Source organism: Carassius carassius, chromosome 5, assembly GCF_963082965.1.
Source record: "Carassius carassius chromosome 5, fCarCar2.1, whole genome shotgun sequence".
In the NCBI taxonomy this organism is placed as follows: domain Eukaryota; kingdom Metazoa; phylum Chordata; class Actinopteri; order Cypriniformes; family Cyprinidae; genus Carassius; species Carassius carassius.
In genome coordinates this window covers 38,518,618-38,806,975 of record NC_081759.1, presented here as the reverse complement: position 1 = coordinate 38,806,975, position 288,358 = coordinate 38,518,618, and the positions used below count along the sequence as shown (strand labels likewise).

At 37.4% G+C, this 288,358-nt stretch overlaps 11 protein-coding genes, 1 non-coding gene and 1 pseudogene across 20 annotated transcripts; 8 read left to right on the top strand and 5 right to left on the bottom strand.

Moving 5' to 3' along the window:
• Positions 1-26,603: 26,603 nt before the first annotated feature.
• LOC132141585 (protein FAM222A-like) lies at positions 26,604-118,052 on the top strand. 4 transcript variants are annotated; one of them, XM_059551237.1, is made up of 3 exons: positions 26,604-26,626; positions 90,520-90,677; positions 114,821-118,052. In XM_059551237.1, the coding sequence occupies exons 2-3, from the start codon at positions 90,572-90,574 to the stop codon at positions 116,275-116,277; spliced, it is 1,563 nt and encodes a 520-aa protein (XP_059407220.1). In that variant the 5' UTR covers positions 26,604-26,626; positions 90,520-90,571; the 3' UTR covers positions 116,278-118,052. The 4 variants fall into 4 exon arrangements, with proteins under 4 accessions (XP_059407220.1, XP_059407219.1, XP_059407217.1 ...); XM_059551236.1 differs by lacking the exon at positions 26,604-26,626 and adding an exon at positions 51,773-52,026; XM_059551234.1 differs by lacking the exon at positions 26,604-26,626 and adding an exon at positions 51,774-52,777.
• A 16,943-nt stretch (positions 118,053-134,995) lies between these two features.
• Positions 134,996-154,604, bottom strand: LOC132141584 (transient receptor potential cation channel subfamily V member 4-like). Of its 2 annotated transcripts, none has more exons than XM_059551233.1 (17): positions 154,149-154,604; positions 151,111-151,210; positions 149,264-149,688; positions 147,597-147,772; positions 146,646-146,798; positions 144,771-144,911; positions 141,508-141,806; positions 141,218-141,397; positions 140,831-140,989; positions 139,966-140,058; positions 139,727-139,800; positions 139,102-139,267; positions 138,203-138,269; positions 137,807-138,111; positions 136,660-136,787; positions 136,467-136,579; positions 134,996-135,894 (listed from the first exon to the last, which is right to left on the bottom strand). In XM_059551233.1, exons 2-17 carry the CDS (start codon positions 151,117-151,119, stop codon positions 135,782-135,784), a joined length of 2,601 nt encoding a protein of 866 aa, XP_059407216.1. In that variant the 5' UTR covers positions 151,120-151,210; positions 154,149-154,604; the 3' UTR covers positions 134,996-135,781. The 2 variants fall into 2 exon arrangements, with proteins under 2 accessions (XP_059407216.1, XP_059407215.1); XM_059551232.1 differs by having other exon boundaries at positions 149,264-149,691; positions 154,149-154,603.
• A 968-nt stretch (positions 154,605-155,572) lies between these two features.
• On the bottom strand, positions 155,573-160,872 carry LOC132141583 (glycolipid transfer protein). The gene is made up of 5 exons (XM_059551231.1): positions 160,635-160,872; positions 158,106-158,164; positions 157,880-158,013; positions 156,770-156,920; positions 155,573-156,649 (listed from the first exon to the last, which is right to left on the bottom strand). The coding sequence occupies exons 1-5, from the start codon at positions 160,735-160,737 to the stop codon at positions 156,467-156,469; spliced, it is 630 nt and encodes a 209-aa protein (XP_059407214.1). The 5' UTR covers positions 160,738-160,872; the 3' UTR covers positions 155,573-156,466.
• Positions 160,873-163,353: 2,481 nt separating this feature from the next.
• LOC132140523 (trichoplein keratin filament-binding protein-like) lies at positions 163,354-164,600 on the top strand (annotated as a pseudogene).
• A 3,722-nt stretch (positions 164,601-168,322) lies between these two features.
• On the bottom strand, positions 168,323-192,052 carry LOC132141581 (ARF GTPase-activating protein GIT2-like). 2 transcript variants are annotated; one of them, XM_059551229.1, is made up of 20 exons: positions 191,605-192,052; positions 186,476-186,609; positions 184,690-184,802; positions 184,044-184,149; positions 183,601-183,687; positions 183,375-183,505; positions 182,566-182,660; positions 182,258-182,303; positions 181,738-181,789; positions 181,267-181,339; positions 181,065-181,162; positions 179,205-179,316; positions 178,980-179,122; positions 178,734-178,883; positions 176,038-176,307; positions 171,810-171,892; positions 171,427-171,618; positions 170,196-170,351; positions 169,228-169,291; positions 168,323-169,107 (listed from the first exon to the last, which is right to left on the bottom strand). In XM_059551229.1, exons 1-20 carry the CDS (start codon positions 191,684-191,686, stop codon positions 168,895-168,897), a joined length of 2,400 nt encoding a protein of 799 aa, XP_059407212.1. In that variant the 5' UTR covers positions 191,687-192,052; the 3' UTR covers positions 168,323-168,894. The 2 variants fall into 2 exon arrangements, with proteins under 2 accessions (XP_059407212.1, XP_059407213.1); XM_059551230.1 differs by lacking the exon at positions 170,196-170,351 and having other exon boundaries at positions 191,605-192,049.
• Positions 192,053-192,361: 309 nt separating this feature from the next.
• Positions 192,362-200,862, top strand: LOC132141580 (ankyrin repeat domain-containing protein 13A-like). Of its 2 annotated transcripts, none has more exons than XM_059551227.1 (15): positions 192,362-193,033; positions 194,256-194,391; positions 194,751-194,875; positions 195,501-195,546; positions 195,637-195,780; positions 195,986-196,175; positions 196,743-196,809; positions 196,983-197,064; positions 197,483-197,544; positions 198,327-198,457; positions 198,556-198,713; positions 199,426-199,566; positions 199,745-199,920; positions 200,008-200,069; positions 200,583-200,862. In XM_059551227.1, exons 1-15 carry the CDS (start codon positions 192,890-192,892, stop codon positions 200,776-200,778), a joined length of 1,860 nt encoding a protein of 619 aa, XP_059407210.1. In that variant the 5' UTR covers positions 192,362-192,889; the 3' UTR covers positions 200,779-200,862. The 2 variants fall into 2 exon arrangements, with proteins under 2 accessions (XP_059407210.1, XP_059407211.1); XM_059551228.1 differs by having other exon boundaries at positions 192,365-193,033; positions 200,008-200,057.
• A 7,302-nt stretch (positions 200,863-208,164) lies between these two features.
• LOC132140469 (sodium-dependent serotonin transporter-like) lies at positions 208,165-217,876 on the bottom strand. The gene is made up of 13 exons (XM_059549254.1): positions 217,459-217,876; positions 216,071-216,205; positions 215,636-215,855; positions 214,863-215,001; positions 214,657-214,791; positions 213,811-213,914; positions 212,388-212,515; positions 212,184-212,296; positions 211,418-211,549; positions 210,734-210,833; positions 210,200-210,300; positions 209,341-209,508; positions 208,165-208,512 (listed from the first exon to the last, which is right to left on the bottom strand). Exons 1-13 carry the CDS (start codon positions 217,676-217,678, stop codon positions 208,432-208,434), a joined length of 1,776 nt encoding a protein of 591 aa, XP_059405237.1. The 5' UTR covers positions 217,679-217,876; the 3' UTR covers positions 208,165-208,431.
• Positions 217,877-233,463: 15,587 nt separating this feature from the next.
• Positions 233,464-271,578, top strand: LOC132141579 (small G protein signaling modulator 1-like). Its single transcript, XM_059551226.1, has 27 exons — positions 233,464-233,532; positions 233,648-233,691; positions 248,435-248,510; positions 255,461-255,623; positions 255,901-256,053; positions 256,173-256,240; positions 257,255-257,400; positions 258,640-258,777; positions 258,994-259,118; positions 259,813-259,880; positions 261,159-261,322; positions 262,096-262,225; positions 262,446-262,610; positions 263,100-263,226; positions 264,656-264,720; positions 264,843-264,988; positions 265,384-265,512; positions 265,753-265,935; positions 266,077-266,148; positions 266,275-267,286; positions 267,338-267,723; positions 267,815-267,939; positions 268,883-268,965; positions 269,084-269,193; positions 269,648-269,744; positions 270,284-270,451; positions 270,693-271,578. Exons 1-27 carry the CDS (start codon positions 233,514-233,516, stop codon positions 270,779-270,781), a joined length of 4,251 nt encoding a protein of 1,416 aa, XP_059407209.1. The 5' UTR covers positions 233,464-233,513; the 3' UTR covers positions 270,782-271,578.
• A 2,682-nt stretch (positions 271,579-274,260) lies between these two features.
• On the bottom strand, positions 274,261-274,333 carry trnak-uuu (transfer RNA lysine (anticodon UUU)). The gene has a single exon. It is a non-coding gene; the product is annotated as a tRNA-Lys (tRNA).
• A 47-nt stretch (positions 274,334-274,380) lies between these two features.
• Positions 274,381-277,248, top strand: LOC132141577 (glutamyl-tRNA(Gln) amidotransferase subunit C, mitochondrial-like). 2 transcript variants are annotated; one of them, XM_059551224.1, is made up of 6 exons: positions 274,381-274,723; positions 274,875-274,925; positions 275,738-275,907; positions 276,166-276,269; positions 276,557-276,625; positions 277,132-277,248. In XM_059551224.1, exons 1-5 carry the CDS (start codon positions 274,559-274,561, stop codon positions 276,616-276,618), a joined length of 552 nt encoding a protein of 183 aa, XP_059407207.1. In that variant the 5' UTR covers positions 274,381-274,558; the 3' UTR covers positions 276,619-276,625; positions 277,132-277,248. The 2 variants fall into 2 exon arrangements, with proteins under 2 accessions (XP_059407207.1, XP_059407206.1); XM_059551223.1 differs by lacking the exon at positions 277,132-277,248 and having other exon boundaries at positions 274,382-274,723; positions 276,557-276,669.
• On the top strand, positions 277,193-278,188 carry LOC132141578 (polyubiquitin-like). Its single transcript, XM_059551225.1, has 2 exons — positions 277,193-277,327; positions 277,439-278,188. The coding sequence occupies exons 1-2, from the start codon at positions 277,316-277,318 to the stop codon at positions 277,898-277,900; spliced, it is 474 nt and encodes a 157-aa protein (XP_059407208.1). The 5' UTR covers positions 277,193-277,315; the 3' UTR covers positions 277,901-278,188.
• Positions 278,189-279,599: 1,411 nt separating this feature from the next.
• On the top strand, positions 279,600-287,718 carry LOC132141575 (uncharacterized). 2 transcript variants are annotated; one of them, XR_009433904.1, is made up of 3 exons: positions 279,600-279,749; positions 279,865-280,395; positions 287,296-287,718. XR_009433904.1 is itself a non-coding variant. In XM_059551220.1 (2 exons), exon 2 carries the CDS (start codon positions 279,868-279,870, stop codon positions 280,336-280,338), a length of 471 nt encoding a protein of 156 aa, XP_059407203.1. In that variant the 5' UTR covers positions 279,600-279,749; positions 279,865-279,867; the 3' UTR covers positions 280,339-280,833. The 2 variants fall into 2 exon arrangements, 1 of the variants encoding a protein (XP_059407203.1); XM_059551220.1 differs by lacking the exon at positions 287,296-287,718 and having other exon boundaries at positions 279,865-280,833.
• On the top strand, positions 286,483-287,718 carry LOC132141576 (uncharacterized). The gene is made up of 2 exons (XM_059551221.1): positions 286,483-286,632; positions 286,748-287,718. The coding sequence occupies exon 2, from the start codon at positions 286,751-286,753 to the stop codon at positions 287,219-287,221; it is 471 nt and encodes a 156-aa protein (XP_059407204.1). The 5' UTR covers positions 286,483-286,632; positions 286,748-286,750; the 3' UTR covers positions 287,222-287,718.
• Positions 287,719-288,358: the final 640 nt, after the last annotated feature.

Sequence of the window (288,358 nt, the reverse complement as noted above, 5' to 3'; positions counted from 1 at the left end):
ACAGTTTTACCATTTCATATTTTAGTGGAAACCTTTATATATTAGGAGCCTTGGCTAAATAGAAATTTGAAAAGAGCAGCATTTATCTGAAATATAATTTTGAATACATTTCTTTATCTTTCTGACTTTGAACAGTAAAGTATGTTTATAATTCTATATTTATATTCTAACTAATATTGTAAATAGTACTGAATAAAGTTAAAGGCTAAAAGTTAAAAATAAAAACCTCAAATGTAGCTTAAAATGTATGTATTTTCTTCTGAAATGGTTCAGTCAGAGAAAGTGTTCAAAGAGTAGAAAAGTAGACTAAAAATATCTAAGAATAGTGAAATCAAATTAAATAAATAATGAAGGCATGTTTACAGCTAGGTGTTTTTTTCTCTCCAAATGAGTGCAAGGAAGAATATTTAATCAATTTCATGTATATGTACTACGATAATCATCTCCTACTTAAGAATGAACATTAATATTTCAATACTTAATGTCCCATGTAATGAGCCACCAGTACATTTTCTGTTGTTTTACAGATTTCTTTTTCTTTTTAATGCATGTGAATTTAATTTTGAGTGATGCCACAAACAAATCTGAGTTTTGAATCAATCTATTGCAACAAACAGTTTGAAGCAAGTCATGGAAATAAATCAAACCTTTGAATGTAACACCTTTTTGCAAGTGAGGCTTAAATCATAGACACTAGTAAACATCTACACATTTGCATGCAGTGAGATGGAGAGACCACAAATGACCACTTAATAATAATATGAAAATGATTCAAAATATTGCTTTGTTATAGCAAATTAGTGAAAATATATTGCAAATATCTGATGTATCACCCAGCTTTAACTGTCTTTCAAACACAATTAAGATGCAGATGCAGAAGGCCACGATTCATGGGTCACCCAAAGTTTTGTTCAGGGCTGAATCGCTCTGTTTCTTCCTCTCCAGCACCCAGAGAGGGATTACAGTCCTAATCCTGACAAATGCTAGTTTTAAATTCAACCTCAGCTAACAGAGGGGCTACAGCAACCCAGCCGCTCTAGGAAAGATGTGTTTGCATATGCATATTGGTAATTTCTGTATGGGATATACTGAATGTGTGCAATATTTCTTCTTTGTCTAAAAAAGGCTTAGATGTTTCATGAGAGCCAGAGGACTCAGAGCCACTAAATGCATTTACATCTATAAAATGTGCTGTAATGATAAATAAACATGAATATAACGACTTTGTCATTAGATGGACAGACTGAAAGTAATAGTTCACCCAGTAAAGAAGATTCTTTCCAAACCTTACACTGATGTCAATCTAGTTCAGACCGGTTCTTTAGCGCTCATCTTACCTTTTATGTTCATTAAACACATCTAGCATTTTAATACAAATCTCAAATCCTTCTTACCCTTCATGTCCTGCATGCTTCTCTTATCCTTTTTTTTCATTGTTTTCTGGCCAGAGGCTTCTTTTGCTGGACTGAGAGTACCTTTATTTTCTGTTCCTCACTGTTTATGCATCTTCTGCCTTGGCTTTTGTTTCGGTTAAGATTATGTCTCAGGATTAAAGGGAAAATAATCTTGTTTTTACTGTTGGTTTTGACCTCACTTACAAGTGATTTTATTGAATTGTTTTCTCACAGAACAGGTTAAAATCAAGCTGAGGAAATCTGTGTATGTTTAAATTTTTTATATGTGTGTAACTGAATTGGAGTTAATCTTGGCCTTGCTCTTGAGGAACACTTTGAATACCAGTGCGTTTGATTTATTAAGTTCTTCAGCAGATCTGTCTGCGTGTACGTTATCAACTAATAGGATCCCACCCCCCACCGCTGCTTGCTCTGTCAGATGGTCGACTAATACTGATATTAATGAATTCATTGCTTTAGTCAGAAAATCAATACACACTTCTAAAGCGCATGCCGTGCCCAGATTCTGACCCAGTTCCCATGTAATGCAAGAGTCATAACACATCCTGCGGTTTGTTTACCAGTGCAGGGGATAGATATATCTTACCATAAATACATATTATAGGGGTGCATGGTTTTATTTATTCTTTTGATGATGAGGAAAGCAGTATCACAAATTAGTTATTTTTAAAATGTATTTTATTAATCGTTGTTTTACCTTTTGTCACCATCCAACAGATTTAATACTTTAATATTGTTTGATTTAATTTTTTTATTTGAAACTGCAATTTTTACAGTGTGATTTTTGCACAGTATTTTTGTGAGATGTTCCACAGTATTTTAACATTACTTCACGTTTCATGTGTAAATAACAGACACACAGATATTAAGGATGCATGATATACAGCATCTGTACCATATCAGTTATATAATATATATATATATATATATATATATATATATATATATATATATATATATATATATATATATATATATATACTGTATATATAGCTAATCCAAATACTGTGTATTATAATGTTATGCCTAAATTCACTTAAATTCTGCCTAAATAATGCCTAAATTCTAGCATAAGACACAACTAGGTTTTAGTGATTATTTTTTGTTTAATCAAAATAGTATAGAATTTTATTATGTGCTATATATATATATATTATGGTTAATATGTATTTATTATCAGCTATCGGAAAGATTTTTATGCATCCCTCACAAATATATCTACTATGGAATAAACAAAATAGTGAAATTTGGTTGATACATTTCTTCATCACTATTTATGTCTGATCTTCAGCCCTATTAAACGGCAGTATAAATGACAACAACAACATATGCTGCCAATATTAATATAGAAATGAATTGGTGGGGAAAATCTGGGGCATTCGTAATGTTTTTGCCACCTCGAGGATGCTCTAGTATTGTGCTGAGGCTATCCCTAAACAGCACGGATCTGTCTAAAGAGAGTTTGTGAGAGAAATTTATTCTTGTAAATAGGCTTTAAGGTGTCAGATAAAACAGATCGCCCGTTGATGTTGGTTTGGTAAGGAAAGCAGCCCTGTGTGCATGACTGCTGTGTGAGTGTGTTAAAGGTCAAGCAGCAGGGATGGATGAAGGCTGGCCAGAGGTCAAACTGTCTGGGTCATTTACATACGGATCAGAGAGATGAGAACAAAACAGAGGAGAAAGGAAGCACAAAAAGAGTTTCTGTGGTCAGAGGTTACTGCACTTTCTCTTGACACGTTAAGCTGTGTTTCTTATTTGAGTGATGCAGGTTTGAGTTCACCTTTTTTTAGGCCTAAATATTACATTTAATTCAATGTCACTTCACCTAAGAGTCGTACTGTACATTAAATCTTCTCGACTCAGGACTGCAGAACAGATGTGTGCGCTCAGAAATTGTGCAACAATCTGGGAGAATCTTCCTCATGGGAGATCCTAATTGGTTTCTCCACCCCCTCTATCCCAAACAAACACTCTAACACTATATTGTCTCTCTGTGAGATTAGAGAGCCACAGAAATCAGAACTGATTAAAGAGTGGTGTGTCTGGATTATGGTTGTGTTCCAGTATTTTTGGGATCATTATCCTCAAACTGATGGGCTGCTGTGAGGAAACACTGGATTATGAAAGAACAGAGCCTTTTAGCAGCCCAGCATGGATATTTTTTGGGCCTTATTTGGGGACGAGTCATTAAATTATTCTTTCATCTAATGCATGTCATTAATAAAGTGGTTCAAGCAGATAATTAAAGTGCTCTGTGTGAGTTTTTTTATTGTGGAATTTAGATTTAAATGAATGTGATAATTATTAAAAATAGCTGAATTTTATATATATATATATATATATATATATATATATATATATATATATATATATATATATAATGAATATTTAAATATTTAATTTTGAAAGGAATAGTTTGTTTGCATTGAAAGATAAACCAAAAAGCAGCATCAGCATCCGTCCATATGACCTGTGCACTTTCTCCAAGCTTTCTGAAACCATGCAATAGTTTCAACAGACAGAGATGTGCATCAGTTTTTGCACCTCTATTAGTTTTTAACTCTGCTATGTTTACTAGATCAGCAGGTTTATTGAAAAGAACTGGCTTTAAAATCACAATTCGTTTAACTCACTGACTCAATAGTGGATTTCATTAATACTGAAATGACTAGCTCATGCAAAGCTGTAATGTAGATTTGGAAGATTTGGAATACAGCACCAGTCATTTGAAAGACTTTTATGGTGTTTTTCACCCCTCATTTTTAGAGCTTATTGATGTGGTTGCTATAGTTGTTTCATGGGAGAGATATGCGTGGAGATTATAAAAAAATAACACCATATAGCATGGAACAGCATGTGGGTGAGCATATAATGACTGGATGTTATTTTTGGGCTTTGCTAACATTTTAATAAGGGTTTGTTTATGTTCTGTGTTGCACATGTGGATATTGAATACATAGTTTGCACTAAATCATGTTCGGTTCTACAATCCTTCACAATAATGTTGCAAAGTAGATCAAATACATTGCCTTTCTCTGCCTCTTTCTTTGTCTCCATTTCAGTATTCAACTCTTTTTCTCGACTTGACTTTCTTCTTTTGATGCTGTTGTAAATGCTCTTGCATGCCTTCTTAGCATTCAGCTGTGTGGCCATGTGTATCCTGGTATGTCTTTCACACCAGTGGAGGGCGTTCCACAGCACTAGAGCCTTTTCACAGGCTGGTGTGACCTCCTGACCCCTGCTGAGTGCCGTCTCTTCAGTGTCTGCACAGCGCTGTCCCCTCCGCCCCGAGTCTGAGGGTCAGTGTCCTGAGAGATCATCCAGATGTTCCTCTAGTCGGATGAAAGAGACTTTCAGACATTATTTCTTAGTTTTTTCCAAATATCAGTCAAATTAGTGCTGCTCTAATAAGAAAATCAACATCATTTGCTTACATTGCACGAGTCATATTTCACATTTCTGCTTGCAAAGATGGTTTTGTTTGAATTGACTACACTTGTTCATGGTGTAGACAGATATTTGCCACACAATGCCAAACAACATCCCTTTACTGTGGTAAAATGTACAATACTGTAAAACTTGGATTTGATTTTCTTTTTGCGTTCAGCAATTATACTATTAGTGTACTGTTGTGTATTAGGATACTGTGAAATATTATCACAATTTAAAGTAACTATTTGCTGTTTTGAAAATCTTTTTTAAATGTATTATGATTTAAAATGTATACCTGTGCTGGCAAAGCTGAATTTTTGGCAGCCATTACTTCAGTGTCCAGAAATCATTCTAATATGCTGATTCAATATGCTTATTACAATTTTGTGCTGCTTTTGTGGTTACTATGTTTTAAAAAAATAAAATAAAAATAGGATTCTTTGATGAATGGAAAGTTTAAAAGAACGTTTTGAAATAATATGTAATTTCTTCATTTTAAAAGAAAATTTGGTAACACTTAACTTAAAGCTTTTATGTATAACACATTATAAAAGTAGTATTAATGCATTAATAATGCCTTGTAAGGCACCTTATAATGCATTTTACAATTATAACACTTATCAATTAATTGTTACACTGTGCATTTTACAACACAATATAATGTATCACAATGCACATTATGAATCATTTTAATGCATTAGCCCCTTTAATAACCAATTATAATGCATTATACAGAAAGGCTTTAAGTAAAGTGTTGCCGAAAATGTTATGGTTTCTTGCTATGCAGATAAGGTGTTTGATAAAGATAAAGTGATTGCATGGGGTTCTCGGTTGATTGCTTACAAAAAATACTACTTCAGCAAATCACATGATTTGAAGTATCATATGCATTCACAGCACAGACAATGTGGGACGCTATGCAACGACATTTAATATTTAGGATCAGGTGTTGGTATATTGGTTGGTTGGTACAGCAAGCGCTATTGGTAGTTGTTCAAGGAAATTGAAAGCATGTGTGGTTTCCGGCAGTGATGAAATGTGTTGTCAGTGATTGGTCAGATGGACGGTGCTGTGGAGGTCAGGACACAGAACATTTGCTGTGTAAATGACTGAGCACCGTTTCCACAGTGTGAGCGAACTGCAGGTCAAGCAGATGCGGCTGATGGAACTAAGTGTGTGGCTGAATCAGGTCTTATAAGAAAGGGGCTACAATCTATTTACTGCATTGCAGGGCCGCTGTCTCCTGGGAACCAATGGAAATTTATGAGCAGGGACTATATAATTCAAACAGAATGTGGATGAGATATATAAACGTGTGAATATATAAATAATAAAAATGTCTATGTAAAAAGTTAACATTCAGTCAGTTTCACACTTGGTACTGAAATAATGCAAAAACATTCATTTAACAACATCAGATGTAAGATAAAACCCAACTGGCAATGTACACAACTGGCAAGAGTAACATAAGAAGAAACATAGTTATTTCAACAACAACAACAAAAGAACATCAAATATGAAGTGTCATGCAAGGAATTCTAGGAGTGTCAATTTACGGTATTTCACTGTAAATTATACAATGACTTTTTGACACAATGACACATACAAAAAACGGTATTTTACTGTAAAATTACATTAAATGTAGTTACATTTTTTCCCCGTATATAGTATGGACACTTACTGTTGACCAATTAACAGGTTTTTACTGTATAGAGCCTTTTACTGTTAAAATCACAATAATTTTTTACAGTGCATGATTTTAAAGTTTCGATAAGGAGCAAGGAGGGGTCCATCTTTTCCTCTGTCACTCTCCATCGTGCCTGCCAGGCTCCATTTGAATCCATCAGTTCTGTTGCTTCATTCATCCTGTCACCGTGCTGTCATTCACTCATTCATCCTGTCATCTCAGACAATGAGTATCACAGTCACTGTCACTTATCAAGGGCCCTTTCATCCTCTGTCTCTCACTGTTTGGACTGGTCTTGATCTTTGTGTATTTCTTTTGCAATACATTAAACAATACAGTGAACCTTTGATTAGGTTTTCAATGGCTGTTTTACAATGTGCATCTTTTCTTTTTAAATAATTTGCTGTTCTTAAAGGCAGGGTTGACCCAAAAAGTAAAATTGTCATCATTTACTCTAGCGTTGTTGTTGCTGTTTTTGTTGTTATCTAAAACTATTAAAAATCAGTTTTTGATAATTGAAATAAACTAGAAATCTAATTAAATGTATATTTTAGATGGACTTAAGAAAATTAAACAAAAATTTGAACTGTTGACTTGGAAGCTAACTAAAATAAAATACATTTATTTTCTGTAAGGACTAATATTACGAGAATTAAAACTTAAATACCAAATAAATTAAAGATAAATAACAAAATCAAAAATAAACAAAAGTACTGATAAAAGTGCACATAACAAAATAACTGAAACTTACCATAAAATGAAAATGAAAACTGAAAATATATTTTAAAAGCTATGAAAGCCAATTCAGAATATTAATAACTACTAAAATAATGTAGAAATTACATTATTTCTAAATTACATATTTACATATTCCATATTCCATATTCCCCCCCCCCCCCCCCCAACACACACTTTCCATTTTTGTTGTAGCAACGTTAGCACTAGTGGTCAAGAAACACATCCCTAATTTAGCCTCACAATGTAAGAGTAATTACAGTACAATTTCTTATTCAAAATTTCTGTCAAATTTTGCCAAAAGCCATGTGGTAGCGGGCACAGATTAGACCGAGCTCGGGTGCATGCGAACACTCCGTTCCAAATTGGAGCCGGCCTGGCCCCGAGGGCTCGGAAACATAGGAAGAGAAAGTCAGAGTACGCTTTACGACAGACTCCAGAGCCGCTCCTTCAGTGACTAATTAGGTCTTATTCTCTAGCACACAATGGAGGCTTTTCTGTACAGCGGGAGGTGGCTAACAATTGCAGCTTGGATCCGGCCTCTTATTTTTTCCAGAGATCTACGGTTTCTCTTCGTAGATGCATCAGTCCAGGAAGTGTGTATTTAGTGTGTATTCAGGGGTCACAATAAAACTGAAATTAGAGAGGCCGAGAGAGAGCCAGCTGTGACACAGGTCGCCTTGTTCAGACACATGTGCATAATGGATTGCTTTCATTCCTTGGCCGTCGCATTTGCACACACGGAAAAGGGGGGAGAGAGAGTGTGTGCGTGAGCAAGGGGAGAACAAACGGGCATGGCTGTTAAATTAAGTGTGGAATGAATGCATTATGAGCTATTAGGGCAAAGAAAAGGAGTGTCCTAAAAAAAACACGGGCTTAATTGTGAATTCTGATGCTGGAGCGCATTCGGAGCCCCTGCGGCCTGCCTTTCGGAGGCAAAATCCCCAGAGCGCTCCAGGAACTTGGACTGGAATGGGGTTGTTGGGGTGATGGCTTTGTATAGTAAGGGTGGGCATAAGCCCTGTTTTTTCTCTCTCTCTCTGTTTCCAGCATTTAGGTCAAACTTTACCTCTGGTCTTCACTCCATCTGGCCCTGCTGCTCGAGCAAAGGTGCCCAAATCCACAGGGTGGCATTCTGGCATTTTTTATAACCGCGTGCCCTGTCGGACAAAGATCAGCGCAGCGTGAGATGTCACAGAGAAGCGTGGGCTTCTTTAATGCAGTGTTGCCTCTCAGCACACCTTAATAGGTAAGCGGCCCGCTCTCGCATCTGAGTTTCAGGTGTTTTCTCTGTTTAGCGGCGTTCTCTGGGGAGCTGCAGCCTGAATGGATTAGGCCATGTTTAGACGGATGACTGCTGGCGACCAAAGCTTTAAATGTATTAATCCCTCTCTTATCAAGCAGGAAATGATGAATCGCCTGAGCCTGCTCCAGGCTAACCTCTGCTGTCGTTTGAATAGAATCATAGCTTTAAATCACACACTGCAGCACCTGGCAATGCGTGTGTGTGTGTGTGTGTGTACGTACTGTGCCTTGTTTTAAAGTGATTTAGTAATGCTTTGATGGGGTGAGGGAGGTTAGGAAATGAGTATGAAAAATAAATTAAGAATTCTATATGGGTTTTGATAAATACAATTGCTGACTAGGGAAACTTGTGCGGCTGTTGTCGTTTTCCATCCAATCTGATAAATTCTACCCGTGGCTGCAAACCAGGAGCAGCAGTCAATCAATGCTTTTACAGCCTCCTTTTCATGTGTATTATGCGCTTTATGGCCCTATCTGGCACCTGTACTCTATTTCTCAATGCCCTTGCCCTGTACCTCAGTGTGTACTTCCAAAAAAGAGGAACATCAGCACTCCAGTTTCTCCCTGCAACGTTTGAAATTCTGCCATTCCTCTCGTTTATCATTTATAGTTTCGGCTTAGTATCCCGTCTGTGCAGTGCACCAAAAACTATTTCCACACGGCATCACAAGTGCACGTTAGGCTTCAGTAAACAGTTTGAAAGCTTTATAAATATCAAAACAAAATCAAAGGCGTGTTTATCCTGTGATGTGACAGATGCTTAAGTATTTGTTATTGTCTTACTGAAAAATGATGGCCAGAGATGCAGTTATGTTGTGTTGGATATGGATGATATCAGAGTTTTAGTTTTCCAGTCCATTATTATTTAACCTCTGTCTGTATGTCTAATATACAGACACACACAAACACAGAGAGAGAGACCAAAAGACAACTGCATCAGAATGTCTCAAAAGCAATTCAGCCCCGAGTTCTCTGATCTCACCAAACAATTTTAAAGTGTGTCCTAGACTGCTTGATTTTTAGTCTAAAAGGCCACATATGGGGGATACATTGGGCATTATTACAAAAGGTACCAGATGCATTTTTGATTTTAAAGATTACCGTTGTATCTCACCGTGCCTGTCGGATTAGCATCGTGTAATTTAAGCCTTTCAAAATACACCCAGGCTCATCTGTTAAACTGTCTGTTGTGGCATTTACAAGTGATGGTTTGATGATTTTCTTCACTAAGCATCAATCAAATTTAAATGTCAAGTCTTCATGGTGAAATTCAATGTCCCTTTATTTCATTTCATGAAGTTAGCAGTCCCTCTGTAATTTGTAAGCACCCGGAGTTTCCTTTTGATGGCTTAATGGTGCCTGTGGATGCATAACTGAATTCGCACATTTAATCAAATGCTGATTCAAATTTTGATTCATTTTCATACCCATACGAAAGAGGCATACATAAGTGTATTTAGGATGATCAATATGTTTAAATGACTCACAGTAGCTGCTTTAGCCGAAAACAGCAAAGTTTCTGTGAAAGCACTAGAACTCTAATAGGCTATATATTGTTATGCAATAAAGCATCTATTATTTTTGTTAATTATATTATTATGTCAGACTGTTGTATTAAAGCAATATCTCGCTCACAATCAAAATATTCGGTACAGCAGCATTCTTGTTTTTGTGACATTGCTTCGTTACGTTTAGGTATCCCTTCATTAATAGTGTTTAAAATGCACAATTTTAAGATCAAAAGAGCCTTTTTGTGTTCAATAGTTTATAATTTAAAAAAGATTAGAGGGAAAAAAAACAAAACAGGGAAACTAAGTGAAAACCAGACCAAAAGAGAAATCAAAGAGCATCTCTTATAACAGCAAAGAAGTAGGACAGTGGTTTATTTTATTCAACATTAAAGGATTAATCATTTCTCTGTGACATTTTCTCTCAGCTGAAGGTGTCTGTTTTTAATATAGTCTCTTTATCTGTCTTGTTATTTTTATTTGTCACAGTTCTGCTCCGTGTCACTTTGATTTGAATGATTCTCAGTGGGATTTATGAAACATTAACTAGATCATTGCTAGATTTTTCCACTCGGATCGATAAAGCACCTGTCAACCTATAAGCTGGATTGTTTTAGAGCTTCATGGCATAAAATATGGACTGGTATTGACTGCTGGGTTGCAGTGAATTTTAATATGTCCCCATCTGCATGAAGCTCGAGGTTTGTGGGTAAACTTGCGGACACTCGAGACAGCACAGAAACAAGAACTCCATTTGAATGTGTGGAGGTCACAGGAAACATTTGCAAATTATCTCACTGATGCGTCTTCTGATCTCCACAAAGATACTGGAAAACCAATCTGGCCTACTGATTGGGATCTTATCTGGCTGCGCTTGGAAAAATTTTCACAGTTTGGTGCAGGGACAAAAAAATTATCGCTCTTTGCTCTAAATAAGATTGAGAACGGCAAGCAAATGAGCTTTTGATTGAATATTAGCCATAATATAACATTGGGAAGAGTGGGGGAAATACCAAACTGTTTCAACACTGACAACCAGGAGAAGCTGTGGGAGAAAATAAGAAATGCACTGTGTTTTGACAACTCTGTCTTTGATATCGCATATGAGAGACTTTATAGAGAGTGCCTGTACGTCAAATAAATTCATGTGGCAGGAAAGACATTTGCTCCATTCAGCTCTTTACTCTGTGTTCGCACTCTGCAGCCTCATGTGTGGTTCTTTCCTCAGTCATACTGAAGCTCATCCTGAACAAACTTGACTTAAAGGTCACGTTTTTCGTGTTTTTTTTAAAACTTTGATTGTGTTTACAGTATGCAATATAACATGTGTTCATGTTTCGCGTGTAAAAAAAACAGTATTTTTCACACAATTCACTTATCTGTATACCGCTGTTTTCACTGTCATAAAAACGGCCTGATGACTTCCTTGTTCTATGAAGTCCCTCCTTCAGAAATACATAACGAGTTGTGATTGTGCCAGCGGTTCCTGTGTTGTGATTCCACAGCAGCTGAGCGCACGCGGCCCTCCGGAAAACGCGATTGGGCTAGTTTTGAGAAGCAAGTGGGCAGGATTTGTTTTGAAAACCTGGCAATCCTGATCTGAATGCACGTGCTGGAGATGTACTTATAATCACAGAATGCCTTTACTGACGAGATGCGCATGAAAATCGCATTCGATTTCTTGCACAGTGCTACCATGTAGTTAACAAAGCTAAACAGCGTTGCCCTTTGTGTAATAAGTTACAGAAACTGTTAAACGCACCAACTTAAATAATAAAATACACTTACCGGTTGTGGTGCATAAACAACGCCTTCTCCAGACAAAGAGGGAACTGCTCCATCTTTCAGGAATAATCTTTGTGCGAATCCGGCATTAAACTGATTGAGATTGAGGAAGCTGTCCTCAGCAAAATGTGCTGCACATAGTTTTACATGTGGATTATAATTTTTCGGGAACCGAGTTAAACATAATTTGTAACCATTAATCTCCAAGTACAGCATCCCTGGGAAGCCCAAACAAAGATGATTGGACTCTGAGATGAAAATAACAGCGTTTCGACGACATGGCGACAAACACAAACGCAACTCTTCCTCTTCTCCGTCGGAGCGCAATAAGACCACGCCCCCTTTTTTGTGTATTCCTGTGGGCGGAGATTAGTCAAAAAACTGTTTTAGTGATGTCATTACTGCAGGAAGTAGAGGGATGTAGTCCAAACTGGTCATTCGATGTAGGCGAATTCTGTTAAATAAAATATCTCGCTTGGCATTGAACTTTGAGCTTTAGAATTTTACAGATATTATTTATACTCTAACAACAACATTACACACTAACTAAAGTTTAAAACATGGGATCACGAAGAACGGGACCTTTAAGTTTCAACTCGGAGATTAAGTATTTGCATGCTTTCTTCTTTTAAGTGGGTTGCTGTGCAGACAGACTGTGGGCAGTGTTGACTTTGTTCCTGTTATCCTTTTGATGAATGCTGCTGCCGCTGTGGGCATTACCTCCCTTCGTGCGGGGCCTATTGATCAGGGCCATTGCAATCTAGTACCTGCGCAGGATTACTGTCTCCACCGTTAGTCACAATCAATGACTCCAGACAGCCGTGGCTAAAATGTCCTCGCAGGAGACAGAGTATACCTCCACTTTTTATTTATTGAAGATGACACACATGTTTAGAACAATAGCAGAAGTCTGATATCTGGCAGATTTTACTCTGATAAACAGCTTCTTGTCAAAGTTGATATAAATTTCAGAAATCTCTGCTTTGGGAATTTCTCTGCACTGATTCGTCCAGCCTTCTGGTTTGAGGTAGACATACTGTAGCTTTGCCAGCTTCGCAGGATGGAATTCTAAGAAGTGAAAGTAGGTTTGGGGTTGATTCAATATTATTTCAGAAAACACAGCCATACAAGTTGTTTGAAAGGATACTTTTTTTTTTGCTTTCTGATTAACAGTGTATGAGCATCTCATGAACTAATCAGTATGAAAAGCATCTTGGAGACGTCGCCACAGCTCTTCTGGATTGAGTCTGTCTCAGTTTGTTCTGTTTCTTCATGTTATTCCAGAAAGACTGGATGATGATGATGAGATCAGATTTCTGTGTGGAGCACTGGCTGCTGTCAGACAAAAATCTCACTGTAGTATTACAGTTAATGGCAAAATGAATGTTTAGAAATGTACAGTGATATTTCCTACTGACACACTACAGCAAAACATGGAAATAAACAACTTAAAACAAACAAATATTGGGTATAGGTTAGGTTATAGTTTTTATAACTACCTGTATATTTACATTTATGCATTTAGCTGACGCTTTTATCCAAAGTGACTTACAGTGCTTTCAGGCTAACATTTTTTTTTACCTAACATGTGTTCCCCTGGGAATTGAACCAACAACCCTTTGCACTGCCAATGTAATGCTCTACCACTGAGCCACAGTATATAAAACAATAGAACTGTTTGTTATATCCTTATTACATAGGACTGAAGGACTGATGTAAACGTGTATATAAAAACAAAAACAATATATATACGTGCATCTGTGTGTGTTATATCCATTTTTAAATTGCTACTATTGTATTAACAATTGTATTCTATTACCAATTCTATAATTTGATCATCTGTTTTTGTTTTTGCATAGGTCTGGTAGGCTTTCTGATGTGGTATTAAATTTCCTCAGGTTGTAGTTCTTCACTGATTTCATAAGTTTGTTACTTTAGATGCCATTCGTTCTAAAAGTTCACGGCTGTGGTAACTGATGGATAGGAAGTAAAAGAACAATAGTATATCAAACCAATGTGAAAAAATTCAATCTTGAAGAATTTCTAGCTTCACTTCATCTCAGGTTTTCCACACACATATGCGACCTGTTCTTGTTCAGATTAATTAAATTAAGTTGCAATTTTAAAGATAATGAGAAAAACAAGCAGATTAAACACTTTCGAACATTCTTTCTTTTATCCTCAGAGAAGTGTTTCAAATTCCAGAGTGACTGATTGTCAGTTTTGAAATATAGCCAACATAAACAGTCCACAGTACAGGTCAGCATACACTGCTAACTATTTTTCAAACTGTCTGTCCGCACCCACAGTAATTTCTCCTGACAAATCAGAAACCACACATTTGGATGAACGCATGATTAAAAGTGACACTTTATGCTGTGTTTTGGATTCTCCTTCTGATCTCCCGAGCAGAAAGGCAGCCAATGCGGTTCAGTCTGACCCTCTTCAACCCTATTTTAAATGCAAATACTGAGTGTTTATCGGAGATCCTTTGCCTGGTTTGTGGCAGTGAGCAGTTGACCTTAAGGAAATGGAAATTTGCCATCAGTGAAGCAGCAGCCATCTGCCCTCCATCTGAAAAACAGAGGGAGCGATATCCCTTACCCTGAGAGAGATGGACAGAGAGATTATACTTGTCTAAATAGAATAATGTTATAAGACTCACAGACTCAGTATAATTTTATTAGACCGATAACCCTTGTTGGCTTCTAGACACACCATTAGAGAAAGTGCAAAAGTATCTTGGCCTGGAGCTTTGAGTCCACAGCAATCTGAACATATTCTGACACGCAGAAGAGACGAAGCGAAAAACCGATCCGTAACGTTATTTATATTCCAGCGCTCTCAGGCAGAAATCAGCTGCTTATTGACTCAATTGATTACATTCTCATGACCCTCCTGGCCTCTCTGTCTCTGTCCTGCTTTCTGTGATATCAGCTTTGGAGTGATTGATCAAATTCTTTGTCGCGGGTTAATCTGAACAAACTGGAAGACAAAAAAGTGTCAGATCCCATTGTGTAAGCTCTTCTCCTCAGTCAATGAGCGAGTCTTTCTAAATATTTAGCTTATGTCGGTGTTGTGGCCCATTAGGATGCCATTGATTGAGGAGTCTGCTGAGATATTTTGGTATTTTTTCACCTTGATATAAAAGGCAGTGAATCAGGGTCTGTAGACAATGAAACACATTGATTGACTGGAAGCTGTAATAAACTCGAGTCACTTTATCCGTTCACAGCTGCAGGCTATAATTGGATCTGGAGTGAGTGACACTTAGATTCTAAAAGATACATCTGGCCAGCTGTCAGCATCTGTGACTCCATCTTCATTCTGTAGCCATTACTCATAAATTAGCCACCAGAAGTGGCAGAGGTGGAAAGAGTACAAAAATATTCTACTCAAGTAAAAGTACCATTACATTAATGAAATTTTACTTAAGTACAAGTAAAAGTACCCATCTAAAAAATCCACTCAAGTAAAAGTAAAAAGTAGCTCATTTAAAATTTACTCAGAGTAAAAATTACTTAGTTACATTTTAACCAGTGGGAGGGAGTCAAAAATGGGACAGACCAAGGGTGTCAAACTCAGTTCCTGGAGGGCCACAGTCCTGCACAGTTTAGATTTAACCCTAATTAAACACACCTGATCCAGCTAATCTAATCATTTAGGTTTATTTGAAAACTACATGATATGTGTGCTGGAGCAGGGTTAGGGCTATGGCCCTCCAGGAACTGAGTTTGACACTCCTGGGATAGGTCTATTAATCTCAAACTAGTTGTTTTTAATTAAAGGAATCAGTTATTTAGAATAATAAAACATTTGGGCTGTTATCTGGCAAATCAGTATCAACAAACTCATCTTTTCAATACAGAGGAAATGCAAAAGCTTCATCGGACGTGGCATTTAGATGTATTACACTGTTTAGTGCAGGACAAGAATGCATTTAACCTGCAGTTACAAATGCATGAATAATGTTTTGATATGCCAGACATAAAATGTTGAATACTCATTTGAAATTATAAAAACTTAATTATAAAAAAAAAAAAAAATCAAAAGATACTTTAAATGTGAAATTAAAATGGCCAGTATGTGTCAGCAAGTCACTGTTAATAAGTGAGTCATTGCGATTGAACCAAATCATTTAAACGGTTGATTCATTCAAGAACGAAACACTGTCACGTTGCTCAGAGATGCAAAATTTTGCTTTGGTGGCTGTGTTTGGAATAAATTTTTGTTGTAGAAATAGAGCAAAAACAATGGCAATATGGTGTCTAAAACGCAAGTCTCTTAGTTTACTGTACTGTTGTAAAAAAAAAAAAAAAAAAAAAAAAAATATATATATATATATCAGTGGCGGCTGCTGGTCTTTCAAAGAGGGGAAGCTCATTTTCGGCCTACATTATAACCCTCTGATGGTCTTCATTTGTAGTGACACTCGGGGTCTTTTTGACCCCAGACAATAACATTTCATTTTGTAATAGTAAAATATTTAAATTTTTTACAAATATAATTTTACTCTGTTCATTTATGTTTTTACTAAACTTTGTACAGTTTTTGGAGGATTTAAATCTTTTACATTTCTATAAATAAATAAATATTTATTTAAATAGGCTTTTTTTTTTTACAAAAAAAGAAAAAAGCATTTCAGGTTAAATTCACTTCATAAAAGACCCAGATTTCTAACTTTCATACATGGGGATACCATGGATAATTTTATAAGGTTTAATGTAAGATTTTTGCCCATTTTTGGGGAAATTCAGTTTAAAAATTTTTATAAATCACTTTAACCACTAGATGGCTATAGTGTGTGTGTGTGTGTGTGTGTGTGTGTGTGTGTGCGCGCGCGCACATTTTCAATCTGTCTTAGTTACCAATTTAATTTTGTGGTGGTTCTGCATTTTACAAATATCAAGAAATATTGCCGCAGTTTGTCTTTCGAATACACTTGAGAAATCCGCGATCATGGGACTGAGCGTGAAACAGCTTCACCGACTTCTTATGGTGCAGACCGCTGTCAGTCAAAAGGAGATCGACAGATCCTCCAATCATCACGCGGAAGCCCAGTCTTCATTCACCTCCAGAGACGCTGAGCGTCCGTGGGCGGGACATAATCGCAGCATTTATCCAATGACCGTCTAGCTTCGGAGCACTGAAAAAAACTGTTCAAAGCAGCCCCATCGAAGTCAATGGACGCTCGGCTTCAACAGGGAAATGCACTGTGACGCTACGGGAATGTATGAGAAGAAAATCGAGTCAGCCGACATGTAGCTGATTAACACAATACATAATAAACAATAGTACATATTTGACCGTTGGGTTTTTTTTTTTACATTAGAGGGGAAGCTGAGCTTCCCTTGCAGTCTTAAAGAAATCCCCACTGATCTATATATATATATATATATATATGTGTGTGTGTGTGTGTGTGTGTGTGTGTGATTATGATTTATAGAGGAAAAGACAGCATTCTTTGTGTGATTTTGATTCTAAATGATTTTGATTGATTTCATTCTAAATGCATTGCAACAGACTGAATCACACAGTGAAAGAACACTCTAAATGCGCGCGTACATCATTAAAACAACAATTATGATATTATCGCAGACAATATATATCGCACACTCCGCACCAATCTTTTTGGCTAATTTGTGCAAAACCTCTTGCTAAAATGTCAAAGCATCATTTTAACCACCAATGCAATGACGCAATTATTTAGCTCACCTCTATATGCTTACGTGGGGTCGATGTCTTGTCGAGATTTTATAAACTGCTAGTTTGGTCTCCCTAGGCAAGCACAGCATACACAGCATAATAGAGCATACATATGGCCAGGGGTTCACTTCATTTCCTTGAGTTCAACTTCAGAATATGACGGGGTTTCGTTTTCAGCGGTGTCTGCACCACTAACGCCTGTTTTGTCCGTCTGCATCTTTCTTGTGATTTTAGCGCCAGTTTGCCCTCCTGCCCATTATTTACTGACATAGCTTCCAGGGAGCGATTTTTTTTTTTTACTCAGTAATTAATGTGTTTTAAAATGTAGCGAAGTACAATACTTCAAACAAAATATACTTAAGTAAAAGTAAAATTACAGATTAAAAAAAATACTTAAAAAAGTAGAAGTACACAAAAAAGCTACTCAATTACAGTAACGCGAGTAAATGTAATTCGTTACTTTCCACCTCTGAGAAGTGGTAGGAAGCTCTTCAGTTGGGTATTTTTAAAGGGATAGCTCACTCAAAAAAGAAAATACATGTAATTAACTTTTTTCTTTATTTTCTTTAATATTATTTTTTTGTTTATATATATATATATATATATATATATATATATATACTGCCTATATATAATCATTTATTTATGCAAATGTTATCTTTTATTTATGACACTTTTTACACACACACACACACACACACACACACACACACACACACACACACTATGATAAGATATGATAAGATAATAAATAAGTGAATACAAAATAAACAATAACAACATTAATTCATGTTATTTAAATAATATTTGCATAAGTAAATAATAATACTGCATAATAAATGTTATATAATATATAATATTTTATATATAATATATTATGCAATATTATTATTTACTTATGCATTTATTATGATATGACTTCCACAGTATGAAAAAAATAATATGGAAGTCTATGGGTTCCATGAACTGTTTGGTTACACACTCTTTAAAATATCCTCTTTTGTGTTTAGCAGAAGAAAGGCATTCATATATGTTTGTGACAACTTGAGAGTGAGTAAACGATGAGAGAATTTTCATTTAGGGGTGATTTATCACTTTAAGGTGTAGGATAACATTAGTATAGATCTATATCAAATTTGTATATATCTATGGTATGTGTCTGTAGATGCAGGAAAGTAAATGTTTGTGTTTGTTGCTCTATATTTGTGGATATTAGGCAGGTTGCAGGTTCAGCATGTCTTTGTCTCCTGCTGCTCCTCTCTGGCAGGAAGTGAAGTTCTCGGGGAAGGGGTGGACGGCAGCATCAGAGGCATATGGGTAAACTGAGCTGCACAGCTGGAGCTCCCTGCTGCGTCTTCATTGGCCCCTGCAGCCCGTTGCCACGGTACCAAATACCCAGCCATGAAATATGGATTCAGATCAGCCAGCATGTTGTCATAATAGAATATAAACCCAAACCTCAGAAAAATACAGAACAACACAACAATGAGCCTCCCAGTGATCACGCAGTAAACTTTCCACCACCTGACCCCATTACTCTATCAGTATGTGCATAACACGCTATCTCTGTTCCACCATGTCATAACTGCTGGCGATGATCTCGGTTTAGTTCTGCTATGGGCTGCTTTATATTCACTGTCAGTTTGCCAGGTGTAAATTAGCCATGATAAGCTCTGCCCTTCACCGCCGTACTTCTGCTGTTATGACAAAGTCAGCCAGTCAAAGCATGCTTCGGATCAAACAAAGAAAATGCTCTGTGTTTGTTCTATAGCACAAAGAAGAGGTTATGAGTGTGTGCGTACATTTATTCCAGGCTTACCTTCAATCCCTATACTTGGCAGGCCCAGCCGGAGAGCCGTATACACACACATGCTGCTCTTTCAAAGTATGTATTATCTTTATGATGCTTCACGTCACACTGAATTTCCACTCCATTTGTGCGTTTCAGCAATTAGCCATGGACCCCAGAGCAGCTCTTCCCATAATGAAACCCCCTGTGGCTTGCCTTTAGCTTTGATTACCAAATGCCTCAGAAAGTAGTTTCTATTTAGTGATATTAAATCAAATTTAGAGGTGACCAGTATCAGCTCTGTATCCATATTGGGAATGTCCCATAGAAAGCGATAGAGCAAAGCTAAAGTTTCATGCTTCGTGAATTTGGGAATCGATGCAGAGTTATTATAAGGTTGATGCTAAAAAGATGAATCTTCTTCTTACTAAAATGAGAATTTCGTACAACTTGTATGAGATGTCTTTGATATTAACAGACATGCTATTAAGAGAACTGATTGGAAAATGGCAACCGTATGAATTTGCTAGATTACTGGTTTACTTTTATTTTTAGACTATTAGTGCAGATTGTAGTGTAACGGTGCAGATGAAGCAGCGGATCCAAATGCTCCTGTTCCATTTATACACTTATTTTCACAAAGCAATGAGAAGCCTTATACATAGACGCGCGTACAGTTGCTGTGCTGTATTAAAGCTTTAATCAGAATAAAACCATATATTAAAAGCTAACAGAAGCAGTAGCATTTACAAACAACAGCGTATCTGAAAGTATGGGACAACAACTAACAAACATACCATTAAGAGCCGTGCTTGCACATGGTTCTGTGCAATCCTCGTCATTAATATTCTATGCATCTCATTTGGGTTCAAATTGATAAGCAATATAGAGGACGTCATTGTTTTCAATACAACCCGAGCATATTCTGAGCTTGAGTGGGGCAGGATGTTCAGACGCGCTCTAGAGGCGCTTTAGCGAATCACAAAACACTGAGCCAGCTGACCAATCTCAGCCCATCGCGTATTGCAGAGGAAGGGCCTTCATAAAAATAATCGAGGCGTCTGTGAGAGAAGGGAAAGATTGGTGTGGAATAAAGGTAAATTATGTGAAAAATAATGTTTTTTTTTAAACTAAGCATGACAACATGTTATACTTCACCCCATAAACACAATCAAGCCTAGAAAAAACCCAGTCAACCACCCCCTTTAAGGGCTAGACATGTGTGTTCAGAGATGATATTCTGCATACCTTGGTTTTAACGAGTAGTTATTTGAGTTACTGTTGCCTTTCTATCATCTCTAACTGGTCTGCCCATTCTCCTCTGACCTCTGACATCAACAAGGCGCTTTCGTCCACACAACTGCTGCTCACTGGATATTTGATCTTTTTCGGACCATTTTCTGTAAACCCTAGAGATGGTTGTGCGTTGATACTGCATTACATCCTTTTTTCTTTGTCTATACATGAAAGAAATGAGCCGTCAAAAGTTGGTAATTTGGTGACTATTTTGTCACAGAATATCCTGTGTGATATCTAGAATATTCTCTGCTGCTGTTGTTGTTAAGTATGGATTTGTTGGTGAAACCTGCTCAGTCAGACATGTGACAGGAGGAAATGACACGTAGCTGCTGGTGAAAACTTACCCCTGTCTGACTTAATGGCCAATGAGCATACACACACACACACACACACACACGCACAGGAAATTATGTGTGAGGTGCAGGTCTGCATGCAGGAAGTGGAGGTCTGCTTGTCATTATGGATTTATACGGGCTGTTTTCTATCGACAGAGACCTCGCACACTATTTCATGATTCCAAGAGAGAAGCGTAAATCTGCCACTAACCTTTCAAATGAAAAGTAGGCTAATTTCATTAGTCAGTTTGTACAAATTTGTAAGAAAAATGTTAAGGAATTGGATTTCAAATGCATTTGGGATGGTGAGTGCATTTGTCCAAAAATACGTGCACAAAGTGTTAGAAACTTGGTTTAGAGTGAAGTGCAACTAAATGTTTGTCATGAAATGCTGCATTTTGTGTCACATAATTCATTTCATGGACAAAATGATTTAGTTACTCAAGGTGCCCTCTTGTCAACCAGGGAAAGCCACTATGGTCCTCTATGGTAAAACCTTCTCTTTGATAAAAGGAAAGTCATTTCAGAAGTGAAGCAAGTTATAAAATTTTTATCAAAGATAATGAAAACAAACATGTTTTCTTTTCGGAATAACATGCACTTTTAAATCATCCACTCTTAAGACCTAGAACGTGCATTAAGAGAGTAAATAAGGTCCTTTTTGATTTCATGTCGACTTGAAAATCTAATTTCCCATGTATACTAATCAGGTTTGGAGATATGAAAGTCAAATGTCTCTTTTTGTGTCTTTATAACTCAAAGCTGTTTTCTAAAACAAACTTTGATGAATCACTGTGTTCTTGTTTTCAAAATCCCATTTAAAAAAAAATAAAAATAAAACAAGAAATGTCAAAAACTACTCCCACTCTCTCTTCTGCACGAGGTTGTCTGAAGAGGTGAAACCAATTTGTTTTCGATCTGTGAGCACGGCTCCCTCTGATCCCCATGCGTTCTTTAAGACAGGCCTTGATTATTGTTCTACGGAGGCCTTCAAAGTCAGCCTCAACAAAGACCATCTCACAGAAGTGTCAAAAGTACAAGGATTCACAATAAACACTGTCAGATGTGACAGTTCGCTCAGCATGTTGCTTTTTGAATGCTATATTGGCTAAAAAAAATATTTATATATGCCCTAGTCTTTGAGAAAATTAGCCCTTCCATTGCATCACATATTTTGATTTCTCAGTAAAAAATTTAATCAAATAAAGAAATATATAAATCAATTTAATTTCTCATTTTAACTCAAAGTTGATAAACTTCTAAAATATCTAAAACTAAAACCGAAAAGAAAATTAAATGAAATGAAAAAATAAATTCTAGACCGAACTAAAAATGCCAAAAACTAAATTTTTTATGAAAATGGAAAATATATAAATAAAAACGGGTTCAAAATGTTAATAAAAACAACAATAGTAATCAACTAAATGTTGCAGTAAGACCAAAAAAATAGATTTTAATTTTAATTTAATGTGGACATTAAGTTCTGATTAAACATCTGTTACATATTGAATGGCTGTGTGGGGTCACACAATATCATATCACTGTGTGTGTGTGTGTGTGTGTGTGTGTGTGTGTGTGTTTGATCTGTAACCAAAGCCCTGGTCTTCCCTCAGCTCTCTCCTCTCCAGAGGCCCGTGGCTGGCGTTCAGTTCTCCCTCATCTGCCACATCAAACGATCTCATTACCTGCTGTCATATCTAACCTTCTCTCACTCCTCTCTTTCTATCTCTCCTTCATTCCCTTTCCCAGCCTTCTCCTTGCTTTACATTAAAACACAGAATCATTGTATCTCTCTGATGTGTGTGTGTGTGTCTCCACAGCCTCCCTTACCTCCCTCCACCAGCCCACCGCAGACGCCCCTCTATAAAATTCCCTTTTATTTATTGCTTGTTTGCTTTTTATTAGGTGGCGGCACAGACCCCAGCCGTTTCCTGCCGTTTGATGTGCGTTGCTCTCTTGTCACTGATTACAATTCACATCTGCAAAAAGACAGAAAGGAAGGAAGACAGGCTGTTAAAAAGAAAAGAGCAGGTTTCCACAGGTTTTGCAGAGGGGATCACGTTTGTTTGCCGTCCTCCATCTCTTGTTTCTCTGTGGTTATGTGTCAATCCACTCCCTTCAGTAGTAAGTGTGCTGCCCAGGGAGTCAGACACTTTATCTATCTATCTATCGTACTTTACCAATATACTTCATATATCATTCTATACGTATATTTTATCTATATGTAATTCATAATGTCACTGTACTTTTTAGCAACTAGCCACAGCATAGATGCACAATATAGACCTCAAATGATACAAGAATGATTATTTTTTATAATGTGTTGATGCTAAATACCAGCTGTTTTAATATGTTATCAGTGTGTCAGTGTTAAATAGATCTTTCCAGCATCACAGGGAACTGAGTGAGTGAAATGAGACGCACCCCATGTCCCTCTGCAGGATTATTTGAATGGCCCCGGTTCTAAATTACACCCCTCTTTCTTCCTTGGTATGACAGGACTAAAGCCACTAGTCTGAGTATTTATAACTACTTTGTTGCCTTTTCTCTTATGCACATATCTGTAAAATGGCTTTAGGACTGAGGATGAGAGATTGCTTTTGGATTGGTCTTAGCTTTCTAATCTTCTCTCTCTCTCTCTCTCTCTCGGTCTGTATCTCTCGCTTTCTCTCGTTTCCTCTCCTGCTTGGCAGGTCCACCTGGAGTCATTAATATCAGCAGTTCCACCTGTTAGCTCCAGGGTGGTGCGGCTGCAGCCAGGGCTGTCATTAGCCTGAGTGAGGTTGTGCTCCCAGCCCGTGACCTGCCTCGTTTGCCTGCCTAATTTATTTACTGCAAGTCAGTGGCAGCGTCGGGACTCGCCAGAGTCTTCCAGAGAGCTCTCTTTCTGTGTCCCTCTCTCACTTTCTCTCTCTCCCCTTTAAAAACGAAAAAGTAGGCACCATAAATTATGTGAATGGAGCTCTTTAACAGGACAGGGTGAGCGGAGGCAATGATTGGTCACAGTTTAATGGAACACCGGTTGTGCTTTAGAAAACTCTTAAAGCTGCCAGGCTTCGGTCAGTTTTTGCTTCACAGCATGCACAAGCACAAAGTAAAGTAGAGTCTGGCTTTCTGACACTGATAACAATACATGTCTAGTGCAGTAAGGGTTTTTCATTCTCTATAGGTTACTGATATAATACTGTATAACTAATATAACATTTATAAATAAATATTTAAAGTATGAACTGAAATATAAATATAAATCAATACATGTATATTTATATATACTTTAATCATAAATGCACTTACATTGTCTTAAAAAATGACTTTCGGCAAAATTACTCTTTTTGTTTTTTTGACTCAAAATGTGGCAAGATTAGATTTTTTTGTTCTTTTTCTCTGTTCATTTTTTTTGGTCTTTTTTGCTAGCATGCCCACATTAGTTGTCATGGTAACATTACACATTTGTGTGAGACTTTCGATGGATGATTTTTTCCGTTAATTTTTATTGTTTTATTTTTTGTTTGTAATAGCAGAGTTTGAGTTTCTTGTGCTCACCAAGGTTGCATTTATTTGATCAAAAACACAATAAAACAGTCTCAGTTAGTCTAGCGCAGTACACTTAGCTGTTTATTTTAAAGAATAGAATAGAATAGAATAGAATAGAATAGAATAGAATAGAAAGTTAACCCTAAAAAACAGCATTTATTTGAAATATATCATTTTTATCACAATGTGAAAGACTAGTGTCACTTTTGATCAATTAAAATGCATCCTATCTGAATGAAAGTATTAAAAGTGTGTAATAAAAGTGTAATTCTTACCGACCCCAAACTTTTCAACCATACTGCATTTGCTGTTGACATATGCAGAGTTTGAATGAAGTGACTCACAAGGTAACATCCTGTCACACAATAAATGATAATATTACAAAATACAAGTAAAAATGTATGTGATTGTTCAAACTGAGGTGCATTAACAAAAGTCTGACTAGATGACTTCAAATGAGCTACGACTGATTGGATGGGATTTCATGTTTATTTGTTTGTTTGTTTTTTTACCTGTTCATGCTATAAAAAAATTATAAGTATTATTATAAACAAACAATCGCTTACTTTTTTTCATAGGCGAAATCCAGTAATTTCTATTGGATTCCACGCCATTTTCGAATTTCAAATCAAAGCAAAAAATGTCCCCACATATTTTGCAACGGGTTCAATTTGGTCACGCAGATTTGCTGTGTTGACCAACATAAAACCGCTTAGTTACAGTGACTTCTGTGTGAGCTGTGCTTCATACATCACTACGCTACTAACAATAGACAATGGACATTTTTGCTTGCAAAATTTCGCTAATGTGACTACTAGTTTCAGTCCTTTCGCTCTATCTTCATCACTCCAGAGCTAAACAGTCATGCTGGGCCGGGCAGCGTGGGGCTGAAGACAGCACCCTGGCATCGTGAAGGTGCTTTGAAGAGCAGAGAGTGGTGATTAATGCTCTCGTAAAGGAGGTGAGCTGATTTTGATGGAGGGCTTTATAGATCCTGCTGCCTCGGAGTGTGGGTGGCAGGGTGGAGGGGGTTTCTTATCCGTTTATGCAGCTTTCTGGAGGAAAACTGAAGTTATCAAACTCTACTTGACAAAGCACTGCCCAGCTGTATGCACCACAGAGGTCCACCGAGAGCTCCAGTTAGCCACGTGCTCTCTGTCTATCAAAACAGACAAAGTGAGCCTTCAGGGTGGGCACCTCTGGGATGTACACACATGTGCACATACACCAACTCTGCAACAACAACCTCTCTGGCTCAAAGAGCAGCTGTTTGTCATATGGTGCTATCAAGAGCTAATCATCCAGGAACGACTGGCCTCTAACAAACAATAAATCAATAGTTACTATGGCGATGGAATCTCAGGGAAAACAGCCGGGCCTTTTGACGCAGGCAGGTAATGAAATGATAATACCTTGCAGATGGAGCGGTTGTCAAGGAGTCGCTGACCTTGAGAGGCTTCGTCACTTTTCCTCCAGGTGAAAGAGGAGAGAGTTTTGTCAGCGGGAATACGGGAGGACCTCGGGGGAGCATTTTGTCCACCTGCACTGATGAAATGATTGTACGTGTGTGAAAGAGAGAGAAAGAACGAGAGCATTTAGGTGAATAAAAAAAATCCTTTTTATTCCTTTGCTGCTTTTAAAAAGAGTTAAGTGTTCTTCAGGTAGATTTTAAAGCACCATTGTGTCACCTTTGAATACCATTTCTTAAGCATTTCCTGTTTCTCTAGAGACCTTCTGTATTTTTTTTTTATTCATCATAGTGTCAAATTTTTTATCCCCATAAAAAGCGGAATAAAGAACAAGCACAACTTCTAATAACATTCACCATGTAGGGTGACGTTTCATGTGCATTTCCAAAAACGCCCATTGTGTTTTACTCAAATGCTGTCTTTCTGTGCCATTACACTTGTGATCAAACAGCATTTTCTTATTTTCTCAGGTGAAAAAAACGCCTCGAGTCTCATGTTTGACTTCTCTCAGTGTGGGCCGGCAGTCACGCAGGGGTACAGGGTGAAAGGTCGCGCTCTAGGAAGCACTTCAGAGAGGAAGTCAAACTGAGCAGTTGCATTGTGGAAACGCAGTGGGTGACTGTGAGTGTGAGTGTAAGTGTCTGCGAGAGCGACAGAAGGGGAGGAAGAACTAGAGAACGAGAGATGGAGAGAATCACACTAGAGCTTATGGTGTTGAACTGAGTGCATTTAATGCTAGAGATCAGTTGGTTTGGATGGTGTACAAGTGGTTTGCTGAAGCTGGGTGAAAAATGACGCTTTATGCACATTTTACTGTTGGCGAAAATAAAATGCTATTGAAATTGTTTTGCAACTCTGCATGCTCCTACTCAAATGTACAAACGATGCAATATACAAGATAGACGGTATTACATTTTACTGGCCTCACTTAACACAATCAAACTAAGTGAGAAAACAACTTAAAAACTAGCTTTTTGCTTACTGATGAAGTTGAGAAGAGTGTAGAGTTGGGTAAAAATCGGTGGACATGATGGAGCAGATCTGAAAATTGATTTAGCAGAGACTCCATAAGAAACTGAGAGAGAGAGAGACAAAGAGAGACGAGACAAAGAGAGAGAGGGGGGGGGGGGCTCCCTGCAGGCCTCGGCAGCTCAATCCTATTTATTGATTTTCTGTCCACTCCTTCAATATGTGGAATGTGCACAGGCCAATAGATGATGACAAACGGGGCCACCAGGGACAGCAGCGGCTCTAATTGAACTTGATGGAGTACAGCTGAGGATCAAAGGTTGCGCACACTCTGTGACATTACAGGTTCTCCTCTGGTGGAGATAGAGCGATGGAGTGCATGGAGAGGAAAGGCTGGCGCTGATAAAAAGGTGTAATCCTCTATTTCAGCCCTTCCCTCCCTAATGTTCCAGGTCGTTCTCAAAATATGATGACTTTTCAGTCATGAAAAGGATTTTCGTTATTAAAAATCACATATAAAACCTTTGTAACTTGTTATCAAATAATAAGAATTGATTGATTTTTTTTTTTTTTTGCACATTTATGTTGGGTCTGGGGTGGGGGTTGCTATAAACCTAGAACATGTATTTTCCCTCTTCTTATGTTTTAGTTATGCTTGGTTATTCATCAGTGCAGTATACGGTGGTGGCCACATTTATTAGAACACTAGTATTTTCACCATTAACTGCATTAATCACTGTAATTTCTTGCCATTACTGTAATGATCCAGTGAGATTTTTGTTTTCACAAGGAGTCTGAAAACAGATCTGATCTCACCATCATCCAGTCTGTCTGGAATAACATGAAGAAACAGAACAACTCAGACTGCTTGGGAGATAAAGTAAAGAACAAAGTGAAGTTGTCCTTTTTGATTTGTAGTAGTAATGTCAAGAAATTAGTATGTACTTAGTATTGGCTTCTTGATGAGAACTGTATTTAACATTTTAGCATTTAGTAGGTCATAAAGTCACATTTTTTTTGAGAATGACTGTCCTCCTTCCTTTACTTTCACTGCTCGGTCAAGCACAATGGAACGTGGTGCTTTACAATAACAACCTCCTGCCAAAAGCACAAGAAAACAAGGGGAGAAGAAAAGCTGTGTGCTCTATTTTGATGAAAGTAACAAGCACAGCTTGTCGTAAATAGGCTTTCTGAGGCCCGAGGCAACTCCTCCCCCCAGGGGAGCCACTTTCTCTCTCGCTCTCTCCCCGGGCTGCTGTCGCCAAGAGGGCCTTGCAGCTGACACGGGAAAAAGGCACAAACAAGATGTGTCTTCAGCTGTTCTGACAGAGGGAGGAAATGATATTTTCTGGGAGAATGCTCACTTGTTCACTCAGGTTTTTCTCCCCACCTCATGAGGGAATAAGACATGAGGATGACACAGTGGAAAAGCCCAATGTGTTTTCTTTTATGAAAGTGCTGCAGCATCCTACTGTAGTCTTTAATTTGAGGTTTACTGGAACTGGAACCCCACAGACCTCCAGAGTCTGGAGACTTGTGTGCTTGTGTGGCATTTTTTATTTTATTTTATTTTATTTTGTGTTATTTCTGTTGTTTTCATCTCCTGTCCTCTTCCAAAGGCCAGTTCACACCAAGAACAATAAATGTAAAGATATGTGCACACATGTCTGTTGCTTTAAAATTCTCAAGCTCGTCATAGCAAGATTTATTCTGATTGGGTTTCAATGTTTCTATCTATCTATCTATCTATCTATCTATCTATCTATCTATCTATCTATCTATCTATCTATCTATCTATCTATCTATCATTCTGTTTCAGAAATTTGAGTGAAATAAATAAAAGGAATACTCACTTCAGTTCTGAAGGGCACACAACCCTGCTGTTGTGTTGTTCTCTGTTGTGTTGTGTTGCGCTGGTTCCATGCACCAGTGGCGAGGGCCAAGCCCGGCTCGTCACGCTCTGCTTGTCTATGCGCACAGGCTTCTGATCCCTGATAACCCACATGTGTGCTTATTCAAATGGGAGCAGCTCCAGGCTTCCCCTTGCAAATAAGGGGCCATCCACATGTATTGTCACACAAATTAAAAACGGTCGTTTGTCTGGCAAATAGGAGTCTGTGAGAGGTGTGTGCACGTCTGCTTGAGAGTAAATGAGAGAAAGAGAGAAAAAGAAAGGTGTGGACACACTCCAGCCGAGAGTCTTTGATGTGTACGCCGCTTCTCCTCCTCCACTGAACCTTGGTACTTCCACTTCTTCCTGCTGCTGTCATCTCCGTCCCTCTGGAATAAAGGAGGGGAAAAAAGAGAGAAAGTGATTTTCTCCACACCACTACCTGCATTTGAGAGCTTTGAGATTTCTGGGGGTTGGGGGGAGTTCTTTCTGAATAAATCTTCACTCTTTTCTCCTCCGTTGGCTCGAATCCCCAGCCATATAAGCCAGTCTGATCCATCCCAATAATAAAAGTATTGCCAGCTAGTCTCTGTGAAAATAGGTTCAGCACATATCTAATTCACCTTAATTACTGCTTCATTCAGAGCCCCGGACACGCTGCTGACTAGGTCAACCTGTGAATGTGCAAACATGCACATACGCTCTTGGTCAGACCTCTTGGATGGTTCTGTCAGATTGTATGAAGCTCAGGAGTGAATTGAATCTATGTGTAAATAAGTCAGGCTGTCCCCTGGATAGAGGTTTTTAATCTACTGTCTTTCTAACTCGCTTTGGCTTTACCCTACCCTCAGGTAATCTCAGGTAATCTCCCACAATCCCCCTCTCTCTGTCTCTGTGCCTAAAAGCTGGCATCTCTGTGCTTCCAGCTGTGTGCTTGTTTAAAATCTCTCATAGAGTGGCATATTTTGAAATGTCCAGTTCTCTTATTAAATGATTTTGAAGACAATGTGAAGGGGAGTAACTAACCAAAAGTAGTGGGAACTTTAGCATGAAACTAGTACACTTGCTTTCAGAATAGTGAAGCATTTCCAGTAACAGGATATTTTATTGCATTGATTATTGATGTAGCGACTAAATGCAATGATGCACAATGCAGTTCAGTCACAATGGAGGCATGTTTGTAGCCATGTGAACTGAAGGAACAAGACAAACTCTCCTTAATACTTTTCACACACTAATGTTCAAAATTTTGCGGTTGGTAATTATTATTTTTTTCTTTTATGTTTTTGAATCTCTTACACTCATCATTAATATACAGTTTTCTATTTTTAATAAATTTTCAAATGTTATTTATTTCTGTGATGGCAAAGCAGAATTTTTCCCAAAGTTTTGAACGTGAGTTTGATTTATTCTTGTGAATTGACTCATTTGGACAGCTCATTTAAAGGAACAGATTCAGAATGATTCGCTGATTTGATTGCAGCCCTTTTATGGATTATATTATATTTTCACACTCTTCAGAATTGAGCTTTGCAGTTTGTTGATTTTTGTTAAGTTGCTGTCGAAATACAGTTTTTTTTCTGTAACAGGCTCCTTTTTTAGTGAATTGGTTCATCTGGAGAGTTCACTTAAATTAAGAGGTTTAAAAACTTTTTGTTTTGTTTCTGACATTGCTCTGGCAAAATAATAAATAATGTTGTTGAATAGTTATACATTTTAAAAAGATATCACCCTCTTCGTTCAATGTGAGGGGTAACGTTTTTAGTAGATTTAAAAAAGCACTGGGTGGATTTCTATCATTATACATAAAAATAAAGGAGCTTCAAAAGGAACCATTTTTGGTTCCACAAAGAACCATTCAGTCAAAGGTTCTTTAAAGAAACATCTCTTTATTACCCTTTTGTAATCTGAAGAACCTTCTTTTACCACAAAGAACCTTTTGTGAAACAGAAAGGTTCTTCAGATGTTAACGGTTCTTTATGGAACCATTTAGACAAAAAAAGATTCTCCTATGGCATCATGAAGCACCTTTATTTTTAAGAGTGTAGGCTGGTCATGTCAACATACTGCCAAACACACATTTCAGTTCAAACTACTTGTAATAGTGCAAGTTGCATCCGATGACCCCTTTAAAGTAACTTCCCAAAACTATCGTTTCAGAATCTGTTATTCACTTCCTCTAGGCCTTGACTTCCAGCAAGTTCTGAATGTCTTCTTATCACCCCTGATGAGAGGGTAGCAGTCAAAAATGGCTTGACCTTGCACTGAGTCAGTGGATGTTTTGGTGATAAACACAGCACTATCTAGAGGGTCATCAATTTATTTCCTGTTGCGGCTGACATTCTTATTTACTGTATGATGCTCTCAGTTTTTTCTGCTTTAGACCAGAAAAAAACTGATGTTAATAACATAAAAATGTGATCTCTCATATAGAGTGAATATATAGACATGAGAATACAGCATTATGTTTTTAGTGTTTTTTGGGTGGTATCGCACACAGACTCAGACGGCTCACCCATGGACCACCCACAGAGAGTTAACAAACCATCTAATGCATATTGTAGATATAAGTAGATTTCATTTATTTTATTTCCTTTTATTGTTTATTTGCTTTGAGACTTTCAAAAACATTTGAAACAAAAAGTGATTTTTTTTTCACTTGTCTACCAGCTTTCATGTTATGGATAATGGAAATATCAAATGGATTTTTAAATAAATTTTACTGTTTTGAGACTTTTAAATGCATAAAACACTATTTTTGGAATGGATTTTTACCCTTCTCTCCTGCATTTCATTTTGTGGAAAATGGAGGCCATATAATGGATAGCTGTCTTAAATGGCAATTTCATTGACTGATTGATATTTTTCATGTAAGATTTGCCCTGTCTGCTGTCTTTCATGTTATGGATGATGGATAATAGCTAACATAGCTTCCTCTACGTGTATGTATTGTCAGATCATTAAAGGATATCTGTTTCGGTTTTGGATTTATTATGATTACCATTATTACTATTATTACTATTACTATTATTATTACAAAGGAATTTTCTCCATACCAATCTTTTTGCTTTGTCTTCAGACTCTCACCTTCCTAAATAGGTAGTTTGTAGCCTGAATAATATGCAAAGTGGGCTAGATATGAAGGGTGCAATATGAATTGTAGCTCCAGTGCTTCAGAGCTACTGAATTATACCTAACTCCAATATAAGATGTGCATAATTGTTCTTTTCAATTCTCTGTCAGAGACAGTGAGCTCCTTTACAAATATAGTTAAGGAATCATTAAAGCTGCTATCGGGTACTGACTCATGTGTGAGTCGTTTTTAATGTAATGATTCGGTCTCACCACCCAGAGCTCACGGAACTGTTCCTAATGAGCACTCCATTCTAACTGATTTGTAGAAAGAAAACAAGGTTTAGTCTTTAGTTTTGTAAACAAGCATCTCAGTTACCCACCAGAAAAGGAAGAACACTGTTTCACACACCAGTTTGTTTCATTCTGGAATTTTTCTTTAGGCAACAAAATGAAAAAGTAACAAATAGACAGGTCTGACGAAATCTGTCTTGACATAAAGCATTAAAAAAAAAGAATATGACAGTATATCTGCTATTTTCTGGAACAATGCTAACCATCTGCACCTCTGCTTTGAGAGTGCATGACCATGAGGTCAGATTTATGAAAGCACTTAATGGAGCTCCAAATGGGAGAAGCCATATATATATATATGTCCTTATGAACCTGCCAATCACAGAGCTAAGGATGTATGCCATTTGTGGACAGAAGGCCAAATCTGTCTGAATATTATATAGGTCATTGAAATGATCAATGATGTAAATGTAGATGTAGATGTATTAACATACACACTTATAGTATAGTAACTCTTATGAACTGGCTCATTTTTTGTCACTCCAGAACATAGAGAGCAAACAACAACTGTTATGAGCGGGTTCTTTTCAGTGAATCAGACACACGCAGTACAACGAGTTTAGTTACTTTCCCCGAACAAATGAATCTTTTAAGACGGCTCTTTTTAGTGAATCAAAAAACACACAATGCAGACAGTGCAGAAAGATTTTTGAACTAATGACACTTATGAGCAGGATCTTTTAAGTGAATCAAAGACACAACTGTAGACTAATTCTTGAGCATATGACCCATGATGCATTTAAAAAAGTGAGACTTAAATCGCTGACAGTCTTGTTCATGTTACAGCTTGTTAAGTTACATGTTAATTTTTGTATGTAGTTTAATATAAAAGTAAAATTAAATGAATGAATGAAAAATGTTAAATTATTCTTTGTTTGCATATCATTGTTGTTTTTTATGTAGAGATAAGGCAATTGTTGTATTTCATCATTCATTGAGTCAAAATCTGTGTAAACACCTTTTGCAAGAACTGTTTTAAATTATTTATATATATTTATTCAATTCAGTCTCATCATTTGGCAGTGAAAGTGTATTTCTTTTGTTTTTGTTTTTTTTTTGTTATTGTTTGTTTTTTTTACCTTCAAATCATTTTCCATTAAAGGTTTTTAATTGAAAAATATTCAAATAAATTTAAATTCTCATATCACTCCTATCCCTAATGGTAATGATCCAGTATTATAACATAATTGATCTGATACTATCAGTGTACCATGGTAAGCTACAGTTATATTTTTTATAGGCATGCTGTAGTTTTCTCTCCATCAGTGGCAGTTTTGATGATTTTCACATAAAATTTCACAGCGATGCTAATAAGCCAGGTTCTGTATATGTGCTGTGTGCTTTTACTATTGTTGTGGTTTCTGCAGGGCACAGTGGTGATGTTTCAACACTAATGGCATAAACACAAATAACCGCATGACATATAGCCATCTGAAAACCCTTCGGCAATGTGTGTATGTGTGCACATATGAGAGTACGTAACAAGCTCGGCCCGTGGTGTACGAAAAGCTTCTCAGCAGAAATGTAGCAACACTGGTGATTTATCTTACGCTAACCCCACATAGTGGCACACAATACCACCACCATCTACATGCTGGGTTTAATAATATGGGTGAAATACAGCAATTCCCTATGGGCAGCATTAATAAACTACAAAAAAATTGTGATATCTCTGATGCAGCTTATTTACAGAGATACAGATGCATTAAAGGGGTGCTATTGTGCTTTTTCACATTTTCAACTTTAGTAAGTCTGTAATGTTGCTGTTTGAGCATAAAAAAAGATCTGCAAAGTTACAAAGCTCAAAGTCCAATTCAAAAGGAGATATTTTATTTAAAATAAACCAATCACACCACAGACTGGCCCAGCTAACCAATCACAGCACATCTTGTATTCCAGGAGGCGGGCCTTCATTTGATACAGTAACTATTCGAGCAGTTTATGTCAAATTGGGGAGAGAGGTGTTGTAATAATGTAAAATATGTGAAAAATAATGTGTTTTTGGAACAACCTCATATGAGAGCCTTTTCTAGTACACCCCCAAAACAAAATCAAGACTTTGTAAAAGAGCACAATAGGACCCCTTTAAGAAAATTCTATTTTAACTTATGCGATCATTATGCAAATATGCACATTCCTCATTAGCCTTGGCAATAGTTTAACTGTGACCAATTTGGTTGTTTAGTAACTTTCTACAACTTAGTGCTGCTGTGGGAGCTTTTCCATCACAGCCGTCTGCGTGACAGTCCCGCTTGCGTCAGGAGACTGTCTGCGTCCCATATTTCAGACAGTTTTCTCATTAAAAAGGCTGAATGTGTGCGAAAGGGCTGAAGGAAGACAAAGCGCTAAACTCTGAGTGTTGTTTAAAGGCAGTTTAAGGTGCTCTTCCTCCACACTGTCTGTCAGAAACCTGGAGCATCTCAGTTTGACACAGACTGAGAAAGCATGACGGCTGTGCTATCGCACACGCTCGCGCACACCATCTCTATCCTTCAGTCGTTTATACTGTTCCACCCTCTATCCATACATATATCCATATTTTTCACAAATCTTGTTTCAGCCTCCATTTAGTCGAGAGAGAGAGAGCTATTTATCCATTTTACACCTCTCCGAATTTTCGCTCTCCGTCTCTGCTCTATAAAATAATAGTTCCAACCCACACAAAACATCACTGAACCCTGTTTGCCCGCATTTATTACGCTCCCCTCACCTGCCTGTGAATGGAGCACCAGAAATGCACTGAAACACACACAAGCGCTTCAAGCCAAAGTTTTCTAAGGTGCACTCTTCTCGATCTGATTTCACAGGTTAATTACATTGTTTTGTTGGTGTGTTTTACATTTATTCAGACAAACAAATAATGCTCATCGTCTCTCAGATAATTCAATGGACCTCCACTAAAACGAACACCCCCTCCCTTTCTAATAAAAAGGCCACATCTCCACAACGTTCAAGTGTTCTTCACTTTGACAAGTGTCATTTAAAAACCGTTGTTGTTATGGCAACCACAGACTCATTACAGTTAATTCACTAATTGCTAACTGGAGCTCTGATTGTTCAAAATTACCTCAGGGACGTGGTTAACCCTTCACTTGGTATGCAGATCAGGCGGCCGGTTAGTCGCTACTGCTCATAAAGGCCTCTAATTTAACACAATGCTCTTTAAATTCACTTCCTCCCCCTATTTTTTCCCTCCCGTTCTCCGCTGGTCCCCTTGCATCCCAAAGCCCCATCAAGCAGTTTGTAATCAAGAGGCTGGTTGCCATGGTGATTAATCGTGGCCTTTTCCGTCAGCAGTTTTTAGAGAGATGGGGCTTGATGTTTGTTTGTTAATGGGCCAGTAAACAATGGGACTGGGGTCTTTTTTTTTAATCGCCTTTATGGATTTTCCCGCAAAAAAGGCTCCATCGCTGAGTCTAAATCCTTATTATATTTGAGCAAAAAGGGTGATGGACAAATGTGTTTTACAGAATTTTTATGAATACAGGGTGAGAAAATGTTGAGATTTGAAACCACATGAGCACTGTAGACCACATAATTTTACTACTAGACCATATCTCATACATAATGTATTGTTAATGTCTAATAACATATTGTTTAGATCATTAATATAGACATTATTTGACCTTTTTTTTAAATGATATAATATTTATAAATATTTAATAGTAATATTATAAATTATATAACTATAAAATTAAATATAATTATAATATTTATATAATAATAATTATATAATTGTAATTATAACTATTTTTAATTATTTCAGCATGAAAATGCATGCATTTGAGCTGAATGATGTGATCATTTGCAGTTTAGGCCAATGAAATGTTAAAATAATAACAAACCTTTGATACATTTTAATGGCTATAAACCAATTAGTGACGGTGACTTGCCAACCTAAGCTTTCTTTCGGTTTATACATTTGATGAATGCACAAACACTTATGTCCATATGACATGCTGTCTGTGTGCACGTCTATGTGTGTGTGTGTGTGTGTGTGTGTGTGTGTGTGTGTGTGTGTGTGTGTGTGTGTGTGTGTGTGTGTGTGTGTGTGCGAGAGAGAGAGCCCTTTGAAGCACACACAGCTCAAAGGCCAGGAAGGCAATCTGAGAACTTCACAGGCACATGGGATAAAATTGCCTTGAACCCAGAGGTGCAGGGAAAGAGCAATTTGTGTTCCATCTGTTCGGGTACTACCTATTAAGGACATGGGCACTCCACGCCTGAGAGAGAGAGAGACTCCAAATCCAATTATTTTAGTATAGTACCACGCTTTTCCTTTTGAGGGACAGAACGTCTGTATTTTGTTTTGATGTTGTTGTTTTCTTTCTTAAAGACCGAGCCTTTGTCATGGAATATGGTGCACAGGCTATAAGATATATTGTAGGTCAGGATTAAACTGTCTGCTTTGTCTGCGTTTGCAAAACAGGGAATTGGAAGCGAGAGAAAGAGAGGTACAGACTAGTCAGCTGTCTACCTAGACAGCAATTTAAAGGGATAGTTCACTCTCAAATTAAATTTTGGTATGTTTTAGCTTACCTCAAGGACATCCAAGATGTAGGTTTCTCTGTTTCCTCAGTATTTCCCATTTTGATATTTTTAGGTCCAACCGTTCTTGTCTGTCACTCACATAATGGATTTCTATGGTCACCACTTCAAAGAGCATGCACAGAGGAGTCAAAATTAAACAATTTCCCATCGTAAGTACACATTGATGACCTAAGACACGAAACGAGCGGATTGTGTAAGAAAACGAACAGTATTTATATCGTTTTTACCTCTTGTACACAACCACGTCCAACTGATCTGAGTGCGCGATTGCTTCCCGATGTGACGTGCGCGCGCGCTCTGGCTTTAGTCTGCGCAAGCGTGGAAAGCGCCGGAAGCGATCTCTCTCGCATGTACATCACTCATTGTTTACACTTACTGCCTATGGTTTACACAGATTTCGGAAGTATTACCTTTCACTGTGAAGATCTAAACATATTTAGATGTACAGGAAATTGCAATGGAAGACGATTTCAATATATCCATAGACAACGTTGAATTTTTTTCACAACCATATTTATTTGAAACAGAATACACAGACCAAGTACTCAGGAGCGATCCGCTGCAGCAGCACGTCTTCAAGCCTCAGAGACAGAGATCTCTTCAAAATTGGTGGTGTTTTAGTAGCAAGTGTTGTGAGATGCCAACAGAAGTGGAAAGCATATGTTGTCACGAATGGAACAACTACAAGACGACGACGAGGACATTGACAGTATCGCATCACACACCTGCCTGACTGAAGTTCCTGAGTTTTCTCCGCTGTTGAGACCCAGCGTTTTGCACGTTGTGTTTAGTTTGCCTCGTATAAACTGGAGGCAACGTCCAATGCCAGAGGGACCCAATGGCACGCTGTCAATAGAGTGAGTAATGTGTTGTATTTTTTTTATAAACGCAACGATTATAGGGTGCATTATAAACATTAATTTATTACAATTACTGCATTATATTTTAGACAATGCAGATTGGTTGCATAGCGTGTGGTAAACAATGAGTGATGTGCATGCGCGAGAGATCGCTTCCGGCGCTTTCCGTGCTTGCGCAGACTAAGCCAGAGTGCGCGCGCACGTCACATTGGGAAGCACTCGTGAACTCAGATCAGTTGGACGTGGTTGTGTACAAGAGGTAAAAACGATATAAATACTGTTCGTTTTCTTACACAAACTGCTCGTTTCGTGTATTAGGTCATCAATGTGTACTTGTGATGGGGAATTGTTTAATTTTGACTCCATTGTGCATGCTCTTTGAGGTGGTGACCATAGACATCCATTATGTGAGTCACAGACAAGAACGGTTGGACCTAAAAATATCAAAATGGGAAATACTGAGGAAACAAAGAAACCTACATCTTGGATGTCCTTGAGGTAAGCTAAAACATATCAAAATTTAATTTGAGAGTGAACTATCCCTTTAAGGCATTCCTGAGGTTCCTGTAAAATTATGCATCCTTCAGAAATACCTTAGAACAAATTCTAATGCAGCATCATGTGAAATGACAAATGCTTGTGAAGGAAAATTAATTCAAGAAGGTGGACAACATTAGAGAAATGTTTCATTGCAAAAATGACTTTTATTTCAGTCAAATATCTAAAATCCTAAAACAAGATAAATAAAAAATATCAAGACCAAGACTGCATTTTGATTATAAGAAGCAACACTGCATAAGGCAGGGGATGGGAATTCTTTTTACCAAGAGACAATTTTATACAGTAACCAGCTAAATGTTTCAAAGTATAAAATAAACAAAACAAAGTATATGTTTCAGTCCTGTCAAATAATGTTTTTTTTTTTTGTTTTTTTTTTACATACTTTGACACTTTTTTTTTTCGCTATTACCACATTAGTGGTTGGCTTTCGTGACTCTCGTGACCAGCACGAAACATGCATTTTGGCCAGTACAGTTACTATTATTTTTAAACCTTTTTATCAGCTTATGTAGGCTCTACAACAAAAGAATTGCTGATATCTAGTGATGTATAATTTTTGTAATAGATCATTTGATGGTAAAGGGTGAGAGATCTAGCGAGCCACATGATTTTTGTCAAAGAGCCAGGTGTGGCTCAAGAGCAGAGGGGCGGGGGGTCCTGGCCTTGGGGTAATGTTTGGGCCCTATACCTACACTACAATTGCCCTCAAGTAAAATACACTGTCAAGGTCCAGAAAAGTATGAAAAGCATCATCAGAATGATCTATCTGCCATCAGCGGTTAAATCGTAATGATATAAAGTGATGAGAATACTTTTTGTACACGAATAAAACAAAAACAATGACTTTATTTAACAATTTGTCTACTCTGTGGATGCGCTGTTTTCTTTCAAATCGCAGCGTTAATACACATAGAAAACATATGCTTGTGTTGCAGCTAACACAGAAGAGAGTACACAGTTTGGTGCTTAATACAGCGTTACTGTCTTACTTTATTAGTTTACCATCATGGAAAACATTGGTCACACTTTATTTTCACACTTTATTTAAACAATCTAATTCTCACTATTAACAAAACATTAACTACAACTTTTGTCTCAATAAACCCCTATTTAGCTGCTTAATAATAGTTATTAAGGTACTTGTTAAGTTAAGGTATTGGGTAGGATTAGGGATGTAGATTATTGATTATTGGTCCCTGTACTAAAGTGTTACCAAAATCACCACTGAAAAAACTTTCATGAGATTTTCATGACAGACGCTGTTTGTATGATGTACAGAGTAAGATGTTCCAGATGGGTCACTTCTGAGGGCACATTTCAGTCAGGATGCTGTCTTGGAAGGAATAAGATCCTCACTGGGTTGTGAAACAGAGATTTTGTGTTATTAAAGATTTCTCTCCAAGACATGAGTGATGTGAATGGATTGGTTCTCTTAACTTTTCACCCTCTGCTGAATTAACATAGCACTAGCCAGGAGGGAAGAGTGTTGCCTGGGAGACGAATTGCCACCATTGGCAGTGGGATCAGAGTTGCAAACTGCGAAGGGTAAAACCTTTAGCATCGGGTAAAAGACAGGCCCAGACGGTCTTACGCCTGTCAGAGCCTCCAGAGAGAAGGGAAATAGAGTGGTGGAATTGCTTTGGCAGTTGATTGCATGGTCTTAAAAAAACAGAGAGATTAAAATGCTGCATAAAGTCACCCAAAGGTAATCTCATTTTATCTGATGTGACTGCAGAGTTCTGGCTCTTTTCTCAGTAGGAATTCTCAGAGGATTAGTGATGGAAACAGAAAAGACTTGACATCCTGCGAGCCTTACATTGGTCTTGTCGTCAGAGCAAGCTGAGTCTCGGACGGCGAGTGATTCGCTGCTAATCAGCTGAGCCTGTTCTCGGCGGGGAACTGTCGCTGATGAGAGCCACTGCAGATTAAAATGACACATGATTGTACATTGCAAGGATTTCAAAGTGTCTGACATTATAGCCTGGCTGCACAACGATTCCCCACACCCAGCCGTTTAGAGGCAGCCAGAGAGGAAGTGCTGTTTTTGGCTGCAGATCCTGTCCAATTGCAGTCGCATGATGACAATGACATTCCTCACCTTCGTTCAGAGGTGTTTGTGTGTGTGTGTGTGTGTGTGTGTGTGTGTGTGTGTGTGTGTGTGTGTGTGTGTGTGCTTGTGTGAGTTCTCAGCAAGAACCCAATTAAAGCATGTTGGAGGAAGGATATCTTGACCCAGCCCAGCATTAGTGAATGACAATAGCTGCATTGAGAGAGACGTGACTCCAGACAAACTGATTTCCAGGTGCTAAACAGCCTGCAACACCTAAACGCCTCCTCGAGAAAAGGGAAGGAGAGAGAGACAGGGGTCTAACTCGTGGTCCGAGATATTAAGAGAGACAGAGGAAGTGCAGGGATGTGGGTGGAAGGACGATTAGCAGCAGCGGTGCTTCACGAGGAGGGGAGCTGGATGCTTCTCGTGCCAGCTGTGAAACAAATGGTGTTTAAACACAGTAATACAGTCAAAGATTGGGATTTGCACACAATGACTGACTGACAGATGGAGAGGCAGCCAACCTTTAGGAAAGCAGAGGGGAAAGAAAGATGAGTTAGATTAAGAGAAAGAAAGAGCCAGGTTAAGGCACAGAGGATCTTTTGGGATGCGTTATACAAGGAGATTGTCAGGGGTCAGAAATGAGCAGGTGTTGCATCATGGAGATTTGCTAATTGTGGGCGTCATGGACGTGGACGAGTGTAGAAATGTGTTATTTTTTCATTTTAATTAAAAAACAAATCTTTCTCCAGCTATGAAGCTTTGCGATGTGATCGGAAACTTTTTCATTCAAACAAGCACAAGCACTCTGTGCAGTTGGTTTAATTTGATCTTTGTTGAATTAAAGATATAGGATTTAGATATTTGTTATAATTTTTTATCTTTTATTCTATTCTACATTTTTTTTTTTGGTGGTAATTTTTGTTGATTTTTAAATATTTTTTTCTATAAAGCAGCTGTAGCAAGACAATGGGGTCATTATTCAGCTCAAGTCATTTCAGTGTTGATTCAGTTCTGTTCAATAACAGCTTCAATGTTGCAAAGTTCATCATGAACAAATTTTATTTCAGCTATAAAGCAAAAGATAATAGTGTCGTTATTAATTTCAGTTCAGATTTTGTTCTCACCCGGTGTCATTTCTGAATATAGGTGTCTTTTAGACCCCAGCTAAGCAAGCGAAAGGCGACACTGGCAAGGAAGCCAAACTCCGTTGGTGACAGAAATTTAGAAAAAAGCCTTTGGGAGAAACCAGGCTCAGTCTGAGAATCATTTTTCCTCTGGTCTAAATGAATGCACATGGTGTGATATTATTAAAACCACTTCCACTCAAAGGCAACAGCTTGCTTCTAGAATAACAAGCCATGGTTTAATTTAATTCTCACCATTTTTAAAAAAAAAAACTGAGGTTATGTAAGTGAACTCTTTTGCATTATGTCGATAGCGCTTTGTACATTGAAAATGGCAAAATCCCTTTCCTGGCAAATTTTTATTTTAATTTTATTTCTTTTTATATCGACTCCCCACCGTACATATGCAAATGCCCCACGTTGGCATTCTTGGCATGTGAATATCGAATACAGAGCTGCTCTGCAGCTGCGACAGAAAGAAAGAAAAATTGGTAAAATGGTTAAAACGTGTACACCGCGAGTAGGAAAGTGGGAGCTATGAGGGCAACTGGAGTGGCACACATCAAAATTGCATTGAGAGGAATGGAAGGCATGAGACAGGGAGCAGAAGAGAGAAGCAAGCATATTAACGGGCATAAGCGGTGTGCAGAGACACCCCACTCCAACATCCAGTGACACAGTGAACTGCAGGAAAGGGGGGGCCAGCAGGAAGAGCAAGCATGGAAATGAGCACCTGGAGCTTATTTATCTAAAAGCTTCTTTCAGCTTGCACTTTTTATGGCATAGCAGGAGCTGACTAGCAATAAAAACCACTTTGTGAATCAATTATGTCCCTGGAACGGTATATGGACTATTTAATTGTACTGCTCTCCATTCTGTAACTTTACTAATTGCACAGCACTTCCTTCAGCTGGGCTCCCCCTCAAGTGCTGATTACATGTTCCTTCTTTCTCTCTTTCTGTTGTGTTTCTAGTCATCTGATCCTGTTCTTCTCCATAAACCCCATTCCCAGAGGCAATCTGGGGCAGGTAGTTAATAATGCACATATTTCAGACCAGGTTTTTCATGCTGAAAGCGCAGAGACTGTGACATTTCTTGTTTTATTCAGGTGCAAGCCTTTTCTGAGAAAAGCCTTCTAATAAAGCATAATTTTTGAGGTCATGAGGTCCCAGGTGCTGCCTTTTTTAAGCTCTGCTGAAAGATGTTTCATGAATGGCGTTAATAAAAGTGCCGTTTGACCCTAATCAGGCACACAATTGGTAATTTTAAAGCATGCAATGTCCATATGAATATCTCATTTTAGTCTCAAAGCTAAACTGTGAATTAGTTGAACTTCAAACCGCACAAAAATTCAGAAATCCTGCTGCGATGATGCAGGGGGCTGATTATGGGAACCTGAATAAAATGTATTCTTGACTGTGATCGGTTGCCCATTGCAAAATGGAGCAGAAGTGGATACTAAAGGAAAAACAAGAACAATCCTCATTTGGACTTGGCAACTTTGCTATCGTATCCGTCTCAGCCTGCACCTATCATCTTTTAAAGACTGGGAGATGATGAGTTTCTGAGAGAGAGAGAGCCAGAGGAAAAGAGCAGGAAAGGCCACTTAAAATCCCAGATGGCAAAGAGGACCTGTCAGAATTAATGGTACTGTATCAGGTGAGAAAGTAGGTGTGAAATTGGTCAGAGCAGAATGTTCTCCAAAATCATACATGATCAGTCTTCCTTTATCTGACCTCAGCGAGGGACAATAATGATGAACTGCACTCATAAAAACACCTGATCGTGGACCATAATGGCGAGAATGGTTAAATGCTTGATGTTGGTCAAAATAGCCATACGTGTAGTTTCCCCAAAGACCATTGGCATAATTAAGCAATAAATATGTAGGAATTTTGTTGTTTTAGTTATTAAAATATCAAATCAAGTGGCATCTGCCAGCGAACCAGTTCAGAAAGATGCCCTAATAAAGCAACCACTGGTTTAGCTAGGAAGACTAGGAAGACTCTTACCAACCGTTTTGGTTCCATTGACTTCCATTGTTTTTTTTGACCATGTAATGAAAGTCCATGGGAAACAGACTTTCATTTTTTCTCTGGAACACAAAATAATATATTCTGAAGGATGCTGGTAAGGAGTTTCCAATCCCACTGACTTCCACTGTATTTTTGTTTTTGTCTATACAATGGAATGGAAATCAATGGGAACCATAACAGCTTGTTCACTGACATCCTTCAAAATAACCTCTCTTATGTTCCACAGAAGAGAGAAAGTCATACAGGTTTAAAATGACATGAGGGTGAGTAAATGATGACAGGATTTTCATTTATGGCTGGACTATACTTTTAAGTGTGGCTTACATATCTAAAAACATTTTAAGGCCAGTGACTGTACAGCATAGATATATGAATCAACTCCAGGGTAAGGCTAAATTAAACATGTAGTAGGCTAAACATCATAAACACGTCTTTTTAGGCAAGAACCAGATATGGGTGTCATGTAGGTTAAATATAATGTTTTAATGGGACCGAATTTGTTTTTAACGAGATTACAATTTAGAATGATTATTCAAACAGCGAATAAATTATAGGCTATAGAGTGACATTATCACTAACATTGATCTATCGCGAGTTTAAGCACTCTCAAAAAAACCGATATATCTACCATTATAATCACTGAAGCTGTATAAACTGTGAAATTAATCTCTCACTTATACATCTCCGCGTTGTTGTTTATGACGAGGGAGTTCGCAAGAGCGAACGCGCTCAACAAAACTGATGAGTTTCAGCAAGGACTCATCTGAACGCTTCTGTTTAGTCATTGCATTCTTAAACTCGACAGAATTGAGTGTGATTGGTTGAAATGCACTGTAAAACACCTAAAATGATATACGGCGCAACATGAGCAGATCTTAATTTACGACATTGTTTATTCATATATATGGCGTTATTTTACTGACACATGTTGAGAGGGCATTATTGTAGCGCGAAAGCACATTAATGCATTAATACAATGCGCGAGCGCAAATCTCTCCGCTTGTGCGCAGTTTTCCGTTGCTCTCGCACAAAGTAAACCCTTCTGAACAATTTATCTACACAAACAAAAAAGCATATGATTCTTAAAATTAATGTGGTCACATATTGTGTACTTGGATTGATATACCTATATATAGAGAGAGAGAGATCTTCTGATCTTGAAAGTGACGTGACATTCAGCCAAGTATGGTGACCCATACTCAGAATTTGTGCTCTGCATTTAACCCATCCAAAAAGCACACACACAGAGCAGTGAACACACACACACACACCCGGAGCAGTGGGCAGCCATTTATGCTGCGGCGCAGTTGGGGGTTCGATGCCTTGCTCAAGGGCACCTAAGTCGTGGTATTGAAGGTGGAGAGAGAACTGTACATGCACTCCCCCCACCCACAATTCCTGCCGGCCCGGGACTCGAACTCACAACCTTTCGATTGGGAGTCCGACTCTCTAACCATTAGGCCACGACTTCCCCTTAAATCTTCTGATTTAAGACAGAAATATTTAGTTATAGGTCAGTTGCACTATTCCCTAAACCTATACTTAAGATTTGGAGACCAAATATTACACTTATGAAATTTCCATAGTTGCCATAACATTCCATAGTTGCCATAACATTGCATTATTTTCTATGGTTTTAAACCATTTGCATACAATGCAATTACATTATATGTCATGTCATTGTAGTCATTGAAGTGCCATTGAATGCATAGCTAATAATAAGTGGATTTTCATAATTTAAAAAAAAAAAAACACGGAACTGACCTGAAAACTGAAAACACTGAATTAAAATAATAAAAATTAAACCTCACTGCTATTAGAGCATTTATTATTATATATTGCATCATTTACATCTATTTTTACATTTGTTGTTGATTTCCCACACGTGCCATGTGTGGGAAAAAGCTAAGCTCAGATTTTCACGTGACATCAGAAGGTTATAATCGATTATGGTCTATCACTGCATCGACTACCTCATCGCGATGTATCGATGCAATGATTTATTTCAACACCCCAATGTAGACCTTATTCGTCATTAATAGGGTTTACCATTCCACCCTAGCTACCCCACGATTGCTGTTAGACACAGAGATCTCTCATGTTGTCAGGCACACTAATGGTCCATCCTCTCTTAAGAGGCCTTTAAAAAAGCCAAGCGTGATGCTGACACACTGCATGGTGAAAAAATGCCTAAAAGGCCTATTCCTGGCAGCACTGTCCAAATCAGCTGTTGATTACAGAGAAAACTGCCAATTCACTGGTGGCTTCTGTCAAAACGCAGACACTAAAGAGTCTTTTCTGTGGGAGGACACAGCACTCGGTGTCGTGATCTTTTGTTCTGTTCTCTGGCCGTGCAGTTCCTTGAAGTTGTTTCACATTTTAAAAGTAGAAACATTTTAACGGCTTTATTTTCAGCCCAAGTGGCAGAATATCCCTTTGCATTCACAGGTCATCCAGGCTGAATTCACTTTTCCTCACAGGATGGTCTTATCTCATAAATAACACTTTTTTTTATCTTACCTGGATCACACCTGTCCCTTTGTTCTGCAATGGAAAGCCAGGGGAGTAAATGACTTCTAACAGATTCTTCAGGTAAGCAGACCTGCCGGAGCCAGTGTGGGCCTTCACACCCAAAGGTTTAACACTTACACAAAGCCAAAATCCTCCACTTGACTGCTCTTCGGTTAGACTATCAGGGAACACATGGTCATTGTCCCAATAAAACACCCTATCTCCATTTTCTATCTCAAATGCAAACTTTACCTATTGTAAAATTTCACTCATACCTAACCAGAGCTCTGTATAACACACTCTCCCTCTCTCATGAAAGGGTGTTATTAAGATAAAAATTATACGTTAAAAGATTATAAAGTGACACCGGCATTATTTAAATAGTGAAAGATTAAGAGTACAATGGTGCCTCACACCGTGTCCCCAGGTGCAAAGTTTGCAGTGACACGTAATTTGTCTGTCCCCACTGAAAGAAAAAAAATGCTACGTGGCACAATAATAGCCCATTAGAACATATTTGATATTTAGTCAACAGTTCGCATCTTGTTGAGGTCTGGTAAGGGCACACTGTTAAACCTAGTTCTTACGACATGTCTTTTTTCTATTTTCTCTGAAGGCAAAGTGTTTACACAACATGCAACAATTACTCCCAATTGTAACGTGTTTAATGCGCAGCTATTTTCATTTTTGGACCAATCAGATTTTGTTGTGGGCGGGGCGAATCAGTGTTGTAGATTTGAAGTTTAAAATGAATTGGTCTATTTATCTGTCTCTGTCTGTCTGACTTTCTGTCTGTCAGCAAGGCCTATAAACCTGCAAGACTTTTAAAACGTTTTGTTGTTAAATTAGTTAATTGAATTGAATTCAGTGTTACTTCATTTTATTTATATGTCCATGCATTTCAAAACTATTCTGCATCATGCTTGGTTTTATGATTCAACACATGAATTGAAATTAAAATTGATATCTTGGATCATTTTAAAATGAGTCGTTATTATTGACAACAGCCCTTATACGCCGTCAATATAACTTGTAGTCAAGTTTTAGCCAAAATAAACAATTGCTCACAAAACACCACAATTAAGAGCACTTGTACGGAAAACATACATCTCTCTTTGACCTTTACTGCTGCGCCTGAGGCCACACAGAGCCATCAGCCACCTGTAGTGTGTGTGTGTGTGACACCTGTGACCCTAAACCCGACTCCCTATTTCTCAATCTCATCAGAAGCTCTTTTTTTCAGCTTGATATCTATTTGCCCTTGCCCTCCTCCATGCTCTCCATCATCAAGTTGCCCTCGCGCTCTCAATCTCTCTTCCTCCCCCTCTCTCTCTCTTTTTCTCTCCCTCCCTCATTCTGTCTCTCTGTCCTCTGACCACCTGACACCTTTTCAGATCCTTTTGGCAGACAGCACACGTTTCACCTGGCAGCGGAATTCAGTGATCCAGCCCTATCGATGGCAGATAAATCAATGTTATCTCTTTTTCCCATGCCTCGGTTTCCATCGATTTCGCTCTGTTACCTTGCAGTTTGTGAAGACTCGAATCTTGCTCAATTAAACTGCCTTACTTCTCCAAAGGAACAAACTGTAACGTAAGGATGAGGAGGGAAAGATCAAGGAAGAGGGTAAGAGAAGGTTGCTTCGGTTCAGATTTAATTCCTCAATGTAGCAGAAATGTCAAGTGACAGTTTTGTCAGAAGGAGCAGTTTTTCCAAATCACAGATGGGACATTTTGCCATTGTGCATCTCAGAAGCTGGTGAGTCATATAAATGCCATTTACCAAGACAGCCTTCCTGTATAGTAAAATCTCAGAGAACAGAGAGTTGTAGGTTTATTTTACTTGATTTTTTCCTTAACAACATACAATAGATAATAAAAAGACCAGGGCTTTTTAATCGGTTTAGTTCTGTACTCCCTAGTGAACCTATACTACAAATACGGTTACATATTTATGTACTTAATAAAAATACCCTGCATTTGTACTATTGGTATACTAAACCAGTATACTTAAAGTCTGCTAAAGTGGAATAACTAATGTTGTGCTTTTCTTCACTTTTATTGTGTGGAAGTAGTGCTAAAGTCCAACTACAGATATACTGAATTATAATTGATTGTGCTAAAGTGGAGCTATTGCAAGTATACATCAGGTACATTTTAAATATTGTGAAGAATCACTCGACAAGTTTTGGTTTCGAGAACAAAAGGCCCCGGAGGGTGGATTTTATCTACAATAATAATAGGTGCAGGATGGCAAGCCGGTGCGTGGAGGCTGGTGCTCACGGTGCTCTTCAGTGCTCAATCCAAGTGAAAGTGGGTGTCCAAACGTGCTCCAAAGTGGGTGGGCTGTCGGTCACTCGCTGCTTTCTGGAGAGAAATGGTTAGTCCAGCGTGCATTTGGTTCAAGACCAGTGACTGTCTTGTCTGCTCAGCATGTGCTGCTTAAGAGCAGTGTTCTGATGAGATGCAGCTGTGACCGATCAGCCGGCGGTGAGGACGTGCAGGTGTATGCCGTTGGTTGCCAGGGCGACATCAATTCCTCCTAGGACGCTCGTCACAATATCCTGCATTTAAAGATCAATATTATTCAAAGATCATACAATCCTCATCAATAATGATGTTAAAACACATTTTAGGCTTTAGTTTGGAAAGAAAATAGGGTAAACACATATTGAATTGTAGTGAGGCATGTTGTCTTAGTGGAACCTGACATAGTAAAAGTTAATCAAAACTGAAAATTTGCTAAAATGTACTCACCCTCAGGCCATCCAAGAGTTTCTTTCTTTATCAGAACAGATTTGCAGAAATTCTGCATTACATCACTTTCTCACTAATATATCCTCTGCAGTGAATGGGTGCCGCCAGAGCGACAGTCCAAACAGCTGATAAAAACATCACAATAATCCACACAACTCCCACTCTATCGACTGATGTCATGTAAAGTGAAAAGCTGGGTGTTTGTAAGAAACAAATCTATTAAGAGGTTTTACCTTTAAAACTTTTTCCATAATAATGCTTCCTTCAGTAAAAAGGTATATCCCCTGTTGTCATCTCACATGAAAATCCACCAACATTTATTTAAAACTTTTTTGGACTGTTCTCATTTGTTGATCTTTGCATATTTCTCTCCAGATCCAGACCAGTTGATTTTTTCACTGGAAGAAGCTATATTATGGACAGAAGGCTCATATTTTAAATCAACGGTTTAAAGTTAAAAACATTAATGATGGATTTGCTTATTACCAAAACACAGTTTGCACTCCACCATACATTAACTGATGTTTTGGAGTCATGCTGTAGATTGTTGTGATGGTTTCATCTCATTCTGACGGCACCCATTCAGTGCAGAGGATCCATTGGTGAGCAAGTGATGTAATGCTACATTTCTCCAAATCGAAAAGGGAGTACATTCAGCAAATTTTTCATTTATTGGTTGAACTATTACTTTAAACAGGCTTTTAAAGCAAAACCAAAACAATCATTAAACTTCAAACAACAAAGATGAAAAATAGGTGAGCTTAGGGTGTATTCAAGCACTTTAACTGACACAACAATCAGTTTTTATTAAGGCTAGAAAATAAACAGCGGTTTACCATTTTGGTTGTTTTCAGTGAAGTTTCACTGAAGAAAACAAACCCCTTTTCCTTTATGTTCTCAATAAAACTCAACCTTTAAGCAACCCCCATATCAATATTACTATTCACTGATTCAAAACTAAAAGATTTTCACACCGACCTGACACGGATGCCTGCTGGGCTGATTTGAGATGTGAAAGGCATGGAAAGGCATTAGTCAGAGCTGCAGGCTGCTGTCAGAATTCTTCCTTAGGCGTCAGCTTCTCCCCATAAGATCAGCCTATAGGATCTAGCCTTCTCTGATGTTTTCAATGTCAAACAGTCAGAATTACTGAAGCTTAAGAAGAGGTTAAATTGCTTTGAGAGAGATGGACAGACTACTCTTTTATGGAATAGAATAAAATAGAATAGCTCTTATGAGTTGTCAGTGTGCATGATTAAAACTAAACCAGTGTGTCTAATGTTGTCTTTCAATCCCACTCTTTCCTACCTGGTAACCATGCAATCTCATGTCTCTGAGAACAATCCATCGGTAATCAATTGAACTCCTGCTAAGACATGCATGTGGGAGAGCATTTTATCTGTTGATTTCATAAACAGATGACTCGACTAACATGCCACACGTGCTTGCTCAAATTTGATTGGAGTGGACGCAATTTGCAATAAAGATTGAACGCGAACAGTCTGGCTGCATGAGCGCGCATAAAAGCAATGAATTATGTATGCGCGAGACAAAACAAATGTGTCAAATGTCATATTACACTGGATAATTTCCCACTGGTGGAAAAGCAGCATTTTAAACTGAAAAAAGGCTGCAAGCGTGTAAGTCACAGAGTTACAGAAAAATGCATAAATCATATTCAACTCAGCTAATGACCAAACTTGCAACCAATCACCATATTATTGTGATTTGATTACTTTAAAAAAAAATAATTAATTAGTAGTAGCTTCACAATATTAAAAGGAAGGTCGACAACATAGCAGGCATAACTATAAAGAATAAAATAATACAACCTTTATGGGTTGAAGGTAGCCTATACGAGTTTAAGTATTTTAAGAATAGCTGTTTTTTCCAAGCCATTGTTAGATGCCAGCTGTTTTCTGTCATAGTTATGCAAAGATTTAATTGAAAAAACAGTAGCTACTAAACAATTTATTGTTATGGTTTTAAACCCATATATAACTTCAGAATGATTTTAAAGTAAGTCTGATTTTTCTGGTGGCTGTGCTTTAAAATGAAATTATTATAATCTTAATTAAAGGGATAAAGGATTTTGAAAGTCTGACAGTAATCAGTTTTGAGTAGGCCTACTGTAAGGTTAACGCCTGGTTAAAGGTCTGAAAATGATTTTTTTTTTTTAAGTAATCAAATGTAATCAGTAAGGATCCATTACTTTAATAAAGTAACTGGAATAGTTACACTAGTTATTGAATTTTAGATTTACTTTACATTTATATTTAGTCATTTAGCAGATGCTTTTATCCAAAACGACTTACAAATGAGGACAATGGAACCAATCAAAAACAACAAAAGAGAAATGATATAACGTACAAGTTTTAAATTAGGCCAATATTATAAATGAAAAAAAAAAAACAGACAGAATGGAAAAATAATAGAGCAAGTTAATGTTAGAGGCCTTTTTTGCTTTTGTTAATTGTAAAATAAATAAAAAGAAAACAGATAGAATACAAAAAGATTAGAAAAGCTAGTGTTATTATTATTATTATTATTGTTTTTTTTTTAAGAAAACAAGCAGTAAATGAATAAAGTGCAAGTCTTAAAGGGATAATAAAAAAATAAATTAAAAAAAGAATACAATATGAATAGAGAGTGCTCCGGAGGGTCAAATAAAGATGGAAGAGATGTGTTTTTAGCCGATTCTTGAAGATAGAGTAACTTGTAATCTGTAACCTATTACATTTCCAGAGTAACCTTCCCAACACTGTGCATATATATATATGCCAATAAATAGTTCATCTTTTATTTGATAGTTATTGGCTGTAACCTTTGTTAACGCAGTCCCCAACAGTTTCACAAGACCAACGTCCAGTCCCTGAGCGTTCATAATAAACGTGTTTTCTGATATGACGTTTGGACGCTGACAGCGTCACCGTGGTAACAGCCCTCAATTACCAGTGATTGGACGACCCGTGGGAATATTTAAATCACCCCGTGCGCTGATTGGCTGGTGGGCGGTCTTTAGAGGCGCGAGAGTCTGCACCGTTCCGGGTTTTTGTCAGTCTCGGCTCCCCGGCGCAAGGGTGAGGCGCAGTGCCTGCGAGCGTATCACAGAGACGCGGAATACAGACAATTTATTGATTCAAGTTGATTTATTCCTGCTTGATATTACCTTGAACAAGAGCTGCAACCTTTGGAGTCCTTCAGAGGAATAATTAAACGGACAGCGGAGTTGAAATCGCGACGGAAGGTTTCCGTTGAAGGGGATGTAGAGAACCGCTGGAAGTGAACGGTGAATTCTGTTCTCGAGGATTTAACGGCGTATATTACATTCCTGCACCTGCTCTCCTGTTAAAGGAATATCGCCTTAAACACAGCCAGGGCTTTCTACTATACAACATTCAGTATATGCCGAAAATAAAACATTCCTCTTGATTGTATACGCCAAAGTCTGTTCGCTCTTTGGATTTAAGAACATCTGCGAATCGGAGTTTGTTTAATTGGCAAAGCACTTATTTATTTATCGGATTCGTGTCAGCAGAATAAGCTGTCGTTTTTACTGGAGTTGGCAATTTCATACTCAGTCTTACTCGGAGATTAGAATCCAGTTAGTAAACGGGTAAAAATCCTGACCGACGGAATCATTCACGGTAACGTTAGTTTCAAAACGCAGTTAACGGTTTTGTTTTGTTTTTTGAAACAGCCTCTCACTTTGATCCGCCGTCTCCTATTTAAAGAAAAATAGATCGGATTCATTAAAAAAGAAGATATCTTATAAAAATTGCTCAACAATCCTTCAGAAGAAGCTGTTTTTCTTTTTTTTACGCGTGTGAAGAACGCAGAAAATCAACTTATAATAAGTCAACTGAATATACCAGGGATTATACATTTTTCCATTTCATCTAAGGACACAATGAGATATTATTGACCCCCCCCCCCCCCCCCATTATTTCCCCCTCGTCTGCTCTTTCGGCCGCTTCACGTTCAGTCCTGTCATCGCCAACCTGCATGGAGGTCTAGTCAGCACCACAGAGCGATTTATGGTAAATATATTCTCCCCTATTCATTATTTCAGCCTTAACTGATCTTTTAATAAAAATATGCATGCTTGTTTTCCCCATAATTAAGCAGGATTCAAGCACTCATCATATTTTAACGCTCCTCGAGACGTAGGATATCAGTAGCCTACAAAACGGTAGATTAAAAGAAAAATAATATTCCTTTGAAATGTATTGTATTGGCCTTAAATAACATCTATGATTCATAGCAGATTACCACAATTTTATCACGGAAACAATAAGCAAAGTTACTACTGTGGTTATCACAGTGATATTTTTTTTATGGTAGCCTAATTTAGATACATTGTTGCGCTCACTTTGAAACACATTTTGAAGTGTAGGCTACTATAGTAAAATCCCAATTATGCAAAATGTGTGATTGCAACTTTGACTGAAAGGTAACATAATCGCCCTTGGATGGTGATTTTTAGCAATGATTGGCTTCATTTGAATAACGCTTCGCTTCTGTCGCCATAAAATCGTGTGAAGTGGTATCGGGTGGCGTCTTTTGGGTCCCTCACAGAACATACAACCTTTGTTTCACGGTTTTACCTGTAATAAATGATGGAAGTGCATTAAATGGAGGTGTCGGGCGCTGAATGGCCCCAGGACGCGCTTTGATGTGCACCCTGGGTGTTTAAAGAGTGCTCTGACAGGATGAATGCTCTCAAAGCATAAAATCTGGTTTCAACTCGGTGGCAGGCGAGGGAATCTGAATAAAAGGTGCGAAAGTCTTTGCCAGCACCTCCTCGTCTTAGTTTCAACACGGACTGTGTGTCAATGATTTCCTTTATGACTTAATCGCTAACTACTGAATTGAAATAGCAGTGCTGCTGGAGCTCTGCTGGGCTGGGAAGTGAAGGGTTGGAGGTTCAAGTTATCTCAGTTATCTCAGCCCTTGAGCAAGGCACTTAACCTCAGGTTGCCTCAGGAGGACTGACCCATATGAAAAGAAAGATGTTTTGGGTAAAAGCTTCAGGTAAGTAGTTTTAGAAGTGGCTCATGGCAAGATGTGAAAGGTTTGATTGATTAAATGCTTTGTGTGTTCAAGGCCCGTTTGGACGGTGGGCTTGGTTGTCAGCAATCTTTTTATGTAAAGCTATTATCCCAGCACTCGGATGTCAGCTGTTCCTTCTCCATGCACTGTTTGCAGTTTCCAAGAACTGATGTTTTGCATATCCTATCTATGAAATCTAATCAGTGAACGATTGGATACCAGCTTAAGTGCAGCTTGGGTTTATTTAGATGTTAAAGAAGGTCAGTTGGGCCAAAACAATGTTGTTGTTTTTATTTATTTACAGAGACTTCAACCCGCTTTTTACAGTCTTTCATAGATCATAAAATGGTAGTTAAACTTTTAAAAAAATAATAAAAGTTTTTTTTTTTTGTAGAGGTGCAATATAAAGAACCATTATGGGCTCCTCATAGAACTTTTCTGTGAATCATTTGTGTAATACTTTACACTATAAAGTTTTGATGGATGATAAATGTTCTTCGTAGCACTGTTGATGTTAATAAAGAAACTTTATTTTTAAGAGCGTTAACAAACTATTCCCTCAGGGCCGGCTCAACAGGAGGCCCCTGGGTAGGTTTGACCAACCTAATCATGAGCTTGACCTACCCGGAAGGTCCTATGGCACACCTTATATCTTTAAATGTTGCTGTATAGTTCTTGAACAATTAATATTTAAATTTATGCATTTAGCAGACGCTTTTATTCAAAGCGACTTACAGTGCATTCAGGCTAACATTTTTTACCTAACAATATCTGATGCAAAACAGCCTCAACTTAAGCATATTTTTAATTCATTATTAAAAATAGCTCAAGTAGTTTTATTCCCCCACCATACATCACAATTTAAATGTCTCGCGAGGCCCCCTGTCTTTTCTCCGCTGCTCTGACTAATGCGATTGGCCCCCTGCTCCACGGTGGACATTCCACTCTGCAAGTCATCACTCCGGAGGCTTAGGGCTCTGGCTCTTAGCTCGACTCCAGCATGTGGCCTTCCTCAGGGCCTGGCAGCCTCATTACCCCAGCAGAGTCCCTCACTCTGAGGGCTGCGACTCCCTCCACCCGTGGAGACAGCACCTGTCAAGGAGTATGCTCGCCACTCTATTGAATAAAACATCCAGTGATGTACGAGTGGAAAGGTTCACCTCCGGGGGCCAGAGTTGCCTCATTTCCTACTCCTGCTGCACATCCGTGACCCGCTGAGCAAATTGGCCCGGTATTAGCTCTGTGGCTCAATCTCACCTAAACAAATAGAGCTTCCAGCATAATGCTAATCTCAACTGAGCTGAGCGTGCGTGGGGGAGATAGCTGGTGGTGATATGGTACGGTCTAATATTTAGGTCACTGAATGGCCTCAGCATTGTTTCTAATTCTTCATAGCTTATTTATTTTTTCCTTTTTGTCACATTCTCTTTTTTGTTGACTTTTTCCACATCTGACTCGATCATGTTGGCACATTTGCACCCATTATTAGTTTCGAGAGTCAAACTTGCATTTTTCCTCGTGTGCCGTAGCTATTTTTTCCCCTCTGGGTAATTACGAAGAGTCTGACAACAGAAAACTGATGTCAAGATGATTTGGAAGGACTTCATGACCTGAAAGCCATTCAAAAAGAAACTCAGTTGATTGTGCCACCGTCAGCAGAAAGGTCTTTCTTGATGGAGAAACGCTGTTTGGGTGCAATTCAGCCTCTGCCGACTGTATTGAAATGGAAAGATCTTAATAACATTAAATCAAGAGCGAATTTCCAGAGGTATGAAGTTGAACTCGTACCCGTTTCACCGTTTCTGCTGCAGATGTTGATGGATAGTTTAATTTCACTAGGATATTATTAAAGAAGCGTGAGCTGTTCATTTGAATATAGAGATAACTGTGTAGATTGATGGATTGATTGGCCATGGGGTGAAATCACTCAACCACTTTCTTATTAAAACCAGTGAGAGCAAGGGCTTCGCTCATGAATATAGTTATAGTAGTAAAATTTTAATTTCCTGCTTTATATATTAATCTGTTTTTAGGTATTGTGTTGGCTGGTATAGTCCTAGTAGTTCCCTGGTCGAATGATCAAACCTTTCTTTCTGGAAATGTATAACAGAGAGTAGCTGTTCTGTATCTGTAAATAATAAGCTTTTAAAGAAACACATCTTTTGCTTTACCTCCTTTCCCTTTGTTCCCCCGTGGGCTTGGTGGAGCAGTTAGTTGGATGGATGGGGCAGGACATGGTCCTTGAACTTATCTCTCTGGAGCGCCCAAACAGTGGGTCATTAGGTACAAACATCTCACTATCTCTCAAGGCGTAGGTCACAGCCTTGTCCTCACATGCTAGTTTGCCTTCTGATAGGACGATACTAAGTTAATGTATGAAGGAAACATGTGCATGTTTAGTATATTGGGTTTGCTTATGGGATGTGTTATTTAATTCCCTTTTCTGGTAAGGCCTAAAAAAAAAATTCGTTTGGTTCCGGTTTCCGACCGACCCTGTCAATTTATGTGCGACCCAAATTTATTTTATGAGACTGGGGAAGAACGGTCTTTCACACATCGTTAATTAAATTACAGTTTCCTTTAAATGCTGTTTTACACTTAATTAATCTGTTAAAAACCATTAAGTATTGCATCAAAACCCTTTAACTGTCAATTCCTAAAGTGAGCTATAACTTAAGGTTTGGAAATCGTAACATTAAGAGAAACACGGGGGGAGGGGGGAGTCAACAATATATCGCGGAACAGAGAGGGCACTGACAACATGCTGACAGACAGGACATTAACATTACCAGCTTACTTTTAATATGAAACAAAGTCTCATTTGGTTATTTCACCTTTCAAATGTGGTCATTTTTTAAAGAAATGTAAACAATAAATACCGTTTTGTGGCTCTTGAATGTGTCGAACAGATCGCTGTAAGTTAGATCATCAGTTAAAACTAACTGATCGTCTCTTGCTTCTAGTTAATTTATAGCATCAAAATCAAATAAACCACATAAATGAACATAACAAAGAATGTTGTTTGACTACAAAAAGATGTCTGTACACTCCGTTTTTCAAGTTCAAATCCTCCATGTTAATCTACTATGAGATCGCCTGTCAAACTCCCGCGAAGGCTTTTTGTGTGTGTGTGTGCGTTTTGCGTGTCTATGGCAACAACAGACTTTAAACGGGAATACAGAATCACTGTCGTAAAAGTACCGGTACACACATTTAAAATCAGCGCGCGTGTGTGTGTAAAACTGCCACTGGAGAAAAAAAAAAAATAAAAAAAAATATATAAATCCCTACCGACCAATGACCTCAACTGACAACCAACCGGAACCAAACTTTTTTTTTTTTTAGGCCTAATGATCAAGAGGCCATTGCCATCCAAACACGATGTTTGTCATCTTTTGAGGTTTAGTTGAATTTTAACTCAAGATAGGGTGGGTGTGGGGTGAGGCAGGACCTCATATGGACCTTGTCCCAGATTCAGCTGTCACCCTTGGTATTGTTCAAAATGAAAGCCCTGATGTCCACAGTAGAACACCAAAAAAGTGTCTAAACTTACTGGCTGCTTTTACCTTCACCAGCAGAATGGGTCTGTGCATTTTTTGAAATCACTGGTGCTTTGAAAAAATGAATAGACCAATTTACCGCGGCTGCTGAGAAATATAGAATAGAAAAGAGTGTCAAAAGAAAATGTCTTTGTTAGTTGTGAAAGTGTGGTGAATGGATTGTGAATACTCCTGTCTCGCTGCTCTCCTACAGAGCTCCTCCTGCGAGTATTGAGTGTTAAGGAGGTGCCATTGTTCCGGAAAAGCTATTATATCTGTGCCCCTGGTAATCCGCAATTCCTATCCTCTCTCCTCCACTCCGTTCTCCGAGCCGCTCGTACAATGCTAATGTTCCCAACATCTGTTAACGCGCAACACCTGTGGTGGAGGCTGTTTGATTTTCTCCTTTATGGCATTCCATTCTCCCCTGTCGCTACATAAAAGGCTCAACCCGCGTTGCTTTCGTAGGTGATATTGATTAATAGTGTCGGGAAGAAAATCCAAGCATGAAAATGGTGTCAAGATGCGCTGCTCTAAATGGAATTTCAGGATAACGCATGTTGTTGTTGTTTACTTGACCTTTGCTATGCTGCGGTTTCAATTTCAGCAGCTTTATCCTCATCCAGATGAGACGCCGGGCTGCGGCTTGTTGATTTTGCCGTTCCAGGCTCTTTCCATCTCTGGCGTCTCTGCAGCTTCTAGGAGATGATGTTTTCACAGCCTGTTGAAGAGCTTTGCCTTCTCCATAGATCCCAATGCTTTGGAATTAGCAAATTGGTTTGGATAGTTTGGCTTGTTGACAAAAATCCTAGTTTTTATGTGCTGTTGAAGATAGATCAACAGTGAAACGCTTAAAAGTGCAGTTAAACTCCTTTTGAGCATTTGGAGGGACTGTTCTTTCCTCCCTTCAGGCTGAAAGAGAGACCTGTGGACATGTTTGTCATTTCATGGCTTTGAGTGCAGAGGAAAACGGCAGATTAAATGGTGTGTGTTCAACTTCACATCCTCTCTGCTTCATAGCTAATCGCACTAGCGAGCAGGAATCATTTTCAAAGAGTGCCCTTTTGAAGGGCAAATTGTTCTTCCTAAAAAACAAACGGCTCTGTAATCGGCCTCCTGGGCACATTGATTTCCTGCTGATGACAATGGGGGATGCTGGGAAAGTGGCCCTCCACGCTGCTCCCGAAGGACTGAAAAGTTTGCCCGGGCATCACTCATTGAGAATTACAGGAGTGTGTTTTTTTTTAAATAACTTTTCTGGAGAATTCATAGTGCATCCTGTTCCTCCTTGTAAATGGAGCAATTCAATTTCCATGAGTTACGGCTTCGTGTTTTCAGTTAGTGACTTTGTACTCCCTTCACTATTGTTTCTCTGCCAGCATAATTCAGCAAAATGCAGTTCTGTTATATGCTGTTGCCAGTGTTGGGGAGTAACTAGTTACATGTAACGGCGTTACGTAATTTAATTACAAAATTAATGTAACTGTAATTAGTTACAGTTACTAAGAAAAAATGAGTAATTAAATTACAGTTACTTATGAAATTTTGAACGATTACAAAGTGGATTACATTTGAATATTTACACACATCCACATACAGATTTAAATGATTCCTTTCCCAAATTGCACTGACTATTCTGAGACATACCGCCCTAATAATTTCCGGGATGCGGAAACACAAGTCTAGTTTGTAGAATCCAATCATAAAAACGGAATGCCTAACGCGGACGGAATATGCCACATTTTGGATGACTAAATCAAAAGTAGGTCAGTACACTTGAATCAAAACATGACATGGACTAGTGTCTGTGAATATTAAGCCCCAAAAATGCAATATATGACTCCTGCACGTTCTGCGTGTCTGTGGAAATCAGGCGCGGACTGGACACCGGGAGAACCGGGACAATTCCCGGTGGCCTGGCAGCCGATTTTGCCCGCTATTTTAATATCATTATTGTATAATTGCCTGCCGAATGTACTAAAGCGATCATTTGCGAATCCGCCATTTGATAATTAAATCTCTAATAAATCATGAAGTGTTAGTCATGACTTGCGCGCTCTCCGCGCCTCCGGTTTGGATCAGACTTCGAGTGTCAATGCAAGAGAGTGGACTGTAGAAGTGCACAGCTGGAGCAGAGATGCAGAAGTATACTGTTCAGGGTTTCAGGTCAGTTTCATCTGTAAAGATGCTTTTTTGTCTTTGTTTTTTTTATTTATTTAATCAAGCAGCAGCACGTTGCTCATCAGTCATCACTCAAAATAGGCTACTATATAAAGGACATCGTTATTATCTGTAGTAATGTTACAGTAGTAATTTAGCTGAAAAACAAGCACTTTTCTTATAGGTTTAGGGGGAGCTACCGACAGACAACAACACAACCCTTACGAAAATTAACGTTTTAATATATTACTATAAATCCAGAGAAAATGGTTACTATTGTTTAACTGTGGTAACCAAAAATTTAAAATGATTTTACAAATTGAGTTATTTAAAAATAAATACAAATCCATTTGCAAAAAACAAAACAAGGTTATTGTATATAGGCTAAAAAAAGCATGGTCAATTTTTGTAAGGGAAAAACATGACTCGTGTACAGTATTAGGATTTTTCTATAAAGATATTGTAGTATTGTAGAGTATTGTATTGTATTGTAAAGTATAGTTTTGTTCAATCAGTTCAATCAAAGTCATGAGAGAGATGGATATCAGGGCAAAATAAAGAGACTGAAGAGAAAAATGGAAGTGAAGGTGCAGTTCAGGAGAGAACTTTTATTTATTTAGCATGTCCCCAAATTAAAGATTTAAACATTTTTTTTATCTCAGGTCCATACCAAAAATAGTTTTGTCCATGAATTTGTTTGTATGAGTTTGAATTTTCCCGTCTGAATGTTTTTCCCAGTCCGCCCCTCCTGTAAATTAATGGCAAAGACATGGTTTCATTTACTACACATAGGCCTACTGAAGCTCGCAGTGTTTTCAACCTCTGCTGCCTCAATATAGGAGTACACGAGCACATAAACATAATTTCTAGAACTGCTCTGTGTCACTTCATGTGCATTTTACTTATTTTGAGAAAACTATCATCATATATACAAAGAGACAGCAGTTTAAAAAAAACACCAATGTTTCAGGAGTTTATTACACAGAATACGACACATGCTTATTAGATAACTGTATTTGAGTTGATGTATATGCTTTTATTTATTATTCTTTAATTTTCACACATTTAGAAAAGTAATCCAAAAGTACTCAAAAGTAATTAGTTACATTACTTTAATAAAGTAATTGAAAAAGTTACACTACTATTACATTTTAAACAGGGTAACTTGTAATCTGTAACCTATTACATTTCCAAAGTAACCTTCCCAACACTGGCTGTTGCAGATATCTTTGTTCTTTACCCCATTTTTGCGAAAGATTTGGGCAATATCCTGACTCCCAGACCCTCCCATGGTTCATTTCATCATTGTGACATGCTGTAATGAAACCAGCGTTGCAATCAAATGCTGCGGTGTTTAGACTATAATTCTCACCATCACTTAAAGGGATAGTTCACCCCCCCAAAAAATCTGATTTTACTCACTCTCAAGTTGTTTCAAATATGTTAGATTTTTTTTTTAAGGGAACCAAAGTGTTTTAGGAAACATTTGTGTTGCACTTTTACATGCAAGTAAGAATATATCCTATGTGCTGTTCTCTCCACCCATAAGCCCATGAACTTTACACATTTCTGAATGTGACTCCAGCACTAAAAATCTTGACAAACTTTATAGATTAAGATTATAATTTTTAGTTCGATTCAATCCATTCAAATCAAATCTGAGTTGCAATTTTGCATCCTGTTTGCTACCTTAATTCAAATTCAGTTTCAGTTCAGAAATTTTTTAGAGTCATTCTCAATTCAGTTGTCTTAAAGTAAGAAGCATTAGTTGTATAAACCATTTTTTGGTGCCCTATTGAAACTTGACAGCCTTGCTATGCTTTTTTTTTTCTTCTTTACATTCTTCAAAATATTATATTTTGTATTCCAGGTAACTCATTAAGTTCGGAAAAACATGAGTGAATAAATGACACCAGGATTTTAGCTTGAATCATTCCTTTAAGGCCTGTTTGTGTTTCCTGCTTTTTATTATTTGCAGCCTGGTCTCACACAAGTGTTACATCTCTCACGACTTGAAATCCGTAGCTTATCTTGGATCATTGCAACTCTCCTGTTGACCCTTAAACTATGTCAGCCCTGTTATTATACAGAGCAGTGTTATTGTTTGAACATATGGAGCTCACTGATAGGACATAACACATGCATGAGATATGGGCTTACTGCAGCACAAAACAGAGTGCCTGGTGTTCTCACGGAGTGGAAAGTTCTCCTAATCCCCCAGGAGGGTAAGACAGGCTGCGCTGAAAGTCAAAGCTCAATCATCCGTCTATCTGTCGGTCGCCTTTCCAATAGTATGCATATACCCTCTGCATTTAGTACTATTGAAAGAGGCATATACACAGCATATTCAAGCTGTTGAATTATTTCATTGAGGTACGATGAATACAGTAGACGTATTTTCACTTCTATTTAAGAGCGAGGTTATCTGGCAATCGGGGTGACTAGTATCATACTCCCACTGTGCTTCTGAGTCTTATTTATTAACATTGTGGTGGGCAGCCTCTAAAGTGGGGGGAAAAATTGATTGCTAGCCTTTCTGTTCCAGCGTATTAAGGCTATTAAAATGCAGTGAGAGCCTTAGACTGTGACCTGTTTACAAATCCTGTTTAGTTTACTGCCAGGGAAAATGGGTTTTGTCATGCGGTGCGGTTGAAAGTTTAACAGATTTAATTACGCCCTTAACTGTGACCGCAAAGACAAAAGTTGGTTTACGTTGAAAGCCGGTTGTGTAAATCAAGCTAGTGACAATGAACAGAAATGTCATTGGCGGTGACTTAGATGGCCCTGAATCTCTTGAAACACATGCAATCTATATCGTACACGCCGTGTGTTTCATAAAGGCAGTTAGTCAGCTTGCAGTGTTGTCGAAAGGTAATGAAATTTCCACCAACTGCAGGAAACAATGCCTCCGGCCTCGACCATGTTGCGATTAGCAATCCCACACCCCCGCTGCCGACTTCACGCTGTGTGCTGGGAATGCAGAGCGTTACACTTAAAACTGTGGAGATTTGTATTTCGCACATTGCCAGGCATAGATGTTTAATTGTTGATGGGTCGGAATACAATAAATCTCTCATCCGATAGGTTCGTGATTGAAAAAGCCATTGCATAGGGCTTTTCCCCGATGTTAATGTTATTGTTCGGAGACAGTGGCGAACAGCAAAGCGAGCACACGGCTCTAATGTAACGCCATTATTTCTGCACAGTGCTCCACCGCTGTAGGCTGGGGTTTCTGCCATTCTTGGCCAGTGTTATTGCTCTTGTCAAAAGGTTCTAAACCAACAGTGATATTAGGCCCTCGGGCGTCTACTTTTCTGCATGCCTTCCTCTGCTCAAGCACAGGAGCCCACGATGAAGACTGGATGGACATACACACATGCACGTGCACACACACACATGCCCAAACCTCTGCTTTATTACCTCCCGCCTTCTGCTGGAATTGCTTTCCTCCCTCGAGTGAGCTGGGCACAGGCAGCTTTATTGTGTTAACCTATTTGTGTGTCAAGAGCGATTGCACCACTTTTTATCACTGTTTGTATTTGGATGGGTGGGGGCAGGGAGGTTAGACGGATGGATAGTCACCTCGTTCTCCTCGGGGGGGATAATGATTAGTTGCTAAGAAATTTTTAACCGCCCTCCCCAACCCTTTATCCGTAGTAATCACTTTTATCTCTCAAAGTTGTCATGTATAATTATAAGTCCGCTCTTATCCTTTGAAACCTGCCTAATGGCTCTTTCATTGGGCAGGCATATGAGAAGCCAGGCATTCGTGGACTGCCCATTTGCAATGAGGTTGGTTTGAGATGTGCTACTGGTTAGATTTCGGCCATCATCATGTGCAGTTACCCTCTACCGTCCATTCAGTTCATTGCCACTTTTTACTAATTAATCTCCTAAAATTCTGAAAAATGGTTGAGGCATTTTAGCTGTGTTGGTTCAATAAAGATTCCAAAATGATTCATTTAAGTCATTGTTTCTTTTCCAGTCCCAATTTGAAGAAAAGCACTGGGGAATCGTTCATTTTAGCATGCCATGTCATTTAAGTTGATTGCTTCATTTCAAACAGTTTCCAAAACTATTGATTTGTCTAGTTTGTGTGTTTAAGATGCATACGTGGTTATCTTTTTAAAACGCTTTTGCATTATTTGCCTTGTTGATGAGTTAATGCTTACTCTGAAAACCCCAGACGACATCTTCCCAGGGAACTTTGGCCTTTGATATGACAACTGCTGCATGGTGATGAGGACATTGCGATACTGCCCTCTTTGGCTCATTTCTTGTGTTCATTTTGTGGACTCTTAGTTTTATTAACATTTTGATTGAGTTGGTGGAACTGCTGACCCTCCACGGACTAATGAATTGCCTGCGTAGCTTAAGGGAGATGAGAGGTTTGGCAGATCCAGTTGGCCAAAAGCCAAGTGTTTTAACTCCAGAGCTCTCTTGCTGATAAGGTAGACAAGAGAGGCTTTCAAAAGAGTTTTTATTGTTTATAAAATCCCACATTTGCAACCTCGGCTGTATGCGTGACTGCGCGTGCGTAGTGTGCTTCTTGAGCCTGACCCCAATTTACACACTGCTTTTTCCTAGCGAAAGTCATTGATGTTCTTTTAGCATTGCGCCGAGTTTCAAACGTAATTTGTGTGCGGCCAATTATCTCTCCAGCTTTGAAGACTTTCCTCTTGCTTCTCCAGGTTGGGATGAAAATTAATTTGGAGCTTCCCAAGAGCCTCAAAGCCCGAATTAGACTCTGGTTTAAAATCAAGGATCTCTTCCTTTTAATTTGACATTTCAGTTTTGATTTCTTTTAGGCTTGGAAACACCTTAATTGCAGTTTGAACCATTTCAAATAAGCAGATTTTTTTTCTTCAGTGGCCTACTGCTGGAAATGTTAATTAGTATTTTATATATATAATACTTTTTCTTTATTATGTTTGCTTAGGCTCATCCTGGATTTAGCTTGGTCTAGCATTTATTTAGTTAGTCTTAGAAACACGCTTGCAGAACTTTGAACTGGTAATGGTTTGAATGTACACAAGTTATTTGTTATACTGATAGATAATTATTGATAAATGTCATTCTGAACTCTTTGATGGTTCACAGTTCATTTCTGTTAGTTCCATCAAGAAACAGGCTATTAGATGTAAATGCAGGCCTAGTTTTAAAGTGAGCCATAGTCTCATTTGATATGTATTTTAAATTACAATCAGTATGTCTACCATATGAAATTGCAGACGACTCAAGCGGCTCCGCTCCGATTCCATGGGATCCGGATGTGACAGCTCTCCTGTTCATGGAGTCAGAATGCAGACATGCTGAAAACACAGCGCACACGTTCTAACCTCCCATGTGTGCCTCCTCTGGAACATCTGTCCAGCTGTCAGCTTGTCGCAGCCAATCAGATTGTGCTGTGGGCAGTAACTGTGGAAGTGTAGCTGAAGTAGTCTGTCTGCGTGTGTGTCTGTCTCTCTCAGAGGAATATTAGAGTGTGTCGGAGCATTGCTCTGTGCTTTTATACCAAACATGTTCATGCACACACACACACACTCTCCCTCTGTGCCTGTTTACCAATAATGTGCAGAGATGTGAGCAGCAGATGGTTCCTAAAATTTTTTTTTTTTCTCTGTATGATATTTCATGTATAATCCTGATTTCTAAGTAGTGCTGTCACTGTCAGCTTAAAGCATTTTCAGAGTGTTTTTAATAGAAAGTGGTTTGAGAGTGGGGCGATCCACAGGTTGTTGTTTTGTTTTTAAGTAGTGGTGTACGATTGCCAATCAAATTATTATAATTTTTTTTGTTGTTGTTGTTTTTAAATGCTTTTTAATGATTTTGTTAAACTGAAACTATGAAATGAGTGAAATAGTTATGTTATTATAAATAACACAACATTTTACAGACACAATCTATAAAACGTATTTGAAAACATTGTAAAAAAAAATTTGTAAGAAAAAATCTAACCATATTTGAACTGAAATTAAATTAAAACAATTTAAGTTAACCTTTTAATTTTCAGTCCATTTGACTATCCAGAAGTCATTTAAAAACATAGTAGTCGACAGCAGTATTTATGAAAATATTCAGTACTACTAAAAATACAATGACTTTTATGTAGCAAATCAGTTAATGTTTTTTTTTTAACCAGTTCACCGAATTGAAGTGTTTTTCAGTGTCATGTTTTTTTTTTTATTATGAAATTTTTTTCACTACTCAAAATAATATAATCAGTAATGAATCAATATTTAACCTTTAACATAAAAAACCCCGTAATGAACCAATAAATAAAATACGTAGGTTTATCGTTTCAATTTCCCCTAAGATGTCATTAAAACCATTTTTTTATTCATGGTTTGTTTCCACCTAAAGTTAGTCACAATCTGCAAGTTTTGATGAAGGTCTGTGACATTAACTTTGCCCTGTTAAGTGAATACGGTAAGACGAGCCCTGTGCGACCAGTTCTTAACACGCACGATCTCTTGGCTGTTAGATCATAGCACCTTTTACTTGACCGTTTCTCTGAGAGACTCCACTCTGAAGTCCCATCCCTCATCAGAGGCACAGGATGGCACTTCAGATAAAGGAGGAGAATTCTATTTATGTCTGCCTGTAAACAAAGTCCCAGTGAGGCAGAGCTAATGGCCTGGAACTGACGAGAGCCTGCAGGGATATCTCACTCTCCTTCTCCCTCCCTCCCTCGCTCATCTTGTCACCCTCTTTTCTCCTCGTACTTCCAGTCGTGGTGGTAGTAGATGGTAGAGTCAGGCTGAAAGGATCCGCATCAAAGCCGTCAGTTTTCTGATGTGAAGAGAAGGGCTTTCAGGTCTTCGGCCCGAATGGAAGACCAAGAAGAGCGGAGGAGAATTTCTCCTGGGAAGAGACTGTAGTGAGAACAGATTTTCAAAATGTACTTTCTCGCTTTCCCACTTTCTTTGGCCCCATCGCTAGGTTCAAATCCACTGCACATCAAACATTTATCATACACTTTTACATCAATTCCTCTAGATGTTGGACCAGTGATGTTTCTGAAGGGCTTTTGAACTTCGAAGCCTCTAAGTTCTTGTATTTCTCCTGACATATGTTTGCGATCGTATGCTTAAAGTATATTTTTGATTGGTCCCGTGTGGATCTACTTTGTCTCGTGCGTTTTTTTTTTTTTTCTCAAATTAATTACCGTTTTTATTTTTGAACGACATCTGATTGATGTTTCCTACGAGGTGACAGCTGCTGGTTCTTGGGGAAGGCTTGATTGATCCGCGCTGATGGAGCAGAGACGAGCCATGAAACTCTTCCATTGAGTGTCACTTACGACGTGTCTTGAAGCGCCAGGCCCATTCTGTTCTCTCTCTCACGTGCGAGTGACAGACTTGTGCTGGGTATTGAAATGTGGATTGTTAAGCAGACGCTTGGTGGTAAAGCTTTGTGTTATGATTGAAGGGCAGAGACAGCGTCTTTGCGGCAAAACCTGAATTCTGCTCAAACTTCGCCCCTCCCCTCCTCTTCACGTCGACACGTTCGATAACCCCAATGACAAGTGAAATGCTGCGGCTTGTGACTTTTCGTTTTATCATTCAAATTCATCCCATTGATGTCGTCGGCTTTGATTGACAGGCAAACTTGAGAGAGTAGCGATAGCAATCAGTCCTCATCAGCTGCGTTTGTGACCGTGGACAATAGTTTCTCTCTTTTGGTTTTCACACTCGTCTTTTTTTTTTTTTTTACACGTCCCCTTCCCGGCTGTCACAGAAAACTCAGACGATTGCATTTCTGTCACGACAGAGGGCTATTAATCTTTTAAATCCGAGCCAGACCTGAGCAGCATTGTGTTCTGAAATCTGAGAGCGCTCTGTGGAGACCACTCTGAAAAAGAGCGAACGGGGGAACATAACGGGCTCGTTCTCTTTGTGAAGGAGAAACCGAAGCTTTCTGAACGCACATAATATTAGAAATCCAATCTATCAGAGAGCGAGTGATAGATGAGCAACATGCAGATGGTGAGGTGTTTGTGAAATCAGGCTGTGTCCGGTTTTACCTGATATCCCTCCGGCCCTCTGCTCTTTCGCTCTCGTCTAACCTGTTGGCCGTTCTGTGTCACTGTGTTCTGGGTGTGTTTTTCTTGTCGAAAAAGTCCATGTGAGTAGCTTTAACCTTTATTTTAGTAGCGGAAGGTCACTGGGTGGTCTCCGCTCTTTGGAAAAGGTTGTTGCGCTGAGGTCATGGGCTTAGGCCAGGAGATGCAGTATCGCTGTGTTCAGGCGCCCTTGGAGCAAATCATGTGAGTTCATTGCCTCGCTCAAGGGCAAAACAGCAGTGGAAAAAAACAGGCACATTAGAACAAACATGCTGCTTAGAGAAGGTAACATCCTGTGTGTCCTGCGAGGCAAAGGACTAAGTAAGCTCGATATTTGTGCTTGTCTGGAATACTCCCTGCTATTAGTTTTTAGAGTGTTTTTTTTTTTTTTGCCAAATGCAGTTGCTAATGTGTTTTGGATGGCTTCTAGGGTGTTTTGAGTAGTTTTACACCCAAAATCTCTGAAATTGTGGTCCCTAGTTATGGCTCTAAACTATTTAAGCCCATTTCTGCCAAAAAAAAAAAATTGTGACTTCATCTCACAATTCAGACTTTTTTTCTTGCATTTGAGTTTAAGCCTATAGACAAACACACAATTGATATTTTCTCAGAATTGCATGATTTAAGATATAAAATCAAAATTTTGAGAGGAAAAATTCTGTGTTCTTAGTTTGCATCACGCAATTCTGAGAAATTGTAAGATAAATAAATACTCTCGATTGCCCTTAAAAAAATTTATTCAGTGGTGGAAACAGGCTTCCATATTGATTCCTCCTTTAGTGCAGGCCTGTAACATTTTTCCATCTGTTTAATCATCCACCAAGTGAAAATCATACGTGCAATCGTTTACAGAAGTAACAACATGTCAAGTCACATGATTTGTGGTATAATTCATGTCCATAACACTTGGTTGGTTTAGTAGTGGTTTGAGCAAACCCCTAACCACAAGTATGAGGAATAGTAAAAGTGACACTTGCTTTTGCAAACAATTCTAATTATGAAGATAAATTTTCTTTTGTTCAGTTTTTTTCTTTTCATGTCAAACAGCAGACAGTGGAGAAATCAATGCTAACCTTTCATGTGAGCTTTTAAAGCAAGGCCACAGACTAATTTTTTCACAAAACCAGCAGGCAGTTCTGCCGAAAAGACTCTCGCTGTTAATAAAGTGTTGCCTTGTAGGAGGAATTAAAAAGTATAAAACTAGTGAGTTGAGGAAAATAGCTCCGATCCTCTAAACAGCATTTTTGTGGTGTGATTAATATTAGTTGAAACGTGCTTCTTTTAATTGCTTATTTGGCATTTAGCATACACTTTTAATTCAAAGTGACTCATGGTACACTGAATGCAAGAACAATCCCCCTGGAGAGTAACAAGAGGTCAGGCATCTCATTCAAAGACAAAATGGTAATGGGTTTCTCCCCTATATAGATTTGCTCTGTTTCATGCTGATGCCCTCTCATACCCTCAGCCCCCTTCTACCAATTAGGATGAGGTGTTCAGGTCCCCACCTGGGGAAACTCGATCCAGCGGGCTGAGAGCTCCAGACAGGGTTGGCTGGGCGCAGTGGTGCACAGAATAGTGCTACTCGATAGGGGTTTCTCCCAGGGACTGCTCAGGGATGAATTTCCTCTCCAGAAAAACCTTGCAGGACTCCCAATTAAGGCAAATAAGTTGGTGCAGAACTTACTACTCATGTTGAATATTAGTGGTCGACCGATATATCGTCATGGCCGATATATCAGCCGATATTTGGCATTTTTTCAAATATCGACATCGCTCTAAGTTTTTATGCTTGGTCGATGTGTTCGAGGTGGGACATTTATTTTGAAAAATGCTCACACTGTCCCTCTTGTTTACTGTCGTTGTCAACAGTTCTGTTTAATATGCATAGAAGTCTGTCTAATAATCAGATAGAATGGTTAAGCAAAGTAATTAATGTATACAAAAAGTGTTATAAAGTTTGCTTTTATATTATTAGTAATGGAAAGGTAAACTTTATAATACTTTCCCATTTGCCTTATTAGCATTAATAAGCACATACGCATCTATATAATTTAAACTAATCTTTGAATGACTAATGAACATTTAATATCACAAACCTTGCAAACTTAGTTGAATCCAGCTGTGAGATCTTGTGAAGTGTGCATTTGTATCCAGCGTGATCGCATGTTCTCTGTGTGACAGTAGGTCCCTGTGAATTGAATGCTTTAAACTTTAATTATTTCAAATGATGCTGCACTTTATCCCCCGGTTTCACAGACAAGGCTTAAGCCTAGTCCTAGACTAAAATGCAAGTCTGAGTTGTTTCAAATGAAAGAAACTTGTACTGATTGATCTTAAAATATATCAGTGCCTTCGTTTTGTCTCAAGATGCACACCAGTAATGTTTTTTCTAAGGCATGTTTATAAAAATTACTTAAATGTCCTAATTGAACTATGGCCTAATCCTGGTTTAGGCTAAGCCCTGTCTATGAAACCAGGCCTATGTATTTGCCCACTGTCATATTAATATAATTTTCACTGTGTGCTGTATGTTAAATGAGTGTTACCATGGCTTTGTTTGAAAAATATGATTACCAATGCACACAAACTTCCCAGAATACTGAGTGCCCTGTTCTGTGATTACAGATTGCTTCCTATATAATATTCTTTATTAAATATTTATTTGTGAATAAATACTGTCATCTAAAGTATGTTTATTTAACACATGTATTTTTTAATCCATTGTCAAATGATTTAAAATATCTTACACACACACACACACATGTATGTATGTATATATGTGTGTGTATATATGTGTGTATATATATATATATATATATGTATGTGTGTGTGTAAGAAATATATATTTATATGTAAGAAATATATATATATTTAACCATCCCAAAAATCCTGTAATTTCTTCAGTGGAACACAAAAAAAGTACTTTAAAACACAAAAAACAAACAAAACCGTCTTAGTAAGTAACCACCAATTTTCATTGTATTGACAAAAACCACTGAGATATTTCTCAAAATATCTTCTTAAGCATGTATGAAAGGGTATGAAAGTGATGACAGAATTTTTATTTTTGAGTGAACTATCCCTTTAAAAGAGCTTGAAAGGCTTTTCTTTTTGTCACGATATCATGTTCTTCCATTTAGTTTAGCCAAACAATTTATCCGTCAAAGTATTTGTGAAGTTTCCCAGCTTGCTGATAAAAAGAGCTGTTTGTTTTGAAGATGCTCTGTCCGTCAGTAACCATATCATCTCCGCCGACAGTGTTTACTGTCCATTATGTCCAAGCAAACACAGCCACCGCTGATCTTGTGTGCTCTCCACACAACCTGTCTCCTCCGAGTCTGGATCATAAAAGTGCATTCAAAGCTTTGAAATGCCCCAGACACTTGCTGCATAACTCAGCTGTGTGGAAGCATTTCGGCCCCCCTCTGCCCCGACCCTGCTCCCTGCATTCAGGCGTTTCTCTTGACTTCTCCAGCCCTTTGTTTCCTCAGGGGATGGATGCATCGGGCGGGGAGGGTGCGAGCTGTTCAATCAATAGCCGCTCCATCTGTCGGGTCTGTGGCTGGGGCTCAGGGCGGAGGCTGGAATTCGGCACCGTCTGTGGTGTGTATGCAGGGGGCTTGTCACTGGATTAAGCTTGAATGGGGGCTCAAGGGCGGTGTCCCCCCCCCCCCTACCAGCCTCTGCTTTTGTGCCGTCTCCTTCCTTGGCACAGTGATAGCTGGCTGGCGTGTGTGGATATATGTGTGTGAGATGAGAGGCGTCTATTGTGTCATTTCACAGGCTCTCGGGAGACAGGGTCACCTTGTCCCCCGCACAAACAGTGCCCTCTCTGGATATTTGGGCTGTGTTTTATATACGAGGGCCAGACACCCGGGCTCTGAGCACATCTATCTCTCATCTCACCCCTTTTCAGATTCCCCCTATTGAGAGAGAAAGTCTGGAACAGGGCTTTCAAACGGGACATCTGAGATAGTTGCACAGTTGACATCATTCTTCCTGCGAGACACTGGAGAAGCTCTGGATCTGTCTGTGCAGCTGAAATCTCCATAAACTGTCCTTTTAGGACACTGAAGTCTGTATTTGTGTTTGGATTGGGAAAAACTATGCTGGCCATTCAAGGCACAGTGGGTCTGTTAGCAAATCAGAATTGGTTTCCCTGTTTAGTTTCCTAATCATTTTGTATGTTTTAACTGCGCATTATGCTATGTTTGCTTTTAGAATCTTAACTCTCTTCTTTCTTGAAGCTATTTTTAGGTCATATAAGACCATAAATAATAATAATATTATTATAGCAAGTCAAAATTTTTTTTTATAATAGTACAATGGTTTTATTCCTGCTCTCTGTTTAATTTAATTCAGTACTGCATCACATTACACATATTTGTTTAGGATTTGTTGATTTTTTTTTTTTTTATACTTTTTTTATATATAAAAAAGGGTGCATTCAATAAAAACTGACATCGAAGTCATTTAATATTGTTAAAAAACTAAATCAGTTTTTTTTTAATCAATGCTTTTGTTTTAAACTTTGTATTTATCAGGGAATCCAGATTTTTTTTTACTGTTTTTTTTTTTTTCAATCAAATAAATGCAGTCTTGGTGAATATGACCGAATTCTTTCAAAAACATTTTAATTCAAATCTTTCAGACCCCAAAGTTTGTTGGTACTAGTATTCCCGAAGAGGTTTTTGTTAAGACCCGCATCTATCTGTGTGATTATGTGTGCTGTTGTGACAGCTGCTTTGCCTTGATCAGTGTACAGTACTATGATGAGGACTGTGGTCCTTGGGGAGACTTCTCTCTGCTGTTATTTAGTGGCATTGGCTTCACATGAAGGATGTACAGTGGCCCCTACCTCTCCGGCTCCGGCTCTCTCATGGCCACCGATGCTAAAAGACCCATGAAAACAAAGTGCTCAGATCCAAGCCTGTTTTTTTCCCCTAAAGTTACTATCAAATTGACAGAAAATACAAAATACTATGCCAAGCGTGTGTCAGCAGGCTTATCTTTTGCTCTCCTTTCTGATTGGTCCTTTCTTTGATGCTGAATAGCTCACAGTTTAGGCTTACCCTTCTCCAAGGCTGTTAACTGCTGCAGCAGCATCTTGTCACGGAAATCTCAATTAACTTCGGTTCAGCTGTCAGAGACCACACAGCTCCTAAACGAGCCCTTTATTGCCTCATATCTAATTGTGTGGCTCATTAAAGTCACTAATCAAAGAGACTCACATATCCAGCAGCAAGGTTATGTGGTGCTAAACTCCGAGATGCTGAAATCTTTCAAACGAATAGCATGACCACAACTCTGTAGCGCTCTGAACGTTTTTGTCCTTGAAGTGTCTTGAAGAGAGATGATCCAGAGGGACTTTAACCCTGCTTTGCCTTTATTCCCAATCAGGTAAACGGTCTAAATGAGTGACTCTCAACCCATAAAAGGCTTTTTGGATTTCACATTTTAGGTGTGGTCAAAAGATATGTTTTTAATAATAATAATAATGTAATGTTATTGTAATATAACACTGTGTGTGTGTGTGTGTGTGTGTGTGTGTGTGTGTGTGTGTGTGTGTGTGTGTGTGTGTGTGTGTGCATGTATGTATATGTAACTGTTAGTAGTATTATTATTATTATTATTATTATTACAATAATAATCATTATTATTATGATTTTTGTTAATTGTTGTTTTGTTGTGATATGAGTTTTTAATAATAATATGATTGCTATTATTACTATGACGCTAGCAACATGAAACAGGAAATTTTTTATATAAAATATGTAATATAGAAATGGAAAAGTATAATAATAATAATTATTATTATTATTATTATTGAATAATAATAAATTAAAAGTTGACAGTATGCTATATTGTGGATCGATTTTTAAGACTTTTATATTAGATATTTTGTGTTTGTATATATTTTTACATCCGTTTCATAACAAAGGATATTTTCTCCTACAAATTTTAATTAAATACATTTTTAATGAATTAAATGTGTCCAGATTATGCCATTATTCTTATTTTTGATTCTCATTTCATTCTTATACAGTAATTATTGCACTATATTATAGTGAGACAAACTCTGTGATAGTGTTTTTTATTGTGTTAACTTTAAGGCAGTGTTTTACAGATGCACTTGGTTTAACCTGCACAGTCCTCAGTGTTAGGTAGCTGCAGTTCTGCTTTGCCAGCACAGGCCAGCCCTGCTTTCTTGCTGGTGCTCCCAGAAGAGCCCTGGGTAACTTTTGCCGCGTTTCCACCGAAATTACCCGGAACATTTGTACCAGGAACTTTTTTTCCCAGGAACTTTTTTCCCCCCAGACCTGTTGCTGTCTGCATTTCCACCGCGGTGTAAAGTACCGGGAAGATTAGGCAAATAGTCTGGTGACTAGGTCTGCGCGCGTTTCTCAATACAAAGTACGCTGATTTTGGACGTGCATTCTCGGTAGTGCGGGCTTTGTGCATTTGACTCGGGAGTGTGATGTCCGCGACGACGCGAATCCGGTAATACTGCAAACAGCAGCGTACTTCATAACTTCAGTAAGCTCGTCTTGGATACTACAATTTTCCTCTCTGTATATTTACAATAAAACGAAATAGGATATCAAATACCACTGCCTCCTTTCGTTTTCATTTAAACATAATAACAGCTGCAGACATGTGCTTAGTTCAGGGATATGTGATACAGCCATTACAATGAAACGAAATATTATATAAATTTGCCTTTTTTTATTTTCATTTTAACATATAGATAAACTGAATACAGACCAAAGATAACCAGATTTACCCAAAACGAATTATATTTTATGTTTAACCACTAAAGAGACATCAGAGCCAGCGGCACATATCAGAAGGTCTAGCCGAGGTGAGGATGCTCTTGGCGGATAGATGAGGACTGAGCTCTCGCTGATCGAGTGGAGCTCACCGTCTACGAAATCGGCGAAACACATTTTAAAAATAGGCGCTGTCTTGATAAATAAACCACAGATTTGACTTTTAAACAACTACATTCTCGCCTGAAATACTTTTAAAATTACATTTCATGACACAATAACAGTAATATTTTGAAAATGATCCGAATAAATGTTGGTTAACCCAAACACTGCTGCGTGAACTCAGGTCGCTTTGGCTACTGCAATTTTCCTCTCTGTATTATTTACAATAAAACGAAATAGGATATCAAATACCACGGCCTCCTTTCGTTTTCATTTAAACATAATAACAGCTGCAGAAATGTACTTAGTTCAGAGATATGTGTATATATACAGTCATTACAATGACTAAATTTACAAAATTTGCCTTTTTTATTTTCATTTTAACATATAGATCAACTGAATACAGACCAAAGATAACCTGTTAGATTTACCCAAAACGAATTATATTTTATGTTTAACCACTAAAGAGACATCAGAGCCAGCGGCACATATCAGAAGGTCTAGCCGAGGTGAGGCTGCTCTCCGCGGATACATGAGGACTGATCTCCCGCTGATCGCGTGGAGCTCACCGTCTCACAGATCAGCGAAACACAATTTTAAATAGGCTCTGTCATTATAAATAAACCACAGATTTGAGTTTTAAACAACTACATTCTCGCCTGAAATACTTTTAAAATTACATTTCATGACACAATAACAGTAATATTTTGAAAATGATCCAAATAAATGGTGGTTGAACTCAACCAATGCTGTGTAAACTCAACCAATCAGGATGTTTAGCGCCCAAGTCCCGCCCCCGAAAGTTCCGGAACTTTGAAAAAGTACTACCTCGCCAGCAGGGACTTTCTGAGGGGCATTTTTTTTACCCAGAACTTTATTTAGTTCCTGGTTCCTGCGGTGGAAACACACCGAGTACCAGGCCAAAGTCCCTAGTTCCTGGGTAAAGTTCCTGCGGTGGAAACGGGGCATTTGAGCCTCTGTGAGATTGGTGTAGAGAGAGGGTTGTGCTGGTCACAGAAGGTTTCGTTTGCTCTTAATGGAAGCACTCACTGGCTATCTCCTCAAGCCAGCCCAGAGCTAATTTGAGACAAGGCAGATGGGTGTTTGCTGTCTCTATGTGCTCTTCCCACCTCACATGCTTTTATCACACTGTTTTAGTAGCCGAAGTTTGGCAGGGAGGGAGAGAGAGAGCGAGCGGAAAGGGACATCTGCCTTGTGTGTCTCCTGGGTTCTTCTCCTTTACTCTCAATTAAGAAGATTTAAACAGACAGTGTTTGTCTTTGTCCACACTAAAGAGGAAGCCTCAGCAGGTGTGTGTGTGTCCAAATAGACACGGATCAAAGCCTCTCTCCATCAGGCGGGGTTGGTTTGGGAGTATGGTGGCTTTCAGTGCGGGGGAGAAAACTGCAGTGACAGCACAATGAATAAATTGAAAAAGGCTTGTGTAGTAAATTGTCTATCGCTGGTGACAAACGATCTGATAGGAGCGTGCGGAGGCTGCAGACGCTGCCGTCCCAGCAGATCTGTGAATAACTGGCCTATCTGCGCTGCTTAGCACACCGGCCTCACACGCACCCTTAATAATTTATACACTGTGAAATATTTCCCCCCTGCACAGATACGCCTGAGCGTTGGCAGGCGGTGGGGACGAGCTGAGGGAATGTCCCTTCTGTCTAATTTGGGGGACGGTGACATCCGTTTTCTCTCTCTTTTGTTCCCTCTCTTTTTTGTAGGAAATGCCCTTGATAAACACCTGCCCACGTACGTTTCACTCAGGCCTATAATTAGGAATTAGAATGACAGGAAGAGAAATTTACTGAATTGTAATTTTGAAGAAATGTAATCCTCTGTCTGTCTGTCTGTCTATCTATCCATCTATCTATCTATCTTATCTATCTGTCGTTCATCATCACTCTATCTTTTACCAATATTGCTATCTATTGTCTGTTCAACTTTTCACCTATAAACTGTTTTTTTTTTTCTAAAACTTTGAAAGTTCAAAACTTTAAATGAATTGAAATTCTACTTGCATTCAAATAGCAGTTCTGCATTTTCTTCAATTTTCTTCACCGAACAATTAAATTAGAATTTAAGTCTCAATTCAATTCTGAATGTCGCCCTAAGTCATTTAAGTCGTTTATTTCTACATGGTTAATTTGCATGAGCGGAACATTGAGTGTGACCTTTCTTAACTTTTTCACATTCGCTGTTACTCAAGTCAAGGCAATATACTAACTCTCACTAAAAACTAATGACTTTCACTGGCTTTTTTCACTGCAAATCGCTGTCAGTGCGAAATGAAAAGCCCCTTTTATGCTGTTGTGGACATGATGAAATGTGATGCTCGCAGGCTTTAATCATTTCTTAGGCTAAATTTCTCACTTGTCATCCAAATATCAGTTCAGACTGAAGGCTGTCAGAAATCTAGTCCATCCTCTATGGAGGTGTCCTGTCGCTGTGAGCCAATTAAAATCTCTTCCTGTGGGGTCAGGTTGATTTAATACGGCTGAACTATTTGTTTGTTAGTTTGTATACACACTGTGTGCACAGACTTCTGAAGGTCTTCAAGTTGCTTCTGTGTGTCTTGGCCTGTTTTATTAAAATTTTCTTAATAAACTGGGGGTTTTGAGGTCCCGTTTGCACCCTGCAACCAATTATGCAAACTATAAAAAATTTAAGAGGGACAGTCTTTTATAATTTAATCCTAAAGTAATAGATTCTGTTAAATATGCATGAGCTTGGCTTTATAGATGAAACCGGAATTAATGTCTATCAGAGACCCGACCAGGAAGACACAGAGGAAGGGGAAAGAAAAGGAGACGGGGATATCTTATCATTATTCTAATAGGGTATGATTGCTGTGGACAGAGAGGCAGACTGTCTATGGCTAGACGGGACAGTCAGTTTAATCGTTGCAAGTATTGAGCGCATTTACAAAGCAGGGCAAGCAGAGATGCTGAATACCGATCCAGCCATCCAGTGGTTCGATTGTCTCTGCTTTTTTTGTTTTAGGAGGAAGGTTGTGTGGTTGAATGGGAGGGAGATATGTTTTGAGCTCTGGTTTGTTTTTGGCAGGCCGTGTGACAGCTTAATGAGGAAGTTAAGGAGCGTGCATCGGAAGGTCAGGGACTGCCGATCAGAGAGGGAGTCGTATGTCTCCACACAAAGCCTCCTCACCCATATCCTGTACACTCAATCTGTCAATCTCTCGTCAGCTCTGCTTACCCCACCGTCGGGACACGCTGTGCTTGCCATACAAACAGATCCTTTTTTGTGGTCTATTTATGGTAAATTCAAAGGAGCAATGCTTCTCAAGGTCTTCAAAACGTTCTAGACACGTGTGAATTGCCCTTTTGCCCTGTTATTTCCTATGTAAACGGTAAACCGAGAAGCTCTGTTGTGGGCTTCCACGGTACAGTGGATGTAGCTAATTGTGCGTTGAGATCTGGGCTGAAGAGAAGGTCAGTTGCCGGTCCTTAACTTCCTGCCTGACACCGCCATTAATCCCACAGCGAGTCACTGCTTGCAGGGCAAATGTTTCATCTCAAGGAAGTCTGCGAGGAGTAATAAAGGAGCTTATGAAATATTAGATTATTGGCCGGCTGAAGTTTTGCCTTGGAGGTGGAAGTACTTTTTCTCGTCGCTGATGTATGTGGTAGCTTGAGGCATTAAGACAAAATGAGTGGACGGTGAGTACGAAGATCTCTCTAATAGCTGAACTACATGAAAAATATGTGTTTTAAGTAGAGTTCGACCGATATATCGGTCGGCCGATGTAAATGGGGTGGAGAAGGTGGCAGCTCTAACAAACACTGCAGCGTGACGTTACCAAAGTAAACTGTCTCTGACGTTACTCCGCCCCGCTCACAGACAGCAGCGTGCTCGGAGAGACAGCTGTCCTGGAGCTGCCCAGAACGGTGAATGACATTTGTTCGTAAGCATGGTTTGATGCAGACAATAACCAGTTTTCCATCCAACTCATTTGTATTTAGGGATGTCAATATTCGATCATTTCCATGATCGATCGTCGTTTAAATTAATGATCAATTAATTACCTTAATGCTGCAAAATGCGTCTGCAGCGGTATTATTATTATGTGCAAAAGCCACTTGGAAAAAAAGCTTTCTCACCCGAATTAAAGGGGTTTTAGTCTGAATAAAATGCTAGTAGCAGGACTATAAAATGAATAGATGTGATTATGATCATTTGCTAAAATGAAGAGAGCGCGACATACGTTGGAGATCATTTTACTTTGTTGACTGTTTCCCGTCAAGGAGACCGCTGAATGCGCCTCTTTAAATGGTTTCGTGGTGTTTGTTGTATTTTAAAACGCAACTGCAATGTTTTCAAATGACACACTATAGTAGTGGTGCAACGGATCATCATTGATCCGTGATCCGTTCGGATCAATATCTTCGGTTCGGCACACACGTGACCCGCGGATTGATTTATAAAAAAAAAAAAAGTTGCGCATGTTCAGTCCACACTCAGTGGTCATGGCGAGTGGAGGAACGGAGGAGCTTGAACGCCCCGTGCATTTTGGATTCCCTGTCAAATATAATGATGAAGGAAAGAGGTCAGAGTGAAAATATTGTGCCAGATCTTTATGAACAGGAGAAGAAAAAAGTTGTGGATGAACTATCCCGAGCATCCTCTGTTGCGCTCACGACAGAAGGGTGGACGTCCAGGGGGACGGAGAGCTCTGTGACGACAACTGCTCACTTCATCACAGCACACTGGAAAATGAAGTCGGGCTATTATGTTAAAAAGAAGATATTATGTGCACTTTAAGTTGATTTCATATATTTTAATTAAATAATTTAATGTTAATAAAAAAAGACAAAACGTATGTTTATTTTTCTTGGCCTTTTTTTTTTTTTTTGCTCATCCGAAAAATGATCCGATCCATATGAGGACGAGCGAGTGCGGGTTTGACCTAGATGTATTTGGAGGTTATTGCTCACGTCTCGTTCTGCACATATCCAAATGTTTCCATATACGCAATGTATCTGAATGTTAAACTATAATATTTTTTATTTATTTAATGTAAACTAGACGGAAAGATCATTCTCTACACATGAGCAAAAACCTCCTTGGCATAACAGCAGAGTGGACCGGTATACTAAAGTCTATTTAAACTGACAAGTGTAACCTTTTAAATGTTTGGTTGACTGTACTTTATTTTAATAATGAACAGACTGCGATGTAAGTTTGAAATTAGAATGCACTTTAGATGTTCTGTGTCATTTATACCAAACACAAATGTTGCTGGTTGCTAGTGTGTTTGCAGCACTACTGTTATTTATTTTTTATATATTTATTTTTTTATATTTTTCTGTTTAATTGATTTTTATTTCTAAAATTGTATTTATTTAAATGTATATTTAAGTTTACATTTATGTTCCAACAAACTTGAAAAATTCTACTTGATAAATGCTCTAAAACTTTAATGCAAATGATTGACTTTTATATATATATATATATATATATATATATATATATATATATTTAAAAAATTATAAAATATATATATATATATTAAAAAAAATTATAAAATATATATATATTAAAAAAATTATATATATAATTTTATATATATATATATATATATATATATATATATATATATATATATATAATAGATTTAATTCTTGGTCAGTTTACTGATTTTGTTTGGTTAACTTTGGATACATTTTTTTATTTTAATACCGTGCAGTTCACAAAATTAAGATTCGAGAGATGGTTCAAGTCAGTGCTCAATAAATGATGATAAGTTTAGAAATGTTGTGCATCCACTTTTTATTAGTGTGACATTTTAGCATGCAAATGAAGGGGAAAACTTCAAGATATCGGCCCTAAAAATCGGCAGCATATATCGGCCATTGGCTGACCCTGACCTCTAAACATCGGCATCGGCTATAGAAAAACCCATATCGGTCGATCTCTAGTTTTAAGTATGAATGTAAATATTTATCAAATTCTTCCAACATCTGGGTCTTTTATGTATGTCAGGTGTGGGGTAATCTATGGCCCTCCAGACATTGTGATCCTGCTGTAAGGTTCCCCATTTCTGAAAATATAAAGTCGGCTATATATTTTCATAAAGACTCATTTATACTGTGAAATATTTTTAATTGTATTTTTCAGAATTTTTTTATCATTCTATTTTTAATTTATTCAGTTGAATCTTTTTATATTAAGTAAAAAAAAATTGGAATCCTTTTTTTTCCCCCAATTTTAACCCATTTAAAATCATTTTTATTTTCCTTAATGCTATACTGAATTATTACATTTTATTTTAATACATAGCTTATGAATGCACATTTTTTTCCTGAACCCATATTTTTTTTATTTATTTTTTTTACACAGTTTCCGTGTACTTGCTATGAAAAGATCCAATTGTGAGTCACGAAAAGTGCTGATCTATTGTTTTTTTTAAAGCTCTCCTTCTAGTGTGTGTTAATAATTATGTCTCATTTATGTTTTAAGAGAAACTTCTGGGACAAAGGAATAGTGCACACAAAATTAAAATCAATTAACCATCTACAGAATACAAAAGGAGACATTTTAAAGAATTTTGGTCCCAAAAATAACATGAAAGTGCTCAAATCTAATTTGCAGTTCTGGATATTAAGACATGGTGTGTCTCAACATACATGACTTCTGTTATAATTTACATCAAACTTGCAGCAACAGTCTTAATGCTCCAAGTCTGAAATATGCGCATGTGCAAATGAGATTCATGAGCTCCGCTGGAGGGCATGATTTTCATTTTTAGATGAGCTATTTCTTTGAACAAAACAACTGAGAACATGAAGTCTCCTGAGCTCTAAAAGAGCAACCTTTGAGCACTATTTTCCCCCTCTGGGTGTATGTGTGTTTGAAGTGTGAATCCGGCGAGCAGACAAGCTAAAATGTGACACCCGGGATTAAAGGAGGGCAGTAGGGCCTAAAGGCATGATTTTGGGATATATAACCTCTTTAAAACACTGTGCCATATCTCGAAACCACGTTTAACCACCAACACAATCCCTTCCCTCGTTTTCAGCAGAAATGCATATTAATAGATTAGCAAGATGAAGGGTTTGTGGATTCGCTCGGCAGATAAAACGGAGGTCGAGCTTTAGTCTCCCGCTGGTCTATTTTATTTAATTTTTTAAGTCAGTGGCCACATCCTCTTCGCAGTGTAATTTAATCGGAGACTCTGTGGGCAGCATCTGCGCTCGGAGCAAAGATAGAGCTGCTGCCTTTTTATTTTTTTATTTTTTTTAACTAATCCTCAGATTTCTCTGCTCACCGAGCTACAGATCACTCCACTGGGTGATAGGGCTGTCACTTTTAGTTTGAAAATCGATTTTAACCAAATATGTACACTATTAATTTTAAAATAATTAAACAATTAAAAAATATAGATGTAACAAAATACCAATTCGCCTCATTCGCGCATCTAGTTACAGGAGATTCTGAGTTATGAAAAGGACCATTGCAAGCTGACAGCGACTGGCTTTTGTGGTGGAAAATTGGCAGTAATACCCCCACCTTGCGCAGCTGTACCTGAGTGTCCCTGGGACATCAGTGCGGTCGGAGCGCATTTTCTTTTTGAACAGTTGTTTGAAATGGATTGAATCATTATTTAAAATAATCTTGGAGATTTTTGAATTGCCTAAATCATAAATGCAGCCGGGTTGAAGCCTGCAGTGATGTTTTTCTTTTGTTATGGCAGCCATCCCCTCTGCATATATATTTTTTCGAGAATGTTGCACTCCTGTTGCTGTTTGTTATTCTGCACGAAACTTCATGCCAATAAATAAGAAATATTTCTAGAAATATTGCTGACTTGTGCGTTTCCAGCGCTCTCTTTACTTTCGTCCGTTATTTGACGTTGAAAAAGGAAACGTCTTTTTTTTTAGACATGGAAAATCAATTTTACAATCGATTCAATGAACACTTATGTCTTAAAAATCGAAAATGATTTTTTCAAAAAAGTGACAGTCCTACTGGGTGAAGACAATTACCAGCCTTCTTTTTCATGCTAATGCAATCTCTAACTAGATCTCTTCCTAAAAATGTGGGGGAGAGAAAGCGAGAGTTAGGAAGAAGGAAAGTTTTTTTTTTTGATTAACATTTAATTATGAACAGTTCTCCGTCAGCCAAGCGGAGGGGTCAGGAGAGGAGGGCAGCACACAGAGGGAAAGGGCAGGCAGTAATTTAAGATGCTGAACTCTGCTTAGGGACGTGTGTGTGTGTGTGTCATGCGGGGAGAGAGAGAGAAGGTCAGAGGGCACGTCTCATCATAAGCAGGGTTTTGCATGACTGCACCTATTCTGCAGTGTCTGCGTGAGAGGTTTCAGGCCTAGTGTTTGTTTTGTTCATCATCCTCAGGAATAAACAGTGTTCTTGAATAAGTGGAGTTCTTCCACCTCATCGGATCAGAAACTCAGTCTCAGATGAATCTCCCAAGCCTCACTTGACCTCATGATCATCAAGCTGTCAGCGACGATTTAAAATTATTTAAGACTAGCAAAGGGGACTTCACGAAACCCTGTAATTTTTCTGGGAGAATATGACGTTGGTTTGAGAGTCACATGGCCGAGTCGTGTGTGTGTTTGGAAGCGTCCTGCTTTGTATGACATTTTGCAAAGCAGCTTTGTCTCGGCAACAATGAATGGGACACCTTTCCTTGAAGACTCCTGTATGCATATCTGAGACTTTTCAGACAAATTTCCTTTCTTGTGACCTTCACATGCACGTTAAATTACATGCATACCTCACCTTCAGTACCTCATATCTATCGGAAGGGGAATGATAACACGGGTCTTTATCAGGACGGCTGTGTGATATGGAATGTGCCAGATATTTCCTGCCACTGGGGCAGGACAGGGCCGTTATTCGTTCTTTCTCACTTTCTCTCTGATTATTGGACAGGAAAATGATAATCTCAGAGGAAGCGATGTCTGATAAAGCATATATATATTTGAGTGTGCACATCCCAGCACATGTTTATGCTCTGAAGGTTCAGTGGGAGTGAATGAAAAAGTGCTTGGGTTATTGGGTCATAACTACATTGTGTCTTGGCAAAATAAATGTTTTTTCTTATTAATTATCTCAATGGGATATATACAGTGGTGGCCAAACTTATTAAAACACCTGACAGATCTGAAAATACTGACCTTTTTTTTCCTCCAAAACATGATTTCATTTCAAAATGTTCATGAAACATGCAGATGGTTGCTCTGACCAAAACAATATACCAAATAATTAATATTTGGTGTGTCCTCCTTTTGCAGAAATTACAGCAGCACATCTCTCTGGCACAGTGTCAATATATTTCCTGAGAACTTCAACACTACTGTTGTCCCATGTCTTCTGCAACTCAAGCCAAAGGCTTTCCTTTGAATGTACTATAGATCTGTCCAGTTTATTTTATTTACTCGCCCCAAAATTTCTCGATGGGGTTGAGATCCGGATTTGAGGAGGCCAGTCCATACTTTTCAAAGGTCCAGCCGATTTCTTCTGTCGCAGGTAGTTCCGACAATAGTTAGTTTTATGGGTATTGTAAGGGCCAATTCAACAAAAACAACTCCTTTCTAGCACAATTGTCTACTTCTTTTGGGCTTGCTTCCCAGCAATTGTTTGTCCTTCACTCAGTGGTAATGGTAATTGGAATTAAGGTCAGCATGCCTGCAAGTGCATTCTGCGATACTGTTGAGGGTCCTCAGAGAACACTGATATAGTATATAGAGGTTCAAACTTTTTAGCTACATTTATTTTCTATGGATTTGAATTATTGATGGTACGTTAGGTTTTTATTCATCATAACTCAATGTCAGCGTGTATAATTTCCATATTTATCTTTTTCTCACTCCCTCGACCAACAACGGCTCATTTTTCAGACTTCAGTCCCTCAGGCTGTGATCAAACAGCCCAAACAATGAACAAAATACGTCAAGAGAAGACACTTGAATATTCACACTAACAAATGAATGCCTTTAGGGGGTGGGGGGTGCTGTGCATATAATAGACCATTGTTTTCAATTTGTGTTAATCCTAAATGGCGTCCTTGTGTTATGTGAATGAGTTCAGATGTGTGATGAACGGTGTGATGGCCAGCAGTATGCTTGGTTTTTTATTTTTATTTTTTTGTTTAGCTGCTCTTTTCTGTCGATCGTTACGGTTTAACAAACAATCAGTTGCTCTGATGTGTCTTTTAGATGTGTGATCTCTCTTCGCTTGGGCTGTAAAATCTGTCTTTTCCAATTGGTTGTATGTAAATGCCTTGTAAGAAGAAAATAAGCCCTGCACACACACACACACACACACACACACACATATGTGTGTACAGTAGGGCTGTGCCGATCACGATCGGCCAATCGTTATGCGCATCTCGTCAGTAAAGTTAAAGTGATTTCACATGGAGCAGCTGTTACTACACAGAGCCGTTGTTAACTGAGAAGCTGCGCAAATCCACGTTCATTTTCAGCGTTTATTTGCGCATCTTCTCAGTTAACAACGGCTCTGTGTAGTAACAGCTGCTCTATGTGAAATCACGCACCTGAGGGAATTTACCGCTGATTAGAGAACCGGCTTTACTGACGAGATGCGCATTAACGATTGGCCGATCGTGATCGGAGCACCCCTAGTGTACAGTATGTGTGTGTGTGTGTGCATTTGTGAGTATGTGTGTGTGTATATAAGTCAATTTTATGTATGTGTGTGTGTGTGTGTGTGTGTGTGTGCATTTTGTCTCAGTGGTCAATTAGTTGGTGCTTCAGCCATCGACGTGATAGTGTAAATGCGGGCTTACTGTAGCGTGATTCCAGATAACATGCGTGAGATTTGGCGTGCTGTGACAGAAATAGACTTCATCATATATTATCAGCCAACTCCTGCTCACAGGCCATTATTTGGCTTGAAGAATCTTCCGCTCCAATATGTTTATGTTCATTCTTTGTGCGGCAAAATAAACCATCTTCCATCTGCTTGTGCTTGCAACAGTGTTTGACCCGTGTCTGACCCTGGAATGGAGGCGGCCCTTTAGCAGATGTGGATATTGTGTGTGAATATTGTTAGCTATTGAATGAAACTGTATGTATAGTGGAAACACTTGCGTATATTGTTTGTTTGTTGTCAGCAGGACTGTTTGCGCTCCATGGGCTTTACGTCCTCTCCTGCATTCATGTGTCGTTAGGAAGCGCCGGGTCTCCAGTGTGTGTGTGTGTGTGTGTGTGTCTTGTTAACAATCGTTGGATTTATGTCCCAAAGTATGTGCCTGTCCTCTCTGAAGGATTGTTTGCTTGTCTGTGTGTGTTTTGCATCCTCGTTTGTCCTTGTCCTGTTGCATTATTCGTGTATGTGTGTGTGTGTCATTCTGATTTTGTTTCTACTCCGCATGTTTGTGTGTGTGGTTTTAATATAATAGTGTTGAGTGTCTAAGATTGTGTGTGTGTGCTGTGTAGCGAAGTTAAGGGGTCGGGGACTCTGTCTGTCCCTCTAATGGGCTCTTTCATTGCTTTCCATTCAACGGTGCCGTGTGTGTGAGGGATTATGGGGAACTGTAGTGGCTGCTTGTTAAAACCGAAGAAAAGGGTCTGGGTGTGTCGATTGGATTAACTTGTTTGGGCTTATTAAGAGGGGAGACACACAGGCCTTTTAAAAGCACTGCATGGGGCTTTCTGTCTCACACACACACACACTCACACCGAGCTGGCAGGTCACCATTCAATTAGGAAGAGAAGCCCCCCTCCTCTCCGTCCCCTTGTCTTTCGCAGATAAATGCAAACCTTTTTTTTCTTTCTCCCTCCTTTGCATCAGTGTACATACATTCCCTATAGGCTGAGCCTGTATTGGTCATAATGGAGGATTTTATAAGACAGGAAATAAACTTTTAGCCATCATGCTTTTTGTCTTAGGTTCATTTATCCTCACTAACACCTCTTTTCGTTCTCACCTTCCACTTACTTTCCAGTCTATCGATCTATTCGGCTCTCCCACAGAAGTGCACTTCAGAGAATTCAGGGGGCTCAGGCCAGCGTGAGGTTAATTCACTCGCCAGAGATCTCGGCATGCATCAGACAAACTAAGTGCGTGTCTACCTGAAACTGTATATTGTTAAAGGTTCAAAAGCACTTTCATTACAGAAGCTGATTTATGCATGGGGTACTTTGACTTAAGCTGCATGTCTCAATCGGAGATTTCAGAGTGTCTTTGTCATAAAAAGTTGTATTGTAGTTTGTCACTTCACACTGAAAGTGTGAAAGTCACCCAATCGCAGTCAGACAGAACACTTGCAGTTGTGTAAAACAAGATTTTAGCACTAGAAAAACTGGCAGCAACTGCATATGAATCATATTAGGTATCATCCTTTTTTTCCCTTTTTTTTCTTTTTTTGGTTTTTATAGAATTGTTCTATAATCTTAAATCAAATATTACATACTACATGCCTAAATTAACTTTTAGAATTTTAAAATAATTGACTTGTTTTTAAGGTTTTAAATTTTAATTTTAGACTCAATAGTGCTTAATTTTAATATGTTATATTTTAATAGGATATTTTAATAGGACTCCTTGCAGTATGAGATTTTGGAAGCAGCGCTTGTGTCTCTTTCCATGTTGTGGGTGATGTAAACGTGTTGTCACATTAAAAAAATAATTGTGAAAGAACCTGACGTGAGATTTAAAATAAATTAAAAGAGGCTTCGAGGCAGAGGAATTTGTCTCGATCATTTTTTGTAATCTAGTTACTCGAGTTACTCGAGGAATTATTTCAGCCATAGTTATAAGTATTTAAGACAATATACAGTATAATGTATGCATTTCTAAATGTGATTTTAGTGCTAAATAAAACTTCATAATCTTTTTAACAGTGTTTAAAACTAATTTCACTGTGAATTGTAATGTGGTTCATAGAGATGCATTTGGTTTTAAAATCATGTTGCACTGAACCCTTTGCTCCGTGTTAGTAAGTCTGAGTTCTCTGAACCTGAGCCTTTACCCTAACCAAGGGACTTAACTCCAGGATAATCAGGAGGGATGTCTATGAAGTCGGTGTGCCTATAAGGCTTAAGATGAAAATCACAAGAGTTCAGTCGCACTGTTTGCATGAGGTTCATTCCCTTATATGCCTCTAGTTTTATGAAATAACAGCGATCCGGGAATATGCAAATATGTAATGTGGCTCATATCTCAGGAAGCACACACAAGTGATATTGTGGAAATCTTGAAGAGAAGGCAGAGAACGATGAGGATTGCATGTATAGTTGTGGAGATTTTATTGGTTTTGCAGTTGATTTATTCAAATGCATTGATAAGCACATGTTAGTTGACGTGGCTGCACAATTTCAAAGCGCATGCTTGTTTGCTATAAATAAATATCGACAGGCAGACAGACAGACCTGAGTCGCTTGTCGATCTCGCTCTCATTCTCTGCTCAGTCCCTCATCATCTGCTTTCATTCACATGCAGATTTTTGGAAACAGTCTCAGGAAGGGCTAATCCATTCCCCCGCTGTGACAGAAAACCATTGAGAAGAATGAGAGAGATGTTTACCGATGAGCTGCGATCTTTAAATAACACAGATTTCACATGTCGATAAAACAGAGCGAATCAGCACACTCTTGGATTGCATGTTTTCAGTTTAAGATGTGTTCCCTCTGAAAGTCTGACTGACAAGATGGGAGGTAAAGGATTGTCAGACGTTCTTGCTGAGCTTCAAGATGTTTCTGCTTCAGTTTAATCACGTCACCACCTAAAGAGCTGTAATTTACACAGTTGCCCTCTGGCACGACTTGATTTAGCCAAGTATTACATGTTCCTAGATTTTTTGTTGGTGCTGCATAACATAGCTGTAAATTATAGCCCTAGTTGAACCCAGAACCCAACCAATCAGGGGGATGATGGGGTAAGAATGTTGTACAAGCCCTTAACCCCAGCTGTAAGCCTAATCCTAAAACCTGATTGGTTGATACGAATGCTGTTCCAGAACAACAAGGATATTGATCCAGGAACATGTCCTACCTACTTAGCCAAGCCATATTAAACATTTCACCAAGGTTATTATAGTTTGAAATGTAAGTTTCTATTTTATTTCCATTTTATCTGTCTTTATTTTACTTAGTTTTCACTCAATCACTGATGGTTTTATTGTAGTTTTTTCTTTAATAGCTTTCTAGATTCAGTTTATTTTATTTTGGTTTTAGAATTTTAGGGCTGCCAAAGTTAAAGCACTCAATGTTTCAATAAAAGGTTTTGCTATCTAACCTCTGTGAAGTTTTCACATTTGATAATATAGCATATTTTAGAAAAACTAAACCAAAAATGTCACCTTTCTTTGCTTCCATTGACTAAATCACAAAATTAGCCTTGATGTCTAGGACATCATTATAAATGCTTTATGATTGACAATCAGATGTGCTGTAAAAAAAAAGTTCGATACATTTGTGCTGATATCAAAGTCCTGATCTAGTTCCATTTGGGCTTGCAAGTTCGAACCCTCCGTTGTGCCCTTGAACAGGGCACTTCTCCTAAAGGTACTCTAGCAGGATTGTTCCTTTAACTTCCCATTAGACTGTCTTTGCTAGTCTAAGAGTTGGCTGGTGGGTGGCAGTGCTGCCTAAAACGTGGTCAGATGGTCCTATAACACGTTCTCCAACAGAGCTGCTGTTTCCTGTGTCTCCTGTCTGGCAATGCTCCCTGTTTTCTCCTCTTCCTCTGGAGCGAAAGAGCTGAAGATGGAGGGAGGCAGAGCAGGAATGCAGCCAGAGATTTATGGCCCGGGGGGAGATTGATTACACCCGTCACTGGCCCTGATGTGTGCTTGGCATTTGCCCCACCTCCCGACTCATCAGCATGTTACACATACACCCACACACAATACGGACATTTACACTCCAAGCAGAAACTCCTGGAAACTGCCTCGAGATCTTTTTGGGCAAAACACCATCCCAATAGCTGTCTGAACTGCAGACAGGCTCTCTTTTGACACCTGCATCATTAAAAAAAATAAAAGAAAAACACCTCGGAAGTGTTTCAGCAGGTCAACGCAGGGTTTTGTTCTTACCGTGTGTGTTGTGAGCAGTAGTGGGCGCTTTATTCCTCTTGTGACTGAAGGAAGTGATAGGCTGTTGATGGATGTATGCTGTGGGATGGCCAGGAAGGACGAGGCTGCTGGATTTCCATGTGATGCAGCAGGTGTGTGTTTGTAATTCAGCCCACGGAGCCGAGAGGCAGCTGGAGCAGCATTAAACCTACATACTTCTGTGTGTGTGTGTGTGTGTGTGTGTGTGTCCGTGTGTGTGTCCTCCTCCTGTGATTCACAGGTGTGAGTTGAAGAACTGAATAAAAAAATACGTATACACATTTGAGCCGTGACCTAGTGGTTGGTGCTTGTGCCCTGACACATGCGAGTTTGAATCTGCCTTTTCCTGATCCTTTTCCTATTTAAGTTTAGTTTTATTTTACACTTTTATTTCATTCTTTTTATTAATACTTTTTACAATTATAATGTTATTGATTAGTTTTAATATTTAAACTTTTATTTATGCTTTTAAACAAGAGTGTAATTTTACTTTTATTTACACAAATTTTTATTTGTGATTTTAAAACGAAACTTTTTATAATTTTAGTAATGCTTTTATTATTATGCTGTTGAAAATAATAATATAATTTAATTGATAGTTTCTTTTTTTATTTAGCAAACAATTACAGAGAGATAAAGAAACTTTTATTTAAACTTTTTCATTTAGTTTTTAAAATATTTTTAAAAAGAAATATGTAATTTTATTAATACTTTTATTTACACTTATTAATTATTTTAAAAACATTAATTATTTCTAATTTTATTAGTACTTTCAATGATAAACTTTTTTATGATTTTATTTTTATTTTATTTCTAATTTTAAAAATATTTTATGTGCTATAATCTCCAGTTCTCAAATTACTTTTATAATACTGTTTTTCCATCTAAATCAGATTAATTCCGGCACGTCTTGCTCATTCTGACTACATCACTAACTACTTTTTTCTTCATTTTGCAGGTCGGCCTCGGCAAACCAGTGTCTGTAGAATCATACCTGCGTCTGCGCAGTCATGCTGGCCTGTCTGCAGAGGAGGCAGAACCCTGCGCACCAGCACGCCACGGCCGTCTGCAGCAGCAGCAAGAATCTTGAGCCAACGCAACACATCAACCGCAAATGTGAGCAGAGTTTAGATTTCTGGTAAATGACAAATACAAATGGTCGACATCAAACTTGCTGATTGCTGGCACAGCAGATTAGATTCACCTCCTTCTGATGGGACTGAACACTCAGACTGAATGATTAAATGTGACTGTGTAGTTAGGCACTGACGGCATTGAGGATGAGTTAAATGAACTTTGACAATAGACTCTTCTTTCACACTGTTCTATTAACAAAGCTTTTTTATGTCAGCGTGATGAAGCACATTCATGACCCCTGAAATGTTCACATCACATTCATTTCATGCCCCAAGAAGCTTCGCTCCACTCACAGTGGCATTGTTTAGACAAAAAGAGTTAACATCTTGTTTTTCGCAGCCTTGATTAGAGTGCTGCTGGCTTTTGTCCTTGTACTCGAGTCTGTCCTCCGCTCCGATAGTTTTTATACTCCACTCTACTGTAGTGTACTCTGCTGCAGAGGTACAGAAATACAATCGTCCCCTTGAATAATTGAAGAATTGGCTTTTATATTCTCTTTGTACTTAAGCAAATTGTTCAAATATTAGCTGTAAAGTATTTACTTTTTTTTTTTTACTGTTGCCTTGCTCTTAATAGAATAAAATATTAACAGTTATTTTACCATTTTTTTTTACCAGTCTTTAGAAAACTGAAATTAAATTCAAATCTATTAAATCTAAATTATTAAATTTATTAAATCTAAATCGTGGCTTGAAATAAAATAAAATCTTCTCGAATTTGTAGAATGTAAATAAATAAATGAGTACCAATATCTTTACTGCCCTTGTTAACTTTGACAGCTTTAATAACACATTTTACAAACAATAACAATATCAAATGTTTTACAGACCTCCTACTACCCTTTTATGTCTAGAAAAGCCCTAGTTTGGAGAACGCCTTGTATTATTTTATTTTTTTTACTGCACTTTAACCTGCTGTGCTCTAGTACATTATACTCAACTCAGCCTCTACCTGTCTATGTGCAATTCTGTGTGGAATGTCTGTGGAAGGTCTTGTTGACCATATATGGATCATTTGTAGAGTGTTTGTCTTCATAGTTCAATAACCATTGAATCAGCAAGAATTAAAGACTTTACTGCTGAGGTTCCCTGCCACGGCTTCAAGTCTTCTAGCTCAAGGTTAGCTAAACATTTGCAGTGGTGTATGTCCTTACCGACTTACCTGTATACAAATAGACACATGCTGAAACAAATCTGCTCATTTTCCATAAGCCGGTTTCACACATATGCACAAGAAAATGTAGAATAGGTCCTCTGGTTATCACACTGTATATTTGTGTAAATTTTCATGTGTACATCCATGTTTGTTCAGGGTCTGTAGGAATTGTACAGACTGACAAATCTCGTTCTGGCAGGCTCTGAGATTAAAGAAATTATGTTTTTTTTTCCAACCAAAGATCCCAGGGCTCTGCTTTAAGCTTCAGATTAGACTTAAACTGAGGGAGCTCTTCCTGTAATGAGAAGGAGAGAAGAAAGGAAAGAACAGAGAGGAAGAGGGGGATGTCCTTCTTTTAGAACATTCCATATGCTTTCGGTTCTGTTTTGTTGGCGTGGCAGTATTCCACATGCACAAGCTGATTATGGTGAGGACAGGCAGAAGAGCTGAGGAACTTCTGACCAATGTGCCTTAGGTTCAGCTCTAAGCTCAGAGCAGCTTAAAGGTAATAGGATGGCATCGTCCTCCTGCTGCTCTCTGATCAGCGTGGTCTCGTTCTGCTTTCACCTTCTTGACAAACAGGAAAAGGTCAAAGGGATGGCTGCTTTGGGAAAGACATCCATGGGCACCTGCTGCCAGTGTCTGAGATGTTTCTGTTGTGAGGTTTTAAGAATGTGTGCGTGTATGTTTTGTAAAAGAGTGAACTTTGAGAACAGGAAGTGATAGAACTTTACTGGCGAAATAGAAATGAATGAGTGAGTGAATTCCTCCATGGACGGGCAGGCGGATGGATTGATGGAGAAACAAAAGGATTAGGGGTGGGCGATATCTCGATATTTAAAATATATCGAGATATTTACGAGGACGTAAACACATGAAGAATATCTCCAGAACTGTTCTGAGAGTCACTTCATGAGCATCTGACCGTTTGATTTGAGTAATACTAGCATCATATCATATCACATCATAGACTGTATCACAGTATCACATACACAGAACTGTAAATGTAAATCCTTCAAAATAAAATTATTTGCCAGAAATCTATTACTATTGTTCAGTAGAATGTACATAGCCCACTAGTACTACTATTAAAATTAAACAAACATCATTTTTTAAGGAATAATCACACAACATTTCTTCCATGTTTAATTTTTAATAGTAAATCCCCTTTGTTTACCAAAAAATAAAGTTTGCTTAATTTTTAATAATTAAAAGATAAATTAAATGAATGTTTTATGCCTTCATTTGATAACCAGAAAAATGTAAATACACAGAAACACACAAGGGAAAAAACATTTCACATAAGGCTATTTTAAGAATTTTTTAACTAATTAAGTTGTTTTTGTGCATTTAAATAATTACACATGCTAAACACACAGAATTAGGTAACAATAAAACATATGGTGAAGAAAAAAATAAAACGTTTCATACATGTAATATTTGGCATATTTGTTTTTGCAGTAGTTTTTGGGGGGTTATTTTTCCTGTAAAGATATCGAGATATATATCGTATATCGAGATATAGCAAAATATATCGAGATATATTTTTTGCTCCATATCGCCCAGCCCTAAAAAGGATGAATGAATGTATGATTGAATAAGTGAATGGATGGATGGATGAGTGGATGAATGAGTGGATAGATGGATTAACAAGCATACTGATGAATGAATACATGGAGGAGCAGAATGGATGAATAATTGAAGGAATGAGTGGATGGAAGAATGGATGAAGAAGCGGATGAGTTAATGAGTGGATGGATGAAGAAATGGATGGATAGATGAAAATTTTTGGAATGGATGGATGGATGGATGGATGAAGAAGTAAATGATTGAATGAATGAAACAGGTGAATGGATGAATGAGTGGATGATTGAAAAAGCTGCAAATGGATTGATGAAGTAGTGGTTGGATGAAGTGAGAATCCAAGCGGAGGTATTGGAAAAATGGAAAATGAAAAAAAAGGGGAAAAAAAAGGAAAAGAGACAGAGACCGCCATGCTTGATTTAAATTGATTCCCTCCCTTCAATTTCAGCAGGATTTAGCCACTTCCTTTCTAGACTTCTTATTGAGAAGCAGTCGGTAGGGGTCTGAGGCTGAAATCAATAGCAAAAGAACAGTTTCTTTTTCTTTCTGTCTCACAAACTCACTCACTCACTCTTCCTGGCATTCGTTTGCATTTGATTGAGAGATGGCTACAGTAGAGCACAAGCTCATAACAATAAGTAAAAGACCTTAGTGTGTGATTCATTGATTAGGGTGTCTGTGGTTTCAGTATATATGGACCGCACCGTCTGCTCTGGAGCTGCAGACAGGTGTCAGGCTTTGGACCGAGAGAGGCCAGTTTGTCTGGAGATGATGGAGGTGGACGGGTTTCTGCTTTCTGTCCTCCTCAGATCTGGCATGAGTAGAGCGAGAGGAGTTGGGAGGGTATTCAAATAACTATAAAGTAAAAGCCCCCTTCTGCATGCAGATGCTGAGCGCTGCACAGTTCATTGATGCGACTCCCATTAAAAAATGCCTTGTACCCTCAATAAAAAAGGGACTTAACTTGCTCCAGCATCAGCTGCTAGTGCTCAGATCGCCTCGCCAGACAATCAATTTCCCCAGAGTGCATGGAGCTTAGCGGGCGAGAGAGAGAGGCGGGAGATAGGAAAGGAGGTTGTTTTCATTATCACACCTCTTTCCCTGTCTGAGCAGAAAGAGAACTCAAAAAAACGAGAGCGAAATTCAGCCGAGTTGCAAAGTGGAGGTAGCGAGAAACCGAGAGAGAGAGCGAGCGACGTGCTTTTTAAAAAGCCGTTGACCGCCTGCCCTTAAAAATATCGTATTAGATTTGCTTCAGTGAGGAGGCCTTTTGAGTTTTCCCCCTTCTAGCCAAGAAATGAAAAAGAAACGCCAAGCATTAGTTAAATTATAAATCACAGCCGCTCGCTTTCAGCATGCCTAAATTCTGGGAGTATGTGGCGGCAGTCTTGCGCGTCAGGGCTTGTCGTTCCTAATTAAATCTCCCTGTTCGGGTGACATTTGTAGCTGTCGTCCAGCCCCCCGCCAGCGTCTGTCTGCCAGGAGCTTAGATGGCGACATGAAAGTTTGAGCGGAGGGCAGATCCCCTTCATCACTGAGCACCCTGGGGACAGGAGCACCGGGCCGGACACATCACAGCCACTCCAACACTGACCTCTGCAATGCATTCTGGGTGCTTTTCTGCATTTCTTGCTTTCGTAGCTCGTTTTTTCCTTCACACCTTTTGCTCTTTCATTCTCTTTTTTGTGTTCTTTTGAATATTCCCTGCTCCTTCATTAATTCCTACCCTTTCTTTCTTTCTTTCTTAATCTCTCTTTCACTTTATTTTCTTTCTTTTCTTCCATTTTATTTAACTTTTTTTCACAATGTTTATTTTGTATATTTCCTGCTTTTTAATTACTTTGCTTTTTTGTTCTTTCTTTCTTTCTTTCTTTCTGTTCACTCTCTCTCTTTCACTCTTCTTTATTTTTTCATTCACTCTCATCTTCTAATTCTGTACTTCATTCTTTTGCTAAATTGCTTTTCTCGCACTCATTTCTTTTTCATAATTTCCCTCTTGTTCACTCTAGTTCTCTCTTTTTTGCTTTTTTCTGTGCTTTTTTTCTCTTTATCTTACTTTTTTTTTGTTCACTCTTTTGCTCATGATTTAATTTTTATCTCTTGCTTTCTCTTTACTATTTCTAATTTTGCTTATTTCCACTCTTCTGCTCCAGTTTATTTTTCCTCTTTTTGCTTTGCCTTTTTCATGCATTTTATTTTTCTTTCTATTCTCCTTCATGTAGATTGCATGTTACACATGCTAATGTTACACATGATTGGTTACACACACTCACCTGTGTAAGGTGAGTGCTTCACGTCCAATCACATCACTCTTCTCCCTCTACCCTGAAGCACAGCAGGCATTGGCAGCCAATCAGATGCACATATAGCACTGTGACATCATTTGCAGGGTCACAACATCCAATCCGGTAGAGAGAGATTATCACCTCTGAAGGCCCGTTGGGAAAGATTTTAACCATATGAGAAGCAGAAGTCAGTACCATACTGACAAGACGTCAGAATTGGACTGAGCTTTAGTTCTCACATTAATGGCTAAGGGTTGTGGAAGGGTCATGAAATGCTGATGCCTGCCAGAATGTCTTTGTTTCAGCAGTGCATTGCTCCTCCAGTCCAGCAGGGGTCCCCACACAGAAAACAAATCACATTTGCCACAATATATTTAAACATGCTTACAAGGCCAACTAAAAGGTCACCTTTAGCCTTAGTTTCTAATCTGCCCTTTTTCACCTTTTTACGTTGATTGACAGCTGCCCTCAGGCCCTGTGTCTGCGGGGATTTGGATTTTTTCCCTCCATGTCCTGATTCTGAGGCATTTAGGGCTTCTCATTGATGTGCAATGAGCATTCATATTAATATCAATAAGTGACTAGGCAGTGACAATCAGAGGTTTTTTATTGTTGTTTGTATCCAGTCAGTATTCTTTGCTACCCAAGGTTACAATTGGCCGATCACCCTGCCAGCAACCTGCAGACACACCCTGAGGCTCATTTCCGGGCACTGCTGGGAACCCACCAGCCTTTCCACTCATTCTGTGCCCATCCTGGGACTTTGGGTGCCACTGGCATAGAGGGCAGAGCAGGGTGGGGAAGGGGGCCTGGTATGCTAGCGGCTGTTGCCGTGACTTTGGAAGACGAAAGCGAGATGCCCTGTAAGCTGGCGCATGAGCCTCCCAGGTGTATGAACGGGTTGGAAGGAGGTAGAGAGGGAGGGCAGGAGAGGAGGAGGAAGAGAAGAGGTGGAGGGGATCCAGGGCTCCCAGAGCAGCTGAGGAAATGAGATCACACTCGGACACTGACCTTCCGTTGCGGGCCGAAAGACAGGTTAGAAGATGAAGAACATGAGCGCACACACTGTGATATCTGCCTGTCTCCATCTCATATTTATTAATCCATCTGTCCGATCACTCTCTGTCTGGCTGACTGACCTTCTGTTTGTCTATTTTTCTGTCTCGATCTCGATCTCTATCAATCTTTTTTCTCTCTGTCCATCTGTCTGTATCCATCTTATTTGTCCATATCTGTCTGTCTGTCTGGATCTCTATAACTCTCTGTCTGTATATAGGCATATATGTCTGTCTGTCTTTTCTATATTGATTTCTCTGTCTATCAATCTATCTATCTCCCTCTGTCTTGTCTATGTATATTTCTCTCCATTTCTCTCTATATGTGACCCTGGACCACAAAACCAGTCTTAAGTGTCTATTTTTTAAAACTGATCCATTGATGTACGGTTTGTTAGGATCAGTCAATATTTGGCTGAGATTAGGGATGCATCGATCCAATACTCGGGATCGGTATCGGCTCCGATCCAGGCATTTTCTGCAGATAGGGTATCGGACAGACGAGACCGATCCAAATCCATTCCTGTGTATACTATTGTGTTATTGTTGAGCCACACGGAAGGCAAAAAAATATTATTATAAAGCATCAAAACGTTTTCGAGAACATATATCAAGTGTTCTGAAGCTGCTCCATAGTTCAGTGTGAGGTACAGATTAATATTGAAGTCATTAAATTCACGTTCACATAAGCTCTTCTCTCCGCTGCAGCTGTCTGTCATCCTCCATTCAGAAATCAAACTGCGTGTCTCGTTCGGTTACTACAGTTAAAACCATGAAACTCTCTTCAAGAGTGCACAGTAACTGAGGTTTAAAACTGTTCAAAGAAAAGGCTCATTAAACTAACGCACAGATTTAATTAGGGGTGCACCGAAATTTCGGCCGCCGAAAATCTTCGGCCGAAATGGCATTATCGGTTTCGGGCCGAAATAAAAAAAACAGCCGAAAACGTAAACCGAAAATGAATGTCACCCACCCCTCCCATCCGTGCACAAGCGCTTAGGTTTCACTCACGGTCAAGCTGTTATCACGCGTCTGCCTATCAAAGATTACGCATGTCAAAGGGCTGTCACAATAATAAAAAGCTTGTCACAAAAGCTGCACAATCGATCGGACCAACCAACACAAGTTTCGAAAACGAAAATAGGGAATCGATTTTAACGGCCTTCTCTCGGAGCGCGTCCAGCTCGCCACTATATGCTCGCAGCGAACGCGCGTCACACAGCAACTGCAGGTTCTGACACACACACACACACACACACACACACACACACACACACACACACAGCCTATTAGTGCATAATATCAATGTATCCTTCAGTAATGTTTTTCATTGATGTTATGGCAGTCCACATTGCTGACTTGTGCGCGTCTCAAGCGCCCTCTTTACGTTCGCCCTAATGCCTGTTTAGTTGTCGGTGGATTTGCCTATATTTGGCGTTGAAAAAAAGGATCGAACAGGATTTTTTTTTCACAAAAGTGACAGCCCTATACGAGAGGACACCAAAGTTACAATATGTAGCATTTGTTCTGCAAAATCTCCAAAATTGTGGATTTTTTTTGCACAATTTTTAAAAAACTATTTTATTTGATGGAACATAAAACTTGAAGAATAATTATTATTTATATTTATTGTTAAAAATATTTTATGTTTTGTTATGTAACTGTTAATAAAAGTTTGATTATTATATTGTGATTTTTCAATTCAGATCCATTAAATCCAAGCAATATATATATACGTTTTTAAAAGAAGCCATTTTCGGCTTCAGTTTCGGTTTTCGGCCAAGTGCATCCTAAATTTTCGGTTTCGGTTTCGGCGCAGAATTTTCATTTCGGTGCATCACTAGATTTAATACACTACGTATCAATTTCTCTTTCCTTTGTACTAATGATGTCTGGTTCGCGAACAAATAGTTTGATTTGACCGGTTCTTCTTAGTGAACCAGTTCACCAAATCGGACTGAATCATTTGAACCGGTTAGCATCCACGGTTAGCATTAATCCACAAATTACTTAGTTAATTACCTTTTTAATGTGGCTAACAATCCCTCCGAGTCGAAATAAACCAATAACCCGGAGTAATTTATTTACTGAAACAGTACCCTGACTGAACTGTTGTGAAGAGAAATCTGAAGATGAAGCCGAGCAGGTTTGTGCATAAGCGCTCTGGCGCCTTTAGTATTATAATACTTTTCTACTCAATCAAAGAGTATTAATAGTCTTTCTTGTTCTGTGCTATCTATCATATGTTGCTGCCTTTATTACTGTGCTATACATTTAAAAGAAACGTATTTTATATGTCTATATAAATGTATATACTTGTTTTTTCATGAATGTATTTTACAATAATACAAAGAGCAATGTGTAACATTTTACCAGATTTTAGACTTATTCCCTTTTATTTATAAATAAAATATTTCAGTAGATTTTATAAAATGATTGTGCACCCATGATTTTTTTTAGAATCTAGAGTACATTATTTCTGCTGAATTATCCACTAAACTAGTTTATAATAGTATTTTATATATTTTTTCATTTGTCATTTTTCATTTAAATGAAGTTTTGTATATGAAGTAGATTGTGTTTAAAACACAAAAGAGTGATGATCAGGTCAACACAGAGAAGTATAGAAATTCTATATTGAATTTAAAAAAAAACTCTGCTGGTATCGGATTGGATCGGTATCGGCAGATACTCAGAGTTTTCGGGATCGGATGGGATCGGTTCTGAAAAATTGGTATCGTTGCATCCCTAGCTGAGATACGACTATTTGAAAATCTGGAATATGAGAATGCAAATAAATCTAAATACTGAAAAAAAAATCGCCTTTAAATTTGTCCAAATGAATCCTTAGCAAAGCGTATTACTAATCAGAAATTACGTTTTGATATATTTACGGTAGGACATTTACAAAATATCTTAATGGAACATGATCTTTACTTAATATCCTAATGATTTTTGGCATGAAATAAAAATTGCCAATTTTGACCCATACAATGTATTATTATTTTGGTTATTGCTAAAAATATACACCAGTGTCTTAAGGCTGGTTTTGTCGTTTAAATATATCTGTCCTCTATCTTTTCTATAAATATTTCTCACCATCTGTCTTACTCTCTTTGTCTTTTCTATATGTTTCTCATCGTCTAACTCCCTGCATTTTGTCCATTTCTCTTGTATGTCTCTCCATCCATTTATCTGCGTCTCTTATTGAATGTGTTATGAAAGAGGAGATTAGTGAAGAAAGATGGACCGATCAAATTCACATGGTTAATGTGTGTCTGAGAGAGAGAAAGACAGACAGTACACGACGTGCTAAACTAACATTGTTGCTCCTTTGGGACCTTTAACATCAATTAGAATAGCCTGCCTGACACACTCACTGTCCTCTGGGTAAAGAGAGTGTGTCTGCTAACAGCCTCTCTTGCAAATTAGTATCAGAAGCATTAGTATGAAAGACTCTGCGTGCTTGATTGGGTTTCTTGTTTCCTGTCCTTACACGTCTCTGTGGTCTAATATTCTCATACACCCTGTCAAAAAGCAAACAAAGACATGTTTAGATATAAATAAACAAGTGTTGGAAATGAAAATAGATCTTGTTTGTGTCTTGTTTGTGCAAATGCAATACCTTTAGTTATTTGGCCGTCTAGTGATATTTTTACTAGCATGCTGACTTATGGCTCAGTGGCCAATGGCTTAATGTGGTTTTACCAGTGCTTGCGTGTGTCGGGTGTTTAATATTCATTTTGAAGCAGTGGAGACCTTGTTTCCTAAATGAGAGAGCAGAAGGGTTGAGACTTGCTCCAGGCTAGCTGCAGGCAGCCCTCTTTTTCTATTTACCTGCAGACTCGCACTGTGAGATCTCCCTCGGCCTGTCAGGACACACACACACACACACACACATATACTGTACACCCTTTTATCTGTCTTTCTGTTATCTGTTCCTCTGAGATCTTGTTCGTCTTCCTAATCTCAGCTTAATTTTCTGATTTGTCTCTCTATCACACATTGTGCATATGTGTGCAAGTCTTGCAGTGTGTGTGTGTGTGTGTGTGTGCATGAATGATTATTTCTAAAAGTTTTCCTGATATGAATCTTGCAGTCGAAACGAGGTCATCTTATCAGAGACGAGCGAAATTGAACCTTTTTTTTCCTTCATTTCCTCGCTCACATTATTAGTTATCTCTTCATTATCTTTAGCTCTATCAAGAAGCTTGTGATGTTCTCCAAGATTTTATTTGACAGTGTTTGTTCCTCAGTTCTTCTGGTTCTTTTTAATTGTCAACCGAAGATCATTTTTATCGGCATGAATAAGAAAAGAACATAAAAAAGAATATTCTGAATTAAATACAAGTGGTACATCAATAGCTCCTAAGACTTCTTTTGTACATGTATTATTTTACATATTTGGTTTGTTTTTACAAAAATGAGGTACATATAAAAAATGAAAATAGCAGTGGTGCTGTCGATAGGGCTTGAGTTGCATGTAACACGGGTATTCCTTTAAAAAAATCAAAATCATGCAGCTGGCTATTTTATTTGGCACTTGTCATTTACAAATTGCTGTAACTCTCCTTTCGTTCTCGTTCTCCCAGGAAGATGTTTGGATCCAGCAGTGGCTTGTCCTCACTGTCGACTTTGTGACCCCAGAAATGCTAACGCACATGAGGGATTTATTCAAGTCGACAAGTCTGTTGTATAAAAGTGAAATGGGCCGCTTCATGTTTTGTTTCTTCATGGCTGGCTATCAGACCTCACCATAGAGAAACCCCTACAAAACTGCATTTGAAGATCCTTAGAGGAGTGGGGCATGTTGTGTGTTGGCGGGCAGAATAAGGACAAAGTAAAGGGAGGACTATGGGGAAAAAATAGCCTCATAAGTTGTTTGATATACAAGGAATTTGCCTTGAGCCTTAAAACATGTTAACACAAATATCTGCAAAACAAATGGAATCATGATTAGATCTGTAATCACATTTTTGAATGTACTCTAAATGTTTGTGAGCTTATTTTGCAGTGAGTTTCTGAAGCTGTTTATATTATAACTGCTTTGGTTTTGACACACTAGAACAATGCAAAAGTGCAGTACAAGCTTTTCCATTGGCATTTGCTCTGTTTCTGTCTGTGCCGTTTTCGTTTGCCGGCGAGCCATGTGGCATGAAGTGTGAGAGAAAACAAAATCGCCCAGTTCTCGTCCCACAATGCCCCTGACATGTCTGCTGACGGTTAGCATTCCACACAGGCAGGGGGAGGACGGCGCTCGCTGCCTGCTGTCGCCACTGCTGCGGATGATGAAGAGGGGCTCTCGGAGGCGTTAGGAGGAGAGTGTGTGGATGGGGTGTGTGGGGTTCTCCTCTGGGAGTGCAGCGGTTGTTATCTTCCTCTCGCTGCTACAAGCTCAGAGAATTTCTTATTCATCTTTCTTTATAATCTCTCGTACCTCATGCTCTCTCCCACGGTATGGAGGGCAGAGAAAAGCTGTTCTGTGCTGAATAACAAAAACAGCAACACAAAAAGCTCACAAGCACCACAAAAACACACAAAGAGTAGCAAACTTGTATACGTAAGATCCATGTTTAAACATTGCATTTGTACAGTTGTAAACACTATTATATCCTTATATATATATATATATATATATATATATGAGAAGTTTATTTGCAAAAACCGATAAATTTTCAAATATCATGTTCTTTATTATGTTGTATATTTTGTGTATTGTGTTTGTTAGCTGTAGTTTTTAGTTAGTTAAGAGATTTATTGGAATGCACAATGAAAAAAACATGATTTTAGAAAATTGTTAAAAACAGAATTAACTGTTTTTGCAAATGAACTCTTCATATGTATGTTTATATATATATATATAATATATATATATATATATATATATTAGGGGTGTAACGGTACGCAAAAATCACGGTTCGGTACGTACCTCGGTTTTAAAGTCACAGTTCGGTTCATTTTCGGTACAGTAAGGGAAAGAAATGCAAACATTAAACTGCAGGATGTTTATTACTATACACATTTTTTTTTTAAATACTTTTTAATAAAATATATATAAAATAAAAATAGAATAAGAAATAAAATACTGCTGCAAAGTTCTCCACTAAATAAAATACTCTGTCCAAACCAATATCATATAATAAAATATAATGAAAAATATAAATAAATAACTATGATTACAGTGCAGCATTACCAATCCCAGCTTGTAGGCCTGCTTCACCAGAACTGTGCCTGCTGCTGTAGGTGACATAGAGGGAGACCGCCGACAGACCAGGCTCTTGTCTTCACGACAACAACATCTATACTTCATGTTGAGCATTAATATAAAGCCTACTGATAAAGGACACCGTCAATAGTATTAACGGCAAAATAGACTATGTTTGACAGGTGCAATATTTGAAAATCGATAATTATTAATTTATTTTTTAAAATACATTTATATCTGATTTTATGTATACCTATAGACTTTCAAACATCAAAGTGTCATGAATTAATATGTGTACAAAATGAAATTTTTCTATTCTATTTAGCCTGGAAACGCTTCCAACACCCTTGCGCGTGTCGCGTGAAAATAGACTTCCGCCACTTAATATGTTCGTTTGGAAACAAGAAAATGTACTTACGTTCTGCGCACAAAATATTGCATTCCGTCATTCGGTACAAACGTGCACCTTCCCGAAAGCCCTGTACCGAAACGGTCTGGTACGAATACACGTACCATACACCCCTAGTGTGTGTGTGTGTGTGTGTGTGTGTGTGTGTATATATATATATATATATATACGCACACACACTTTACATATATATGCACTTTATATTACATATATATATTTTATATATATATATATTTTTTTTTTTTCTGTGTTTAAGCAGATACAAGCTGTTTTCTCACGCTCTCTGTGTGTGTGTGTGTGTGTGTGTGTGTGTGTGTGTACAGGCAGCCTGGTCCTGCTGGCCCTATGCAGGCAGAGAGCAGACAAATGCAAAGTGACACTTGTGTGTGTAGAATGGTATTTGTAGTGACGCTTTGACCGCAGATAATAAAGTGTTTGCCCTGAGGTGATTCCAGTCGGCAAGTACCCCCAATGAAACTGGCTTACTCAAAGAGAGAGAGGGAGAGATAGATGAGAGTGCAGGAGCAGAGGAGAAGAAGGCTGAGTGAGAGTATATAGTGGTGAGTGAGTAGAGATTTCCAGACATTTCAAATGACATGGATTGTGTGTTTGTGTGAGAGTGAAACCAAACAGAGACCAAGAAGAGAGCATCTCCTATGTCTGTCGTTTCATTGAATTAATGTGTTGGAATTGGCTTTTAAATGGTGTCACGCTGAAGAGTAATGTAAATGAAAACTTCATGCGCTTTCTTCGGGTGGATATTGCCTTAAATGTTATTTCCTTTGAGAAGGTCTCAAGTATCACGCATATTAATCATGTGCATTTTAATTAGACTCGGAGCCCCTGCACTTATTAGCTCTGCGATTCACCTTTGATTGGGTACTCGCTGGTATCTGTGGGGAATTAGCTAAGTAACAAGAATATGTTTTGCCAGTTTACCCTGAGCAGAGCAGGAAATGAATCGATTAAGCTCGGAGCCAAGTGTGGCCTTAACTAAATATTAGATTACATTTTGGGCTGCTTTTCCATTTCAGTCTTCTCAACACTTGCTTTTCTTGCTTTGAATTGTTTTTAATTAATTTTTTCTATTTTAACGACGTCCCTATTACCTTTCTGGACCTTGAACGTGTCAGTTATGTTGCTGTCTAAAAACTCTCGGGTTTCATCAAAAATATCTTAATTTGTGTTCTGAAGATGAACGAAGGTCTTACGGGTTTGGAACGACATGAAGGTGGGTAATCAATGACAGGATTTAAATTTTTGGATAAACTATCCCTTTAACATTTAACATTTCCTAAAATAATAATTTTTCTTAGCATGTAGAACATAATCTAAAAACCTTTTTCCTCTATAAAAACCTTTCCATTGCAAAAAGGCTTTTATAGTGGAAAAAGGTTTTTAGATTATGTTCTACATGCTGAGAAAAAATTATTATTTTAGGAAATGTTTGACTAAAGGGTTCTTTAGGGAACTAAAAATGGTTCTTCTATGACATCACTCTGAAAACCCCCTTTTGGATCATTTATTTTTATAAGTGTAGGTGTATTAGTACCTCTTTGTCATTGCATAGAGGACAGCTCGAGTAGGCGGCAGGTTTTTATTTATTGAATTTAATTTTTTAATAAACTGATTGATTGACAGACAAATTATATCTGTCAGTTATTATTGCCCATAATAAAAGTATTGTCCAAATTTCTCTTCATTCCACCTTGGCATTATTTGTTTTTCACAACGATCTCTTTAGCAATTACTGTGAATCGTTAGCATACCTATTTTTAGCAGTCTATGCATATTCAGATGTCTCTCTTTATAGGACTCTTGGTTTGGACAGACAGGTCCACAGTCCTGCTCTATTATTGTTATTAGTGTGTGTTTGAGAGGGGCAGAGATCTCATCCTGAGCCTGTGGTGCAGGAGGTCTGGGGGAGGACAGCCGCGTTCTTTTAGCTCTCCACTCAATTAGAGCCGGAGAGGCGCACAGAGGCATGCTGGGTTAATTGTAGAGCTTCAAACAGCTGCCACATTCAGGGTTCCATTGTGCCGGCAATGGTTGTTACGGTGACTGGGGCCCTGGGTTAGTAATCGCTGAGTAATCATTGTGAGAGAAGAGCAGATGACACGTCCATTAGTAACAGGCAGGTATTGTTTAGAATACAACGACACCAGAAGGCCCTCACACTCGCTCGCTCACTCGGTCTCTCTCCACCGTCCCACTTTTATGAAACCATTCTGCTGCTAGAGTGACATAAAACCCTGCTTGTGTTGGGGAGTGAATGCATGAGTTGTGTTTTGACTGTTTTGTGTGTTTAACAAGGTCAAATCTGAATCCTGTTTGCATATTATCTGTCCTACATGGTATGCAATATTTGGATTAGCGCCTTCCAGTCCACCGAAATTTCCATTGGTGCCTTTGATTGACGGGTTTAGATGCATCCACACGTAATGTTGCCCACAATCCTTTGTGATTCTGCAAAATTTTCCAGGGAAATTAGATCCATTGCTTACTTAGAGGTTACTTCCAAATCAAGTAGATTTATAATGATAGATACAGCTAATTTGCTGGTAAAAAGTTCAGTAAACTTGAAATCTGGTGAGGAGTCTGTGGATTCTTATTGAGATGACAGCATTTTTCCAGCAGAATTCTGCCATACAAAGGTAAATGTGACCACTTTTAGAGATGCACCGATATTAAAACTATCATGGCAGATTACCAATAAATGGCTGATATTAAATTCTATGCTATTTTTATGTAAATTAATTAAATGAAACGCTAAAACTATATTAAAAAGAAATCCTTTAAAAGCTATGTGTTAATTTAGATTTTAAAAAAAGAAAAAGAAATGGCATGTGAAACAGAACGCACTATTCAACAATAAATGTTTCAAAAAATAGCTTCATGACCTTATAATATTGTTTAAAATACCCTCTATAATGCATTATGATGTAATGAACCTATTATTATATTGTTGCATTTAGGAGTAGTATACAAATTCAGAGTTCTGATTTATTATGAAAATGCAGTTTTATGAAATTACAGTCTGTTCTAGTATTAACATACCTTTTTCTTGCTACATACTCAAACACATACTGTCATATCTCTGTTGTAGTACATATTTTTCACACTCATAAGTATGTGTATTTGAAATCAGCCCATCTGTTGTTCAATTGTGCAGTTTATGTAAAATCACATTGAGAAGTCCAGGCACCTACAGTGGAAAAGAAACTGGACTTGGCCCAAAATTGCCAGGGTCAGATGTCTCAAAAACACAGGCACATAAAGATGATGGCTGTTCCTGTCTAAGCGTTTGTGCTGACCGCTCATATGCTTTAACAGGTCAGGCTTTGATGGGGGGGGGGGGGACGCTGTGAACCTGCTGGATGTTGCATTGCTTCTGACAGTGTATTTGTGTGTGTTAATCTTAGAATCAGTTCCTGTTTATCTGTGCCTTGCCACAACCCATATTTGTTGAGCCAAGGCTGATGTGGTTTTGTGTGTGTTCGTTGTTCTGTTGAAACTCGGCGGCTGTTAAACCCCTTCTCTCCCGCTTCTGCAGGCGTGCTCGATGCGGCTGGACATTTCAAAGGTTTTTTTTTTTTGTTATCCTGTCACCTCTCAACCGTCACAGACAATTCACGTATTTATAGGGTTGAAGTGTACAACGTCATCTGTACTTCATGGGAAGTTGATATTTTGGGTAGGGTTAATTGTAAATGCGACAATGAAAATATTCAGTTATTTTGTGTCACAATTTTTCTTTCATCTCTGCATCATTTCCTGCAGACACCTCCCAGAGGATGCTTGCACACATCTGGCCCATCGCTCTCTTTTTCTCTCATTCTCTACCTCGATGCATTGCTTTAAAGAGTGAATAAATGGCCTACACAGACAATTCAAAATTTTCAGGACCTCCAATTACAATTTTTTTTCCCACTCTCATTCACTAATATCCCTCTGATGCCCCCCCACCCCCACCCCACCCAGAGCTCTTGCTGCTAATTAGAGTAGTGTTAATTGAGTATTTAGGATTATGCCTCCTCCACACTGCCTGCTCGTTCAAGGGCAGTCCAAGCAGCGTGAAGGACGCACAATCTCCTTATGGCTTCCACTGAACCCTCAGCCCTTTCCTGACCCTGCTTGCCCCAATACCATCCATTCCAGCCTGCAGGTGTCCACTTGCCATTCGAGGCTACTGCAGGATGACAGGGAGATTGCGGAGATCAGGTCCTGTTGTCTTTTAGTGTTTTAGTGTTTTTGTGCAGAGCCTCTCTGGTTGGTGTGCGTTGGTGGTAATGAGAGATGGCATTTAGAAAACTGCCGCTCTGACACACGGGCATTCAGTGCCAGCCGTGAGTGAGTGAGTGGACAGAGGTCATTCCGCTAATTATCCCCCTGCCATCCCGCTTCCCGCAATCTTCCCCTCCCGTCCTCCCTGAGCGCTTTGTGCCTGGCAGGACGGGATCATTTGTCCTTATGCCAGAAGAGGAAAAAGGCACAATGCATGACTGAATACGCTCGCTGTGGACAGCACTGATATTAGATTGCTGGTAAACGTGCAGCATCAAAGCGGCCAGCGAATGTGATGGATCATTTCTGTAAAGTAAAAAGGACGAATCTGCAATAAATGGACAGGACAGGGCCGGTGTAATTCGGTTTGCCTGCTCTCACTGTTTGTGGGATTGAGCGCGCACACACACACACACGGTAGCTCCTGTTCTGTGAGCGAGCGAGGAATGGATTGCTGCCTTCCTCAAGGGAAATAATTAATCCGTACAAGGCTGTCGCATGTCGAGATGTAGCAAGTGTGAAGCATTTTGCCCAGGAGGCATTGCAGGCTGTCGCCCATGCAGACACCTGTTAGAACTCCTGCCCCACATTAGCATACACAACACACACATACATATTGCAAACAGGAACAACCACAACATGCTTCACTCCACTGAGCCGGTGTGTGTGATAGTGTATGTGGTTTCACGTCTGCCTATTTACTGGAGTATGTTTTGTTTGCGTATGTGGTGTGTTCACGCTGCGAACATGTCTCTTGTGTAGATCTGTTGTTGAGTTTATCATGTGGGTGCGTGTGTTTAGGTGTACGTGTCTGTTTGTCACAGGACGCCATCTGTGCTGTGCTCGTAAGCGTGATCAGAGACATTGAGCACCAATAAGTCACGCAGGTCTGAGCTGATGAAAGATCTCACACTCGCTCTCACACGGGAGATGGCCTAGGTGACAGATAATGTTAGTGTAATATCTGGGCAGGGGGAAGTGTGAGATAAGTCAAACAAATCTTGTTTGAAAGTTCAGCATCTACCCGTGTGTGTGTGTGTGTATTAATTCCCTCTCGGACTATGAAAAGCATTTATATATTTCATAGTTTCTGACTAGTTTCATAGTCTGAGAGTGAATTTACTCCAGAGTATGGCTAAAAGCAGCCTAATGTTAGTGTAATCTATGAACTACACATATCTTTTTAGTCATGTTGCATATGGATATAATGTCATTAAAATATTTTTGATATTACTGAATTTGTATTTAATATGACAACAATTTAATAAAAAACATTGTAAATTATTAATTATAATGCTTACAATTACTCCGTTATTAAAACAGCTGCTACAGAAAACAAGCAAAGGACATTTACATAGGGCTGGGTATTGTTCAAAATCTTTCGATCCGGTGCCAATTTCGATACCTCGGTTTCGATACCAGTTCCTAACGATACTTTTTTACCATGTTTTAAAATCCATTTCAAAATCAACACAAATACATTAAACACAAAACTTTTATTTTTCAACTTAATTAAAACAAATTCTGGTAACACTTCACACTCACGATAACATTATTAATACAACTGGTTGTGCTTTTTGGATAGGGGTGCGCCATTCAGGGGCGGACTGGGACCAAAAAGTTGCCCTGGACTTCCTGGCCCACAGCAGCCCACCACATCATAACTCAAACGCCCCTGTTTTGATGTCATTTATTAATTTAATATTTAAGTAAACAGTTTGGGGAATTTAAGCAATAGGGCAACTGATCCTCCGTTGAAAAAAAAGAAGAAAAAAAAGAACAGCAGCTGTTCAGTTAGCGACTCCTAGTGAGCGATACATGCTCATCAAGACACAAACATTCTTCTAGAACTCACACTTTGCATTCAGTTAGCAGATCCATACGAATCATGCATGAAATAGAAGTTTATAAACTCAAACGATAGCTTTATGTGCTTTACAGATGAACTTGAAGTCTTTATTCATTCGAGATGTTCAATAATAGATAATCTTTGGCTCGGTAATAAAAGTTAGTGATCCGATTAGTGAACCGATGATTCTTTTGAGTCAATCTTTTAAAATGATAATTTATTTTGTTTAACGAAACCAGTGTGAAAACCAGTGTTTCACAAACTGGATAGATCTGAGGTGCAGGGCTCGCAAAATCGTTAGCCCCACGTCCCGGGGCTATTGTGTTTTCCAGTCCGATGGGCTATTGTGAATAGTGATGTAAAATTCCTAACTTGATTCACGTTGTTCACGCGCTTGAAGGGGTTCAGCAGATCGTAGCTGATCGTTTGCACTTGTTTCTAAATATTGCTGATTCAAGCGTTTTAAACAATTTGAGCGCGTTCGGAGCTTGCGCTCACTCATTCAATACACACGCTGCGAGCAGCATTTCAGACAATGCGCTTACAGAGAATGAATTCATCTTCCGCGTATCGTAACTTCTGAATGAACACATACACACACAATTATATCAAAATTATTGTCTCTGCAAGTATTCTCGTAAACACAGTCGGTTATGTTTTAAGTGAACGTATACAGTGGCCTGCTGCTTGGAGAAATTTGCTGTACCGGATAAATCCAAGTATAGGTCTCTGCAGGAAAGTAATGGGAGTTACCAGATCAGGGTGTTTTTACACCATGATACCTGGTTGGCTGACATCATAGTGATGTTAGGTTTAGGGCTGGGGTTGGGTAAGGGGGATCATTTTGATTGCATGATTTAGAAACACCCAGCAGTTTGAAAACACCTACAAGGTGATAAACGCCCACTTTTGCTCTGCAGAGACCTAAGTCTCGATAAATCTGTCTCTCTCGCTCTGTTTTTTAGACAACGTGAAAGGGAGCGTGTTTCAAGATACGCAATGGAGTAGACCATTCTAAACAGGGAGGGAGGGCAAAACACTCATCCAAACAAATGCTTCATTAAATTGGTGGTATTGCCGGCTTTGGTTGCAATACTCTTATCGCATATGTTGCACTTTGCAGACTCGGCATCCACTTTTATAAAGTGTAGCCACACTTTAGACCTCTTTGGTACTGTAAAACGGAAACGTTTTGAGAAAAAACAACTACACTTGTGTTGTGTGACTGCGAGTATCTTCAGAAATCAGTCACGTCACGTGGTGGTGGACAGCCAATCACGACGAATTTAGGTCCTTACATGCACGTATGCTACAAGCTCACACAGACACAGCCGCTTGGCAAAAAAAAAAAAAAACACGGCCGCTTGGCTTTTGGAACCGAAATTTGGCACCGAAAGATAAATAATTTTTCAATACTCATAGTATCGAAGTTTTTCGTTCGATACCATAAAGGCATCGACGTTCGGTACCCAGCCCTACATTTACATTATCAAACATAAAAATTAGTTACATTAGAGAAAATCAGTGATGGCTGCTTACTAAAACTTTGTCCGCCTCTCTTTCTCTCCCCACCATTGTGCTCATAGCTGCTGCAATAGCCAGAGGCCTTTGTGGGTTGGAGCAGCTCTGTATGGGTCTGAAAGGCCTCTAATCCCCGTGGCCTGTGAAGTGTGAAACCCTTTGATGGCAGGTCGGGGGCTGGAGGCTTTTGCCTGTTGACAAACAAGAGCAGGACACTGAGAGAAAGGCTGCAACAGCGGCTTTATCCTTTGTACGAAAGGATTCAACAGAGCAGTTTGGAATAGAAAATATGGACCTGTCACCCAAAAACACATGGCAGCAACAGTATTAGCTGGGCTTTAATGATAATTAGCACGTTTTGGTGAAGCGAGATGGAGTGAAGGGAGTACAGAGATAGAAGGCTAAGGGAGAGTGACATGGCAAAGCATGGCTCCTTAATTAAACCATGTGATGATCAAAGATACACCCAGTCCGACCCCCCTCCTTACGTAAGGGAGATCAGAAAATTGGCAAGTCTATTTGCATACGGACCACTGATGCCTCTTTGAAATCCAGTATTTTATTTTATTTTTTCACTCTGGATCCAATGAAGTGAGGAAAATCTCAGTTTAGTTGTATCACACACACACACTGGAGCACACACACACCCGCCCCACCCACCCTTCTGTGCTGGCTGTCGGGGAAACATCAAAGCGTCGTGGCACTGCTGTCACCGAGAGGGTTGAAAGTGTCGGCCCCTGCGCTGGCCCTGCATGGGCTGGACAGATGCTCGACAGCCCCCATTTCATCTGACCCATTTAGAACACCTCCAATTAGACTGTGACAGCGCGGAGACAAGCATCCTTTCATCCGCTGCCCAAGAAGATGCCAGCTAACATACGCGCTTTAAACACTCTGCAGACCTCTGTAGCCTCAGGAATGCTTTAAAAAGACTTATTAGACATAAAAGAGCCATTCTGAGACAGTGAATGTTTGGGGTTTGTTTAGATTTATGAACAAATGTTGCCTTAAACATGACCTGACTTTTATTTTCAAATAAACAGCTGGAAAATAATGCATGCATGCAAAAAAAAAACATCTGTATCCATAAATTAAATTAAATAAGTGCCAATCAGTTCAGACAGTGACAGTCAAATAATAGCAACAAAAAATATTGTGAACACATTTATAGAGGGTCTTGTTTGATCTAAAACCCAGAAGTAGGGTCACACCACATGACAGTGATCCCAAACAGAGGTGTATATCAACAACAACAACAACAGCAGCAGCAGAAGCACAATTGGATGCAATTTTGTATTTTTTTGGTCTTCTCTAGGGGTGGGCGGATCGATCTAAATATCGATAGTATCGATGCCAACACTGGTATTGGTATCAGATCGATACAATTGTAATTGAATCGATATTTTTATTTAAATATCTCTCATCTACGTTCATTATACTTTGCTCGTGTCTTCTCGTGTCTGCTCGGGGGCTCAGGGAATGTAATTGCAAAAGTATATTTGTTTTTTGTTTGTTCTTCAGTAATAATTGTGTGCAATTTATTTCATTTGCTTTTAAAACCAGAAAAAAAAAAGAGATTTTTTTTTATTCTTTATTTATTTTTATTTTTTTTAAAGGCTGTAAAGAATTCATTCTACAGTGCCTAATAACTAATAATTTTGTGGACTTCAATACATTAATAAAAAATATTGCCTAAATAATTGATCATTCATTCACCTCAGAAATAATGACATAGACCTACTGCACTCTTTTTTTTTTTTTTAAGTAAAAAGTATCGTATTGGTATCGGTATCGGCAATACTGACCCTAAATGTATTTGGTATCGAATCGATACCAAATTTTGCAGTTTCGCCCACCACTAGTCTTTTCTGGAGCCCTAGTTCCAATTTCATTTGAAATGCTGTGTTCTGAGGCAGGCCACTCAAGCAAGACATCCTATAAATATACATGAAATAAAATAGTTTTGGATCGAGGAATGGGTCAGATATGTCATGTCCACTGGAAAAGTTGTGCAGCAGCTAAAGAACGTGTTTATTTGACTTTCTGTAGATCCTTTTTCCTTTAGCTTAATTGTTCAAGATAAACACTTTTTTTATCACAAAAAACAGTATTTCATAGTGCCTCATCTTAATGAAACCGTTTATAATATTTTATACATTATCATTGATTCTAATGATTTTTTAACTATTTTGCAAACAAAATGTTATCATTTTTCAGCTGCTTCTGCAGATATGACAGCGTATGTTGTTGCCAAATGTTTGTTTTCTTGACTCTGCAATCACATCACTTCTTTCTTTTTTACCACTGTTTTTTTTTACCATGAGCTATTAGACTTTAAGGGCTTAGAGCAATGGATGTAGATTTAGCTGCTTGAGTGATTGACCTGTGTCAGCTGGCAATGACAATCAGAAATGTGACAACTTCCTCCCAGCTGGATCCCGGAGTTCTGGAAAACCACTCTGACATTTGCTGACACTGTCATTTGTGACACTTTAAATTTAGTCAGAATGATAAAAACAAGTAGAAAATATGCACACTCTCCTTAAAATATAATTTTTGTGAGGGTTGCTAGTCATTTGTGGCAGTTGATTTATCACTTGTAAATTGAGTGCTTTGCCTGCTCCCCCTCTGCCTTTTTGTAGCACTGAACTAAGTAGCCATGAAATTGCCTGAATAATGTCGTTTAAATCCAATCTCACCACAGCCCTTCACCTCCGCTCATCCTCTGTGCTGCCTCTCACAGCTCTTTCTCCTTGTTTCCCAAGTCGTTTTTCTCAGAATCCCAAGAGCCCCGGGTTTCTCTGAAAAGGCCGGACTCAAAACCCTGATCAAGCTAAAAAGAAAGCTAAAGCTAAAAGTCTTGCTGTCTGAGACATTAAGGGCTTATTTATTATTATTTTTTTTAATCATTTCCTGCCCTGCCCAACATGTGGGTCTTTGCGTTTTAATAGGAATGAGTCAGTTTTGCAGCGCAGTTTTTAATGGATGTCTCAGTCATGTTTTATGACAAAGCTCTTGCAGTATGTTTTGTCTCACATTTTCTCTGTACAAGCTGAAAAAACCCGGTTACGGATTCCCAGTGAGTGGAGTTTTCAGGAGTTCATGGGAGGGGTAATGTAGGTCTGTCTCCTCATTTGGAGATGGTCTGATTGAATAATTGAGAAATTGGCCTGGCCAAGGCTAAGACCTACTGGTGCTACTTATAAATCTCAAATGTGTCAGTGCAATTAAACAGGTCTTTTATCCTTCTCACTTCCTGCTCGCTCTCCTTTCCGTCTCCAAGGGTAACCCAATTTTGAACAATAGTGAGGCCAAATTAATTTCACAAAGCGCTGGTTTAATAATGCCTTAGGTGCCTGATTTCGAGTTAAAACAGAGCTATTTATCCAGGGATAAACCTCCACTGGAATATAAAGTGAGAGAGAGAGGACTGGGTGAGGAATAAAAAAAGTTTCTATAGACAGGGTGAATTTAAAACTTTCAATATTAACATTATTTGTGAAATATGCAACTAGGGTTTGTGCCATTTTAAAATTGTTATTATTATTTTCTTATTCATTTAAACTGACTCATTCAGGCTTACCACACTTGTCTCTATTAAAATGGATGGGGATGTGCACACAAGTATGGTATGTAGAATCGTGTCTATTTAGAAGAATGTGCTGGCCGCTGATGAATTAGATGGTGACCGGTAGCTTTCAAGCTCCAAATGACAAATATGTTGTGGGCTGTAACTCTGACTCATGGTTTTCTTACATATTTTATTGTCTTGCAGGTGAGCTGACTGTCCCAATGCCTTCCCCGCGCTACCCCAGCACAGCAGAGCTGGATGCCTATGCGCAGAAGACGGCCAACAGCCCTCTGTCCATCAAGATCTTCCCCACCAACATCAGGGTCCCACAACACAAGCACCTTAACCGGACTGTGAACGGATACGATACCACCGGACAGCGCTACAGCCCCTACCCACACCTCCACACAGGGGGCTACCAGGGTTTGTTAGCGATTGTCAAGGTCTCATCGTCATCCTCATCTTCCTCATCATCTTTCGCACCCTCCACAAAGGGCGTCCTTAAAAACTCAGAGGGCAGGAGGACTAAGTTGTCTCCAGCGCAGATAGCAGTAGCTCCTTATCCGCCTCCCAACAGCAGCACTTTAGGTCATTGCCACGGACAGATTGTGTACCACACAGGGCCTCCAAAACCACCAGAGGCCACCGCTCTGGCGGTCCCCCCAAACGTCACTGTGGCCGGTCCTGTGATCCCTGTTGTGGGGGGGCGAGGATTGAACCTCCCTCCCCAGTCGAATCTTCCCTCCATCCAGAGCATCATTTACCAGATCAACCAGCACTGCCAGGCCCAGGCTCTGCAGCAGGTGTGTCAGAATGGGGTGTCGACAGGACCTCCGAACCCCAGTCCATCCAAACCGGGCACTGCTATTTCCTCGGGGGGGACTTACGTCACTAGTGTGGCTCCGCAGGGAAACATGGCCTATTCAGGGACTGTGCTGCCAGGGCAGAACGGAGAGATGATGAAGGCCGGGGTGTATCCTGAAAGTATGGACTACCTCCTGTGGCAGAAACAGCAGCAGCAGCATGCGGTTTTAAGGATGTATAGCGAAGGGAGCGGAGGCGGAGGCGCTATAAGCAAGTCGCCCGAAACCTGTGCCCCAGGAGGGTCCATCATGCTCGGGGGGGCGCAGGTGTCCTCCTCCAGAGGTTACCCGATGACGGCCAGTACAAGCGGCGGGGGTGGGCTGGACAAGGTCAGCTCTTCCCCTTTGAACTGTGTGGGGATGCATGGGAACTTTTCTGTCGGTCAGTACTTTGCACCGCCATGGAACAGCATTCTGGTGACGCCGGACAGCGACTGCTACAACCCACAGGAGCTTCCAGGAGCTACGACCACAGGTGGACCGGTCACAGGACACAGGGAGCTGGGATTCCCCCACCCTCACCAGCACCCTCATCATAATCACCACCACCATCAACATCATCATCATCATCACCTGCCCATAGACAGCACGGGTGGTCTGTGCTGCAGTTTGCCCAGTAAGAGTTTATGTAATACGTCAGTGTTGAGCAGCAGTCTGCAGTCACTGGAATACCTGATCAGTGACATCCATCCTCCCTGCATCAAGGAGCAGATGTTGGGGAAGGGATACGAGACTGTGTCTGTGCCGAGACTATTGGACCACCAGCATGCACACATCCGCCTCCCTGTTTACAGATAAGAAGAGAAGGGTCTGACCAATATAAAGAGCGACTGGAAAATCTTTAATCACAAACTGCAGTTGTTGCCATTGCCTAGATTTGCAGTGGAGTTGGGAGATCCTGCTCAAAGTAGACTGGGGGGAAGTCTGGATCAGAACACGGTTGGTTAAATGCTGGAAAGCCAATCGGTGCCTCTCGGCTCAGAGCTGGGAGAGAATTGCTAGCTGGGAATTGGAATGTTCCTAAATATGGATTCTGTGATTCTTTTCTCTCTTTTTACCAAGAGGGATTTTTTGTTGTTGTTTTCCAATTGTTTCTCTTTTTTTCTTTTGAATTATTTTATCATCAGACTAATATTTTAATTTTTGGTGAGAGTCAATGGTTTCAATGAAGTAAAAATGGCCTCCTCCCCAAATAATTGTTTGGATTAGCGCAATAAAGATGATGGTCTTAAAGCACCACGCTTGTCTGTAAAAAATACTGTTGAACCTGTGCTCATAAAACACTGTAAGAGGTAACGGTATGCACGCATTACAAAATTTCAAAGACCAAAAAGGCAACTAGATCAGTGCTTTTAGGTGATGCTAATGGATAAAATGGAAAACCTTAGCGGTAGTTTGATATTATAGAGAAATTGCACTGCTTGGGGTGTAAAAATGTGTGAAAGTCTTGGGAGGTCTGAGGGAAATTAAACGTTCAAATATAATGTATTTAAAGAACTTGAAGACTTGAACCTATTTTTGTTGTTTTATATAAATATATATTTGTAGTATATAATATGCATTGGCTGCTAAGGGAGTAAGAGTGTAAAATGCTTAGGTTTTTTAATGTTTCGTTTAGGGTCTTTAATTTTGATTTTATTCTCCTTTGGCTGCAGTATACGTTTCTGCTGTTCTCATGGTGTAACCACCACAGAGTGCTAAACAACAGAACACTCATTTATTTACCTACACTGGAATCAATTCTCCACATAAGCAGATGTTAAAGTAACCTTTAGCTCTGAAATGAGAGTGCCCTCATTAACAAGATTAGGCTTATAAGGTCTGTTTCAGTCATTGAAACGCATTCTGACATGCCGAAATGAATCTAATTTGGTATTCTGAAAATGAGCCGTCTGTTGTTGGAAATCTTGTTCTCAATTGGTTAGGGATCAAACAACTCTTCCCTAATGGTTTCGAAAGCTTCAAAGTGCATGTGACTCCATTAAATGAGGACCAGAGAGGTGTCACTTTACCATTCCTCTTTTTGAAACGATAAAACAATCATTGCCTCTCTCAAACAGAGGTGAAGGGAGAGAGGCAGAGCAGTTTTCTCAGCTCTGTGCTAGCGGTTTCGAGCCGGGTTGAGACCCTAGTAAGCTTTGTCTCAACACTGAAATATTTATTCCGACTGTGACTTTCCTGTGAATGTACTGCACTTAGATTACTGAGAAGACTAATGCCTTGTGGGACAGAGAGGGGGAAATAAAGAAAAATTGGATGGGCACAGCGGTCCCTGGCATTAAATTAGCATTTCTTTTGTCAGTCAAATTTCACCGGTAAATTGAATTTAGCAACTCAAGAGAATCGACAGGGGGATTTCTGGCGAAGGCAAAAAGCTGGCTACAGTCTAGATTTATGAAGTGCAATTATTATGACTGTATTAACAATTTTGTTTTCTGAGCTTACACCAAAAAAAAAAAAAAAAAAAAAGAAATGTAAAAGTACAGCTGTGTCTACATTCCCAATGTACCACATACTCATTCCCGTCTTGTTTTGAGGTTCAAATAAAATGATTTCAAGAATTTATTGAGAAATCCTCATCTTTGCTTTGACCTTGTCTGCATTACAAAAGTGAAATTTTTCATGCACATACTGAAGCTGTTTGGCTGATGGAAAATGTATTTCTTCTGAGTTCTTGCAGAGATATACTAACTTTTCACACTTGAAATGGTTAACCTGAAGTAATTTTTTACTTAATCCTAGTCAACAACTTAACTTAGTTTTCAGCCAAAAACTGGAAACTTTTTTATTGTGTTTTGCCTGTTCCTTTACAAGTAAACGGTGTTTTGGGGACTGAAAACACATATATATAAAAAAAAAAAAATGGTTTCAAAGGTCAGGTTTTTGAAAACGCCACCATTTTCACTTCTGTGTAAACACCCAATATGGGAATCTTTGAAAATGCTGACGTCATGCGCGTGCGTGGTATGTGTTAGGTATGTAGATATGCGCAGTATGTGTCGATTTTAAAGGCAAGTGCGAACAAACATACAGAACAATGGTGGAGTACGTGGTACTGTTGTTGCTGCTCAAGAGCTCAAGTGTGGATTTACTTCACCAATATTTCAACCAACTGCGGAGACGCATCATATACAACAGCGGTTCCCAAACATGTTCCTGGAGGCCCCCCAACACTGCACATTTTGCATCTCTCCTTTGTCTGAACCACACATTTCAGGTCTTGGAGTCTCTCCAAAAGAATCAGGTGTGTTTGATTAAGGATAGAGGGGTCCCCCAGGAACGTGGTTAGGAATCACTGATATATAATCGTCACTTCCCTACAGGTACTGTTTACTAACAAGATGACAGCACCAACTACTGGCCTGGCATACGTAATACAGCGTTTTTGTCCTTTTTCGTTGATGTATGTAAATGTGAATCGTTTTGAAATCGCTGTTGTGTATACGTGAAACTTTCATAAAAAGCAAGTGAAAAGCTTTTCCATTTTTGACTACATCGATGTCGTGTAAATGTAGCCTTATACTTTACCCTGGATTAGTAATCTGTATTGAGTAGTCAGGTTTTGAAGTAAATGCAGTTTGTACAATCCGTTCTGTCCAATAATTTTTTTTTTTATATTAATTAATTAATTAATTTACTTGTTTTTGTATTTTTGTATTTTTTGCATTCATGATAATGCTGGAATAAAATTGCAAATTTAAAAGACAGTAAAAATCCTACGGTAAAAGCATTTTAATTAGTTAACAGATTTAAATTTAGTAAAATACCATTAAATGCAAAGTTTTTGAGCGAAAAGAACAAGTCATCTTATAATTTAGTTCAATTCATATTCCCAAAATTCTCTGTCTCAACTCGAACTGAAATAACTATTTGTTCCTAGTTCTTTCTTGTCTAACCACATTAAGGTTTTATGTCCTGCATCTTTGTGTTTATGGCATGAACGATCATTCACGTTGTCTCAGTGGTTCATCTGAGTACGTTCCAAAACACAGTGCTCAAAACTAATTTTGACTGATCGTCAGAAATGTAGCTTCCCATGTTTTATCAGTTTGAAACACTGAAGTGAAAACATCAGGAGCAGCTGAAATACTTTGCTACAACGTTTCTCCTCAGAAAACAGCAAAAGCGCTACAGTGCATGTCCACAGAGATCCATTGTGTCTCAGCAGAGAAGCCATGTAAGAAGTGATTGTGTTAGTCAGGCTGAGCATGCTTGGAGTGTGCCGTATTGATCTGCTGTAGATGAGCTCATAATAGCGCACCGCTTGCTTTGAAGACAAACAAGGGGACCTGCAGGGAATACAGGAAACACACCTGAAGTCAGCCATGCCACGCTTTCACAACGCTAGTCTTCAAGCAGATTTTTAACTTTTCCGTCCATCAGTGCCGTGTTTGTGCTAGATAAGGGGGTAATACCCTAGATAAAATGTGCTCTGAAGTATGTGAGCTCATGTTGGTTTAGAGAAACCAGAGTTGTAACAGTCTATAAGCATCTTAGAGTGCATGCTGTCTTTTTTCCGTGTGTAGTTTTTGTCAGCTTGAAAGATGTGCGTCTGATCACATCCCTGGGGGCTTTCCTCTCTGCCTCTCTGCTGCTGTCATCCTTTATGTTCTATCTCTGCGGTGTTAATGGATTTGAGGAGTCCGCTGGCTGCAGCAGAGGACTCTCTTACAATCTTTCTTTTTCTTGTCTTTTGCCCTCTACAATTCAGAGTGCAGCCTTTAGTTTTATTTAGAAATAGAATGGACTTTTCTTTAGCTGGATGCTGATGGTGCTATGCAACTATCTTTCTCTCTTTATGTAATTGTGTACAGAAAGACTCGGATATTATGTATTGCCAAGAACGTTTGGAGCCATTCAACATTCCTTTTAAACTCTTTTAAAACACTATTTCATCACAGCATGCTCTCGAATACTTGATCCTGATTGGTCAATTGCAGCATTGAGTGAGTAGCTGTATATTCAATGTTACACATCATTTTTCATTTATCAACTGTAGTGAGAATGACAATAATAATATATGACTGTAATATTGTTGCTGTGATTGTCTAGAGGAAATTGTTTAGTTTTTTTCTTGAGGAAAACTCTAAAATACTGTAAAAAGATATTGTCATTTTAATTGTAGAAAACTAAAATCCTAAAAACTTTTAATTGGTTAATAAGTTTGTACTCTAAAGTGTGAAAAACGCTAAAATATCTAATAGGACTTTTTCAAGTTTACAGAAAAATGTACAGGTTTTGAAAGTAAAAGAACAAAACACCTTATGATTTACAATGAAAAATGTAAATTCACATTGTCTGTGTGACAGCTCACATTTGATGGAATTTCTTAATTATATACATTAGGGTTTTCCATATATTTATATAGATTACATCTACCTTATTTTATGTGAAAACTACTTATGATGAACATCATGTGGCTATTATTATATATTAAATTATAAAAGCAAAAAATATTTTTGTATTTTGATTTATTAACATTATTTGCATTAGTTGGGTATTAACATATCTCTTTTTTTTACAGTAAATATAATTTTAATCTGTAAAACTTAATATTGCAACCAACAAAATTCTTCTTTTGTTCTTTTTTTATTTTTTTACTATAAAATCATCTAACTTGTAATAACATTTATTTATTTAATTTGTTTACTTTTATCTTTGCTTAGTTCATGTAGTCTACATTCAGTAGTCCAATAGTCGAAATGTCATGAAACAGATTTATTTAGTGTCAGAAATAATTAGTGGCACCAAATATAAAAATAGCAAAAAAATAAAACAATAAACAGGTTTTCCAGCCACTGCATTGTCTGGAAAAATACTTTGTCCCGCCTTGAACTCATGCCATATGTTGACCTGTCGGACCACTCAAGCAGAACAATGTTTTGAAAGCTCTACAGAGAGACAGGAACTCGACCTACAAAAGCTGTTCATAGCGGTTTCTGCATTTTTCAACTGAAATATGTTTTGAATATAAAAATATTTGAATGTGCAATATGAATTACTGATCCATTAAGCATTATGTAATGTGAATGAATTCAAGTTTTGAAGTGTAACCCAGTTCTCCTGGCCCAAGCGCTAATGCAACAGAGAGACAGATTGGTGTCAGGAACAATAGGCCTCTTAGCGTCCATACGAATAATAGCATTAGACCCCATATAGAATCTTGGCAAGTCGAGTCCTCTCATCTTCTTTGGCTTTAAGAAGACATATGGACCATCAGCAGCTGCACCTGTCCTTTGAAGCACCATCTCTTTGAGCAATCACTTGTTTTCCGAGGGATTAGTCTTTGCGCTGACTGGCGCTCAGATGTGCTGTCGCAGAGTTACAGAGAGGCAGGCTTTGGAGAAAGAAAGAGACCGAACAGGCGGGGGTTCAGAGCAGCCCTGGAGCGTGAAGTCGTCCTGGTTAGTAATCAGGATAATTGCAGCGTTGCTAGTGCTCTAGTCTCCAGTCTCTGAGTGTGGGCCTCTGTGGCCCTGTGTGCAGATTGGCCCCTCAGGCGCCGTGAACCGGGCCACTGCAATTCCCTTCTGCAAAGAGAGAGAGTGAGCCAGCTCTACCTCCGGCCTGTCTTATTAGACATACTTATCAGATTCATTTAATGAGGATCATAAAACTGATAAAAAAACACCATTGTGACATTATTTCAAGTTGACATGAAATCAAAATTAGATCCTATTTATGCTCTTAAAGGAATAGTTCACCCAAAAATGAAAAAGCACTCATCCTTAGGCCATCCAAGATGTAGGTGAATTTGTTTCTACATCTGAACAGATTTGGAGAATATTAGCATCACATCACTTGCTCAGCAATGGATCCTCTGCAGTGAATGGGTGCCGGAGTCCACACAGCTGATAAAAACCTCACAATAATCCACAAACAATGTACATGGCTCCAGTCCATCAATTAACGAGTTGTGAAAAGCTGTATTTTTGTAATAAACAAATGCAGCATTAAGATGGTTTTAACTTCAGACTATTTCTTCTGCCGAAAATAAGAGTCCTCGATTCATAATATTGCTTTCTTCAGTGGAAAAGTCATCTTGTCTGGATAAGGAAAGGTATGTACACAGATCAAGCACCGTTTATAAGCAAAAACAGTTCTAAAAAATGTCAGTGGATTTTGATGTGACAACGTGGACAACGGGATGGACTTCATTGGAGGAAGCATTATTACAGATCATGGACTTTGTCTTTACCAGTAGCCAAATAGCTATTTAGGCATCTTAGCATATTAGGCAATTTTTTTTTTTTTTAAGTCAATAATCGACATAGTAATTTAATTAACATTTAATATAATAAAAATTATGGGAGAATTGCAAATAACATGCGTAATGCAATGCTAAGTTCATGAGTTTGATTGCATGATCACTGTTAGCCGCTTTGGATATAAGTGTCTGCCAAATGCATGAATGTACTGTAAATGCAAATGAAGCGCTACCATTGAGACGCTATGGAGACTGAACTTGACCTTTAACCTTCACATCTTCAAAAGTGGGTTCTGGTGTGAAAGGCCCAATTTTCATGATCCAGTCAACTCCAGATGAATAAAATCAAGTCCTGGCCTACTTTTATAAATATTCAGAAATATACTATGAATTGCATGGCATTACAAAAGTAAAATGGACTGAGGTGGACATTGAGGTGTCTTCATTGGAGAGGCAGGTTTTGCGTTCTGGCTTCATTTGGATTCATTGTAGAAGTTTTTGTCTTTCCTGCTTCTTCTTATGCCCACGTACCTTGACATGCTCAGCCACTTTGAGCGGATTTTGTTGTCACTTAACCGTTGAAATGGCGGAGCGGGTCAGAGCATCCCATTAACAGATCCATATGTGGGCTTTCATTCAATACCCTCTCTCTCTCTCTCTCTCTCTCTCTCTCTCTCTCTCTCTCTCTCTCTCTCTCTCTCTCTCTCTCTCTCTCTCTCTCTCTCTCTCTCTCGAGGGGTCTTTATTCTCTCTCTCTGTCACACTCTCTTTCTGTCTCTCTCACCCTCTCATTGTAATTTTAAATAGCTAAAGCAGCACTCCTGTTCTTCTCTGCTGGTTCAGTGCTAAAGTCAGTAATTAGTTCATCTTTGGTTCTGTTCAGTTGTCAGATGGAAAAGCTCTGGGTTCAGCGCTCTGGCTTTACCATATGGATCTCTTCCTCTCTGACTTTATAAGCTTAACATGATTTCAGAGGACATATGGCCTGTAAATACATCCTATACGTCCAATTAGTGTACCACAGTCAACATTTGAACATTGAACATTGAACATTGGGCCATGAATCATTTTTCATTTTACATTGATATTTTAAAAATCTAATTTTTCTTATTTCTCTCTCTCTCTCTTTCACTCACATCTCATTATAGAAACATTTTAGTTCCATATCAATATCTTTATTAATTATTTTGTTGCCTCAAGGCTATTTTGTGCAATTAGGGTACCAAAACTCGTCAAAAAATATTATTAATTTGTGATTTTTTTTTGTGAGTATAGCAACTGTGCTCAAATACAGTGATTTATTTTTTAATTTTTACTTTATAGTCTTTGCCATTTTATCAAGTCTGTCATTCTTCTAATTCCACACTGTGTAAAAAATATTTTAAATAAATTCCTTTAATAAATAAATTAAGTATCCTTAATATTTCCTGCAACTGATGATTAGCAAGCCATTGCATCCTGGTTCTGAACGGCATCATCTTTTTCCTCAGCCCTGCCTGTTGTGCATGGTGTCCCTGTATGAGGACAATTTATTTAATATAATTTCTGTTCAGTTTAGAGATTAGTAACTAAATAAACCACCACAGACTCAGTGTTACATTGAGCTACAATCCTGCTATTGCATGTGCACAAATTTCCTCTGACAACAAAAATGAGTGATGAAGATGAGTATGCATGTGACAAAAGAAGTCTATGTTCATTCGCCAAAATTACATTTATTTAATAAAAAACAGAAAATATTGTGAAATATATCATTATTGTTTAAAATAACTAATTTCTATTGTAATATACTGAATGTGTAAATTAATACTTTTTGGTACATTATAAATGTCTTGACGGCCACTTTTAGTCGATTAATTACAAGTTATAATTGGTTTACATTTCTTATTTACATTCGTAGCCATCCTCCACATTGGCTCCTGAAACAATGCAAGTTACATTTGTTTGGAGATGTAGAGATTGGTTTTTATCATTAATTGAATGCCTCTGCTATATATTATCAGTGAATGGGACTCGGCTGAAATCATATGTGCATGGCAAACAACTACGAGTCAAAAGAAATATCTTTCATCGGAATGAATTGAGTGGCATTTCTGCCCCATGGTCTGTCCTTATCAGCGATATCTAGATCCAGATTCCCATCTACATCTAGGCAACACTGGTGGCGTTGTGCACAGCAGGCCATTGTTACACAGCCAAGTATTTGAAGGGCACAGGCCCTGTGGGAGAGAGACAGGAGCCAGTAACAGAGGAGAGATATGGCAACACAGTGAGCTTGATCGAGAGCTAAAGCCCATAATCCCTCTGGTGAGAGTCTCTCCCCTGTGCGCTTGATGGCAGGGTCTAACCCTTCGGTGTGCGTGCCCATACGAGGCCAAAAGACAAGACATCCTGATAAAAACCCATCCCTCTCACTTCCTCCTTATCCATCTCGCTCAGAAAACAGAAATAAAAACAAGGGCAGCTGCTCTCGTTGCAGATCTCTGGCACTGCGTCTCGAGCGCGGCACGCACACAAACTGTAGGTCTTGCCCCCATTTTGGTTCGAACTCGGTGAAGTGCATATAAACCAAAACATTGCTTTTAAAGGAGCGTTGCCTCTAGTGCAGAATGTATGTACTCGCTTCGGATCTGGCTGCACTCCAGCACACATACTACGCATATAAAAGAGCGATACAGGCCTGACACTCATCCAACCGATCAATGCCAGGGACCTCGATGCATCCTGGGTAACTCAGCCCATCCGAACCTAACGCTCCTTTGATGGTATAACATTTTTAGATGTTTTAATGTTCTGTCAGGAGTTCACTGGGCTGCATCCCAATACGCCTACTTATAGTATGCACTGGAAGTTGCACTTCACTGGCGAGAGGAAAGTACTGTATATGAGCAGCGAAAGAATCTTGTTTACCTACCCTCATGTTGTGCATGTCACCACATTTTAATTATAATCATATCTGATGCTGTTTGTTCATTCTTCCCGCATAAGTATGCGAATGAACACCCAGTGATTCTGAGGATCAAGAAAGATGTTTCTTGTGGTTAAATTGTATATTGCTAAACACATGGGTCAAAGGACAATGCAACATGGCAGATATAGTACGTGCAGGAATGTATTTACAACTACAGATGATTAGAGTCTCTCTTTTTGCTTCTTATACTGGTATCTTTTTAATGGAAGGCAACTGAAAGGCGCAATCTTTTTTTAGTCAGACAGTCAGCAAAACTAAAAGACATAAAGAACAGAAGTTGCAAGCCAGAAGATTTCTGCATGGACTTCACTGGCCTTTCCTCGGAGGAATTGCAGTGAAACTGAAGATAGCTGAGCCACAGATGAAAGAGACACAGAAAAGAGCGCGAGAGGGAGGGTGAAAGAGCTTTGTATTTGTCGCTAAATTGGATTAAAGATTTAGCTGGCATCATTTGTAGTAATGTATGCGGAGTTAAACGCTGCTCAGAAGCCTCTCTCACTCAAAGAGCTTTAATACTGAAACCGAACAAAGTGCATTCAGCCGCGCTGAACACAATCTCCACGGGATGAGCAGTTTCCTTTTAATGTTACCATAACTACACTTCACTGCACTTTTGGCAAATTTCCCACCCTTTGAAAAAATGTCAAAACGCTGCTGTTTCTTTCGTTGTCTAATGTATGAAGAGCGCGAGACAGTCTGGAGATTAGTTCAGCAGTTTTATTTCCCATTAATTGCTGTATTGTTTTGTTGGGCTCACACTGAGAATACATCTGTGACTGAGCAGAAGCAGATCCCGCACTGTTTTCAGCGAGAGAAGGACGAGAGAGAACCAATCACAAGCATAGACAATGAATCTGGAAATGCAGTTTGATGCTTGACAAATCTTTTGAAAGAGATGTACCTGACTCTGAAAACATGAACAATATACTTGTGCTGATCGATTACTCTCCTTTGAAAGTGTCTGGCTAACTCTAATATGTCAGGTTTTGATTTTAGTGTCTGAGATTCTGTTGGTCTTACGAATGATTCGTTGTGAGCTTCTGGTTTAGAAAGCTGCTCTGGGCTTCAACATCAGATCTGATTCAACATCATATACAGCATCACAGTGAAGGTTGTGAGGATGGAGGGGGTGGAAGAGAAGAATATAAATGGAGATGGCCTTTACATTTTGTGCACTTGTGAAATTATTATCCCATTATCCCATTTAAACCAGTTATGGAGTCATGGTAAAAGTATAAAGATCTTTCCACACTAGTATGGTCCAGTTTGAGCTCTGATCAGCTGAAGGACAGATCCTTTCGCTTTTTCTTTGAAATAGGTGAAGTAATGCAAGCAAACAAAACGATCTCAAATCTTAAAGGATTGAATCACCCAAGAATGAAAATTAGCTAAATATTTACTTAACCTCAGGCCATCTAAAATGTAGATGACTTTGTTTCTTCATCGAAACAGATTGGTAGAAATTTAGCTTTACTCTTCATTGAATGGGTGCCGTCAGAATGAGAGTCCAAACAGTGGATAAAAACATCACAATAATCCTCAAGTAATCCACACCACTCCAAAAAATGTTTTGTGAAAACAGCCATATTTGATTGGAACTGTTTTAGACTGTAAACGATCCTTGATAGGTGCATATTTGACTCATATTTTATCCGGAAGCAAAGTTAAAACTGGACTTGTTTTTACAAACATGCAGCTTTTCACTTTGTAAGATGCTGATTTATGGACTGGAGTCTTATCAGCTACTTTTATCAGCTGTTTGGACAGTTCTAATTATCCTACAGTTCTAAAAATGATGTATTGTTAAATAATGCTGTTCATCACAGTTTTTTTAGGTTTATTGGTTGTGTTTAGCTTAAATATGCTTACATGCTAAAATGTTGATCGTAATATACTCAAAAAGATACGAATAAAGACTAGCCAGCTACAGATTCAAAGTAGCTTCCCTGGTGCTGGTGGGTGTACAAATAATTTTTTTCAGTCTGTGTGTGAAAAGACTATTAAAAAAGAGAGGGAGCGAAAACGCTTTTGGGGGATGGAGGAGGGCACGTGTGTGTGGTTTGGAGAGAGAAATGCAAATAACCATGAACGTGGCAAAATAACAGCGTGATAATTCAACTGTGCAGAAATTTCTCACAAATCAAACTTCAAGCACCCAAAATTGTGCCATCAGCACTCCACCCATAAACCGAGCAGCGTCTGACTTCATCAAGGCTCACGAGCGAAGCTGCAGCTGCACATGAGTGTGTTTGATTAACTCTGCAGTGATTTCTGACTTAATCAGTCAGAAGAACAAATTCAGTGAGCAGGAAGCCTTTTATCAGCCAGGCTCACTCACCTGCATCTTCCTGCCTTTTAGTCCGCAGCAAATTAGCAAACCGACAGCTGTCAGAAATGAATAATTGAACTACATTTCCAAGAGGAAAGCTAAACTGGTACACTAAATAAATTTGTGTTTGCTTGCTTTTGACTAGATTTACTACTTGAAATAAATACTTCTTAAGCCCCTTTCACACTGCACGTCGGACCCGGCATATTGCCGGAACATTGCTGCGTCGCCTTCTGTGTGAAAGCAAACACGTCCCGGGATTGGTTCCGGCATTGAACCCGGGTCGGGGACCTAGTAACATTGCCGGGTTCAACCCGGGACGAGCGCTGTGTGAACAAAAGCCAGATCTAATGCCATGTCGAAGTGATGACGCGCGTTATCGCGCGACTCTTTTACCGGCTGTTTTGAAGGAAGATCAACGTTCGCGACGAAATATATATGTGCAAACTGTAATGAAGCAGAGATCAGTTTATTCCTCACTTTCCGCGCTGACACCGAGATCGTTCGCTTGCTTCAGTGAAAGTAGGCTATAACGTGCCTAACGTTTTCGACTCGTACATTACACGTCACGCCCTGATGTCACTTGTCTTTACAGGTTGTGTGTGAAAACTCGCACGTATCCCGGGTAATCACCATAGACAGTAAAAGAAATGGACACAGCGACCCCATTGGATTCAATGGAGAAAAATGAAGTCAATTAGAAGCAAGCACTTCCTGAGGGTCGAGCGTACTGCGCAGACTCAAACTGAGCTTGATGACGTAGATGTCACGTGAGCAACCTGTAAATCTTCTAATCGCTGTGCCAAGAGAAATCTGAATCACCCACCGAATCTTGCAGAGAAGGCAAGTGTGAACAGGAGCAAATTTTGGTAAGTATTCTGATTAATTATCTCCCTTGACTTTATGCCTCCACGTCCCCCCGATAGCCTCATAGACAGTAAAAGATTGACTGCGAGCTTCTCCTCCTGTCCATACGGTAATTTCTCTACTGTGCGACAGAGAGTCGCTGGTTATGACGCAATCATTAGCCTATTTTTTTACAAAAACTGCTTCTACGGGACCATAACGTAAGATACAAGGTAATGGAGCCTTTAATACATTTTCGTGTTTCTTTAGAAATAATTAATGGACAAATGGAGTCTTTAAACGCCTCATGTGTAAAGTTATTCGCTGTCAAAGTGACGCCAAAATGAATGGGAGTCAATGGAATGCTAACAGCAGGTGGGGGTCCGCTAGCCAATGGTGGCGCCCAGGGGTGCTTCAAAAAAATATGAAACCCTGCCCCCCTGGTAATCACTGGCACAAAATCAAGCGACCCGGGAACAATTGCCGGAACACTTTACCCGTGTATTTGCCGGAATGGCAGTGTGAAAGGGGCTTTAGACTCATGAGGTGTATTAGTAGGCCCATTTAAAAGCATCATGAGTCGTCACGTTTTTCTTAGAATAATTTGTTCATTGTACTATGAAAATTCATTTTTAGAAAACAAAGATCTTCCTTGGTGTAAAAAAAAGATAACACTAAATTTAGGAAATTGCACATTGCATAAAATGTTTCTGAATTTGGCTCCATTCTGTGTATGAAATGACATACTGTCAGAGTATGTAATGCATTTGATAAAGCATCAACCATTAATAAAGCACATTCTGTAAGCATCAGATGTGTGTGATTGGAGTACAATCTGGTCATATTAACACACCCATTTGTTATATTTGACTTGGTATTGTTTTCTGCCGTTTACAAATATTATGATGCCTCACCCATGACTTCATGAGGGTCATCCAGATATTCTTTGTTTAGTTCTTACCCCATTGACAATATGATTGGCACAAGGCTGTTAACAATAGCAGAAAATAACCTGTTTAATTCTGGTCAAAAATGGTAGATGGAAGGTTAAACTTAAATGAAATTTAAAAACAAAAGAAATAAAGAATATGATAAAATGATAGATATAGCTTTGTGAACCGTATTGTTGATTTTGAATCAGTACGTACAAAGTTTATTTTGCATTAAGCAGGTTCAGACGTTCAAAGCATCAGTGTTTTCAGTGAGATGATGTAAGAACACAAAAATCTGTTTCCAAACAAGAAAACTCCCACTTCTCCTTTCCTCTGTCGTCTCATATTGCAAATCTCATTCATTCAGCAATGTCTCATGTTGGCGATGAATCTCACCGCTGTGTCTGAAAGCTATGCCTTCCTCCTCCTTCAAAGTAAGGACAAATTTACTTGGGAGAAGAGGAATGTCTGAACCAATAAAGAACAGAGAGGGGTTAAACAGTGTCAATACCATAACCTCATTTATCTACCGCCTTCAGGTCAGCAGGGCCGGCTCCAGACGATGTTAGCCATTAGTGCAACCATATGCCCATATGTTGGAATCGTCATGGATCTGATAATACACCCATGGGCAGTTAGATTTGACTTTTAAATTGGACTGATACTGTATGGTTCATTTTGATGGAAACATATCCCAGTGCAGTGCAGTGTTTTATAATGCAACCCACACATTCATTGCAAAATATTCTCTTCTTAATCAGTATGCTACCAAATGCTCCATTGGTTTGGAGCTGTAAAATATGATAAAATGCATTGAATTTTCAGCTGGGGCCAGCTGCATAAACATAGTCACCTTGTTAAGGTAGTCTTAACAACTAGTTTGACTAACTAGCAAGTAACCAAGTGGTGGTCAGTTTTACTTTTCAGAGTTAAATTAGACCAATTTATGTTTTTATGGAGCTAACTTTAAAAAGTTATGACCAGTCTTGCAGAAAAAAAACAACTAACTTTTAAGACCAGTCTAAGCAGTTTATGCAACCAGCTACAGATCATGTCATTCTCCATTGGTATATACTCTGCATATTGAAATTCTTTTTATTAGAGTATTCTGAATTTTTTTGTTTACCAGAATGGATACTGAAAAAAAAAATACTATGCTTATGGCAAAACTTTAAGGCTCCTATAATCAATCGGTTTAGTCCAAGGAAGTTATTGAAAATAATTTGAAATATTTTGAAATTACGATTAATATATATATTTTTTCACCTACTGTAGATCATTGGGGCCTGCGAGTACAGCATTGGAGAAAAAAATATGAGATGAAAAAGGAGAAAATTTATTCCAATGCTTTTGTGTTCACAGTTTTTTGCATTCTTTCATAAAAGTATTATATTCCCCCAAGAAACTTTTCATTTGCAAAAGCACTGAAATACATATTTTTTCTTATAATTTCCATCACAAAAGTTTCTGTGTTCTAATGATCTGGGGGGTATTCCAGAAAGCAGGGTTAACTTACCGTGAACTAAAACCTGAACTCTCGCTTGATTAACCCCAAACCTTGCTGACTCGAGGTATGTGGTTCCAAAAACTCGTCCGGGAGTAAGTTAATTCAACTCAGAGTATGTTCCTGGTTAAGACTCAAGACATTCTCAACAGAGCGATGAATCGACGAGTCACTATACGGACTCTAAGAAAAAGCGCGCCATGCTGTTTCTTTCTTCTTCTTTTGTTAATTAGTTGTTTACATGCTTAGAGCATTTCGCCACCTAATTGATGGCTGTGCAATCATTTATTTTTTAAATTAATTTTTTTCCATTTAATCTTTAATGTGAATTATATATTGTTTGTTTTATGCTAATTATACATTAAGTCATATCAGATATGTATTTTGATTTAGAATTTAGACTTATTTAGAATAATAGAAAAATGCCACTCCATGCAGTGAGATATAACATATAATAAATAAAATATATAAATATATATAAGTTAAACATTACCTTGTCATAGTGTTTTATAATTTATACATACCTCTTAATACATAATTTACAGATAACTCTTATATATGCCAATAAAATAAATAATCATATTAGAATAATATATTACCTTATTTATTACTTATATTAGCGCTTCCTCATTAACATATATATATATATATAATAGGCTATATTACATATTCTAATATTATATAATGTTGTGCGGTATCTGTCACGCCCACTGAAGGCTCGCTGAAGTGAACTAATCCTGGAACATAACCTGCTCCGCAGCAGGTTAAGTTCAGAGAGTGAGTTGCTATGACAACTAACATAACCTGAAAGTTACCTCCGTTTTTGGAACCGAAAGTTGAGGTTATCCATTTACTTACTCTTAAACATACCCGGGTATGTCACATAACCTGCTTTCTGGAATACCCCCCTGAGAACATTGTTAACATCGCTGTTACATTACTGTTATCTTTATCAAAAGTTATCTTTGAATGTTATTTGAACTTTTTTGTTTGTTTGTTAAAAAAACATTTTCCCTTGGTTATGCAAATGTTAAGGGAATGTTTCATTTAATCATTATTGGAAGTAACATTAAGATCCAACTAAAAGCTTACAGAAAAGAACATTTCTGTAACATTGTTTCAAGAAAATTATTAAAGAACAGATAACTTTGAATGAACATTATGCTACCAAAATGTTCAGTCTTGTTTTCTTGCGTTTCATATCAGCTTACTAAAGTCAGCACAACATGATGGTTAAAACAAGATTAAAGTTACAATTTAATATGCAGAAAAACTGATTATATATGCATTATATGTATTCCAAAATGTGCAGAGAATTTGTCTTGAATATAAGTCTATTTTCTTTTTTCATTGGTAGATTTTGCCCTTTTTTCACTTGAAATAAAAAAAAGGTATTTGCATAAACTTCAATAAACTGATGGATTTTTATCTTTTTTTACTGGCATCCAAGACAACAACTTTTATTTTTATTTATTTTTTTTGTGCTGTGTTCATTATCCCACACAGATTAAAAAAAAAAAAAAAGAAAAGCCATTTTCTGTGGGTTCAGCGCACAAACTCACACTCGTGTTCACAGTATCAGTGCTCTGGCAAATAAGCCATCTGCTCGAGCCTGGAGGGCAGAGTTAAATCAACGTTAGTCCAGCGCTGGCAAACAACGCCGAGCTATCGCCTCACGATTCTGAGGCCAAAAATTCGTCTTTCTTCTTTGTATCATCCATCTCTTTTCTTAGTCATTTCCTTCCTGCATCTTTCTATCACATTTTCTCCTTCCTGGAGCTCTCACCTGTGGTCTGTGTTATGAGTGTGCGGTCGGTGCTGAGCCGCTTAGGTTCTGCTGCGGTTACAGGGGTGCTGACGGTGACACTTGCCGGCCCAGACCGTGCCCTACTTACAGAGAGTGAGAGAAAGACAGGAGAGAAGGAGGCTGGGTAGGCTAAAGTGTCAGCAGTGTGAGGTGCTCAGTGCTTAGATAAACTCCTGTGGGATTAATGGCCTAGTTAAAGTTGGAGCTAAAGAGGATTAGCCTCCTTGGAGAGGTGGCAATAGATCCAGCATGTCCTTCAGTGGTGGAGGCAGAGGAGGATGGAGGGGGAGCTCCTAGATTGCTACTGAGCATGCAAAAAAAAAAAAAAAATCACATCTTGCAGGTTGATACAAGGTCAAAATGTCGCCTGTCACCAAGGTGGTGGAAATTGACGGCGAAGATGAGGGCAGTGTAGCAGGTGTTCTTGCAAATCGTGACTCCAGCAGTGATTTGATTTTCAGTGGACGGTGCACTGGAGCATCTTTAGCAGGTGTCATGGAGCCGTGGCTGTTCATGCATGGTCTCAGTTCGAGTGAATATGTGTGCATGACAGTTCTGTGTTCTGTATATTCTGTGTTGTTTGTATTGTGACTTCACTGGGCTGGTCTGAAGGTGTCATTTTTATTCTGTTTCCCCTAACAGTGTAAAAAAATACTATGGTGCTTTCATTTTTTTGACAGTATGGTTGCATACATATTTCTGTACTGCTTTATTCAGACATGACCAGTCATAATAAAAATACAATCTAAAAATACAATATTGATTATCTGTGTGTACACAGGTAAATCTAGTTAGCTGCAGTTGATGTGTTGGGACAGCAATAGTAAACATACGGCACTTTATGGCCATCTAGTGGTCAATAGAAAAACAACAGTGAGCTAGAGCTTGAGCTGAAGACTTTTGCAGACACTTGACATAGAAGGGGAAAATTAGTTTTTAATACACCAGTATGCGTTTAAAAAGAAATTTACAAAAAAAATTGTTTTTGAATGCTCTCATTCTATAGAAAATTATCTCAGTAATGACAGATCATTTTCTTAAATCATTATTAAAAATACGTTCATCTAACGTTGGTGAAGGAGTCGTTCTTTGAGTATTTGAATCGGTTCAGTGAACTCGGTTCGAACGGTTCTTTGACTCACTAAAAGCAGGATTATTAATAAAGCATGAACTGGAAATGTTTATGACTTTATTATATGGGCAGTTTTATAAACACATGCGTTCAGAAAAGTTAAAATTGCTATTTATTAGTGCACAAACTTTTTCAAACAAGAGTTACGAATGAATTTTAGCATTATAAATACAAATTATATTTAAGGCTAGATTTTAAATCAGTTTTTTATTAGCTGAAACGAGACACATGAAATTACAATCATAGTTATTAAAACAAAGCATTATATTTGATGAGTTTTATTGGATTGTTTTATAGCTATTACGCAATGATGTGAAAGAATTGCTGAGAGCTTTTTTTTTCTAATGGCAAGTTAAATAGGACTGCTGAAGATTATTTAAAAAAAAGTAATCGATTTCAGTGCTTTCTTTTACATGCTTAAGGCAATCAGATCAGTGATTAGGAAACAAAGGACTACAATAAGTAGCATACAAATTAAAATACTTAAGATTGGGGGATCCAGAATCTTATTGTTGATGGAACAAATCTATCCGGTTGTCTGAACAGTCATCCAGTTCAGAAGATATAATAAGGCTTATTGACAGCAGCATCAACAACAACAAACTGGCAGGATAATATCTGCTACAAAGAATATATTACTATTTCTGTTCATTCCTTTGATACCTAAACTATACTTAGTGTCTAATAAAATACAAAGGATACTTGAAATGACTAGTGTGTGACAAAAACAGTCCTCTAAATCACACTACCTGGACTAAAAAATAAAAAATAAAAACCATGAAAAAAAAATAATGTACTACAGCATATACGGTAAACAATGCCTTTTGTATGGTTACAAAAAAATATTAAAAACGTATAAAACAGTTCCCCTACAATATGTGCCATTGTGTCTCTCGGCATGGGTTTAGAAAGCTCTAAACTGAACTGGTCGCTTTAAATCATTACCACTATCACACCAATTAAGTTCAGTGTCACACTATTGCTAGCATACTGAGGTGAAAATAGCAAACTGCTGCTGTCTGGCGTTGTGCACACTCCTGGTGTGGGTGCCACATCTGTTTTTTACATGACCTTTATTACAAAAAGCCAAAAGCCAAATCAGAGCACCATTTTTTGTCTTTCCATTATGGGTTGGCAATAAAACAAAAGTAACAATTTGATTTTTCATTAAAAAAAAAAAAATGGACTGTACTTATTTAACACTGAGGTAATCTAACATGATTATTGATTAAAATAACATTTTCCACATAATCCACAAAAATGTCAGCAGGAATCAATAGAGTAGACAGATGCTGAAACTCAAATACAAGTCCTTGTGGAGTTTTGTTTTTTTGTATTAAAATGGTTTATAAAAGCTATTGCACACTCCATGAAAAAACACTACAATATTACACATCAAATATGTTCCTGAGTGTCTCATGGGTATAAATATACATGTAAAACACAATCAAGATACATTTAAAGGTCATAACATATGAAGCTGTTCTCCCAATACTCTACAACTATTGTCAGCGTTTATAAAATGCATAACTGTCTGTGCAGTTATAAAAGTTTCCAGGGCTTGACGTTCAGCTTTAGCTCTCAGACTTGTATCTGTTTCTGCTTGTGAGAGGCTCCATCTCTACCATATGGTCTCTGGAGCCCCTGTTCAGCTCAACTGCTCTCGGGACGACAGTGGACCAGCGATCTGTTGGAAATTATATTTTTTATTGATTTTTCAAACAAACCATTCTGTGTACTATGGATGTGCATCTCCATATCCGGGGCTGATGTTATAAGCATTTCAATGCATATCCAATGCATCTACTAGTAACGCATCTACTAATAATTATATTCAAATAAATGCAAATAGGTTAGAAATTATGCATTGTGATGCAAATGCCAACTTTTACCCAGTGGAGATTTTTTTTTTTTAATTGATGCATTGCAAAGTTTGTGTATGTATTATGATCTAGTACTGTGCAAAAAAAAGTTTCCAAGACTATTGGAGAACATTTCACAAGAAAATACTATTTTAGTTTTTTGTGTTGACATTTTGTGTTTAATCTAATGCATGCCATTTCTTCAAAATTAATTGTGAAATTTACTAACAATTTCTGAGTGAGATTTGTTATTGCACCACATTTATTCACTGTAATATTGAAAAATGTATGTCTGACAGTCATAAAGCATTTTTTAATTCTAAAAAAAAAGATTTGTTTAGGGGTTTATCTATGCGGCACAGTGACTATGAAAAATCCTGTCTGCTCATTTACTGACCTCTTCGAAGGCCTCGTCCGCCCTGTGTCTGCTCGTAAAGGTCCTTCTGGCCTGGATCCTCCTTTATGATCCCCAGATTTTGATTCCAGTGGGACCACTTGACCTCGTCCACTCTATAGCACAGAGAATGAAAGCCCAAAACTGGGTTAGGTTGTAATTGAATAAATGAGTAGGTGATATCTTGAGGTTCTACCTGAAGCACCAGCGTTTGTCTGGCGTTCCATCCAAGCCCTTGCCCACAGTAACCATCTCTCCAACACGGAAATACCTCCGCAGACACACGGGGAAGGACCGCTCGATGTCCAGGATAGTAGTTGCCCACTGATGCAAACAAAAGGAAAATTACATGTTAGAGAGGAACCAGTGAACACGGAGGTAAAAGCTTTAGACGGTGATTTAGAAGTGACTGCTGTCAGATGTGCACCAAAAGAAACCACTAAAACAAAAAAACAAAAGTTCACCTAAAAATTGTTATCATTCACTTTCTCACACTCAAGTCATTCCAGCCCAGTTTTTTCTTTTTTTTTTTTCTTTTCCTCAAGAAAACACAAAAGGAGATTCTTCCTTAACTAATATGTATGAAAACAGGTGTTGGGAAAATTACTTTGCAAATGTTTTAATAGCTTTGATACTGTTTTTGAAATCAAATCTTTGCATAGCTATGACAAAGAAACACTGGAAACCAACCATGCTTCGGGAAAAAAGCATGTACATAAATCCAAACAGGGTATAAAACAAATAAGCAATTCTTATTCTGTGTCCTAAACTCCTGAATCATTTGTGTCTAGAGCAGTATATGCAATTTGGGAAAGAAATCAATCAAATCTGTTTATGTGTGAAAATATTCAGATGTAACACCCTTTGTAAGTGTTAACATATTCATAAGTAACTGTAATTTAATTTCACATTTAGTTACACTTTATTTTAAGGTGTCCTTGTTACAGTGTAACTATACATTTAAGTACTTAGTAATATGAATGAACTACATGTACTTACTAAAAGGTTAGGACTATGTAATTCTGTTACATGTAACTAGTTACTCCCCAACACTGAGGATAATTCATACTGCCAAAAAAGGATACAAAATACGAAGTCATATGGAGCTTTTATGATACTTCTATGTCTGTCTGAATTGCCATTTACTGTTGCTACATGGAAAATAAAATCTCTGACATTCTGCGTTACATCTCGTGCTTCACAGAAGCAATTAAAATATATGGGGTTGAAATGACATGAAGAGTAAATGATGAGAAGAAATTAAATTTTTTGGTCAATTGACCTTAACCTTTAGACTATGTATATGACAGACTGCCACATTTGACCTTTTGTATACCCCTCACCTGCAGCTTCCAGATCTGCTTGCTCTCTTTGGACACCTGTCCCACGGTCTCCCCCATCAAAGCAATTAACATGTTGAGTAACAGGACGAAGGTTAGAATAATGTAGGTGACTAGGAGGATGAGGAAGACGACGGGATACTGTGCGCCTTTTAACATGCTGTCCAGCTCTCCAATGCCTATGGTCAGCTTAAACAAGTCCAACAGGAAATCGCTGAAGGTGTTTGTATCTCGACATTCTGGGTATTGGGGGCAGGTACCATTACACATATTCTTTTCAGGGCAGATTTTCAGCAGTGACACTAAACCTGGGGCAGAATACAAAACGAAAGAGAGACATTTCATTCCGGAAAATGTTTCCATAAAATACCAATAACTGAACGATTATTACTAGAATACCTGATGCATAGCCGATCATGAAGAGCACATAGACCAGCAGGAACCGGAACAAATCTTTGATGAGGATCTGAACAAAATAACCAAAATTTAATACACAATGGGTAAACGGAAGTGTCTATTAATTACACTGATAATACAAGAAGAAAGCAAACTGGCAAGGATGACAATTATTTGAAGAGTTTTATGTCGTTTCTAGCAACAGTGAACACTGTTAGGATTGTAGTCATTACTGGAAAGAAGACATGCTGTTTAACAAGCAGGACAATCAAGAGAACAGAATAAAATATTGTTGGGCGATAATATAGCATTAACTATATACAAACCAGAAAAAGAAAACCATGGTCTCATCTTCAGTGGACCTTACTAAACATAAAAATACACTTTATTTACAGTATATAGTGTGTGTGTGTGTGTGTGTGTGTGTGTATATGTTCTTTCCAAATTTCTATTCTTCCAAGAATCCTAAAAAACGTATGTATGTTTGCATTAAAATATAAAGCAGAACAACTGTTTTCAACAGTAACAACAAGAAATGTTATTCTCTGCATATGAAAAGGATTTCTGAAGGATCATGTGACACTGAAAATTCAGTTTGCATCTCATGAATAAATTACATTTAAAAATATATTAAAATAGAAAAAATTAACATACAATATTACTGCAATTTTACAGGTAGATTTGATCAAGCCTTCTTTCAAAAACATGGCATATGTAATATTCTATTTTACAATCTTGGGGAAAAGATAATTAGTTTTTACTGATACAAAACAGTCAGTAAAATCATTCATAAAAAGGCAGGTGAATAGAAGGAAAAGGAAAGAAAACAAATATCATCTTCAAAGTGATTTCCCCGTTTAGAACGGTTCAATGAAATGTGCTGCATCCTGCTCTTTTCATACCTTCTGAATCATGATGCTGTAAGTTCCAGTGAGTTTAAGGCCTCTGGTAAAATAGAGGGTGTTCATCCAACCCAACACTAGAGCAAACACCATCACAGAGACGTAGGCCTCAATCCCCGACAGATACAGCGCTGCACTCACCAGAACCAACACGGAGTAGATGAAGCTGTGGAAACACAAGGGACTGACTGGTCAAGGTAATGCACTTGTCATCAACATACTTCACCTATTAAGGTTACCATTTGCTTTAGGTTACTGGCAACTAATTGTCAGCTCAAAATTGAGAACCTAACAAGCTGTGGCCTCTGGCTATTTTCGTATTTTGTGTTTATGAAGGTTACAGAACGTCTTTCGAGTTTCAATACGTAAGATTTGCTTTTCAAATACAAAATGCCTCACTGGTTTAGCAATGCCATATATTAATTATAATTAAACATCTCGGTGAAGTGCAGTCATCTTTGCTTAGATCAGGGCTGTTTTTATGCAAGGAGATTAACTATTAAAACATGCCAAGAAAGGGTTCTGGAATCAATTAGACGGCTCAATTAAAAAGAGGGAGAAAACCGCCTTAGGGAAAGACATGGAGAGTAAAGGAAGACACAAAGAATGGAACCGAGTGTCTTACTAGAGAAGCTGAAAAGATCCATCAATAAATAAAGAATTCACCCCCGGGCACTTCTTCAGGAAAAGGTCCTTAATCTAAATCAGGGGAGAAAACCAAAAAATGCTGCTAAAGGCTTTTAGTGACAGCTGAGGAGTAAGAAAGAGAGAGATTTTGTGTACCAAAACATACAATCTTTCAGCAAGCTGAGATGGAAGGGTGGTCTTACACATTCTAAATTATTCAAAATGATTAAAGCTTACATTTATTACGAAGAAGAAGACTCCAGAAGCCACGGTTATGATCTCGCCAGCCAAACGAATCTTGTCTTGTGTAGAGTTGTAGGGGTAAGGGGGCTGTGGAGGCAAGAGATTTAGGAATCAACTACAGACCTGTTAATTCCCAGAAAGCATCTCTGCTACCACATGAAATATAAACGCAGGAGGAACTATTACTCTGTTTCAAAACAAAAAACATGAGCACCCACATGTACACGATCATTCTGTAAGACTTTCTAAAGTGCCTCATGCTCACCAAGGTTGCATTTATTCCATCAAAAATATAATAAGAAAAAATACATATTACATATACATATTTTAATGTTTTTTAAATGCAATTTATTAATCAGATGAGTTTTCAGCATCATTACTGCAGTCTTCAGTGTCACATGATCTTTCAGAAATCATTCTAATATGCTGATTTACTGCTCAAGAAACATTGATAAGAAATATTTAAATCAATTGTGTCGCTTGAAATAGAAATCTTTTGAAACAATGTAGTATAAAACAAATCTTACTGACCCAAAACTTTTGAGCAGAACTGCATCAGAAACAATAAAAGGAGAGTATGAACTATTCATAGAAAAATAAATATGAGATCATAGAGCATATTTAAGCCTGATTTGAGCAAAAGAAGCTGAATTGAATTCTAATATCATTGTTTTTGTTATCTGATTGGTGAATTGACATAATGCCAAACGGCAAATCTTCACCAACCGTTTTAGAGAGTTCAGTCTCTCCCTGTTTAAGCAGATGGAAGATGCACTAGACTGAATGCAAACTATGAGGCAAGGCCAAGATAGCAGCTGAGCAAACTGACTTGCCTTAAAGGGATTTAGATTGTACTCACTGTACCCGTGGATGGGCGATAGTAGGCCACAAGAGTGAAGATGATCATGGTGGCAAGGTAGGAAAACACACTGATGTAGAAGGTCACAGCAGCAAACTTTTGCCACTTGGCCCTCAGCAGCTCATTTATGGGTTCCACCGCCAGCATCTCATGGCGATTCTGATGGTACAAATGATAAAACACCTAAAAAATCATTGAAACTGGCATCATAATGAAGAGAGTTTGTTTGCTGTATTTTTTTATACCATTTCCCAAAAAATATTTTCTATACATTCACAATTATTCATTCAATCATTGACATTGCGCTGTCATGGTCTGCAAGGCCTCTAATCTCATTATGGACACAGTCTATCTCCATCACTTTCTTTTATCGATCCACAAGCTCACCTCGATCCTGCTGTTGTAGACGAGTATCTCCAGAACAGAGACTTCCTCTCCGCAGGTTTCCAGTGAAGACAGATCATACAGGCTGGAGTATACGGGTCCATAAGCCCAGTCCTTAAATTTCCGGGAGAGATGTCGAGCCTCCTCATCTTTTATCTCTCTGCGGATGATGTGCTGGAACACCTGTGGAGTAAAAAAAAAAAAAACATTTCATTTATTTCAGTTTGCTTCGCCATTTCCTATCACACTTTCCAAATGCTTGTTTGTAAAGCTGACATAAGGCAATCTAATACCCCGATTTTTCCCAGCTTGGCGGCCATCATGAGAGGGGACATGCCATCATCGTTGAGTACGTTCTCCAAGTTGCAGTCTGGGTAGAGTTTGGCACATTTAATGAGCAGCAAGTCATACATCTTAGTGACGAAACGCGTGTTGTCCCGAGTGTTGTCAGCGATACGGACCAGGGCGTGCAGGACTGTGTTTCCCCTCGAGTCCTGCCTCCGCAGATCTGCTGCCTTGTGGCTATTCTCGGTCAGGTAATGCACCATGTCTGGTTGGTTTGTACAAGCTGAGAGTGAGAGAGGAAGCTCACCTGTGCAGTGAGAAAGAGACCTCAGTTATCAATGTTGGAATGAAAATATCATTCCAACATTAGGTTGCACTTTATTTTAAGGTGTCCTTGTTACAGTGTAACTATACATTTAAGTACTGAGTAATATTAATTAAATACATGTACTTACTATATGGTTAGGGTTTGGCTTACGGTTACTTGCATGTAATTAGGCATAATTTATTGTTATTATAATAGTAAGTAAATGTAACGTGTAACAAAGACACCTTAGTGTTACCCAACTTATTTTTACATACACTATCATTTAAAAGTTTGTGGTTTAAAAAAAATAATATTTACTTAAATTCAGCAAGGGTGCAATAAATAGATCAAAAGTGTCAGTAAATCAATTTAGAATGTTCTAAATCAAATAATCCTGAAAAAAAATAATAATTATGCATCGTGGTTCCACAGAAATATTGAACATTGATACTAATAAGAAATGTTTCTGAAGGATCATGGGACACTGAGGACTGGAGTAATGGCTTTTAAAAAGTCAGCATTGCCAGCAAAGGAAGAAATTAAAATATACTAAAGAAAGAAAACAATATTACTGGGTTTACTGTATTTCTGATTTAAAAAAATGCAGCCTTGGTGAACATGTGACTTCTTAATAAAAACCCATAATTATGGTTTATGTTGGTTTGGAGCTGGTTCAGCTGTTGACTGACCATCGTAGCCCTATAACTCTGGTTGCAAAAGGTAGTCTTGCTGATCAAGTTTGTTAAAAAGCCTGATGAGGACCAGCATCCAAAACACAAAAACTGCAACCAACTGCAATTTTCTGTAGGATTCCTGCCCAACCATTAGACTGTCTCCAGATGTCCCTTTTATCTATCATTTTCCTTTACTGAACACCACGATGAAGAAATACAATTAGCCACTAAAAGTCAATCAGTCCTTTGCAGGGCTCTTCCTGATAAATGCGCTTTGATCTAAATGTCACTATTTGTATCCAGTACTCAATTAGTGCTCGTCTCACGAGAACCATCTCAAACAGGAAAACCGAACAGAGAGCCTTGAGAGAGAGCTGTTGCCAGGGGTGACAGATTATTTTCACGTCACTTCTTATAGAAACGCTTCACTCTCGTTGATTTGCACGCGCTCAGAGAGCGTTTAGTGTGACTGCTAAATCACATTAGCTGTCAGTGCTCACAGGTTCACGAGAAGCTCCGCGGCAAATGACTCCCTTCGTGCTCAGATCAGCAGGGATTAAACACTGACAGCCGTGTCTAATACAAATGAAACTAATTTACAGGTGAATAAAAGAGAGATGGAGACTCCTGGCAGGGCACCAGAAAAGATAATCCTATTCTGTCATCCTTGGATTATTTTTAAATAGTTTTGCATCTTTCAATCAGTTCCAAACGCAGACGTCTTGTTTTGGGGTTTAAAATATGTGAGATGTAAATGAGGCTCATGAATAGGGAATTCAGATTCTTCAGCTTGATTTTTAAATCACGGCTTTGTAACGCTGACGTCCTGTGGGGATAAACTAATTTGAATATTTGACAAAAATGTAGGGGCAGGACTTACACATATTATCCAAAGATGACACTACTGAAGTAAAGCAGAGATTACATTTCGATAAAAAAAATTACAAAAACAAACAGACTTTTCTTTGGGATAACTTGCACTAACGAGTCACGCACAAAAGCGTGTAGAAGCATGTATCAAAGGGATAGTCCACTCAAAAAATAAAGCCAAGCCATTATTTACTCACCTAAACCAATTGACCTCAATGTCAACACAACAGAAGTCAACAAGGAAACAAAAGTTTAGTTTCCAACATTCCTCAAAATATCTGTTTTTGTTTTCCACAGAAGAAAGAAATGCATATGGGTTTGCAACAACATGAGGGTGAGCATTTTTAAGGTGGACTGTCCCTTTAAGATAGCTGTAGTAACACACTCTTGTCAACAGGGGGCAGAATGTGTGCAATTAACTTTTCAAGTATACTTCAGACCATCAGCATGCCTCCAAATATAAGACATTTTACTGTATTTTCCGTTGCAAACACAAAGACTCTATTCACTCTCTTCCATCCAACACTTGTTTCATTTGTGACATAATGTCTTGTTGATTTTCCTCTAAGCTTCAGAAACCTTTTTACTCAAAGCTAAACATTTAATGAATGTAAACTGTGTAATGCTCCTCACATTTGCCAACTAGAGAGAGGGTTTTAGGAAAAATCACCTGATGTTACTATGGTAAACACTGGGCCAAAATGTATTGGCTATTCACTGGCAAGGTAATAAATGCTGGACTGCAGATGCTTACTAGTCAAAAGCAATGTTATTATAAATTATATAGTTACAATAGTATTACAATTTAAAATCATGTTTTTGTTTCAATATATTTTCAAATGTAATTTATTTCTTTAATGGCAAAGCTGAGTTTTCAACAGCCATTCGTGTCACATGATCTTTCTAGAAATCATGATAATATGCTAATTTGATTCTCAAGAAATATTTTTGATAATCAATGTTTAAAAAAATGGTTGAAAACGTGATATTTTTTTTATTTTAAAGAACTTTTGATAGAGTAAAAAAATATATATATATATAAAAATACACATTTTACATTATGCATGTAATTACACTCATCACTTTTGATCAATTTAATGCTTGCTAAATAAAAGTATCTTATTAATTTCTTTAAAAAATTTTTTTAAAAAACCAGTGACTGATAAAACCGGAAATGGAGCTTCCCACACATAATTTTGGAAGTTATAGTCCCAACATGTTTCAATGAGGTTGAAAGCATTAAAGCATTCAATATATAAAATAAGATTTATAACTGCAACTGTAGCAGATTCATATCCTACACAATACACTGAAAATCCACTCCTTCTCAATACATTAAACATTAAGAGCAGGTTGGATTCCTCATCACTCACAATAAAGATTGTTTAAACCTTTCCAAAACTAGCATCACCAAACTCACCAAAGTAGAAGTATCCCCCCTCCTCTCTGGGCTGAAAGAAGCGGCCCCTGGCCTGAGCATGAACATCTGCCCCCTTCTCCACCAGAAGCTCCACGTACTGTTTGCATCGTCGTTCTATGGCGATATGCAGTGCTGTCTGACCTACGGACACACACATTTATATTGTTAATGAAGATGCCAGTGAAGAAGCAGTTAGAAGCAGTTCATCACATGATAATGAACTGACCTTGACATCCAAACCAAAGCACACTGTAACGTTACAGGAAAACCTATATCTGTGATACATCTGATCAGACAGGGCAGCGGGAACTGGCAATGATAATATTAGATGCTATCAACTTATCTTACTTGCACAAGAGGAAGTATTGCATTATGAAAGTTAGGCAATCCAGCTCATGTTGTGTCTAGAGCCTGTAGCTTTGTAATGAGTGTTTGTGTGAGAGCTCTATAGGACATAAACATGTTTTGTTAATCTCTCTCTGCAAATGTCGTCTGCTTCTTAGATTTATTTTAGATTAACGAAAACACTAAGACTATCCGGGTTGCATGTTTTGCTGTTCAGCTTCTGATTTGCTTTAGCGATTAACATCCATGTTTAGCAGTGATCCATGTGTCCTCAGTTTGAATAGACCACCACCCTCTGTCCATATACAAAACAATTAGATTTCATATCTTAATGTGTGCATGAACAACAATGAATGCATCAGCATGGTGCACGGTAGTAATATTCGTCCTAGTGACTGTGGATAAAACTCTTGTATTACTGAATCTTTATTTTTATTGTCCACAGATTTAAAATATGTGTTTTAAAATTTTAAAATGTAATTTATTTCTGTGTCTTCAGTGTAAAATTATCCTTCAGAAATAATTTTGGTCCTCAAGAAACATTTTTTAAAATTAAGCAGTTATCAAAATTGATACTGATAAGCAAAACTTAATTAATTTATTCATTTTTGATTAGAAACAAGTTCAAGGAAACTGCATTTATTTGAAATATACAAATTAGCGCTGTCTGACAATTAATTGAATATTTTCAAAATTAATATTTTGAAAATATTTGCATGTATATATTTATATTCATAAGATTATATCATATATAAATATATTTAAATTAATTTTTTTCTTAAATGTACACCTGCATGTCCGTGCATTTATATATTCATAATAAATGTATTCATAGTACACACATATGTTATGTAAACAAAAACTTATTTTGGATGCGATAAATTGCGATTAATTGTTTGACAGCACTAATAAAAATCTTTTGTAGCAATGTAAAATACTTTACTGTCATATGTACTTACTGAATAATAGAATACATTTCTTTAAAACCACAAACTTTTAAAAAGAAGAGTATATAAATATTTTTATATATTTGATTATTTTTAGGATTTGGGCCATTTACCACTTTAATTGGCATTTTAGCTACTAGGCTTCAGCACTGAATACTGTGACGTAAAATATTCATCCTTTTTTTTCCAGCAGAAGGAAAGGAAAGTTATGAAGTGCACCAGGTGTGGCATTGGCAAATTCAAATACCCTAAACAGGCCACAGAGGAACAGCGTTAAATACAGCAGTGCTTGTGTGGACTCTTTGTACTGAACAGGGTGTGGACGGCAGGAAAGCCAATGCTAACTCTGGGGTAACTTCTCTAACATTGAGCTCAGTCAAAAGCACACATGAAACTCCACCTTCCTGCTCATATTTCGTGAACGTGCTCAGGGCGGCCCTGGAAGCTGCTCAGAGTAAATGTTAGCTCAGCTCACACCACAGATTTTGGAAACATTTTAGACAAATGAAGCTTGAAAACTGGTTCTGACGTCTGGCATTTTTTGTGTTGAATCTGGTCAGTCTTAAGTGGTTGGAGGACTCACCCCTGTAATACACATCTCTGAAGGGCGTGTTGATGAACTCCCTGAGGTTTCCTGTCTGTTCGGCAATGTCCATTAACACAGGGATAGTGTCGTTGTGACCACTGTGCAGGTTCAGAAGTGCTTTCGGCAGGCAAGTCTTCCCCGTAGAAGGTTCTAGAGAAAGTACAGGAAAGAACATCAACTAGATTTGTACTTTTTATGAAGAAGATTTGAGTCTGTCCCACGTACGCATGATATTTTGGCTCCTAGATATGCATTGCATCCATCTTTCCATGCAAAGCAAGGCAAGTTTATTTATACAGCACATAGCACATATAGGCTCACCAGACTTCTATGGGGTTTTGTTTGGCTTTTTTTTAATTCCAGCAAGTGCAGATTTTGGGATTAATTACTTAGAAAAGCAAGAGAGAAAAATTTACACATCACTGTTTCATAATCTGAAGTATGAAAGTAATAGCAATGCTTCCTTTCCTTCATAAAGCTATCAAATGTTCCTCTAAATCCTGATTCACTCGTGGATCAAGTGAGATTTTGTTTTCTTCATTATTTATATTTAGCCAGGGTTATCTGTTTGAACCCCTCAAATAGAATCCTTCATTACATTTGTGACAGTTTGCTGTGATTTCTTACAGCTCTCGGTTAAAAGTTTGCTTGACCCTTTGAGGGTCAGGAAGCAGAAATACGAAATACACATCAGCTGATATAATAGAATTTTCTTTGCTAAATGAAAAAGGCAGCAAAAGCCTATAGGGTTGTGATAACATCGGATATTTAGGGACACACCCTATTGATTTCTCACTTCTTTATAGAAAATTGGGATTATTAAGGAAAGCAAAATGTCATAAAAATAGTCTTTATTCTAGTAAAATGGTCAAGAACATTGTAGTTCAATCGTTTTCTTTTTACACTCAGTGCTGTTTGCTCAGAGACTAAACCATTCCCAGAATGCACCTTTGAACTCCTCATCTGTCAGCCTCTTTTCATTTGACTGAAGATACTGCAGGAGACCATCCAGAGCTTTTCTATCTGCTCGAGATACGGCTTCAAACAACAGCAAGCGGTTGAAGACTTTAAGAACAGGGGGGTCCGGGGATCCCTCGTCGCATGACATCTCAATCTGAACCTTCCTGCAGGGGGAAACATACACTTTTAGAGGAACTTTAAAGATTAAAAGTGCACCAAATATCTTTACGTTTCACTGTCCCAAACTGACATTGACTGAATTGTAAGACACGGCTGGTTGTGATGTAAATCTCTTATTATCTTAACTCACTGTAGCCTTCATCTCATAGGAGTATGATCATTTACACCAGGGGTAACCAACCCTGCTCCTGGCGATCGACTGTCTTGCAAAGTTTAGCTCCAATCCTAATCAAGCAACTAATCACACCTGAAGCAACTAATTAAGGTCTTCAGGATCACTTAAAAATTAAAGGCAGGTGTGTTTGATTAGGGTTGGAACTAAACTTTGCAGGACAGTTGATCGCCAGGAGCAGGGTTGGTTACCCCTGATTTACACCCTAAAAATCACTATTAAGCTCTTTTTGAAGAAACATTACTTTTTGCACCTTTGAACATTTTAACAAATATAAAATTGTACAGGGCATTCACGAAAACATTGAGGTGTAATGGAACCACCCTACCTGGAGAAGTCCTAATGGACTATGAAAAAGCATCCACAAATAAGTCTATGTACTTAGGGAAAAACTGACTGCCTAACAGACCTCAAAATAAACATTACCACAAAAGCTTTCATGGAGACGACAACAGACTTTCATTTACCCCACTGTACATGATCAAGAGTGCAAAATCATGAGTAGACTTTCCTCAGCATGGAGCATAAAACATGCAAAAGTGACACTTTATTATCTGTAAAGCATTCAGAGGAGAAATGACCAGTCTCACCACAATTAAAGCAATTATTTTTTATATTCTGATCTGTAAAGACCTTTAAGCTACATTTAAGTATTGTATGAAAGGTGCTATACAAATAAATATTTATGACTATTAACAATCTCTAAACATTGATATGTTATGAAACATTTCACAACAGATACAACAAGTGCTTATTTCATAATAAGCAGTCTTCAAACCACAGTCTGCACTCTATCACCCAATAAACAAAGTGCCCCTCTCTGTTTTAAGATTCCAGAAGGTAACTGTAAACACTTGAATGATTTTTTTGGTTTTGGGGGTAGCAGTCCTGGCTCACTTGCAGTCCTAGGTAATCAAACTTTTAACAACTTGTATTTCTTTAAGTGTAAAAGAAAGATGGTATATATTAGATATAAATATTATATTATGACATTTAGTGTATTATAGTGTAAATATAATAAATATACCATAATTATTATGTTTATTTATTTTTCAACACACTAATTTTATGGAAAACAGCAACTTTTAAAAAGTTTAAAGAGTATTCATTATATAAATGACCAGCAGAAGGTGCAACTTATCTGAGAGGGCTAGAGGTTATTTACCACCTAAAAAGCATGTGTTTGGGTAATGCAAGTTTTCCTCGTCTCATTCCCCTCTTTCATAATTTCCTGTACCCTTTCCACTAATGGATCAATAAAAGTTGCCCAAATATAAAACGAGTGAGAAGCTATGTGTCTTACCCTCGTGGAAGTTTCTTCTTGCGTTTTTTCTGGTTGTTGATCTCCCTACATGAGCCGTAGTCAAACAGGGAGTCCATAGGTGCTTTCTTGGGCCCAGGTGCCACTGGATACTCAGACTTGGTGGACTCAAGAAGGTCCATGGGGTTAGGAACTCCCTTTTTAAAGGCCCCTGGGAACCTTATTCGCGAGTTCTGCTTGTTATCATTCGGTTGTCCAGGTCGAGCTGAATCCTGGGCTGGCTGTGATCCATCATCAATGTCCAGAAGTTCTGCCAGTGAAGACATGGGGAAGCTGGGATCCCCATCTGTTGAAGTGTCCTTACCCTCTGATGGGTCCTCAGCAGCAGTCCTAGATGGTGAGGAGACCGAGTTTGACTCTGTCGTGGCCAGACGATAACGCTTTAGTAGAGCGGAAGGGGACAAACCCTGCTGAAAAGTCAAAAATGGATTGAGTAGACATTAAATGCAAGAAAAACAATTAGTCTGGAATGTGCTCTAGACTTCAAAGTTAATCATTTAAATGGAAAGTAATTAAAATTTCAGCTAGGCAACTATCTCAACCGATATGGAATACTTAATTTGATGCTTGCTTAATGGAGCTTGTTCAGAGCTTTGGAAACAATCGAAAAATATACAGTTACTCAAAGTGGTCAAAGTTCAGTTTCCCAACTGTAGGCTATTTAATTAGTATTCTTGAAACCTGATAATTTGCTCTTCTGGTCTGATTATATAAATTATACAGCAGGAGCAGGTAAAATTGGAAATAGCATTGCTGCTTCCAAGAAGTGTTCGGTGCTTGTTCCTATGAATGCTGTTTTTAACAATGTTAAAAAGGGCCCAACTTAATGAGAATGCATACAGTTTTGCCTTGCCACTGTTGCCTTCTAGCTTGCTCTGTTGGGGTCTAAAAAAAATTTACTTTCAAAAATGTATTGCTATGATAAAGATGTCATTAGAGCGGCTTTACAGCTGAAGGGCATCTTGCAACGTCAACACTGAGCTGACTCAAACTGAATAATGACATGCACTTGGTAGAACCGCTGAACTGAACTCGTTTCAAATATGAAATTGATTTCTCGTCATCAATTTCACTATAGAAATAAAAGTGACTTGACACTCTGTCTCCGTTTTAACCTTCAACAAATCCACTTCAGCATGAACAAACTAAACGTGAACTAAACACTGAAAACTCTGCAGGAGAGATGCATTCCAATAAAAAACATTCCTGGAATCTGCACTTGACTATGAAATCAAGGGAACGAAATGAAGATGCATACCAGAAATAAGGCTCCTGGAGTCATTTTATCCTGCTGGTACTACTAAACAACCTTATGACCCTGGTTTTTATTTACTCTCTCTCTCCAAATAACATATAATAAGTTAAATTGGGTGTGCTTTTGTCAGGTATCTCTCCCAGGTAACTTCTTCCTCCAGCAGAGTCAAGGACATCTGCTTGTGTCCTGACTTTCATTAGCAGTACTATATTACTTTGTTGCGGTTTGCTAGTTAACCACTACACATATCTGTTTTTTTTTAGAGTAACCTGATGGAATCCTTTTAATAAAATGTTCTATTTTATTAATACATTTTGTGTATGACCACCTTAAAATTGCAGTCAAGTCCGAGTTGGACAACTTTCTTACGTTGTATGTATACATAAAAGTTGGCATTGCCAATGAGGACTCTTACCAAACATCTGCTGTAACTTTGAGCTGTTAATCAAACGCAGTTCTGACCTTCTGAAAGCCTTAAACAATTTTGCAAGACATTTTTCACTCCAATGATGGCTTGAGGACAATTTGAAATCAGGCTTGGAGATAATTAAGTAGAAACACATAGGCTACTTACTTCAGTCATTTCTTTGTATGCTATGTGCACTCCCTCGATGCCAAATTACTCCTCCGGGGAGCTGTAAAGTGTCAGGAGGTCTGCAGGGACACAAACAGACCTGGAGGGGAAAAAAAACAATACCAGTGTTTAAAAAAAGACAACTGTCAAACTGGAACTCAGCAAGAAACATGTTGTAAGATCAATGGCTGCTGACCCATGTTCCCACAGCTTCTGAAACCATGGTAAGCACATTGTGAAATCCTGTCAGCCAACATGACATGCAGCTCTGAGAGCTAATTTGTGTACTGTGGGTTTGTCCATCCTAATTCAAGGTTTTCTGCCCCACCACCTTATATTCTTGGATTTTGGTTTTAATTTGTTACATGTGTTCTGAAGTGATTTTGACAGCCTGGTACTGTTGCTGTGAACCTGTAATGTAAATTGTATTGGGTTTATTTTAAATTATGTGTATGATTTGCAATCCTAATCCATTAACTGAAAAAACATATGTAAACATACGCAATGTAATTCGACACCATATGATAAGTACCACTACAGACAGGTGAACAAATATTACATGTGTGAATGCAAGGCCAGCAATAAAAAAAAATTAGAATCATAAATCATGCAAAAAGATTCAAATTTATTAAAACACAAATTTAGCTAATTTTCCCCTTAACGGATACTTTGGTGCCCATGCATTTAAAGTTTTGCATTTAAACCCCTCTATTCACCCCATATATCCCCTCCATACATCCCACTCCAGTCCCTTTGTCCACGTCACAATATATCGTGGGATTCATTTCAGTCCTAAATTGATTCTCTCATTTGCCAGAACAGACATGACTCACACTCCCTCTGTCCTATTCTTCACAGTTTGAGGGGAATTTCCTCCATTGCATCCAAGTACAGTTAAGTCTGAATTCCCGAGACACTGGATGTTGACAACATAAAAAAAAACCCTATTGCTGATGTTACATTTAATAACAGTGCTGCTAAAAACACTGCATTCAAAAGTAAAAACTTTATAATTTTGTTTCGAAACAGAGTTTCTTACTTTTGTGGAATATAAAAGAAGACATTTTACAGAATGTTCACACTGCTCTTTCCCATACAAACACAGTATAGGCAAAGGCTGGACAACCACCCAAAATGACAAAAAAAAAGCACCAGGGTCAATCCATTCCAAGAGGTCCAATGGAAGTTGCTCAACCTTATGTTTTTATGTCTAAAGGACAAGAATGTTCAAAATAAAAATCAATCAATAGTATCATATTTATAGGTATGGACTATCTTTTGTGGTGAGACTTAATATAGTTTTTTGTTGTTGTTGTTTTTTTTTAGTTAAAAAAATTCCTGGATGCTATATTCTTTTGTATGAACACATCAGAGTGAATATCTACTTTTGTGTTTCCACATATGATAGAAAGTCCATGGTTTGCAATGACATGAAGTTTAGGGTTAGGTGATGATTAAAATCAACCCATAATTTGGCAATATGTGACAGTGCCATCTTCCAGGTTTCGGTATTTCATTGATAACAATCACTGGTCCTGTTCAGACATGTCTGAGCACTCCACAACTCCTCTGAGAGAAAGTTTAAGAGTAATCCCCAACAATGTTTACTTATTGTAGAATTAAATGCTGTTACAAGACAAATTCTCCAATTTTAGGCTGGAATAGGGTTGCAAAAAGGTGGATGATTTCTGGGAACTGACAGAACCTTTCCAAAATTTTTGGAAACTTTTGAACATTTTTCCTCCCCTTTGCAACCCTAGAAAACACTACAAGACTTTTGCCCAAATTTCGGCACTGATTTACACAAGATGACATTAGTTGTCTCGAATCAGGAGTTGGCAGATTTCAAAGGAAACTGTGTCGTGTATAATGGGCACATAATCAGATTTTTTTTTTCAGCTTCAGACTTTATTCCTTTCAATCGGAGGATATCAAACATGTTTTATATTTTGAGCACCTTTTAGAACACATTGTTTTCATTGATCATGCATCTCCAAAGTGCATGCTTCTCTGTGAGTTTTTTATGTTTTTATGTTAACTTTTACTTATAAAATAAAAAAATTTAAAAAATCAACCAACTTTACAATTTTTGGACCACTTGAGATGGTACGACCCACCTTGAAACATAGCATATTTAGATGTATGGACATTCTTTGTGTGTTCAGAAAGATGAGTGATCCTCAGTTTTTTTAATGTGTGAGTGTTTCTCTGTAACCACAAAATTGGCATGTATATGATGCCTATATTGCAGGCATTTCAAAAGTAATGCATTGCATTCCAGTCTTAAGACTACAGTTCAGTATGAAAGTTTTCATCTGCTCCTCGTGTTTGCTTAAGCAGATGATGGAAAATCTAGCACAAGCCCCCACAGTGACTGCCCCTGTCCCGGCAGGCGCTATCCAAATACTGGCTACAGCAGTACCTCTGCCTTGTCCTGACCCCAATACAGTCCATTATTTATCACCACAGAGAGTGAAAGCAGAGCAGTAGACGTTTTGATAAGCTGTGATAACATGGAAGTGCGATGGATTAAGTCATCTTATTGTGTTTTGGGAATTGGAGGGTGCGATGGTGGTGGTGCAACCTATCTACATAAAATAGCATTAGATAACAACTGGAAATGACAGACTGCATCTCCATGCTCCCAGAGGAAGATATATGCTTTCTTTTCCATGTCACAAAGTCTCCAAAGAGCCAAACAGCTGGGATCTAACTAAAAGTTAGGCTGTGGGAACAATTTCTAAAATTTCAGTCAAAGAGCATTGAATGCTTCAAACTTTAACTTTAAGAAGCAAAAAGACAAAAAGCTTGATTAACATCTGTGCATGTCAAACAGGTTCTGTTGATACAGACAACAATATGACTAGGTAATAATCAGGTATAGCGGCAAGAGGAAGTTGTTACTTTTTACATTCTAAATGGTTCTAAACTCTTTTAAACTGTTCTAAACTGTTTCATGATGATTTTAAATCTCCCAACAATCTCAAAACACAGTTCTACAACTCTATCACACGTCATGGGTTACAAAAGTTGCTCACCTGTAAAAACAAATCAGCTAGACGTTTCTTCTTATTCCGTTTATGAGGTCAGATTCGTCCATTTATTCTTCAGGCAGGATCCGTGTAGGTTTGGAAACGGATTCATCGTTACTCCTGGGTGTTTCATACCGATAATGAGACAGAAGGATTGCAGAAGTAGCGTTTTGATTTCCCACCGCCTACTGAAAGGAAACCTGTAGAAATGAGAGTTAACTCAGCACAGGGGTGTGGAACTCATTCAGAGTCATAGACGTAAGAGACTAATGTCATTTTACGTCTCAAGCGCAACCAAACAAAATCTTCACAGTCTAACTTATGAACTCGAGCCATTTTACTTAGAAAGTCTTGTAGACAAACTAAATATTCGACGTCTATTTCACAAACTACTGACATTCTAGCTGTTATATTAGCAGAAAGTAACTTTCTTTCTTTCTTTTAAAGCCTTTAGAAAATAAAACATAGTATACCGTTATATTATAATATTTAATATTCTTCATATTATATTGTATTCACTGTTTCATGCTGTGAAAAAATTAGGTGTATCATAACAAGTATGACCGGTTTGGCTAATTTGCATGGCTTGGTCTTTTGTTGTCGAGCGTTTACATGTAAACTGTTGAGAACTGCGCCCTCTCATGTTCTTCTGAAGAGAATGGCTCAAATTGGCCAGCTCATATTTGTTTTCAATATTAGTGACTTTATAAATACAATATAACTTATTAAACACTATTATCAAAATAAATAATTTACAGTATCTTTTTACTTCCCGCTTCTTTGAATTCAGCTTCAGATTAATGTGTTTATTTTTACTAAAAGTAGTGTTAATAGATGTATGGATACTTTAAACATCTTTAACAAATGTCAATTAACATTTCAATTAACCTCAAAATGCATGTGCAATGTATTTCTCTTAAAAAAATCTACATTTCCACAGACTTTTATTAATTTATAAGTAGCTTTTATTTGTTATGTACATGTATTTGTGAATTCAGAGCTGGATTTCAAGCACACAGTTATATGATGGCTTAATATGCATTTACATATAGAGGAAAAGTATGGTTATACTTGAGGAATAAAAATATAAACGTCTTTTTAGCACAGCCAAAAAACTACTTACACAAGGTTTTGATTTTAATAATATTTTAAAGAGACTACACATAACTATGATCATTGTAAGAAACATTGAGCTAAAAAAAAATACAAAATACAGTGGAACAGCAAAACAGCACGTGTAGGCATCAGTCACTGGGACATCATTATGTACTGCTTCAGTTTTTAGATATTTAATCTTTAAGACAAAATCAATGAGTTTTATTGGTCAACTCCAGATCTTCAGAATGCACAGTATGTTGTACTCTGAAATGCATTAGTGTTGTTGTATAGTGGATAATCTGGAACACAACTGAGATGTGGTTCATAAGCAGAAGCATAAAGCCAAGCACAAGGCAGCTGGAATAAAGAACAAATCATTTCCATAAATTAACATTTATTTATAAAAAGCAGTTTGTTTGAATGAAATTAACCTTTGGGAATGACAAATTAAAACCTACAAACCAACAGTACTCATCCATTACATTACATACACAAAACATCAGACCAATTACGGCTCTGAAGATTCAGTCATCCATATAAAAAGAGTCTTAAGAAGACTTGTAGAAATAAATTAATTAAAAGACAAATTTTTATCAAGAAATTATTAGACATTTTACTATTTACCGTTTCATCCACCCAATACAGTGGCTCAGTTGTCACTTCTGAGTGAAGCAGTTTCTTTATATTTTGTCACATTCAAGTATTTTTTTCTCATAAAATACAGTAGAATACAAAGTAAAAACTAACAGCAGTACAGTCAATGTCAGATATCTGGTTAGAGACTTTTGTTTTGGTATAATTAAAAAAGTTAAATGAAAACCCTCATTTGCAGTATACAGCACATCCAGAACCATTCCATACACATACTTAAAGTGCATGTATTAAACAGAAATGATTAGTAGTTAAAGCTATAAAACACTCACAAACTGCCTTTTTTTAAGAACACTACTCTTCTAAAGAAAAGCCAAAGCATTCAAATGGTCAATACGAGCAGAACAAACAAGAACAGACATCCTCCCTTCCAAAACCAACAAAGTCTTCAGCAGCTTGGACCCTAATTGTCCCCCAAGAGGAAACACAACAGTATACTGCAGGAGATGCAGGATCCAGTAAGAGAGAAGATGGATCCGATGAGGAGACTGAGGACGTGTCTGTAGGGAGGCAACGGTGATCCAGTGGGACAGCAGTAGATGAGATCTGAAGTCTGCTCATGTGTGAATGTGAGATCACACAGTGTAGTCCAGCTCTGCATTCTTCTTGGTGTACATTTCATAGATGGCATCAATAGTAGCTGTGAAGTTTACTAGGAACTGCCGCACTTTGTCCAAGCATTCTTCCTCCTTGACCTCTCGCCCTTTAGAAAGAGCTTTGAGAAAATCAGATCTGTATGGAGCGGCATACAGTGCTGCCTGAAAAAAATGAAGACAGGGCAACCTCAGTAGGTTTTCCAAGTTTCTACAGTCATCAGAAATGTTTACATTTCATTCATTTTACTTTCAGATTTTAACTTCTGAATATAAGACACTTACTTTAAAGATCTTCTGGACAAACCAGCCATGATACTTCTTCAATGCAATTTCATACGCTTTGGTGACGTTGACTCTGATGAGGTTAGGGTGGTTTTCATCTTTATCCCCATCCACTAGACTCTGGAGAAGAACCTGGATAAAGCGTAGCCCCCTAACAGAAAACACAAGGAAAAGAGGTTTCAGTAAAAGGGTTTTGCTTGTTTTTGCAGAATGAAACTCAAAAGGAACAAAATGTTGTCAAGTTCCAAAAATGTCATAAATCTTAAATGTAGTTTGTTACTAAAGGACAAGTAAATGATAACCGAATTTACTGTTCCTTAAAGGAACAGTTCACCCAAAAGGAAAAATTTGCTGAAAATGCACTCATCCTCAGGCCATCCAAGATGTAGGTGAGTTTGTCTCTTCATCAGAACAGATCTGGAGACATTGAGCACTACATGACTTGCTCACCAGTGGATGCTCTGCAGTGAATGGGTGCCATCAGAACAAGAGTCCAAACAGCTGATAAAAACATCACAATAATCAACACGTTATCCTCAGGACTACAGTCCATCAGTTAGAATCTCACCAAGTTAAGAGTTGTGCGTTTGTAAGAAAAATCCATCATAAGATAGCTTCTGGCCAAAACTGTTTTAGACTATTTAAATAACTTTTTCACTGGATAAAACTATGTTTTGGATAGAGCAATGGTTTAAAGTCTAAAAGATACATTTGTTTATTAGAAACACACAGCATTTCACTTCACAAGATATTAACTGATGGACTGAAGTCATGTGGGTTACTTGCGGATGTTTTTATCAGCTGTTTGGACTCTTATTCTGATGGCACCCATTCACTGCAGTGGCCTGAGCAACAGATGCAATGCTAAATCTCTCTGTCGCCATGACGAAACAAACTAAGCTCCATCTTGGATGTCCTGAAGGTGAGCTTATTTTCAGCAAACTTTATTTTTTACTTTAACTTATTTCTTTAACAAAGACAAGGTGTTCCTGTGTTACAGAAAGTCTCAAAGTCCATGTTTTCGTTATGTAGCTTTACATTTTAAAAGCAGCTGTTTTTTTTTACTTTCACTTCTCTAACATGAAAAAAACATTTCAGGCCCAGCCTTGCCTTTTCAGCCACATGAGGGCAAGTGTTGCTCCTACTTTTGGCCACTCGGTTCCATGCATCTCCTTTTCTGCTTCCAAAATGTGCTGCAGGGTTTTAAACCTAGTAGGATTGCTGTCATACACTGCCTTGATTTTCTGTGTGAAAAAGCAGAGGTGGGTGGAGTTATGATTGTAAAAGTTATACTGTTCAGTGCTTTCCAACTGTGTATGTCACGTGGTGAACTTACAGTGATGTTACCTGCGATATCAGCTTTGATTGGGGAAAAAACAGCAGAGCCGAGGCAATCTAAGATTGAAAAAAAAATACATGCATGAATAAAATACATGCAAATATTTTATTAACACTTATGCAATTTGCACGTATTTGAAAGGTTGCCTGGCAATCTACTATACACATGAAAAGTAGCTTATGCTATACACATGTGAGAATGCATCATTCTTTCAAACAGCTGTGAGGTAATCCTCTTTTTACATACCAAAATATTTGCAGGAATGTAGCAGACACACAGTAAAAATACTACCACTTCTGATCCCTTAGAACTTAGAGTGAACTCTGACATTACCGCCTTAAAAAAAGAGCTATGAATAATTAAGTTTGCTTAGAGAGCATGACAGATTTCTGAAAGCACCCATGCGGTTCATTAAAGTTTCAGTACCACCCATTATCACGCTGTGGGACTCAGTATGTTGCACGTCTGATAATGAAATAAACACCTGTGGAAATGGAAACACACTGAATCATTGATGTTTCCATCTCTGCAACCAGTATATACTGTATATGCTCTGTCAGTTTTTGTATTAGAGTTGGTTTGATTAAGATTTACTAAATGTTGTTTGCATGCACACACTGCCTGAAAATGTGGTCCTCTGTCCATTTGTTTGGTTACTCATGAACCGTGCAAACAGAGCAATTGCACCAGTTTGTTTGCCCCATTCAGTCAAAAAGCCTGAATGAGAAATTTCCCAACATAAAAGTGAAATGTTCAGCAGTGTAGAGTTCAAGCCAGCACAGCCCACTGGAAAGATCTGGGTCATCAGGATTTTGTACTATTAGCAAAAAGAGCATCTCTGGTTACAGATGACTCTAAACACGCACAAAGTCTGCTTACACTCCAGTTTTTTCACTGTGAATGAATGCCTTATAATTAGAAAAAACACACACATTCACCCTCATGTCTAACAATGCCAGCCCAAACCCTCCGGTTCTTTCTGGTGTTGGTACTCCACACAGGGCTTTTTGTATTAAAGTGTGAACGCTAAACAAGAGCTGGGAAGCTTAATTGTCTTTCTGTGGGAGTTAGCGACATCTACAACAACCAGTGTCCCCAGTCACCTTATGACATCACACAATCATAAATACATCTCCAATCACAACCTGTCATACAAAGTTCATCTATTGAGGTCAAGCATCTGTATCATTCATGTCATTCAGTTTAACTATGGGTTCACCTGCAGATTCTTGTCGAACAAACAACAGGGTTCAAAAGTCTAAGATCATGAGTGAAAATGCTTTTTTTAAAATGATTGTTATTTCTAATTAAATGTTTTTTTTTACATTAGATAATACTAACATTTAATAAACATAATTTTAATAATTTATAAAAATAAAAAAATACTAAATATCCCCAAAAATTCTAAAATTGTTTTAAATAATATATCATCAGTTGACACCACAAGATTGCATTTTTTTCAACAAGGAACATTTTATCAGTGACCTAAAATAAACCAGAATTGAAAATATTTCATATCCATTTTAGATTTAAAATTTCTTGAAAATCCTAATATAGGTTTTATTATTATTATATTTTAAATCTTGTGTTTTTTATGCGTTTCAAACTTGTTGACCACCACTTTAGTTCTGTATTGTCACTGCAAGGTTTATTTTGTTCTTCCTTCATCACATCCAGTTTGTTTTACAACCACAGCAAGAAAACCTTTTAGTGGCGTCTGGCAAAAATACAAGAGTGCATCAAGAGCTAATGTGAACACCTCAGGCTTGGCGTTTCAAGTGGCAAATTCATTTTAAATGCATTTTTCATATTAATACCAAACAAGGTTTCGAACAAAGATGTTCTGATGGTCCATAACACCAATGAATAGAGCAGGGCAACTCGACACCATGCTAATCAATTTCCTCAACTTCCAAAATCGAGGGCAATAGAATAAATTATGCATGCAATAGGTTTGTGGCCATCTTTGTGAAAGGAAATTTGAGCCCAAAAAAAGATTAGTCCTCAAAAGCAAACAATGGCTTCTGCTTGACAGCAAGGCTTTGTCAGTCTTTACTAACAACTTCTGGAGAACACTGAAGATCTTGATCAAGAGTGGAAAATCTCACCCTTAATCATAGAGACCCAGAAAATCTGTTAACATCAGACTACTGATTTCTGTAACAACATGTTTGTAATAATGTAACTCAATCAGTTTAAAACTCTTCTTCTATAAACCTGCATGCACTGTTACTTTGTTTCACTTTGTTTACGAATTCAGTCATTTTGAAAATGACATTCTGAAGTGATCTATGAGGAAGGGAATCCAAACTAATAAACACTATTTTTTTTTTATCATTTGCATATTGAAATAGATAATAAAATAACTTTTTTACGACTTGAATAAGTTACACTGAACTCTAAAAACGTTCAAACTTTAAAATATTGTCTTGAGGATTATTTGAAAGTCTGGGCGTTTCATGACAGCAGCTCAGAGTTCAGGCTCAAATCTGAGCTCAAACTTTGAGAGATGACGGAAGGACCTACCGAAGAAAGGAGGAAGGTGAGACACCGCCTCGAGAAACGGCCGGGTTTCCACTTGTTTGTCGGCTGGAAGTTGCCGGAACTGGTGCTCCATTAGAAGAGCCATGATTGCCGAAAGTGGGCGAAAGTGAAATTTTTTCCTACAACATAAGACGAGGAAAACACAACAGTAATGAAGACAGAACCCGGAACTAACGCCGGACAGACAGACAGCGTTTACTATTCACTTCTCCTTCTAGCTGTCACATGCTCCGCCCCTTTATGCAAATATATGCATACTCATGAGGAAGAGCCAATCATATCGCACGGGCCGGGGCCTAAGACTTTGATATATCATTTTCTGTGACACTTCACAATGTAGTTCAAATGTAACTGCACAATAAAAAGTAAATTAAGTAATTTCTCTTACAGAAAAAAAGTAAAACATTTTTCCTTTATGCTGGAAGTATTTTTTTTTCACCTTCACCATTAAATCAGATTAATAAAAATTAAATGTTAAAGTTAAATAAATTATGTTATTAAATTAAATAATTATAATTCAATAATTAAGGGAATCTAAAACTAATTTGTCCAGTACCTCTGCCTATTATTCTGTTATTACAAGTGGTCAAATTGTAAATAAATAAATTAATAAATTAATTAAAATAAAATAAATTAAGGGGAAGGTGAGGCAGGGGATCCTGTGATTATACATTATAAAAAAAATATATCTTATTTTTAAACATTTTTATTTTATGAAAAAAATAAAAAAAAATAAAAAAAAACGCTTTATTAAATGAACTATGGTTTATGAGCTGTTTAACTTGTGTCAAAAGTTATGTTTTTTTATATAATTTTTACATAGGTTTATATAATATATTAACTTAAATCTGTAATTATTTCTTCTTCATCTGAGTTTAAACTGAAATTATTTTTATTACTCCCACAATTAAAACAGATTAAATATAAGTTAAAAATATAATAAAATAAACAAGGGAATCTAAAACTACACTGATCATATTATCATGTTATAGGCCTCTGCTTATGACTCTGTTATCACATGAAACACATCCACTGAGTTGGATTTTCCCAGGCTTATTACATTTCTGTGTTTTTCTCAGAAGCAGAAGTTGTGCTGACGGTGACCAGGAGATTACATCAAATACATGTATATTTCTGTATTCCCATTTCCTCAAACAGCAAAAGAAAAACTCCACTAAGTGTTTTCACAAATTTAAAGAAAGAGGAAAAAATAGTGAGAGATTGAAAATGGCCATAGAATTTACCATCACTTCCTTAGCTTAACTTTTTTTTGTCATCTGATGCAAAGGCACTATAAATGTAGCCTACATTAATTTTTATTTAAAAAAAATAAATAAATAAATACTTTGTGGGATTTTTGATGCAGATGACCATTGAAACGTATCCTCACAGTCTGTAACAAGGGTCCATTTATAATTGTGGGCTGTAAAAATGCTGATTATTAGTAAAGTAAAATGTTGAACAACAAGCTCTCTGTAGATTTTACTTCTCTTATTGAGGTTCAGCTTTATGCAGATTAAAATATCCGTTTGCCTGACCGTTTAACACACGACTGATCCATTATGAAATCATCTAAAAGTGTTTCTCTTCAAAGAAAGTTAAGAAATAAAAAGTAATGTGAACATGTTGCTTATTTTCACAATTGCTTCTTTTGAAGGGAATAAAATAACTTTTGATACTCTTTGAAACTTCAACACTATAAAATGTCAAGTGGAGATATTTTGATATTATGTCAAGTGGAGATGTATAATATGGATGCAAACATATAGTATCAATCAATTAAGATCAAATCAGCTAGCAGACTTAGAATTGTTTGTAAGACTGTAGGCCTAAGTGTATTTTATCCAATGCTGATTTGGGTTTTGACAGATATTTACGCTACTTTCTAATTTTGTAAAGGAGTCACTCTGGCGTTCTTATTCTGTAAAGAACATGAAAAAGAGTGAGCATGCCTGCATTGCCTTTTTACGTTGTTATTTTTTTTTTTGATTCTTCAAGAAAAGTCTTACATTTAGGCCTGTTCTTGCTTTAAGATTAACTGGTTTATAAAGTTATTCTTTGATTTACCACATTTTGTTTCAAGTATGCTGTCGTTAACGACTTTCCTCTTAACTACACTTTTGTTTGATATTAATTATTTGAATCAGCAGAGCACCTGAAGTTAAACACCTCAGTGCGCTAAATTGACAGCCTTCAACGTACATTTTCAAACGGAGTTAGCAAACAAATCCTAATTTAATTGTCAAGGTCTTCAGCATAATAATAATAATAAATGTTTTTTGAACAGCAAATCTGAATATTATAATGATTCCTGAAGGATCACGTGACTGGAGTAATGTTGCGAAAAACACAGGAATTGTTATTTATTAAACACAGAAAAGTTATTTTAAATACAAATATTTCAAAATGTTACTGTTTTTGCTGTATTTTGGAAAACATGCTTGGTGCGCAGAAGAGACTTCTTTAAAAAAACATTAAAATTCTTAACAGTAGTGAATATGTATATAAATATAAAGTTATACTCATATCTCTCTATATAGCCATCTTCACCAGCTAATTACTCTTCAATAGGGATACTATAGAGCTAGTTTAAAGTTTAAAGACAAAATTCTAAAGATGGCTGTGTTTCTCAGACGCATAAGTTCTATGTGAGCTGGCTATTGCATTCAAGGTGATGCTTAAGACAATAGATCTATAACAAAGTTACAAACTTTGTTTCATGGCATTTTAGTATGTCAGCATTTCACCGGGAGCGAATAAAGGAGGAGAAACTGCAGGAACACAGGGAGTGTCTGAGGATAATGCTCCAGGAAGAGAGAGACCACCTGGAGGCCGAGCTCAGAAATGTTCATCCAGACAGAGCTACACTGACCAGACAGCTACTGGAAAACACAGATGCTCTCCGGTCTGCCAGAGAAGAGAGGAGGAAAAATGTACAGTATGAACTCCTGTCTTAAAATTATGTTATGGTACACAGTTGAAAATTTCTGATTTACTTAATTTTTTATTTTTTTTTTAGCTTGCACAGGAGCTGCTGAGGGAATACTGGAACTGCGGAAGGTCAGTCATATATCAGTAAAAGAATCTCAAGCAGAAAACTTGACATGCAAGTTAATTATTAGTATTATTAAGAGGCTCTATGTAAGTTTTGGGATCAGAAATGCTGTCAATAGTGCTGGAGATTTTTTTTTAAATCAAGAACCAGAAATGGCTGTAGGTTAACAGCGCATGTGATGTTTCTTCCATGACTGATCTAGAACTCTGAGCTCGGGATTTGGTTCCGAATACACGCAAGCTTTGTTTAATCCGACATCTCGGTGTCTCAAATGTTTGTGCACACAGGTGGAGATGGAGTTGCACAAAGATCACATTGTGAGCCAGTGGCAGTTTCAACAGCAGGAGAGGAAACAGGTGAGATGGTCACACGAGGTGCTGCCATGTTGACTTCTTTTTAGTTTAACACGGCCGATGTTCTTTCATGTTATTACATTGAAATGTAACTCTGTTCTTTAACATTCAGGCTGATGAGATAATGAGTATGAGAGAACAAGACGGGCTCTGGAGAAAATGAAAGAAGAAGAGGAGAAGAGAAGACGAGGAAAAGAAGCGATCTGAAGACCTCCGTAAACAGATGGAGGAGCACAAGCTGTGGGAACAGGAAGTATGGAATTACTGTAAAATAGACTTATACTTGTAATGCACAAACAACAAACGTGTGTCAAAAAACAAATGCCATAAAGATCAAGTGTGTTTGTTAATGTGTATATTGTTTTTTTTTAAAAGAAGGTTAATTAACCTTTTCAAGGTCTATAGATGCAACAAATGTAAGGCTTGCATTTAATTTCTTTCTTTTTCCAGGCTGAACGTCATAAGCAGGAACAGGAAGCTCTAATGTCTCAATGCTGGGAGCTTAAGAAGCTAAAATATTTAGGGGGGAAAATTAAATAAAACTTAAAAAAAATGACAAAAGCACATAACAAAATGAAAAGTGAAAGTGATATACAGCCAAGTATGGTGACCCATACTCAGAATTCATGCTCTGCTTTTAACCCATCCAAAGTGCACATACCTGTACACAGCAGTGAACACACACACACACCCCCGGAGCACTGGGCACCCATTTATGCTGCGGCGCCCGGGGAGCAGTTGGGGGTTCGGTGCCTTGCTCAAGGTACCTCAGTCGTGGTATTGAAGGTGGAGAGAGCACTGTACATGCACTCCCCCCACCTACAACTCCTGCCGGCCCGAGACTCAAACTCACAACCCTTCGATTGCAAGTCCGACTCACTAACCATTAGGCCACGACTTCCCAAATGACTAGAAATGTAACCAAAATGAAAACTTAAACTATAAAAATTCATTTAAAATGTGAATAAAAAAATCATGTATGTAAATAATACTAAATTGAAACTCTTCTGCAGTAGCATAAAGCCACTGGCATTTCCTGACTCATCAATACACAGCAGGTGCAGAAGGAACTGGTGGGTTATCACGAAAACTCTAAATTTTTGCCTTAAAGTTGAATAGAATTTGTCCTGACTGAGTGACTGCAATAGATTTCCTGTCCATCAGGAGTCAGACTGCCTTGCAAGAGTCCTTGCAGCACTGCTGGAGGGAGAAGTGCAGGAGCAGAGACTGGAGAAAGCTAGGAGAGAGAGAGCCGTCGCTCTCATGATCTGTTTTTGTTTACCGCCTACAGGGAGGAAGGCGGAGAGTGCTGAATACCATTTCATATGCAATATTGCATTCATATGCCAAATCTGAGAAGTCTGAGAGAGTGTGGAAAATCAAAAACTGTCATAATATACATTACCTTTCAAAATTCAGTATAAAGTCTCCTATGTCCATTAAGGCTGCATTTATTTAATCAAAAACACAGTAAAAACAATTTAAAAGAACAATATTTATACATTTTTCTGTTTTAAAATGCAATGTATTCCTGTGATTGCAAAGCAAAATTTTCATCAGACTTTGCTCCATTTTTCAGTGACACATAATAAAGAAACATTTCTTATTATTATCAGTGTTCAAAAGAATCTTGATAAATTGAAAGTTCAAAAGAACAGCATTTATTTGAAATATTAATCTTCTGGCACTTGTGTAATCATCATGTAATTAATACGGTGTACATTTTTAAGAAATGTAATTAAATAGCTGACAAGTTAAGAGCACGTTTGGATGCTTTAATACTATATTTTATATATATACAGGTCTGTACAGAAAAACACTAGTAGATTTATTTTGGTTATAAAGTATGGCTTCTAGATGTCTGCAATTGACGTTTTTGTCCAACAGGTGGAGCAGAGGCGCAGGGAACAGTGGGAGGAGCAGAGATGACAAGAGCAAGCAGAACTACAAGAGAGGGAGGAGCTTAGACATCAGGAGGAGGAGCTTCATCTTGAGACAGATTCGACAGGGCTACAGCAGAGATTGAGTGAAGATTGAAAGACATGGCGTTTCTATGAAATTAGATTTTAAGTGCTTTGTAATATAATAACTGATCTAATTTTTCATCGTGGCAGATTTACAGCAGACCCCGGTCAGCATGGACATGAGAGCGCTTCACAGGAAGAGTCTTTGTGCCACATCCCCTTTTCAGTTTTTCATTCAGAATCGGGGATATCTATGTCCACATTGATCCCGGCCACTTTGTGTTTAAATGAGAATCCGGTTCCCCGTCAGAGATGCTTTGTATATATGTTAATGATTTACATTATGGCTTTGATAGATGATTGTATAGTTAAGTACTCGATCTTGAATTTCTATTGCACTAGTGCTGAGGTTTGCATGTAGATCTGGTTTTATATGACTGATTTATATGGATGAATTTCAATGCTGACGCATTTTTGAATGAAGCAAATGTTATCAATTGTCTAATGCATTTATTTATAATTAAGAATTTAAACTGGACAGCAATGTTTGCAAGCAGTAATATATGGAATATATTTATTTTAAAATTTTAAATAAACACATGCGTGACATACTGCTAGTAGTCAGTGAACAATAAACTGGGTAGGGTTTGGTGATATGACCAAAATCATATATCACGATATAGTCATTTTATTTCACGGTGTCAATATATATCACAATATAGTTATTTTTGCTTTAAATAAGGTCTTAAAGATTTCAAAAATTGTTATACTGTACCATAGAAGTATTATAAATCTTGTCACCAGTGTCAGTATTACCAAAAAAATAAATAAAAAATAAAATAAAAATAAAAAACAACTCTAGCTCAATGACGACAAGTAAATAGTCAGGAATAAAATAAGAAACTAACAACCAATAGGACAAAAAAAATTAAATAAATAAAAACACAGAGGAACAAATAAATAAGAAATGCTACATTGTATAAGGTAATCTGCATTTTTTTCCACTGTGTAAAATAAATATACATTTCTTCTTATTAAAGTTACAGATGTTATTTAGTCAAGAGTCAGTGAGAGATTTTCTCTCTATTGTTGTTTGATTAACATGAATGACAGAGAGCAGGAATATTAGACTGCTGTCACTTTAAGAGCTGCCGGATCCAATATGGTGTTGCATGTGTTTTCTTTCTCAGCTGTTTGCCTCCACTTAAGACCTAAAATTACTGTATTTGCAAAGATACTTAAAAAGATGGGCATTTTGATTGCGTTTCAATGGCTTAAAATCATGTTTTTAAACCACAATGCTTAAAAATGCACGCTAACAGAAGTTTTCGTGACCATGTCGCAAAACAACATCACGTGAGAGAAATCACCAAGATGGAGACTAAAGGCCAAAACTTCTACCGGTATATCGCCCACCCCTAGTTAATGCATTTAGGCACACAACATGTTTTAAAAACATGAACATATAAAGAACAAGCAGAAGAAGAAATAATTTGGGATGAGGTTTCAGGTCTTTTATTTTTCACGTTATTCATATGGCTCAGTTTCTGATATTAAGCTCAAAATTATAAATTAAGTTTATTTAAAAAATAAACACATTTTCTTCTTAACAACAGGCAGCAATAACATTAATTAGTGGAAGGCCTGTTCATCTAAAACAACTACAAACACTCAAAACGTTAACACTGAGCTACCAGTCCACTGCACAAACTGTTTGGATTAACCTGATCAGGCTAGACTAAAATATTAGTCTAGAGGAAATAAAAAAGATCTGCAAAGTTAAGAGCTGCCCAAAACACTGAACTGAATTTACAATATGAGGAACTATCTAAAAACACACACACACACACACACACACACACACACATCTAAACCATCACACAGTATCAGTATCTGCTGGTGGAGACTGTTCATCTGCAGTGTATAAAAAATAAAAAAAAAGATGATGTAATTAAATACTGTACTTTGACCACCAAATAACTGATGAAATATGAGGTTAAGTGTAATTAACTGAAAATTTCTTCACTTTATCTTTTTTTTTTAATGCACACTAGAGGTCGACCGATGTGTTTTTCAGGGCCGATGCCGATATCAATTATTACAGATCAAGTAGACAGATCATTTTGAACCAATATGTCTGGTGTAAAAATGAAAATTAATGTCAATATTAAGAATAATAAGTGCTCTGACAAACACTTTCTTTAAATGCTTTTAAATTATTTTATCGGCAAATCAGTTGACCGATATGACCGATAAATTTGAATTATAGCCACCTGATGTATTCAACCGAGATAATTTGACATCTTTATAATTACAAGTTTATTATATCTGTACCTAAACTACGCCTACCAGACCTCATTAACTGAATGTTTTGTACAATAGATTTTTTACACTATATAATTTAACTGAAATTATTTTGATTTTAACATCACTCAAAAACAACGCAACCAAAAAACAAAAACAAAAAAACTAAATGTTTGCATATGAAGAGGTAAAAGCAGTTTTCAGAATAGTGCAAAAAGTCAGGCATTTACTGAATATTTAGTACGTGATTGGCTGCCCTATTGCTGATTCATTTCTGCTCAAATCCTTCTCAATCCACAACATCTCAACTGCCATCTAGTCAAATACACTTTCACAGGTCCACACATATACACATCCTTACACAACCCTTGAGAGCACTTCACGCTTTATCTCATGGCTTCAACCCAAACAACACTGACAACAGACACCTTAAATTAAAAATAACATGCAAATATATCTTAGATTTAAAAAATTACAAGAAAAACTCATGTGACATACAGTAGCTAATAATTACTGATAAAATAATAGCAGGGTTGCATTCCAGGTGGAAATGTGTGGAAGCAGGATCAGTTGTTGTTCTCTTTGGTGGTTATGGTCACAAGTTGTTTGGCAGCTTTGGCGATGTCATAAGCGCACTGGATGACCTGCTGGGTGACCAGCTGTACGTCGGCTGCAGGGCTGCTCTCCAGAAGAGATGCTTTCTTACACTCGCCCTGCAGCCGGTTTGCGCTGGACGTTAACAATCGCAAAGAGCTCCTCACCGTCTCAGAGCGTGGTCTCTGGGAAAATACAGAAACAAATATAAACAAAATACTCTTTTATAGTTAAGTATTATTACACTTATTGTTCACAAGTATAGTTCACACTTCAATATAAAAGTGCGGAGAGAAAGTGCACACCTTTGGGAACAGGGCAGCCATTTCATTCACAGCCACATATATTCTTTCTGCGCAGGGTATAAAGCTATTGAAGGAGAAAATGAGAGATACCGTATTAAAAAGACATCAGAGTTTGAAGAGTGGAAAAAGTGAAGATAACCAGAGCAATCACAGGGTAAAGCTTTAAAGAACTGTTAATTTTTTAACACAATTTTTGAGCCGATGAATGATAAAACCACTGACAGCCAATCAGAAGTGCTTTAAGAAACTTGAGCATTTAAAGTAGCAGATAAGAAAAAAACAACACCACAACCTAATATAGTAATCACTATTGGTGTGTATGGGCCTTATATCTGGACATTTACACTATCATGGTAAATAAAACATATCCTTAATATTGTACCGTATACATATAGTTTTGTGTCTTTAAAAAAAAAAGCCTTTTCATTGAATAGTAGAGATTTTATTCCACTCAGATATATCACAGTTCACAGAAAACTTACAGATATATTAAGAAAATGTGTCTTTCCTTGATTGATTTACAAGTGTTGTAGTAAATGCTGTAAGTGTTACATCGCAAAACTCCACACACAGAAAAACATGCAGATCTGTTTGAAACATTAGCTGTGCAGCAGACATGATGCATCGCCATAGATTTTTAATAGGGTAAAATATCTTTTAACAAATTGAGAAATACCTTTAAAATAACTCGATTTTTGCAATGAAATACAAACCAGTGCAAAACAGAAAGGCCAAAAGTTAGATGGATGTCAGTATAAAGCGTTTCCTAAAAGAAAAACCAAGTGCACCAATGTGAGTTCCTGCAAATAAAGGTGAGCTTTAGAAGACAATGCAAACTGACACAAGCCTTCAGCATAGTAGTAATCATGCCTATTCCATTCATGTTCAGATGAGTGGGTTATGAGGTTATGAAGAGAGAGGTAGAGGTAGACACTGTGCCTGTGAGGCAGGGACAGAGGCCAGAGTACCAGGAGGCAGGGTTGTTGGGGTTGGCTGGGTGGGGAGCTCTTAGGCCGAGGGACTGCGTGGGAGACGGGGGCTTGTCTGCCCAAGGCACCAGTGTGCTGAAACAACCCAAACTGTGTCTAAGTCTGTGGACACTCTCCCTCTGCTCACATGGTGCACTGGTGGGGAAACACACAGATCGGGACCCAAACAGAGAGTGGGCCCCGACAGGACAGACCCCAAATGATGAACACAAACAATTGAGAGTAGACAGAAAATGGAGAAGCTATGAATGGAGAAACTGATTCAACGGATGGGAAAGAAGTGATTTGCATAAACAGGCACTTTCCATGAATACGGTACAAAAAGCCTCACTTGAATCCTCAGAAACAAGTTTGGGGTCAGAAAGACTTTTTCAAAAATAATTAAAAACTTTATTTAGCAAGGACAGTAAATTTATATTGCATACATGTCGAATTTAACATTTACATTACATTTAGTTCCAAAGAAGCAATCAAACCAACAAAAGAACAACAATACATAAGTGCTGCGATAAGTCTTAGCTACCATTTAATAATATATCTTTTTTATAATAACTTAGAAAACAAGTAGATAGAATAGAATACAAATAGAGAACGCTAGTGTCAGAGGGTAATTTTTTTTAATAATAATTAAAAAAAATTCAGATATAAAATGAATTGAGAATGGTAGTGTTAGATATATGTAGATATAGATTATATGTATGTATTATGTTAGATTTCATCTGAAATATCTAAAAATTCTCATACCTAAAAACATTGATTGGTCTCTAATGATTTAAAGGCATAGTCCACCAAAAACATGTCAATTCTTTCATCACCTTCATGTCATTCCAAACTCTGTATGACGATTTCTTTTACAGAACATAAAATAAGAAATTTTCAAAAATGCTGATGATCAAACAGTTTCGGTTCATTGTAACTTTTGTCCCATTGACTTATAACTGTTTGGTCACCAACAATTTTCAAAATATTTTCTTATGTTCTGTAGAAGAAAGAAAGTCATACAGGTCGAGGGCGAGTAAAAGAATAATTTGAGTGTTTTGGTGGACTATCCCTTAATTTGTAACCTACTCATGAAATGTGCAAACAATTTGCATGTGAAATAGTTAAATATGTGGCAGAAGTGAACAAAAGGAAGAAAGGAATGAAATGACATCAGATTTTTGCTGCAATATATGATGATGGATATACACTGACACTGACATCCTCTCACCTCTCATGCTTGTTCTCCTGAGCAGCCCTCAGCAGTTCCTGGATGTTCTTGGTGATCTGCTCAGTTTTACGGATGACGTCTTCAGTGCTGGGCAGACTGGGGTCAGGCTCGCTCTCGTGATCGTCCAGCTCAAGTATAGAGCCGCTCTCTCCCATCCAGCCGCTGCTGCGCAGACGACATCTTCGGCCAAAGCTGCCAGGAGGAAGGAGGGATGAATCATGCTTGATGCCTTAAGGGCATCATCAGTGTGTTTCCTCACTTTACTTGGCTAAAAGCAGATGACTGGCAGTTCTTATTTAAAGAGGGAAACAAGGCTGGTTTTGTTTGCCAGCAGGATTTGAGACAAGTTATTTCAGGTTATAAAAAGGAAACTGGACACATACCCAGAGTCATCCAGATCAGATTCGCTAACTGTGTTATCATAGTCACCATCAGACACACTGCTCTGCTTGTCAAATCTGGAGGCCTAAAGAGAGAGGAAAGGATCCGGTAAAAGAACAGGTGGCACGCAATGAAATCAGCGAAGATCGATATGTCTGCTAGTTCATATTAAACTAATTATCAAATTCAACAATCTGCATTATTGGAATGGTCAGTCAAGTATAAGCAAGCTCTTAGCATTTATTAGATATTTCAGGCAATATACCAAACCCAAACTTTTAAAATAGTGTGTACCGTTCCTTGAATGTACTTTTAAGTCCAGTGGATAGGTAATCTTTTTTTAAGCTATGACCAGTTGATGCAAAAACTAAAGAACAACTTTAAACTGAAAGTAGGTCATGGCTCTGATCAGTGTTTTGCTACACAGTGCAGTAAAGCATTTTCCAGTGAAGATATTTGACAGTCTCACTGAAGCATGATTCACTGTGCTCAAAGATAATGAGGTAATGGGGTCGGATGCCAGCAGCGCTCGGAGTATTGTATCAATTTGTTTTCAGGGCAGCACGGTCATGATGCTTGGAGAACCGCCATATGATGTGGAATAATCTAATTACCGTTCCACTGAACACACTCAACTGTGCATCATCTGTGCATCAGCTCTAAACACATCACCTTGTAGGGACGTAAAATGCACAATGCTTTGTGATGTAATGATCTAACAATAAAAATAAATAAACAATAATAATAATTAACAATAGATTATATTCTCAGCTCTAAAATCCCGATTCTCAATCGTCTTCAAGTGAGGATATACACTACTGTTCAAAAGACTGGGGTCAATGTGATTTTATCTGTTTAGCAGGGATGCTTTAAATTGATATGTTATAAGATTTCAATTTTAAATCAACGCTGATCTTTTGAAATTCCTATTAATCAAAGAATCCTGAAAAAACAAATGCATCAGTAAGACAATATTATTATTATTATTATTATTAATAGTAATATTGTGAAATATAATTACAATTTAAAATAAGTTTTCTCTTAGAATATAATTGTAGAATAAATTTTACTCATGTGATGGCAAAGCTGAATTTTGAGTGCTAATGCTTCCAACAATAATAATAAGACTTATTATTATTATTATTATTATTATTATTATTATTATTATTATTATTTTTCTTGAGCAGCAAATCAGAAAATTAGAATTACTTCAGAAAGGGGGACGTGACAATAATGATTACAATCACAATCACAAAAAAAAATTAAAATATAAAACACATTTTTTTTAATGGTAATATTTCACAATATTACAGCATTTGTGATCAAATAAATGGCCTTAGTGAGCATAAGAGATTTATATACATAATGGGAGTTGAATGGTAATATAGTATTTAAAAACAATTGAAAAATAAATACATTTACTAATAAATTGATTTAAATTGTCAGATCGATGCATTAAAAAAATAGTTTTCACACTAAATATTTACAGATAAAACATGGCTCTTTTTGTGAAAAGATCTAAACACCCATAAACAGGACTCAAAATGCTCAAACACACTCAGCCACAACAGAAACACCAATTTAAAAATTACCGCAATTTGCATGCACACACACACACACACACACACACACACACACACACACACACACGTGTAAACAAGCTAATCCAGCTAATTTACATATTAATATTTCACAGTTGCATATTCTTCTTTCCACTCTCAGCCCAGAGCATGTAGCTTTACAAGACATCTTGAACAGATGTGTGAGCAGCAGCAGTAGCAGCTGAGCAGTGCACCCTGGGAATGAAGACACAATGCATGTGTTATCTATGAGGATGATGGTGATGATGAAGACAGGAATACGTATCAGTTGAAAACAGCAGCCCCTGGAGGGTTGATGGAGGGACTGTTCATGCATGGTGATGCGTGGAGCACAACAGGTGTAAGAGGAAAAGTGATGGATGGGAGTAGAGGAGGAGGGTGGAGAGGAGGAGAAGGGTTCCTGCTGCTTCGCTCTGGTCCCATGAGGAACGTACTTAAGACTTTGTGTACTCTCATCCAGGAAATGGGACGGGGAGGATGAGGAGGAAGGGGAGGGAAGGGGAGGTGGCCACAAACACACTCTTTCTCATCTAAAAAAGGGGTGCAAATAAAACTTAAGAATGAAAGACGCAAAAATAATGCAAAATATTTTAAACAGTTGGCCATAATGCAGAGCCTGGGCTGGAGAACAAGGTGACTTCTGTAAGATGGCATGATGTCGTTAACAGTAACAATCTAACAAAATAGCAGTCAGTCACTAGGAATAATTTAGTAACAGGTTAAATTATTCACCATTAATGTAGAAACTTAAACTTACAATGATCTAAGTTAATATTAATTAATATAAACATAAGTTTAAAAGTTTTTTTTACGTTTTTGAAAAAGTCTTATGTTCACCAAGGTGAAATTGTATAACAATTTAAAATAACTGTTTTCTCCTAGAATACTGTTGTACAATTAATTTTATTCCTGTGATGGCAAAGCTGAATTTTCAGCAGCCACCAGATCCGTCAGAAATTATTTTTCTTATATGCTGATTTGCTGCTCAAGAAAAATATATGTGACCCTGGAGAACAAAAGCAGTCTTAAGTCGCTGGGGTATATTTGTAGCAATAGCCACAAAAAAACAAAAAAACATTGTGTGTCAAAATGATCGATTTTTCTTTTATGTCAAAAATCATTAGGATATTAAGTAAAGATCATTATCCATGAAGATATTTTATAAATTCCCTACCGTAAATATATCAAAACTTCATTTTTGTTTAGTAATATGCATTGCTAAGAATTCATTTGGACAATTCAAAGGTGATTTTCTCAATATTTAGATTTTTTTGCATCCTCAGATTCCAGATTTTCAAATAGTTGTATCTCAGTCAAATATTGTCAAATCGTAATAAACAATACATCAAGGGAAATATTATTTATTCAGCTTTCAGATGATGCATAAATTTCAATTTTAGACAATTGGTTTTGTGGTCAAGGGTCACATATTATTATTATCAATGTCAAAATCAGTTGTTATGCTTAATATTTTTGTGGAAACTATAATACATTTGTTTTCAATATTCACAAAATAACAGAAAGTTAAAAAGAACAGCATTTATTTGAAAGATACATTTTTTGTAACACAAAAAATAAATGTATCATCTTATTTGTTTAAATGCACTCTTTATAAAGGTATCAATATTATTAAAAATTATTAATATTAATAATCACTATTAAGCATTAATTTCTTTAAAAATCATATTACTGACCCCAAACTTTTAACTGGTAGTTACCAATACATTATTAACATTAGAAACTAATATTAGTTATGAATTATGAACAATCATAAAGCAATAGTTTTATAGAGCCCAGCACAAATACAGAGTTAAATAATAATGACTGATGAATAAAGTTTGAATAGCTGCAACATTTACATGCAGTGAAAAAAAAAATCAGTGTCATTCAAATTCAGTAAAAGCAATGCAGAGCCATAGGGTTAAAACATTTTTAATATCAACACTCAAAAGGTCAGTAAAAAAAATGAAGGAAGTGAAAAAGGAACTTGCACTGTAAAAAGACAATAGAAAATAAAATACTGGGCATTTTACATCAAGTCCATACTGCATTTTGAGAGCTAGAGTGACATGCACAAAATATATTTTTATGGTTTAAAACAAACAAACAAAAACACAACAACATTTTTTTTTCCACTGTGGAAAGGTTGTATCCCTAAATACATTTTTATACTTAAAAATAGGTTTAAAATGAGGTACACTGACTTGAAGCATATTGAATTACTCACTTTTTCTCAGTAAACCCTGGTACAACATTATCGGTCACACTGTTATAAAATTGTTTAGTACGCCTTTTTCCTTAGAGCTTGAAATGAAAAATAAAAATTCTATGTACAAACCAATTCACATAAAGCAATGAGAATGAGACTGTGTGACTTATGCACTGAGTTGGCCATAAAGACATGTTTTGTAACTCCCAAATGACTCATGAAACTAAAACAGGAAGCAGAAAATATGGTGAAATATGTGAGTTAACAGGATGCAGAGTGAAGTAATATGTTGTGTAAAAGTGTATTTTGGAAACTCTCATAAAGCAGAGAATTGGAAACCCATCATCAGCATGCTGCAACATTTAAAAAGCAAGGTGAAGAAAAAGAAGGAGAGGAGGCGAGAGACAGCTTTTTACTTACATAGGTTGGGAAGGGTTGCAGGGTGGGGAAGGTCTCCTCAAGATAAGGAGTCTCTCTCCTGGGGAGAAAGGGCTTCAGACCAGAGCCGGTTTCACACATAGACATGGGGCGGCTCGTCTGTGCAGAGAGACGGCGTTTCAGGGCAGAGGAGGAGGAAGAGGAGGAGGGGCTGGAGGGATTGGGGTGGTCAGGGCCGCCGGGGGCCTGATAGGGCTGTTGAGTGAAGACCTGCCGCCTGAGAGAGCTGTTCTCGCTTTGCAGAGACTGCAGCTGAAGAGAAACACGAGTAAGCCAGAGAAACGCAGAGAAAAGCAGAAACTGTAGGAAAGCTGAGCTTACAAGAAATAAATGATGTTCAGTTCAAAATCCTCACCATGAGTGTCGCCTGCTACAGGCCTACAGAATTTTATATTAGCCACGAAAAAAAAAAAAAAAAAGATGAAATCAGTCTTCGCCTTTTCCATTTAAAAAATGTAATTCACTAATAATTGTGTGGATTACTGTAGAACTTTTCATGAAAAAGGTTCTCCTAATGCATATAAGAGTTGTTATTCAAAGAAACCGCACAGCTCCATTGCATATGAAATATATTTATATGTAAATTTTCATCTTAACACTAATGCAAGGCCATCCAGAGTATGGGCATTTTTGTGTATGTGCGGTTTCAGTTGTTACATACATTTTCTCGTAAATTTCGAATAAATTTTAGTACAAACCGTTTTTGCGAATCATGATTAGTTACGAAAATATTTTTATTCAGATTTTATGCACACATTTATTATTATTATTTTTATTTTTTTGCTACTTATAGCTTCTAATACTTAGTTTGATGGAATAGCTTTCAAATCGGGCCTATAAGAAATCAATATAATTAATGCACGTGCTGTCAAACTTTTAATCACGATTAATTGCATCCAAAATAAAAGGTTTGGTTTACACAGAATGTGTGTGTGCACGGTGTATATTTATGATGTTTATTTATAAATACACACATGCATGTATATATTTAAGATAAATATGTTGTGTTTATATATTAAATATATTTATATATAATATACATTTTATGAACATAAATATATACGTGTAAATACATGTAAGTGTTTTCAAAATATATGCTGTATGCGTGTGTGTATTTATATATACATAATAAATATACACAGTACACACACACACACATATATTATGTAAACTAAAACTTTTATTTTGGATGCAATTATCGCAATTAACAGTTTGACAGCACACATTAATACAAATTAGCATAATATCAAAGGATTTCTGCAGGTGTTATAAAAATCCATTTACAAATTAAAATAAATGTTTGATTTAAATAACAAAAAATAAAGTTTTACATATATATTAATACCAGATTAAAATGTTCTATGAAACAAGACATTCATTTAGATCTTATACAAATAATTAACTTTTGTAATTAAGAACAATTATGACGAAAAATCATTCTAATCTTATGGGGAACGTTGAGAAAACCATTATATGGAGTTGCTCAATAAAACAAAACTTCTCAACAGCAAAAAAAAAGTCCAGTTTAGCATGCAGGAGCAGGCAGATGCAATGTCTAGACATGCACACAGAACAAGCGCAAGTTAGACGTGACTACGAATCCACAGGGAGAGAGACAGAGATTCACTCTGCAGCTAAGAGAGAAGCCAAAGTGCTCAAGCACACACGTTGGCAAGGATCAGAAAGAGCATAACAAAAGAGCCTGAAGATGTCACTCATGATAATATGATTCTGGCCATATCAGTTTTCACCCAGTCAGATGTGCAACGAATGTAAAGCCACAGTTTTATCCCACAGATGTCACAAAGGTCTAAATTTTCAAATCACAAAAAAGTATCCATCATTTTTTGTGGGGAATACATATAATCCAAAACCACTTTCACCTCGCAATACATTTTATGCAAAAAGCTAAACAACACAACAAAACTAGTAACATGTTCTTTTATGAGAGTACTGAACAGTCAAAATCATCCATAACCAATTCTTTGAAGTACACTAATCACCACTTTCAACTAGAATTAAATGAGGAATGTAACTTCTTTAAATGCAGGGCCATTTAGGGACGGCCCTCATTTTAAAATATCACTAAACAGTTACAGTGGATTTATGCATGTCTACTTATATTAAACACTTGAGTGAATGTGAGCAAATTCACTCCCAACTAAATTATAATTGATCATCCTGGATTTGTCAATGTGAAATAGTAGGAAATGATGACAGTAAAGGCTCCAAAATCAATTCATAATCAATTTACATTAAATCAATAATTTTAGCTCCGATTTGTATACTGGAAACCCATGCATAAAGCACATACATATATAACACAGTTAAATTAAAATGAGTCATGCTGATGCAAGAGCCAACTTCTAAATAAGGTTTGTGGTTAGGGAGGTTAGCATGCCAACTAATCATCGAATGGCAAACCGTCAGTATGTTTCGGTTTCACGTCTCTAATACTGTATGTCTTTTCCAGTAGTTTAGAGGTCAAGGTCATGCTGCTTATCTGAACACTTGCAGTGGTTACTACAGTTTTATTTTGACAACAGCATTCCAGAGGATCTTAAGAATCGTAATCCTTGTCAATTTTGCCGTCTCGCGTGCGAGAAGAGGTGCATGTGTAGGGGTTAGAGACCAGGAAAGACCAGGGCCTTCAGTGCTCACGGCTGAGTCTCTGGTACCTTTTTCTGCATCAATCTCAGCTCCTCACTCAGATTACTATTGGCCTTCATCAGTTCCTGAATTTTGGCCTCCGAGGCTGAAAGCGCATTTTTTACCTCCAGGAACTCCTGCACAGAAATCGGTCCATCGGACAGATCAGAGTCCAGACTCTGAGGAGAGAAGTAGAAGAGAGCCGACATGTGCGTATCGACGCTGTGATGGCAAGAACGGCACAAGACTAAGTTCCTCATGCTTTACAGGTCTACCTTAGCTCGGTGTGCTTTGCCCACTCGTAAATCAATGTCCGTGTCCTCATCGGACGCCACACTGTCATAGTCTGGCTGGTCCATTTCCTGGCTTTCACTTCCATGACGGCTACCCACGCTTTTGAAGAACACCTCAACATTGTCTGTGAAGACGTAGACACAACAATCATGAAATATCAACAAGGACTTTAAAAGAAATCAACGACTAATGAATGCAGGCTCTACCTTTAGGACTTGAGACTGAATTCCCCTGCTGGCGTCGCTTTGCATCACTTAGAATATCAATCACAAGTGTGGCAAATTCATGAGCGTTAAACCTTGCCAGCTTTTGTCTTCCCTGTAAAAGACATTCAGTAATGATTTTATTGTATTTTAATTATCTGAACAACTAGTTGGTCTTTACATCACTTGGTAACCAGAGATTCAGTGCTGAGAAAAACATTACAGTGATCCAACATGTAAACGACACGACTCCAGTCCAGTTTAATCGAAACCTTCTTGATATTAACACATATAAGCAGCAACAAATCATACTGCAAAACTAACTCTCCAGTTTAACATAACCATTCTGAAATGTCCAGGGATCTCATTTATAAACGTTGCATACGCACAAAATGGACATAATATATGCGTATGCACTTTTCCATGCACATATCGTGATTTATAAAAAAAATTAACTTGGCATAAATAAGGACGCGGACGCAGCGTACAGACATTATAAACCATGCGTACAAACTCCTTTTCATGGAGTGAGAAAAGTAATGAAGTAAACAACGATTTTAAACTCTGTTTTCATGTCGATATACACATTTACATTAAATATTCCACTCGCATTAAAGGAGATTAACACTGACAGATAATTACATAATTTCATTAACAATAAACATTAAATGTTATTTTTTAATGACAGCAAGGAGTGCAATAGTTGCACAATAATTAATCTTCCTCTAAAATAGCTAGAATGTTTATTTTATCAGCAAAACTGCATTCATTTAATATGAAATAATTTAAATTCTATTTGGCCAGTGTAAAAGAATGAGATCATTGGAAATATATCTGAGAACTACTTTAGACAATTTTTTTCTAAAACATAGCAAGGATACTATTTCCCTACTGTCTCTGTGTTAAACATGTTGTCACGTGCATGGGAATTCGCATGGAAAAAAACAAGGCGTTGTAAGCTCCATATATGGTTATTTCGGGGAGGAGTCGAGGTGGAGATGCACATGCGCACAGTCTTCCCCCTGACTGGAATTTACAAAGAGATTTTTGTGCAGGTTCTGGCGTATACATGGTTTTATAAATCTGAAAACGTTTGGGTGTACGCAAAATCTAGCTTTTGTGCCTACGTGAAATTTTAGGATGAAATCTACGGAAAGTTTTATAAATGAGACCCCAGCTTTTAAACTCTTTGTAAAATAAGAAACATAATGACTCCTATAATGATAGCAAGCAATCATGCAACTTTTCACTTCACAAGTTGTTAAGTGATGGACCGGAGTGGTGTGGATTACTTGTGAATTACTGTGATGTTTTTATCAGCTGTTTAAACTCTCATTCTGACGGCACCCATTCACTGCAGAGGATCCACTGGTGAGCAAGTCAAGCAAAGCTAAATTTCTCCAAACCTCAGAAAATGTTTCATTTTTAGGAGAACTATTTCTTGACTATGCCTTAAAATAACAATGGACAAAGGTGCCCACCTGGATGTAGAAACTACTAAAGTACATTTATAGTAATGTCTTTAATTTTATTGTTGAATGGGGATAGGTTATTACAAAATCGCAGCTTTCCCAGTAAGGTGTCGGTGCGTTAAAAGACAGCTTCTCGAAAAAACGAAATAATGCATTATATGCTAAATCTAACATTTGTAGTTTGGTTCTAAGCATCAGTGCGTGACAGTTTTGATTAATTTTGTGACTTCTGTTTCCACATTCGTCTGGCACATTTAAGCTTGTCGCACTTCTAGCTGCAAACACTGCATAAAAGGTGTTATATCAAATGTCACATGTCAAAGTGCAATATCTTTATTTCCTGTTAAAAGGGCTTTAGTGAAAGCATTGCAACTTTCTGTTCAGAACTTGCCTGGTTTCGTGTTGATGAGTACTCTGGGTTTACAGGAAGGAAAGGCACAAATGTTGTCTCCGTTACCAAGGTGCTGTGGTTCTGAGTGGCTAGCCAAACTGCACCAGATACAAAGAAAGTGTTCATCAAAGTTTGCACTCGTATAACTACGTTTTCTGAGTCAGTTCGTGGCATTGTGTTTATTAAATGCAGATCATCTGACCTGCATCTGTCTCTCTTCGATCCACTTCATCGTACACATCCATCGCCAGTTCCTCAAACAAATGATCACTGAGCTGCAATGATATTGGCAGGGTTGCATCACTCATCTGTGCCCTCAATGGCTGTAAAACTGTATTAAGGCATGGCCAGAGCCAGTAAAGATGCCAGTAAAGAGTCTTTTGTATTAATGACTGGCAATGACTAAACAATAAAGATTTGTTTTTTTGTAGATTCATTTTGTAGGTTGCAATAAATCACTTTCAATTAGGGTGACAACAGATAAACCTGAAACACAGTCATTGCCATGTGACCACATTTTAGAAAAGACCATTTAATTCAATATTCTGCTTAACATATCAACTTAAAATAATAAAGCATGAGTTTATTATTTTGCTACAAAAAAGCTACGATGAATTTGGAGGGCCTGATGTATTGCTTGAAGTGAAATAAAAGAAATATAAAGATGACTCACAGACTGCAGCTTTCTTTTTGCAGCTTTTGCGAACTCTGTTAACTCCAGACTGCTATAAAAGGGAAAAAAATGTATATTAGTTTTCTTTGGTTAGCATTATTATAAAAGACTGTAATGACCAAAAATAAACGTGAAATTAAATTCTCAATTGATATTCTCCGTGTAAAATACTTATACATTTCTTTTTCATCAAAGACAGCAAAAAAAGAAATGGCAAGATATTAATGTTAAATTATGTGAACCTTAAAAACCTGTTTGGACAAAACTATTAAACGGCAACATCAAAGAGAGGCGAACGTTTTCAGCGGCGTCAAAATAAAAGTCTGACGCATCTCCTCGAACACTTTGGCAGAGATTTGAAAAATGCCAAATATTGGCCTTGGCAATATATCAGCCAACCACTAATTTAATGAGCAAACCATGATTAAACACATCCCAAAATACTCCTCTAGAAGAAACTTCTATAAAATTGGCCCCAATTCACACAGGAAAACATCAGAATGCATTAGATTGTTACTACCTATCCGCCATCTGTGGTATAATGAAATGCTGTCCATTCTTGTGGTCTGAAAAACAGAATGTATTGACATGGTTTAACATTTTCAATAGACAATCCACTGATAAAGATGCACACTAAAGCAATGAAACACCCCTTTAGCTGACTCCAACATCACTGCGCTAATTCAATTGAGCCTTTTGGCACTCTGAATGCCATAACACATTAAAGTAAGAGTGTGCTATAAATTGGCTTCATCAGCGTCTGCAGCTGGATATCAAAACATCAGTTCTCATCATGATAGCACACCATCGCTCTGCGCTCTGACTCACCAGGCTTCCGCCCACAGAGATAGAAGGCCAGCCTGTCTGTGAGCTCATACTGTATTTCCACCAGTCTGTCTGCCAGGTCCTGATGGCCAGCTTGCCTGAATACAAACAACACAATGACGTTATGACACATGGGTTTTTATTTTTGAACTTTAGGGTACTGTGCCAAATCCTGCCTTCAGTGGTCACGGTCCTTCTCACAGCCTTAATAAAATTTGTACCATTAATAAGGCGTACAGCAGGCTTTCTGAATCATAAAATGACAAACAGGACACCCAACAGATCTGTGGACCAGCGTTGTTGTTGTTATCTAAAATTAAACTATTAAAATGGTAATTGTAATAGTGCTGAAACAAAGTATATAAAAAAAAAAAAAAATTTCCTTGAAGCGATAGTTTATTTCTGTCATATTTACCTACCCTAATGTCTTTCCAAACCTGTATTATTTTTTATTTTTTATGGCATAAAAAAACAACAACATTTAAAATGGTAATAAACAAACAGTTTCCTATTGTGTTTTTTTGTCCATACAGTGGAGGTCACCAACATTCTTCAAAATATCTTTTTCGTCTTCAACAGAATATAAAAAGCCATACAGTTTTGGAATGAAATGTAGGTGAGTAAATAATGACAGAATCTTTATTTTTGGATGGACTATCCCTTTAATCTTGATATTTGTCGGTGAAGGCCCTGTGACAAATCAATGACAATATTCTTTTTAATCACCACATGAATATATAGGAAGTAGTCAATAAATGCAGATTTCAATGCCGAAGTGGGTTTTGATCCTTAATGCATTAGGGATTGATTACCTTGCATAGTGGATGGGCGTTTTGCCGCCGGAGTCAGGAGCACCAGGGTCTGCCCCGTAAACACAGAGAAGCTCAGCCTGGCACACTTGGCCTGCTTTAGCTGCGATGTGCAGCGGGGTGTTCCCTTTCTCCTGTTCAAAGGAGTGCGGAACCATTACAAATGAGTAGTATGTTTAGAAAGCATAACTGAATATAATAACATTAAGGTGAGATCAGAGGTTTTTACCGGGTGGAAGTAATTGGCTTGAGCCCCAAGCGACAGTAACCGCAAACAAGTTTCAAGATTGCCAGTTCTAACGCTGGAGTGAAGTTGCTAAAAATCCAATACAATGTATGTCAACAGAGACATTACAACCAGTCTGATAGAAGACAGATGCATCAGATGAGAACAATAATGCATGTCAAGTCTGAAAAAATTTACCATAATGAATGCATCAAATATTTGAAAGGACTGAATAACAGAAATATCAACCATAAATGTGGGACATGTTCATGTGGGGCAGTCGTGGCATAAAGGATAAAGAGTCAGACTAGTAACCTGAAGGTTCACTATAATGTGTGTGCACATGGATGGGTTAAATGCAGAGCTCAGATTCTGAGGATGGGACACCATACTTGGCCACTCTTAACTTCACTTTAACAATATAAAACAGGTAGCTCTTTCCTTACCTTGCTTAGATCAGCAGCTGCTGTACTGTCATCATCTCGACACGGTAAATGATGGACGAAAGCCAGCATTTCATACTTTGATTTGACAAACTCTGTTTTGTTAGGGCTTTTTGGGTGAGAGAAATAATGGAGTTATTAGAAAGAGCAAGTTAACTTTTTGTCCACATGACCGTTCAAAAGTTTGGGGTTGTTCATTTTGAAAGGTTTTGAAAAAAACTCTCTTATGCTCACCATTGATTCATTTAAAAATACAGTGAAAACCGTAACATTCTGAAACATTTTCACTCAAAATATGTGTGTTTTATTGTACTTTAAAATACAATTTATTAATGTAATGGAAAAGCTGAATTTTCAGCATCATTATTCCAGGCTTCAGTGTTTCTGCTCAAAAAACATTTTGTATTATTATCAACGTTTAAAACATTTGTGCTGCTTAATATTTTCCAGGTTAATTTTAAGCATTTATGTGAAACAGAAATAATTTATAACATTGAAAATGACTTTACTGTCACTTTTGATCAATTAGATGAATAATTTCTGAATAAAGTATTGATTTCTTTCAAAAATATGGATTTTACTGACCCAAAGTTTTGAATGGAGGAGCATACCAAACAAACACTTTTCTATGATGTTTTTTATTACTCACTGGACTTTATCCTGAGGATTGGGTTTGCGTTTCCCGCTGGTGATGGATGACGGGTCCATCAGAGTGTGCTCCCATATTGCATTAGCACCATTGTTGTATAATGTCTGAACCATCTGTGAATGAGAAAGAAATTGAAGACATAAATCACAAGACAAAATTCATTATGACAACATGCTCCTTTAAATATGCTTTGTGAGTCACACTCTGTGTTGGAAGGCCCTCCAGTGAGGTCACACACCAATAAACCACTTTCTTTCAACCATTTAAAAGGCTCCACTGATGGATAAAAAAAAAAAAGAACTGTAATAAGAAAGTGGAAAAATGCACTACACAAGGACAAATAAAGATGAGACTCCTTCTCAAGTTGTTTCACACCCATGAGACTTAGATTAATCTTCGGAACACAAATTGAGATATTTTTAATAACACCTAAAAGAAGTTTATTTCCATCTATTTAATGTTCAGTAGTGTGAGTTACCATGGTGGCAAAACCCGCTCAAAACCAACCCATCTTCTTGAGGCCAAAAACTTAAAAGAGTTTGCTTAAACTAAACGCAAACTTACTTGGGTAAAAACTGAGAGTGGTTTCATGCTACAGGCCACTGGTAACCACAACTTACAAGGTCACTGTCAACAGAAGCCTTGGGCTGAGATATGATCGCTTTATATGATAAACAGATTTACTTTAGGCTTTTATTTACATCTAAACAATGACTGTGTGTGTGTGTGTGTGTGTGTGTGTGTGTGTGTGTGTGTGTGTGTGTGTGTGTGTGATTAAAAAACTGAATTAAACCTGACGAATTATCATGGGTTTGGACATGAGCAAAATGAGCAAATGATGACATTTATGTATGTCTTTGAAATTTCATTTAATCAGTTTTCTCTATTTATAGCCTATTTTATTATTGAAAGTTTTACTTTGTGATAATGAAATTAATTGTATTTTATTTTATATTTTGGCACAAAGTACTTGGCGGACACTTTTCAATAATGAAATGGATAATCAATTTATCATGTTAATTATAATTTGCTTAAATCAAGACTGGGATATACCGGTAATTACCTTCTGATCAGTAAACTTAGTTTTAGCCGTCTATCTAGAGCTGGGGCACTTGTTTCCAGCATCAAACAAGTACTCAACTAGTTTTACACTATGTATTGGACAAGTTAGTTATACAGCATATATATAAGTGGACCAAAATTAGAGATTGAGTAAGGTTCAAAATATACCAACAATACTATAGACATCAACATCAGCCATAACATCGTTTTATATTTACGATTTAGTTTTAATTCAAATGATGCATGTGCTAAGTGAGCGATCATGCAACTTACTGTCAAGTAGCATACCTTTAGTAACTTGTGCATTGTTTATTTACTTGTTATTTACATACTGTATTTGACCAAACTCCAAACTTTCCACTGATATCTGCGAGAAAGGGATATTCACTCGACGATATTCACTCGTTCGTGTATCTGTGCCACCATGCACCCAATCCACTCGTGCACATCAGCTATACAGGCGTTAATACTGAATGTTTAACATTATATTAAAAACTATGTACTTCATCCATAATATGTAGCAACTCCATTCTGCTCTCTGTTGTTGGTGTTTCTTAGACTGGATGCGACACTGTTCACATGCTGTGTGGTGTTGGCGTTTTAATGAGAAAGAGTACAAAAGCGCAGTAACCCCTAATTACTCTAATGTTGTGAATTCTCGGATGAAGTAGGGTGTCATTATAAAAGGTTCCCATGGTGCACACTTGTCTGAGAGTTAGCTCACCTGTAGCTGGGTGGGCGGCCAGGGTGTGTTGGACAAATGGCGCACTTGTGAGTTGTGGCGACCCAGACTGCGATGAACACCGCAGCACTCATCACATATCAGAACTCCTCTGTTCACAGACGCCCAGCGAGGATCTAAGGGATCCCAAGAAAATCAACAGATTCACAGGAAGTAAACAACAGTGTGTCTCAGCAGCGTGTTGTTCCCTGGTCGATATACACAATAACACTAATGGAGCTTTTTGGCTGGTGCATGAGAATGAAAACAGAAACACAATACTTTTAAAAGGCAGATGCAAGAAAGATGCTTGTTACAAGAATGCACTGAAGAAAATGAACTAAAATGCACTTGTCTAATGCCAAACCCAATTCAAATAGTGCACAATCAAATCAACATGAAATGTGACACATTTATACTTCTGGAATTGGTTATATTTTGAAATTACATTTTTTATAAAGTTAACATGCACAAATGAATCATCAGAAATGTGAAACTAGAAAACATGTCTTGATCAAGGTTATTACAGTTAACTAGAACCGTTAAAAAATAGTGTTACCTGAAATAAAATAAACCATCAATGAAATTAAATAAGATATATTACAATATTAAAAACTTATTTTACTTCAGCTAGTTGCCAAGGAAACATGTCTGTTATGTATTATTTACTTTAACATGATGTACACCTGGGCTGCACGATGTGTCTTTTAAGCATCAATATCGCGATGTACGAATCCACGATAGTCACATCGTAGGATGTGCGATGTAGGCTGTCATAGTTAATCTGTTATTCATTAACTGTATGGGCCAGCTGCTCCCCGGCCCTTGACGAATGTGATTCGCGGATTAATTGCACAGCTTAACCATCATAGAGTGAAAGTTTATAATTGACAGGACTGAAAACCACATGCAAGTTTAACAGGGCAGAGAGAGAGGGAGCGCGAGAGAGACAGAGAGCGCGCGAGAGAGAGAGAGAGAGAGAGAGAGAGAGAGAGAGAGCGAGAGAGACAGAGAGAGAGAGAGCGCGCCAGAGAGACAGAGAGAGAGAGAGCGCGAGAGAGACAGAGAGAGAGAGCGCGAGAGAGACAGAGAGAGAGAGCGCGAGAGAGACAGAGAGAGAGAGAGAGAGAGCGCGAGAGAGACAGAGAGAGCGAGAGAGAGAGAGCGCACGCGAGAGACAGAGAGAGAGCGCGCGCGAGAGAGACAGAGAGAGAGAGCGCGCGCGAAAGAGACAGACAGAGAGTACATTAGAAGTACCATCAATGTTTATAGAAATGTATATGGATTTATTTTGCATGTAATTTTTTTTTCTTATGAATATATATGTATTTTTGTTTTGTTTGTTTCTATTCTGCTATGTACAATGCTTTGGCAATATGTACCTTTGTATGTCATGCCAATAAAGCAATATGAATTGAATTGAGAGAGAGAGAGAGAGAGAGAGACAGAGAGAGACAGAGAGAGACAGAGAGAGAGCGAGCCGTTTTCAAACAACACGAGCGCTGTCTTGCTCTCTCTCCCTCGCGCATATGGTGGTGTCGATGTTTAAATCATTTAAAATGAGAATGTAAGTGTGATCACCCCATTTTTGTTTGTAAGAAAAAATATCGCAATATATATCGCAGAAAAATAAAATATCGCAATGTCATTTTTTCCCAATATCGTGCAGCCCTAATGTACACTGAAATACAAAAAATAATTAACACCATAGAGACATTTTAAAAAATTTTAACTGAAAATGACAACAACAACCACACCACAATATTAATAAAACTTAAAATAAAATGGAAAATAAAACAAAAACAAATTAAAATAAGTATTAATAATAATAAAAAAAAACATTATAGTTATAAATATATATATATATAAACTATAATCATAATAGTACCAAAATCCCACTAAAATAAGTCTGGTTTTGATTTCATGGCAGATTAATTTACATTAAAAATAAATGTTTACTTTAAAATGCACTTTTTTATTATTTAAAGTATTTATTTATGTTCCACTATAATAGTCTGATTAACCATTACTGGTCGCAGAGATGCACATCAAATGTAATTATGAGCATTTGATGTTTAATATGTAGTATCAATAGGCATGTGATGTAATGTATGACGAAAACAAAATGCGGTGCTGAGTTCTTCCTTATAAGGTCACAGTAGCAAGGGTTGAATGTCATGCTTTTCTGTACAGCTACACACACTAACTTCCTCTTACATACACATGCCTCAAACCACAACAAATGCTAAGCAGCTGAGCTTTACTTCCAGGGTACGAACAGGTGACTGGGAAACACTGCACAGCTTTACTTTCACTACCTTATTTGAGATTATTTGAGTAGATCATCTACTGCAGTGCAATTATGTGTAAAACTGATTTAACTTCAGATTATACATCAAGTTAAAACGCAATACAGTAACAAAAAACATCTAATTAGTATTGAAAAATTTATGAAATGACCATGTACTGCATATAAATAAAATAAAATGCATTGGCTGCATGGCTGAAAATGATTTTTATAGTATTTTTAAAAGCATAAGCAACAACAGAAGATTGTTTTACCAGCCTAACACATGCGACAGTGGTGAAATTGCAGTGGTGTTATCACTTACTAAGCACATCATATGGTTAGTTGTAAACTGCAACCCATTTTTAGGATACAACCCGCCAGTTGGCCCAAGCCTTTGATTGCTCAGAGATCCCCCACTACTACACTAGACAAACTCAACGACCCAGAGAATCAATGCTGATACATTAACACTTGTCACTGGCACTCGTCCTTCACGGGCGTCCCATACCAAGCCAGTTTTTAATAGAATATGTTATGGTCTCATTCCATCACTGAGTCATGCCCAATCAGTGAAAGTGGGGCCAACCACACTGGAGCTATGACTAATGTGTCTGAGCAGCCCAAGACGTGTTCATATTTGACACATCATACCCCCCCCCCCCCCCCCCCACACTTTTCCTAAGGGCAGATTCTGGCCAACTTGTGATTTCACTTCCTTCAGAAACAACGATGTGAGTCAGCGCTTTCATGTGTCAGAATTCCCCAAGAACAGAGAGTTTTGAGGATTTATTTCCACGCTGATTACAGGCAAATGCTTTTTCTAATTAAATGTTGATTTAAGTTTTTATATTCTTCTTGGGATTATTAAAATTTGAGGCAAAAATGATGAATTATTACATTATTATACATTTATTTCGTTGAAATGGTGCAAAACTCTGTGATTTTTGGTGCATTTGCTATACAAACAAAGTCTGTATATTTTTAGAAAAGGATTAATGGTATTAAAAACAGTCACACTTGTGATCTTTACGATAAAAAAAAACTGGCATTGGAAATGAATGCAAAATACATTTGGGGGGGAGGGGGTGTGCGGGGTTACAATCTACAAATCAGCCATAATAAAGTAGTTATTGATCATGTCTGAACATCCAAATGCAAAACCCAATAAAAGTAAGTAATTATGTCTGAAAATACTCTGAGCGACTAGGAAATACATAAAAGGTATAAATATATTTATACTGAAATATTTATTTCTCCCACCACATGGCCCCAATCTGCCTTCTATGCATTAGATTTTAAATCTAATGCTCTATTGCTCTGTTTCTAACTTAAACAATGTATTAGGCTGTTAGAAAAATTATGTAATTATTTGTATTATTTTATATAGAAATAATTATATTTATTAACATAACAAATGTTACTAAAAATAATATATTCATTTGCTTTAAAAAAAAGTTACGTTTATTTTCTTCAGTCTATTTTGACCTCAGAGGATTGCAAATACAATTCTTATTCCCTAACTTAAGTGAGGAAAGCTAGAGGGATAAATCTAGACTAAAACACATCATTTTACTGCGTCAGGTGGGCAGGCTATTAAAGATCCCCACACTTCAGAAGTCAAGAACCAATTAGGGTTTCACGCCTGCGTGAGAAACATATGATACCACCATTGCATCAGTCTGACAGAAACATAGGCTATCTAAATTAAAAACTGATCCACTGATAAGCAGTGAACAGCCTAGAAGCAAAAGTCACTTCCTTTCAAGCACAGGAAGTATCAAACAACAGCTGCAAAGAGGCCAAGGGCTAGAACCAAGCACCTGGCACAATCATCCTCCCTCCCTCTCCTTTTCTTTCTCTTCCAACCAAGGGTTCCTCTCTTCCCCATCAAGTGCTGCAGAAGCCAAAATAAAACAAAGTGCTGAATGATTAAAATTATTTACCCTAACAACAACTGCCCAATGATACTGAAACGTCTGGTGACTGAGGCCTAACTAATCAAGGGGAATCAATAGAGAAAACTGAACAATGCAACATAAACAAAACACAGGACAAAAAACTAACAATGCTTCATAGTTCAAGCACCAAAATAGATCTTTCTTAAATACAGTACATTTTTTAAATTAACAGCAATATAGGGTTTATGAAATTTTTCTCTATGCATGTCTGCAATTAAATAAATGCATGTTTCGTCTCATTTATAGTCTTTGGAGGTCAAAACTCTGATACGGTTTTTCATCGTGTAATGAGGACAACAATATTATTTGATGTTTTATTTATTTCTTCAGCCTCTCAGAAGTCAGGGCACTGCATGTGTTGTTCAGGGTCACTTGCTAGTAATAAATAGCATTATGTACATTATTTATTACTAACAAGTGACCCTAACCAAAACATGCACTGCCCTAACTTCTCAGACATAGAAGACATAAATAAAATGTCACCATTAAGCAAACTTACACCATCAAGAAACTAGATATTGTAGATGCTTTAACCGGGAATACAGATTGAGGATCAATAGAGTACATTTACCCAAAATAGAGTAGAATATGGTTTGACTGAGACAAACCAGCAACATATCTGTGTATATGTGTCAAAATATATGTGTTTTTGATGTCTAGGTAGACAGCTTAATAGGTTAATGGTAATTTAACCAGTGGCAATGGATCATTATACTCCAAAACACATACATGTATTAATCATTCATATATCCAGTTAGCGTCAAAAAATCCGAATCATAGATTTGTATAGTTAAATGTTATCATTCAGACACTTAATTACGTAATATCATCTGATGCAAGTTAGGTCTTTTATTAAAATTCTTTTTTACCCGGAATATACTCACCAGGACTGCTGCAGTCCGCACAAACTTCGCTATTTCGCAGCCGTTTCGACATCCTCGTCTCCGGGAACCTTGGTATTACCATGTAACTTAACGTTATTATCGACCCAGAATCGTCCACGGATCAATTTAAAGAATGTACCGCTTTGACATGATGAATGAATCCTTTTAAAAGTGTTTTATCACTCGTTTCCGAATAGCACGCGCATACGGAGGAGTTAAATGTGTATGGATGCATCTGCACCGCCTGCTCTATGTGAAATAATGTATGTCTGGCTTTAGCTTGAAATTAGGACAGATGAGTCAGGCAGAGGAGCCTCTGTCATGATGCATTAAAAACTACACTACGGAAATGCTTGCCAGCAACCCATCAGATCGCAGAAGAGTGCCATCTGCCCTCCCAGACCACACATTTGAGTTTACACGGACGATAAATCAACTCTCTAGCGCTGCCTGACACACAGTGGACAGACAGGTCACTGCGACGCGTAACACATTTGATCCATTTATCTATCTATTCACAGGCCGTGAGGAGATTGTATTACGATACATTATATTAGATATGTAATTCTTGTAAATGTATGTTTGGAACATAATTCTAAACCCAGACAGTGGGAAATGAAATTGAACGCGATCTTCATAACATGCGGCGATCGTTCGTTTCTGCGCATGCGCAGAAGTGATTCATCGCCAGCCGCTCCTGATGATCTTAAGATCATTTCAAACACAGAGGCGTCGCGCCTACCTACAGGCGAGCGAATTATTTATTACGATCACTTATTGATGTTTCATTTGAAAACATTTGAGTTTTTCTGCCTAGATTTTAAAAATTACTTCTCTTTACGCATACGCAAAATCCACTCTTTGGTTTTACACAATTTAGCCATATTTTATAGCACGACGCCCCTCATTTTCACGAAATGGTTTAGTCTGGCGTTGGGCTCGTTCATTTCAATAAGAGTGTTTTTTTTCAATTATTGTTTTTTATTATTTGTCATATATAACTAATTAGGCTCTTATCTATCATTTTATATTGAGAACATTGTTTATAAATGTTACTAAATGCAATAGGGTTTGGAGGAAATAATTGTCGACTGATTGGATACACCCCCACCCGAATAGTTTCAACCTGCCACTTCCTTGTTTTTCAAAAGTTTATTTTGAAAAAAAAAAAAAAAGTTGGTTGCGTTTTCGGCATCCCTTTTCCCAAAACCCACTTGTTTAATAGTCAGAGTCACTGTATTAATTATTAACAATTAATTCAACGCATGCATAGCTTTGATGCTTCATGACAGTAGCGAGCTCACAGTTTGATCGAGGCAGAATGTTGTCGGCCACCGCTGCCAGCGTCGAGGATTTCAGCCTCAGGTTTCCACTGCATGCCCTAGTGTGGGAGAATGACCACAGGAAGCTGGAAAAAGAGATACAGACGGTATGTGTGTGTATGGGAAATCCGTTCATGCTGATGGTGGTGCATCTGGTGTTAGAATCATCACACTGCTGTGATATTTCTGCCTCCAGTGGATTTCATGACATGCATTTAATAATCTAAAGAAATTGCAATTGGTATATTATTTGATCTTATTGCAAAATGCTTCATCAGCTTCCCATCCAATTGTTAACCACATCACTGCTCTGTGTCATTGCACTGGAGAGCTGGGGGTATTCCAGAAAGCAGGTTATGTGGCATACCCGTGTATGTTTAAGAGTAAGTAAGCGGATAACCTGAAATTTCGGTTCCAAAAACGGAGGTAATTTTCAGGTTATGTTAGTTGTCATAGCAACTCACTCTCTGAATGTATGTTAATGAGGAACAGCTAATATAAGTAATAAATAAGGTAATATATTATTCTAATATGATTATTTATTTTATTGGCATATATAAGAGTTATCTATAATATTTATGTAGTTATCTATGTATTAAGAGGTATGTATAAATTATAAAACACTATGACAAGGTAATGTTTAACATATATATTTATATATTTTATTTATTACATTTTATATTATCTCACACATGGAGTGGCATTTTCTATAATGTCTAAATTCTAAATCAAAATACATATCTGATATGACTTAATGTATAATTAGCATAAAACTAACAATATAATTCACATTCTCAAGGATTAAAGATTAAATAAATAAAAAAATGATTGCACAGCCATCAATTAGGTGGCGATATGCACTAAGCAGGTAAACAACTAATGAACAAAAGAAGAAGAAAGAAACAGCATGGCGCGTTTTTCTTAGAGTCTTCTTAGAGCATAAGTTGCAATTCAAATAAATAAATAATAATAATAATACATCTAGCAGCAAGTAGAATTATTTTCTGAATGATATTTCACACACATTTATTTAACAATTACATAATGTTTCATTAAATTGTGTCTTTATTCATGTAAATATAGCTACCTTTTAAGTTTTAGGATGATCTTATTTGACCGTCCATGCCATTAGAATGATTGAATACTGCTGCTACATATGACACAGGCATCATCACCAATTCACACAAAGATTATCCAGTGTTTTGATTAATGAAAGTTGCATTGCATATTTCCATTTTCATTTTTTTAAGAGCAGTGCTCATGATTTTTGGCATGTCTCCATTTCCTCACTAAGGTATGTGTTTATGTTTATGTTTACACTCCTTTCAGAGTAACATTGAAGAGGTGGATCCTAGGGGCCGGACGCCTCTACACCTGGCCGTCTCTCTAGGACACCTGGAGTCAGTGAGAGTGCTGCTCCGACACGGCGCAGACGTTTCCAAAGAGAACCACAAAAATTGGACAGGTGAGAATAGAGCGTATGAACTGCACATTAGTCTACTTTGTAGGTCTTCGACGGTGATAAGACATCTGATAGTTTTGCAGTATCTTCATAACAGTATCGCCCACAAGAATACCATTAGGATTATAATGACCTCTTGCACAGCAGTAGATTTCCCAGCCAGTGAAAGCATTTAATACTTCTGGTATGGCTTTTTTTTCCGGGATGCAGTGTTGTTTATTCTCTAATGATCACCTTCTCAAAAACACTTACTGGTCATTTAGCAGATGTGATTTACAGTGCACTGTAGAGTAGAAGCTAGTATGTTTACCTTTCCATTACAAGCCCATATTCTTAGATAAAGATGTGTGTTTTCTGCACAGTGCTGCAGGAAGGAGTCAGCACAGGAGATCCAGAGATGGTGCAGCTGGTGCTCCAGAGACGAGATTACCTTAAAGCCTCCACCGCGCTGGGTGGTGTTCCTGAGTTACTGTGCAAGATCCGAGAGGTGCGTCTGTCATTTGATTTTGTGTATTACTTGGAGGAATTTTGAGCTATTATTGTATAGCATATAAAAGTAAGATTTTAGCTGCATTTATTTGATCAAAAGTACAGTATTGTGAAATATAAATTCAATTTGAAAGGGCTGTTTTCTAATGTAATATGTTTTCAAATATAATTTATTCGTGTGATGCTGATTTGTATGTGTCTATGTGTTATTGATTCTTTTTAATCAGTTTAATGCATCTATGCTGAATGAAATTATTTGTCTTTAAAAAAATTCTGTCACCAAATTTTATGTCCTATTTTGGCTGTGATTTAGCTGCACAGCCATTAAAAAAACCATCCTTTGTGTTAACATCAAAGGCATTTTGATATTCATAGATGTTTTATTCCTCAAGCAATCAGCATGACTTCTTTCATTCGTCACGAGCCTTTTCTGTTCTAAGGTCAGATATGGTACTTTTTTGTTTTACTTTCACTATTCACTGTTTACAGCAGAATTTGCTCTCTGATGCTTTTTGAAAAAAGTTTTATTGGGAAGCCAAAGTGTCGCCTGACGCTTGTGTTGAGAGGTGCGTTGAAGCTCACGTGAAAGCACCTAAAGTCTAATGAACCTCTTTTTGTCCTAGTCTCCAGATTTCTACATGGAGATGAAGTGGGAGTTCACTAGCTGGAGTAAGTGCTCTTTTTCTTCTGTACATCAACTCTTATGGCTTTATTAGGCTGTAGAATGATCCTCATCTGCTGCTTTTGCTCTGGATCCAGTTCCTCTCGTATCGCGTGTGTGTCCCAGCGACGTGTGCAGAATCTGGAAGAGTGGGGCCTTTCTGAGGGTGGACATCACCCTGCTGGGCTTTGAAAACATGACCTGGATCAGAGGAAGAAGAAGTTATATCTTTAGAGGAGAAGGTTATTTTCTCTGCCTGTTTGCATGTTTTTTTGTTTTTTTAATAGACTAGTCGACTTTTCTGACCATCCGTGGCTTATGAATTAATGTGCTGGTGCTGTGAATTCTTCTGAAGCTTACAGGAAATTCACATTTGTATGTTTACTAATGCACTTCGTTTGAGGAAAGGAGAAATGCCTGATGTTTATATCATGTGCGTTCTCACAGATAACTCGACTGAGCTGATGGAAGTTAATCACGAGGATGAGGTGGTGGACACGGAGCGCTTCGATCTCTCCCGTGAGATGGAGGACGTCACACTGGACTCCATGCAGCCCGCCGAACAAGAAGTAGCTAAGAGGCTGACAACACCCATTATCAACACGTATCTGGACACAAAGAACATTGCATTTGAGAGGCATGGCCCCTTATATAAGATTTACGTCTAGTAAATATACTATCATTCAAAAGTTTATGGATTTTTGAAAGAAGTCTCTTTCAAGTGTGACATTAGATGAAAAACATAGCATCAAAATAGCTGTTTTCTATTTTAAAATGTAATTTAAGCTGATTTTTCACCGGCTATTACTAATCATTTTGAAATCATTCTAATATGCTGATTTGGTGATCATGAAGCATTCTTTTACAAATGTTAAAAAGTTATGCTGCTTTATATTTTCTGGAAACTTTTTTTTTTCTTTAGGATTCACTCATAAATAGATCGTTTAAAAGAACAGCATTTATTTGTCAATTCTGCCAAATTCACACGTCCTTGCTGAATTATTATTTTTTTTTTTTATTTCTTTAAAAGAAGGTTTTCTGACCACACATTTTTGAATGGAAGCATATATGAAAAATGTCTCACCTGTACATCCATGAACATTGTTGCACACTGACTTTTTTTTTATTCATGGAAAACACATAAACACAATTGCTGCTGAAGAATAAATCAAACATGCTAATAAAAAATGCGTTTTGTGCTAAGGTCTAAATCCGGTATCTGGGGTTGGAGGTCAGACAGAACAGAAGTAGTAAATGGATTTGAAGCCAAGGTAAGCAAAAGACCAGCTGTTTGTGAGCTACAGTACCATTAGGAATGACTGGAAGGACAAAAAAAACTCTATTAGAGTTACAGAAAAGTGTGGCTCTTGTTTTAGAACAGTGAGTTTCAGAATAAAGCAGTCTTTGACCAGTAGGTGCTGATACTGTTTTTGTGGTGATACAGGTTTTTTCAGTGAACAATGTGAACGTTGTGATTCGCACCAGGACGGAGCACCTCACAAACGAGGAGAAGGCCAGGATAAAAAGTAATTAACCCACTTTAAGATTTACGCTATAAATATCATACCCCTTTTCTACCAAAATGGTGCTGGTGCTCGACCGGGAACTGCAAATCTCTCTCAGAACATCCCTGTGTTCCCACTTGAGTTATGAATTGTGATCTAATTACAGTACATAACTAGTATAGTACTAACTCTAGCATAGTTTTGTTTTTCCATCAGATTAAGATGATTTGAAACTTAATCTGGCAAATGTATCGGTTTCAGACTGTAGGGATCAGTTTGAAGCCAATTTTCTTGCCAATAATAGCAATAAAACACATGAAATAGTTCCAGACTGGGCTCCAGCACTCCGTCGGTGGTAAAGGGTCTGTAGTCGGTTCCCTGGAGTTCCTTGTTATTTTAACTGGTTAATATCAATTACTGATGCTTTTGATCTCAACAGGCGAAAGGAATGTTCTGGAGTCTTTACTCGGGACAGTAGAGCAACAGATTGGTGCTCAAGGGGTAAGAACACAAAACAGACACATTGAATTTGTTTTCTTCTGACGGATTTGGATGCTGCAGTCACACTTACAAATAGGGATGCACGATAAATATCGGTCAATAATTAATGCGCATGTCATCATTAGAGATGCGCATTAATTATCGGCCGATATTTATCGTGCATCCCTACTTTCAAATTTATGAATGTCTATTAATTTGATACAAAAATGTCACACCAAGTGAAAAATTCAAACAAATGTATGAACTTTTGTCATTAATAAGATATTTTAGCCATATTAGAAATGACTTGATTAGAACATAAACAAGTGTCAAGTTGGTTTTTAGTGGATGTATGGTCAGTTCTCCTCAGTTATCTTAGCAAGTAGTTCATCACATTAATGATCATGTTCCACCAATGTATGAAAAACACACAAAAAATACTATTTTTGAACAGTATTTCTATTGATTTATAATTCGAAAACCTAGCAAATTTGCTTCAATACTGTTCTTTTAAATGTGAATATATATAAAAAATAAAAAAAAAATCCTAATTGTATATTATAGTTTGATATTTGTGACCCTATAATTTTGACCCATACAATGTTTTTTTTTTGGCTATTGCTACAAATATACCCCAGCGACTTAAGACTGGTTTTGTGCTCCAGGGTCACATTTTGTTATCTAGATCAAAAAATGTATACAGTTTTACTTGTACATTTAAAAAAACATTTTACAAAGTATTGTCTTTGTATTTTACAAAGCTGGAAGGATTCGGTATTGATCATTTCTGTGTACGATTACAGGACATGACTATGGAGTATGCCACTGCCACAAACCCCACAGCTATCACTCCAGAGGAGTACTTTAACCCCAACTTTGACCTGCAGGGCAGAGACATCGGTCGGCCCATTGAGCTCACCATCAGAACACAGAAGTGAGGCTGACCATTCACTCCATTCAGTAAATAACTAATATATTACACACATGTAATTGAAGAAATGGTTCAGTTTTTGTGTTTGGAACCCTTCTCAGGTTTAAAGGCACCCTGTGGATGAGTGAAGAGCATCCTCTGTCTCTGGTGGAGCAGGTCACTCCCATCATTGACCTGATGGCTCGCACCAGCACTCACTTTGCCCGACTCAGGGATTTCATCAACCTCAGATTTCCCCCTGGCTTCCCTGTGAAGATCGGTGAGTGAGAAGAACAAACAGCCCTATAAAATTAGCATTTTTAATTTAATGCATCAGATCAAATATTAACCTCTCTAACCTGCAACTAAACTGCCATTACGTGCTTAAAATTAAACTAAATGTTTGAAAATTGTAGATTGAATTGTTGAAGAGAGTTTAGCATTAACTAATCTAGCTTTTGTGTTTCAAGTCGGTGGTCTTTAAAGAAAACTTCATCCAATTTACATTTGCTAAAAGGGACATATTCCCTTTGTTTTTCACCTTGTCCAAAAACTCTAGTGAACCAAAGTCAAGTATAGCAAGTCAGGAAAGACTGATACTGATTTTGCATAATTCTTGTGTGGAAAAAACAAGATTGACCCATGCATTTTGCTTAAAGACAAAGACCTGACTTTATGCACGTTCTTCATGACCCCACTTTCAATTGAACATATTTTATTGCACAGTCCCAATTTTAATGCAAGAAGAAAACTTTAATGGATTACGCTCACTCTTGGACTTGTTTGGTAAGATTTAACCTAAAAATGAGATTTTTTTCTCATATGTTAAATAAAATTGATCTGCTGTTTTGTTTATTCCAACTCCATGAGGATAGCGTTAGATGCTGACATGGCAATAAAAATAAACTAACCAGTCTTGTGAATGGCTGTAATATGAGTCAGAACGTGCAACTAACTAGATCGGAGGTTTGATTCTGTTTCTGTTTCTTCAGAAATCCCTCTGTTCCATGTGTTGAATGCCCGCATCACATTTGGAAACGTCAACAAGTGCAGTACAGATGAACCTTTGGACTCCAACCAATCAGCTTCTACACCCACACCTACAGAAGAGAAGTGTGACAGCCAGGCTTCAGGTTTGAAAATATATTTATTCCTCCTCTGTTCCAGAATAAAGACGCACAGAAGACCTGTTAACTGTCACAAAATTTGCCATTAATTCATAGTGGGATTGAGTTATTGGTTTGTTGATCAAGCAGGGAATGTTCTAACATGAATGTTAAATGCAGTATGTTTTACTTCCTGCTCCTCCAGGATCTGCTCCATTCAAGGTATGTCCATCTGTGTTCGTGGCACCTTCGCACTATCATCACAGAGGAGGCTCCCGCCAATCCAACACACGCCATTACACCCCAGCCAGTCACGATGAAGAGCTGCTCCAGTATGCCATTCACCAGAGTCTGCTCGAGTCCAGCGCACTCAATTCACAGGTCATAGAACTTCCTGTTCCTGCATTCTGTGCATTTCTTGATAATGTCTGTCTCTAACATGCAATCTGGCTGGCTGTTTTGTTTTAGGACACTTGGAGTGATTCTGATGGACAGGCAACACAATCCACGATGAATCAGTTGAGCGATGGGTACTTTTCCTGTCCAGGGGCACATACTGTTTTGTTTTTGTTTTTAAAGAAAAATAGACTTTTAAACAGAGTGCATTAAATTGATATATAAAATAAGACATTTATAGTGTTACAAAACATTTCTATGTAAAAAAAATTAATAGTTTAAACTTTCTATTCATCAAAGAATCCTGAAAACAAACTGTTTTCAATATTGATGGTAATAAGAAACGTTTCTTGAGCACCAGATCACAATATTAGACTAGTAGAAAAATTGATTTTGAAAGATCATGTGACACTAAAAAAATTGAATAACAGCTGCTGGAAGATTAGCTTTGGCGTCACAGCAATTAATGACATTTGAATACTTTTTACGTTTATTTGTATTTTTGATTAAATTAATGCACATGAAATGTCTTACAAAAACATTTTACAAACTCTCAGCAACTCCAAACTATGGGTAGAGTGATCTTTCAAAATTTAATTCCTTGCATGCATTTTCTTAACTGGTCTCTTTCTGTCACAATACCTCAGGTCTGGGTCTGAAGGAGTTTTAGTAGACCTTAGTGACACCACGCCCTCAAGCCCTGGCTCCACCTCCAGCCCCGACTCTGAGCTGCGATTGGCTCTGGAGCTCTCGACCCGGGCACAGGAGGAGGAGGAAAGGAGAAGGAAGGAGGAAGAAGAGGAATTACAGAGGATTTTACAACTCTCCTTAACAGAAAAGTGACAGAGTAAGATGAGGGAAGGAAAGAAAAAGGGAGTTCCTGTTATTGCCATAAGCATTAAACGTTTTTATTTATACTCCTCTTCAGATTCAGTGCAGTTCTCTGTCGCCACTGAAATACGACTACACATAGTTACATATCACAACATCCGAACGTTTTTGCTGCTTTATCGTTAAACAATAAGCAAACATGCAGTTTCGTGATCATTCATACATTTGACAGCATACATTTTCAGACTTTCTTTTCCTACTTCAAAGAGGTGATCATGCATGTATTTTACAGGAAATCCAGTGCTGCTTTTTGAAGATTACATGGTAGAAAGGTTATGACATCCTGACAGTAATGACAAAATATTTTCTGCGTTTGTTCTGACGCAAAGGAAGGTTGTTTTGCATTAACGTTAGCTTTAGGTTTATATTAATACTACGTCTCAGGGTTAAACTGATGTTCACCAGTTGTCAGTTCCTTAAACCATTTTATAATTACAGCCGAGGAAAGTGAAAGAACTGAATGTTTTACAAGAAGGCAGAAGGACAGTACCATTTTCAGCCCAATGTGCTTTTGTCATTAAACAACTTCTGACTGAAGCATCTCTACCGTAAAGGCAATAAATCACACCGCCGTGCCTCGCCGGAGTAAGAGGCACTCAAACAGACCGGGATATTTCTGAAAAGGCCTGTCCGATGTAAGCCGATACGCCTCAAGCTTTTAGTCTGCCTAATCAATAAAACCGCTGAGATCACCATGAGTATGTTGTAATGCAAAGAATGAATGTGGCAGTACTGGGTCACTTTTCTGGCACCAAGCAAACCTCATGCTACACTAAAGGCCTAGGGGAATGTGTGACGAGAAGAGAAAAGCAGCTGTTTTTGTCTGTGGGAATGTGTGTGGTAAGACAGCATTTGATGTGGTAAATGTTGGAGAACCTGCCCGGCTCTGTTTGGGAATCTTTAGGGAATCTCACGCTGTTCCTTCCTGTTGTAGCTGCCAGTGCTATTTATTTTGTCAACGTGTTTTTTGTTTTTTTTTAATGTGTTGTCGACTTCTTTCTGTAAGTGTTTCAAGCCTTGTAAGGCTCAAAAGACATCTGAGTATTGACTTAAATCTTGCAGTATCTCTCACTACTTTTTGTATGAAGCTTCTGGCACCTCATTATATGTCATGAATGGACATTTATATACTGCTTTACTCTTCCTGTAGCGAAACAGAATAGGATAGTGGCAGCCACTGTCTCACGTTTATAACCGGGATGTTTTATATTAACAGGACATTGATTTTAGTTTCCTGTATTTATTCTCATGCTGCATTTAAATAACAGAGTAGATGAAATCAGATGTTCTGGCTACGGTTTTCCACATATCATGATTCCTGAACACAGTTCTATTTCATTCTTTATTTAAATCCTAATTTAAGTCTTCACTCGAACTAATTGCCAAAATGTTTAATGGTCTCTATTGGATCAGGGTTAGTGTTGCTTTGATTCTCGGTGAATTGTGATGCTGCAAAATGCAAGAGAAAGTATCATTAAGTATAATAAGCATGTTGAAGAAATCCTGAAGGCATTTGTAAACTGTGATGTATATTTGACACATACACAAACATTTTTTTTTTTAATTTAATAAAAGCACTTTATTGACTTTTTGGTGTTTCATTAACTGTGTGACAGTTGAATCAAATAAAAAATGTATAAAAGCAGTCAAGGTAGTCAGATCAATATTAGTTATAACCATTTAATTTTTCTTTTAATTTTAAAAGTGGTTTGTTCATGGCACAAATTTATGAAACTTCAAATTTACAAATACGTATATCTTGCCATCAAAAACATGAAACTGCCTTTTTATATATATTTTTTAACTCTTAAGATTGATGCCGTTCTTATTCATGTATTCACTTCAGGATTTAAATTCTATTAGTTATTGTCACATGATCATTTATTATGTCCTGTGCCTCATGAATTTTATTAAACAAACCAACAGATGGCACTGTTCTAATGCATACCTCTGTGTTTTTCTTCTTTTTTGAATTATGTCTCGACTATATTCAAAAGGAATTGACAATTATAATTATAAATTGTATTTGCAAGTGTGTTTTTTTATATGTGGACACAACAAATTTGACAATCCAATATTCAAGATGACACCAATTCAAGTAATGTAATTGTAAAAAGCATGTATTAGAGGATGTGGCATGAAGGGCTCTGATCATTTACTGGCCTCATACACTCACATCTCATACAGATGTGCTTGTTGTTTATTCATCCAAAGACATACGCTGAAGTAAGATATTTTCTGTAAATATGCAAGTCTTTTATTTCATTAGCCAGTACAGGAAATAACTAGAAGAATAACAGTGTATACGGTAAAACCTGTGTTAGCCTGCCTGAAGCAAAATACAGAAGGATCCTGAGTGCTACAGCTTGTTCATCTTTGGCTTTAATAGTTTTTAACAACCTTTTCAGGAAATAGTTCATCTCAGCAGGTGTTTCACTTGTGGACACTGCTAAAAATGTGATTAAAAAAATCATTGTGCAAATATATATATATAAGTATCCATTTGTCCTCTGTTTATCCTGTGTGAGGGAGAGATAACCTGCTCAGCAGATGCTGATCTTATTGTGTGTGACTGGATTAGAAGGATGAGTTGTTTCTCTCCTCTAATGAGAAAAAGAAATTCACTCCGTGACTGGTGGAATTGAAAAGAGGACACTTGGGCAGACAAGAATGGAAATACTGAAGTTTAGTGCAAATGTGATGGAAGTGTAAATATGTTAATTATTCATGATAATATTATAAAAGCACCATGTTGCTACTATACCAACTACAATTATATTACTTTTAATGGTAGGTTACACTCAGGAAACAAAAAAGATACAAAGCGGTTATTTGTATCTTACCCCTATTACCATATATATTATATTATATATTTATAATATATATTAGCCTATATATTAGTACTTTAAAATATTAGTACATTTTGAAAGGGTGCCAGATTTCTGAGAGTGTAATTAACTTCAGGCCTGTAGAAGTATGGAAAGAATGTAAAAAAAAAAAAAAAAAAAAAAAAAACAGAAGCACATTCATGCATTGACTTTAATTTATTCAAAAAACAGTCAAATAAACATCTTACAATAAATACATGAAAATAATATATTTTTTTAAAATAAATACGTTTAAATTCAGACTGTAAACATTTTAGCAGCTTGTAAACTAAAAAAAAAAACATCAAAATTTAGTATGCATTTTTTTAAGATAGTGTTCAGTTTTAAACACGTACATTTTTAGAGAGATCTGAACTTGATTACAATGACGTTGCAGGGAAGACGCCAATGGGTTCATCAATATTAATTAGGTCATGCTGACGTTGCTTCGCAACCTTCCAATAGCGAAGGGTTGGATCCTGACGTTGCGTTATTCTCATCCAATGGCTTGGCTCGGTTCATTAATATTCAAAACCAAGCCTTCTCCATAGTAGTATTCAGTTCCCGGCGTCTTTCATCTTGAAGGGCTTGTCACCTGCGTCGAAGGGGTTTGTAGACACACACTGCCATTCCAATCATGACCACCAGCAGTGTGCATAGAACACTTATTAGAAGAACTGAGAGAGGAGATAAAATGAACAGACAATTCAAATAAATCCACTGATGCTCATCTGGTGCAGTGCATTGCGATCATATTATAACAGAGAGGCCAATTTAGCATGAACAAATGACAAACTGTGCTGTCATCATGATGTGACAATGGCAGGTTCACCCTTTGTGGATGTAACAGGCCTCCTGACAAAGGTTCGGTGTAATTAAATACTTACCCAGATTTTGCCTCAGCAGGACTTCATAAGGTCTATTATGTAATCTAGACTCTCCCAGTTGAGCATTTCCAGAATGGAAAAACATTATGCAGGAAGCGATGAGAAAAATCAGGCGTGCTCCTGACTTTGTAGCGAAACAGCGAGCAGGATGCATCCCAATCCACAGATACAGCTCGACGCTTCTGGAAGGTCCTAACGCCGTCGGGATAAACCAACATGCCCTTTCAATGTTTCCCTCAATGCGCTTGTGCAAGTTGTGCCTAATTGATGTTATATGGACAGACTTTAAAAAAAAAAATATTTACCATAAATTCAACGTTGATGCTCTGTAAATGTATTTATTTATTTATTTTGCGCGCAATGCTTGTCACTTCCTAAGCAAAAGCTGGATTCTGTTTTTTTCTGTATTTTTTATAGGCCTATAATGAAAGGATATCTGACCATTGTCTAAAAACTAACAAGCTGGTGCTGTTCATATGTCTTATATTACTTCCATGTCTTTTTATATATATATAACTACTGCAGTCATCCTGAAACTCAAAATGATTTCAGAGTAGGCCTATTGCCAAATATTGGTAGACTTCACTATTTTGCGCCCTGAACAAAGAAAAAAAATCTCTGAGTGTTTGATTAGGGTACTTTGATCAAATGAATGAAATATGTTATATTTGCCAGCTTTTGAAATGCCGTTAAGTAGTTATAGTATGCAATTTAATGCCAAGGTAAGAAAACACAAAATGAAAATATTTACAACTTTGCTAGATTTACAATGTTAATAATTGTGGAAATGCGTCATCACAGAAAGTCCATTAATTTTAGATTTTGCCTTGTTGATAGTTTGTTTTCTGTAGAGTATTTATAGGTTTAAAGTGTTAGTTCACCCAAAAATGAAAATAAGCCCATAAATTACTTCAAGTCAAGTCATCCTAGGTGTATATAACTTTCTTTTTTTTTTAGACAAATCCAGTCGGAGTTATAATAAAAATGATCTTTGATCTCTCAAGCTGTTTAATGTTGCATGCATCAGTCCAAGCATCAGTCCAAAAGAGGTTAAATAAAAAGCGCCCATCCATAAAAATAAAAAAAAGTGTCTCACATGGCTCCGGGGGTCAACAAAGCCTATTGTAGCGAATCGATGCATTTTTGTTAGCAAAAAATCCATACTCAAAATGAAATAATTACTTTAATCTAACTTGTGCTCACAGTTGGAAAATTAAAGCAGTTCTGGGGGAATGACGTACGAGGTTAGCATTACGCTTGCCGGTGATTCTCGTGAAAACCAACGTTTGTTAACATGAGCCAAGGAAGCAAATATTCTTTACTTTGGCAAAGGAAAACCAGTCTCCTCTTGGCTTATATAGAAATCCTCCCACATTCTCATTTTTTACTTCTAATTAGTGACCATTGTTTTGTTTTGTTTTTATCTCTCCACTTCATTTCCACGGCTTCCGTTTGCAACTGTGAGCACAAGCTACAATAAAGTGATTATAACATTTTGAATATGGATATCAATTTGCTACAGGAGTTGTGGGGTAGTCGTGGCCTAGTGGTTAGGGTTGTGGGTTCGAGTCCCGGGCCGGCAATATCACGACTTAGGTGCCCTTGAGCAAGTCACTGAACCCCCAACTGCTCCCCGGGTGCCACAGCAAATGGTTGCTCACTGCGCCGGGTGAGTGTTCACGGTGAGTGTGTTCACTGCTGTGTGTGTGCACTTTGGATGGGTTAAATGCATAGCACAAATTCTGAGTATGGGTCACCATACTTGGCTGAATGTCACGTCACTTAAAGAGGCTTTGTTCACCCCCTGGTGCCGTTTTGTTTATTATTATGGATGGTTGCTTTTTATTTCACGTCTTTTGGACTGATGCATGCAACACCTGCTGAGTGGCATTAAACATCTTAAAAGATCAAAGACGATTTTTAATCGAACTCCGACTGGATTCATCTGAAAGAAGAAAGTCATATACACCTAGGATGACTTGAGGGTGAGTAATTTATGGGCTAATTTTAATTTTTGGGTGAACTAACCCTTTATTAAAATTAACCAACAAGTATAGATAGTTTAAAATAAAATCTGTATTTTACATTTCCCAATAATTTAAACAAAATAAAATGGTAATCTTTGACCATAGAAATGGCTTACATTTAGAATTGCATTCATGTTAAATTTGGTACTATTCTTATAATAATAGAACTTCTCAATCATAGACCTATAAATAAATGCGATTCACTGAGAATGACTTTTTTTGTCAGCCGAACCCATTTGGGTAATCATTTTTATGTTAAAATGTTTCATTTTAAGTCATCGTCAGCTTTTTATTAACTGTTTGCGAACCTTAGTTTGTTAAAGATTTTTCTACAGCCTGAACTTCGCCTCATGAAACACAGTTATTGCAGGTCACATACAGTTTGTCACTCACTAGCCTTTTTCATGCAACTCTTGGTCTTTCAATTTTGGTAATTAACGGAGGAGCACAGAGCCTGCAGCCCTTTTGTTAGGCTTCTCTGTAGTTGAGGTCCACCTCTCCTTCAGTCGCCCGCACTGAAGCCTTTGATCCATTCTGCGGTCTCTGCTAGAAGTGGCTGAATGTGGAATAGCATTATCGTTGCTCTATTCTCTCACCCCATACCTGAAACTGGCTGAACTGAGCTGCGTTTCCCAGAGCTGCGATTGGTGGCGATTGAAGATCTGGTCTTTAATAAAACATCTCATTTAAATGACTGACACAACGCTGTTCTCTTACCCCTTGTGTGTTTACAGATGCTGGATACTGCAGCTCAATGCAAATCAACATGTTAATTAAAGTGCAAGGCTGTTCACGCTTACAGAACGAAAGTGGGAATCACACATAGCATTGTACATCTGAATAGATACTTATAATGCTAGATAGATAGATAGATAGATAGATAGATAGATAGATAGATAGATAGATAGATAGATAGATAGATAGATAGATAGATAGATAGATAGATAGATAGATAGATAGATAGATAGATAGATAGATAGATAAGATAAGATAGATAGTTAACGAAAGGAATGTTCAGCACAGCTTTATTATTTTTCCAAACATACACACGAGCAAAACTCTCAATCTACAGTGCAGACATAGTATATGAACCACATTTTGAACTATCCATAATAAGACATTCATAACAGTTTAATATTTGGTCACATCCAGAGTTCAGTAACATCCTCAGCTCTTTATTTGGAAAAAATATGTGGGAAGAAAATGTTACACAGCTGGGGCTCAAGTTTTGTTAGATAATGACAATTTCATGTAGTGTTAGTTCAGAAGTAACCCTTATTGTTGTCTTTTAGTCCTTTTCTCGGTGAGGTACGGTACAATACAGGTTTTACAAAGATTTGAGATAGTAGATATAGTATTTAGTCAGAGTTAAGGCAGAAAAACTCCATATTGATTCAATCTTGACAACAGTTATTTCTGAAAAATAAGTGAGAAATGTGTATTAAGTTCTCATTGTCTGAATTTCTGACAATGAGGTAATCTCACTTGCATGTATCTCAAAAAACATTTTATGACTTGGAGGGTCTTACAATGTAAAAAAAAAACACTGAACTCTTCATCTTATACATAAACTGTAAACGAAGAGAAAAGAACATCAATCATTTATAAATTGCACAGATTATTTAATCAACATTTATAATTTACATTGAATGTTTTCTTTTTTCAGATTAAATCTAATATGCGTCACTTTTGAATATTTCATTTTTTTCAGGACAAATCCCTAGAGCTATGCAAAAGTTGCTTAGTTGGCCGTGGACATGTGTAACCCAATATTTGTGGGTAGATTTTGTGTGAGTTGTGATCAGTTGTTTTTCTCTCAGTGGTCTATAGTATAGGACTTAGGCCCATACTGTCTGTGTGGATGTCTGGCAGTGTTCTCTCCGGTCGCAGACATACAGCAAGGCGCTGAAATTGAATTTAAAACAACATGTGAGCAACTCATCAACCCATTTTGTGAATTTCAAGGAATGGGAATCACCCTCAGTTTGTTTCTTCGTTAGAACAGATTTGGAGAAGTTTAGCTCTACATCACTTGGATCCTCTGTGTGAATGGATTCCTTCAGAATAAGAGTCTAAACGGCTGTTAAAAAACATAACAATAATCCACAACATGACTCCAGCCCATCAAATAATGTCTAGAGAAAGGAAAAGCTGAATATTTGTAAGAAATAAATCCATTGTCGCTTCTAGCCAAAGTCCATAATGCATAATACCGTGAAAAGTCCATCCCCCTCTCACATCAAAACCTACCAACTTGTTCAGAGATGTTTTGGACTGTTCACTTGTAAACAGTGCTTGATCTGCACATATTTCTCTCCTGATTCAAACAAGATGACTTTTTCACTGGAGAAATCAATATAATGGATAGAGGACTCTATCCATAGTGATGGTTTGAGGTTAAAGTCATTTTAATGACAGATTTGTTTCTTGCAAACACACAGCTTTTCACTTCACAAGACAGTATATGATGGACTGGAGTTACGTGGATTACCTGTGTTTTTTTCCCCCAGCTGTTTGGACTCTCATTCTGACGGCACCCATTCACTGCAGAGGAGGATCCAGAGGAGCAAATGATATTAAGCTAAATTTCTCCGATTCCATTCTGATGAAGAAACAAACTCATCTACATCTTGGATGGCCTGAGAATGAGTAAATTATTTTGGGTGCAACAAGAATGCTTTTCAAGTGTGAGTAGTTCATTTAGTCAACCAGTGGCTCACATGCATGTCTCACCTCTTTAAGAGAGCCTGGGGTCCACACAAGCTTGTACACCATGTAGACGGGGATCCATATGAAAGAGGACGCTCCGATGATGTAACCGACCGTGATGCTCCAGTCTGGGAACTCGTAGTCGAATAGTGAGAGGGTCTGAGGGTTCAACAGTGAGCTGATAATGATGTACTGAAGAAATGAATGGGAAACATATTCACTGAGTTAAATTAGAATAATAAAAATGAATAAAACTAAAAATAAAAGTGTTATTTCTTGACATGTCATGATAAAAAAAATGCAGTTCCTTTAAAAAGTTACATTTATCAAACATGAAAGTTTTTCTTTAAAATGTTATATTTCATTTTAAGAGTGTTTGAACAATTCAGGTTAGAATGATCTGTAGGTCACTGCAGTCTCTGGATGGATTGATACATTTGAAAACATCTTTAGAGTGAGACTCTGATCAGATTATTTTATATTCAAAAGGTCCATATTATCAAGTGACAAATGTCTTCTCTCCAGCATTTCAAATAACCTCTCTAACACCGTCTCAGGAGATGAGACAGGTAGCCGTTTATCATGTTTGTTTTTTTAAATGATGAAAAACTGGTTGTGGGAATGTCAGCCGTGTGTGGAAGCTCCGGCCTGTTGAGATGCATGCAGAAGTATCAGAGGAATATAAGGCTATAAGGATGCATGCGGTTTGACATTTGCAGACTGGGAATTCTGACTGTGTGGACAGGTGAGGGGATGAGATTATGAAGGTGTTAAGGGTGGAAAGGAGGTGGTGGATGCTTAAAGAGATTTGAGAGCGTGAAAAAGGACTTTAACATTTCACAAACTTTGCACATACTGTCAGGACATCTTTGTTTATACTTACAGCAAGAAAAGCTGGGCTGATGGCAACCCAACACACTCTCCAGAAGAGTCCTGGAGTATAGCCCAACATTGATTTGATATCATTGCTGAATCTGTTAATACCTGGAGAAATTGAAATAAATGTATACTAAAAAATACTGACATTTTTGTTTATGTACACTTAGATATGATGTTTAGGGGAAAAAATTGTATAGCAGTAACAGATATATTACAATTTAAAATAAATGTTTTAAACTGTTTAGATTAAAAATGGTAAAATGTAACTGATTCCTGTGATGACAAAGATGATGCTGCCATTACTTCAGTTGTCGTTATTATCAAAGTTCAAAAGCTTAATATAGCTGAATATTTTCATATTGTGTGTAACACGTAATTTTTTTCATGACTCTTTCATGCATAGAAAGTTTTTTTTTAAACCCCATTTAGTGGACATATATATATATATACAGTACAGACCAATATATATATATATATATATATATATATATATATATATATATATATATATATTTATATATATATATAAAAACCTTACCATAAAACCAGGATACTGCTGTGGCCTCCAGAAAGACTATAGCTATAATTGAAGAACCAACTCCAAATTCTTCTAGTAACTTTACCACATATGCACCACCCTTGCAAAAAAAAGAAAAAGCATTAAAAAACCCACATATTTTTCTTCTTTATTAACCTTTATTACACGGCTCTGTGGAATACTTTTTTTCTCGGTGGAAGTTTTGCGTTTGTTTAGCTAATAAAATATTAACACTTGATACAAAATAGTGTAAAATTGTTTATTTAGCTTATGTCATCCTGGTATCACGGTCTCGCTCTCATTTCATACAAACGCAGCTGCTGCCAAATGAAACAAAAAATTCTTCTTATTTCTTTTATTGCCTTAATTATTTTGTGGTGAAATTTTGTGTAATACATGGTTTTACTGCACCGTTTCCCTTAAATGTCCATCTTGTTTGAATTTGAGGCTTGCTCGCAACTACTGTCTTCACGGAAGCTTTGTGTTCAAATAAATATTTTGTGTCTAATTATTTACTAATGTGGCAAGTAGCCGTGTAATAAGCGAGACAATGTACATCCAGCCTGGCTGGATGTACATTATCCCTGACATATTCTATTTCACATACTCTGTTATTATAATATTGTGTTTCCCTGCTGAAAGGTACATTCAACAAACTGAGATCCAGAAGTCCACTGAACTCACTGTAGTAAGGGTGCCGAGAGAGCCCAGAAAGCAAACAACCACCAGTCCAAAAACAAACAGCTCTCTCCTGTGGGACAGGGTGTCTGGGTACTCATCCATTACAGCTGTGATTATGGCCTCTAGCCCACCAAACTGAGGCAAGAAAGCACACACACAAAAAAGATGAACACTCAATCATATATATTGCTATTGCAGGACAGAACTGTAGAGAAATATCTCTCTCTTTTAGTTCTATATCTTTATTCATAATGTTTTATATTTCAGCTGTTGAATGCACAATCTCCATTCAGGCTTCTTGCAGATCATTTCAGATTTGGACATACTTTTGGCATTTGAAAACTAGAAAAAGATAAAAGTTTCACATTGGCTTACATAAGCAGTGATATCATTGTAGTAAATTTCATATTGAATTGGAATTGGCATTCTTTCTAAATTATAATCAATATCGTTGTTGTTTCATCTCTTTAGCCATCAACAGTCATGCATCAATTCTCATGCACAGCCAAAAGAAACAAGATGTGTGCTGCATGCTGACTGTCAAAACAACAAACTTTAAGACGACTCTGATGCCATTTAATTTAAACAGAACCAAACTAAAAATATGTTGTTGTTTACTTGCTTCCTTTCATCTGGATATTCAAATCTAGTTCTGTATGTCATTCATGTTTCATATCTGTATTTCTATAAATTATATACTTTTGCTGGCTTCACGTGCATATTAAGAAATATTGTTTCTGCACATTTACAGGTATAAGTGCATTCATACCGTGCTGTCCAGTCCAAGAGTAATCATCATCACAAAGAAGATGATGGCAAAGAAAGTCGACCCAACCATATTTGCAATGGCTTCAGGATATGTGATGAAGAGCAGACTGGGTCCTAGAGGAGGGATTGAATGTTATTTTTGGTTTGATGCAGCACATCTACAGTAAAACTCTAAATATTTAAAAAAGCAAAAATGAAAGCTTACCTTTGTCCCTGGCTACATCCTCAACGTTTACATTTCTCTGTTCGGCCATATATCCCAGGACAGTGAATATAACAAATCCTGACACAAAACTTGTCAGGCAGTTGACCAGACTGGTTACAATAGCGTCTCTGTACAAATCACAAACAGAAAGTAATTTACAAACTAAATTTAAAAAATGTGATGACTGACAGAATTTGCCGTGGGCGGTTTCCAGATCCCATGTCCATATGTAATTTTCTCATCTTTAGATATGACTTGATCTGTTAAGATTGCCCATATGCCTCCTGACTATCTTGTAGCACACAATTCAATTTCCTATCACTCAAATATATCTCTTCAAATTGGCCATAATTTGCAGTTCTAATCTTGTTTTTATATCATTTACTCATGGGGCAGGGCATTTGTTTTGATACATCATATGATTCATCAGAACCCAGTTCGTTTTGATGGCATTTCTCCTTGGTTAGTGGACACAGAGCCGAATGTAAATAAATGGCTAAACTATAGATAGAATCAGAATTAAGAGTGAGTGGGAATCACATTGGCCAGAATTGGCAGGTCTGTTTTGTTACAGCACAGTATAAGTTTGCTCTTCTGTTCATAGACGACCTTCAAAACGTCGGGGTCAGTAAGATTTTTTTAAAAGAAATTAATACTTTTATTCGGCAAGGAAGAATTACATTGATCAAACACAACATTTTATTAGAGCCCCGCAGATGAAATGCAGGAAAAGAAAAGTAGGCTAAATCGTGTGCACGATTTACTAATTCGTTCCCTCGATTTGTACAATTTAGCAAATCGAGGGAACGCAATAATAAATCGACGGAACGCAATAGTAATCGTGTGCACGTTTTAGTACATTGAGGGAACGAATTAGTAAATTGTGTGCACAATTTATTTCTTTTTTCTTGCATGTCATGTGCGGACACATGAATTTCACATGGTCTTGTGAACTTTATGTCCATCAAAGGATTAAAAAAATTAATAATAATTACATGGTTTCTTCAAAATTCTAAAATGTTTTCTGATCAGCATATTAGAATGATTTCTGAAGTATCATGTGACACTGAAGACTGGAGTCATGATGCTGAAAAAAAAACAATTCAGCTTCATAGTAAAAAAAAAAAAAAAAAAAAAAAAAAGAAAACATTTAAAATTGTAATAGTATTTCACAATATTACTGTTTTTACTGTGTTTTTGATCAAATAAGTGCAGCTTCCATAAACATAAGAGACTTATTTTATTTATAAAAAAAATCATACATACTGTGTGACTCAAGTATTAACTTAAACTAGATATTATTTTAATATCTTTTATAAAAAATATCAAACAACCATGAAGAACTCAATGCAAATGCTGATAAACAGAGGATGCTGAAAATTCCACTAGATCAGTGTGATGAAAATGAAGGTTTTGTCTGTACCTGTAGCAGTTATTGTTGAAGGGATTGTAACTGGACAGGGCAAGCAGAACGCCAAAACCAGGACCGAGAGAGAAGAAGATCTGTGCAGCTGCATCAACCCATACCTACAAAACATTCCATACTATAAACCAAAGTGTGGCTAGAGCCAAACACATGAAAACGAATCAAATCATAAAGATCATTTATAAAATTCACTATATTTCAGTTCCAATTCAGGAACTTAAATGGTGAGGCAATGCTGAAGACAATGCCATCACAGAATACTGGGATTAAGCAGTGCATGATCACATCTGAAGATCTGTGTGTGTCAATTAGTATGAGGGCCTTTCATGATGGAAAACGATTCTGAACCGTTTATGCATATCATTAGTCCCCAGTGCTTTATTTTTGCTTCCCATCACGGTTTTCTGCAGTGCTGCATCACCTAGCAAACAGCATCTTATGACTCGAAATATGAAAATGCAGTTTTTCCTATTGCCTCCATGGACCATTTATATACCTGAGACAATATTGGTTTATTTATCATGGAGTTCTTTATTATTAACTAATCTCAAAATTTATGAAGAAATATCCGCTTTATGAGGTACATAATTTCCCCAGGTCAGTTCATCTACTAGTGATTCATGACTTTCCTGCCCAAATGCCTCTGATCTTTTTATTTCTGCATGAAATAAAAACACTTTCCTACATACATGCACTTTGCAATCAAAACAGCACATAAATACATTTAAAAGGGTAACAAGAGTAAGTAAAGAATGTCAAGAAACAACACAATGTAATTTAACAATAAATCAATGCTAGACGCAAAGGGAAAAGTCTGAGCGGTGGTAAGAGAAAAGCACTCACGCTTGTCTCCTTCAGTTTCTCCCATTTGGGATTGAGGTAGAACACCACTCCCTTCCAGGCTCCTGGCAAAGTTGCACCACGGATCATAAGGATCAACAGCACCGCGTACGGCAGGGTGGCAGTCACCCATACTACCTGAGAGAGACACGGGAGGATGAGAGGATATAGAAAGAGGTGTTTTTCCTCAAACCTCGGGATTCAGTTACCTTTCCTGAAGTCTTGACTCCTTTCCAAAGGCTGAAGTAGACGATGGTGAAGATGAGGAAGAGGCAAAGCGTGAGCTGCCAGCGAATGTATCCCACATCCTCAAGCCCGGATGAATCATGGACTACCAGGACATTCCTCCTGTTTTAAGAAGGATTTACAAATACAGTCTGGAACTGACCTGAACCACAAAGCACAAGTTTACACAAGTTTACTGGAAAAAAGACCAAGACCAAAAGAAAGAAATGTTGATGTAATAAAAAAATAAAAAATAATTAGATCTCCACCAATTTAAAAATGTGTTATCAGTCATTTGCAGTTCTAACTAAAAGAATGATGTATTATTTTCGTTGATTGCAATTTGCTTTGCATATATATATATATATATATATATATATATATATATATATATATATATATATATATATATATATATACATATTAGTGCTGTCAAACAATTAATCACGGTTAACTGCATCCAAAATAAAACTTTTGTTAACATAATATATTTGTTTACTGTGTATATTTATATATATATGTGCACTATATATATATATATATATATATATATATATATACAAACACACACACATGCAATATATATTTTGAAAATTATTACATGTACTGTATATATTTATATATATATATATGCTGTTCCACCTTTCATCCACAATGCTTTTTTCCCCATTGTTATTTATTTTTACTAAATCTAGCCCTCACTGTCTTTCCTTCACTCTTTTCTTTGCCATATTTGCAGCCACTTACATGCACTTACGTGTAAAACTCCTCAGCAGGTGAGCGTGAATAGTTGGTCCAGGTCACGTTGTCTTTTCCGAAGTAGTTAGTGCAGTTCTCTGTGTTCCATTCATTATCACAGCTGGTCCAGGGCAGAGTGCTACTGAAGGAGGAGTAGAGGTAGAACAGGGCCCAGGCGATGATGGTGTTATAGTAGAAGGACACATACAGTGCAATGATGCAGATGGCGAAACCAATACCTGACAGGGAAGAAAAAGTGATGTCAGTGTTTTGATAATGAAATCTCTCAGTATGACACTGTGTCCGTTTTCTCTGTCCATCTATCTCTGCGAACGTCTATTAGTCTATTAGACTTTGAACCAATCCTAAAGTTAGATCTATAGAAAAATGAACATTTATAGACCTTCAATGCTCAAACCTTACAATATTGTAAATGAAAAAGAATGTATCTCACCTTTAAAAATAGGGCAAATATGTTTCCATATGGATATGGCACCTGTCCTGTGGAACTGTCCCAGAGCTAACTCCATGTAGAAAAGTGGCACCCCACCGAATACAGCCATCAGGACATATGGAATAAGAAATGCACCTGAAGAACACAATAATAACAGATCAAAGTGATTTTCTAATCTCTAAAATAAGTGAGATCAACAAAGAACAATTTGAACACTTACTAGCAGGTTGTTTTTTTTACTAGTACTCATAAAGCACTTATGAATGCCTTGTTCTGCATAAGCATATTATAAATCTCTTAACCCACCCAATAACAAATCATAACTACTACATCAACTTACTATCAATAAGCTGCAAATTAGGAGTTTATTGAGGGAAAACTCTAATCTAAAGTGTTACCAAATCTTCCACTAAGTAAATTTATCTGTATGTTTAAGTATTTATGTATGTTATTAAATCATGTTTCATTTCAATCATTTCAATAGGTTACTTTGAAAACATGAGATGAGATTTGTAGTGTGACACTTGTTGATCTCAGTTTAAATCATGAATACATGATTGATGACTGCAGCTGGCCATGTCTTCACAGGTGCATCGGAGCAGAAGTTTAAATAAACATAACATATTGAGAATACAAACCAAAAATGAAAAAAGTTTTACATTATTAAATCAGGTCAGTCTGTAAAATTTTAAAAACCCTGTATAAAAATGGTATATAGACACTTGGCAGAAGCATGGTTTTCCAGTTTGTTGCACCTATATGTTTGTTATTTTAAAACTACAAAATTAACAGGTCAAATATTGTAGCCTTCGGGTAAAAAAACACATTGGGTGTTTTTCCCGTTGGTAAATACGTATTAGGCTACTTACTTAAAATGATACCCTGTAAAATAAATGTCATGATGATGGCGGATGGGAATTTTATTTAATTTTTTTATTGCGTATTATCTCTGCGCTATGCTAATATGTTTTCAGACTCGACTCAGCATTGTCTTTTTTTTTCTTTTTTTTTTGGATGAAGTGAATGAAGAGGTTAAATTGGTTCTGGCGTTCGCATCACTGATTTTGCTTAAAAACTTAAGACACCAAATAAACCTAACCTTTTAGTTTTATTGAGTTGGTTTAGTCTAAATCATCAGAAAACACGTTATGTTGCTTATTTAGTTGTTAGGAGGTTTGTCAAACAACAAAAACAAAATAATAAATTCAGCACCGTGGATAGCGCATCCGCTCTTGTGCTTTTAAATGTAATCAAATTTCAACTGATCAAAGTAGCAAGAAACTATTTTAAATGTTTTTGTGAATGTATATTATTGTACAGTAAAATGTAAATTTAAAAAAGTAAATATAAGTAAATACATACAGTTCATAATAGTTTATAACACTTACCACCGCCGTTTTGATAACAGATATATGGAAATCTCCAAACGTTTCCGAGATCTACCGCAAAACCGATGACGGATAAAAGAAAATCCATTTTTTTGCCCCATTCCTCGCGGGACTCTGTCTGAATGATGACGGGCACCGGGTTACTGTTGTACCCGGGGTTCTTTGGAGGACCTGGGGCGCAGAGGTGTCCGTGGGCCAGCACCTGCTCTTGGTGGGGCATCTTCGATGGTCCCAGTGACTTGGCAAACTGCAGAAGTACTTATAAACTGCCTAAGAACTGCCTTTTGGGAGTTTCTTTCGAATGTAAAAAGTAGTAAGAATATTTGTTTGGATTATGCTCGACGTGCGGTCAAAAGAGGCTGCGCGGGGGACAGCAGCATGCTGCTGTGGTTGATTTCCCTGCTGGTGGGAGGAAAGGTTTGAGGTTTAACCAAGAGTCCCCCACCTGAGCGTGAGAGCTGTGATCAAATGAGATGCGCGCGACTACATCACTCACCCCTGACATCCCATTCAAATGGACTTCTCCAGGAGCGAGCGCGAGAACTCCAAACATTTTGCTCGATTTGTCAACGTAATAATGACAATATTTTGAAGAAGAGGCATAAAATAGTATAGTAAATGAGTACTTTTTTATTGTTTAAAAAATACCATTTATGATTTCAAATTTAATTTAGTAGGCTACTACATTTAAATCTACTGTATTTTATTAATACATTAATAAAACATATTTGGTTTCTTACTGGTCTAAACTGGTTACTAGCTGGTCTAAAGCTGGTTCAGTCTGCTAGAACCAGCAACAAATCATGTACTGGTCATACTTAAGATGATCAAGATGATCACGATAGATGGTCAGACAGATTTTTAACATCCTATGACCACCTTATATCACCCACAAACCAGTTATTATGCACTGCCCAGGTAAAAAAAAAAAAAAAATAAAAAATAAAAAAAAAAGTACTCTTTCCTTAAAATGTGCACTAATTTTGTACTTTATAGGCCATGCTAAAATGATTCTTTGTTAGCCTACTTCTTAAGATAAACTTAAGATCAACTAAGTGTACTCAACTGTGCTGTTTTGGGACACCATTAATGTAAACTAAAATGCACTTTTAACATACTATCTCTGTATTTAAGAAAAATATTTAGTAACAACTTGTAGTACTAGTGTATGAAAGATGGGTTCAAGTGTACTACAAGTGGTAACTAATTATTATTTTTTAAATACAGAGAATTAATTTAACAGCACATTTTATTTAATATTTATGTTGTCCCAAAATAGCACAGCTGAGCACACTTAGTTGATCTTAAGTTCATCTAAGGAAGTACTAAAGAATAATATTTTATATATTAAGTACAAAATAAGTGTGGAAATAGAGCACATTAGGGAAGTGTACTTTATTTAACCTGGGTGTGACTATAGAAAAACATCAATCCACAAAAACAAACAAACTTTCAGGCAAACCCGTAGTAATGTTTGATGAGTTCACTAACTTTTTAAGCACTTTCACATTAATTGATGAAGATAGTGAATTAATTTTTTTTTTACCAAACCTCTCATCATCAACATTCACAAAATCGTATGTGACATATATATATATGCTAAACTAAATAAATAAATAAAATCACTGAATCACCCACAGTATAAAACACATTTATATGATGAATTAGGCAGGAGTATTTGGGAAATAGTCTTACTTTTCCAGTTTAAGGTATCTATATTTTTAATCCAATAAGTGTGAATTTCAGTTAATCAAAATCAGGTGTCTTACAAGCAAAGTAATAACACTTTATTTTCAGGGTCATTTTATTGTTGAAAGCAAAGGATGTGAATATGTTTTTGTTTATTGTCTCCACCTGTCTCCTACACCTTGCATTAGGCCATTGTATTGGATGAAGAATGGATTGTGAGGTTTCAGGCTCATGTTATTTTGACAGCGGAGCAGTGTGAATAACATTTTGAGTTTCCCTGGCTTCCTGAGCTGGCAGATGTAATAGTATTTACTGGAGATCCAGGAGAGAGTATCTGCTCTGTGGTCTAACTGTCCTCATTAGGTAAACCTAATAAAAAGAGTTTGAAATCAAATCCACCGCTTTTAGCACTGGCTAATCGAAAAAGTCCTAACTAGATATAGAGACTGCAGTAATCGTGTAGGCCAGTGGCCACAGAGTGCAGCAAATAAAGTTAGATTCATAAAATGGAAGGCCTTTGTGAGGTCTGGATCATGCCCAAGTGAAAGAGAAGATGACTTGAGTCCATTAACATAGATTCATGTTTAGATGGGTGCATTTATTGCAACTCATTCTGATGTTAATGTATGTGTGGAAATATACAGCAAATAATTGCAGCTTTGTTAATTATAATGGCAGGGAATAATACCTAGTAATGTATTATATGTTGATTTCTGGGTTGGAAGTAGTTCTAAACAGAGGTGTTAATTATAGGACCTAAAACTCTGCATGTAATAACACTTTCTAAGACTTGATGGTTGCTCTGTCAATTCTTGGTCATCAGTTAGGAACCTAGGTGTGCTATTTGATAGCATTCTTTCCTTAGAAAGCCATGTTTCTAGCATTTGTAAAACTGCATTTTCCATCTGAAAATTATGCTCTCAATGTCAAATGCAGAAATGTTAATCCATGTGTTTATGACCTCAAGGTTAGATTATTGTAATGCTTTATTGGGTGGTTGTTCTGCACTCTTAGTAAACAAACTACAGCTAGTCCAAAATGCAGCAGCTAGAATTCTTACTAGAACCAGGAAGTATGATCATATTAGCCCGGTCCTGTCAACACTGCACTGGCTCCCTATCAAACATCGTATAGATTTTAAAATCTTGCAGAGGTGTCAAGTAACGAAGTACAAATACTTCGTTACATTACTTAAGTAGAAATTTTGGGTAGCTATAGCCTACTTTACTTGAGTAATTATTTTTCAGCCGACTTTTTACTTCTACTCCTTACATTTTCACGCAAGTATTGTACTTTCTACTCCTAACATTTTAAAAATAGCTTCGTTACTGCTATTTCATTCCGCCTTGTTTTAATTTGTCATCATTCAAAAAAAAAAAAAAAAACTATCCAGATAAATCGCGCCATCCGGATGGAGTGAATTTGATTGTGGTTGGATGAGAAGTATAAACCTATACCATTCCGACACCCTATTGGTTTGTACGCGATCCATCGCACCTGCACATGACACAAATCACATCACACTCCAGCAAGGACATAGCCAGTTTTGGGTTCGTTTAACAAAAAATGTATATTTCTTAAAAGTAGGGTTGGGTATGGAACCGGTATCCCATCGCCTCGTCGGTTTCTCATCTAGCTACTGTAAAGTTTTCGCTTGTCACACCACAGGTGTTTCCTCCAGCGAAAATCTAGCCCTTAACACATATGAACGAACACATACATTAATTACACTTATGTAAATATACTTAATCTAATCATACGTACTTTATACATACACTACTGTGCAAAAGTCTTAGGCACGTTAGTATTTTCACCCAAAAGAATGGTGTTCGGCCAGTTATTTATATATTTTGCTGTAGTGTGTCAGTATAAAATAACAGTTTACATTTCCAAACATTCATTTTGCCGTCGTCAGACTGCTTGTGCATTCAAAATCGCACTAGATTATTATTAAAATTAATGGCAAACTGATATTTCCTTCTGACACACTACAGCAAAAGATATAAATAACTGGCTTAAAACCCTTTTTTGGGGTGAAAATACTAATGCAATAAATGCGTATATTTATTTAGTAACTTATATTATCTGTCACAAGCCTCGTCTCGAGAGTTTATTATTATAAAAATATAATAATGGTTTTTGTTCAGGAGCTTTTATAAAAATAGAGATATTATCATTCATTCTAAATATGACTTATAGGCTACAAATAAACATAAACAGACTTGACTGAATGAGCAGGCTATTTTCATAACGCTTAAGGACAAGACCACAGGAACCAGTTGAGTCCTCTGCAAAATCTGACTTTGCTGCAGCCTGAAATCACTGAATTCAATGCTGAACTGCCTTTAACTGAAAAATGTGTGTTTACTATTGTCATTTTGCATTATTGACACACTATTCTCCTAATTAATGTTGCACAGTTGCTTTGACAAAATCTGTATTGTAAAAAGCGCTATATAAATAAAGGTGACTTGACTTGACTAGTTCCCCTGCCATCCTGCAAATATGGTAGAATCACTTGATTTTAGAAATTTACACCTGCTGGAGATTTAAAAAATCATGTCATATTTGTATTTACGTAGTATCATATATTGCATGCATATAGTGAGGAGCACACTGTGTAAATTCTTGATTCCAATTTGTCAGTCAAGCCATTCCTGGGTCAGAAATTTCCTAATTATGAATTTTTCATTTTGCTTTAATTATTTGGTATGTATATAACATGGGAACGTATGCACCAGCTGGCTCCAGAAGTAGCAACTAATAAGCGGGATAACATATAGTGTAACATTAATATATTTATATAATTTAAATTTACATTTAGACAGCACTACCATGCACTTAATATAAAAGCAACAATTAACTACTGCTTAGAATAATCCTTACAGGAACTATTTCCTGTGATCTTTGAGAATTAAATATCCTCTCTAAGTTGAGAAGTTATTTAACTGTAACTTGAACTTGTCATTGGAAAAAAAGACCCTATTTGTCTGCAGTCATGTAACAAAATCCGACAATGACTTCATTTTTAAGCCTTGCTCTGCTATTTAAAGCATTATCTGTCACTGCCCAGCACTGAACAAGATTTTTCAGCCTAAGACTTTATGCATTCGCCAAGAAGGTTTGGGCTTAGTGACGTAATGGATAAATATGACTCATAAACCAAGAATTGATAATTTGAGTCCATTTTGGGTGGTGTTCAAAATGTAACAATACCTGAATGCTGAATTCTACATGAGTAATGGATTACATGATTGAAGCGGCTTTGGATAAAAAGTATCTGCTAAAAGGCAGCTAATGGCATTAGGTCGGTGTAATAGGAAGAAGAAATTTTGGCACTGTATGTGGGCTTTTACTGCACAAACTACATCGCTGATAGCTAAAATAAACCAGAACCTTTAGGCTGGCTTGCCAGTTTGCAGAGATTTATTCATAGTCGATATACTAGCACTTACTCCAGAGTCATTCAAATAATGAAGTCATGTTTAATGTATGAATTGATCTCTTTCAAAGCAGTGATATAAAGCATTATGGATCATCAGAACCTAAACTGACCCTGATGCAGAGGTTTTAATTCCTGCCAAGCGTGAGCTGATATATATTCACACATAAATGTGATATAACATGCAATCTTTTGTAGGTGATCTGATAACAGTTAAGATGTTTCTGCTGTGATTACCAAGAGTAAAACTTAAGAACAGGCAACTGGCTTCAGATCAGATTAAAAGTGCAGCCGAATCCCGGAGCACAATAGACCCCCTGCGATGAAGCTTAGGCAAGTTGCTGGGTGCTGCTGTCAGGGGAAGTTGATGAGTGCGGTTAAAAGAACATCAGGTTGACGGGGACTCCACCCAACATGCCTTGCTGCCCATCAGTGAATGTCTACTCGGATCACACAGGGCTGTAAGCAGAGCGCTGCTGACTGACAGCTGCTTACAGTGTGAATACAAGTCCAGAACCAGCTGTTGCTTGTTACAGCATGTTATATATTAGTTCATGTCTTTTGCCCTATAACTTTCCTGTATGAAGATAATTTGCATGACGAGGTAACGAGACTCTCTCTTTCTGTGATTAACTGAGCAAGCGATAGTGAGATGTGAAGTCATGCCGAAGTCCTTGTCAAGTCTGTCAGCGAGTCCTTTTTTTTTAGCACCACTACATACACAGAGGCTGCTGATAACTCCATATCTTCAAAAGAGCACAACCTTTCATCTGCATTTTGTGCATTGCCCTATGGGGGATTCTTCACAGCCACAAATTCACGTCTGACATAATATAACATAATAGTATCTTTACAAAATAAGCCTGAGTCTATTTGACAGAGCATTTACTAAAGAGAGTAAAGTGAATTTATTAGAACTGTCAGTAATTTTATTCAGCTTTGATTTGGTGTTGTTTGGATACGGTACACGCTTAAAAAAATGGTTCTAAACAGTACCAGAAAAGGGTTCCTCGGCTTGTAACAACAGCAGAACCCTTTTAGTCCTAAATAGAACCCTTTTTATGTTCCATAAAGAAGCATGCTTTGAAAATGTTATATAGGACCTTAATGGTGTTATAAATAACCATTTTAATTATAGTTTATTTTCATTAATATTAATATATTTCATTAACATTAGCGTCATAGAGGGCACTCCACTCTTTGTATTTCCATTTCCAACTCCTTTCCCCAGAATCCCATGCTTAGGACTAATTACCACCAGGTGTTCCCTATTACCACTCCCCTATATAAACTGTGTTTGGACTCTCATTAAGTGCAAAGTCTTGTTTAGTTCTGTCTGGCATTTCCGAGCAGTTTCCTAGTGTTTGTTCCTTCCGTGTTTGACTTTGGATTGTTTATACCGACTGTGATTCTCTGCTGCCTGCCCCGACCTCTGCTTATTGATTCTGGATATCCCTTGACACGCCTGACACTGTTACCTGAATTCTGCCTGTTTGACCATTCATTGTTGATAAAGTACTGCATATCTGAACATCTCTGACTCCTTGTTACAATTAGAATTTTAACACATTCAAATCATTATTCATATTATTTGGATATTCTATTTATTATTATTTATTTTTTTACTCCTCTGTCTGCCTGGTATTACAATATCCTGCAGTCTCTGTTAGGGTTTAAAATATAAACAACAACAACAACGTGTCAGTTATGTACTTTTATTTTTCAATGGCATGTGAATTTGTTGCAAAAATGACTGCTCTAACAACAGTTATTAGCAGAACACATTAATAAATGACAATTGACATTGAACTTAAATAAATATTTAAAGGGATACTCCACCCCAAAATGTTTTTTATTGTCATTAATCACTTATCCCCATGTCATTCCAAATCCATAAAAGCTTCATTCATCTTCGGAGCACAATTTAAGATATTTTGGATGAAAACCGGGAGGCTTGTGACTATCCCATAGACTGCCAAGTAACTTACACTGTCATGGTCCAGAAAAGTATGACAAGCATCGTCAGAATGCCTGCCTGCGTACTCCTCAGATTCTCAAAAATGGCACTACAGTGAGAGACAGAGGAGAGGAATTGTTAAATAAAATCGTGCAAGTCCATCATTATGTGTATTTTGGTATGACTGAGTGTCTGTTTCTCTCTGCAGATGAAAAGAGGTTGTAGAATGTGACATCATCTAAAATACACAATTGAGCTCAGAGTTACAATGTGTCTCCGTACATTTGTTTTTGTAAAAACAAAACAAAAAAGGACAATAAATTTAATATTTTTGTCACTGGTGAAGAAGAGTGAAGTAACCTTAACTGAACAGGGCTGGTCACACTTACAAGTTATCTTAAACTGAAAAGAGAAACATACATTATTTGTAAGAAACCATTTACATTTTGAGAGTTGACAGTGTTGACAGTCTGTGTAGTTGGATAGTTGAACAGAAAATCAGTAGGCCTAATGAGCCATCTTTTTTAGAGTGTAGCCTCTCTTAGTAATAAATAACTAACACTTTTAACAATATGGATTGTAAATTCAATGTCTCTGTTACTTAGTGGAGAAAAGAAGTATCCTCAGCCAGAGCTGCTCACACTTACATATGATCAATAAAGAGCAGAAAAGAACATGTTTGTTTGAAAACAGATACAATTTTAAAGTTACTTTTATATTTATATTTAAGTATGAAATAATTTACATGTTGAGAGTGTGTTGACAGTCTGTGTAACATTAGCTGGATCAACTCCAGAAACTCAGTAATGGGGTGCGACAGTTACAGATTTGAAAAACAAAAGGGCGGGAATAAAGAACCCTAAATTCTGACACAAAGAACCATTTCATTGTTAAAGGAGAACCCCTTTAACAATGAAATTGTGGATGCCGTGGTTCTAAAGAGAACTGGTTGTACATGTAAAGAACCATCTTTTTTAGAGTGTACCATATTGTCCTAAAAAAAACCTTTTATGTTGAATTCTGTCAAAACATTTTTTCAAAGCCAAATCATAATTGATTTTCTGGAGCTCAATCCACACTGTCAACATACTCTTAACAGGTACTTGATATCCTTCTTAAACTTTTAACTGGAACTTCTATTCTCTTCTACACATGTTGACAGAGAAATGTAAATTATTATACATATTGTTAGGGTTTTCAATAATAACTTGGTTTTTTTTATAAACATATTCAGCCAAATCACTTCACATTTTGTTTGTAACACTGTGAAGTGCTCACCTATCATCCATTCACAATGGCTACTTTTGACCTTTAATAGTTGCTTTTACTTAAACAAATTGAAGAGACACACTGTAACTCTAAACTCAACAGTGTCTATTTCCCAGACAATAACCCAGACAGATGATGTCACTCACTACAGCTTCATCTACAGAGAGAAACTGACATTGATTACACAAAAATACACTGGAAGTAAAGCCTGAGAAGATATTTCACTGGAACTTTGCTGTCTCATATATATATATATATATATATATATATATATATATATATATATATATATATATATATATATATATATATATATGACAGCAAAGTTCAAAATTCAACTCATATTTTTATTTTTAAACTCATGTATTAAATAAATTCAGTGCACACAGACTGAAGTAGTTTAAGTCTTTGGTTCTTTTAATTGTGATGATTTTGGCTCACATTTAACAAAAACCCACCAATTCACTATCTCAACAAATTAGAATATGGTGACAGGCCAATCAGCTAATCAACTAAAAACACCTGCAAATGTTTCCTGAGCCTTCAAAACGGTCTCTCAGTTTGGTTCACCAGGCTACACAATCATGGGGAAGACTGCTGATCTGACAGTTGTCCAGAAGACAATCATTGACACCCTTCACAAGAAGGGTAAGCCACAAACATTAATTGCCAAAGAAGCTGGCTGTTCACAGAGTGCTGTATCCAAGCATGTTAACAGAAAGTTGAGTGGAAGGAAAAAGTGTGGAAAAAAAAGATGCACAACCAACTGAGAGAACTGCAGCCTTATGAGGACTGTAAAGCAAAATTGTTTCAAGAATTTGAGTGAACTTCACAAGGAATGGACTGTGGCTGGGGGCAAGCCATCAAGAGCCACCACACACAGGCGTGTCAAGGGACAAAGAGAAGAAGAACTGGACTCTCGCCCAGTGGTCCAAGTTTCACAATTTGATTTGAACTACTGAAATAAATGAACTTTTCCACAACATTCTAATGTATTGAAATGCACCAATTGTATTCGGCTAATAGCTGTAGTTAGAGCACTGTAATTGTTGCTACAATGTCAATAATAATAAAATAAAAATACTTAATTGACTTCTTGTCAGTTTTTTAAATCTAAAATCCTGACAGAAGTATTATAAGACCAGTCATGGGAGTAAAAACATAATATTAATAAATAATATGAACGAAATATCAAATCAATTATTCTTTAAACTGTTATTTGTAACACAACAAATGTTCTATATCAATTTGTTCTGGTAGAATAGAATCTGGTACTGTTTTGAACCATTTCTCTTAAGAATATATATATTATACAAACACATTTTTATTAAATGTAATATTAATTTACTTCAGTGGGTAAAACAATTGCCAAGCTTAGCTGTTAATGCTTTTTTTTATTCTGGGGATCGAGAGTAGGACAGCATCATAGATCTTCATCAGCCAAATGAAAAGCAGCTTGGCATTACCGGAAAAAAGCCATTCCTGATAAATTTCCTTTTTTTTTTTTTTTTTGGAAAGGTAAATGTGTACTGTACAGTAGAGTAGACATAACTGTGGTTTATTATTGTGTATTTCAGAATTGCTGACTTTTTATTTTTACAGCCAGGGTTGCCAGGTTTTCACAACAAAACCTTCCCAATTGCTACTCAAAACTAGCCCAAAACTAAGCCAATAGTGTTTTGAGGGAAATTGCATTTAGGGGGATAAATACACATTATTGGGGTCGCTAAAAACCCGCAGACATGCAGAACCCAATTCTGCGGGAAAACAGCGGATTTGGCAACATTGGTTACAGATTCAGGTTGCCAGCTGTTGGTTTCTGTGATATCAATTTCGTTCACTCACTTGGAAATGAAATGTGTTGTCTGTACACAGTGTGTTGTCATTTATAATTCTACACCATGCTGATGCAATTAATTTGCATCATTCTGAAGAAATCAGCAAAAAGTTATAATACTGTAAGAAGCCTCTGAAATGTTCTTTTTGAAATGGGGTCAATGACAGGAGCTGAGCTGCAATGCACAAATCCAGGACAAAAATTTAAATCTGACCTGGGTCATGGCTCTCTTGCCACATTTCTAACCCCAACTTTCCACTCTTCTATAAAATAAAGGCACAAAAATTCAGCCCATTTTGCTTATATAACTGTTATAACATCATGTAAGAGTTATGTAAGAGATACGAGTTATGCATGATAGCTCTTCTCTGCCAAATGCATTTGTCAATGCAGACAATGTAATTATGTTTTCATTCGGAGACTGTAGGCCCCTGGAGAAGGAAATACACACTACTAGTAGAAAATGTTTGCAAGTTAAAATCATGTGGTCTGTCAAGTGAAGCGTGTGCCGTCTCCATTCAGATCTGCATGATAAAGGGGCTCCTAATAAAGCTTTACTGAACAAACTGAACAAGCATCCATGTGATAAAGTGATGACTAAAAAAATTTATTTTGGGAAAAGAATAGTTACAGGTCTCTACTCAGAAGATGCCTGTTATAATGTTATGATCGAGGCTCTGAACTCTGAGCATAACTTGTTTTTCTATAACAAACTATAGAATATTTTATATAAAAACGTTAATATCCTGGACTGACAAATAGCTTGTTTTATATTTAATTTAATTACATTAATGTTATAAGTTAAGATTTACACTAAATATTTCAACTGCTACTATGTAAAAGGAATAGTGCTGTAAAAAACACCTTATTTGTTTAAAGTATTTGCAAACCAAATGTAATTGCACTTTTGTTCATATAGCAGTAATTTTACATGAAAAATGTACACAATACACTACTTTTGAATGCATTTAAATGCATGAAAAAATGTATTAATTGCAATTAATCGCAGACAGTCATGCAATTAATTGCAATTTTTATTATGGAATATTGACTGTATTTTGGCCAGAAGCTATTGATTAAAGTTAAAAAGCCTTATGTATTGGTTTATTTAAAAAACGCAGCTTTTCACTTTACAAGACTTAATTGATGGACTGGAGTGTGGATTATTGTGGTGTTTTTAATAGGACTCTCATTCTGACGGCACCCATTCACTGAAGAAGATCTGTTGGTGAGCAATTGAAGTAATGCTACATTTCTCCACATCTGTACCAAAGAAGAAAGAAGAAACAATCCTATCAACATCTTGGATGGCCTGACAGTTACTTTAATGGAGCACTGAGCATTTTTTTTTTTTTTTTTGTAGAGATGCGCTTTCATTTAATAATGATTAATTTTTCATGAACTTTTTTGGCTGGTGATTTTGCTCTTCCAGTTCGTAAGACATGGGCACTGGGCTGAACACTAGATTTGCATGGTGGTGGATTCGCCTGGCCTCCTGTCCACTTGAATAGACCGTATCTCCTCTCGCCAGCTCAATCTAGATGACAGCTTTCTTCTTTAGGTCTGCCCTCACCTGTGCGATCATCATCACTGTGTCGTCCAACCTGTCTGGTATACAATATCAGCCTGTGGGAATTTAGCAGCATGATATTCCTTCTTGCTTTTCCTGGAATCTTTCAATGTTTTGTCATCGGAAGTAATCTCTCATTTTTTATCTTTCTACATTATTGGCTGCTATACTTCATATTTTTACGATTACTTTAATTTTGTGATTACTGCTCCTTATTTTTTTTTAGCAGCTGGTGCTATTTTGTGGCATACAAGACATGCTGTGTTAAATCTGCTCTCCTCTTGGTGTTTTAAAGTCACCACCTAGTGGACATTGTCATTAATTGCAAGTTCTTTTTTCTTTGTGCGAAAATCTTTAATTTAAAATTTTCTAAAATACAATAGTTATTTTCAAATAATGCCATCGGTGACATTTCCCTAAGTAAACTCTAAATTTGCTGATTTCAAAATCATACCATTGCAAAAATAGAATTATGATAACATGTAATCTGTGCTTTTTATTCTAACACACTAGTGGAATAAAATGTTATTCGTTTTAAACTAAAAGACTACAGTGCATATGTTCTTTAGATCAGTAAAAATAATCAGTCTAAAATCTTCAGCAATCAGAATGATGTACTATTATATGTGATTAGATATTAATACAATGTGTGGCAGTAATGATTCACACTTTTCATCTCTTCACCTCAGCTATGCACCTTAATTCATATGCTGTTTTTATTTTATTTTTTATTATGTTAATTAGATACACTGTTTGTTCATCCCTAGAGGGGAAGATATTGTCTGTGTTGTAAAGTATGTTTAAAGTATGTCTGTTTAATATTGTGTGCAGCACAGGGTGTCAGATTCCAGAAGTTTTAGATATTGCTTTATTTACCAGCTAATTCAGCTAATTCCTATACCTAATTAATAATTTCAGCTTCTCTCTCTGCTGTCAACATCTATTCCGTAACACTTTACACAAAGATTTTATTTGTTAATATAAGTTAACTAGTTTAATTAACATGAATTGCACCACCTAAGTGTAAGTGTAGATTCACTCATCCATTTCATATTTGCCAAGAATGAGACACTGAGATTCTTGTTAGTATATACTATACATCATATACAGTAGAAACTTGGGAAAGGTATATGTTTGCTGCTGTTAGAATTGTTCTATCTCAGACCATGTTATGCTATTGAGCAAAGCTGAAAAAAAAAGGTTTTGTTGGGGCTTTCCTCATAAAGCCCACACAATTAGCATAATTGCTGTCATGCACAAGAGCCTTGAATTAATTAATTACAGATTCAATGACTCAGTGTTTGAATAATGACCAATAGCAGGCCTGTTGGTATCCAGTGGCTTTTTCTTTTTTTACATCGCAGGCAAGGCTGTTACCAAGGCAAGGCCCAGAATATACATAATCAGATACTGTTTGCTCATTATATGTCCCTATCTTAGTAACTAGCCCTTTGCACAATAAAAAGTCATTCAGCATTACCTTTCCTACCAAATCTAAAGCTAAATGCATTTACAGTGAACCACTGACCACAAAATAAAATCTTCTATATATTTTAGGATATGCTGTTAAATGTGGTTAATTTGTCCTATATATGTTTTTAAATTCATGACTGAGAGAACAAACTGTTATATACTAGCTATTGGATGTTTCTATACTGTCATTTTTAAAGCAACTGTAAATTTGAAAAATATTCCGATGTTACACTGAGTCCCGACAAGGCGAATGGCTTGTTTGTTTTCCCGCGCTCCCTTTCAAACGTCAAGCAGGAATGAAATTCCTCGAAAAGGGCGGATTGCTTTACAAAACCAACAAATGCAAGTGTAGGGCTGCACTTATGTCGGTTTTTTTTTTTTACGACAATAATTTCACTTACTTAACCGAAGGGGGCTCCAGAGTCACAGAACTACACAAAACTACATAATTATCTGTCTTTTAGATAACACAGGGCAATTAATCTAATAAAACGAGAAACATTAAAAAAATTTTTAATGCAAGCACGTTTAGTGTCACTTTCTACCTCAATCTCCATTGTTTTATATTACAGTCTCTATACATTTGTAATCAAAAGTCTAGAGCTCTCAATTAAGCAGTCAAATTTGCATGAAGCTCGTTTCAATTAAGTTACTATTAAAAAAGAGTGAAACTGTTTGTACACCATCATCTCAATTTATAATTTTTTTTTTAACCTGCACCATGTATGGGTTGTCTTAATAAAATGTAATTATACTAAAGTCTTACTTCAACAATGAGGTGGCATATCCACCAAAGAGCTCACGGTTTCCTCAGACTTTACTGAATTAGCACTGTTAATGGGGCACTGCATTGTTGCTTAGCAACACATGTAGCTGCTGAGGGTTTGGTCCTGTAAGCTTGTTTTAAAAATTTCTCTGACCTGTTTCTCAATTAAATCTTATTCCAAAGTGGGAACACAGCATCTATGTGCAGCAAGAGAGAGAAGGGGGGGGGGGGGGGTTAGGGGGGGAAGCAGACTTTTCAGGGAACCCTAGGGAGCAGGATGCAATTTCAACAGGGATTTAAAATGCAAACTCGTTTTTTTCCCAGCTTTTCTTCCTTGCTTCAGAGAGCATTGTAGCATGATAAAACTGTCAATATGTCAATAGGATTTTGGAACCTTTCTATCCTTTGTTTGGAACTGAGGCAGCACCAGAAAATGTTTGGAAGCTACACACACAATTCAGTTTCATCCATTTACAGAGTACATTAAAGATGCTACAGCTGGGTTTAGATGTGTTGATAACATTTGTCATTTTCTGAATTCCTTCCTCACATAGGCTACAAAACCCTGTTGAAGACATCCACAAACCTGAAATCCTGAGTCTCTGATTGGCTAAAAATGAGGTTGGGTTGAAGATGTAGATTAAAGATACTTTGGATTTCTGAAGATTATTTCAGTGTTATTTTTTTAGTTTCCAAAGACAGCTCTAATGGCTTGTGTCAAGGAGGCAGCAGGTGCAGCCTAATCACGTGATCTGTGTTCAAGCTTTTCCACGAGCAGCAGGAGATCAAAATTAGTTTGTTTAGCCTTTGACGGCAGATGTTATAATTACATGGTTAAGCAGGCAAAAAGCATTTTTTTCTATTGACAGCCATACAAAAGTATGCATCTGCAGGTTTGGTTTGAATTAGATTTTAGGTTCTTATTCACTTAATCCGATGCTTTTCTTGTTCTCTGTGTTGTCCAGAATCCCATCAGTGTTTTATGAAAAAGAGAAGTCGCTCATCGGCTGAGAGACTAGTTTCAATCTCTCAGACTGAATCACAAATCGATTCAGGCTGCTTTATTAAAAGGTTAGTTCACCCAAAAAATGAAAATTCTGTCATTAATTGCTCACCCTCAAGTTGTTTCAAGCCCTTAAGACTTTTGTTCATCTTTGGAACACAAATTAAGATATTTCTGATGAAATCAGAGAGCTTTCTGACCTTCCATAGACAGCAATGCAACTAAAATGTCCAAGAAATGTAGGACACCATTAAAATAGTCCATGTGACATCAGTGGTTTAACTGTAATTTTTCTATGATAATACTTTTTGAGCACAAAGAAACAAAATAACAACTTTATTCAACAATTCACTATCATTACATGATAAAGTGTTTTTTCAGAAAGTCCGAAATCTCTCGGATTTCATCAAAAATATAATTTGTGTTCCGAAGATAAACGGAGGTCTTGGAAAGACATGAGGGTGAGTAATTAATGACAGAATTTTCATTTTTAGGTCTGCCCCTTTAAAATTGTAAAAAACCGATTCACAAGAGTGATTCATTCGTGTATCATGAATCGATAGTTCTAAGCGCCTAACAGAAAAAAACTAATAAATATTATTATCAAGGGAAACAGAGAAAGATGCGTTTTTTAGTCGCATAAACTTGAGGTCGTTTGTTTGTGGCATTTCTATTTGGTTGGAGACGATGAACAAATAGGCTACACTCTTCACAGTACAAGTCGCTGTTGGAACACTGTTCCCTTTCAAAGTCTATACTCAAATGCTATTTATTAATTAATTTATTATTAAATTAAATTAATAAATTAAATTCGTTTACGAACGAAACACTAGCCACAGCCACAGCAGCCACTGAGATGAACATAAATTCTAACGGATAGCTCACTCCAGGAATATTATAACTCCTCGATAAAAGGAGATTGCTATCTCCACATCTCTAGCAACCTCTCTGGCAGATCACGTGATCTCGCCTTTAAACTGCTCTGGCTTCATCCAGTCGAGTGTTGAGCGTCAACGGAGCAAGGAGCGCAAGAGCTCAAAACCACAATAATGGCAACCACAACCGCAGGTGCGACAAAATTCTGCTTTCTTTTTTCGAAACACTTCTAAACCACACTATCGCACGTTTGACCTGTACTTGTTCATGTTTAATAATTAATTCTCTACATTTATTTGTTTCCCAGAAGCCGAGACCCGTCAAAGACTGCTGCGAAACGTGAAGAAGGAGGTAAGTGACAGTAAAAGCAAATAAAGCCAAGTGAACACAAGGCTGAAACGCCCTTTAAAATGTGAGTCATCATTCAAACATGTCTACAAAATGTCTAGTGTTAAGTTAATCGAACACTGGAGCTAACATTATACGTGAAAGAAAGATCCCAGAGCAAACTAAACATTTTAATGCTGTTAAATTGTTGGTATAGTTTTAAAATCATAGATACAGTAGCTGTGCGATCTCAGTCTACAGTATATCATGAATAATATATTTGGTTTTACATATCTATTTTTTTCCTGAATATGCTGCATCTGTTTGTGTTTTTCCCCATCAAGCATCTGTCACTGACTTTAATGCCAGCTGTATCACACTTGCATCATATCTGCATGATTAAAATAGTGAGTGTGACGTTTTATTCAACTCTGATGTTGTTACAGTCAGATTGGCAGGTTGTTGTTATATTATTATATTTAATGCATTTTATTTTGAAATAACAAATTTCTCTATGGATTCAGAATTTCAGACACATTTAAGACACGTTTCCTTAAAATGTACGAAAACATTTAAATGTATTTATATATCATCAACATCTACAGTTAATGATCCATAAACACTATGTAAGCACTTTCTATATGTTACAACTGCCCATATCATCCCTCAGATTGCATTGTGACTTCAAGTCCTTAAAATACTTGTTTTGATTGATTTGTGGTATTGTTTTAAGGCCAGTCATATCTCTTTTGGCAGCACAGAATGCATTGTGTGGTCTTTGACTTTCCATCATTTCATTTGATTAATAGATTTTAGTAATCCTTTTGGGTTAAGCAAGCGCTCTCTCTGTGTATTTGCATGAGAGTATGTTTAAGCAGTTGCTCAGTGGATGAGGTTTTGTATGACTTTGTGTGTGAATTTGTATGATTTCCTCACAGCACTTGCTCTATACTGACTCTGTTTTGATTTATGGCTCATTATTATGAGCCGTGATTGCAGTCGCTGATATCCTTATCTGTCCTGTGTGTCGGTGATTCATCCAGACATATGTACATATAGCTGATTTTCTAGTGGTGATGTTACTGTTTTTAAATGTAAAACTCACAGCTTTGTGCCGAATGGTCAATGCATCATCTTTTATGAACCCCATCTTGTTGCAGTCATGTGGTGCAAAGTATAAATAATGAGAAATTATAGAAATGCAATAAAAAAGTTGCATTTATAAGAATTAACATGGGGGGGAGACAGGGTAAAATGCCTCCCAGGGCAAGATGACGGCACAAAATATAATCTCAACACTTTTAGTAAATTATTATGCTAGTTTTAATGTTGTCATTTCATGTCAATATTTGTGAGATTTAGTCAAAAATTTGAAATTTGTAAACACACTAATGTTTTTAGATTTGTGTAGAAAAATGTATAGTTTTTATTTTGAAGCAAAAAGATAAAATTAGATACTTGGGGGTAAGATAACTATTATGAGCACCCCCCCCCCCCCCACACACACACACAAAATGCCCCAAGTGACAGGTTGTTACTAGTGTTTTTATTTTGTTTAATTGACTGCTTATTGCAATTAAAATGTGTTATTATTCACTACATGAATAAGATGAACATTTAAGAACATCTCCACTTTTCATTAAAACATATTGAATTAAATAATTTAATATGTATTCATAGTGTTCCAATTATGACACATCTGCAATTAAAATATGGGCAGTTAAATATGTAAATAGTCATAGAATAAATGTACCTTTCAGATGAATATCTTGGGATTCTGCTTAGTTTGTCATCAGTTATTCAATTATTCTACTAAATTGTCTACATACAATTTGAAATGAATAGCTGGTTAAGTATTTTACATTAATGACACTTTTAAAATATATACATATTAATAAGATTAAGTAATTAATTAATTTATGCATTCTGTAGAAGTTTAGCCAGTAGTGGGGTAAGATGCCCTCTTGGAATAATTTTACATTTTGTTCTGTTACAACTAAAGTATTAAATGTTTCTATTTAACTTACCTTAATAACACTTTAGCTGATGCATGCATTATTATCTTGCACATGCTAAACATATTAGTTAAAAATTTTAAATAAATCCATATAAAGAAGGCTTCTTCCCACATTATTATCAGGCAAATTTAACATAAATCTTTTTTTTTCTAGTCAGGCATCTCAGCTTGAGGTGTTTGGCAATCAGAGCCTAGTCTATAATGTTTCATTGCACTGTGTCTCAGAGCATCCCAGTAGATGCATAAAAATTGATATTTCAGTGCTTGAAACACATTATTATGATGACTGGAACAGCTAATCAAGAAGAGTGGAGGCAGGTGAACTCTCACCCTCTGCTGTATGGTGCTCATAATGACAATGTATTCTTGATCCATGCTGTGTTTACTGCCTGGAACCTGGAGTCATTTGGCATTTGCAGTGCATATTTACCCTTTTGCAGCTGTTAGCTAAAATTATGAAAGATTATTATTACAGATATTACATTGGTGATACGATGAGCACCGGCAACGTGACAAAAAGGCTCATTCTGTGTCTGTCACTATCAGTCTGTGATCTCTCTCTCTCTCTCTCTCTCTTTATTTCTCACACCTGTATTGACACAAGGAGAGGGCCATGCGCAGAAAGCCTCTCCACACTCTACCCAGCAGCCCACCATTTGTTTATCTTTCCCTTTTACACAGCTACTTTAATCCATAGCTTATCAGTGTGTCCTTAAAGAACCTCTTACTTTATTTTAAACTACGTGTGGATATTTCCTATTTTTAAACAAAATTGCTCTGGAATTGGTTATTAACAGAAACATCGTTAAATTGGTTAGTTTGACTTAAAATATACAGTAGTAAAGACTAGAGTTTGTGATAAATCATGAAAAGTCGTGATAGGTCACACGTTAATTTTCTGCACTGGATTTGGAGAGTTTTTAATGAAAAAACTGGTAAGATGTGTTCTGCAGTGAAGATTTCTTTCTCTTTGTCACTGTTTGTGAAATCCTACACCCAGTCAATATTGGTTTTGTGCTTAATAAGCATAGATTAAACAATAGAGTCAAATAACATTTCCTAACTAATTCAAGAGATATCAACCATTTCTGGTTGAATAAATGGTGCCTTTTAAAGGGGTCACTAAAGATTATTCAGTGTTAATTAAATTGTGAAATGTGTTGTTTTAGTAACCTCCACAGACAGCATCTTAGACAAACATAATAAAGAGAATCAAATCTTCCTCCTTTTTTCCCCTGATTATACATTTCTAATGGAAAAAAACATCTGTTAAGAGTCCATGAGCCAATTAATCACCATGTTCTGGGTGCAGAGACCAGTCTGTGAATGTGTTACAAAACAACTCTGCAAGATGTTGTTTCAGTGTGTGCAAGAAACACTTAAACCTCAAGCCAAATAGCAGCAAACCTCAGCTACTATCGCAAAAGCTTGTTAAAGTCAAGCCACTGAGACTCATTTAAACCCAATGGGTTTGTATGTGACAAAACACAAGACACATTACACTGATGTCCAGGTCTAGTGTCTCTTAACACCAACTCCATTTCAGTCATACTTTGGTTTACATATATCCAGGTGTTTCAGATGCATAGATTGGTTTAATATTTTTCTAAAGAAACAATATATATAATCTAACCATTTCAACCCTTTTTAGACCCAGGCTTCTTTATAGTTTATGTAATAATGGACAGGTGAAAATGGCATAAATGTTTTTTTAAGTGGATCATACATAGGTGAAGTAAATTTAGGTTGTGATCATGATCGAGTCTGATTGATGAGTCATATGTCTGCAGACATCTCTGCTCAGTGATACCCAGTCCACTGTACAGTCATTGCTTTTGAGATCATTTCAGGATAATATGTTATGCAAGATAAATAAATAAATAAAATTCTTCAGCAGTTATCAGTTACATTATTATTTTTATTAAAATATTTTTTTGGAAATTATTTTAATTAGAGCATTATATTATATTATATTATATTATATTATATTATATTATATTATATTATATTATATTATATTATATTATATTATATTATATTATATTATATTATATTATATTATATTATATTATATTATGAGAGAGCTCTATTAACTGAGCTCAGTGTATCAGATAAGAAAGACATACAAGATGTTCAGTGCTGTGGGTCCCATGTGCTTTTTTTCCTAAACAAACCCACAAAGATAATAACTGTCTGAGTTGAATGCATGTGTAAGAAGAAAGAGACCCCAGAGTGCTGTAAAAGACATGATGCTTAGGAAATCGGTGTTGCCTTGGTCAACACAGTTATAGAGTTTTTGCAGTCATTATGCAAATATGCTTGGCTGCAGAATGTCACAAATGACCAATAAGAGCCATAAGGCATTACAGGGGCCTAGCTGTTTTTAAAGGGGTCATATGACATTGCTAAAAAGTACATTATTTTGTGTATTTGGTGTAATGCAATGTGTTTATGCGGTTTAAGGTTCAGAAAACAAATTATTTTCCACATAATGTACATTATTGTTGCTGCTCTATACCTCGCCTTTCTGGTTAATTTTTACAAAACTCATCGTTCTGAAAACTGAGGTGTGCTCTGATTGGCCAGCTATCCAGTGTGTTGTGATTGGCTGACTGCCTCAAGCATGTGACGGAAATGTTACGCCCCTTTTCATACTGTGATGCCATCTCCCAGCACAATGAGACAAAACCAACGCTGTGTTGCGTATCGTGCTGCATAAACAAGCGCTACTCTTCACTGCTCAAAACTCGCGTTTGATTCGTCAGTGGCAAATCCTTTACATATGAAAACGTACTTACAGGCTGTGAGTCAGAAGTGCCAGACTGTCCTTGCAAAGATGGAATTACCCCACTTTATGGAAACAGATACTGGCGGTGTTTGGCAAATTTTCCCTCATCGTGACGTAGACATCTGGGGCCGTGTTGACTCTTAACGTTTATAAAGAGTATCTCTTTGGATTTGAGACTTTATTCTTTGCAACTTTACAGATCTTCTTTATGCACTAAGAGCTTGTAACACTCCATTATATGACCCCTTTAATGAAGAACATAAAAGGATAGATCAGCAGTACTGACAGTCTAGCTTCAAGATAAAGGCTATATGACACTTCTGCTGTGCATTAACACCATGCATGTATGTGTCATGGGAAATGTGTTTTCCCAAGAAATGTGAAGCCTGTTCCTGTAGAGCCATATGGACCAGGGGACTGATTTAGATCCACACCACCCACAGAGCATCTCTAATGGTGTGAAACTACACATTTTATATGTGAGACTATATAATTAATATATTCCAAGTAAATGCAGACTCTTGTGCATTTTTTCCTCCTCAAAAGTCCACTTTCCCATTATGTTGATGTTTTTGTCACTTGTTTGTGTACTATGAACATAACTATAATTCAAGACTGTGTCAAGGCTAAAGCAGTGCATTTTGCCATGTACACAAATCATTTGCATTCTTAATATGATTAATAGAGCTGCGTTTGGCAGTATTGTTTATTTAAAATGTTCACTGCTTCCAGGAGGTTGTGGTGTTACAGCATGTAGACATAGATAGCACATGAAAATGAATATATTAATAAAAAAGTAAGCTATAATTGAAGTGCTAAACATATCCTGCAATATAAATGAAATAGAAACTAAATGGAAAAGGAAATGCATCTTTAAACAAATGTGCCACGAAATGTTTGTAGTAGAAAGCTCAAGTTTTATTGATTATAATGGAACTTTGTGCAATTTTGATGAACTACAGTATGAGTGACCACTTTTTAGTGATTGTATAGTGATTGATTGGTAGTTATTGTTGATTAGTTTATATGTTTTCATGCTTTCTAGGCTATAATTAATTCAGAAATGGAATAAATTCACTCATAGATTCAATGATAACCATTTATCTAGTATTGTCACTTGTGATTGCGTAGCGTTTACTACTTCAATTAGCTGAGTGAAGATGGAGCTTGTGTGATAAGTGAGCAAACAAATGACATGTAGATATTATATATTATAAGCCATTTTAAGACATTTAGGATTTTTTTTTTTTGCATGGGGTGGAAGCATTGAAATAAATCAATTTCATTATCAAAGATGGTTTTATGGGATACAGTTAGTGACTTTAATATTAAATAAGGCCAAATGAGAGTTGTGTGGATTTGCTGTCCATTGTAGGCTTCTGACCGCTCTACAAATACAATAGAGACTGTAATTGCTTTCATTGTGTGAATTTGCTTGTTCTAAGTAGTGTCCACTCAACCTCCAGCCTTTAAATTTGTATTACGTGGTATAATTTTGTGCTGGTGGCATGAATCGTGGCAAATGCCATTCCCATTCACAGCCGGAATTGTTCATTGGTTTTGCTCCGAGTTGAAGCAACAGTTTAATGTGGTGCCAACACATTTGGGAAGTAACTTGGCAACCCAAGCTGTGAGACTTTCCATGCCATCTCCATGGAAACCTTTGTCATGCTGCTGAGACATCAGGGACAGCCAAGCTCCAAATAGGCCCCTAGAGTCTCTCTCTCTCTCTCTCTCTCTCTCATTCACACAAACACACACACACATTTACACACACAGAGCTTGATACAGTCTCTACTTATCAATGCACACTACAGTTTAAGTGAGGCTGATCAATAAGAGTTTAGATGCCATTAGTAAACATTTATAGGTGAATTTATTTGCTCTTATTGCATCAGTGATCCTTAATTCAGACCTGGCAATGCTCTCTCTCAATGATGAAGGTGGTTGTTTTGCTTGTTTTCATGTGGAATTTATTGATATTCTTACAATATTAGGTGCATTCCAACATTTATGTACTTTTGCGGTATTCAGTGTCTATTTTTAGTGTATATACTTTGATCACCTTTAAAAGGTGATAACTATGTTAAAAATGTATGTTTTTATGACTAAGACGCTGCCTGATCTGTTTAAAAATGTCAGTATCAGTGCAAGTATTGGATTTGTGAATCCCTAAAATACAGAGGTCTTTCTGTCTGTGCATTGAGTCAGCCACGAAGTAAGAGCTTTCATGAACTTATAACTTCTGAAAGATGCACTCAAAGGTTCATCAGCAAGGCCACCTGGAATGCTGTCCTTCAGTTCAACTCATCAGTTTATGGATTTTTTTCCCCTCATTCTAGTGGATGCAGACTTCAATTTACTGTATTGATTGAATATGCATGAAGCATGACCCTTTACTATCAGTATCATTCAGGTCCATATCACTTAGCAAGAACCACTAATGATAATAACGACTAAAATATATCTTTTAGACATAAGATTAAGTGTCTTACAAAGGACAATAAAAGCTAGTGAAAGGGACACTGCAAAGATTTTCTAAAATCTATAAAATAACAAAAACAGCATTTACAAACTGTTCAGTTAATTTTGTACTTTGGTGGTATCATAAAGCTTGTCTCTGTTCTGAAGGATAACTGGCGTTTGTTTTATGGTTGTGCTTCTGATCTGTAACCTTGTGAATCATACCGTTGTGTTCAAGTGTGTGTGATTCTTTTGGTTTCTGAGCGAAAGAGTTTCCTTTCCGTCCTCCTTTCTCTCTCTGGAGGTTTAGATAGGTGTGAATCTGTAGTACGGAGGAGATAAGTATATATCCAGAGTTATTTATAGCATCAGGTGAGTCATAAATGGTGTTTAAACTCTTAAAGTTAAGTTGATTGGAACAGTTTTGCTGCCATGTTAGAATCAGGAATAAAATAGTAAGAAGGAATCAATACAGAATGGCCATTTTCAAAAATTAAGCACCTAATCTCAAACCAAAAGAGTAATGTTAACTATTCTGATAAAGCAATGCATTTTTAGGTTTCTTTTTTTTTTTTTTTGAGCTGGGATTTTTGTAAATGCCAGATTCTTAGAAGAAAAAGGCTGTGACTTGATCTCAGGGCACACCACATCCACAGGTTTTGTTATGAAGAGCTTGTGTTGTCCTGCTGCATTAGTAATGGGTAAATGAAAGAGAAGGTCATGGTGTAAGTATCCAAATCAGAGTACATCCACAGTCTGAATGCTAAAGAAGATGAGCACAGTAACAGGCTTTTCACATTTGAGGTTAAACCAGTGTCATTTAACACTGTAATGATTGATCATGGATCATCAGGTTTTAAGACTTCAAATGGAACATTGGAATGTAATTTATTCCTGTGATGGCAAAGCTGATTTTTTTAGAAGCATATGTCTTATGGCATATATATATATATATATATATATATGTTGATTTGGTGCTCAGGAAACATTTCTTATTATTATCAATCCTGAAAACAGTTGCGCTGCTTAATATTTTTGGCGAGACCATAATACATTTATTTCATTATTTTTTAAAGAAGCCATTCGAAAGTGTAAAAGAATGGCATTTATTTAAATTAAAAGTCTCTTTTTTTTTTGTGATCAACATTTTTATTGCTTTCCAAAGGGGGGGGGGGGGGGGGGGTTACAGACATATCCAAAATCATATGCAACTATATGGAAAAAAAATAAATAAATAAAACCATCACAATGGTAAAACAGTGCATAAAATCACAGAGACATGTTCGGCAGGTGTATCACAACTATGATTGCCTAGCTGTTGACTCTGGTCCAAGAGATTATCTTAGATGAAAAGGAGTTCCAAGCTTGTACAGTTGCTGGTCGCGCCTTATTAAGTCGTGCAGTTGTATGTTCAAGGTTGACAATGTTGACAAGACTATGGATCCAGAACGATTTCGTACACATATCCGGAAAGAACCAGTTTTTCAAAATTGTTTTCTTTGCAGAGGTAAACCCGGCATATACCATTTTGAGCTGAATTTGCTTTAGATCTATATCTGAATTATCATTAAGGAGACAGAATCCAGGATTGGGAACATAAAAAATGTCAAGTATATCTGCTAAAACTGAATTAACATGCAACCAGAACTTGGAGATAACTGGACACTCCCAAAACATGTGCAAAAATGTTCCAGGTGAAGCAATGTTACATATATGACAGTTGTGAGTAGGTTGTAATTTCATCTGAAATCTCTTATAAGGTGTAATGTAGGCTCTATGTATGATTTTAAAGTGAATTAGCTGGTGAGCTAGGTTCTTAGAAGTCATGCTTAGATTACACCATATTCTCTCCCAATCTAAGTTTATATTTAAACTCTCCAACTCCCTGTTCCATATTGATTCAATTGGTAAAACCTTAGCGCTATGCTGAATCAAAATACTATATATTAGAGAGACAGAAAGTCTACCCAGTAATGGTGCAATCCATTGCAACATGGGATGTACAGGGAGAGGAGAGTCCCATGGAACTCCATATGTTTTTAAGGCTGATCTTAGTTGAAAATAAACAAAATAGCAGGAAGCAGGAAGGGAAAAGCGTGTTCTTAAATCCTGAATGGAGCAAAGACCTTGAGTATCATATATATCACCTAATGTATTCACCCCAAGGGATGACCAAGATGGTTGGTTAAATGGTTTGTTGCCACATAATAAATTCCGGTTGTGCCATAGTGGCGTGTTCTGACAGACTTTAGGTGAACCGCCCATCCACCGTTCTGCTTTCTTCCACACTTGAATAGAGTTAGCAATGATGGGCCCAAATTTGTTTTTTATTGTTTTGTTTGCTACACTGGAGAATAGTATTTCTTGCAGCTTGTGCGGAAAAATCTTAGCAGATTCAATCAATCGCCATGCAGTGGTAGACTGTGGGTCCAACCATGTGCTGAGTGCTCTGATCTGAAATGACCAATAATAAAGCTCAATATTTGGTACTGCTAGACCACCCAGCAATTTGGGTCGTTGCAGTGTATTCAGACGAACCCTGGGCCGTCTACCATCCCAAATAAAACTGGAAATCATGGAACGAATGTCTTTGAAGTAATTTGAAGGGGGGCAGAGTGGTAACATAAAGAAAAGGCAATTGAAACGGGGCAATATGTTCATTTTGACTATTAATTCTACCTTGAAGAGATGTTTTTAGATTTCTCCATCTATGAATGTCTGATTTTATTTTACTTAACGTAGTGTTGAAGTTGTCTCTAGTAATTTTATGTATGATTTTATATATCGTAATGCCCAAATAAGTAAAAGAGCTTTTGAGCTGAATATAGATGGGAACAGGAACGTTAGTGTGTACATTATTTAAAGGCATAAGTGCAGATTTCATCCAATTAATTTTGTAGCCTGACAGGCTGCTAAAATTATCGAATTCCTTAATAATTGGGTGAATGGAGGTGTCAAAGTTGTCTAAGAACAAAATTATATCATCTGCATACAGAGATATAATATGATTATGATGACCAATTTCCATAGGGGAAGCCGTAGATTGCCTAATGGCTTGCGCTAGAGGTTCCAGAGACAGACAAAACAAAAGTGGTGAGAGTGGACACCCTTGTCTTGTACCACGCTGCAATGTAAAAGGAGAGGAGATTATGTCACCTGTTAGAATACATGCTAAGGGTGAGTGGTATAGCGCCTTGATCATTGCTATAAAATTATGCTTGAAACCAAAATGCTGCAAGACTGCCCACATATACTTCCACTCTATCCTATCGAAGGCTTTCTCTGCGTCGAGTGAAAAGACGGCACAAGGATTTGGGTGTGTCTCCGCAGCCTCTATAATGTGTAGCAGCCTTCTCATGTTATCAGATGCATAGCGCCCCTTGATAAATCCTGTTTGATCCTCATTGACTAGAGACTGAATAACTTTTTCCAGGCGTAGAGCGAGTACTTTGGCATATATCTTAAGATCGCTTGTAAATTAAAAGTCTCTTGTAAATTATAAATGACTTTCATTTTTCTAATTACAACCCGAATTCCGGAAAAGTTGGGACGTTTTTTAAATTTTAATAAAATGAAAACTATAGGAATTTCAAATCACATGAGCCAATATTTTATTGACAATAGAACATTGATAACGTAGCAAATGTTTAAACAGAGAAATTTTACACTTTTATCCACTTTATTAGCTCATTTAAAATTTAATGCCTGCTACAGGTCTCAAAAAAGTTGGCACGGGGGCAACAAATGGCTAAAAAAGCAAGCAGTTTTGAAAAGATTCAGCTGGGAGAACATCTAGTGATTAATTAAGTTAATTGATATCAGGTCTGTAACATGATTAGCTATAAAAGCTTTGTCTTAGAGAAGCAGAGTCTCTCAGAAGTAAAGATGGGCAGAGGCTCTCCAGTCTGTGAAAGACTGCGTAAAAAAATTGTGGAAAACTTTAAAAACAATGTTCCTCAACGTCAAATTGCAAAGGCTTTGCAAATCTCATCATCAACAGTGCATAACATCATCAAAAGATTCAGAGAAACTGGAGAAATCTCTGTGCGTAAGGGACAAGGCCGGAGACCTTTATTGGATGCCCGTGGTCTTCGGGCTCTCAGACGACACTGCATCACTCATCGTCATGATTGTGTCAATGACATTACTAAATGGGCCCAGAAATACTTTCAGAAACCACTGTCGGTAAACACAATCCGCCGTGCCATCAGCAGATGCCAACTAAAGCTCTATCATGCAAAAAGGAAGCCATATGTGAACATGGTCCAGAAGCGCCGTCGTGTCCTGTGGGCCAAGGCTCATTTAAAATGGACTATTTCAAAGTGGAATAGTGTTTTATGGTCAGACAAGTCCAAATTTGACATTCTTGTTGGAAATCACGGACGCCGTGTCCTCCGGGCTAAAGAGGAGGGAGACCTTCCAGCATGTTATCAGCGTTCAGTTCAAAAGCCAGCATCTCTGATGGTATGGGGGTGCATAAGTGCATACGGTATGGGCAGCTTGCATGTTTTGGAAGGCTCTGTGAATGCTGAAAGGTATATAAAGGTTTTAGAGCAACATATGCTTCCCTCCAAACAACGTCTATTTCAGGGAAGGCCTTGTTTATTTCAGCAGGACAATGCAAAACCACATACTGCAGCTATAACAACAGCATGGCTTCGTCGTAGAAGAGTCCGGGTGCTAACCTGGCCTGCCTGCAGTCCAGATCTTTCACCTATAGAGAACATTTGGCGCATCATTAAACGAAAAATACGTCAAAGACGACCACGAACTCTTCAGCAGCTGGAAATCTATATAAGGCAAGAATGGGACCAAATTCCAACAGCAAAACTCCAGCAACTCATAGCCTCAATGCCCAGACGTCTTCAAACTGTTTTGAAAAGAAAAGGAGATGCTACACAATGGTAAACATGCCCCGTCCCAACTATTTTGAGACCTGTAGCAGAAATCAAAATTGAAATGAGCTCATTTTGTGCATAAAATTGTAAACTTTCTCAGTTTAAACATTTGCTATGTTATCTATGTTCTATTGTGAATAAAATATTGGCTCATGTGATTTGAAAGTCTTTTAGTTTTCATTTTATTAAAATATAAAAAACGTCCCAACTTTTCCGGAATTCGGGTTGTATGTGATGTGTTCTTATTGAATAAAAAAAAGTTAAGAGCTAAGAAAGGGCATCCTTTGAGCAATACATTTTGCCTTAGGGTGGAAATGTCATCACGTAAATGCACTCTGGTTGTGTGAAGAGAAATAAATACTAAGACAAAAAAGGAGGAAAAACACAGGAGCACGTATATATATATACAACCCGAATTCCGGAAAAGTTGGGACGTTTTTTAAATTTTAATAAAATGAAAACTAACGGAATTTCAAATCACATGAGCCAATATTTTATTCACAATAGAACATAGATAACGTAGCAAATGTTTAAACGGAGAAATTTTACACTTTTATCCACTTAATTAGCTCATTTAAAATTTAATGCCTGCTACAGGTCTCAAAAAAGTTGGCACAGGGGCAACAAATGGCTAAAAAAGCAAGCAGTTTTGAAAAGATTCAGCTGGGAGAACATCTAGTGATTAATTAAGTTAATTGATATCAGGTCTGTAACATGATTAGCTATAAAAGCTTTGTCTTAGAGAAGCAGAGTCTCTCAGAAGTAAAGATGGGCAGAGGCTCTCCAATCTGTGAAAGACTGCGTAAAAAAATTGTGGAAAACTTTAAAAACAATGTTCCTCAACGTCAAATTGCAAAGGCTTTGCAAATCTCATCATCTACAGTGCATAACATCATCAAAAGATTCAGAGAAACTGGAGAAATCTCTGTGCGTAAGGGACAAGGCCGGAGACCTTTATTGGATGCCCGTGGTCTTCGGGCTCTCAGACGACACTGCATCACTCATCGGCATGATTGTGTCAATGACATTACTAAATGGGCCCAGGAATACTTTCAGAAACCACTGTCGGTAAACACAATCTGCCGTGCCATCAGCAGATGCCAACTAAAGCTCTATCATGCAAAAAGGAAGCCATATGTGAACATGGTCCAGAAGCGCCGTCGTGTCCTGTGGGCCAAGGCTCATTTAAAATGGACTATTTCAAAGTGGAATAGTGTTTTATGGTCAGACGAGTCCAAATTTGACATTCTTGTTGGAAATCACGTACGCCGTGTCCTCCGGGCTAAAGAGGAGGGAGACCTTCCAGCATGTTATCAGCGTTCAGTTCAAAAGCCAGCATCTCTGATGGTATGGGGGTGCATAAGTGCATACGGTATGGGCAGCTTGCATGTTTTGGAAGGCTCTGTGAATGCTGAAAGGTATATAAAGGTTTTAGAGCAACATATGCTTCCCTCCAAACAACGTCTATTTCAGTGAAGGCCTTGTTTATTTCAGCAGGACAATGCAAAACCACATACTGCAGCTATAACAACAGCATGGCTTCGTCGTAGAAGAGTCCGGGTGCTAACCTGGCCTGCCTGCAGTCCAGATCTTTCACCTATAGAGAACATTTGGCGCATCATTAAACGAAAAATACGTCAAAGACGACCACGAACTCTTCAGCAGCTGGAAATCTATATAAGGCAAGAATGGGACCAAATTCCAACAGCAAAACTCCAGCAACTCATAGCCTCAATGCCCAGACGTCTTCAAACTGTTTTGAAAAGAAAAGGAGATGCTACACCATGGTAAACATGCCCCGTCCCAACTATTTTGAGACCTGTAGCAGAAATCAAAATTGAAATGAGCTCATTTTGTGCATAAAATTGTAAACTTTCTCAGTTTAAACATTTGCTATGTTATCTATGTTCTATTGTGAATAAAATATTGGCTCATGTGATTTGAAAGTCTTTTAGTTTTCATTTTATTAAAATTTAAAAAACGTCCCAACTTTTCCTGAATTCGGGTTGTATATATATATATATATATATATACCTGTATATGTATATATATATATATATATATATATATATATATATATATATATATATATATATATATATATATATATATATATATATATATATATATATATATATATATATATATATATATGCACTTGGATGTGTGTGCAGTGCAGTCTAGTGAAGACATTATGAAGAACAGCTTTTTTATATATATATATATATATATATACCTGTATATGTATATATATATATATATATATATATATATATATATATATATATATATGCACTTGGATGCAGTGCAGTCTAGTGAAGACATTATGAAGACTGCCGTTTCATTTAAATGATTTCACCATCTACAGTCACGATGAGGAAGCGCTTTGTTCATAAATCACGCATGCAAACTTTCAATTTCTCTCAGCTTTGAGTGTTTGATGGTGGCAAATGAGAGTACTTGTGAGAGAGAATATATTCATAAGACCTGCACCGTTTGACAGACTCATCAATCATGGGAACATCCACAATGCGTAAATTAAGCTGTAAACAGTGTTTACTTTAGTTCATCATGCCTCTGTTGTGTCTCCATGTGTCACAGGTCAAGCAGATCATGGAGGAAGCAGTCACAAGGAAGTTTGTTCATGAAGACAGCAGCCATATTGTCTCATTCTGTGGTAAGTCATTGAACATTAGTTGTTTTTTATAAAACGGAGAGTTCCATTCTTTGATTCTAATTGGTTGGAAGCTGTTGTAAATTACACTACAAACATATATCTTTGTTTACTTCTGTGTGTTGCTTGGCAAACACTTTATTGGAACAACAACTGTTTCTAAGGGACTACATTGTTTGGTGGAAGAATACTGTTTTTATTTATATCATTACACTTTATTTGCTCTGTTTTATTTTGTGAAACCTTACTACGTATATGGAATAACCGTTCCGCTTCACATCCTGCCTTACAACGTTGCAACTGTTATGAATTCACTTTAAACCATGGCTTCTTGGGGCTTTTTGCTTTATTTCCCACTACCTTTGTACACATAATAAAAAGGTCTAAGCGATACACAATACATTTTATTTTTAAAAATCCTTGAAAAGGATTTGTTTATTTTATACTTGTAACTAATGTAATTGGATTAAAATCATCACAAATATTTGCACATTGGGCTGACAGTGCTTAGCAAAACTATAAAAACTTTTTAATGAAATTACATTTTTAAGAGAAGTAAAAAGTAATGTTATGGCAAAGAATTTCCATCAGTTTACTCTCAATTTCTCAAGCATGTAATTATTTCAAGGACAAACAATTGAAATATTAGGGATATCCATGGGAGACTCCGGGGATCAGCTGTGTTTCAGTGCCTGCCAAATGTTGGGCAGCTTGATGGTTTGGATAATTTCAAGGTAGAGCGAACATTCGGCATTTAACAGGGCTTGGAAAGCGTCAAAGCGCGTAAATGTCGAAGTGTCATGTTTATAAAGTCTAGATGAACATAGAGTGATCATTTCAACGTATATGGACCAGTAAATGAATGTGTTTGAAATGCTGTTTGTCAGCAGAAAATCTGTCCACGTAATAAAGTAATCACTCAGACGTGCATCTTCTCTGTCACTGTGTGCAAATTCACATCAAGGTAGCATGACAAAAATGATAATAAAGAATAAATGAGTAGTCATTAATAATCCAGTTTCTGCCAGGTCATATTTCAGCCTAGGTGAAGGGTTTATGTGCCTGTTCAGCTTTCCTTTTTCTTTTGTTTATTCACTTTTACATTTTCTAAACAGATTTTTTTGCTCCAGGATGCTGGCAACCATACCACCTTCCCTAGAATTTCATCAGCACAGCTCTGTGAGGGGTCAAACGCTTTTGGCAGGTTTGCAATGTGTGTAAATTAGACTCTGCATCCTAGCGATTATTGTTTTCAAAAGTGTCTTGTCGAGGTAGAACAGAATCAACAAAACCTTGCAGTTCGAGCTCACAGAAACAGCTAGTGGAGATTATTTCTTTATCCACGCTGAGGTGTTTCTGAATAACACCAATCAAAGTAGCTTGAAAAATAGCTTTTGATTAATGGCCTTGTTAACTCATTTTATTATGTTCCTGCAGTGGGATTGGGTAGATGATTATAGGGCCTGTGTGCATTGCTGGTTTCTGGTTTCAGCCGGTTGTTTATTCTCCTGTAATTCATTGACTTCTGATTCATTGTGACTTGCCTCTCCTCTGCCCTGCTCTGACTCTATCTCAAGTCCTCTCAACTGTCTCCTGCCACATCGCTGAACCTCTGCTGGATAAAATGCAAGAGTTCGTAGAAGAGGCAACTATAGGAAAAAATCCCAGATGAGATCTTTTTAATATTTCATCAGCAGTGGGATTAAATGGAGAGCCTTTTGCTGAAGTCTCAGATGTTTCTCCTAAAGAAAGACTCCAGTGGTCTCACATACGTCTCTAGAGTTTTCAGACCAGTGAAAATCTAAACATCTAGAATTAAAAAAAATCTAGAAAATGCTTTAATACAGAACTAAAAACGTCAATTTTATGTATTTTCTGTTTTCATTTTAAGTTTTAGTCATGCATTTGGTTGTTTTTGTCTTTTTTTAATGTGTATATATTGTTTTTATTACATTTTAGTTTTATTACTTTAACTTAATCTAAAGAAAAACATTTTGGGGGGGGTTTTGTTTAACAATAACAACGTTGGTGCAGATGTGCCAAGGTACCAAAATATTCACAATTTCAAAATAAACATCTCAAAGTTTCTCTGAATTTTCTCTAATTCAAAACACAAACTTCTTGTGTGACAATAGTTGTTTCATTTGTGTCTTTCATTTCTTTTAAGGAATCTGAGACAATTGTTTCAAATCAGGATGCACTTTTTTCTTCTGTGGATTTCATCCATAGTCATTCAGTCAGTTGGTTCAAAAACAGCTTATTTATCTTCTTATTTAAATAAATTGTATTCCAAAGGAGAAAGAAATGGTTACAACAGCATGAAGATGAGTAAATGATGATCATCGTGAACAGCAACCTTTCACTTTTCAAGAGAATCAAGACAAAAGCAAAGGATACTGGAAGAGAAAAGAAAGAACGCTTTATCATTATGCCATAATGGATGAACTGCATTAGGAGTGTGTATGTTAACACTGTAATGGTTTAATATTGCTGCTGCTTCTAGTGAAGCACTGGCAGATAATAGGAGATGAATGGAGGGTAGCCAGACTCTGCTAGCTGCCCGTGGGGGAGTAATTAGCCATCGTGATTATAGCGATGTTTACACACCACAGATGGAAGTGTCAACACTGACATTTCTCATCATTGCAGATATGGGACACTGTGTGCAGTTCTGTGGGGTTTTAAGACATCTCTTAATTTTGTCTCCAATCTACGTGTGGCTTTAAAAGCATGTTGTTCGTCACGCAAACGCTTTTACGTCATTAAGTTGCAGAGTAAAGTACTGGTCAGGGGGAGTGGAAGGGATCATATATATCCAGGTTTAATTTCGTTCACACTGTGACTGTGTGATTACAAACCATTAGGGCTGGTGGTATGATTACAATTTTAATGAGCGTTTGAGATCAGGGTCAGGGGTGGCCGCCTGCTCCCCGTGCCATTTTGTGTCGTGGGGCTTGTTTGTTGCTCTGGATATTGCTTTGGAAACATATTTGGCTGGAATATGTTTTTCTTCCTCATGCGGTCTCTCGGTCTCTGCATGTTCACTTTCATTTTACTTTGCATACTGATTTCTCATTTCACTCTCACAGTAAAATGACTGAATTGAGAATCAGTTGGAATAAAAATAATTGAGGCCTGGTTTGCATCCAGGCCATTGTGCATCTTAAGTGAGCTGTAGTCACGAATCATTCTGTAGAAGGTCAAACAAAACAGAAAAGAAATTTAGAGAACATAAGCATAAAGGAAAAGTTTGGCTGAGAAATATGGCCAAAACAATTATCTTTCAAGTTTAAAGTTAGATTTCCTCTCCTGAGTTAAAGATGTATAAAGCAGATATTTAATTGTGGTTGTTTTTTTTTTTTTGTCAGAGCATGACAAACACTTACCAATCAGGTGAAAATTTCAGAAATCTGGGTTAAAAGAGTTTTTCAGATTTTAAAATATCTTAGAGAAAATATTTTTATTTTACTTTCTGCATGTTCTAATGGGTGATAATGCTTCAAAACTGTACTTTGATAGCATGATGCAAATGTCAATTTGAGTTCATTAACAAAAAAAGTAACATCTGTAAAAGCTGAAACAACCTGTAGTGTAAAATCTATGGGTAAAATGTTAATATTGGGACTCTACTTTTATTAAAATTAACCAAATACAGTATCACACAATTAGATGATAATGAGCAGGTAAAACCATGTATAGCATTTAGTATTAAGACATATGCATAAATGCTGCAGCTTAATTAACTATTACTTTTTAATACATATTAATAATATAATAAAACGTTATTTATAGATCCCACATTTCTGCCAGAATACCATGAGGCAGTTAGCGTAACTACTGTAAATTCATGGGAAAAAAAGGGAAAAATATATTGTGATATTAATCATTATCGTTTTATTACCCAGCCCCGAAGTTTGACCAAAAATTTCTGTCATTTATCTTTCCGAACCCTATTTTTTTTCTTTCCTTCTTTCCCTGTTTCTAGGTTGCACTTTTTGAAAGTAGTCTGCTCTACTCTTCCGAAGCTGTACAATCGCTTTATAAGAGGAACTGACTCATATTTAGGTTGTTATTCACTGAAGAGCTCTCCTTTACGGTTCATTTTTAAATGTAATTATTGTTTTGAATTTGCAACAGAGTTAAGTTTCTACAAAAATATGTTTGATATTAGTAAGAAAAGTTTCTTAAGCACCTAATCAGCATATTAGAATGATATCTGAAAGATCGTGTGGGATTGTAGACTGGAGTAATGATGCTGAAAATTCAGCTTTGATCACAAAAAATGGCATTTTAAAATTGGTAAATGGACTGCATTTATATAGCGATTTCAACAGACCCCATGGCCATCCAAAGCGCTTTACAAGTTGCCTCACATTCACCCATACACTCTCTCATTCATACACCGACTGTGGTGTCAGCCATTCAAGGCGCCATCCACCACATCAGGAGCAGCTGGGGTTAGGTGTCTTGCTCAAGGACACCTCGACACTTGTTCAGGTGGAGACGGTGATTGAACCACCAGCCTTCCAGTTTGTAGACAACCAACATGAACCACTGAGCCACTGCCAATCATCATTACATTACACGTTTGATGGAAATAATCATCATTATCCCCGTTACATCATATCTTGAGACATCTTTTTTAAAGGTGCCCTAACATTTAAGAGATTTGAAGGGACAATTTTCAGTGAATAACAACTTTAAATTAGTTTGTTTCATAAGCAAAGCTATTGTATTGTCACTTTAAGTAAGCATGTTGTTCTTTTCGATAAATGGAGGCTTCTGGAAACAACTTATTTTTGTAGAAACAGTCATAATAAGAGTTCTGAATGACATGACGGTGAGTTGAAAGTAGATTATGTTATTGTAAATTAACTTAAGATCCTCTCAGTAGTTAGTGTGTCTTTAGAAACATGTTAAAGACCTTTTGAACCTGTCTGATGGTCCGGGCATCCACTGCTCTTTCATTTCACCCGCTCTTTTTAATCTGTTTTCTCTTTGGTTTGAATCCATTTAGGCCGGTCAAAGAGAAGTGATGAATACAGTATCAGATGAAAGCGGCTGCTGTGTTTGTATGGATGTGCATCATCTCTCTGAATTGTTAAGAGATTTTAACCTGAGCTGTAGACTGGTTTATCTCTCGGGCATTTCAGTCTGACTTGGACACGAATAATGATAAAACAGCTGATGTTGTTCCAGAGCCCTGCCCAGCTCTCAATGAGCACAAGTGCTCCATCAGTGACGGTTTCCATGGCTACGCAGGCTTTCCCCCGACCCCATCCTAGCAGATTCACAAGATTAGTCCTGAGAGAGCTTCAGTATCAGGTCTGCAGGCACTGCCACGTAGTGCACTGTGTCTCAGTCCACGACGTATCTGTGGTCCATCTGACTGTCTTTGGGTGTTTTAGTTTGATTACATATTTGTATTACATTTAGTCATTTAGCAGATGCTTTCATCCAAATCAACATACAAACGAGGACAATAAGCAATCAAAACAAACAAAAGAGCAATGATATGTAAGTGCTGTGACAAGTCTAGGTTAGCCTAAGGCACAGTACATGTAGCAAGATTTTTTTATAATAAATAAAAAGAAAAATTGTAGAATAGATTAGAAATAGAAAGTGCAAGTGTTAGAGGGTCAAGTGGGATTTTTTAATAAAAAGAATAGACAATGAAGGTAATTGTTTTATAATAAATAAAAAGAAAACAAGTAGATATAATAGAAAAAGAGTAGATAATGCTATTGTCAGTGGCTTTTTTTCAAGAAAACAAGTAGTTAGAATAGAAATGGAATGGAGAGTGCAAGTGTTAGAGGGTCAAATTGTTTTTAAATAAAAAAAAAACAAATAGATACAATAAAATTAGAATAAAGGGAGCTAGAGTTAGAGGGTCAAATTAACGTTTTTAGTTATCTATTAAAGCATTTTCTAGATTTTTTTTAATTCTAGATGTTTAGATTTTCACTGGTCAGTTGCGGTATTCTCCATTCAAGTGTATTTGCATAATTACAGCTTAACTGTATAATTGACACTTCATGTACAATTTTCATGCTTTGCTCTTCACATAATGAAATAATTGATGCTTATTTCTTTTCTGTTAGTTTATGTGTTCAAAAGTAGACAAATACAAGTGTTATAATGTACAATCAGCCGGTCTTTATCACAAAATAAACCCTCCGTTTCACATCTGTGTCCCAGGGATTGTTTTGCAGTAATGGCCAGCTGACTTTACATTATCCCCTACTAATAATACAGTATGCTTTAATATGTACACTATCCATTTAATTAAATATTTTTTTTAAGTTTCTAAAAGCAGTCTCATATGCTCACCAAAGCTGAATTCTTTAGTAAAAAATACTGTCGAATTTTGCAATATAAAAAGATGTTTTATTTTTATAATTTTTCAAATGTAATTTATTCCTGTGATGGCAAAGATTTCCTCAGCCATTGCTTCATTCTTCAGTGTCCCATGTTTGTTTAGAAATCCTTGTAATATGTTGATTTAGTGCTCAATCGGAAAATGGGAATCAGTGGGAAAAACATTTTACTGCTTAAAGTTTCAGTATAAATCATAATGCAGTTTTTTTGGATTTGGATTTCTTTGATGAATAGAGAGTTCAGGAGAATTCATTTGAACTAGGAACATTTTTGTAACATTATAAATGTTTTCACTGTTACTTTTAATCCATTTAGTACATCCTTGGCTGAGTATTGGTAGTAATTCCTTAAATGAAGTCTTTCTGACCTCAAACATTTTTAACAGTAGTATAATTTCTGAATGAGCATATTAATGTGTTTATTCCCACATTTTCCCACTTTTTTCATTATTTTTAAATCATGCCACTATTTTTGTTTCTCTGATACACAAAAAGCCTTTCATGGACTGGCATAACATGTTCTTTCTTCTTTATGTAAAATGGTCCATTTATGTGTGTAAATGTATGTGTGTGTAGCTGCTGTTGAAGCCTGTGTGCTTCATGGGTTGAAGCGGAGAGCTGCTGGTTTCCTGCGAAGCAACAAGATAGCTGCGCTCTTCACCAAAGTGGGCAAATCCTTCCCTCCAGCTGAAGAGCTGTGCAGAAAAGCCCAGGAGCTGGAACTGGTCTTTGAGAGCAAGTGAGAACAGACTTTGTGATCTCTTCCAGTACAACATACAACTCAAGACTTGTTTAAAAATACAATAAAGCAATAGTACAAACCTGCAGTGTGCTTGCTTTCTGCAGCTCATAAATACCACCAACATATGTCCTCAGGCAAAATGCCAGTAAATACTATTCATGGGAAGAGTAATATGCTCAGTAGTACAACCCAGTGGACAAAAGTTTATTTAAATGCATGGGAATTGATTTTGACAGTTTAAAAATGTTTTATTGACCTTTGTTCTTCTCTTCAGACGAAGTCAGTCTCTCTCATACAGCGAAAGCACCCGTAAGATGCCCAAAGTCCTAAACTTCTCACCTCAGGCTGTCAGACATGTGTGGATCCACACCGCACTCATTGAGAAAGTGCTAGACAAGATCGTGCTGTACCTGGTGGAAAACAGCAGGTGAGAATTGTGGCATAGAGATAAGAAGAGAAAGCAAGCTTGACCAGTTTCTTTTAGGTACACTTAAACTTGCCAGCTTGCATTATGTTAAATCAAAGTGACTTTTAATGTTGTTTCAGTAAGTTTTATGAGAAGGAAGCTATTCTAATGGACCCTGTGGATGGCCCTATCCTCGCCTCTTTGTTAGGTAGGCATGCTTTTTATTCATCATTCTCATTCTTCATGCAATCTGGTGCCATGCACAGTTTTAAAACCTAAAGAAGTCCATAGCTATGTTTCCATCCAAAGATGCAAATTTAACTTGTGCGCAAAACTGGAATATCACATAAAACATTTGCAAATAAAGCACAGTTTCCATCCAACGAGTCAAAGAGAACAAAATCGGCACTTCCTGATAATAAAATGGCTCTAAATTGTCATGTAAGACATTAATTATACAGAAATACTTTGATGACAGACTTTCCTCAGGCATCTCAGAAAGCCCAAAACCACATATAGATGCTGTGAACAAGATTGGTCCACTGGTTAGTCAAGTTATCCCATCTCAAAGTCACATGACTTTTTCAATGCGCATGGTGGAATTTATTCAGTAAATGTGTTTCCATCATAGTTTATGTGCATTTTTGCTTATCAGAATAAAAAGTTTATCCTACTCAGTTGTGCGCACAAATTTTACACATTTTTAGAATTTATGCGCATCTCGATTTCCGTCCAGCGTTATTTTTAATGCGATCAAAATGCGCATAAAAAAATAAGTGGATGGAAACATAGCTAGTGATCAGCTCATTTTTTCACACGCTGAATGGAAAACTAAACCTGGTGGACAAGAGAAATATGTTATACTGAAAAGGGTGTATTAGTAAAGTAATAGGTTGCTATATTATTTTAAATGATCCACTAGTTAAGTTTATTATTTTACCCAATATTTGTGTTCTACATATTTTTATTGTTATTTTAGTTTCATCCCAGTAGCTTTGCAACATGCCAACATCAAATTGTATTGAAATCAGTTGTGAGTCTTCCATGCAGAGCACTAATTATCTGGAACATTTGAAATCATTCACTAATGAAAGGATGCTACAGCTGCCTATTTAGGGAGACAGCTCACTAGGTTTTAGATGGGGCTATTTTGTGTCTTATTGTTTCTTTTGTATTCCTGCATTGTGCAGATAATGTGTGTTCAACTTTATTTCTTCTTTAGTGGGCCCATGTGCATTGGAGTACACTAAAATGAAGACGGCAGATCATTTCTGGATGGATCCTTCAGCTGACGAGTTGGTGCAAAGGCATCGTATTCACAGTGGCCATTGCCGACAAGACTCTCCTACAAAGAGACCTGCCCTTTGTGTGAGTGACCTGTGATTGCATAAATGGGATTACCACAGTTTTTGTGAGTTTAAATACTTATCCCAGTTGAATGCACAACTATAAGTAAATGTGTAGTTCTGTTTAGTGCAGATGTTGCAGAAATTTCATCACAACTGAATTATGTGCAGGGTGATATATTGATCTTAGCATTCTGGGTTATGGCACTTTACACAATATTTAAGATGCTACATTCTTAAATAAAAAAGGTCAAGAATAAGAGATAATTTGATAAATGCACTGATATTCTCAGTCTGTTCGCACTTTTAAAAAAAATTATCAAAATTGAAAGCTCTTGTGCATTTGAAACGAGATGGAAGTGCCGTTTCAAACTAAAAGTTCAGGCCATTTGAAATTCACTTGATGTATCCAACCGTGCCTCAAGGAAATGTCAAGGGTCAAAAACAGTTTATAGTCAGTCAATTGCATGTCACATTGAAGTCATAATACAGTAGTGATGTTGAGTTTTTAAGCATTATGCACCAGTACTTTCAACATCTTGTGTAAGCTGGTTATCAGTTTTGGATGTTTTCTTAGACAACAGTCTGCGCAACATAGATAAGGCAAAATAAATGCCATTTCAATATTTCATAACAAGACCTTTTAGTTTGTGTATTTGCTCTTGTTGGGTGAGGTTCTAGCCAGTGCAGTACACTTCATCTCAGGCTTCTGAAGAGGGTTGTGGTCCATAAGAGTCATGCAGTGGTCTGTGTGTTTGAGTGTACAGAGTATGAACCTCCACTCAAGAGATACGTTTCACATCATTACCCAGCTCCATTACCATACACAGCCGTCAGATTCCTGACTGATCACCCTCTCTGGTCATCACCAACACCCACTCAACAGCAGGACACACAACACTTGTTTTTCAACTCTGATAGATCTGACTGCACTGCACTCCGGGCTTGTTTTCTAATGTATTTTTATTACAAAAATCTGCTAGTGAGCTGTAAAAGCCCAGTTTTTGGTGCTGAGTGCCTTTTTGATATATGAAAGAGGAGATGCAAGTATACATCTAATGACTCACCAGCGGCCACACATTTATCCACCTTGACAGAAAGATGTAGTAGCGTATTGTTAGGAAAACAAGATGAATAGCTCCTATAACATTTTAATTGTGAATGTTGTCTGGTTACATTAGTTGCTGATGTAATGTTTTGCTAGAAACACATTAGGTTAGCGATTGCCCACAGTTTATAATGTGTGCATGTGTGTGTTCAGATTCAGAAAAGACACTCCAGTAGTAGTATGGATGAAAGGCCATCTCCCTCCCCCTCTGCCAGAGACTATGTGGAGTCTCTTCATCAGAATTCCAGAGCGACCCTCCTGTTCGGCAAGAACAACGTTCTGGTGCAGCCGGTGAATAATACATTAAACAGCTGTCAATTATGACAGGTCTTTAGGGGATTATTTCTGACTGCATATTTTATGTAAAAATTGAATTATAGTTTGCTTTATTGTAATTGCATAGAAAATATATAATAAACTAGCTGAAAACATTGTACAAGCAGCATTTTTATTATTGATTATAGTGCAGTTGCTTCATAATGTGGGCTTCTGTTGTGATGCTTTCAGAGGGATGATATGGAAGCAATCCCAGGGTACCTCTCTCTCCACCAGACAGCTGACTGCATGACTCTGAAATGGACGCCAAATCAGCTAATGAACGGCTCCATGGGAGATCTCGACTATGAGAAGAGGTGGGACTCTTGAATAAGCAGAACAGTTTGTTCTTTTAAGAAAATGTAATGTATCAATGATCTCTATGAAGAATCAGAGTATCACAGGATATGATAAGATGTAATTTATTACAGGATTTCTCATTCCACCATAATACAAGGATGCAATCTCGACACATTTCAGTGAAACGTTCCATTCTTAATCTTCCTAAGTAATTACAATCTTTTCTAAATCTGTTTTCAACAAAAGTGAATTCATATTTAAAAATCTTTAAACATGCAGATTTCCTGCGAAACAAAAGCTCTGTGGTTTAAGGTTTAACATTTGAAGGCAAAGTAATGCATTTATTGATTTGTTAAATGTTTATAATATAATATTGTATAATGTTGTTTTATGTATATATTTTTAACTATATAGACAGAGTGGCATTTTTCACTTTATACTAATGCTAAAATTGACTGTAAACGCATATTGTGAAGCTGATAGAAAAAATAGTCTTATTTGTATTTATTTATTTATACAAAAAGTTACCCCTGATAAGTGATTTCTAACTTCATGCAGGAATTGAAACAAAGCATGATTTCTTTTTTCTTTCTTAAATTAAAAACTTTTTGAATCACTGGAATGTAAGTATTTATATTATTTTATGTTGGTTTCTATTATTCGTAGTAATATTGGTCACACAAGCCACTCAAAGTCTCTGTTTTCCTGCAGTGTTTACTGGGACTATGCCATGACCATCCGCCTGGAGGAGATTGTGTACTTGCACTGTCATCAGCAGGGTAGGCCACATTGTGCCAGGTTGAAAAACATCCAGCTGGCACCCAAATGACACATCCTGCAGTTTCTTACCTGTCCATAATTCTGACAGATTAGTTTGAATAATTCACATATAATAGGAGTGGGCAATCTTCCCTAAATATATAATATCACAATCGAATCACACAAAATCACGATACATGATCTAAATCACAATCTTCCCTATTTTGAGTTGCACTATTGAGAATATCCAGACTGGAACAAGGCTATGACTAAAAACACAGTATTGCATTAAAAAAACAATTTCAGTAAAGAGCAGTGAGTGATTTTCTGTTTTTTTAATTGTTTGATTAACGTTAATGACAGACAGCAGTAGGTTTATTAGGCTGCTATTTCTTATATTATGGAATGCACTGATCTAAAATACCTGATTTCTTTTGCAATTGTTTATATTCACTTAAGACATAACTGACTCTCATTATTTTAAATATTAACCAATATGCACAGAACGTGCCTATGGAACAGTCTCTTTCGCAGCGTTTATTAACTCTTTTTAAAATAAAGCATGTTCCTCAGTAGACTGCATTTTATGACACGCACATTACATGATTGAACTGATTCGGGCATTAGCGCACCAAAACGCATCGCTTTAAAGGAATGGAACATCACATGGCACAAAACAGAAACTGAAACTAAAATTTGATTCTTCACATTACTGCTGTTAGCTAACATTGAGTGGTTTTTAAATACGTAACATATAATATGACTGTAATGTGATTCTACAGAGACCCTACAGAGTTTCTGAAGGCTAAAAGCATATCTAACGTTAATCAGTATCTAATCCCTTTTGCTGAAGTAAATATACTTGGTTTGCTCAAATATTCAGCCAATGTCCTCAGTTGTACTTGCCCTTTTCATATTCATCCAAGCACAAGACCTGCGGACCGATGAGAGAGAGCAGATTAATCAGAACATAATTGTTTCTGGAGAAAGATGAGAATTTAAAGTGAGGCTTTACTCAGATTCTGAACAATGTAATTTTGTGAACAATGCCAATGAATGATTCCTTATTGTACAGGCTGTGTAATTGTTTCAATATTAAGAATATTATGATTATTCAGATATTAGATACAGTTAAGAGAGGAAAAGTTTTGGATGGTACAGAAGAGTTCACTTTGTACAAAACATTCAATTATTTAACCTAGTAATATGTGATAGCGAGAGACCGTGTCCTTTAAATGTCAATGAACATGTCACTTTATTTCATATTAATTCCATTGTGTATGTATTTTTGTCTGCAGTGGACTGTGGGGGAACAGTGGTTCTGGTTAGTCAGGATGGGATTCAAAGGCCACCGCTTCGTTTTCCCCGTGGTGGTCACCTCCTACAGTTCCTCTCCTGTCTGGAAAATGGTCTGCTGCCTCACGGCCAGTTAGACCCGCCGCTTTGGTCCCAGAGAGGAAAGGTAAGAAAGTGATCTGTTACTGTACACCTTTCTCCAGTATGCACACTTACTCTTAATTTCAGAATATGGATTTACAATGGCTTGTTCTTCCATTAGGATTATAACTTTTCAGCATTTTAAGATGCTGTGTGAAAAACATTTTCATTATTTGACCAAGTATTTTTTATTAGTGTCCTCTGTTTTAGTCTAAGATAACTCTGTTTAATATGACCCTTAAATCACAGTGTTTTTAACTTTTTAGATTTCTACAATTACTTCATACATTACACTCAGTACAGTAAGGGGCAGTAAGAGTTTCTTTATGAAAGAAATCAGTGCTTTTATTCAGCAAGGATGCCTGAAATTAATCAAAAGTAACAGTAAAGAGATGTGTTACAAAACATCTCTTTTTCTATTACATTTTTTTTTTAAATTCAAATAATCCAAAACATTTAACGGTTTCCACTTAAAAATTAAATTGCACAACAAGTGTTTTCAACATTCTTAGCAATAAGAAATGTTTCTTGAGCACCAAATCAGTATGTTAGAATGATTTCTCAAGAAATGTGACACTGGAGTAATGTAATTTCTACGGTATTATTTAGATCAAGTACAATCTCTCACTGTGCTGTTATTTGTATGCATTGATTGATTAATCTGTCAATTGCAATTCATTTTGTGTGTTACAAATTAGTTATAAATGGAAAAAAATAATTTGTTCCACTATAGATTGCATATTGCTAACCATCTGCAGTCATGTATATTGAATTGATGCTTCACTTTTCGTTTTCCAGGGTAAGATATTTCCTAAGCTAAAGAAGAGATATCCACAGGGATCCTCAGACTCTGTCTCAGACAAAGAAGAGGAAGAAGCAACAGATTATGTCTTCCGCATTGTTTTCCCAAACAGCCAGTCAGAATTTGGTAAGAGACTGAATCATGGTATCAAACAAGCTCTTGAGCCAGTAAATGGTTCCTGATTATGGTACGATTATTTTAATATCAGCTTTTAGAAGTGGATAATAGGAAAAAAGACCTCTTGTATCCATCTAGGTATTGTTTGTCATTTTGGTTTTTAACCATTCATATGTCATCCGTCACAAACATTCCTTTGGTTTTACAGAGATGTTTTGACTCATTACAGTGACTTTTACCCAGTCCTCCCATCTCTCACTGGGTACTGTCCTCCTGGCGCGATCTCTCTCCCTGAACTCGAGAGGGCTGTGTCCTCCTAAACGGCGGACGCTGGTGATGCCAAAGCGCCACTGCAGCTCCCCGGGAGAGTCTCCATCCTCCCCTGAGCTCAGCTGTAATTCTCCCTGTCACCACTCATTTATGTGTTCATGTATCTGTCTGATGCGCCAACTTCTTGCTGGTTTATGCTTGCTTTTATGGTCTCTGCGTCTGCAAGCAATTGCTTAGTTGCCAGTGTGAGTTTTCTGTTTTGTTCAGGAGTCCTCCTCCAGTGAAATTTAGTCACCCTTGGTTAATTGTGGGCTAATGGTTGAGTGTTTTCCGGGAGACTTGAAATTTATGTTTACTATATAATGAGCATAAGCATTTGTAACGGTATTAGTGGCTTTTAAATCTGACATGGAATGTGATCCTGTTCATTTGAGTGTCACGGCAGCCATTATTACTTCATTAAATCCATGCAGTCTGATATTATTGAAATAATTTTTTTTAAGCTGGGTGTAATAGTGGGTTCTTGTTGCTCTGCTTTTAGCTACATAAGTTCTTTTTTCTATCCAGATGTTCAATGCATAATCAGATTTCTCTGTGTGTGTTTGTCTGTTAGTGGCACCAGAATTGATAGATCAGGGAGCAAACATGTGGCACCCAACACCAAGGAAATCATCTTGCTCTTCCTGCTCACAGAGTAGTTTCTCTGATGGAGCACCGCCCAATGGATGCAATCATGAAAGGTACAGTGACAGAATGAAAAACTGTAAAGTCCATTTTGATTCATTTAATTAGAATTGAAAAGAAACCTCCATATAAACAAGAATAAGCGTCTGAGGTACAAAGTAGAATTTACATTTAATTTGGGTAGAAATGCACTACTGCAATGACTATTATTATTATTGTTGTTGTTGTTGTTGTTGTTGTTTTTTACATTTACCCAAAAATCACAATTAGGTATTACTTCATACTAGTGTTAATTTCGTCAGACGAGACAAGACGAAATATGTTCGTGGACAACCTTTTTTTTCATGACTAAGACGAGACGACAAGACTGCGCCACTGTCCGAAAACACTTAGACTAAATTAACATGCATTATTGTTGACGAAAAAAGATGAGACAAAAATGTTTTGTATAAAATAAAAACTTAGATAAAATCTCTTTTCATTTACGTCTACAATCTATTCCACTTTTTCAACCGCTATTACGCCTTTAAAATATTCAGAACGAGTTCGCGGCTTCGCGCTGTTGCTCAAGTTAGAGGTCTCAAAGCGAACACGAGTGAGGAGCGACGACGACATGCTAGGTCGAAGGAAGAGGCTCGATATTTGTGTGTTATAGTTAGCAGCGGTCTGTTATCAAGAAATAAAATAGTGTGTGCATAGAAAGATTTCGTCCACACGCCGCTCAAAAAAAAACAATAAAATAATAATCCTGAGCGCAAGTCCACCGTCTAGACAGGCTTTTTGTGTTAAATTATATTTACTGTCGCATTTACTGCACAGACTCTTTTATTGTACATGACAGCTTATGTCCCGATAACCCGTCTTTGCATGACGATTAAAAGCAGTATCAATAAAGTAAAAAAATGTGATCAGATTAATCATTTGTGAATGTGTCTCCTAAATCAGAAATTGAAAACCAGACACGTTTAACATTTGCATTCAACAAAAATCATTCAACAAGTGTATTTTCAACAAGTGTATTGTCAGGTAATTATGACATTTAACCAATGTTTGAGATATGTGAAACACTTTTTTTACTGAAATGTTTATCAGTAATAATCTCAGTAATAATGTGTTATTTAAAAAAAAGACAAACATTTTTGGACTAAAACTAGATTAAAATTAAAAGACTTACAGTCGACTAAAACTTGACTAAGATACCTTGAGTTTTCTTTTGACTAAAACTAGACTAAAATGACGAGACTTTTAGTCAACTAAAACTTGACTAACAAAAAAAGATATGTGAATGACTAAATATGACTAAAACTAACAAGGACATTTGGCACAAGACTAAGACTAAATTAAAAATAGGTGACGAAATTAACACTACTTCATACTCAAGTAACACCTTGTTGTTTATATGTAAAATCTATATGTTATGTACAAAAGTAAATTTGTACAAAAAGTTAAATATATATTTAAGGGGAAAAAATATCTTATTTGCAGGGCCCCTCTGAAGTTGCTGTGTGACAACATGAAGAACCAAATCATCTCTCGGGCTTTCTATGGATGTTTGTATCCATTACTCATAAATTTATAGTCTCACAACACCATCTTTTTCCATCAAATGTGACCTTCACATTCTCAAATGTTCTCTTATTCAATCAATCACACACATATTTTGCCCTCTCAGGGCTGGCATACTGCCGTCACCTGTCCACAGTACGCACTCACCTGTCTGGCCTTGTCAATCACTCTATTGTGGAGCCAGATGTGCCCAGTGACTCCTATGGAGGCCTCACGACAGAAGTGTGGCAGAAGTTTCTTCGAGATTGCAGCGTAAGCATGCACAAGCACACAAACCTGTCTGCAGTCCAAAACAGACATATTTAAATGAGCATCTTCACCAGACACGCATTAATATTCATTTGTCCCTAATCAGACTTCTTTCAGTTCTATCACATAAACAGTATGTTTGGATGACTAATGCTGAGAGCCTGAGTGCCAGAGTGGTGGCTCTAAAGGTTGCAAATCAATATCAAATCTATACAGAAGTACCCTGCTTATATGCAAACCAATGTGAATGTGTGTATATATATTGGTTTGACTGATAAACAGTAATACAGTGGAAAAATATAAATACAAATAAATGAATTCAAATACCATTTGTACCATTTTGTGCATGGAAGTCAGTTTACCCATTTTGGAGTCAGCGTTTACCTGCTTTTTTGCAGACTATTGAGGAGAAGGAGTTGCTGCGGCTAGTTTATTTCGGTGGAGTTGAGCCTTCTTTGCGAAAGGAGGTCTGGCCTTTCCTGCTGGGTCATTACCAATTTGGGATGTCTGAGGCTGACAGAAAAGAGGTAAGTGTATTTTTTGGTAAAACCATCCCCTCAAACAGTATTAAGGTGCAGTCATGTTTACATTGCTAGGCCAAATTCTCCAGGGGAAATCCCTATGCAGATTGGAAACTCAGTGTTTTTCATGCAACAACTTTTAACTGCAAATAAATGTGAGCATGACTTCAGTCTTTATTCTCTGTAAGATTTCCAGTGATTGCCCTGGAATAGGCAAATATGACACTTATACTCTGAACTCTGCAGGTGGATGAGCAGATGCGGGCCAGCTATGAGCAGACTATGAGCGAATGGCTGGGGTGTGAGGCCATTGTTAGGCAGAGAGAAAAAGAACAGCATGCTGTGGCGTTAGCAAAGTGTTCGTCTGGGGCGAGTATAGACAGCATCACACAGAGAATAATTCACCGTGACTCCACCGTCAGTAATGAGGTGAGTGTCTCCGAGTGACCTTCTAAGACCAAAATGCATTGTTGGCAGACACTGAAGACTTCAAGTCCAGACTGGAAGGTTTGCTTTTGCTTTTGATTTTATGCAGTATTTACTCAGGGATGTGTTGTGTTTGTCATTCAGTCCTCACAGAGCTGTAGTTCAGGCAGGCAGAGAGATTCCAGGCTGCAGAGCGACTCCAGCAGCAGTACTCAAGTAAGATTAAGACTGATGATATGGCCATTACATGAATGTTTGCACAAATTGACATTTCCTTAAAACTTGCATGCGATTACAAATGGTGGCCCTCCTTGACTGATGTTCCTCATTCTTTCCCGGTAGTTCTTTACTTCCCAAAACCCTTTCCCCTGGAGTAGCTTTCTTCCATTTGGTTTGTTTTTCCAGGTGTTTGAGTCTGTTGAAGAGGTCGACCAGATCGAGGCCGAGCCCAAGAGTGAAGACGCCAAACAGGTTTCCAAAATCTCAAATGAAACACCGCAAAATGGCACAAGTTCTCCAGACTCCGGTCTACCCTCTTCCAGAAACTTCTCCATTACTTCTGGTCAGTCAGACTCTTTGAGCACAGAGGACAGTGGGATACATGATCCAAGCCTTAAAGCTCAACCACAGCTAGCAGTATCAAAGGAGAGATTTGCGAGTTCATCTGGTGAGGTGACTGAGGAAGGTGAGACCGAATCGATTGAGAAACTATGTGTGAGAGATTATAGTAGAATTGAGGTTAACAAAGTGTTGTCTCTGGGTGCAGTGGTGGCAATATCAGAGAAAAGCAAGAAGGCCACAGAGAGCCTTTCCGATAAAATATCAGAGGTGGAGACTGAGGGGTGGAGGATGGCTCGAGATGCCTTTGAGGCTCCTGCAGCAGCTCGCAGCCACATGACCAAAATGGAAGCGGGTGACTCTCCAGAGAGGACTTTGACATCAGAAAATGAAGCACTGACAGAGCGCACTGGGTCAGAAATTCCCAAAGTGACAGAGGTCGAGGAATCCACTCCTGCAGAGCAGAAGATGAATGAGAATCCGGTAAGTGTGGACACTGAAAGGTCCCGCATGGGAATTAAAGATATCATAGCAATCCGAGAGGAACTTTTGGCAACAAAAGATCATAAGGTATCAGATGCACTTGAGTATAAGGTTGTAGCTGACATACTGGTGTCTGTTTCAAAGGACGATGATACAGAGAAAGAAACCAATCAATTAAGCAAAGCTAAAGACCACAAGACACAAAGAGCTTTAAAACCAAGTGATAAGAAAGAAAACAAGACCAGTGATTTACCCAGTGGAGCTGGAACAACAGTAAAGAGGAAAGCAACATCATTTCTCCCAATAACCATTGGTACAGAGCTAAGAGAAAGAAAGGAAGATTCAAAGAAGAGCACACATAAAGAAATGCAGAGGAAAGCTTCAGTAATTGAAGAGATGGTGGTCCCATTGGTGCATGAAGCTTTTAGCAAAAGAGAGATGGGTGAAGCCCAAGATGCAACTGAGTCAGACGAGTCTCCCTCTGCAATTCAAATGGAAGAGATTCCTACAGCTAAAGTGTCCATGGTTTGGGAAAGGAAGAGTTCACCTAAAAGGATGGCTAGTGAGCGGACAGCTGTACCTGTGTTGGAGCTCAGGCTGGAGGAAGCTCATGGAAAGCCCAGCTCTGAAGGAATGGACTCTGAGGAGCCAGAGATGGAGAGTCTTTGCCCACAGCTGGATTCACTGGCTGTAAACGCTGAGAAGAATGAAGCTACCGCTCCAGTTGCCTATATAGGCACCACTTATTCTGTAAGCATGTGTTTCATAGAGGTATTTTTATAGAAGAACATAGTTAACTATATTATCTATATAAATATATTCACCTTTGTGGTAATTGCAGCAAGAGCTTTTGGACCTGTACACTCTAAATCTGCATCGCATTGATAAAGACGTTCAGCGCTGTGACCGAAATTACTGGTATTTTACTCCTGCTAACTTGGAAAAATTGCGCAACATCATGTGCAGGTAATAAAATCATTCCTTTATGAGCATTCACTATTTGTGCTCTGCTTCCAGTTTTGTTTTCGATCAAAAATACAGTAAAACAGTAATATTGTTAAATATTATTACATTTTAAAATAACTTGATTTTAATATGTTATTTATTCCTGTGATGCAAAGCTGTGATATTTCAGCATCGTTACTTCAGTCTTCAGTGTTACATGATCTTACAGAAATCATTCTAATATGCTGGTTTGGTACTCGATAAGTTTTTTTAATTAAATTTTTTTTTTATGTTAAAAACACTTGCGCTGCCTAATATGTTTGTGGAAAAAAAGATTTGAGCTCTATTTTCAGGATTATTTTATGAATAAAAAGTTCAGAAGAAAAGAAATAGAAATAAAATCCTTTAAATAGAATTTATTGCTATCACTGTTGCTTTTGATTACTTTAAAGCATTAGTTTTTAATATTTAATTCCACATGCTAATTTACTGCAATTTAAATTTTAGAATACCTTTGCCATCATCTAGTGCTCACTTTAAATTAAACTTGACTAACATTAATAATTTAATGCATGATCAAATGTAATCCTTAGCATATGTAAAAAATTAGTATCCATTTTTTGATACTGTATATTATAATATTGTGATTACCTAAAATGAAAAAAAATAAAACCAACAACAACTAATTTTAGTTTTTAATGAAGACAAAATAGAATTTTAACACTGGCCATTTATGAAAAGAATAGGAGTTTTAATACCAGTGCATCCATATCTCTAAGTAATCAGATATATGATGGCAGATGGTAAAACGTGCATTAAACTACATGAAGTCATATCTTGAGGCCAGAATATTATAGAGACTTGGAAATGAGCTCTTTGACTGCAACTCCTCAGAACACCTGGTGTTGTGATGTAGTTAAAATATCCCTGACCAACGCATATAATGGCTTGTCCATTTCTGCAGTTATATCTGGCAGCACCTGGAAATTGGATATGTCCAGGGCATGTGTGACCTGCTCGCTCCCTTGCTAGTTATTCTAGATGATGGTGAGTCTGTCTTTCTGTGAACTGCTGTTCTTCATCTGTTTTCGAGTTCATGCCACTGTTTAAAATGTAATAACAAGTAAACTTTACTTTTCTTGTCTGTTTTTATTGAATCTTTCAGAGGCAATGGCTTTTAGTTGTTTCACTGAACTAATGAAAAGGATGAATCAAAATTTTCCTCATGGAGGTGCGATGGACAAACACTTTGCCAATATGAGATCTCTCATCCAGGTCAAACCTCTGCTCTAGACATTTTTCTCTCATGTTTATTTGAAAACCGGCCTTTAAATGTGACCCTGGACCACAAAACCAGTCTTAAGTCTCTGGGCTATATTTGTAGCATTAGCCAAAAATACATTGTATTGGTCAAAATTATAGATTTCATGTTTCATCATGTTCCTTGAAGATATTTTGTAAATTTCCTACCGTAAATATATCAAAACTTAATTTTTGATTAGTAATAAGCATTGCTAAGAACTTCATGTCGACAACTTTAAAGATGAATTTTTTCAGTATTTCAGATTCCAGATTTTCAAATAGTTGTATCTCAGCCAAATATTGTCCGATCCTAATAAACCATGAATCAATGGAAAGCGTCTCAATTTTGAAAAATTGACACTTAGACTGGTTTTGTGGTCCACAAATGTGGATGTGGATCTTTTGACTCTTCACTGTATGCAATTAGATTCTAGACGCAGAGCTGTTTGAGCTAATGCATCAGAACGGAGACTACACACACTTCTACTTCTGCTATCGCTGGTTTCTTCTTGACTTTAAAAGAGGTAATAATGTCTTTCAAATAAAATATATTATGAGAATAAAAATGGTTTAAGCTGCCTTCTATGCTGCCTTGCATGCAATGCGTTTACAAGTGACACTTAAGAAGAAATGTCTTCTGTTAGTTCTCATCTGCAATGAAATGAAGCCATATTTTGCTTAGTGAATGTTATAATTATTACATAATTAGCAATTGCATTGCATTTTTTCGGTTGTGACTAAGTCATTTAAAACCTATTATAATGATATTCGGCTAAGCATAAAGTTTTACTCACTTTAATGGCCATGTGCTTTATGAGATAAATACTTAATTTAATTAAAAATTTCATTCATGTTAAAAACTAGAAGCTTCTGTCCAGGGCCAGGCTTATAAACCAATTCAGAAATGACAGCTCCCCCTGCTGTCCATGCAGACTGGTTAAGTTATGACTGAAACAGGAATTTCTCCAGCTTTGACTCCCTTATTTATTTACATTTGAACAGTTGGCCTAATAAAAAGTTACTATCGCCATCTTTGCCTAACATACATATTTCAATTCCTCAGAGTTGGTGTATGATGATGTGTTTGCTGTTTGGGAGGTCATCTGGGTGGCTAAGTGTGTCTCCTCCAGTCATTTTGGGCTCTTCATTGCTCTTGCATTGGTGGAGATATACAGAGACATCATTCTAGAAAACAATATGGACTTCACAGACATCATCAAGTTTTTCAATGGTATTTATATATTCATTATACACCCTGGTATGGTAACATAAATCGCAATGTCATAAACCACTTTAAAAATATATATATATAAATATATATAAAGACATCAGCAACAAGCATATTAGGTAGCTATATAACCTGCCCTTCACAACATTTGATATCTAAAGAAAAGAGGATTGTGTAACCAAAAAAATCCACCCCCATAGTCAATATCAAGTAAATGCATTCTCATATCACCTTTGTTTTTCAGAAATGGCTGAGCATCACAATATCAAGCAAATTCTGACTCTGGCTCGAGACCTGGTTTGCAAAGTGCAGACGCTTATAGAGAACAAGTAACTCTGAAACCTCTCACCTCTGTTGTTTAAATCATGTTCACAGTGTAACCCATCAGCCCTTGCTACAAAACAACAGGGCCAAAGCTTAATGAGATCCATGGTAACATGCCAAAACTTCTTGATCTGCCTGCAATCGGTCAGTGTGCAATTTTAATAGACTGCTCTGGCTCTTTAATCAGGTTTTCCTGAACATCTTCATTAGCAGATGCTGCTAACGAGTGGTCATTCACTGTTTGACATGGATGTTCATCCTGTGTCTAAAATGCAGTCAGGATTACCAGTCACTAGTGACTCATGGGCTCTGTTCCAAAACCTAGTGAGCTGCCTTGCTGTCTACTGCCTACATAAACTGAATCTGAACATCACAAGCGACTGATTTGTTTCCAACTCAATTCCAGTAGAATTTGGTGTTAGTATGTGTTTTTTTTTCAAGCTTATATAATGACACATATTGTGCATAGCACTCACACACATTCTGGGTAGAATAGTCAATTTATATCAGATTTAAAGGCACAATGTGTAAGTTTTCACCACTGGAGGGTGCATATTCAAAAAAAAAACAAAGGGATGTTTGATGACACCATGAGTGAGTGTGGAATCATGGGAGTTGTCGTCTTCAACCCTGTCTAATAAAACACATAACATATTAAAGCATCTTCATGTTTTCTAAAAAAACAAAACCAGAAATCAAGAATATATTGCATCATTTGGCAGGTGACACAATGTCACTATGGACACGGTCCGTGTCGCTAGTTAAAATTGCTTATTTCTCTGGATTTAAACATTTTTCGAAAATTTGGGATTTGGAAAATCTGGTACACAAGTCAGCAAAATATATATCACTGTTCTAGTGGTTTTTGCATATTTTAAAAAATCTTACATATTGTGCCTTTAAACTTTTATTGATACATGCCAATGAAAACAAGTGTTTTTAAACATTTCCTTCATTCATGTCATGCTGCCTTAATATTTGATCAGTAGAACATATATTAGAAAGCAGCATCATGTTGCAGAAGTGTGCCTATGATGCCTTAAAATGCTGCCTTTGTAGGCAGCTCACTAGGTTTTTAGACAGAGCAATAGATCAGAAGTTCAGGTCAGGTGCATTTTATTGCTAAGACACACTAGATTTCATGCTGCATTTGCTTTCACATATATGGAGTGCACATGTACACTGCTGTTCAAAAGTTTGGGATCAGTCTTAATATTATTAAATAATATTATATAACTTTTCTATTTTAATTTATTTTAGAATGTAATTTATTCTTGTGATGGCAAAACTGAATTTTTGCCTAATATATTTGTGGAGAATACTAATGAACATAATTTATTTTTTTCATATAAATCTTTTGTAACATTATAAATGTATTTACTGTCAATTTTGATGCATCAAATTATTCCTTTGTGAATAACAGTATTTCTTTTTTCTTTCTTTTTTTTTAAAAGCTGACCTTAAAACCTTTTGAACAGTAGTGTATTCATAGATTGTACTTTATACAAATTTACGTTAAAAAGACGTTTGATTTGTAATGCCATGGAAAACTATAGTAGATTTATGTAGTAGATAATATATGTATTATATTTAAACATATCATTTTATTTATAATTTATTAAAAAACAGAACCCAGAGAGTACGATACGTTGTTACAGATATGAAGGATGATTTTTCTTGCCTAAAATCTAGTGTGACCGCCTTCTTAAAGCTTCTGTATGACGTTATTAATATTCTGATGTGCCACTTTTAATATTATATGGATTTTCTTGTGCTTTTAGTCGACTGACCTTCTGCATGTGTTTCTGTAACCTGCTTATTTCCGAGTCAGTGTTTACTGTGAGTTGTTTCATTGAATCAGATCAGGTTATTGTATCACACAGAAAATTATTAGACAATACCAAGGAATGCCTCTAGGTATTAGATTTAGAACAGAGAAAAAATTGTGAGTAAGTTTCTTCTCTTTGTGTTACAGAACTGAATAATTATTTGGGTTTTTTCATGGGTTTATGTCATGTTTAAGTCAGTACTGTGTTCCAGTGCATTGGTGTCATGTTTTTAGTCAGCCTATGAATACCTGGCATTAGGATTTATTTTTTAGATTTGATGTTTGTGTCAGAGTGTGTGTGCGTGTGTGTGTGCGTGCGTGCGTGCGTGTGCGTGCGTGTGTGTGCGTGCGTGTGTGTGCGTGCGTGTTTGTGTGTGTTTGTGTGTGTGTGTGTGTGTGTGTGTGTGGACCGGGACAGCTCACAATCACTACCACAAGGCCTTGTCTGCTTGATGTATTCTTGCTGTTTGAGGACTGTACAAAAAAAATGTGTTACATGCTATATTTATTATATAGAGAGAATCTATATTATTAACTTTGGTGTCTTTGCCTACGTGGTTTTCAGAATGGACACTAATATTCACATGAAATGAATCTCATCAGTGCTCTTATTTATTTTTCCTTATGAAATTGTTGTATAAAATGTACATTGTGTTTCTTCTTCCACACTAACCACACTCCTCTGCTATGGATCTAATATTATAGTACCTTATAACATGTTGTATTATAACATGAATTGTTGATCCTATAATCAAACCAGTACAGCTACGGATCTGAAACCACAATGAGGTGCAATCAGAAAGTGTATTGAATCCCAAGTATACTTTTTCATATGTTTGATGTTTAACACAAGGCTAAAAATGACCATTTAAGCAAGAATAGTAAAGCAGATCAAAATCAAAGTGTATTCCAAACTTCTGTGAACACATTAATTTGCATCTAATCTGCAGAATCTATGTGATCCTGAAATGAGCAGGTGTTAATAATTCTGCTGCATCGAATCTTGTTGATTTCTTCATGTGCAAAATATATTCTGAAGAGAAGAAAAAAAACTCATTTATATAATTTGTATGTGTTGTTCTGTATTTATTTATATCTGAATGTATGCATTTTGTCTGTTTTTATGTGAATGTTCTTGCTACACTGTGGTCAATCACTACAAAGTGTTAAAATCTAAATATATATTAAATGGTAAATGTACTTATTTAAAAAACTAAATAAAATGGAATTGTTCTTATTTTTCCAACAAATATAATCATCATATTACTGCTTCTGTGGGCTATGATTAAGTGTGTGTGTGTGTGTGTGTGTGTGTGTGTGTGTGCATAGCCTATATAGAAAAATGTATATATATTATTAATAATTATATATATATATATATATATATATATATATATATATGCAAGAATGCATTATATACCAAATTTTTATAGGTTTCATTCATTATACGTTATTAGACTTCTGTGTTTTATATAAAAATATGTAATTTTTTTATTATTTTTATCATATGTATAACTAGGTTAATTGCAAATATGACATATATATAGTATATACTCGTACATAAATAGGCAAACGGTTGATTTTTTTTTTTTTTGTTTGTTTGTTTTTTGCATTGTCTGTGCCTGCTTACTTCTCAAAAAGGCAAGATTAAAAATAATTCCGCCCGAACAGGGACTTGAACCCTGGACCCTCAGATTAAAAGTCTGATGCTCTACCGACTGAGCTATCCGGGCTCTTGCAGTACATTGTTGCAACAACTCTATCAGAAGATACTGACTTCTCTAGAGAAAAAAAGCGACAACTTCCGGTAAAGTACTGTTTTTTTTCCCCATCTTTATTTTTTGGTAGGATGTCTGTGGTTGTGTCCTTCGCAATAGAGAAATTCTTATAGCTTTTACTCTGTTCATTCGACTCGGCGCGGACAGCAACGTGGCAAACTTTTGAACGTCATTTTTAACATGTTTTGTAAAGGTGCAGCGAGAGCGTCAAGTGCGCTGCGGCCTTTGCATCATCGGTGTGGAATATTTACGTTGACCGCTCTGAACAATACTGCATCGGGCAGCGGAACGTTCTGGTCACGGACATGCAAACGGGAATCAAGTAACTCCGCATGGAATTCCAAGGTAAAGTGTTCTTAATTCGCGGTCTATTGTGTTGGGATTAATAAATGTATTAAATATGTGAATTAACCCATCAATAGGGGAGCAAATGTTTTATATTGAACGTATTATCCAACGCTAAAATAAATATTTCGCACATCGTTCAATTCTTCAGGTTCCTCAGGCACCCACATGGGAGCCCATAGCAGAAAATCAACTTCCATCGGTAAGGCCTCTTTCTGCACGCAGCCACGCACGTAATGTTTACGCAGCTCACACTGTACTCATGAAATACTGAAATATACAGGTGTGGTTTGTTATTGATGTATAAACCACTAGAGGGAGCGAGAGGAACACTGATGTACCAGTGAGTTTTATACATGCAAAGTTGGTTCAGGGTTTTCAGAAAAAGCACGCAAATACAGTTTGAATCCAGAGTCTTTATTTACAAGACACGACATTATGGGGCAGGTGGGCAAAATGTGAACCTCCGACAATTTTGTCACCACATATTTCTCCTTACCTAGTTGACAACCTCAGCAAAAATTGGCATGACTGGAGCATTAGTAACAGAAGCCCTCATAAAGATAAAGCTTTACTTTGACATTTTTTACAATGTTTCTTCAACCTTGCAGTAGATGGCTGCAGAAAAACATAGTTCAGAAACTGAGCTGCTCTCCACTGTGATGATTATGTGAAAAGTTATGCCCTAAACAATGATTAATTAAATTAATACATTAATTAAAATTAAATTAAATTAATTAAAAATTAATACATTAATTAAAAACATATTATTTCTGTTTATAGATTAATTTGTGCATGTTTTGTACATAAATTATATATAACTGGGCCTATATATAAACATTCACAAACACAAATGTATTATATAATTTTGTTTGGTGTATATATATATATATATATATTCAGTATTTAGTTTTTAAGAGTACATGGCAATCAATCTCATTCAGATTTAAAAATGAAGAATTTATGCTTTCCTAAAAGACATAACAATATAACCATGTTTAATTTTATTTGCAGCCAACAAGAGTCTCCCCAGATTTAGTGGACAAATTGGAGAGATTAGCCCTCGTTGACTTTGGCAGTAAAGAAGGGGTGGACTGTCTGGAGAAAGCCATTCGATTCGCTGATCAGCTTCATGTCATTAATACTGATGGCGTGGAGCCGATGGATTCAGTTCTAGAGGACAGGTACTTAAGAATCCTGCTGATGCTCACATCAACTCTCACAAGTGTGACAGTGTGCTAGTCTTACCCCTCAGTTTAGGGGCGTCCATTGAAATAAGACCTTTTTTGATGGTGTTTTCATTTGTTGACTAAATATTGTTCAAAACTATATTTATGTTTACTATATTTTCTCAATGCAAAATGGTGGTTGCTCTTCCCAGACACTCAAAGTAGGTTTGCTCAAAGTACAGTGTTTTCCCTTGAACTTGCTGTTGTGTGCAGAGAGCTGTATTTGAGAGATGATTTGGTAACAGAGGGTGAATGTGCGGAGGAGCTGCTCCAGCTGGCCAAACACACTGTAGAGGAGTACTTTGTTGCACCTCCAGGTAAAAAAAAACTAAAACTGTTACTAAAAAGACAAGATGTTCTTCGAGAACTTAAGAACAAATCTATCTCCTTTCTAACATTTAGTATTGAGGTTTTTATATAAATTATTGATTTAACCAGAGAAGGCCTGAACTACAATTCACTGTTTAAATTCAACTGCTTGCCAGATTAGAACAGAGGTGTCTTGGTTAAATTTTCTTTGTGCTTTTTTATTAAATATATGTATATATAATTAATTGATTATGTGTAATGCTTATGAATAATCAAAATTTATTTTTTAATGCAGGGAACATCCCACTGCCTAAGAAAGAGGAGAGATCTGCTATGCTTAAACACTCTGAATTTTGACAGAAATGTAACATTTGATCTGACTTGCATTATAATAAATATTTATTTTTATCTTGTGTACTGTGTCTTGTAATGTTCCAAACATATTTAAGGAAATGGATGATGCCTTTCTATCACTCATGGTCTCTTTATTTTGATTTGATTAAATAAAGCAAACACAAATAAAAATACAGTTAAATAAACAAATCTAAGAAATAGACAACAAGAAGGACATGTTACAGAGTGTCAAATAATCATAATTTCAATCACAAAACAAATGTGAATGAACAGAATAATCCAAACATTTTTTGTTCTGACACACTTTTTTTTATTTGTCTAATATACATGAAAACAATCAGAATTCTGTATATATAGGCTATGCACATAATAATTCTGATTGTCTTTTATATCTATATATAGATAGATCAATAGATAGATAATGATGAATGTTTCTGGGTTTGGTTCTGATGTAACTGAACAAGCATGCATTGTTGATTAAACTTTGCTAAACAATAATCTGCTGAACAATGACAGGCCTTCACCCGTGATCAGGTGGAATGGAAACAGAAAGTGACGTTGTGAAGTTTTCAGAAATGAAACATCATTGTTTATGGGCGGGACTTCAGTTGAGGCTTTAAATGCACACCTCCATCCAGAGACACCTTATTTAACGCTGGTGTGATTTACCTGACTTCAAATAGATTATTCAGCAGAAGATATGAACAGCTCGGTAAGTCGCAAGTAAATATTCACATAAATAGCATCTATAGGTAAACTCCGATTTCAAATACGCAGAGGATGCTTTGATAGTTTTTAATGCTTGTAATTCATATTTTGACAGGTAATGGAACTGAAAATCAAAGTGATGGGAGGAGATGAGCGGAGTCTGGAAGTGAGAAGTGATGCCACGGTTGGAGACCTCAAGCAGCTCATTTCTGAGCTCTTCAGAGAGCCTCCTCACAAACTGAGGCTTTCTGCCGAGAACGGTTCCCTTTTCAGCCTTGATTCCAGGAAACTCAGCGAATACAGTTTGCATTCAGGCTCAGTTGTGATCCTGCTCATCAAAAGATCTTTCCAGGTGTTTGTTCAAAATGAAAAAGGCAAAATAGGAACGTATGATGTTGATGTCAATGAGACCGTAGATCAGCTCCAGACTAAGGTCTACAACAAAGAGAGAGTCCCAGAGGACCAGCAGAGACTGATTTACCAAGGCAAACAGCTGGAGGCTGGCAAGAAGTTGCAAGACTACAACATCAAGTCAGGAGACACCATTTACATGACTCTCCGGCTCCGAGGAGGTTAATAGAGATCAGCGCGACCAGGATTTAGAATTGATCCAATTCATTCATAAATAAATACATATTCCAAAATAGAAATGTCATGTATTTATGCCTGTTTATCACCTATTCTATTTAATATCTAGTGTCAGAATTTTTATTTTATTTCATTTTGATTTAATGTAGTCATGTAATTTATTAAACTGATACAATCTGGAATAAGTGTAACTTTACTCATAGAGTTCCAGTTTAAGATTTCTACATGTGCTGCTGGCCAACATTTGTTGTTAAATAAAATGTAAATGCTTAAACTAGTCCTGTGTATTTTGTATGTTTTATTGGCTTGTTATGCCATTGCCTCACACCATAACTCAAAACAGAAAATATGTTATGTTAAAAAAATCACATTTTGGTAAGTTGTTATGTGACTTTTAAACTTTTTTTAAATATAATTTTAAGTAACTGCTTATATTGTCTGTCACGACCATGAACTGTCAACTCATTTACACAAATTGTAAATAAATATTTGGAACATCGTTATTTGACTGTGGGGGATAATTCAGTCTCAGTTTGAAGTCAGATGTCTCGGTTCATTTATTGATTGAGGTGAATGCTAAATTTGTCAATATTTATAATAAATATTTGACAGATTATTGTTGTTTTACCTGACCCAGCAAATACACATTTTGTGACAAAACTGACAAAGACGCAGCTTGCACCCAAACATATATTAATTGCCTTTCATGATCATAATAAATACTTTTTGAATTTCATAATTGAAACTTATTTCAATTTAGCCATATATGCTGCTTTAACTTCAAAAGTGTCTTCAGAATATTTAGTGAAGGATAAGCTCATCCTGGACAGTAAACACAAACACTGTTCATACTATAATTAGTTCATAAACGAGATTGCCACGTCTCAGGTGGAACTGGTTGGACTTTATCATATAATGGATGGACTGCAGGCATAACTAACACCAGAACAGAAAACAAAACTGTGGTCTTGAACTGCAGTGTAGTCACAAATGGAGGTGTATTAACTCCGTATGACGTGCTTCACTTTACCTGGATTTCCCCAATCAGCAGGTGGAACATTCTCACATTCCAATGATCTCTGATTTCCTGTTAGTTGTGAATGAAAGATGACTAATTTATTTTTTTGTTACATTTATTTTTTTTAAGTAAATTTGAATGTTTATGAGGTAGATGAAGGAAAGAAAAGAAAGGACTAAAATATATAAGTGATAACCCTAGATTACAGAAAACATATATAGGATAAGATAAAACAGAACGTTCCCCAGGCGTTCATTTGGTTCCTTATTTATTTATTTTTATTGTTTATTACATTTATTTAGCATGTTTGATTGTTTGTTTATCCATGCATCTAAGTAAGAAAGTTATCTGCGGGTTACAAGAACGTTGCAACAATGTAGGCCTTCAGCTTTATATAAGGGTTATTTCTATTTTTAGTTTCCCAAGACGTTCTGGGACCCACAAATAGTTGGTTAATATAGTTTACGCGTTAATATAGTTGAGTTAATATAGCTAAACAAGATTTATAAATAAATAAATTGACGAATGAATGAATGGATGAATATTTCATATCTAAATTGTTGTTGTTGTGTAAGGTTTTATTATTATTATTTATTTATGTATTGCGCTGAACATCCTGTGGATTTGCTGAGAATGGAAACCGAAAGTGACTGAGCAAGTCTTTGGAAACGAAACATTGTTTTGAGGCGGGGCTTGAGCTGACGCTTTATATATTCATGCCTTTGCTCACTGTAACCAGAGGCACATTATCTTACAAGACTTATTGAAGATAACATTCAGCGAAAGCCAAATTCAGCGAAGCATTTAAACAACCAGACAGGTAAACCGTATACCTATGAAAATATTGAGCATTAACATTGACTCCAGTTTTAAGAAACTAAATGGTGCTGTAGTTGTCAGTTTTTAATTCTTTTATATTTAATCTCATCTGAAAGGTGATGGAGCTGATGATAAGACTGCTGGGCGGAGAGGTGAAGCGTCTGGAAGTGAGCGGTGAAGCCACAGTTGGCGAACTGAAGAAACTCATCTCTCAGATCTTCGGAGAGCCTTCTTACAAACAGAAGCTGTCTGCCGATAACGGTTCGCGTATCAGCCTTGAGGATGAGTCTCGAACCCTCAGCAGTTACGGTCTGCACTCTGGATCAGTGGTCAGTCTGCTCATCACCAACCCCGGACCTTTCCAAGTGTTCGTCAGGAATGAGAAGGGCCAGACCGGGACGTATGAAGTGGATATCAATGAGACCGTAGATCAGCTCCAGGCTAAGATCTACCGCAAAGAGAGAGTCCCCGTGGACCAGCAGAGACTGATTTTCAACGGAAGACAGCTGGAGTCCGGCAGAAAGTTGCAGGAATACGACATCAGCTCAGGAAGCAGCATTCACATGACTCTCCGTCTGCGAGGAGGATGATCGGGTGAATGTGTGCAAAAAGGACTAAAAAGTGTCCTCTTTAGATTTGTTAATGATGTAGCTAAATACGATAGGCCTGTTATGCTCGCTATTAAAATTTTATTTTTTTGCTTCATAATGTCTTAAGAACTCATGCAATTCCATTGTTGGCTATTTATCTGCAGATGTCTTCAGGGGAACACATTCAGGTGTCCTTGTTACATGTACTGACTATTATAATAACAGTAAATTCTGCATAATTACATGCAAGTAACCCTAAGTCAATCCTAATCCTAACCTTAACCATATAGTAAACTACATGTAGTTAATCAGTATTACTCAGTACTTAAATGTATAATTACAGTGTAAAAAGGACACCTTAAAATAAAGTGTAGCCCAACCTTCTTCAGAATTCCTGAGGATAATACCATTGTATATAACTGTATATTTGATCATGATGAACGATCTTTCATTGTGACTATAATAATAAATACTCCAATCATTGCCAAGAAGAAAGTTTCAGTTTTTTTTTTTAGTTCAGTGGTTCTCAAGTTATTGCAATTAACTAAATAAGATTTTTCAAAATTCACAATTTCCCAAAAAGACTGCCATAACTAGTAAATGTAAATTATTAATAAAATGAAAGTGGAATTGTATTAATTTACATGACATCCAGGTCTGTTAATCACTGACATAAAACCAACATAAACAACTATACAAAGTGTTTTGTCCAAAGTCATAAAAAAAGATTACCATGTCTCCAGAAACCAAAAAAATAACGTGGTATAAGACACATGATAATGAATGGAAAGTGTTGAGTCTTCTCAGACTGATACGCTGCATAAGTTCAGCTCATATCAGAGGGTGTGGCTCTCTGTAGGGTGTGTCTGGATCACCTGGGTTTCCCTCGTCATGTGATCATGGGGAAAACCCTCTTATACCAATGATTCACTCAAGAGCAGAATGAAAAATAAAGGTTGTGTAAGCAGCTGTCAATGAAACACATTTTCGTTTTCGTTGCCAACTAATCTAAAGTCAGCGTGATTCAGGATTATTATAAAATAAATATTATATGATCTGTACACCGAGAGGTTCTTTGGGAAACCAAAAATGGTTGTTTTCTATGGCATCACTGTGAAAACACACACTTGGAACCTTTATTATTGAGTGTTGCGTATAACTGCATAGTTAATGGATGTTACACAAATAACTAAATAAAAATAGTAAAAGTAATAATAATAGAAGCATTAGGGAACAAAGTACATAATTTAACATAAATCTCACTATGACATAATTCTTGTCCATGAGATTTCAAGCTCTGAACACACCATGTTTGTATCTTGCATCATGTTTATGGCCTGTTATACTCGCTGCTTTTCTGAAGTATGGAAACAGAAAGTTGCTGAATAATCACTGGAAAGGAAACCAAGCCTGGGGGTGAGTTTAAAACAATCATGAATATTTAAAACTGATTGTGTGTTTGTGAAAGAGGCAACTTCATTATTATAACAAAAAAAGTAATAATTTTATTTCTTAACATTAAATCTGCTATAAATGTGGTGTGAAATGTGCCTTTCACATTTAAATACAGCAATATAACCCTCTTTAAAAAACTGTCATACAGTAAAGAGCCTTTAAATCATAATATTAAGTGAATTATTTTTTTATATATATACTGTATATACATTTTTTATTGGTGTGTGTGCTGGTAATTATTTTAAACCAAGCGTCATAAAACAAACATGGTATGCATTTATCGGGCTATGAAATTATACAAAATAATTAGCAAGACCATTGCTATTATTTACATCAACTCGCAGTGAAGATAACAGCAGGAGTATTAGTAACCGCTAAAATAATTTTGTGCTCAATATATTTTAATTAATCAAATACAGCAATCAAAACGCTGACATCATTGTCAGGCACTTCTGCAAGCGAACAAAATAGTTTTAGTAACAAGTACACATTTTTTGACAAAACTGACAAAGAAGTGTCACAGTGTCTGGGTTGTGTTCCCTGGGTGTCCACTAGGTGTCCTCCTTTCTCACGGTGTCTGTCACCTTACCCTTTCCTGTTCCCTTATTTGGTCACCTTCCTCCTGTTGAGTAATTGATTGTTCCCCACCTGTCTCCTGTTTCCCATTATCCTTCTGTGTATTTATACCCGGTCTGTCTGAGTCTTTGTCACGGAGTCCTTGTCGGTTTGGGTGATACTTCCCTGAGTCTGCTCTGTCTGTATGTTCTTGTTATGTTATTGGATATTCTGGTTTTGACCCTGCCTGGACTGTTTACCCCTTTTGGATTGCCCCTCAATAAACCTCGTACCTGCATTTGGATCTCTCCCTTGTTTCTTGTATCACCGTACGTGACAGAAGGACTCCGTCAAAACCTTGAGATCCAGCGGTATGTCGACTAACGCTTCTTCCCCAGCCACCGAGCGGGAGAGAGATAGTCGGTTTGAGGGAACCCGCCTGGTCGTGTTTCGCGGGACCAGGGGAGGTTGCCGAGGAGGAGGTGGGCGAGAGGAGATTCAGCACAAGATGGCCGCCAACCCAGCGCCGCTGCGGTGCATGATCACCAACCCCGCACCACGAGGCAAGATGGAAGCCAGCCTCACCCCACAGTGCAAGATGGCTGCCAGCTCAGCACCAACGCCTAGGATGGCCGCCGACACCCTTCTCGATTACTTCGAGATGCTATCCAGGATCTTAGAGGTTCCCAAGACGGTTCACGTCATGGCTGCTGAGCTAGAGCCACAGCACAAGATGGCCGCCAGCCCAGGGCCACAGCACAAGATGGCCGCCAGCCCAGAGCCACAGCACAAGATGGCCACCAGCCCAGCGCCACAGCACAAAATGGCCGCCAGCCCAGCGCCACAGCACAAGATGGCCGCCAGCCCAGCGCCACAGCACAAGATGGCCGCCAGCCCAGCGCCACAGCACAAGATGGCCACCAGCCCAGCGCCACAGCACAAGATGGCCGTCAGCCCAGCGCCACAGCACAAGATGGCCGCCAGCCCAGCGCCACAGCACAAGATGGCCGCCAGCCCAGCACCATTGCACAGGATGGCCGAATCTACACCTGTGTTGCCAGACAAGATGGCTGACTCAACGCCTGAGTCTTCCGTCAAGGTGCCACTGACTCGCCAGCATAGAGGGCGGAGGAGGAGGAGACAGGCGTCTACCGTTCCTCAAAGCCCGGAGGACGTTCCCGAGCGGGAGAACGTTCCCGTCCCAGAGGACATTCCCGAGCGGGCCACTGCCGTCCAGGAGGACGTTCCCGAGCGGGCCGCTGCCGTCCAGGAGGACGTTCCCGAGCAGGCCGCTGCCGTCCAGGAGGACGTTCCCTAGCAGACCGCCACCGCTACCGAGGCCGTTCCGGAGGCCGAGGCGGTGACCGAGGCCGTTCCGGAGGCCGAGGCGGTGCCCGATGCCGTGGCCGTTCCGGAGGCCGAGGCGGTGCCCGATGCCGAGGAGGTGCCCGATGCCGTTCCGGAGGCCGAGGCGGTGCCCGAGGCCGTTCCTGATGCGGTGCCCGAGGCCGTTCCCGATGCGGTGCCCGAGGCCGTTCCCGATGCGGTGCCCGAGGCCGTTCCCGATGCGGTGCCCGAGGCCGTCCCCGATGCGGTGCCCGAGGCCGTCCCCGATGCGGTGCCCGAGGCCGTCCCCGATGCGGTGCCCGAGGCCGTCCCCGATGCGGTGCCCGAGGCCGTCCCCGATGCGGTGCCCGAGGCCGTTCCCGAGGACGTTCCAGAGGCAGTGCCCGAAGCCGAGGCGTCTCACTTCTCCACAGGCAGTCCAAATTCAAGTCAGGTGCCCATTGACTTTCCAGAGTTGAGTCAGTTCCCGGTTGACCCTCCAGAGTCGAGTCAGGTGTTCATGGACCCTCCTGAGTCAGGGTTAGTCACGGTCAACCATCCAAAGTCAGGGCTAGTTCCTGTTGACCTTCCAGAGTCGAGTCAGGTCCCAGTGGACTCTCCAGAGTCGAGTCAGGTTCCAGTGGACCCTCCAGAGTCGAGTCAGGTGATTGTTGAATTTTCAGAGTTGAGTGAGGTTCCGGTTGACCTTCCAGAGGCTAGTCAGGTGCTTGTGGACCCTCCAGATTCAGGGCCAGTCACCGATGACCCTCCAGAGTCAGGGCCAGTCACCGATGACCCTCCAGAGTCAGGGCCAGTCACCGATGACCCTCCAGAGTCAGGGCCAGTCACCGATGACCCTCCAGAGTCAGGGCCAGTCACCGATGACCCTCCAGAGTCAGGGCCAGTCACCGATGACCCTCCAGAGTCAGGGCCTGTCACCGATGACCCTCCAGAGTCAGGGCCTGTCACCGATGACCCTCCAGCGTCAGGGCCTGTCACGATGACCCTCCAGCGTCAGGGCCAGTCACCGATGACCCTCCAGAGTCAGGGCCAGTCACCGATGACCTTCCAGAGCCAGGGCTAGGTACCATGGACTTTCCAGAGACAAGGCTAGTCATCATGGACCTTTCTGAGTCAGGTCAAGTCACGGGGTGGCCTTCTGCTCCGCCCTGTTGGACTCCGGCATCGACCACAGGGCCGTGGTGGTCATCTGCTCCGCCCTGGGGGACCCCGACGTCGACCATGAGGACGTGGTGGTCCTCTGCTCCGCCCTGGGGGACTCTGGCATCGACCACGAGGACGTGGTGGTCCTCTGCTCCGCCCTGGGGGGCTTCCATTCTGACCACGCGGACATGGTGGTCTTCCGCTCCGCCCTGGGGGACTCTGGCGTCGACCACGAGGACGTGGTGGTCCTCTGCTCCGCCCTGGGGGGCTTCCACTCTGACCACGAGGACGTGGTGGTCATCTGCTCCGCCCTGGGGGACTCTGGCATCGACCACGAGGACGTGGTGGTCCTCTGCTCCGCCCTGGGGGGCTTCCACTCTGACCACGCGGACATGGTGGTCTTCTGCTCCGCCCTGGGGGGCGCTTGCCCTGACTACCCGGTTGTGGTGGTCTTCCGCTCCGCCCTGGAGGACTCTGGCGTTGACCACAAGGGTGTGGTGGTCTTCTGCTCTGCCCTGGGGGGCTTCATGTTTTTTTTTTTTTCTTTTTGTTTTGTGTTAATTTCTGTCCCTGTTCCTTTCTGTTAGTCTGGCCCTCCGTCCCTCCCCCTGAACCTCCTCCGGTCCTCCTCCCTCCTGGTCTCCCTGTTTTGTGTTACATTCTGGTGCCTGTTCCCCTTGTTTTTCTTTTCTGTCCCTCCCCCTGAGCCTCCGCCTGTCCACCTCCCTCCTGGTTTCTGTTTTGTCTATCGTGGAGCGTCTGAAAGCCGCTCCGTAGAGGGGGGTTCTGTCACAGTGTCTGGGTTGTGTTCCCTGGGTGTCCACTAGGTGTCCTCCTTTCTCACGGTGTCTGTCACCTTACCCCTTCCTGTTCCCTTATTTGGTCACCTTCCTTCTGTTGAGTAATTGATTGTTCCCCACCTGTCTCCTGTTTCCCATTATCCTTCTGTGTATTTATACCCGGTCTGTCTGAGTCTTTGTCACGGAGTCCTTGTCGTTTGTGTGATACTTCCCTGAGTCTTCTCTGTCTGTATGTTCTTGTTATGTTATTGGATATTCTGGTTTTGACCCTGCCTGGACTGTTTACCCCTTTTGGATTGCCCCTCAATAAACCTCGTACCTGCATTTGGATCTCTCACTTGTTTCTTGTATCACCGTACGTGACAAGAAGTAGATTGCAGCCAAACATATATTAATTGCCTCTTATGTTAAATAATTCAGAATAGTTCATTGGTAAATGAACTTTTTTTTTTTTACTTTGTAGCCATATATGCTGCTTTAAATTCAAAAGTGTGTGAATGAAACTATCAAGAAGATGGCTAGTTAATATTTTTTTTATTTTTTTTATGAGGTTGATTTTGATATTTATGAGGTACATGAAGAAAGGAAAGGACTAAACTATATGCGGTTATAACCTATAACAGTATATAACTATAACAGCATATAAACTAAACGCTTATTTTAATGTAGATTTCAGAAAGCAAATATGGTAAAGCTATAAGTTACAAAAACAGAACGTTGAATCAATGAATATTTCACTTTTTTTTTTGCCCTGAAAAACCTGTTGATCAATGATTTCTCAGGACTTACATCAGCGATTTGCTGAGAATGGAAACCGAAAGTGACTGAGCAAGTTTTTGAAAAGGAAACATTGTTTTGAGGCGGGGCTTGAGCTGACGCTTTATATATTCATGCCTTTGCTCACTGTAACCAGAGGCACATTATCTTACAAGACTTATTGAAGATAACATTCAGCGAAAGCCATATTCAGCGAAGCATTTAAACATCCAGACAGGTAAACCGTATACCTATGAAAATATTGAGCATTAACATTGACTCCAGTTTTAAGAAACTAAATGGTGCTGTAGTTGTCAGTTTTTAATTCTTTTATATTTAATCTCATCTGAAAGGTGATGGAGCTGATGATAAGACTGCTGGGCGGAGAGGTGAAGCGTCTGGAAGTGAGCGGTGAAGCCACAGTTGGCGAACTGAAGAAACTCATCTCTCAGATCTTCGGAGAGCCTTCTTACAAACAGAAGCTGTCTGCCGATAACGGTTCGCGTATCAGCCTTGAGGATGAGTCTCGAACCCTCAGCAGTTACGGTCTGCACTCTGGATCAGTGGTCAGTCTGCTCATCACCAACCCCGGACCTTTCCAAGTGTTCGTCAGGAATGAGAAGGGCCAGACCGGGACGTATGAAGTGGATATCAATGAGACTGTAGATCAGCTCCAGGCTAAGATCTACCGCAAAGAGAGAGTCCCCGTGGACCAGCAGAGACTGATTTTCAACGGAAGACAGCTGGAGTCCGGCAGAAAGTTGCAGGAATACGACATCAGCTCAGGAAGCAGCATTCACATGACTCTCCGTCTGCGAGGAGGATGATCGGGTGAATGTGTGCAAAAAGGACTAAAAAGTGTTTTCTTTAGATTTGTTAATGATGTAGCTAAATACGATAGGCCTGTTATGCTCGCTATTAAAATTTTATTTTTTTGCTTCATAATGTCTTAAGAACTCATGCAATTCCATTGTTGGCTATTTATCTGCAGATGTCTTCAGGGGAACACATTCAGGTGTCCTTGTTACATGTACTGACTATTATAATAACAGTAAATTCTGCATACTGTAATTACATGCAAGTAACCCCAAGTCAACCCTAATCCTAACCTTAACCATATAGTAAAGTACCTTGGTACATGTAGTTAATCAATATTACTCAGTACATAAATGTATAATTACAATGTAAAAAGGATTCCTTTAAATGGCCCAACCCTCTTCAGAACTCATGAGGATAATTCCATTGTATATAACTGTATCTTTGATCATGATGAATGATCTTTCACTGTGACTATAATAATAAAAACTCAAATCATTTGAAGAAAGTTCCAGTTTTTTTTTTGTTCTGTGGTTCTCATGTTTTTGTGAATTACTGAATAAGTTTTGCCAAAAAGCCTGACATAACTATAGTAAATGCTAATTCTTTATGAAAAAAAAAAACATTTATTACTGTAATTTACATGACATCCAGGTCTGTAAATCACTTTCATACTTAGGATACCTCCTATATCCAGGTTTTCCAAAATGGATCCCTTATTCTTCAAAGAAAATAAATTAATAAATAAATAAATACATAAAATAAGATAAAAAAATATCTATAGCTCATATTAATACTTGAATTACTGATCTTGCATGTTGAGGAAAACATAGCTCTATGTAAATAAATATTTCATCACAATTTTCACACATAGTCATATGGGTAACATGTCTCCAGAAACCAAACACATAACGTGGTATAAGACACATGATAATGAATGGAAAGTGTTGAGTCTTCTCAGACTGATACGCTGCATAAGTTCAGCTCATATCAGAGGGTGTGGCTCTCTGTAGGGTGTGTCTGGATCACCTGGGTTTCCCTCGTCATGTGATCATGGGGAAAACCCTCTTATACCGATGATTCACTCAAGAGCAGAATGAAAAATAAAGGTTGTGTAAGCAGCTGTCAATGAAACACATTTTCGTTTT

What these genes read in the sequence shown, in the direction of transcription:
- LOC132141585 (XM_059551237.1), top strand. Translation starts at nt 90,572, where the DNA reads ATGCTGGCCTGTCTGCAGAGGAGGCAGAACCCTGCGCACCAGCACGCC. An exon ending in GCAACACATCAACCGCAAAT is followed by an intron (nt 90,678 to 114,820) that starts GTGAGCAGAGTT and finishes ATTGTCTTGCAG; the next exon opens with GTGAGCTGACTGTCCCAATG.
- LOC132141584 (XM_059551232.1), bottom strand. An exon ending in AAGAAGAAACTTCCACGAGG is followed by an intron (nt 147,773 to 149,263) that starts GTAAGACACATA and finishes TTCCCCCTGCAG; the next exon opens with GAAGGTTCAGATTGAGATGT. An exon ending in ATCGCCCATCCACGGGTACA is followed by an intron (nt 140,059 to 140,830) that starts GTGAGTACAATC and finishes TTGCCTCCACAG; the next exon opens with CCCCCTTACCCCTACAACTC.
- LOC132141583 (XM_059551231.1), bottom strand. Translation starts at nt 160,737, where the DNA reads ATGGCTCTTCTAATGGAGCACCAGTTCCGGCAACTTCCAGCCGACAAA. An exon ending in TCACCTTCCTCCTTTCTTCG is followed by an intron (nt 158,165 to 160,634) that starts GTAGGTCCTTCC and finishes TTTCAATCTTAG; the next exon opens with ATTGCCTCGGCTCTGCTGTT. An exon ending in TTGTCCAGAAGATCTTTAAA is followed by an intron (nt 156,650 to 156,769) that starts GTAAGTGTCTTA and finishes CATTTTTTTCAG; the next exon opens with GCAGCACTGTATGCCGCTCC.
- LOC132141581 (XM_059551229.1), bottom strand. Translation starts at nt 191,686, where the DNA reads ATGGTAATACCAAGGTTCCCGGAGACGAGGATGTCGAAACGGCTGCGA. An exon ending in TGCGGACTGCAGCAGTCCTG is followed by an intron (nt 186,610 to 191,604) that starts GTGAGTATATTC and finishes GGGATCCCTTAG; the next exon opens with ATCCTCGCTGGGCGTCTGTG. An exon ending in TGAGATTGATGCAGAAAAAG is followed by an intron (nt 176,308 to 178,733) that starts GTACCAGAGACT and finishes GTTTCTCTTCAG; the next exon opens with CTGCAGTCTCTGCAAAGCGA.
- LOC132141580 (XM_059551227.1), top strand. Translation starts at nt 192,890, where the DNA reads ATGACAGTAGCGAGCTCACAGTTTGATCGAGGCAGAATGTTGTCGGCC. An exon ending in AACAGATTGGTGCTCAAGGG is followed by an intron (nt 197,545 to 198,326) that starts GTAAGAACACAA and finishes GTACGATTACAG; the next exon opens with GACATGACTATGGAGTATGC. An exon ending in ATGAATCAGTTGAGCGATGG is followed by an intron (nt 200,070 to 200,582) that starts GTACTTTTCCTG and finishes ACAATACCTCAG; the next exon opens with GTCTGGGTCTGAAGGAGTTT.
- LOC132140469 (XM_059549254.1), bottom strand. Translation starts at nt 217,678, where the DNA reads ATGCCCCACCAAGAGCAGGTGCTGGCCCACGGACACCTCTGCGCCCCA. An exon ending in CTGTTATCAAAACGGCGGTG is followed by an intron (nt 216,206 to 217,458) that starts GTAAGTGTTATA and finishes TGTGTTCTTCAG; the next exon opens with GTGCATTTCTTATTCCATAT. An exon ending in TATTTGCCCTATTTTTAAAG is followed by an intron (nt 215,856 to 216,070) that starts GTGAGATACATT and finishes CTTCCCTGTCAG; the next exon opens with GTATTGGTTTCGCCATCTGC.
- LOC132141579 (XM_059551226.1), top strand. An exon ending in TGCGAAACGTGAAGAAGGAG is followed by an intron (nt 233,692 to 248,434) that starts GTAAGTGACAGT and finishes CATGTGTCACAG; the next exon opens with GTCAAGCAGATCATGGAGGA. An exon ending in GAACTGGTCTTTGAGAGCAA is followed by an intron (nt 255,624 to 255,900) that starts GTGAGAACAGAC and finishes TCTTCTCTTCAG; the next exon opens with ACGAAGTCAGTCTCTCTCAT.
- LOC132141577 (XM_059551224.1), top strand. Translation starts at nt 274,559, where the DNA reads ATGTTTTGTAAAGGTGCAGCGAGAGCGTCAAGTGCGCTGCGGCCTTTG. An exon ending in ACTCCGCATGGAATTCCAAG is followed by an intron (nt 274,724 to 274,874) that starts GTAAAGTGTTCT and finishes TCAATTCTTCAG; the next exon opens with GTTCCTCAGGCACCCACATG. An exon ending in GTACTTTGTTGCACCTCCAG is followed by an intron (nt 276,270 to 276,556) that starts GTAAAAAAAAAC and finishes TTTTTAATGCAG; the next exon opens with GGAACATCCCACTGCCTAAG.
- LOC132141575 (XM_059551220.1), top strand. Translation starts at nt 279,868, where the DNA reads ATGGAGCTGATGATAAGACTGCTGGGCGGAGAGGTGAAGCGTCTGGAA.
- LOC132141576 (XM_059551221.1), top strand. Translation starts at nt 286,751, where the DNA reads ATGGAGCTGATGATAAGACTGCTGGGCGGAGAGGTGAAGCGTCTGGAA.